The sequence below is a fragment of the Callithrix jacchus genome, chromosome 11, assembly GCF_049354715.1.
Source record: "Callithrix jacchus isolate 240 chromosome 11, calJac240_pri, whole genome shotgun sequence".
In the NCBI taxonomy this organism is placed as follows: Eukaryota; Metazoa; Chordata; class Mammalia; order Primates; family Cebidae; genus Callithrix; species Callithrix jacchus.
The window spans coordinates 111728546-112016903 of NC_133512.1; the positions used below are offsets into that span (position 1 = coordinate 111728546).

General features: G+C 40.4%; 1 protein-coding gene and 1 pseudogene across 28 annotated transcripts; one reads left to right on the forward strand and one right to left on the reverse strand.

Annotated features, from left to right (window-relative positions):
- Positions 1-43398: 43398 nt before the first annotated feature.
- CNOT4 (CCR4-NOT transcription complex subunit 4) lies at positions 43399-190481 on the forward strand. Of its 28 annotated transcripts, XM_078343699.1 has the most exons (14): positions 43399-43612; positions 68194-68260; positions 73111-73209; positions 112405-112670; positions 128134-128331; positions 136003-136089; positions 136813-136914; positions 137658-137783; positions 140607-140740; positions 152893-152950; positions 154916-155165; positions 156391-156888; positions 188221-188433; positions 189106-190481. In XM_078343699.1, the coding sequence occupies exons 4-14, from the start codon at positions 112497-112499 to the stop codon at positions 189405-189407; spliced, it is 2142 nt and encodes a 713-aa protein (XP_078199825.1). In that variant the 5' UTR covers positions 43399-43612; positions 68194-68260; positions 73111-73209; positions 112405-112496; the 3' UTR covers positions 189408-190481. The 28 variants fall into 28 exon arrangements, with proteins under 28 accessions (XP_078199825.1, XP_035110568.1, XP_035110570.1 ...); XM_035254677.3 differs by lacking the exons at positions 68194-68260; positions 73111-73209 and adding an exon at positions 44342-44427; XM_035254679.3 differs by lacking the exons at positions 68194-68260; positions 73111-73209 and adding an exon at positions 44342-44427 and having other exon boundaries at positions 140607-140731.
- Positions 159370-159924, reverse strand: LOC108592948 (large ribosomal subunit protein eL21 pseudogene; annotated as a pseudogene).
- Positions 190482-288358: the final 97877 nt, after the last annotated feature.

Below are 288358 nucleotides of genomic sequence, written 5' to 3' on the forward strand. Positions count from 1 at the left end.
CAAATGCCAAACTACAATTAAAGTGGTTTTAAGGAGTGGAGAAGAGAGATAGTAAGGGCAAAGGAATTTTTCAAGAAGTTTATCATGAAACTGAGAAGAATATTGAGCAGGAACTTGACAGGAAGTGGCATTCAAAGATTTCTCTCTCAGCACAACTATTACTAGCCTTCCCCTCTCCACATGCACTTTTTAAGCGCACTTCCATCTCAGTAGATGACTTTGCTTTCTATAAGATAACTCTTTAACTCTTTAACTTCCAACTCCTCTTTTCCCATCATTACACTTTACAAGCATTCTCTCACAGGATTCCTCAATTCCTAGCAATTGGAATATTCCCATCACAAGCCCTTCTAAAACTGCTCTTGGTATGTTTACCAGTAATCACTCATCAAATTCCATGGGTACTTTTCTGAATTATGATAATTACAGGCCAGGCGCAGTGGCTTATGCCTGTAATCCTAGCACGATGGGAGGCTGAGGTAGGTGGATCACCTGAGGTCAAGAGTTCAAGACCAGCCTGGCCAACATGGCAAAACCTTGTCTCTACTAAAAATACAAAAATTAGCTGGGCATGGTGGCGGGTGCCTGTAATCCCAGCTACATGGGAGTCTGAAGCAGGAGAATAGATTGAACCTTGGAGGCAGAGGTTGCAGTGAGCCAAGATCACACCATTGCACTCCAGCCTGGGCAGCAGAGTAAAAACTCTGTCTCAAAAAAAAATGAAAATCATATTATCTCCTGGCAACTGGGGCACCACTTAAACTGGTTTTCTTCCTCTTCTTCCAGTCCTTTGAGTGTTCTAAGTGGACTTCTTTTCCTCCTCTATCCACTAAATGTAGCTCTTCCCCTGTGGTTATCTCTAGTTTCTGTCCTTTCCATTCCACATGCTTTCTCTGGGACATCTTACGGTTTCTCACTACCACCTGCTTGCTGATGAATTCTGCGTTTGTATCTCTAGTCTGGTCCTCTCTCATGAGCCTCAGACTGGTAGATCCAACTGTCTGCTTCATATCTGTATTGATCATCACACAGGCATTTCAAAACCAACATTCCGAAACGTAAATGATAGCTTTTCCCCTAAAACTCTGCCACCTGTATCCACCCAGTTGCCAAAATCAGAAACCTGGGACTCATTCTGTATTCTTCCTTCAATTGTCAAATCCTGCTCATTCTACCTCACAAATATTTCTGGAACTCTTTTTCTCTTCTCTGCTCTCTATGCCATTGTTCAAGTCTCATCTTTTTTTTTTTTTTTTTTCTTTAAGAGACAGGGTTTCACCATGTTGGCCAGGCTGGTCTTGAACTCCTGACCTCAAGTGATCTACCTGACTCGGCCTCCCAAAGTGCTGGGATTACAGGTGTGAGCCACCGTGCCCGGCCCAAGTCTCATCTTCTTAAACTTGGTATTTTGCAATAGCCTTCTCATTTGTCTTTCTTATTTCCATCTGATCTTTTCATGGAATCCCAAGGTGATGTTAACTTTTTAAAATTGTATTAATTTATTTATTTCAAGACACGGTTTCACTCTGCTGCTGGAGTGCAGTGGCACAATCTTGGCTCACTGCAGCCTGTACCTCTCAGGTTGAAGTGATTCTCATGCCTCAGCCTCCTGAGTAGCTGGGATTACCAGGTGTACTTCACCACACCCAGCTAATTTTTGTATTTTTAGTAAAGAGGTGGGGAGGGTTCTGCCATGTTGGCCAGGCTGGTCTCGAACTCTTGACCTTGGCTTCCCAAAGTGTTGGGATTATGGGCATGAGCCTCCACGTCCAGTCTCAAAGTGATATTTAAATACAAAAAACACACGATGTGGTTGCTCTAATTGAAATTTCTCAATGATCTTCTATTACTAAGAGTATCATTTAAAATCTTCCTAGCAAGGGACTCATGACACTTCCTGATGTGGTTCAGCCTCATTCTTCAGCCTTTCACACTCTTCATCAAGAGCCATTTACTCTAATCACTCTGAACTATTTGTTATCCCCAAGTACAACACGCTTTCTTTTGCCATGTATCAATGTCTTTGCACCTGCTGCTCTGTCCTCTGAACTGCCCTTTCTTCACTTCTTTATCCATCTGTGACCACCCACCAAGTTAACCTCCAAACATGATCTGCTTTCCAAGTCTCAAGCCCTGCATTAATGCTGCCTTTATGCTATCCTTGATCCTCTCCCCCAGCAAATTCGGGTGTTTCTTTGCCCACAGACCTATTGCACTTTTTCCCATCTCTATTACCACCCAATGTGCTATGACAATTGTCTCCTCACTAATACTGTTAGCTTCTTGCAGTAGATTGTTATTAAAAGGCCCTCAGGGAATCACAGGTCCCTGAATTGAAGCCATTGTGCAATCATCTGCCACGTTGAATCTGGGTTGGCCTTTTGACTTGCTTGGATCAGAAGAATGAAGAGGAAGTGATGTTTGGGCAACTTCCAAACCCAGGATTTAAGAGACCTTGTTACTTCCTTTTTGCTTTTTTGCCCATGTAAGCAAATTCAAGCTTGTCTTTTTGAGGATGAAAGACCATGAGGAGAGAGGCCTCGCCAGCCCTTAGCCATTCCAGACCTTAGTTGAAATGTTGAACATTAGTGAGGCCATCTTGGATCCTCAGTACTAGTGGAGCCACCAGCTGACTATAAATGCCTAAGTGAGTCCAGACCAGATTGCAGAATTGTGAGCAAATAAATGGCTATTATTTTAAGTCACCATTTTGTGGTTTGTTATGCCCAAGAAATAACTGATATACTCCTAGAAAGCAACAGCTGTGTCTTTTCATATTTATATTCCATGCTCCTTCCCCATCTCCGGCTTGCAGTCACAATTCAGAAAAATAATTTGCAGAGTGTGTTGCTTCCACTGCCTACAGGGAGAAACCACATACAATTGTGATGAAGCATATGGGACTTTGAGCCAGGCTTCCCGAATTCAAATTGTGTTTGACTTACTTATTAGCTATGAAATCCTCCTGAGTTCCTTGGTTTTTCCCTCTCTAAATAGGGTGGTAATATTAGTAACTATACAGGGTTGTTAAGAAACTTATTTGTAAAGTCCTTAAAATAAGTCTGACATGTAGTGCTACATGAGTATTTGTTAAATAAAAATAAACTGTTTCTAAGTGCCAAATAGGTATAAATGGAGGTATAATTAGTTATTCAGGACTAGCTTAGCTAAGTCGTTAGGGTGCACTGGAGACATGGCAGCACTCAGCAATTAAACAGGTGTGCCCCAGTCTAATTGATCCATTATTGGTACCTTCCCTCATTACCTTCAGTTAATTGAGTTTCAACCTATGAACAAAGTTCTTTCAGATCTTAAAATAAGGACAGCTAATTATTATCTGGAGCCAGGGAAAAGAAAATTAGGGGAAATTATATGAAGTTGCATTTGAATGGACAAATGATAAGACTTTACATGGTCATGAAAGTATATGGGATAGGGAGAAGGGAAACAGACCAGTGAAAAAGTGACAACGTTCAAGGTTTAGTATTTACAGAGCTACAACAACTCCTCTAGACAAGACTTAGACATTTAGATGAATTTCAAGCTCTGTAATTTTCCATCTCCTGCCCAATGGAGGACCCAAACATGACTGGTCCACCATTATGTTTTGACCCCCAGTCAGTGGCCAGCTACAGGCTGCAGTTGCAGAGCCACTGACCTTGTGATACTTGCAGTGTCTGATGGAGTAGGGATCCACAGCACAGTGCAGCAAATGGATCCTGTGTAAGAGCTCCCTTCCATGGGCTGGATCTTCCTAGCAGCCTCCTAACTGGCCTTTTTGCCTCCGGTCTCACTTATTTCCAATTCACCTTCCACACTGGAACCCGAAGGATCATTTCCTCCTCTTCATAAGACCCTTCAAGTTCTTGTCACTGCCCTCTGGCTGCCATGTCACATCTTTCTTCCTTCATCCTATTAGAAAGCTCAAAGCGAAGCTATATTTGAACAAAGAACAAGAAAGCATAGGCCAGGCAAGGTGGTTTATGCCTGTAATCCCAGTACTTTGGGAGGCCAAGGCAAGCAGATCACCTGAGGTCAGGACTTCGAGACCAGCCTGGCCAACATGGTAAAACCCCATCTCTACTAAAAATACAAAAATTAACCAGGCACGGTGGTGTGAGCCTCTAATCCCAGCTACTTGGGAGGCTGAGACACGACAATCACTTGAACCCAGGAGGCAGAGGCTGCAGTGAGCCAAAATGATGCCACTGTGCTCCAACCTGGGCAACAGAGTGAGACTCCATCTCAATAAATAAACAAACAAAAACATTAATTGAAATAATAAACTGCTACACACTTCAGGACATAATGCCAACTCAGAATCTTTATGGGTGCTATCTTCTCTTTCTAGATCACCTTTAGCTCCTTCTTCATCTGGTTAGTATTACTTGGCCATCAAGCCTCAACCCAAGCATCACCTTCTCCCACTTCATTCCTACTCCTAGATTGGATTAAATGCTCCTCCCATAATGTATTGTAATTTTTCATAACTCTGTTTGTCCCTCTGGATTGAAGCTCCACACAGAAGAATAAGGTACCCAATAGGTAGCCAATAAAAGTTTGTTGAATGAATAAGGATGACAAAAGATCAAGCTGCTGTCTACTACCCATTGCCAGTAGTTGTAGTATTGTGGTCTCTTTGAAGACTCTTCATAAGCCAACATCTCTGTTGCAAGTGTCTGAAAACTCTAGGATAAGAAGGTTAGGTCCCTCTTTTCCTGCTACATGAACTATCAATGTGGATCTGCAGGAGGCATTGTACTCCCTATTTCCTTCTATGTCAGGTCTTGGTCCTGACAAGGGCATGTGCCACCTCAGAGCATGACATAAAACAGGAAATCAGGTAGGGGTAGAGTAGTGTAAAAGTGCTGGTTGCAAAGTCAGCTTTCATGATCAGAAAGAATCTGGGCCAGGTGCAGTGGCTCACACCTATAATCCCAGCACATTGAGAGGCCAAGGCGGGTAGATGACTTGAGACCGGCCTGGCCAACACAATGAAAGCCTGTCTCTACCAAAAAATACAAACATTTTCAGGGCATGGTGGCATATGCCTGTAGTCCCAACTACTCAGGAGGCTCAGGAAGGAGAATTGCTTGAACTTAGGAGGCAGAGGTTCCAGTGAGCTGAGATTCTGCCATTGCACTGCAGCCTGGGTGACAGAAGGAGACTTTGTCTCAAAAAAAGAAAAAAAGAAAAAGAAAAAGAAAGAAAGAATGTGGTTTGTACTCTGGAAATTAGCACGAATACTTGGCTCTGGCCCTGGGCAGCAGTGTGTGGTTGAGAGTGGGGAGCTCCTGAGGAAAGCAGAAATCTGTCAGTGCGATGAAAGAGCAGAGCCTTCATCTTATCTGAAGGCTGAAATTGAAGCTATGTTTGTACAAGGAACAAGAAAACATTAATTAAAATAAACTACGGTACTGTTCAGGACATGATGCAAACCCAGACACAAGAGACAACAGAAAATATTCCCAAGTGACAAAAAGTAAACAAATAGAGAAAAAAGATTTTTGGGTTTTTTGTTTGTTTGTTTGTTTTGAGGTGGAGTCTCATTCCCAATCGCGCAGGCTGGAGTGCAGTGGCACGATGTCAGTTCACTGCAACCTCCACCTCCCAGGTTCAAACGATTCTCCTTCCTCAGCTTCCCAAGTAGCTGGGATTACGGGCATGTGCCACCATGCCTGGCTAATTTTGTATTTTTAGTAGAGACGGGTATTCACCATGTTGGCCAGGCTGGTCTCCAACTCCTGACCTCAGGTAATCCACCCACCTCAGCCTCCCAAAGTGCTAGAATTACAGGCGTGAGCCACTGCTCCCAGCCAAGAAAGATTTTTAAGAAAGATTCCAGAGTCACATGAAGCTGTGTGTGTACTATTTCTCTTCTTCCCTTGGCGATCTCGGAATCGAGATACATCAGGCTCAGCCAGTTCTTCCGTGATGTGTATTTTGTATCTTCTTTTCTCATGTCATGGAAAAGCTGAGATTTCAGGAAGAGAATGATCAACAATGGAAGGCATCTCATGCTGGTGGAGTTGAGAAGAGACTCCTGGGACACACTGCCCTGAATTTAAATTTCTACTTCACATCCATGACTTACCGTATGTTAGTGAGCAAGCTCTTCAACTTTCGTGAGCCTAAATGTCCTTGTTGATTAAAATAGAAATAATATACTTTCCAATAATACTTGGATTGCTGTGAACAGTGAAATAACATGAATTTAGCCTGAAGTACTCGTAATAGGATGATCCAACTGAAGAATGATGAAGGTAAAGTATAGAGATTAAAGAAAGAAAAAGAAAGAAAAAAAGGAGCTACTGAATAAAATGTCTGATAAAGATGTATTAGTTCAGTACTAATAATAGTATAGCATCAGTGATTCTATTAATGAAGTTCCCATGACAGCGTTAATCACATCGCACAATGACATACATTTTAAATTGTACATTTAGTAAGCACACAAGTGGTAATAAGACTAATTTACATGCTTTCAAAGTTTAGATAGAAAATTGATGTGTCTGCAGGAACCTGGAGTTGAATTTTACCATAATTTTAAGGTTTCAATCTCCAGCCATAAGCATGACAACTCCATAGCAAGGCAGTCACTTTAAAATTTAACTTAGGCTGGCGTGGTGGCTCATGCCTGCAATCCCAGCACTTTGGGAGGTCGAGGAGGGTGGATCACGAGGTCAGGAAATCGAGACTATCCTGTTCAACATGGTGAAACCCCATCTCTACCAAAAAATACAACAATTAGCTCGGTGTCGCGGTGTGTGCCTGTAGTCCCAGCTACTTTGGAGGCTGAGGCAGGAGAATTGCTTGAACCTGAGAGGCGGAGGTTGCGGTGAGCCGAGATCACGCCATTGCACTCCAGCCTGGGCAACAAGAGTGAAAGTCTGTCTCAAAAAAAAAAAGAAACAAGAACAAAAACAAATATTTTTGCTTCTTGGTTTCCTAACTCAGCATAGAACCTATAGAAAGGCTGAGGTACTCATTCTCCTACTTTTTTATTGTGGTAAAAATATACATAATTAAAAATTAACCATTTAAACCATTTTTAAGTGTACACTTCTGTGGCATTAAGTACATTCACACTCTTCTGCAACCATCCTCACCATCGATCTCCAAAACATTGTCATTGTCCCCAAGTGAAATTCCGTACCCATTAAATACTAACTCCTCCATCCCTCCCTTGCCGCAACCCTGGGAAACTAATATTCTATGTTTTTCTCTCTAGGAATTTGAATACTCGAGGTACCTCATATAGCCGGAATCCTACGGTGTTTGTCTTTTTGTGGTGTATTTCATTTAGCGTAATGTCTTCAAAGTTCATCATCTTGTAGCATGAGTCAGAACTTTCTTCCTTTTTAAGGCTGGCTGAATAATATTCCATTGTATGTATAGACTACATTTTTTTTTTTTTTGAGACAGAGTTTCCCTCTTGTTATCCAGGCTGGAGTGCAATGGCATGATCTCGGCTCACCGCAACCTCCGTCTTCTGGGTTCAAGCAATTCTCCTGCCTCAGCCTCCTGAGTAGCTGGGACTACAGGCGTGCACCACCATACCCAGCTAATTTTTGTATTTTTAGGAGAGATGGGGTTTCACCTTGTTGACCAGGATGGTCTTGATCTCTTGACCTCGTGATCCACCAGCCTTGGCCTCCCAAAGTGCTGGGATTATAGGCATGAGCCACCGCGCCCGGCCTAGACTACATTTTGTTTAACTGTTGATGGATATTTGGGTTGCTTCACCTTTTGGCTGTTGTGAATAATGCTGCTATAAAATTGGGTGAACAAATATCTCTTCATATCTCTGTTTTTCATGTGTTGGGGTCTATGCTGAGAAGTGGAGTTGCTGGATCAGATGGTAATTCTGCATTGAATTTTTTGCGGAATCACCATGCCATTTTCAACAGAGGTTACACCATTTCATACTCCTACCAGCAATGCACAGGACTTCCAGTTTCTCCATATCCTCACCAACATTTGTTATTTTCTGGGTTTTTTAAATAGCCATCCTAACAGGTATAAAGTAGTATCCCCTTGTAGTTTTGATTTGCATGTCCTAAATGATTAATGATACAGAGCATCTTTTCATGTGCTCATTGGCCAGTTGTATATCTTCTTTGGAAAAATATCTATTTGGCCTTTGCCCATTTTTAGTTGAGATTTTTTACTGTTGAGTTGTAGTTCTTTATATAATCTGACATTAAGCCAATATCAGTTAATTTTTGTTTCATTTTTTATTTTTGAGTTTTAAAATGCATTATTTAAAAATCTAGGATCACTTCGCAAGCAGGAAAAGTTGTCAATTATGTTCAAAATTTTAGGTGCACATTTAATAAGCCCACAAATAGTTATAACACTAATTTAAATGCTTTTAAAATTACAAAATTGATAGAATAAATTAATTTTCTTCCTTTATTCATTTTTCAAACAGGAAAAGTACAAAAGATAAAAATTTTATATCACCATAATATCAGCCTAAGACATAGCCTCAGTAATTTTTTTTTGATTGACAACGTCAGGAAAGTTTAGTAATGCCAAAGCTAGCTACAGCTAGAATGATGCTTATGAAAATTAGTCTATCTTTCTGACTTCAGACCAAGCAAGGCATAAATATGACAGAGGAGAACACATCTCCCAGTAAATATCCTCTTCCTTAAAAAGATGATTATAAATTCAGGAAATAGACAGGAGATCTGTGTCATCTGTTAGGGTATTTTACAGTTGCAAATAAGTACTGGAAAATCATAGTGAAGATACGGGAAGAAAGGAGTATGTCAAGACTTCAAATGGAGGAGAACCCTTGGTTGGGGTTAAACACAGACCAAGTGATAAAACTGTAACCATCGCTAGAATGGGCAGGGATGTTATTTTAGTCACTCAAGTACCTAAAACAGTACCTAGCACCTTGTAGATAATGAAAAAATATTTGTTGAATGAAGAATGTACAGGAGAAAAAAGTTGGTGCATGAGACAAAGTGAGATCGAGCAAGAAAAAACTACCAAAAAGGCTTCAAGAAAAAAAAAATCACAGGCAAAATCAGAAAAAAAAATCACAGGCAAAATCAGAGAATATTTTAAACTGAATAAAAATTATACATCTTGGGAAAGCAAAGCAAATTAACTATCTGGTGAGGTTGGGCATGGTGGCTCACACCTATAATCCCAGCACTTTGGGAGGCTAAGGCAGGCAGATCATGAGATCAAGAAATCGAGACCATCCTGGCCAACATGGTGAAACCCCGTCTCTACTAAGAATACAAAAATTAGTTGGATTTGGTGGCAGGAGCCTGTAATCCCAGCTACTCGGGTGGCTGAGGCAGGAGAGTCACTCGAACCAAGGAGGCAGAGTTTGCAGTGAGCCGAGATTGTGCCACTGCACTCCAGCCTGGCAACAGAGCGAGACTCCATCTCAAAAAATAAAGTGTATATATATATATTTCATTTATTAAAAATTTATATTTATTCAAATATATATATAGTGAGGAAGAAAACAATGAAGCAATGGAACTCAATCAAATAGAAAAATGGGAAAAGAGAAAAAGACAAGTTCAATGAAACCAACTGCTATGGTTTGAATGTGTTCCCCGAAATTCACGTGTTAGCAACTTAAACCTCAAATGCAGCAATGTTGAGAGGTGGGACCTTTAAGAGGTGATTAGGTCGTGAGGGCCCTTCCTTCATGAATGGATTAATGAGTGGGCTCATCATCTGCAGAGTGAATTTGTTATAAATTGAGTTTGGCCCTCTTGCTTTCTCTTGCCATGTGATGTCTTTGGCCATGTCATGGCACAGCAAGAAGGCCTTTAGCAGATGCTGGCCCCTTGATCTGGAACATCCCAGCCTCCAGAACTGTAAGAAATAAATTTCTGTTCTTCATAAATCACCCAGTCTCCATTATTATGTTATAAATACTGACCATTAGTTCTTTGAAAAATAAAACTGATAAATTGCTAGCTTAACTGATCAAGAAAAAAAGGAGACGCCGGGTGCAGCGGCTCACGCCTATAATCCCAGCACTTTGGGAGGCTGAGGCAGGTGGATCACGAGGTCAAGAGATTGAGACCATCCTGGTCAACATGGTGAAACCCCGTCTCTACTAAAAATACAAAAATTAGCTAGACATGGTGGCGCATGCCTGTAGTCCCAGCTACTCGGGAGGCTGAGGCAGGAGAATTGCTTGAACCCAGGAGGTGGAGGTTGCGGTGAGCTGAGATCGTGCCATTGCACTCCAGTCTGGGTAACAACAGTGAAACTCCGTCTCAAAAGAAAAAAAGGAGAAAATACAAATACATCACTTCAGATCCTACAGATATTTCAAAGATAACAAGAGAATATTTTGAACAACTTACGTCAATATATGTCGATGGACAACTTAGATGGAATGGTCAAGTCCCCTGAAAGAAAAATTCCCAAATAGAAAACCCAAATAGCACCAGCCCAGCCAACATGGTGAATCCCCATCTCTACTGCAAAAATACAAAAATTAGCTGGGCGTGGTGACATGTGCCTGTAGTCCCAGCTACTAGGGAGGCTGAGGCGAGAGGATCACTTGAACCCAGGAGGCAGAAGTTGCAGTGAGCTGAGATTGCACCACTGTACTCCAGCCTGGGCAACAGAGCAAGATCCTGTCTCAAAAAAAAAAAAAATTAGTTTCATATCTGTTAATAAAATTGAGTTCGTAATGAAGAATCATTTTACAAACAAACTTAATGCCTTGATGACTTCATTGGTAAATATTAATAAATGTTTAAGTAAAAAAAAAAGAACAATCCTACACAAACTCTTTCAGAAAATAGAAGAGAAAATGCTTCTCACTTAATTTTATGAAACTTGTTAACCTGATAGAGTCAAAGACATTACAAGAAAACTATACACCAATATTCCTTGTGAATAGATGCCAAAATCCTCAACAGGAACAACTACTAAAATAGCCAAACAAATCCAGCAATATATAGAAAAAATAATATATTACGACCAAATGGGCTTTAAATTTTCAATTTTAGCGATTTCTTTTCAACCACAGAGAGAACTTTCATTAATTCAATTTTATGGGGAGAGGCCGGGTGCAATGGCTCATGCCTGTAATCCCAGCATTTTGGGAGGCCAAGGTGGGCTGATTGCTTGAGGCTAGGTGTTCAAGACCAGCCTGGCCAACATGATGAAACTCCATCTCTACTAAAATTACAAAAATTAGCCAGGCATGGTGGTGCACACCTCTAGTCCCAGCTGCTAGGGAGGCTGAGGCAGGATAATTGCTGGAACCTGGGAGGAAAAGACTGTAGTGAGATGAGATCACACCATTGCACCCCAGCCTAGGCAACAGAGTGAGACTCTGTCTCAAAAAAAAAAAAAAATTCATGGAGAGAGTAAATCCCAAGTGAAAATACTAGTTTCTTTTCCCAGAGATAAGTAATATCTCTAGCTGAAATCTTTGGAGAGACAGTACAGACACTCTCTCTCTCTCTCTTTCTTTTTTTTTACGATGGGGTTTTACCATGTTGGTCAGGCTGGTCTAGAACTCCTGACCTAGTGATTCACCTGCCTCAGCCTCCCAAAGTGTTGAGATTACAGGTTTGAGCCATCGCGCCCAGCTATGTGTCTGCTTTTATACTAGTATTCTGCTTCTAACCCCAGTTTGCTGAGGCTGAAATATGGATCTGAGCAGCTCAATTAAACTATGGGGCACTGGCCTATTAGCTGTGCAGGCAGCCCATTCTCTGTATTTGTTGCACCCAGAGCGGAAAGGACTGTGTTGCTCAAGAGGGTGAAAGGCCAGGTTAAGAACCAGAGGCAGTTCAGGCAACCATTTATCACCTGAAGGCTAGGCAGAGAACTGGAAACGAACTCTAAGCTGCCAAAACTGCTGCAAGAGAAGAAGATACCCAACAGGTTTTGGAGGACAAAAGGAGACAGAGCCTAGGGAGATGGCCCATTGTTCTGAAACCAGAAAGCCAGGAGGCTGTTACAGAGGGCAACCAGCAGCCTTGCCCAGAAGCAACAGATCATGGCTGGCTGCAACCTCTGCCTCCCAGGCTCAAGCGATTCTCCTGCCTCAGCCTCCTGAGTAGCAGAGATTAAAGGTGTGCACCACCACGCCTGGCTAATTTTGGTATTCTTAGTAGAGATGGGGTTTTGCCACGTTGGCCAATCTGGTCTCGAACTCCTGGCCTCAGGTGATCTGCCCACCCTTAGCCTCCCAAAATGCTGGGATTATGGGCCTGAGCCACTGTGCCAGGGCATGTGAACTTTTTAATACTCTCAATAGATATTGTAAAGTTGCTTTAAAGATACTTTTAATTTACATTCCTGCTAGAGAATGTACTGATTTTCTAAACTTCACCAACCTAAATACTAAAATTTTAAATGGCTGTTATTTGGAAGGTTGTTTTTTTTTAATGGTATCATCTTTGTATGGTTAAACAAATGAAGGAAAGAAAGAAGGGAGGGAGGGGAAGGAAGGGGAGAAAAGGGGAGGGGAGGTGAAGGGAGGGGAATGGAGGGGGGAGGGGGGAAGAGAGGGGAGGAAAGGGGAGGGGAGGGGAGAGGAGGGGAGGGGAGGAGAGGGGAGAGGAGGGGAGGAGAGGGGAGGAGAGAGAAGGGAAGGGGAGGGGAGAGGAGGAGGGGGGGAGGGAAGGGGAGGGGAGGAGAGGGGAGGAGAGGGGAGGGAAGGGGAGGGGAGGGGAGGGAAGGGAAGGGATTCATCAGCCAGGAGATAGGATGGAGAAAAGGGGGCCGGGCGCGGTGGCTCACGCCTGTAATCCTAGCACTTTGGGAGGCCGAGGTGGGTGGATCACGAGGTCAAGAGATCGAGACCATCCTGGTCAACATGGTGAAACCCCGTCTCTACTAAAAATACAAAAATTAGCTAGACATGGTGGCGCATGCCTGTAGTCCCAGCTATTCAAGAGGCTGACTGAAGCAGGAGAATTGCCTGAACCCAGGAGGCGGAGGTTGTAGTGAGCCGAGATCGCGCCATTGCACTCCAGCCTGGGTAAACAAGAGTGAAACTCCGTCTCAAAAAAAGGGAAAAAAATATAAGAATAAAAAGAGAAATTTTAACTTGCATACTTTATTGCTAGTGAGGTTTTGAATTTGTTCAAACACAAATACTTTCCCCATGCTATATATTAAAACATAATTAAAGCATAATGTCTTAAAAATAATGTGACAGTTTTCTAACAAACATTTTATTATAGGATCTCCATGAATATGAACCAAAAATGGGATAAAGTCTCATACTGAGAGAAAATATTTTAAATCAAAACTGGGGTGAAAAAGCCAGGACATGTAGTTGCCATATTTATATGCCATGTTGACTTCAGAATTATTGGTAGGGGAAGGAATCACCAGGTCATAATTTCAAGGAATCAGGATTCAGAGAAATATTTCTATAAATGTTGCTTATTTATTATGTGCTTTTGGGTTAAGCCGTAGGATTAGAGACAGGAGGGGAAGGGAAAGAAGTGTATTCCAGACAGACATGCATCTCTGCCAAAGGTTCAAAAATACCCAGACATTTTCCTGGAGGTATTTTCAATTCTTCCTATGTTGCATTTTTCCCATAACAAAGACCCTAGCCTGCAGCCAGAGCTATTTAACTCCCCCAAAATTCTCTGAACAAAATTGCCTGAATCCAGATCTTTATTTTTAACCAAACTCTCTGAAACTCTCCTTGAATAAATCACTTGATCTGAGTGTGTGAAATAATCACTTGATCTGAGTGTATGAAATACATTCTAAGCTCTGAAGAGCTTCAATTACTTTACAGTCTGTTCAATCCAACGAGCATTTATTGAGAACCCACCATGAAAAACAAATGGGGGGAAAATAGATTCAGTAGTAGTGACAAATACATCAACACATGACCGCAATACATTGTGACTCTGTATATAAAGCACCATAGAAATCCAGAAAAGAGACAGGGAAGAAAACTAATTTTACCTCGTCTCCTTTTGCTGTATAGGTGAATCAAGGGCTTTTCAGGAAGTTCAAAGGACAGAGAAGAGAAAGGGAATGGAGTGACAAAGAAAAAAGCAGTTTCAGTTTCTTTCCCATTCTCACAAACGTATCCCTCCCGGCAATTTAAGCCCTAGATAGGCTCCCTAGATTGATCTGGAATCTAAGTAAGTAGCCAAAGCTTCGGAGCAAATGGCTGAGGATTTGTTAGGCAACATGAATGACCCATGGAAGTGGCCCGATATGTAGAAAACTGGATCCAATTTTATGAGGCAAATGCATGTGGCTGTATTTCTAATTGAATGGATCTTTGCAGATTTCGAAGTCCTCCTTCCTCCCTATGTTATTTCATTTGTGTTCATAACAACTCAGTAAATGAGGAATTATTATTTTCCCATTTTAGAGATGAGAAAACATTGAAGATTAGACGAGTCAAGTGACTTGCCCAAGCCCACCTAGCAAGTGGCAAAAGCAGGTATAAAGCCTAAGCTGTTTGGCCAGGTGCAGTGGCTCATGCCTGTAATTTCAGCACTTTTGAGAGGCTAAGGTGGGTGGATCACAAGGTCAGGAGATCGAGACCATCCTGGTTAACAGGGTGAAACCTAATCTCAGCTAAAAGTACAAAAGAAATTAACTGGGTGTGGTTGCACGTGCCTGTAACTCCCAGCCACTGCACTCCAGCCCGGGCGACAGAGCAGACTCTATCTCAAAACACACACACACAGACACACACACACACACACACACACACACACGCACACATCCCTAAGCTGTTTGACAGCAAGTTTGGTGTTATTTCTAGAAGAGGTAAACAAAAATAAACTATCAAGAATGCTGTTATTATCTGTGCATGAGGTGGTTCCAGTTTCTAGAATATGCTTTGATATTTCCCAAGCGGTCCCCCTTTAAACTTGTTCTAAAAGAGACTTAAAAGGGAGGGGGTAAGAGAAGAAATTTTTTGTTATAACCTTCATTTAAGCAAAAGATGCAGAAAAAACATAATGCTCTAAAATTTTTACCTGTCTCGTAAAAGGAGAGGTAAAACTAAAAAAGAGACCTAGGCAAGATCAACTGCAATAATATCATATTATTATGTTAATATATTATCCTATTTTCATCATGAAGTAATATTATTACATCTTTTTTTTTTTTTTTTGAGACGGAGTTTCACTCTTGTTACCCAGGCTGGAGTGTAATAGCGCGATCTTGGCTCACCGCAACCTCCTCCTCCTGGGTTCAGGCAATTCTCCTGCCTCAGCCTCCTGAGTAGCTGGGATTACAGGCACGTGCCACTGTGCCCAGCTAATTTTTTGTATTTTTAGTAGAGACGGGGTTTCACCATGTTGACCAGGATGGTCTCGATCTCTTGACCTCATGATCCACCCGCCTCGGCCTCCCAAAGTGCTGGGATTACAGGCTTGAGCCACCAAGCCCGGCACTATTATTACATCTTCAGTATTACAACATCTACGTGTTTTAATATTCAAGTAATTCTTATTATTAAAACACATAGATGCTGCTTACCATATTTCAGGTACTGTATTTTTTTTTTTTACAGTATTGTTATAGAACCAGGTACTCTTCTAAGTGTTCTCAATGCGCAAATTTATTTAGTCCTCACCACATCCTAAGACACAGACACAGTTATGACTCCCACTTTATCAGTAAGGAAATCTGAGGTATGGAGAGGTTAGATAAGTTGCTCAGGGTCACAACCAGTAAGTGATGGAGCCATGATATTAGGTTGAAGCAAAAGTAATTGCAGTTTTTGCTATTATAAAAACAGTAATTGGCCAGGTGCAGTGGCTCACGCCTGTAATCCCAGAACTTTGAGAGGCCAAGGAGGGTGGATCATGAAGTCGGGAGTGTGAGACCAGCCTGGTCAATATGGTGAAACCCCGTCTCTACTAAAAAATACGAAAATTACCTGGGCGTGGTGGTGTGCACCTGTAGTCCCAGCTTTTTGAGAGGCTGAGGCAGGAGAATTGCTTGAACCTGGGAGTGGAAGTTGCAGTGAGTCAAGATCACACCACTACACTCCAGCCTGGGCAACAGAGCAAGACTCCGTCTCAAAAACAAACAAGCAATGCAATTATTTTTGCACCAACCTAGTACAAACCCAGAGAGCTGGAGTTTCCAGGGCCGCTTAACCCCATACTATACTACCTCTTTTGGTTCCTGCAAAGCTCCTTTCTAGAACAGCCAGATTTCCCTTTGACTTGGGTTACAGAGGTTCTTCCATACGCTGATCTCATAACACCTTACACAGCCCCTGTCAAAACACTCCTCACATGTTATGCAATCACTTGTTTCATTGTCTTTCTCCACAGTCCGAAAGTTCTAGAGGCAGACGCTGTGACTATCTCACTTACCACTGCATCTCAAGCACCTAGCTCAATGCCTGGACCATACTAGTTGCTCAATGCACACTTGTTGTATTAATCCGTTTTCACGTTGCTGATAAAGACATACCCAAGACTGGGCAATTTACAAGAGAAAGAGGTTTAATTGGACTACAGTTCCACGTGGCTGGCGAAGGTCTCACAATTGTGGAAGGGTGAAAGGCACTTCTTATATGGCAGCAGCAAAAGAGAATGAGGAAGAAGCAAAAGCAGAAACCCTGATAAACCCATCAGATCTGGTGAGACTAATCACTATCACGAGAATAGCATGGGAAAGATTATAGCATAGGAATAGCACTAGAATAGCATGATTCAATTATCTCCCCCTGGGCCGCTCCCATAACATGTGGGAATTCTGGGAGATATAATTCAAGTTGAGATTTGGGTTGGGGCACAGCCAGACCATATCACTTGTTAAATCATATAATTTGTCAAACTCATTAACACTTGTGAGTGTTAATGTCACAAACACTTCTGTAATGTTTACTATGTGACAGGCACTATTCAAAGAGCAAATTTTCAACAACCCAATGAAGTATGTACTATTTTGCAGATAAGGAAACTGAGGGCCCAGAGAGGCTGAGTTATTTGAACAAGGTCACACACTAATAGTAAGTAGCAAAGTCAGGATTAAAACAAGCAGTCTGGCTCCATTGTCTATGTTCTTAACTATTAAGCTGAACAAATGAATGAACAAATAAACAAATAAATGACATATCTATCTTTATGTACCATATAATCTGTCTCATCATTATAAGATTACTGTTCCTTAGGCTTTCATAGTCAATTCATTTTCCTAGCGGCCTCTTGATGGCTCTTTTTGGCTTGGGTTTGTTATTTTTCACCAGCCTCCCCCCGGTGGAAAGACGATGAACATTACAATTGCAACTTGGCTGGATGAAATACCACATATTTCTGTCTCAGTTACTCTGCTTTTTATTTAGTCTCTACAGATGTCTCAAGGTGGAAATAGTTGTCTAAATCTTTGGAAAATAACTGAAGAACTGGATTCTCATAGCATTGCTTGATGTCGGTAGAGTGCCAAATGGAAAAAAAAAGGCTAAGAGAATTATTTTATTTCCAAACTTGCAGCATTATTTTGCTGAAATTTTTATGATCCCAAGTAAACTGTGAAAAGTATTCAAACAAAATTAAATGTATATATTTAAAATATTTAAACAGAAACTTCTGGTATGACCTCTCCTCCCCTCCCCTCCTTTCCCCTCCCCTCCCCTCCCTCTTCTCTTTTCTTCTTTCTTTACTTTTCTCTTCAGACAGAGTCACACTGTGTCATCCAGGCTAGAGTCCAGTGGCGCTCACTGCAACCTCCGCCCCCCTGGTTCAAGTGATTCTCCCACCTCAACCTCCCTAGTAGCTGGAATTACAGGCATGAACCACTATGCTCAGCTAATTTTTGTATTTTTAATAGAGATGGGGTTTCACCATATTGGCCAGGCTGGTCTCAAACTCCTGACCTCAAGTAATCTGCTTGCCTTGGCCTCCCAAAGTGCAGGGATTAAAAGTGTGAACCACTTCTCCTAGCCATGCTATGACATTTTCTATAGTCTTTTTATTTATTTATTTATTCTTTCTTTCTTTCTTTTTTTTTTTTTTGAGACAGAGTTTCTCTCTTGTTATCCAGGCTGGAGTGCAATGGCGCGATCTTGGCTCACCGCAACCTCCACCTCCTGGGTTCAGGCAATTCTCCTGCCTCAGCCTCCTGAGTAGCTGGCATTACAGGCACATGCCACCACACCCAGCTAATTTTTTTTGTATTTTTAGTAGAGACGGGGTTTCTACTAAACCCATCTCTTTTGTAGTTTTAGTAGACACCATGTTGACCAGGATGGTCTCGATCTCTTGACCTTGTGATCCACCCGCCTCAGCCTCCCAAAGTGCTGGGATTACAGGCTTGAGCCACCGCACTCGGCCTTTTCTTTCTTTTTAGCGGCAGTTCTGTCGAAAAATTCTTTCATGTTTTCTCTCTCTCTCTCCTTTTTTTTAGAGACGGGGTTTCACCATGTTGGTCAGGCTGGTCTTGAACTACTAAGCTTGTGATCCGCCTGCCTTGGCCCCCCAAAGTGCTGGGATCACAGGCATGAGCCACCATGCCCAGCCTCTATAATCTTTTACTTACTTGATTAGTTCTACAAAAGCTCATGCCTGAAAAAAATTGCATAGTTTGGAAGCAGATTTGCTTAAATATACAAAGTTTTTGTTTGTTTGCTTTTTTAATTCTCAAGTCTCTTTACTGGTATTTCAAGAATTTAGCATGAGAAAAATCACACAGAACTGTGATCTCAATGATAGAGCAAAGGTTAACGTTATCGGCTTTATATTTTCTTCTACTTTATTCTCATCAGAGGATCTGAAATCTGCTTGCAGCATGTGGGCCATTTCAATGTGTAGCACTGACCCGGGTGCCTCTCTAGGGGCTCAATAAATACTTGTGGAATGAGTGAGTAACATAGAAGGGAAGATACGGTTAGATGTCCAGCCCCGCAATGCAGATCAGCCTCTCTAAATAGATTAAAGTGAAACCCAAAATCCTGTTTTTCCCAAAGTTTTTGTGGCAGTCAAACTGGGAGCAGAAATGAAAAAATATTTAAACTATGAACCAAATAATCCTTAAATAGAGTGATTTTTCAAGGTCTTTCAGATGAATCGTAAATTATCACAGTTTTTGTCTATATCTCTGGATTTTTTCCCCCAATAGAAATAATTTATTTTGGTACCATATTGAGCTTGTAGTGAAAAAATGTCTCCCTCACACCACTTTCCCTTAGCCAAGATTCCATCTCCAGAGGCATTGCTATTGCTAGTTTCCTGTGTCTTTCATTTTATTTTATTTTTTTTTTGGTGACAGAGTCTTGCTCTGTCACCCAGCTGGGGTGAAGCAGCATAATCTCTGCTCACTGCAGCTTCTGCTTCTTAAGTTCAAGGGATTCCCGTGCCTCAGTCTCCTGAGTAGCTGGGATTACAGGCACAAGCCACCACACCCAGCTAATTTTTTGTATTTTTAGTAGAGACGGGGTTTCACCATGTTGGCCAGGTTGGTCTTAAACTCTTGACCTCAAGTGATTCACCAGCCTTGGTATCCCAAAGTGCTAGAATTATAAGTGTGAACCACTCATGCCTGTAATCCCAGCACTTTTTGAGGCTGAGATGGGCAGATCACCTGAGATCAGGAGTTTGACACCAGTCTGATCAACACAGTGAAACCCCATCTCAACTAAAAATAAAAAATTAGCTGGGTGTGGTGGCACATGCCTGTAATCCCAGCTACTCAGGAGGCTGAGGCAGAAGAATCGTTTGAACCAGGAGGCAGAGGTTGCGGTGAGCTGAGGTAGCGCCATTGCACTCAAGCCTGGGCAACAAGAGTGAAACTCTGTCTCAGAACAAAACAGAACCAAGTGTGAGTCACTGCACCCAGCCAAGTTTCCTGTGTATTCTTGTGGAGACAGTTGTTGTATATACAAATTTCTTCACAAACAGTAATAGACCATACATATATCTATCCCCCTGCCTTTTCACCTACCAGGATGTGTTGGGCATGGCTCCATACAAGTAACATACAAATCTGTGTCATTCTTCTAAATGACTATATGAAATTTCATTATATGAATAGACCATAATTTCTTTAGCCAGTATTCTACCAATGGACTAGACTTTATACTTTGCTATTGTATATAATACTGAAAAAAACAAACCTAAACACACTGACCACAAATATCTCAGGAGAAAAATAACATTAGATAAACACTGAAAAAGAAGGTCTTTGAAACTTTGAGTACTTATTTCCAATTAAAAAAAAAATGTAAGTTGGGCACAGTGGCTTACATCTGTAATGGCAGCACTTTGGAAGGCTGAGGCAGGAGGATCGCTTGAGCCCAGGAGTTCAAGACAAGCTTGGGCAACATGGTGAAACCCTGTTGCTGCAAAAATTTTAAATGAGCCAAATGTTATAGTGTATACCTGTGGTCCCAGCTACTGAGGAGGCTGAGATGGGACAATGATCTTGGGAGGTCAAGGGTGCAGTGAGTTATGATTCACTGCAGTCCAGTCTGGGCAATGGAGCAGGACACTGTCTCAAAAAAAAAAAAAAATGAGGCTGGGTACGGTGACTCACACCTGTAATCCCAACATTTTGGGAAGCTGAGGCAGGTGGATCATTTGAGGCCAGGAATTTGAGACCAGCCTGGCCAACATGGTGAAACCCAGTTTCTATCAAAAATACAAAAATTAGCTGGGTGTGGTGGCCGGTGCCTATAGTCCCAGCTACTTGGGAGACTGAGGCAGGAGAATCACTTGAACCCAGGAGGCAGAGGTTGCAGTGAGCTGAGATTGTGCCACTGCACTCCAGCCTGGGTAGTCTCAAAAAAAAAAAAAAATGCAATGTGCTACTAAATTTTGCCTGCCTTTGTGACCAGGTAAAGCATAGGTATGACATGAGCTCTGCAACTACAATGGTCTTTCTAGGACTCACAGTGAGTGATGCAAGGAGGAACAGCTAGCCAGGCTTTATTTGGGGTAGCATGCAACAGATACAACAGTGCCACAGTTCAAGCCATGCAGAACAGTGGTGATGGATGTGATGCCAGGGACATTTGTCCTGCTATCCAGACCTCTCCAGCTGCCAGCCCTATGATTCCTGCCTGTTTTCCAAGTCTGGATCTCCATTTCCCAGCCAATTCTGTGAGTCATCCAATATCCTTCTAATAAATTTATTTTCTACTTATGTTAGCCATGGTCTATAGTTATTCTTTGCATTCAAGAACGCTGGCTGGTACAGTGAACAGGAAGGTAAGCAAGCAACTTCCACTTCAACTGGACCCAGCCTCTGAAAGAATTAAGCTCAGAGGCAGAGATCCCTAGAACTAGGGTCCTAAATGGGTTAACCTCTTAACACTAGGCTGTAGACTTGGTCTCTTCATGGAAGGCCAGAGAAGCTAAAAGCAAGGCAAAGGTAAATAAGGGCTGCACTGGTCTCTGTGGATTATATAACTTTCTTTCCTTCTGCTGAGGTTATCAGGGCTGTCAGAATAGACATATCTGAATGCTCTTCTCTCTAGCAAATGGCAGCTAGTTGGGTGCAGGAAGGGGGAAGGGTAGAGAGTCAAGAGGAAACCAATAAAGATACCCAGGACAAAGCTACCGAGTTCAAATCCAACTGTCCGAAGGGAACTTGGAGAGGCAACAAAGGATCTATAACTTGGAAATGGTAGGATACCATGAGCAGGCAAATGAGTGATTCTTTGTGACAACAGCACAGTGTGAGTTAAGTTTTGCTCTTCACCCATTAGCAAAAGGAGCTCATTTTCTTTGCCAGCTACCATATCCTCCATGGTACCTGATACATTGCGGGTCTTCAATAAGTATTTGTTGAATGAATGAAAGAACTGTTATAGATTGGATACCTATCACCAGCCGGCACATGCCTTCTATCAGGGGGACTCCATGTAGGCAGGATGGAATGAAATTTTGGGTTTGAATCCATATCTAACTCTGAAGCCCACATTCTATGTTATATAGTTTATTTCCTAGCCTCCAGCAGCAGGAATTGTTCAGAATTCTGCTGCCTGCCAAACTGTGTAAAGGCACCAATCGCAAATTCTGGTGCTCACCATACTGTTAGGTGGCCCTGATTGCCACATCCTCCCTCTCTGGGCATCATCATGGTGGATATGATGAATTTTTCATAGTGCCAAAGTTCTTCTGAATTCTGGGTAATTGTGCTTTAAATGTCATGCTTTATGAATGAGTATTAAAGACATAAAGCTTGTATACCAATGTCGTACACACATTTTAGGAAAATTGGCCTTTCAGTTCTGACTCACAGTTCACATGGGTTTATTGAGGGGGCTGAATGGGGACACAAGTCTGAGTAATAAACTGACTCAGTATCATCCCTGCCTCTCCAATGACTAAAGCTTTGTTACAATCTTGTATGTCAGGTCCTTGCGTAGAGATTCATCTCTCAGGAGATTTCCTGGGATCTTCTACAGGTAGACTTCTGTTGGGTACTCCTCAGTCTCCCAAAGGTGCTCAGACTTGTACAAATCCCAGGAGTGAAATACAAATGAGATTCTCCTTGGGGTCCTTTTGGATAAAGTTCACAATGGCAAACATATGTGATACATATTTTTTTTTTTTTTTTTTTAGACAGAGTCTTACTCTGTCACCCAGGCTGGAATGAAGTGGCATGATCACAGCTCACTGCAGCCCCAAACTCCTGGTCTCAAGTGCTCCTCCCACCTCAGCCTCCTGGACTAGGACCTACAAGCACATTCCACCATGCCTGGCTAGTTTTTGATTTTTATTTTTGTAGGGATGGGGTCTTGCTATGTTGCCAGGCTGGTCTTGAATTCCTGGCCTCAAGCAATCCTCTCACCTGAACCACCTAAAGTGCTGGGATTATACGAATGAGTCATTGCCACTCGCCCATATATAATAAATTATTTTTAACTCCCACGCAATAAAAGTAACAAGATGAAAATTTTTTCAATAGAGCCTGAGATTCTGCATGCCTAACAAGCTCCCAGGTAGTGCCAATGATGCTGGTTCATGGCATATACTTTGAGTTGAAAGACTATACCCACACAGCTAAAAAAATCTATTATCCGTTGTTTCCCTTTGACTCTCATGGTGCTTAGTTCTTTCTGCCATCTGATTCAGTTCTCACCTCTTCCTCTTCCTCCCAAACGCTTCCACTGAGTCCTTTAGTATTTCTACTCTGTGATCAACAAATACTCTCAACATCTTTCCAGATCAATCTCTTTATTTACTGCCCTTAACTAATATATACATGTATTCCAAGAACACCACATCACCATAAACAGAAGGTGCTTCTTTTCTTTTTTTATTTTTGAGATGGAGTTTGGCTCTTGTCACTCAGGCTGGAGTACAATGGCATGATCTCAGCTCACTGCAACCTCTGGATTCAAGCAATTCTCCTGGCTCAGCCTCCTGAGTAACTGGGATTACAGGCACCCGCCACCATGCCTGGCTAGTTTTTGTATTTTTAGAAGAGGTCGGGTTTCACCATGTTGACCAGGCTGGTCTCGAACTCCTGACCTCAGGTCATCCACCCGCTTTGGCCTCCCAAAGTCCTGGGATTACAGGCTGGCACCACTGCACCTGGCTGTAGCCGCTTATTTTCTTATACTCCACATACTTCAGGGAACAGAGATAGTATGGTGTTCCTCTTGATCTTATTTTGGTTGTCAGACTTTTATTGATTCTTCCACTAGGCACAGTGGTTCACACCTGTAATCCCAGCACTTTGGGAGGCTGAGGTAGGAGGATTGCTTGAGTCTAGGAGCTAGAGACCAGCTTGGGCAACATGGTGAGACCCCCCCATCTCCACAAAAAAAAAATTAAAAATAGCTGGGCATGGTGGTGCATGCCTGTATTCCCAGCTGCTAGGGAGACTGAGGTAGGAGGATTGCTCAAGCCTGGGAAGTTGAGGCTGCAGTGAGCCATGATTGTGCCACTACACTCCAGCCTGGGTGACAGAGTGAGACCCTGTTTTGAAAAATAAATAAATAGGCCAGGCACGGTGGCTCATGCCTGTAATCCCAGCACTTTGGGAGGCTGGGACAGGTGGACCCCCTGAGGTCAGGAGTTCAAGACCAGCCACATCAACATGGTGAAACCCTGTCTCTACTACAAAAAAATTCAAGATGAGCCAGGTGTGGTGGCACTTGCCTGTAATCCCAGCTACTCGGGAGGTTGAGGCAGGAGAATCGCTTGAACCTGGGAGACAGAGGTTGCAGTGAGCCAAGACGGTGCCATTGCACTCCATCCTGGGCAACAAGAGTAAAACTGCATCTCAAAAATAAATTTAAAAAAATAAAAATTTTTTAAAATAATAAAAAATATTGTTTCTTTCTCTTGTAAACCTGTTTCTTCGGAATTCATGACATTTGGCTGTATTACCATCTCCTCCTACTTTTTGTTTGTCTGTGGAGTACAGTGGTATAATCACCAGTCACAGCAGCCTCAAACTTCTGGGCTCAAGCAATCCTCCTATCTCAGCCTCCCGAGTAGCTGCTGGGAATACAAGCACATGCCACCACGCCCAGGTGATTTTTAAAATTTTCTGTAGAGGCTGGGTTTTGCTTTGTAGCCCTGGATGGTCTTGAACTCCTGCAATCCTTAAGCAATATTCCCAGCGCAGCCTCCCAAAGTGCTAGGATTACAGGCCTGAGCCACCATGCGTGCAACCTCTCCCTACTCTTTAATGTCATCTACATTCCTGGTCTTTCTCCCTCATCCACTTGCCCATACTGTTGTTTTGCTATCCAATCCAACTCCTGTCACATGACTTCTCAGTTCCTTGACCTCCTTACCTCAATGGTTATTTCCTTCATTCCACCTGAGCCATTCCTCCTAAAATCACACCTGGTTATGACTGGGAACTGCTGTGGACCCAAAGGTGTGTGACTGGGGTCCCCAAGACAAGTTTTCTTTTTTTTTTTTTTGAGATGAGGTCTTGCTAGGTCACTCAGGCTGGAGTGCCATGGTGCAATCACAGCTCACTACAGCCTCGATCTTCTTGGTTCAAGCAATCCCCCCACCTCAGCCTCCCAAGTAGCTGGCACTACAAAAGAACACTACCATACCTAGCTTGTTTTCAAATTTTATTTTTACAAACTGGGTCTTGCTATGTTGTCCAGGCTGGTCTTGAATTCCTGGACTCAAGTGATCCTCCTGCCTTGGCCTCCCAAAGAGCTGAGATTACAGGCATGAGCTGGCCTCATGCCTTGCTGGCCACAGCTTGTCAGCACGTTTTCTCAAAGGGACATCTGTGCAGCAAACTTCATGACTGTCACTATCCACCTCTTACACTGCACAGATCCACTTTTCCCTATGTGTTTAGGGAACAACTCCTCCCAAATTCCTGTGGACCTCTTTCCTGAAGGTAAACTTAGAAGATGGGGGTTAGTGGAAAGAAATACAGTCCCTGTTAGGGGATGCATATTGTCACGGAGCTGCAACAGGGTTTCATTCTCTTTCCTTCACTATCCATTCTAAACTTCTCTTATCCACAGCCCCTCTTGACTGGTCTTAGAGGCTCTACAGAAGGTGTAATTAAAACTCTAAGGAGGCACTTGAGAGCTTTATAACTATCACCTCTTCAGGCCAGGATTGCTGATGTGCCCACTCTCAATTAAAACTGGGCAAGGAAGCATCAAGATGCACCCAAGTGTTCCACATGTATACTCCCATGTCACTTGTGTAAAAGTAACCCACCTCCCCCTACTGATTAGGTCAATTATCCCTGCCGAGATGGTAATTATTCTTATTTTTACTTTTATTTATTAAAAAAAAGATTTTTTTCTGGCCTAAAATGGGGAAAAAAATTTTTTTTTTTTTTTTTCAGAGAGGGTTCTCTCTATGTTGCCCAGGTTGGAGCGCAGTGGCTATTTACAGGTGTGATCCCACTACTGATCAGCACAGGAGTTTTGACGTGCTCCGTTTCTGACCTGGGCCCGTTCATTCCTTTTTGGCAACCTCGTGGTCCCCCGCTCCTGGGAGGTCACCATACCGATGCTGAACTTAGTGCGGACATTCGATCGGCATAGCGCATTGCAGCCCAGAACTCCTGGGCTCAAGCAATCCTCCCACCCACCTCAACCTCCCGAGTAGCTGGGACTACAGGCACACACCACCGCGCCCAGCACTTTTATTTATTTATTTGTTTATTTTGAGACGGAGTTTTGTTCTCGTCACCCAGGCTGGAGTGCAGTGGTGCGATCTTGCCTCACTGCAACTTCTGCCTCCCAGTTTCGAACGATTCTCCTGGCTCAGCCTCCTGAGTAGCTGGGATTACTGACGTCCACCACCGTCCCTTGCTAATGGTTTTTTGTTTTTTTTGAAGCAGAATCTTGCTCTGATGCCCAGGCTGGAGTGCAGTGGTGCAATCTCGGGTCACTGAAACCTCCACCTCCTAGGTTCAAGCCATTCTCCTGCCTCAGCCTCCTGAGTAGCTGGGATTACAGGCACCTGCCACCATGCCCAGCTAATTTTTGTATTTTTAGTACAGACAGCGTTTTACCATGTTGGCCAGGATGGTCTCGATCTCTTGACCTTGTGATATGCCCACCTCAGCCTCCCAGAGTGCTGGGAATACAGGCATGAGCCACTGCAGCCAGCCTAATTTTTGTATTATAGAAGACGGGGTTTCACCATTTTGGCCAAGCTGATCTGGTCTCGAACTCCTGACCTCAAGTGATCCTCCTACCTCAGCCTTCCAAAGTGCTGGGATTACAGGCGTGAACCACTGTGCCTGGCCTGAGGTGGTAACTCTACTTATCTGCTGGTCCCTGGTCATAAGGAGTTCAAAGTGCACTGGTGGTAGCAGTAGTTTATCGTTCAGTGGGACCCTTGCTATTTCCTCTGGCAAGCAAGTGGCCTTTTGGTGTAGTAGGACCTATAATCCTCCAGAGCCGAGCATTACAGAAGCACAAAATCCCCAGTAGGTCATTGGGAGTGAGGGAAAATGGAGCTGCTCCTGCTTTCACCTTCATTTCCGGGACCCACATATTCTTATTGAGAACACTGTGCTACATGGACTCTGATTTAATGTTGACACTGCATCTGGAAGGATGGCATCCTACCCTTACAGTGTACTGTCTCTAAGCTGTGCTTAAGCTGTGCCTTCGGTGGCCTTTCCGGTACTTCATGAAGTTGAATCGTGTGGTAGATTCAAGGTGATGCATCTGGGATTATCTGTCAACTATGCTCTCTGCAGCAGGTTCTCTTTGAGGGTCGTATGAGTGGTGCACCTCCATGGCTAACACGATATTCAAACTGTTAACTGAATTTGTACCCATGGAAAACACCTTTCAAAAATTATGTCAAAGTAAAGCCTTTTTCGAACGAACAAAAGCTGAGAGAATTAATTGACAGCAGACCTGCATTACAAGAAATGGTTTTTTAAATTTAAATTTGAGTTTTTTTAAGAGATGGAGTCTCATTCTGTCTCCCTGGCTGGAGTGCAGTGGTGCAATCATAGCTTGAACTCCTGGCCTGAAGCAAGTCTCTCGCCTCAGTCTCTTGGGTAGGGATTACAGGTGTGAGCCACCACACCTGGCTAATTTGTAATCTGCACCTGCCAAGTTAACAAGAAATGTGAAAGTGATTTGAGCTGAAGTATGATACCTAACAGACATTTATATATCCATATAAACAAGAGCTCAATGTATGATGGTAACACAAAGGTAACTGTAATTAAATACATTTTTTTCTCATTTTTAAGAGAATTGATGTCTAAAGCAAAATAGTAGGAATATATTGGAGCTTTACAACTTGTGTAAAAGTAAAATATATGACAAAAATAGTATGAAGAATGGGAAGAATGAATTTAAAATATGTTGTTGTAAGGTTCTCATACTATATGTGAGATGGTGCAATATTATTTGGAGGTAGGCTGTGATGTATTAAAAATGTATTAAAGATATAAACTCTAGGGCACCCACTAAAATTTTTTTTTTTTTAAAGAGATCTTGCTCTGTTATCCAGGCTGGAGTGCAGTGGTAGAAACATGGCTCACTGCAGCCTCTACCTTCCGGGCTCAAGTGATCCTCCTGCCTCAGCCTCTCAGCCTCTTGAGTGGTGGGGACTGCAAGTGTGTGCCACCAAGTCTCGCTATGTTTTTTATATCTTTGTAGAGTTAGGGTCTCGCCATGTTGCCCAGGCTGATCCCAAACTCCTGGCCTCAAGTGTTCTTCCCACCTGGGTCTCCCAAAGTGCTAGGATTACAGGTGTGAGCCACCACACCACACTTGACCTAAAATAATTTTAAAAGAGTTATAAGCCAATAGTGGAGATAAAATAGAATAAAATATACCCAATACAAAAGAAAGTAGGAAAAAGGGACACAAAAAGGATGAGACAAATAGAAAACAACTAGCCATATGGTAGATTTAAATCCAACCATATCAATCAATATTTATATAAAGTTTAAGTGGTTTAAAGAGCTCAATTAAAAGGTAGTGATCAGTCTGAATGTGGTGGCTCACACCTGTAATCCTAGCACATTAGGAAGCTGAGGCAGCAGGATCATTTGAGCTCAGGAGTTTGAGACCAGCCTGGAAAACATAGCTGGACCTTGTCCCTACACAAACTTTTCAAAAATTAAAAAATAACAAAATAAAAGACAGTCACCATCAGATTGGATTAAAACGTTAAACTCAATATATGCTGACTATAGTAAACACTGCTTCCCCTTCAGCCTGGGCCCCAGAATGAACACACATGGCTTTCTTTCCTCTCTTTTACCTTTTTGGGAATTACTGGGCATCTTGAATCAATAAATTGAGGTCCCTCATCGGTTCTGGGAAACTCACAGCCATTATCTCCAAATACTGCCTCAACTCCATTTTCAATCTCTTCTCTTCTGGAATACCAATTATACTAGACCATTTCGCTGCATCATATATATCCCTTGTTCTCTATTTTGTATTTTACTTCATTTTATCTCTGTGAGTTTTACTATGCATACATCTTCTACCACTACTATGGATAAATCTTCTACCATCTAGTTCACAAAATTCTTTTCAGCTCCGCCTAATCATCTGTTAAAGTCATACACTGAGTTCTTTTTAAAAATTTTTTTAGATGGAATCTCGCTCTGTTGCCCAGGCTGGAGTGCAGTGGTGTGATCTTGGCTCACTACAACCTCTACCTCCTGGTTCAAGCAATTCTCCTGCCTCAGCCTCCTGAGTAGCTGGGATTACAGGTATGCCCTGCTAATTTTTGTATTTTTAGTAGCACTACGGTTTCATCATGTTGGCCAGGCTGGTCTCGAAGTCCTGACCTCAAGTGATCCACCTACTTGGCCTTCCAGAGTGCTGGGATTACAGACTTGAGCCACCATACCTGGTCTGAGTTCTTAATTTTGGTGATTACCTTTATCAGTTTCAACTTTCTGGTTGGATCTTTTTCAACTCTGTAATGTCACTTTTAATAGTTTCTAGTTCCTTGTAGAGATTTTAAAGTTTATCTTTTGTCTACACTAAAAGAGAAAATGTAATTGTTTTATAATTTTTCTCTAGTAATTCTAATACTCAGTGTCTCTGTGGATTTTGTTTTTTGTCGTGTTTTTGTTTGTTTTGTTGGGTCCTGATTCTCACTGTCTTGACTTCATATATATTCCATAATTTATTGCTTGTTGGATTTTTTTTCTTTGAGACACGATGGGGAACAGTGGAACAATCACAGTTCACTGTAGCCTCGAACTCCAGGGCTCAGGTGATCTTCCCATCTTAGCCTCCCAGGTAACTGGGACTACAGGCCCACGTCACTATGCCTGGCTAATTTTTGTATTTTTCTTATAGAGACAGGGTTTCATGATGTTGCTTAGGCTGGTCTTGAACTCCTGGGCTCAAGTGATTCTCCCGCCTTGGCCTCCCAAAGTGCTGAGATTAAAGACATGAACCACCTCATCCAGCTGACATTTTTATTTTAAAAATTTCTTTTAGGTATGCTAGGACAATATAGGCTTCCTCCAGGGAATTCTTCTTTCCTTCTACCAAGAATCCGATGGTGCTAGTAGTCCACGGCAATGCTGCTAGTAGTCCACGGCAATGCTGCTAGTAGTCCATGGCAATGCTGCAATGCCAGGTAGCGAGATTACTCTCTAAAGTTGAGTTCCTATCCTTCCTTTTTGTTTTTTTTGTTTTTGTATCTTCTGCATTGCCTGAGGACCTACTCTTTCTTTTTTTTATTTTTATTTTATTTTATTTATTTATTTATTGAGACGGAGTTTCGCTGTTGTTACCCAGACTGGAGTGCAATGGCACAATCTTGGCTCACCGCAACCTTGGCCTCCTGGGTTCAAGCAATTCTCCTGCCTCAGCCTCCTGAGTAGCTGGGACTACAGGCGCGCACCACCATGCCCAGTTAATTTTTGTGTTTTTAGTAGAGATGGGGTTTCACCTTGTTGACCAGGATGGTCTCGATCTCTTGACCTTGTGATCCACCCACCTCGGACTCCCAAAGTGCTGGGATTATAGGCGTGAGCCACCGCGTCTGGCCCCTTTTTTCTTTTTTTTAGAGACAGGGTCTCACTCTGTCACCCAGGTAGAGTGCAGTGGCATGATCATAGCTCACTGTAGCCTTAAACTTTTGGGCAATCAATGATCCTCCTGCCTCAGCCTCCTGAGGAGCTGGCACCATAGGTGTGCTAAAATCTTTTTTTATTTTTTTTGAAGACAGGGTCTCTCTGTGTTGCCCAGGCTGGTCTCAAACTCCTGAGCTCCAGTGATCCACCTGCCTTAGCCTCCCAAAGTGCTGGGATTACAGGCATGAGCCACTGGGTGTCTTTTATGCTTTTTAGTAAATGCTTCTGATATTTATCCAAGCTCTTGCTAGTTATCTTTTTTTTTTTTTTAGTTTTTTTTTTTGAGATGGAGTGTTGCTCTGTCGCCCAGCCTGGAGTGCAATGGTGCGATCTTGGCTCACTGCAACTTCCGCCTCCCAGGTTCAAGAGATTATCCTACCTCAGCCGCCCAAGTAGCTGGGATTATAGGCACGTGTCACCACACACGGCTTATTTTTGTATTTTTTAGTAGAGACGAGGTTTCCCCATGTTGACCAGGCTGGTCTTGAACTCCTGACCTCAGGTGATCCACCTGCCTTGGCCTCCCAAAGTGCTGGGATTACAGGTGTGAGCCTCTGCGCCTAGCAGTTATCTTTAATGAAAGGATAAAGGACTTATATTCAATGAGCTTCAAGAGCCAGAAAGTGAAGACAAATGTGATTGATACTGGAGATTCATTCCTTTCTCTTTCATTATTGTGGTAGATTAGTGTTCAGTAACTATTCACTCACTTCCCTCGCCCTCCAAGGGAGTAATCTACTTCCCAGTTATTATGATGCTGAACTTGACCATGTAACATGCCTTGACTACTGAGATGTTACCAAATGTGGTGTAAAGAGAGGCCTAAAATATGTTTGCAAGGCTGGGTATGGTGGCTCACGCCTTTAATTCCAGCACTTTGGGAGACCAAGGCAGGCGGATGGCTTGAGCTCAGGAGTTCAAGACCAGCCTGGCCAATATGGCAAAACCCCGTCTCTACTAAAAATACAAAAATTAGCCGGGTGTAGTAGCACGTGCCTGTAGTCCCAGCTAATTGGGAGGCTGAGGCAGGCGAATTGCTTGAACTTGGAAGGCGGGGGTTGCAGTGAGCTGAGATCGTGCCACTGCACTCCAGACTGGGCAGCAGAGCAAAACTCTGTCTCAAAAAAAAAAAAAATTTTGCATATTTGAGCTTGCCGTTCTGCACCTCTGTCATCGCCATGAAAAGAGCTCTCCTCTGGAAGTTGCTGCCTCTTGACCTTGGACCCCAGAAGGAACACACATGAAAGCAATCCTTAGCCTAACCCCCGGAGAGGAGCCAATCCCAGCTGGACTTAAGCTTGAAGCAGAGCCGCTGAGATGAACCCAGCTTAGATCCATTGACCCCCAGCTGACTGCAGTTGGAGAGAATAACTGACTGTGTTTTAAGCCATTATATCTTGTGGGTAGTTATTACCCAGCACTTTTGTGGCGATAGCTAATCAGACAAGTAGCCTAGCAAGAACCTGACTCAGCAGGTCCAAGAAAAAAGAATACTATCAGAATCTGAGCTCCAGGAGCTGCTCTTTTCTAATAAGGTTATTGCCAACCAAGAAGTTCTCATTATTAGATAATTTTCTGCTCCCTATTTCCCATTCTCAGTAGGTAGGGTAGGTAAAACCTCACAAGTGTGCGGTCTATCATCTGGAATCGCCCCTTCTTGGGGAGGGGAGTATACCTCCTAGCCTATTTATGGAAGGCTTCAGCATGTGTCTCTATGGGATAATAGGAAATAATGCTTTGCTGCATCTCTGCCAATATTTTTTTCCCCACTAAATCTTATTTTACATTTACACTGTGCAGCATTTGTGGTGTATGTTCTTCTTCCCACTTCGCATAATAAGAGAGAAGTTTGGTCAGAATCACCTTGCATGCTCTTTATTACTGGAAACCACAAATCCCCATGACTCTGTAAACACTCCAAGATTTAGCAAGTCCTACTATTTAGTCATGTGCATTTTTCATATGGTTTTGTATTCTTGTGGCTGATATATAGGAATACTGCTGGGGATTTTGTTTTGTTTTTGAGATAGAGTCTCGCTCTGTTACCAGGTTGGAGTGCAGTGGCGTGATCTTGGCTCCCTGTAATCTCCACCTTCCGGGTTCAAGCAATTCCCATGCCTCAGCCTCCTGAGTAGCTGGGACTATAAGGCACGCACCAGCATGCCCAGCTAATTTTTGTATTTTAGCAGAGGTGGAGTTTCACTGTGTTGGCCAGGATGGTCTCGATCTCCTGATCTCGTGATCTGCCTGCCTCGGACTCCCAAAGTGCTGGGACTACAGGTGTGAGCCACCGCACCTGGCCTGTTTTTTGTATGTTGAGATTGTGAACTGACTTGCTTTTAGTTTTTGTTATTTATTAATATATTTTCCATACCAACAATCATTATATCTCAATATAGTTTTTTCTTTTTTTCTAGTTCATATGCCTCATTTCTTTTTTATGTCTTTTTGCATTGGTAGCCCCTCTAGTATGATGTTAAATAGTAACCATGATAGTAGTGAGTATCCTTGTCGTGTTTTAAAGCAAATGCTTTTAAAATTCTACTGTACAGTAGCTGAGTGTGGTGGCTCACATTTGTAATTCCAGCACTTTGGCAGGCTGAGGCAGGTGGATCACTTGAGGTCAGGTGTTCGAGAGCAGCCTGGACAACATGGTGAAACCCTTTCTCTACTGAAAATACCAAAATTAGGCCGGGCGCAGTGGCTCACCCCTGTAATCCCAGCTACTCAGGAGACTGAGGGACAAAAATTGCTTGATCATGGGAGGCAGAGCAGAGGCTGCAGTGAACTGAAATCGCACCACTGTGCTCCAACCTGGGTGACAGAGAGAGACCTGGTCTCAAAATAAATACATGAATAATAAAATTCCACTATTAAGTGTTATGCCTGGCTAATTTTTTTTCTTTTTTTTTGAGACAGAGTCTTGCTCTGTCCCCAGGTGCCAGGCTGGAGTACAGTGGCGTGATCTCAGCTCACTGCAACCTCCGCCTCATGGGTTCAGGTAATTCTCCTGCCTCAGCCTCCTGAGTAGCCGGGACTATATGTACACACCACCATGCCCAGCTATTTTTTGTATTTTAGTAGAGATGAGTTTCACCATGTCGATCAGGATGGTCTCCACCTCTTGACCTCGTGATTTGCCCGCCTTGGCCTCCCAAAGTGTTGGGATTACAGGCGTGAACAACCTTGCCTGGCCGCCTGGCTAATTTTTTATATTTTTTGTAGAGACAGGGTTTCATCATGTTGCCCAGGCTGGTCTAGAATTCCTGAGCTCAAGTGATCCACCTGCCTCGGCTTCCCAAAGTGCTGGGATTCTAGGCATGAGCCACATGCCCAGCCTTGGGTTTTATATTTATCTTTTATTCTAATATTTTGTTCATCATGGATTTTTTGCATTAATTTTGATTTTTTAAAATGTTTTATCTAAACATTATTGACCTTAGTTACTGAGGGTTTTTTTTTTGTTGTTGTTGTTTTGAGACAGAGTCTTGTTCTGTAGCCCAGACTGGAGTGCAGTGGTGTGATCTCGGCTCACCACAACCTCTGCCTCCCAGGTTCAAGTGATTCTCCTGCCTCAGCCTCCCGAGTAGCTGGGATTACAGGCATGTGCCACCTCACCTGGCTAATTGTTTGTATTTTTCAGTAGAGACGGGGTTCCTCCCTGTTGGTCAGGCTGGTCTCAAACTCCCGACCTCAGATGATCCGCCTGCCTCAGTTTCCCAAAGTGCTGGGATTATAGGCATGAGCCACCACGACCAGACTTTTACTGAGTTTTTAAATATTTGCTTAAATTTTGTGCCCTAGGGCCAGGCAAGGTAGCTCATGCCTGTAATTCCCAAACTTTGGGAGGCTGAGGAGGGAGAACTGCTTGAGGCCAGGAGTTTGAGACCAGCCTAGGCAACACAGTGAGACCTCATCTCTATAAAAATAAAAACCTTAGTCGGGCATGGTGGTGCTGCATGCCTGCAGTTTGGAGGCTGTGGAGGGAGGATCCCTTGAGCCCAGGAGTTCAAGATCATAGTTACAGTGTGCTATGATCATGCCACTGCACTCCAGCCTAGGCAAGACCCTGTCTCTAAATAATAATAATAATAAATAAAATAAAACATTTAAAAATGTTGTGCCCAAGGCAAATGCCTCCTTACTCCCCTCACCTAGTCCCAGTCCTGCCCCAGTCCAAGCCATGCATTATCTCCAGGCTGCACTTCTGCAGCAGCACCCTCGCTGATCTCTCCACTTCTCCATTCACTGACTGTCTCTGATCTACTCTTTGCATGACTGCCACACCGCCACAGTGGTCTTTTGAAAAGATAAATTGAATCATGTCACTCCCCAGCTTCAAATCATTCAATTGTCTATTTTCTTTCTTTTTTTTTTGGAAATGGAGTCTCACTCTGTTGCCCAGGCTGGAGGGCAGTGGGCCAGTCTTGGCTCACTGCAACCTCTGCCTCCCAGTTCAAGCGATTCCCCTGCCTCAGCCTCCTGAGCAGCTGGGACTACAGGTGCCCACTACCACATCCAGCTAATTTCTCTATTTTCAGTAGAGACAGGGTTTCACCATATTGGCCAGGCTGGTCTTGAACTCCTGACCTTGTGATCTGCCCACCTTGGCCTCCCAAAGTGCTGGAAGACAGGAGTGAGCCACCGTGCCCGGCCTCAGTAGTCTCTTACCCAAACTTCGTGTAAAACCCTGCATGGTCTGGATTTTACTTTCTTCCTTAACCTCATTTCCTACCACTCTCCCTTTGCGTTCTCTGCCCCAACTTCACAGGCTAACTTTCCATTCCTGGAATACGCTCAACTTGTTCCCACATCAAGGTCTTGTCACAGGCCATTCATTAAATGGATAATTTCTTCAAATCCTTTTAATCTCAGATTAAGTCATCTCTTCAGAGAGGCTTTCCAATCTAAAGTAAATCCCTTCCTGATATTTCTTTTATCATTCTGTTATTTGTCCTTCTGAATACTTTGACAATATAAGTCATTTGCTTATTATTTCGTTATATGTCTCTCCTTTTTAACCCTAAGATCTCCGAGTTTAGTGTTTTGCTTATGACCATATACCCTTTAACCCTCAAATACTAAGTAAATGATTAAAACTAAATAAATAACAGAAAAACACCCACAAAGTTAATAGGTTTTAGGGAAAAAAAAGTCCCATGAATAAAGTGGCTTTAGTATTCATTAATATTAAAGCAATCTAGCCATAACAAGATTCATAAAGTTGATCATTTTCTTTGGCCTAGTACAGAGGTGTCCAATCTTTTGGCTTCCCTGAGCCACATTGGAAGAAAAATAATTGTCTTGGGCCCCACATAACGTACACCAACACTAATGATAGCTGATGACCTAAAACAAAAAAAATCTCATAATGTTTTCAGAAAGTTTACAAATTTGTGTTGGGCCACATTCAAAGCTGTCCTGGACCCCATGTGGCCTGTGGGCTGCAGGGTGGACAAGCTTTGCTGATTAGGTCTATATTTGAGACTATATCCCAAGAATGTGACTTGAAAACAATGTTATTTATTTAAAATATCTAGCTGGGTATGGTGGTTCAAGACTGCAGTTCCAGTGACTCTGGAGGCTGAGGAAGGAGGATCACTTGATACCAGGAGTTCGAGAACAGCCTGGGTAATATAGTGAGACCTCCATCTCCAACAAAACATAAGAATCTAGGTCAGGTGGAGTGGCTCATGCCTACAACCCCAGCACTTTGGGAGGCAGAGGTGGGTGGATCAATTCAGGCCAGGAGTTCGAGAACAGCCTGGGCAACATGGGGAAACCTTGTCTCTGCCAAAAAAATACAAAAATTAGCCAGGTGTGGTGGTGTGCCCCTGTAGTCCCAGCTACTCAGGAGGCTGAGGTGGGAGGATTGCTTGAGCCCCAGAGGTAGAAGTTGCAGTGAGCTGAGATTGCGCTATTGCATTCCAGCCTGTGAGACACAGTGAGACTCTGTCTCAAAAAAAATTAAAATTAAAATCTACATGTTACTAATTTTAAAAGGTTTAAAAGATTGGAAATAACCTGTAATTCTGGTTGCCCATTAACCCTCTCTTATTTTCATTGTCCTCCTCCAGCTTAGATAAACCCAACTGTATGTAGTTTATTTGGCAGAACTCAAGCAAATAAGCATTATTAGAGAAAAATCACTAAGCTGGGGAAAACATAATCACCATGTTTAAATTCACTAGTCTCAAATGAGAAGCCATCATTTCCCTGAAATCCTGCTGTTTTTCTGATGAAGCTGTTCTGCTTTCTACAGATGCTATTTCAATATTCGCCATTTTCCTTTTACTAAAGGAGCCACTATCTACAAGGCCATTGAAGCCCGAAAATCTGAGTCATTCACGAGATCTTCATATGCTGTGCATCACCAAGTCCTATTATTTCAACTTCAAAAAAATATCTTGAATTCATCACCTTTTTTTCCCCTTTACTGCTACCACCACAATCAGAACTACCATCTGGATGACTGAAATATTCTCTTAATTAGTTGTTCCATTTTCATTTTTGCCTTTCTCCAATCCATTCTCCACAAAGCAGAGTGATCAGTTTTTAAAAAAATATATAAAACTGGGCCCAGCGCAGTGGCTCACACCTGTAATCCTAGCACTTTGGGAGGCCGAGGTGGGTGGATCACGAGGTCAGGAGATCGAGACCATCCTGGTCAACATGGTGAAACTCCATCTTTACTGAAAATACAAAAAATTAGCTGGGCATGGTGGTGCATGCCTGTAATCCCAGCTACTCAGGAGGCTGAGGCGGGGAATTCCCTGAAACCGGGAGGCGGAGGTTGCGGTGAGCCGAGATCACGCCATTGCACTCCAACGTGGGTAACAAGAGCGAAACTCCGTCTCAAAAAAAAAATATATATATATGTGTGTATATCATATACACACATATATACACATATATATGTACATATATACACACATATATATGTACATATATATACATATGTTATATATATGTATATAAATAAAAAATCTATGAAGCCATTTATATATATTTTTTCTTTTTTAGAATCAACCTCCTCCGGTTGAAGAAATGCTTTTGCTTTTGTTTTGTTTTGTTTTGTTTTGAGTCAGGGTCTTTCTCTGTTGCCCATGATCACAGCTTACTGTAGACTTTGCCGACTTGACCTTCTAGGTTCAAGTGATCCTCCCACCTCAGCCTCCCAAGGAGCTGGGACTATAGGCACGGGCCAACAATGCTGGTTGATTTATAAAGCAAATATTACACTTTCTCTCTAGGCCTACTTAATTGCAATCTTCCCAGGTAACCAACACACACTAAACATTTGATGGGTAATGAATCCTATTCTTTTTTCTATGATTGTATAGAAATGTATTTGTATCTTGTTGTGCTGGCTCTTTTTGTTTCTAAAAAATGTATTACATTACACAATATATGTCATAATTTACTAATTTATTCTTTACCTGATAAACATGTCATGGGCATTCCTCCAGGTCAATATGTCATCTCTCTCTTTCTTTTTTTCATATAGCCATGTAATATTCCAGAAAATGGAAGTCCTGAAATTAAATTAATAACTTTCCCATTGATGAACAGCGGGTGGTACATCTTTTCAAGATGTTAGTCAGATCATGACTCTTTCCTCCATAGGCTTTCCTTTTCCTGTGGAATAAGAGCTGTGTTTTCTCTCTACAAGGGCCTGAATAATCCGGGCCTTGTCTTTCTTAATATCTATCTATTTATTTATTTATTTTCGAGACAGAGTCTCACTCTGTTGCCCAGCCTTGAGTGCAGTGGTGTGATCTTGACTCACTGCAACCTCCACCTTCTTGCCTAAGTGATTCTCATGCCTCAGCCTCCCAAGTAGCTGGGACTACAGGCTTGCACCACCATGTCTGGCTGATTTTTGTATTTTTAGTAGAGAGGGGGTTTCACCACGTTGGTCAGGCTGGTCTCAAACTCCTGACCTCAAATGATCTACCTATCTTGACCTCCCAAAGTGCTGGGGTTATAGGCATGAGCCACCATGCCCGGCCTGGCCACTGTCTTTCTCTAAATTAACCTCATGCCACCCTTCCCCTTGCTCACCATAGTCGATACACACCTTCTGGTGAGGTGGGGTTTTTTTGTTTTGTTTTGTTTGAGATGAGGTCTCACTCTGTCACCTAGGCTGGAGTACAGTGGCACAATCTTGGCTCACTACAGCCCCAACCTCCTGGGCTCAAGCCATCCTCCCATCTCAGCCCCCTGAGTAGCTGGGACAACAGATGTGTGCCACCACGCCCAGCTTATTTTTTGTCCTTTTTTGGTGGCGGCAGGGTTTTGCCAGCTTGCCTAGGCTGGTCTCGAACTCCTGGGCTCAAGTGATCATGCCCAGCTGTGGTGAGGTTTGTTTGTTAGTTTTTTGAGATGAAGGTTTAGGTCTTGTTGTCCAGGCTGGAGTGCAGTGGCGTTATCTTGGCTCACTGCAACCTCTGTCTCCCAAGGTTCAAGCAATTCTCCTGCCTTAGCCTCCTGAGTAGCTGGGATTATAGGTGCCTGCCACGACACCTGGCTAAGTTATTTTGTATTTTTAGTAGAGACAGGGTTTCACCATGTTGGCCAGGTTGGTCTTAAACTCCTGACCTCAGGTTCCATCCACCCTCACCTCCCAGAGTGCTGGGATTACGGTCATAAACTACCTACCACATCCTGCCTGTGGTCAGGTTTTTTTTTTTTTAAACCATCTCCTGTCTCTGCATATTCTTCATTCTTTTGTGTTTTTTTTTTTTTTTTGAGACGGAGTTTCACTCTTGTTACCCAGGCTGGAGTGCAATGGCACGATCTCGGCTCACCGCAACCTCCGCCTCCTGGGTTCAAGCAATTCTCCTGCCTCAGCCTCCCAAGTAGCTGGGACTACAAGCACACGCCACCATGCCCAGCTAATTTTTTTTTGCATTTTTAGTAGAGATGGGGTTTTACCATGTTGACCAGGATGGTCTCGATCTCTTGACCTCGTGATCCACCTGCCTTGGCCTTCCAAAGTGCTGGGATTATAGGCGTGAGCCACCACTCCAGGCCTATTCTCCATTCTTAACCTGGTAAAGACTACTCTCCTCTCCCCGCCAATCTAAATTAGGCTCCCCTCTTTTTTTGTTGTTTATTTATTTCTTTCTTTTAGGCTCCCCTCTTAAACTTTCTTATAACATCCTATAAATATCTTCTTAGTGCTCATGACCAGTCGTAATCATATATATGAAATTCCATTTACATATTTATATTTATTTATATGTATGATTATTTAATCTCTGCTTTTTCTACTAGGCGTTATGCTCTATGAGGACAGGGACCATGTTTTGCTGATCACTGTTTTGCTATACCACCAGCATTGAGCCTAAAGGTAAGATACATTTATTAAGTGAATAGAGAGGTTCCAACGGAGGAATCATTAGGTAAGCAAAATAATACAACTGAATGTTTTTCGTTTTGTTTTGTTTTGTTTTGTTTTGAGACAGAGTCTCACTCTGTTGCCCAGGCTGGAGTACAGTGGCATGGTCATGGCTTACCACAGCCTCGACTACCAAGCCCAAGTGATCCTCCCACCTGAGCCTCCCAAGTAGCTAGAACCACACAGGCAGGCACCACCATGCCCAGCTGTTTTTCAAATTTATTTTTATAGAGACAGAGTCTCCCAGGTTGACCAGTCTGACCTTAAAGTCTGACCTCATGCCTGAGGTCCTCCCACCTGAGCCTCCTAAAGTGCTAGGATTACAGGCATGTGAGTCACCACACCTGGCCCAATTTAATGTTAACTTTTTTTTTTTGAGATGGAATTTCGCTCTTGTTGCCCAAGCTGGAGTGCAATGGTGCAATCTTGGCTCACTGCAACCTCCATCTCCCCGGTTCAAGCAATTCTCCTACCTCAACCTCCCAAGTAGCTGGGATTATAGGCGCTACAGGCGTTGTGGGCGCGTCCCACCATGCCTGGCTAATTTTATGTATTTTTAATAGAAATGGGGTTTCACCATGGTCTAGCCAGGCTGGTCTCAAACTCCTGACCTCATGTGATCCTTCTGCCTCAGCCTCCCAAAGTGCTGTGAGCCACTGCATCTGGCAACTTTTAAAATTATTTGAGAATGAAGTGTTACCTACGTAAGTCTATATAAAAGTATACATACACACATGCATACATAAACATGAAAATTGGGAATGTAGTATAATAAAAGAAGTACTGGCCTGAGATGGTAGTGACCCACAATTAGTGACCTAGAAACTGTCACCTTTACTGTCAGTCTCAATACAGGAGTGGCATTGCCCCCTAGTGTTGGAGATTTTATTTATAAGTGCTAGCAAACCCTGAATTGACTGTATTTCTAGAATAGTCATGCTGAGCATTTATATATTGAAATGCAAATGATTTTATTATAAATTCCTTTCTTTGTACTATTTATATTATAAATAAAACATCATTTTGATTTAAGATGAAATAATGTATATAGGTAAGTTACATACCTATGAATTTCATTTTAGGCTAATAAAGATCATATGGTAAAAACATTTATTTAAAAAAGGAATGTTGGGTAAGATAAGATTGTAGGCCCGGCGCGGTGGCTCACGCCTGTAATCCCAGCACTTTGGGAGGCCAAGGCGGGTGGATCACAAGGTCAACAGATCGAAATCATCCTGGTCAACATGGTGAAACCCCGTCTCTACTAAAAATACAAAAAATTAGCTGGGCATGGTGGCGCGTGCCTGTAATCCCAGCTACTCAGGAGGCTGGGGCAGGAGAATTGCCTGAACCCAGGAGGCGGAGGTTGCAGTGAGCTGAGATCGCACCATTTCACTCCAGCCTGGGTAACAAGAGCGAAACTCCGTCTCAAAAAAAAAAAAAAAAGATAAGATTGTCACTGGATTAGGTGATGCTTAAGATCCCTTCCAGTTTTTATTGTGATGACTCTAATCTTTCATAATGGGAAGGCTTCTTTTTATTTTGTTCATTATTTTGTTTATATTCCACTATAAAATCGGTAATATATGTAAGAAAAATAAACACGTATTTTAAATAAAAACGTCTACCATATTGAATGTTTGGGTATTTAATTACCTAAAGGAAAATCCAAATAATTTCCCAGGTTTCCTTGCTAGGTAATCATTTCATGATTCTATAATTTCAAACTTTTGGTAAAATGTGACTTCATTATATATTTTAATTTTTACCCAAATAACTGTTGTCTCTAGGTTTGATAATGAGGAAACTGAAACCCAGAAAATTAAAGTATTAAGAGAATGAGGCCGGGCGGGGTGGCTCATGTCTGTAATCCCAGCACTTTGGGAGGCCGAGGCAGGTGGATCACCTGAGGTCAGGAGTTTGAGACCAGCTTGGCCAACATAGTGAAATCCCGTCTCTATTAAAAATACGAGAATTAGCCAGATGTGGTGGCACATGCCTGTAATTCCAGCTACTCAGGAGGCTGAGGCAGGAGAATTCCTTGAACCAGGGAGGTGGAGGTTGCAGTGAGCCGAGATCATCACTGCACTCCAGCCTGGGTGACAGAGCTAGACTTCACCTCAAAAAAAAAAGAGAAAAAATGAGGGCATCTCATTATGAAATTAAGTTTGTAGATTTAAAATTGCAGCTTATTTTCCTACCCCCTTCCTGTTTTAAGTATTTAAAATAGGTTATGACATACATTTTAATAATGTATTTTAAAAAATAATGTCTCCCTTGGCCGGGCGTGGTGGCTAACATCTGTAATCGAAGCACTTTGGAGGCCAAGGCGGGCAGATAACCTGAGGTCGGGAGTTCAAGATCAGCCTGACCAACACGGTGAAACCTCGTCTTTAAACAAACAAAAAATAATAATAACAATGCCTCCCTTCTCCTCTCCCCCATCCCAACACACCCACTAGAATGGGGACAGGGAATTTTGTCAATTTTGCTCACCATTGTGTATAGAAGAGTACCAGGCAGCCGGGAAGAGTTCACTATTTGCCGTTATGAATGGGTGAAGAACACGTGCAATAAGCAAAAATTACTGCTTCGAGCGCCACTTCCACCAGAGTTCTGGGAGGCAAAAGGGAGCTACCAGCACATCGACTGACTTTAGTGACTGAAGATTCCTGGGTGCTTACAGGGACTGCGGCTGCATTCATTGTTCTTGGGGATGTGCCGACGTGTGTAGGGTTTGTGTACTTGCACACAGCTGTGCTGGCAGGACACCGAACTAACATTAATTTGCACTGAGGTCCGAAAGTTCTCAAATTCACACCAACAGAAGCACGTTATTCTAACTACACAGGCCTTCCGTTCTCCTGTGCAATCTGCACAGAACAATTTAGGTTATTTCTTCACTGGAGATTTTACAGTGAGGAGGGATCAAGGGTGGTGGCCCCCAAATGCGCAAAGGACAGGGAAATGAATTAAACAGGCATCTGTTTGTTCCTTGTTCGCAAACAGACATCAAGTCTGTGTAAAATTCTCACTCTAGATCAAATCCCGCGCTCTGTGTACCCCCAACCTGCCTTCACCTCTATTCCGCTCCGTTCACATATTTCTGGTGGGCGGGGCAGAGAAGAAACATTCCGAACTCCCCGAAAAATTGTTTAGCCTCGTCCCAGTTTTGGAGTTGCACATTTCCACAACACCGAGGACACGGAATCATTAGCGAAGGCCGCCGACCAAATGACATTGAAGCAGCATACGCGCGCAGAGAAGGAAAGAAAACACGAAGAAAGGCAGCAGTCCAGCAACCACGTGAGGTGGGCGATCCCCTCCGCCCTCTGAGAGAGGACTTCAACTCCCGGCGTGCTCCTGGGAGGTTACCCTCCGAGGACTCCAACTCCCAGGATGCTGCGGGAGCGGCCGCCGCAACCTCCCACTCAGCCGCCCGCCGCTCCTCCCTCCCCTCCCCCGCCCCTCCTAGCCGATCGGCGTGCGCCTGCGCACGGGAGACCGGAGGAGTCTTACCCTAATGTAAGATGGTGGCCCGTCTGGCTGTGGAACCCACCGAAAGCTGAGAGTCTCTCTCTCAGCCGTAAAGGTCGGACTCGCTGAAGCAATCAGGCCCGGTGCTGAAGAGTTTTTTCCCCGACGCTCGTTCGGTGGTTTCTTGTGAGGACGCGGCAGCGCGTGGAGTCGGCTGAGGGAAAAGCGAGGCAAGGCAGGCGGGTGAGTCTATGCGGGGCTGGGCTTAGGGGAAACCCGGGGCTGACCGGCTACGAGAGAGCGGAGGCTTCTCTGGGACTGTACAGGCCGCACCCCCCTTTCTCCCCACCCCCCGCCTCATCTTCACCCTCCTCCTCCTCAGTCTTTTTCCTCCTCTTCCTCCTTCTCCCCTTTACGCCACAGCAGTCACCATCAGGAAAAGGGAGCGGGTCCGAAGGCAGCGCGGCGGCAAGCCGCGACTCTCCTTCGAGAATTTCTTTAATTGGGGAGCCGAGGCGTCTTTTGGTCTCCAGCTTTCCCCCCTACATTTTTATAGAGGCAGGATTCTTAGGTCTCAGTCCTCCCTGTTTCCCCAACCCCCTTTTCCCTGTCTGACGTCCTTCCCCACTGGCTCCCGTCTCTCTAGACCAAAGCCATCACTTCCACTCTGACCCGTGTTGCTGCTGCTGCTGCTCATTAATCCCGCTGCTCATTGCCCACTCGTCCTGATGCTTGTTTTTTGCTCCACTGCTACCACTCTGGAGTTAGCCTTTGCCCCCCTCTGGTGCTTGCAATCAGCCCACAGTGTATCTGCCACACTAGAGCTTCTTCCGATTCGCAGTCTTTCCTTCTACCACATCTGTCATCTTAAAGCTGCCCCTTAAGTATCTAGATTATGCTTCTGCTCCTGCTAACCCACCTGTTTCTCAGCCTTCTTGAGAATTGTCGGTTCCTTCCTTCTTTCTTGTACAGATCCTTTCAACATACACTTCCAGAAAAAGGGATGCCCCGTGGTGGCCCTTGAAAAGTAAAGGAAGTTGGAAAGTGAATGAAGTGAGGTAGGATACTATTAAACGTTATGAGTAAAGATCTTTTATTCAGGCTACTCAGGAGAGGAACGTTTTCGTTTTGCTTTCAGTGATCTAGTTGTCGCTTATTCGCTCCGTCGTGTTAGGACGTGGCTTCTTTCTTTCTTTCCTTCTTTTCATTTTGGACCGGTTTTACCATGCTACTAAGCGTTCTTTGGATTGCCTCTCCCCAGGACACTTGGTGTGGGCTCTGATTTATACCAATAAATATTAACCCAAGCATTTCAAAATAAGCGAAATCTGGCGCACATACAGAATTCATCTGTGAACTCCGCTAGCAAATATAAGTGGTATTTTGATTGCATGTGGGTTCTGTATTGAGACTTGATTTTTGACTGAGTTTTATTGATGTTCAGCTTAATCGATGACATTTTATTTATGATTGCAGTGGAAATTTCCTCTCTAGTTAATATCAGATTTAGTTATTATTTTTGGATTTGGGAAGTTCTGTTGACATTTGTAGGATGATAGTTATCTGAATAAATTGTCTTCTTTTGAAAATCCATTCGGTATGTATGCAAAAGAAAAATCGATATTTTTATGTAAACCTAAGTTCCTCGTATTTTTTCCAGAAAAGAAGGGCTGGGAAAAGAATGACAAAGCTGTGCACATACATGTGTTTGGTGGAACTCACTGTCATTGTTACCTACAGTAAAAAGCAGAAACTGGAAGCAAGAGGTAGCTTATGATGTCCTTGTTTTAGTGAAAGCAAAATTAAGATGTTTGGACTAATGGTGTAATGGGAAGAAGGAGCCCTTGCTATACTCAGACCACTGTGAGATAAAGAATTATCAGAAAAGCAACCAGGATTACATTGTTCAAATACATATATCTCAAGTTTAAACATGCTATACATGACATTGTGTTCTTAAGGTGTATGTAAAAATGTTTAAAATCAGTGACAGTCTCATGTGGCAGTCCATTATTGGGTTATTGTAATTTTTACGAAATTTTACCTGTAAAATTTGGAATCTTTACATTTGGCATAATGTTCACTTGATTGTGATAAATGATGTGTTTTGCCAAATGTAAACTAAGGTTAGAAAAGCTGTTTATGAAACTTCTTTTTTCTTTCAGCCACTTAACCCCCAATTTGGGGAAACTAAATAAATACTTGCTCTTAGAATTGCAAGCAATTTATATAGCAAACTTTGCCCTAAGTTACAACTTGAGGTTTTTTTGTTTTTTTTTTTTAAATCACTTACATTTAGTTTATCAGTAGGAGTGTATTTAATAGTTGATCTTTAACTATAAAAAATATACTTTTTGTTCTTGTAATACACTGGTGGAGAAGCTTTCCACTTTGAACAATCCGAACACAGGTTTAGAAACTCTTGGCAGTCATACTTGGCTGAATTGTAAGCAGTGGGTTCTAAGGGAGGGCTGTTTGGTAGAAGGGAGTAAGTGATTTTAATACATCTTTTCTCTTAAAACGGTATTTGTCTCACGAAATATTTTCTTAAGTAATTTTCTCCCCTCCATACTTTTTGCCTGCAGTTACTGAATTTTTTGTTTCAGCCCTCTGAAGTCAAAAGGAATTTACTTTTGGATCTTTAGTACGTTTAGAGAAGATATCTAAAATTCTTTAACTTTTTGATAGGAAATAGGGAGCTGAGATTTCTAAATATTTTGCGTGGTTTAAGTTTTTTGATCTTAACGTTATGAACATTGCAGCTACATACTTTCATGGTTTCTTTTGATAACTTGGAATACTTTCTTCCAGGTTCAATAGTTGAATTCTTCAGATCAATAGATTATTTCTGTAAGAAGGTTTTCAACATGAATCACTTAAAGTTGGCCTGTTATAAAATTAGGATGAGACAGTTATAATCAAATGGGAAAATACAGAAAAATAAAATTGTTTTTATAATGCCGTTCAACTTGAGTCTAAATGGGAGTACTGGCGATAACTTGCAACTCATTACTTTGTAAAAGACAGAGGGTGTTGCCAGAGTATAAACTTCTAGTTTTAGGGGAGTTTTATTTTAAAAATTATTTTCTGTGCTTTAAAGGAATGAAAAAATATCTTACCAGTTTAAGCAGTTTGGATTTAGAAATCTTCCCTTTCTTCCCCTTCCTACTCTTGGCTATAAAAGGAATCTATTTTCTTCAGTTTAATAAATTTGTCTTTTGTTGTTTTGTGTGAATGAGAAAATTAATTTTTCTGATGTGACTGCAAATAGTGCTCAATTTCATATATTTAAACTCAGTGTTACTATTTTTATAGATAATTTAAGTAAAATGGTTTTAATTTGTGAAATCTTCAGCCTCTGGTGAAAATTCAGTTAATTAGCTCTCTGACAGTAACTATAATACTGTCTTGACTTTTTGTGAAGGAAGTTACATTCAGCTCAGTTGGTTCTGAAGAAAACAGTAGGGAAATAGGTTATAGAAATTTTTGCTGTTCTAGAAACAGTATAACTAGAATGTACTACATACTTTTCTCAAAGGATTTCTTAATCTAAATGGAACTTGTAAATGGTTTTCATCCCACTGGAATAGCATGTGTTGGATAAAACTTGTTTAACACATTCTGAGATTTTATAATATTTTATGTTACCTCAAAGATATTTGGAAAAATCTACAAATACTCATTCCTGAACAAAAGATGGCAATATCCTCAATATTTTAAAGATTGTAATATATACATATTTTTTTCCCAAAAGTTGAGAGTACACAAATTAAGAACTAGCATAATTTACCCAGTTATTTTTGTGATACAAGGAAAGAATATATATGGACTTTTCAACCACGGGTTTAGTGGTTTTCTAAAAGAACTTCACAGTTGTTTTTAATCTCGTTATGTGGACTTCTTTATTAGAAAAGATTATGTGGTAAAATGTCAACTTTTTAAACTGTAATATAATCAATTGGTTCTGTGACACATTTCTTATTTTATTTTATTTTTTTTTGAGACGGAGTTTCGCTCTGTTACCCAGTCTGGAGTGCAGTTGCACGATCTCGGCTCACCACAACCTCCGTCTCCTGGGTTCATGCAATTCTCCTGCCTCAGCCAACTGAGTAGCTGGGATTACAGATGCTCACCACCACATCCAGCGACTTTTTGTATTTTTAGTAGAGACAGGGTTTCACCATGTTAGCCAGGCTGGTCTCGAACTCTTGACCTCGTTATCCACCTGTCTCAGCCTCCCAGAGTGCTAGGATTACAGGCAAGAGCCACTGTGCCTGGCCTCAAGTATGGCTTCTTTATTCTTAAACTCAGTTTATACAGAAGGGTTGTCCTGTTTTAAGCTTTAATTGCTTGGGTGATGGGCAGATGATATTATTGTTATTAGGATAAGTCTCGCTATTTGTTTAGGTGTGTATGTCAGATAACTGTTCAAAAACAATTTCTTTTAAAGTTACGACTATAAAATCTCACCTCTTGAGTATTAAGGCAATTATGGAGTAGAATTTGAAATCAAAATAATCAAAATTGGCTTATCTATATCTAAAACCAGTTTGGAAAAAATGTCAAGGCAAAAAGCAGTGTAATTAGAAGAATAAAATGCTTTCACTTAAAGATAGTAGTTGTGGACAGTCATGGTGGCTCACACCTGTAATCCCAGCACTTTGGGAGGCCGGGGTAGGTAGATCACCTAACATCAGGAGTTGGAGACCAGCCTGGCCAACTTGGCGAAACCCCATCTCTACTAAACATACAAAAATTAGCCCAGCGTGGTGGCACGTGCCTGTAATCCCGGCTACTTGGGAGGCTGAGGCAGGAGAATCACTTGAACTTGGGAGTCCTAGGTTGCATTGAGCTGAGATCATGCCATTGCATTCCAGCCTGGGTGACAGAGTAAGACTTTGTCTCAAAAAAAAAAGGAGATGTTATATTACTGCTTTTGGAAGCAATTAGTGAATGATGTAGGCAAAATAGTGATTGAATTTTGAAAAGCAGTTAGACTGAAATTTCAAAGTGGTGGAACATTTCTTAATAGCAACATACATAGTCATGAATCCAAATATCTGAAATTTTCTAAGCATGTTTTTCAGTCTTTGGAATAAAGTGGAAGTGCTGATTTTCTGATTATTTAAGAACCTATTAATCCATTCCCTGCTAGAGCATCGGGAATTTTCAGATTGTGAATTTTCCTAAAATAACATTGGCTGATTTGGGTTATTGAACATTGGTTGCAGCAACTTTTTTCCTTTTTTTCTCTTTATTTTCTGCCTCTCATATTTTACTTAAGATTTTTTTCTGAACTTTTAAATTTTAATCAGTTATTTGGGTGGACCCTTTTGTGAATGCTCTAATTGAATGAAAATGTACAGTGTAAACAGTATTGCTTTTGGTAGTTAAGGTTAATTTTTCTTTTCATGAAAATCCCTTCTATTTGATGATAGTTTTTCCTCTAACTTTTATTCTTAGATGAGAATTAGGGTTCTGCATTAAATCTTTATGCAAGCATTTTTCTTGCTGTCAATGGGGACCTCCATATTCCCTGGGCAAAGGAAGTATTATAATATATTTAGGTTTGCCATTTAAAATGATATAAAGACATTATTGGTACTTTTTTAAAAGGAAACTTTTGGTATTTTTAAAAAAGTACAGAAGTAGATATGAACCACCATGTAGCTGTTACTCAGCTTCAAAGATGATCAAATCTTAGTCATTACATTGTTTCATTTGTACTTGAACCTCTTTTTTTTTTTTGAGATGGTTTCTCTTGCCCAGGCTGGAGTGCAGTGGCATGATCCTAGCTTGTTGTAGCCTCAAACTCCTGGGTTCAAGCAGTCCTCTCACCTTAGCCTCCTAAGTGGCTCTGACTATAGGCACGGGACCAGGCCCAGATAATTTTTTTTATTTTTTGTGGAAATGAGGTAGTCTCAAACTTATAGGCTTAAGTGATACTCTTGCCTCAGGCTCCTAAAGTGGCTGGGATTGCAGGTGTGAGCTACTATGTCATGACAAAATGCAATATTTTTATTTACTTACTTATTTTGAGACAGTGTCTCACTCTGTCACCCAGGGTGGAGTGGCAGTGGTGCCATCTTCGGCTCACTGTAACCTCTGCCTCCTGGGTTCAAGCAATTCTCGTCACCATGCCTAGTTAATTTTTATATTTGTGGTAGAGACAGGGTTTCCGCCATGTTGGCCAGGTTGGTCTGAAACTCCTGACCTGAGGCGATCGACCAGCCTCAGCCTCCCAGAGTGCCGTGCTGGAATCACGCCCTACCAAAAGCAGGGTTATTTAATCAATGTTTCCTTCTTTCTTTTTTTTTTTGAGATGGAGTTTCACTCTTGTTGCCCAGGCAACAAGAATACAGTGGTTTCTTTCTTGGCTCACTGCAACCTCCGCCTCCTGGGTTCAAGGGATTCTCCTGCCTCAGCCTCCTAAGTAGCTGGGATTGCAGGTGTCCACCACCACACCTGGCTAAGTTTTCGTATTTTTAGTAGAGATGAGGTTTCACCATGGTCTCCAACTCCTGACTTCAGGTGATCCACCTGCCTCGGCCTCCCAAAGTGTTGGGATTACAGGAGTGAGCCACTGTGCCTGGCCTTAATCAGCTTTTCAAATAGACTTTGAGTGTTTATGGAACCACTTATTGGAAGATTTGGCACAACCTCTTTGTCGAGTTTATCTTGTCAGGAATACTTTCATAATGGTATAATTAACACTGTTCCAAAGCAGTATACAAATAATATGTGCTACATGTAGTCTGAGTCCAGTATGTTAGTATAGGGATATCTTCAGACTAAAGTTCTAGGAGTGAGGCTTCCTGAAGAAGATGGGACTTGAATGCGATTGTATACTGTTTGTATAGGCTAGCATCTCCAGAAGAAGAACATTATGTACATTCTATATAGGGGATGGAAGCATGTCTAAACTCATTTTATGCTGCTATAACAGAATACCACAGATTGGATAATTTATAATCAACAGAAATTTATTTGGTTAATGGTTTTGGAGACTGGGAAGACCCAGAACATGGTGCTGGCATCTGGAAAGGGCCTTCATGCTATGTTATTCCATGGTGTAAGGTAGAAGAGCAAGAGAGGATGGGAGAACAAGGAACAGAGAGGGCAGAACTTGCTTTTTATCAGGAACCTACTTCCGTTACTCTGGCATCAGGAATCCACATCATTACTCTGGCATCAGGAATCTACTTCATTACTCTGGCATTATCATTGATGAGGGTAGAACCCTTAATCATTGATGATGTTAACTCAACACCATCACACTGGTAATTAAATTTCAATATGAGTTTTGGAGAGGCTATTTTTTTTTTCTTTTAGACGGAGTTTCATTGTTGTTACCCAAACTGGAGTGCAATGGCGCGATCTCGGCTCACCGCAACCTCCGCCTCCTGGGTTCAAGCAATTTTCCTGCCTCAGCCTCCCGAGTATCTGGGACTACAGGCACGCACCACCATGCCCAGCTAATTTTCGTATTTTTACTAGAGACGGGGTTTCACCTTGTTGACCAGGATGGTCTCGATATCTTGACCTCGTGATCCACCCGCCTTGACCTCCCAAAGTGCTGGGATTATAGGCGTGAGCCACCACGCCCGGCCTGGAGGATACATTTAGACCATAGTAAAGCAAACACTTGGTAGGGACCAGCATGATGTGAGAGGGAGATAAGGAGTCTGATCTCAATGAAATAAGGTGTTAATTTCTGGGAATGGTGGCAGATAAATTTGTGTTAAGTAGGATACAGCTAGATTATGAAAGGTGTCAGGTTGAATTTAATCTGCTAAGTGGTAAGAAGCCAGTAGAGATTGCTAGGGAGCAGGAGAAAACATGATGAAAGTGGTTTTCAGAAAGATTACTTTTTCAGTAGTATGTAGCATATTTTGGGGTTGACAGTTGAGTTTTGTTTGAAAAATTAGAGACCAAGCCACTGAGGTAAGGTGCTATTCTGAGAAATGTTAGAGTGGAAATTCTACAGGATTTGGCAGAGAATTGATTCCATCTTCTCTATAGTCCCGCATGCCCTAAAGTGACTCCAAAGAGTAGAGAACTGAGGAAATGTGGTCTGTTTGTCTTTGATAGTAAACTGCAATTTGTTTTCCAGGCCCAGCTTTTGTGAAATAAGTGATAGATGATTACTCAAATAAGAGACTCAAAAAGTTTTATTAGGCCTGGTGTTGTGTGGTTGCTCACGCCTATAATTCCAGCAGTTTGGGAGGCTGAGGTGGGAGGATTGCTTGAGGTCAGGAGTTCGAGACCAGCCTGGCCAACATATCGAAACCTTGTCTCTACTGTAAATACAAAAATTAGCTGGGCGTGATGGTATGCACCTGCAATTCCAGCTACTTGGGAGGCAGAGGTTGAGTGAGCCAAGGTGGCACCACTACACTTCAGCCTGGGGTACAGAGTGAAACTCCATCTCAAAAAAAAAAAAAAACCCACAAAAAAACAGAAAAAAAGGTTTAGTAGAAAATAGCTACTAGTGTTTTTGAATGATTTTAAGATATTCACTGGGGAATAGGAGCTTTGAAAATAAAGAAACATTATCTTTATTACAGTAAGAGATAGAACATGCTTTATTTGTGAAAGAGAAATTTAGGCCTTATCTGCTTCTTATGTGTATATTAGTTCAGAAGAGGTTTAGGAGACTACTTACGTTTGAATAGCTATGACCACTAAATATTACTGGATGATTTTAATAATGGCCTGATCAGTGCTAAAGAAAATTATAACGAAGTAGGGCATTAAATATTACTGGCTACCAGCTCCCTTTAAGGATGGGTAAGGCTAGGTCAGCAGGCTGAGGAAGTATATAGGGAGATTGTGAGATGTAAACTTATCCTTAGATTTACTTTGATATGCTTTGGTAATATTAATGCTTTGAAATGCAAAGGTAATATTAAAAAATAGGTCTGGTTAAACATCAGCCATATATGTTTTGGTTGGATTTTTCTTTTTTTTTTAAGTTCTGCGACCTTTGAAGTTGTTCTTTTATTCTTTGTTTTGGTTTGTTGACCCTGCATTAAGCCAACTTTCCGAATCTGTTGTGTATTTCTAGATAGCATACTTTGTGTTGTGAAGGAAAATTTCCTATTTTATTTTTAAGGTGGGGGAAAGTAGGTTTCTTGTTTCTCACTTTGTAAATGAGGTAGATGAATAATACTGTATTGCCACTTATTATCTTCATGCTTCCATCAATATCTCAGGTATTCCTCCTCTGTTGTATTTAGCATGTGGATCTCTAAGTTTCTCACAGTTGAGTCTGAAAATATGTCACTTGTGCTTATAATTTTAAAATTAATTTTACCATTTCCTTTCTTGTTTTTTATTTTATCTTGTTATTATTTTTTGAGACATGGTGTCACTCTGTCACCCAGGCTGGAGTGCAATGGTGTGATCTTGCCTCACTGCAACTTCGCCTCCTGGGTTCAAGCAATTCTCTGCCTCAGCCTCCTGAGGAGCTGGGATTACAGGCACCTGCCACTGGTGCCTGTAATTTTTTGTATTTTTAGTGGACACAGGTTTCACTAAGTTGGCTAGGCTGGTCTTGAACTCCTGACCTCGTGATCCACCTGCCTTGGCCTCCCAAGGTGCTGGGTTTACAGGCATGAGAGCCACTGTGTCTGGCTGTTTTTGTTATTATAAAATGTAGGACCTATCATAATGCCATGGACCTTTTAGTGACTTGGGAAATACTTACAATGATTAAGGTGATGAGGTATAGTACATTATTGGGAAATAATCTGTTTTTCATTGGCATTGCCTCTATCCTTAGACCCTTTTCATTCTTGTGATGTGACAAATATTTTTGACATTTTTAAACTTCTTTATTTAGCTGGTCCTATGCGCTGTTGAAAATGAACACTAGAATAGAAAGCTGTTGCCTTCTCCTTGGGGAGTTTGTTTTAACGGGGGTTTTAATATGTTAATTTTGGATTTGAGGTTTGAGTTGAGATCCTTTTTTTTTTTGAGACAGAGTTTCGCTCTTGTTACCCAGGTTGGAGTGCAATGGCGTGATCTCGGCTCACCGCAACCTCCGCCTTCTGGGTTCAGGCAATTCTCCTGCCTCAGCCTCCTGAGTAGCTGGGATTACAGGCACGCGCCACCACGCCCAGCTAATTTTTTGTATTTTTAATAGAGACGGGGTTTCACCACGTTGACCAGGATGGTCTCCAATCTCTTGACCTCGTGATCCACCCGCCTCGGCCTCCCAAAGTGCTGGGATTACAGGCGTGAGCCACCGTGCCCGGCTGAGATCTCCTTTGTGTAGAGAATCTTGAGAAGGATTATACATCTTTCTCATTGTCACCAGTGTATGTGAAAGGGAAGTAAATATCAAATATGGGGTATAAGCGAACCTTAGTATTTGGGAATGTCTTCAGTGATAGTTGCCAAATCCAGCCTTTTCCCCAGCAGATTTGTATTTAATCCCTTGGAGTATGGAATTAATTTGTGAGTGTCATACATAGTGGGTTGCTGTGGGTGAGAGGAGACAATGACTCCCTGTTAGAAAAATCCTTTTTAAATAGTTTGAGAATTTGAGATTAGATTGGATTAATCTCAAATTATTACTAGGTTATGTTTTGTTTTTTTTAATTCATACAGTTCTTGGAAAGAAATTGGTTTTCTATGAGTGACCTTGAGAGTGCTTTGGGTGGTTTCCTTACCAAGGAAAAGAGAGGAGAGGCAGAGAATAAAGGGGGCAATAGTAGCTGCTGTGCATTTTTACCTAAGCCAATTGATGGCATTGGGTTTTTTTCTTTCTTTCTACCTTTAGCTGCATACCTTTTCTCTTCTAGTTAGACTGTCATTACTAGTTGGAAAGGCCACATACAGTCTAGCCTTTTCTAGATCAAACTAGTATCCCTGGCCTGGTTTGTTCATTTTAATCTCTCCATCTCAAAACCTGACAAATTCATATCTTTTCTCTGCTTGAAGAGCAGGGGAAACTGGAAAGAGAAGAAAATGATAAAGTAGTAGTTAGGTACTCCCTATCTTTTAATATGTTAGAATAGTTTTATGGAAGAACCTTTGCCTTTTGATTTTAATTTTATGTCACCAGTTATAAAATAATTGAATTCTCAGTGAGTCCTTAGAAACCTTTTAAAAGATCCTTTAGCCACAGAGTTGGTGATAGGTTAAAGAACACCTTTATGAGTTAAATGCTCTGGGCATTTTTTGCTTCTACTAAATCTTTTTCTGTCATACTGGACCTAGTCCTACATGTGAATTTGTCTTCCAAAAAGTAAAGCTGGCAGGCAGTCTTGTAAACCCAGCAATTTGGGAGGCTGAGGTGGGCAGATCACAAGGTCAGGAGTTTGAGACCAGCCTGGCTAACATGGTGCAACCCTTTCTCTATTAAAAATACAAAAATTAGCCAGGCGTGGTGGTGTACACCTGTAATCCTAGCACTTTGGGAGGCTGAGGAGAGTGGTTCACGAGGTCAGGAGTTTGAGACCAGCCTGCTCTACATGGTGAAACCCTGTCTCTACTAAAAGTACAAAAATTAGCTGGGCGTGGTGGCAAATGGGACCCAGCTACTTGGGAGGCTGAGGCAGGAGAATCACTTGAACCCAGGAGGTGGAGGTTGCAGTGAGCAAAGACTGCACCATTGTACTCCAACCTGGGCAATAGAGCAAGACTCCATCTCAAAAAAAAAAAAAGATGTCTTAAAGATTGTATTCAAATCTAGTTTGATCCTGATGAAAGCAAGGATGACAGCAAAATGCTTTAATATATGCATGCTGACAGAAGAATATTAGTTAGACCTATGTCGCCATCTATTTTTTGTCATGCCCAGCAAGTATTTTCAGCAGCTTTGGGGAACTCTGAATAATATATGGTGTATTCATGTTTATAGATTTCGGTTTTTATTATATACTGTTCTATAATTTAACAAACGTGACATATTAAAGGAAATATTGTTCTTATTTGGAGTAAAGGATTAACTTAGTGTACATAACTTTATAGTCAAATATAGTTTTCAGTTTCAGTTTTGAACTCTATTTGTTTTTATTACTTCTGCTGGGAGTATGTCATGTAGTATGGAACCAGACTGCCTAAGTGTGAATGTTGGTTCTGCCACCTGCTTACTATCTGTGAGACCTAGGTTGTTACTTTACTATCTTTGGGCCTCAGCTTCATTTGTAAAATACCTGGATTGTTATGTGGAATAAATGAGTTAATGTATATAAAGTGCTGGGAAGAGTGTTTGGCACATAGTAGCCTTGTACAAGTGTTTGCTATTTTTATGCATTTGAAGGAATCAAAAACATTTATCTTTGAATTTATCTTTTAATTCAGTACACTTGTAAAAAATGTCTAAGTAGGCCAGGCGTGGTGGCTCACGCCTATAATCCCAGCACTTTGAGAGGCCGAGGCGGGTGGATCACGAGGTCAAGAGATCGAGACCATCCTGGTCAACATGGTGAAACCCCGTCTCTACTAAAAATACAAAAATTAGCTGGGCATGGTGGCGCGCGCCTGTAGTCCCAGCTACTCGGGACGCTGAGGCAGGAGAATTGCTTGAACCCAGGAGGAGGAGGTTGCAGTGAACCAAGATCACGCCATCGCACTCCAGCCTGGATAACAAGAGCGAAACTCCATCTCAAAAAAAGAAAAGAAAAGAAAAGAAAAGAAATAAAGTCTAAGTACTAACATAACATACATTTTCAGTAGTCATTTGACCACATAGAAATATAAGGAATGTGTTTGAGGGGTAATGAAAGGACTGGCCTGCCTCGAATTCCCTTGAATCAGAGAGTAATGGAAAATGAACCTGTATGGATACAATAGAAAATGATCATCAAGTGTTTTGAACTAAGGCATAGAAAATTAGATGTGGCTGATAAGAGGGGAATCATTGCATGTTTGTTATTGTTGTTGTTTTTAAGTCATGGGAGTGATGTGTTTAAAACAGTATTTAGGGGAAGATAGTTTTGAGTGTCCTTGGTAGCATAGAATTAGTTCACTATATGGACAGAGGATTTTTTTTTCAGTCTGTTTTGTTCACTAATCTGTTTTAAGCAACCCAAACAGAACCTGGTTGATGGTAGATGCTCAATAAATACTTATCAGGTGAATGAACCTTAAAAGAGACTATGAGAATCTATTTTATTTTTATTTTGAGACAGAGTCTCACTCTGTCACCCAGGATGTAGTACAGTGGCGCCATCTTGGCTCACCGAAACCTCTACCTCCTGGGTTGAAGCGATTCTCCTCCCTTAGCCTCTTGAGTAGCTGGGACTACAGACGCATGCCATCATGCCTGGCTAATTTTTGTATGTTTTGGTAGAGACGGGGTTTCACCATGTTGGCAAAGCTGGTTTTGAGCTCCTAGCCTCAAGCAATCTGCCTGCCTTGGCTTCCCAAAGTGCTGGGATTACAGGCGTGAGCCACCATGCCTGACCCTATGAGAATATAAAGAACGTAAAAAGAGGCTGGGTGCGGTGGCTCACGCCTGTAATCCCAGCACTTTGGGAGTCGGATGGTGGAGGATAGCTTGAGCCCAGGAGTTTAAGACTATCCTGGGCAATTATAGTAAGACCCCATTTATTAAAAAAGAAAAAAAAAAAAAATTTAACCAGGCTTGGTGGTGCACTCATGTAGTCCCAGCTACTTGGGAGTTTGAGTGGGGAAGATTGCTTGAGCTTGAGAGATTGAGGCTGCAGTGAGCTGTGGTTGTGCCACTGCACTCCAATCTGGGCTGCAGAGTGAAACTGTCTCCCCACAAAAAAATAAATAAATAATAAAAATAAATAGAGAAGAACAATGGACCCAACTTAAGCTTTTGAGGTTCCTACCTTTCAGGGGTAGAAGTGAAAAAGGTACTATTAAAGGAACAATTGGAGAAGTAAAAGGAAGATGGAAAAGTTTAAGTCTCAGAATCCAAAGGAAGAGATTTTCTAAGGGAAAAGTCAGAGAGAGAGGAATAGGGAAGATTCAGGGTAGTGTTGCTTCTAGGTAGCCAAGGACATTTCAGAAAGAAGGACACAGAGGTGGATATAGTCCAATACAAATTTCAAGGAGAATGAGAATAGAGAAAGAATCCTTTGGCTTGGTGGTGTGAGGGTCACTGACCAACCACATTAGAACAGTTTCAGTACACTAAGAATGATAATGTAAATCAGACTGCAGGGAGGTTAAGGAAGATGGTAAGCAGAGACTGTGATAAAGACTATTTCCTAGGCTGGCGTGCGTGCGGTGGTGCAATCATATAGCTCATTGCAACCTTGAACTCCTGGGCTCAAGCAATCCTCCCACCTTGGCCTCCTAAAAGCACTGGGATTTACAGATGTAAGCTATTGCTCCCACCCATCCCTGATTGGTCTTAAATTAATCAATCAATTAATTAATTTTTTTTTTTTTTTTTTGAGACAGGGTCTCACTCTGTTGCCCAGGCTGAAGTGCAGTGGTGAGATCTTGGCTCCCTACAGCCTCGACCTCCTGGGCTCAGGTGATCCTCCCACCTCAACCTCCCAAGTAGCTGGGACTACAGGTATGTGCCACCACATCTAGCTAATTTTTTGTATTATTATTATTTTTTTTTGAGACAGAGTCTTGCTCTGTTGCTCAGGCTGGAGTGCAGTGGCTCAATCTCAGCTCACTGCAGCCTCTGCCTCCTGGGTTCCAGCGATTCTCCTGCCTCAGCCTCCCAAGTAGCTAGGACTACAGGTATGTGCCATCACACCTGACTAATTTTTGTATTCTTAGTAGAGACAGGGTTTCTTTTTTTTTCTTTTCTTTTAAGACAGGGTTTCACCGTGTTGGTCAGGCTGGTCTTGAACTCCCAACCTCAGGTGATCTGCCCGCCTTGGCCTCCAAAGTGCTTGGATTATAGGCGTGAGCCACAACACCTGGCCAAGACAGGGTTTCACCATGTTGGTCAGGCTGGTCTCAAACTGCTGTCCTCAGGTGATCCACCTGCCTCAGCCTCCCAAAGTTCTGGGATTATAGGCATGAGCCAATTTTTTGTATTTTTGTATTTTGCCATGTTGCCCTGGCTGGTCTTAAATTTCATAATGGGGAATATGTGTTTTACGTGTTCCTCCAGGGCTCTGCTACTTGCTAACCGTGTGATCTTGGGAAAATTTGCTTAATATTTTTGTGCCTCAGTTTTCTCCCTTGTAAAATGGAGGCAAAAGGAGCACCTACTTCATGGATCTATTGTGAGGATGTAATTATTTAATCTTTTAAAAACACTCAGAACAATGCTATGTGGTAAATGTTTCATAAATGTTAGCTATTACTATCTACTGCTGAAGTAAGAGAGTAGAATTGGTGGCCTGAAGAGAAAAAAATAGAAGAAGAAAGAATTTAATAAAATTACTGCAAAGTAGTGGCAAGAACTAAATGGAAAGGTCTTAGGGCCTTTTCTCTGGATGTTCTTAGAGAACACTTTGAATATCTACTTACCCTATTTATTTACACTTGGATTTCAGGCCCCTTTCCTTTAATATTTGCACTGTTTGACTTTTTTCTGTAACACTTATGTTCTAACATATCATGTAATTAAGTTAATACATAAACGGTTCATTGTTGATCTCTTTCCAGTAGGGCAGGGATGTTTGTTTTAATCTCTGATGTATTCCAGGTTCTGGGAATAGTACTTGGCACGTAATAGGTGCTCAATATTTGCTTGTTGGATGAATAAGTTAATTTACCATTGAAGTGGGATGGATAGAGGATAGAGAAAAGCATTCAAGGTGCTGGTGGTCCTTTTTTTTTTTTTGAGACAGTTTTGCTCTTGTTGCCCAGTCTGAAGTGTGATGGCATGATCTCTGCAACTTTTGCCTCCTGGGTTCAAGCAGTTCTCCTGCCTCAGCCTCCTGAGTAGCTGGGATTATAGGTGTATACCACCATGCCTGGCTAATTTTTGTATTTTTGGTGTAGACAGGGTTTCGCCATGTTGGCCAGGCTGGTCTTGAACTTCTTACCTCAGGTGATCCACCCTCCTCAACCTCCCACAGTCCTGAGTTTATAGGTGTGAGTCATTGCGCCCGGTGCTGGTGGTACAGTTTTAGAGAAGAGCCAGTTATCAGATTGTCGGACACTGTATAGGACTTAACCTTATCAAAGACTTCATCGTTTTTCTCTAATGAGTTTCGGAGTTTATTTTGATACAGGTTTTCCTGGAAATCACTTGGGAAACCCATTTATTAATAGCTGAGGAAAGGAATGTATAAATGAATCTCTTTTTTTCTTTGCTACAGTACTTTTATTTTACATTTGATCAGGTAATGAAAGCCTATCTTTGAGTGCTTATTAGATGCTAAGCACTATTTTCACCTCCTTGCTAGTTTTAAAAAATTCTATAACACCTTATAGGTGCATTACAGTTTGCTTGTAAGCTATCATTAATGTTTAAGGGAGGCTGTTTGTACTGAAACCAGGAGCATGATTACCTAAACTGTTGTCTTCCATTGACAGGGAGCTTCAAATACCACATTCCTTACTCCAGTGTTCATGTAGCTTTGACACTGATACTTGCATTAGTCCACCAGGACTAATCTCATTATGTTCTTTATTCCTTTTCCCTTTTTATGTCAGTTTCTACCAGTCTCCCAGGTGATACTCATTTCCCCATAAGGCCCTGTATATTTACTATTTTTTTTCAATTCTCTTCAGTTCTTGAAATCTTGCCATTGTGCATCCCAGTGGAATTACAGTCTATCATCAGCAAAATTTCCTGTATCCTTGTTTGTTCTTTCTCTGAACATTTTGTCTACTTTGTACTTTGCTGAGGATGCTGCTACCCCTGTGACTCTCTTATACATTGGCAATTAAATATTTCATTTTTTTCTGATATGCCATCAGGGATCAGTGGGAAGTCCTGTGCACTAAGACTTAAAACTACATTTCCTACCTGCAGTCCCAGCTACTTGAGAGGTGGAGGCAGGAGGATCCCTGAGCCCAGTTCAAGGCCAACCTAGTCAACATAGTGAGACCCTGTCTCTAAAAACAAACAAACAGACAAACAAACAAACAAAAATCTTATTCATGACCTGACCTACTCCATTGAACAGGAATCAAGAGAGAGCCTGGACCCACTGACTGGATCCAGGAGCCTGGAGATGGAGCAGTTGTCTACCATTCTCTTGTTTTCCTTAAAACTTGTCGTTAACAGGTTATATTGTCTGTAAACCTCATGTTTGCTGGTATCTACTGCACCCTGGGTTACACCTTCTCTTTTCTTGACTGGTTTAGCTCCTGGCTCACTGTCATTCTTCTAACACTAGGTCTCTTTTAATTCTTGGTAATTTCAATATATACCTCTACGGTCCTTCTAATACTGTGACCTCTTAATTTCAAAATGTCTTCTTTAATGATCTTACTCTCTAGCCCATTTAAAGCACTTTATGGTCATATATTTTTTATGCATTAAAAAAGATGTTTTGTAAATATGGGGTCTTGCTGTGTTGCCCAGGCGAATCTTAAACTCTTGGCCCCAAGCAATCCTCCTGCCTTGGCCTCCCAAAGCACTGAGATTACAAGTGTGAGCCACCACACCTCGCCTCATGGTCATGTCTTATAACTTGTTATTATCAGTAACTTGAAACCTCTTCATTTCTTCTAAGCTCTTTCTGACTGCTATCTCTTCAGCCTATTCTGCCTGGTACCTCAACTCAACAGTTCTTCACTGTCATTGAAACTGTCAGTCCACTGATTTTATTCCCTTTTCACTGTACCTTGCCCCCTTGATTTTCTTTCTTCTTTCCTTACCTAGAAGAATTCCTTTGCCAGATATATTGCATATGCCCTTGACTCACTTGTTCCTTTCTTGCCTCCTCATGATTATTTGGCAAAACTTCAGTCTTAGTTAAATCAACTTTCTGAGTACTTCATATCTACATCTGTGCAGCTGAAATTTATTGTAGAAAAATACAACTATAATAACTGCTCTCACTTTAAATTCATGGTAAGAACCTCAGATTTCTTGCCCTGAATATTGTCTGGCAATCATACTTGATTTCCTTAGTCCATTCAGTCTCTCCTCTTATAGATGACTTAATTTGTACCCTCGCTTTTCTCTTCAAACTTCCAACCCTCTTCCTCATATTCACTCTCAGTTGATGGACCTGATTTCTACTTCATTGTAAGATGCAAGCGGTCAGAAGAACACTTACAGACTCCTGCCACCACATGTATATATTGACTACATCTGGACTCACAGACCTTGCTCGTATCTTTATGTTACTGTAGATTCACTGTGTTTCTATATAGTCCCAGGTCCTATGGTGAATGCATTAAGGTCCCATCCTTTGTTATTTACTCTGGACATTGTCCTAGCCATTCTCCCTTCTCTCTCTATATCATCAATTCATCTCTTCTGGATCATTCCCATCAATATACAAGCATGCTGTTACTGTTTTCCTCATAAAAATATCTTCCCTCAATTGCTCTTTCTGTGGAACCCCTTAAAACATTATCTAAACGCATTTGTTCTAATTTCTTTCTCATGTTCTCTCTTAAGCCTGTTCTAATCAGGCTTTGCCCCTACCACTATACTAAGATTGTTTTTGTTAAGGTCTTCCAACTAATGACATTGTTAAATCTAGTAGTCAGTTTTGTGTTTATCTTGGGTGATGATAGACGTTTGACAAAGTTGTTTTCTCCTTGTCTTTGATATACTTGTTTAACTTCCCTATTAGAGTACTACATTTCCTTGGCTTTCCTCAAAATTCATTGGCTGCTCCTTCTTACTTAGTCTTCCTTAGTAGATTTTTCTTTTTGCCTTCCTCTGAACATGGGAATATCCCAAGGCTGACTCCTTCGTTATCTTCTCTATCTATGCTCTCTCCTTTAGCAATCTGTTAGTTTGGTGACTTTGAATATTTTCTCTCAAATTAATTTTTTCAGCCTTGATGTCTCTCCATAACTCCATATTTTTATATCCAGTTGCCTATGTAATATGCCCACTTGAATGACTCTGAAACACGTCACACTCAACATGTCCAAAATGGAATTCTTGCTTTTTCCTTTGCTCTCTGATACCTGCTCTGTCCATATGTCCTTTCTCATCTCAGTTGTTGGCAGCTTTCCAGTTGTTCAAGCCAGAAACCTTGGAGTCATTCTTGATTCTTTTGCTGTCTTATCCTCTTATCCCACATTCATTCCTTCAGGAAGTTGTTGGCTCAAACTTTAAAACATATCCAGAATTTAACCAGTTTTCACTGTCTCCACAGCCACCATCATCTCTTGCTGGGTGATGACAGCAGCCTTTCAACAAGTTTTCCTGCTTCTACCCTTGGCCTCTGTAGTCTCTTATTAACATAGCAGTCACAATGATCCTTTGAAAATTTAAGTCAAATGGCAAGAGATTTTGTACCACATTTAAGAAGTTTCATAAGTTAATAAGATTAAAGATTGTTCTAGTCAATGGTATTTCACAAAATCATGTCAGCCCTGAAGGCACATTTAAGGCAGGCTTTGAGTATGCTTGTTTGTGCGGGTGGAGAAGGAGTTGTCAGACATGGTTCATAGCCTCCCTCTTTTCTCCTTACTTCTCTTTTCCACCCTATGTACAAAGACATCTATATTCCTGAGGAAATTGGAAAGGTAGGGCCTGAATTTGTTGCTATTCCTGAAAGTTTCTTTGAGTGGAATACTGGATCATCCTTTTTGAAAAAGTCTGTTATTTCATTACTACCTCCTTTAGTAACAAGCTTGCTTTCCTCCAACCCCTGCCAAATTTAGTGTCCTGTCTCTACATCTGCCTTTTCTGTTTCGCATACTCCCAGATGGAAATATTATATTTTTTTAGGATTTTTTGCTCTATTTGAATTAGTATTTTATACTCAAACCCTTTAGAAATCCTGAAACCCATTCTTAGGCTTTCTGTGTGAGTTAGTTTTATTTTTGCTAATAATATTTCAACAGAATGATACTGGACATGATAGTAAAGAGGAAATTGATACCAGTATGTAATGAAGAAATCATGTGTGAAATTGCAAAGAAAATGAAAGATATTTTTATTGACTACTTTGAATGTACTTGTCATAAACTAAAAATGCTAATGATTTCTAGAGGAGTTATATACTATACTGTGTATAAAGAACCTTGGAGATTGGTTGGCAAAAAAAGAACTTCACAGTTCATTTATCTCTTTATATTTTTTTCTCGAGAGGCAAATGTTCTCTAATCAGTTTTTCTTTGATTCTCTTTCAGAGAGGCTCATGTAGTGGAATTAACAGTCACATGACTGTTGTGGCATTGTGTATATGTTACTATTGTTTTACATTCTTTTAGATTATAATACTTATTTTCTTGGTCTGAAGGTAGATATATGCTTGTTTTCTCAAGCTCTTAGACCTTTGTTGTCCAAGACGGTATCCACTAGCCATTTGGGACTACTGAGCACATGAAATGTGGCTAGTTGGCAGCATGGTGACTCATGCCTGTAATCCCAGCACTTTTGGAGGCTGAGGTGGGCAGATCACATGAGATTATGAGTTTGAGACCAACCTGGCCAACATGGATAAACCCCATCTCTACTGAAAATACAAAAATTAGCTGGATGTGATGGTGGGCACCTGTAATCCCAGCTACTTGGGAGGCTGAGGCAGGAGAATTGCTTGAGCCCTGGAAGTGGAGGTTCTGGTGAGCTGAGATCATGCCCTTGCACTCCAGCCTGGGGGACAGAGCAAGACTCTGTGTCAAAAAAAAAAAAAAAAAAAAAGGAGGAGGGGAATATGACTAGTCTGAATTGAGATTGGGCTAAGTATAAAGTATAAAATACACACTGGAGTTAGAATCCTTAGTAACAAATGTATACAATTTCTCATTAGTAATTTTTAAATACAGATTACATGTTTAGCTGATATGTTGGGTTAAATAAAATTAATTTTACTGTTTCTTCTTTTTTCTTAATATGGCTAGTGGAAAATGTAAAATTATATTTTGAGTTACATTATATTTCTCTTGGATAGTGCTGTCTTAAACTTACCATTCTCTTTTGCCCTAAAACTTTTGAAGTTTTTTTCACTCAGTTAATGATCTGGTATATATTCACTAAAATATGATTTTGGTATTATGTATTATAAAAGAATTTGTTTTTTCTGAAGGAACAAATTTTATGTTTTTATCCTTCTTAATACTAACTTTCTCAAGTCTTGAGTTTTCTTTTTCTTTTTTTTAAAAATGATTTGACTTTTGCCAAACGTTACCCATGGTACTACACAAGCATAACTTATTCTTTACATTGCTTGGGAGAATTTTGAAAAGGGAATTTGAAATTAAAAGTATCAAAGTTGATGTTTTATTTACTTTCCTTCTTAATATTAGGAATATTAATACATTTTATAGTTCCTCTATTATAACGTAATTTTAAAATTTAAAATAAAGGCACATTTTATAAGGCAAAAAAATAGATTGAAAAAGTTACCTGTGAGGAGAGATTTTTGTCTGCTTTAACATAAAACCCAGCAAATAAACAAACAAACAAACAAAAACACCTGCACTGACTCATTTTGCTGGCACACATTTTATTAATTTTTATAAACTTAGACTCTAACAGTTGCTATTGGTTTTTTTTCTTCAAAGATTTACGTTTAGGCTGGGTGCAAGTGGCTCATGCCTGTAATCCCAGTACTTTGAGGCGGGCAGATAACTAGAGGTCAGGAGTAAAACACCAGTCTGGCCAACGTGGTGAAACCTGTTCTCTACTAAAAATACAGAATTTAGCAGGGCGTGGTGGCACGTGCCTGTAATGCTAGCTACTTGGGAGGCTGAGGCAAGAGAATTGCTTGAACCTGGGAGGCAGAGGTTGTAGTGAATTGAGATCATGCCACTGCACTTCAGCCTGGGCAACAGAACTCAAAAAAAGACTTAAGTTTATGATTTTATTTATATTAGTTTTTTTGAAAAAAATCTTTTGAAAACAAGATTTATGTGGAGTTTAATGAATGCTTTTTTAGTGTTAAAACTCAAACTGTGTTTACATCCAAGTGGCATATATGTAGTTCAAATCTGGCTAGTTTTTAAGTGACAAACTGGTTATTGGGTAGCTGTGGATTACTTAAGGAGATTTATTAGCTCTGTGCACCAAAGTATATTTTAAAAGTAATCCACTGATTACTGATTTATTTTTAAAAAGCAATCCATGAAATATTGCTACTAACAAAAGTGACTTTGTTAGGCATTTGGAAATAATTTATTTATTGAAGAACTATTACTTTTATTGTTCTTACCAACTCAAAAGAGTCCATAATACCTGCTTAGGTACAGAAAATTAGGCATGATGTGGTGACTCACACCTGTAATCCCAGCACATTTTGGGGCCAAGGTGAGAGGATCACTTGAGCCCAGGAGTTCTAGACAAGCCTGAGTGTCATAGGGAGACTGCATCTCTACAAAAAATTTACAAAAAAACCCCAATTATCTGGGTGTGGCGGTATGCACCACCACCACTTCTTGGGAAGCTGAGGTGGGAGGATTGCTCGAGTCTGGGAGATTAAGGCTACAGTGAGCCACGATGGCATCACTGCACTCTAGCCTGGGTGAGAGGGAGACCCTGTCTTAAAAAATAAGAAAAGTATATAAAAGTATATTTACAGGAAGAGTATGCATGAAGTAAAAAAAAAAAAAAACAACAATGAGCCAACCAGCTAAAAAAAATTTTTTTAGTGATCATGATTGAGAAAATATAGGTTTTATAAACAAGCTCAGGAAGGCAAAAGGAGATATCTAGAGTAGAAAAAATAGAGATAATATAGATAATAGGAATTTGGGTAAGTAAGACAATAAGCAAAGTCATAAAAGTTCACATTTTTGGATGCCTAGTGGAAGGATAATCTTGACAGACTGAAACAAAAATTTTCACTTGTTAATTTTCTGGAACTTAGTACTCTTTACCTTTTTTATTTTTTTTTATGCTTTGAGGAAGGCCTGATTTCTTTTCTGTTGGCTATGAATCGATTGATTCATACAATTTTTTAAAAAAAAATGTATGTATGTGTGTTTTGCCTGTGACACAGCCTTAGGAGACTGTTCTTATGTGTCCCAAAAGAATAATTTCTGAGTCCATCTGTGTTGTATATTGTTAACTCTTTGTTCCTTTTTATTGATGAGTAGTATTCAGTGGCGTGGGTATTACCACAGTTTAGCTGTTTACCTGTTGAAGGACATTTTGGTTCTTTTTAGTTGCTGACTCTACTAAAAGAGCTGTTATGAACATTTGTGTACATGTTTTTGTATGAATGTAAGTATTTATTTCTCTTAGATAAAAGCCCAAGAGCAAAATTGCTGGGTCATATGGTAAGTATATGTTTCATTTTTTTAAAAAACTGGTAAAGTATTTTCTAGTATGTCTGTACAATTTTGTATTCTCGTAAGCATTAAATGAGTGGTCCAGTTTCTCTGTGTTCTAGCCAGATAGGGTACTATCACTGTTTTTTCTTTGTAGTCATTCTGAGAGATCTATTATGATATTTTCTTGTGGTGTTAACTTGCATTCCCTAATGGCTAAAGATGTTCAACAAGTTTTCATGTGCTTATTGGCCTTTTGTATTCCTCTTCAGTGAAATGTTTAAAATTTAAAATAAAGGCATATTTATCAGGCAAAAAAAAAATGCATTGAAAAAGTTACATATGAGGAAAGATATTTTTGTCTGCTTTAACATAAAACCCAGCAAATAAACAAAAAAACACCTGCACTGACTCAATTTGTGTCTTTTGTCCATTTTCGAATTGGTTATCTTTACTGTTAGATTTTTTTTTAATATCTTGAGACTTTTCTAGATTTTTTTTTTCTCTTTTATTTTTATTTTTCTATAAGTTATTGGGGTACAGGTGGTATTTGGTTCCATGAGTGAGTTCTTTAGTGGTGATTTGTGAGATCTTGGTGAGTCCTTTATGCAGTCTGGATACTAGTTCTTGGTCAGATACGTGGTTAGCTAATATTTTCTCCCTGATTCTAACTTGTCTTTTCATCCTCTTTGTAGGGTTATTCACAGAGCAAAAGTTTTTAATTTTGATGAGGTTCAGTGTAGCAGTTTTTCCTTTTTTGGGTTGTGCTTTCGGTCAAGTGTAAGAATTCTTTACCTAGTGCTAATTCCTAGAGATTTTCCCTAAAAGTTTTATACTTTTACATTTTACATTTAAGTGTATGATCCATTTGGATCTAGTTTTTGTATAAAGTAAGAGGTTTAGGTTGATGTCTCTTTCCCCTTCCCTTCCCCTTTCCCTCTCCCATCCATGAAAGTCCCAATTGCTCTAGCATTATCTATAGGAAAGGCTGTCTTTCTTTTACTGATTTGCTTGCACATCATTGCAAAAATCATTTGGTATATTTGTGTGGACAGATTTCTAGATTTTCTATTCTGTTCCATTAGTCTACATGTCTCTTCATTAGTACCACATTTTAAATGATTATAGCTGTATAGTTACCCCTAATATTGGAAAGAGTAATTCTACTTGTTTTTTGTTTTATTTTGTTTTTACAAAACTGCTTTAGGTCTTCTAGGACTTTTTCCTTTTCATGTAAATTTTAGAATACGTTTGTCTATAGAAACAAAAAGCCTTCCTAAGATTTTGCTAGGAATTGTCTTACACTGTACATCAATTTGGGGTGTATTGATATCTTTACTATTTTCCCATCAACGAACATGGTCTCTTCAGTTACTTACATCTTTGATTTTACATTAGCATTTTGTAATTTTCAGCTTATAGATCCTGCACATATTTTGTTAAATGTATTCCTAAGTATTTCAAGTTCTTTGGAGCAATTGTAAATAGCATTGTATTTTAAATATGGATTTTCATGTTTTTTAATATATGGAAATAATGAGTTTTGATTTATGATTTTTTTTTTTTTTGAGACTCACTGTGTCACCTAGGCTGTTGGACAGTCTCAGCTCACTGCAACCTCCACTTCCCAAGTTCAAGGTATGCTTGTGTCTCAGCCTCCCAAGTACTTGGAATTATAGGCAAGCACCACCATACCCAACTAATATTTGTATTTTTAGTAGAGCTGGGGTTTCATCATGTTGGCCAGGCTGGTCACAAACTCCTAGCCTGAAGTGATCTGCCAAACTCAGCTCCCAAAATGCTGGGATTACAGGCATGAATTAAGATTGATTTTTGTATGTTGACCTTGCATCTTATAACCTTGCAGAACCTAATTATTCTGGGGGATTTTTTTGGGGTAGATTTATTGGAATTTTCTAGATAATCATGTCATCTACAAACAGGGACAAGTTTTTCCTTCTATTCTAGTCTGTTTGCCTTTTATTTTCTTGTGCTGACTGGAATTTCCTTAATTATGTTGGATAAGATTGGTGAGATCAGCCAGTCTTATTTTGTGCTTGAAGTTAGGGGAAAAGATACTATTTTTCTTTTTAAAAATTTAATTAAATTTGTTTATTTTGAGATGAGGTCCCACTCTGTCCCTTGGGCTGGAGTGCAGTGGCGCGGTCTCGGCTCACTGCAACCTTTGCCTCCCAGGGTCAAGTGATTCTCTTGCCTTAGCCTCCCAAGTAGCTGGGACTATAGGTGCCTGCCACCACATCTAGCTAATTTTTGTATTTTTAATAGAGACGGGGTTTCACCATGTTGGTCAAGCTGGTCTTGGACTCCTGACCCCAGGTGATCTGCCTTCCTTGACCTCCCAAAGTGCTGGGATTACAGGTGTGAGCCACTGGCGCCTGGCCGAAAGATACTGTTTTTCACTGGCAAATATGATGTTAGCTATAGGTGTTTGTTTGTTTTGTCACCCTGTCACCCGGGCTGGAGTATAATGGGGAGATCTTGGCTCACTGCAACCTCTGCCTCCCAGATTTGAGCAATTCTCCTGTCTCAGCCTCCCAAGTAGCTGGGATTACAGGCGTCCACCACAATACCTGGCTGATTTTTTGTATTTTTAGTAGAGTCGAGGTTTCATTATATTGGCCAGGATGGTTTCGAACTCCTGACCTCAAGTGATCTGCCCGCCTCTGCCTCCCAAAGTGCTAGGATTGCAGGTGTGAGCCACCGCACCTGGCCTAGCTTTAGGCTTTTTTTTGTAGATATTTGCCAAGTTGAAGAAGTTCTTCTCTATTCCCAGTTTACTTAGTTTTGTTTTGTTTTTGAGACAAGGTCCCACTGTCATTCAGGCTGGAGTGCAGTAGTGCAGTTTCGGCACACTGCAGCCTCAGCCTCCAATGATGCTCCCACCTCAGCCCCCCGAGTGGCTGGGACTACAGGCATGTGACACCACACCTGACTAATGTTTGTATTTTTTGTAGAGGCAGGGTTTCCTTATGTTACCCAACAACATGGGGAAACTTCTAGGCTGAAGCAATCTGCCCTCCTTGCTCTCCCAAAGTGCTGGGATTATAGGCGTATCAAAAAAATCATGAATTTTGCCAAATGCTTTTTCTGTCAATGATATGATCATATGATTTTTCTTCTTTAGCCTTTTGATATGGCAATATTACCTTAATTGATTTTTCAAATATTGAACTATCCTTGCATACCTGGAATAAATCCCATTTGGTTGTGGTTTGTAATTTTTTATGTATTGCTTTATTTTATTTTTTTGAGACAGGTTCTTATTCTGTCACCCAGGCTGTAAGGCAGTGGCATGATCATGGCTAACTGTAGCCTTGACCTCCTGGGATCAAGTGATCTTCCCACCTCAGCCTCCAGAGTAGCTGGGAGTACAGGCATGTGGCACCACACCCAGCTAATTTTTAAAAAATTTTGTGGGCCGGGCGCGGTGGCTCAAGCCTGTAATCCCAGCACTTTGGGAGGCCGAGGCGGGTGGATCACGTGGTCAACAGATCGAGACCATCTTGGTCAACATGGTGAAACCCCGTCTCTACTAAAATTACAAAAAATTAGCTGGGCACGGTGGTGCGTGCCTGTAATCCCAGCTGCTCGGGAGGCTGAGGCAGGAGAATTGCCTGAACCTAGGAGGCGGAGATTGCGGTGAGCCGAGATTGCGCCATTGCACTCCAGCCTGGGTAACAGCGAAACTCCGTCTCAAAAAAAAAAAAAAAAAAATTTTGTGGAGATGGGATTCCGCTATGTTGCCCAGGCTGGTCTCAAACTCCAGGGCTCAAGTAGTCCTGCTTTGGCCTCCCAGAGTACTGAGAATATAAGCATAAGTCGATGTTCCCGGCCTAGATTTTATTTGCCAGTATTTTGTTCAGGACTTTTTCATCTACTTTTTTTTTTTATATGGAGTCTCACTGTGTTGCCCGGGCTGGAGTGCAGGGGCACAGTTTCGGCTCACTGCAACTCCGCCTCCCAGGCTCAAGTGATTCTCCTGCCTCAGCCTCCCGAGTAGCTGGGATTACAGGCTCCCATCACCATGCCTGGCTAATTTTTATATTTTTGTTAGAGACCGGGTTTCCACCTACCTCAGCCTTCCAAGGAGGTAGCCTTCCAAGGAGGATTACAGGTGTGAGCCACTGCGCCCGGCCTTCCATCTACTTTTTTTTTTCTTTTTCCCTGAGACAGTCTTGCTCTGTTGCCAGGCTGGAATGCAGTGGCATGATCACGGCTCACTGCAACCTCCGCCTCCCGGGTCCCAGTTCAAGCAATTCTCCCACCTCAGCCTCCCAAGTAGCTGAGATTACAGGCACGAGTACCATGCACAGCTGATTTTTGTATTTTTTAGTAGAGATGGGTTTCACCATGTTGGCCAGTCTGGTCTTGAACTCCTGACCTCGTGATCTGCCTGCCTTGGCCTCCCAAAGTGCTGGGATTACAGGTGTGAGCCACTGCTCCCAACCCTTTCATCTACTTTTATGAGAGGTATTGGTCTGAAGTTTTTCTTTCTTTCTTCTCTTTTTTGTAATGTCTTTGTCTGGTTTTGATACCTTGGTAATATTGACCTCATAAAATCAGTTGAAAAGTGTTCTTTCTTTTTTTCTGAAAGAGATAATATAAAATTAGAGTGAATTCTTTTGTTGTCTGAGTTTTTGAGGTCTTAACCATAAAAATCTTTGCTCAGACCAATGTCCTGATGTGTTTTTTTCTAGTTTTATGTTTTTTGGGTCTTACGTTTCAGTTTCAGTTCATCTTGACTATTTTTTTAATATGGTGAGAGAGAAATCCAGTTTTTTTTTTTTTTTTTTTTTTGCATATAGATACCCAGTTTTCCTAGCACCAATTATTGAAGAGCCTGTGCTTTCTTCAGTGTATGTTCTTGGCACTTACATTGAAAATTAGTTGTCTCTAAATATGTGGAATTACATAAATTAAGCAGATATATATGATTTAGGCATTGTATAATTGTATATTAATCTTATAGCCAGGAATAAAGTGGAAGGAACATTTGTGTTCCTAAAAGATATTTCATGGGACACAGATGAATGCTTCTGCAATGGTTCTAATAGGAATTTGAAACTGTATGATGATGTCACGGCACTTCAGGCTGGGCAACAGAGTAAGACCTCATTTTTTTTTTAATACAACATTTCCAGAATCTGCATTTTTGACAAGATTGAGTGATCAAGTTTGGTAGCCACTGGTTTGAAGGGAATTTAGTCAAATAGGACTGTGTGTAAGCTGAATTGTAGAGAAGATAAATTATGCTAAGGAGTCAGCTCAGATTCCTTTATTACCTATATTAGTAAACCACTTGAAATGGATATTAAAGGGTATATAAAAAGAGAATTCTCGAGTAATATTTAATGGCTAGGATTTAAAAAATGGAGGAGAGTGCTATATGATTATGATCAAGGTTTGTCACTGGGCAGCTGAAAACTTGGTGGACCATTGACAGGAAATCAAAACCCTAGGTGGCATAAAAAGCTCTGGTGGTTATTCTTTACTCTCAGACTACTAGAACTTATTGTTAACAGAAAATAAGGGTAATAATAACAATGGAGAAAATCTTGAAAAGGAAATTAGGAAAACTCATAATTTCAAAATCCTAAAAGAAGCAGCGTTTTTTTTTTTTTTGCAAATCATCTTCTTATTAATATGTGAGCTTTTTTTAAGATAGTAGTTTAAAGCCAATCTGAATACTTTTAATGTTGCTTTTACTTGTTTCTTCATAATTTAGTAATTTAATTGGTTTTAAAGGAATTAAGGAATTTTTCTCATAAAATACATAAACTCTCAAATTCTTTTTTTTTTTTTTTTTGTATAAGTTCTCATTCTGTTACCCAACCTGGAGTGCAGTGGTACGATCTTGGCTTACTGCAGCCTCTGCCTTCCGGGCTCAAGCAGTCCTCCCACCTCAGCCTCCTGAGTAGCTGGGACCACAGGTGCCATGCCCAGCTAATTTTTATATTTTTTATAGAGACCAGGTTTCTCCATGTTGCCAAGACTGATCTCGAACTCCTGAACCCAAGCAATCCTTCTGCCTCAGCCTCCCAAAGTCCTGGGATTACTGGTGTGAGCCACCATGCCTAACCTTTTTTCTTTCTTTCTTTTTTTTGAGTCAAATTCTTAAAAATTGCAAACTTACCAGTTGTGTTGGTGTATTCAGGAAAATTTTTTTTTAATAGATATGGTCAAAATTACATCACTTTATGGGAGAATATTTTAGTTTATTCTGCTTTCAGTCCTTTTAAAAGTTATTTTAAGTATTTTCCCCCAGCATCTTAGTATTTTTAGGATTATTTTGTCAGTTTCAAAGTGTCTATACCAACCTTGCTTTCTGGTGTTTTTGACTAAAATTTATAGCTATTTATATCAGATGGGATAGTCATAATAGCTTTTGAAGATTTTTGTTGAGATTTGGTTGACAATATTTATTTATTTATTTATTTACTGAGACAGGGTTTTGCTCTGTCACCCAGGCTGGAGTACAGTGGTGTGATAGCTGCTCACTGCAACTACCACCTCCTGGGGCTCAAGTGATCCTCCCATCTCAGCCTCCAGAGTAGCAGGGACCACAGGTATGTGCTACCATGCCTGGCTAATTTTTGTATTTTTTGTAAAGACAGGGTCTCTCTAGTTACCCAGGCTGGTCTTGAACTCCTGAACTCAAGCAATCTGAGCCACCGTGCCCAGCTGTATCCTTATAATATCACTTAAAGAACTGTTCAACTTGTAAGCTAAGGGTCATGGCCTGGTTGGTTTTTTATGAATATATTCAATATTCAGAAAAACATTTTACAACCGGTAATTATTATTTCACTATAACTCTAACATACATCTACCATAAATGTGTGTTAAAAATTAGGCAACTGCATTAGTAAGAAATGCCAGTATTTTGGTTCTTATGCTTTTGTTTTGTCTTTTCTTTTTTTTTTCTTTTCGTGGAGAACAGAGTCTCACTATATTGCCCAGGCAGGTCTTGAACTCCTGGGCTCAGGCTATCCTCCCGCCTGAGAGCTGGGATCCCTAAGAGCTGGGATTACAGGCGTGAACCACAGCATCCGGCATTATTTTGGTTCTTAATTAATTACCATAAAAATTAAGAATGATAATCTTAGTTGAGACATTGGGGAATAATAGTAAAGTTACCTAACAACTGGAATAATAAAATATTTCATTCAAACAAGGATGTGAAATCTCATCATGAAAGACAAATTAAGAATTATAATGACTGGAAAAACAGTGAGCAAATATGTTTATTAGTATGTTGATACATATAAATATGTTTTCACAAATTGATATTTATAAATATATAACACCTTTTTATTGATATTTAATAAATATTTGTGTGTATTAAGCATATATCTATTAAAAAATTAACTAGACACTTTCACACACAAGTACATACAGTGTATTAATGTATCAACATAAAATATATATTAGCATAAAATATAAGGTTCATGTGTCTGAGTGGTTCAGATCTTTGAGATAAATATGTAAATTTGGTAATTTCTTTACTATTCAGTGAATCAAGTTTTGTAGAATGAGTTTGTTTCTATTATACTAACATACAGGATGGATTGTATGTTCACATGTGTACATTACTGTATTGTAAACCAAAAGATTGGAAACAGGAGGGTCAGTTATGTATTAAATTATTTGTCCATCTGTATGATGTAATGTGTTGCAGCCATGAAAAAGAATGTAGAGATGCATCTATTAAGATAGAGGAATGTTCAGTCACTTCAATATTATGGTAAGGAAAAAAAGAGAAGAATGCAGTACATTTAATGTGAAAAAGCGTTCAGAACAATGTACACATTCTTTTCAATTAAAAGAGGGCACTACAAGATATATTCGTGAGTGTATGTTTATGTATATATTGAGTATATCTGTAAGAATTCACAAGAATTGTTTACAGTGGTTGTTATTAGGATTTTAAAAGATGGAAAAGATAGAAACAAAAGTTAATGGGTATCCTTTTATTGATTTTGATTCTGATCATTTAGTGAGTAAAAGTAAAATTAATTATTATTATTATTTTCGAGACAGAGTCTTGCTCTGTTACCCAGGCTGGAGTGCAGTGGTGTGATCCTGGCTCACTGTAACTTCTGTCTCCCAGGTTCAAGTGATTCTCCTGCCTCAGCCTCCCAAGTAGCTGGGACTATAGGCGTGCGCCACCACACCCGGATAATTTTTGTATTTTTAACAGAGATGGGATTTCGCCATTGTTGGCCAGCTGGTGAGAACTCCTGACCTCAAGTGATCTGCCCAGCTCAGCCTCCTAAAGTGCTGGGATAGCAGGCGTGAACCACCACACCTGGCCTAAGATTAAATGTTTATAGCATATATATTCATTATAGAATATGTGAAAAATGACAGAATAGAAGAAAAGTCTCCCAGGATAACTATTGGTAAAAGTTTGCTTTGATGTGTTACTTTTATTCTTTTTGTTTGTTTGTTTCTGCAACCGCTGCCTCCCAGGCGCAAGCTATCCTCTCACCTCATCCTCCTGAGTAGCTAGGACTACAGACATGCACCACTATGCTCAGCTAATTTTTTTGTGTTATTTCTAGAGATGGGCTTTTGCCGTATTACCCAGGCTGGTCTGGAACTCCAGAGCCCAAGTGATCTTGTCGCCTTGGCCTCCCCATGAGCTACATACCCAGCTTTTTTTTTTTTTCTACATTTACCACATTATATGACCAGCAGCTTTTTCTTTTTTTAAGAGACAGGATCTTGCTGTGTTGCTCAGGCTGGAGTGCAGTGACATAGTCATAGTTTACTGCAGCCTCAGTCTCCTGGGCTCAAATGATCCTCTGGCTTTAGCCTACCCAATAGCTAGGATACAGGGTGTACCACTATGCCCAGCCCCTTTTAATCTTTTTAGTTTGTAGTATGCTTTTACTTTTTAAATATTAGTTTATTCGGATGGGCATGCATGGTGGCTCACTCCTGTAATCCCAGCACTTTGGGAGGCCAAGGTGGGCGGATCACCTGAGGTCAGGAGTTTGAGACCAGCCTGACCAACCTGGAGAAACCCGTCTCTACTAAAAATACAAAATTAGCTGGGCATGGTGGTGCATGCTTGTAATCCCAACTACTTGGAAGGCTGAGGCAGGAGAATTTCTTGAACCTGGGAGGTGGAGGTTGCGGTGAGCCAAGATCAGGCCATTGTACTCCAGCCTGGGGAACAAGAGCAAAATTCTGTCTCAGAAAAAAAATTAGTTTATTTAAATAACTTACCATAAAATAGTGTTTTACAGTTTTCGTACACTCCATAGCATACTTCCTGAAATGAAATGGGGATGTAAAATGAACTTCCAATCCTCATTTTTAGCAGTCAGTTAATAATTTCATTATAATGACGGGAACGCAATGTGATTGTATTACCACATCAGTTGCCTGGGCTTATGCTGATCTTGTGGATTGGGTGGGTGTCCTCTTCCTTTCTCATGGTTGTGTATCTCTCTCTTTCTCAAAGTTTCGTTGAAGATGACAGCCTCTACTGGTTAGGAAAATCTTTCCCCATTGGATGCTTAGATTTTTCTCAGGGTCTTTTGATGTCATAGATACTGCAGTGATGTATCTTTTTACTACATTTTTTGACCCAGTAGACTGATCCTTGAAGGATGTCAGTACAGTTTAGTCAGTTTTATCAAAATTGATGAATTTTCATCCGAATATTTTATATGAAAAATTACATTGTTTTATTGGTAAATTTTCTACATAGCAGCATTAAATTTTTTCAGACGTTTTTCCCTCATTTTAATTTTTCTATTTTCATTATTGAGGCAGGGTCTTACTCTGTCACCCAGGCTGGAGTGCAGTGGTGTGAACATAGCTCACTGCAGCCCTGTCTTCCTGGACTCAAACTGTCCTCCCACTTCAGACTCCTGAGAAGCTGGGACTACATGTGTGTGCCGCCATGCCTGGCTGATTTTTTATTTTTTGTAATGACAGGGTCTTGCCATCTTAGCCTGACTGGTCTCAAATTCCTGGGCTCAAGCAGTCCTCCTGCTTTGGCCTCCCAAAGTACTGCGATTACAGGTGTGAGCCACCTTGCCCAACTCATTTTTATTTTTCTCAATTATTTTTACTGGGATTATTTTCCTTTTACATTTTAGAATGAACATTTACTTTATTGAACTGATTTTTGCTAATTTTGTAAATTACAGCTTTGTATTTGTTAGTTTTCTTTTGAACTTATACCAAATTCAGTTTTTTTAATTAAAAAAATTTTTTTAACCATTTCACTGCACACTGAGAGTTTTCCTTTGTCAAATATTGCACACTGAAATTCTGTAATCATCAGTTTTTAGATAGCACTGTAGTTTACCAAGTACAATTTTAGTCATGGTATGCTTAATTTTGTTTATTGACTCTGTCCTTGAGTCTCAGAATTTCTTCAGTTCTTTTGTATTTTATTTGTTTCTTCAATCTGAAAATACTGGTCATAATGTTGACCTCTCGGTTTGGAGCCTTCCTGTTCCAGTGATGAGATTGCAAAATGTAAAATTTTGCTTGTTTGTGACTTACTGGAGATTGCTTTGATAAAGTTAATTTTGCAGATTTCATTTATTGTTCTATCACACAGGTAACACCTTTGGAGTACAGGATGGCAATTGGATGCCTCAGATATAGATTTTTACACTGCCTTAAACCAGGCTCTAGCTCATTTAAATTGACTGTTAAATTGTATTACTGACTCTGAAATGCTAGGCAAGGTTGAAACAGTGCACATTTCTTTTAAATTTTTTGTGTAAGTAAAATTTCTAGACATGAAATTACTAGATCAGAGAATATTACCATCATTATGTTTTTTGCATTGTATTAATTTTCAAAAAGATTGAGACTATTTGTAATGTCAGCAGTTATAAGCATTTCAATTTTAAGATATTTTCTTTAAAATTAAGTGTCACTATATTAAAATATTTTACCGAATGAACTAAGAGTAAAAGGGTCTTGTGAATTTGCTTTCATTTACGTTTTCAGTTATTTTGTATGGAAATTTAATAAGAACAAGAAGTCAGAAGCAGGTTAGAGACATGCTAAACTTAAACTCCTAGCCAGAGCATTTGGCTATGCAGACTACTATGCACTGCATTAGTGTTTTGAATCTAAACCAGTTTAGGCCAGGTGCAGTGGCTCACACCTGTAAACCTAGCACTTTGGGAGGCCAAGGCGGGCAAATCACTTGAGGTCAGAGGTTCAAGACCAGCTTGGCCAACATGATGTGAAAACGCATATTTATTAAAAATAAGCTGGGTGTGGTGGCCCCCACCTGTAGTTCCAGCTACTTGGGAGGCTGAGGCAGGAGAATTGCTCAAACCCGGGCGATGGAGGTTGCAGTGAGCCCAGATCACACCTCTGTACTACAGTCTGGGTAACAGAGAGATTCTGTCTCAAGAATAAAAGAAAAAAGAAAGGCTGAGTGTGGTAGCTCATGTCTGTAATCCCAGCACTTTGGGAGGCTGAGGTTGGTGGATCACGAGGTCAGGAGTTCAAGACCAGCCTGGCCAAGATGGTGAAACCCCATCTTTGCTAAAACTACAAAAATTAGCTGGGCGTGGTGGCAGGTGCCTTTAATCCCAGCTGCTTGGGAGGCTTAGGCAGGAGAATCGCTTGAACCTGGGCAGCAGAGGTTGCAGTGAGCTGAGATTGCACCACTTCACTCCAGCCTTGGTGACAGAGTGAAACTCCATCTCAAAAAACCCCCCAAAAAACAAAAAACAAAACCCAGTTTAAAAATTAAGATTAATTATTAGCATGATAAAATAGAGTGTCCCTGGAAAGAAAGCCATAAAGATTACTATTCTACTCTTGGAATGGGGGAGTTTGTGCTTTTGTCTTAATGTCTTTCTAGAGTCTACTCTTATCTTGCAATTTGACAGTCACTGTGCGTAAATGTCTGTCGCATGTACACTCTCTCTCTTGCTTTCTTGCTTCCTTTCTCCCTCTTAGTCTCTCTTGCCCAGGCTGGAGTGCAGTGGCATTATGTAGGCTCACTGCAACCTCCTTCTCACTTTAGCCTTCCAAGTAGCTGGGACTATAGGCATGTACCACCATGCCTGGCTAATTTTTGAATTTTTTGTAGAGATAGGATTATGCCATGTTGCCCAGGCTCATCTCAAACTTGTGGGCTCAAGGGATCCACCTGCCTTGGCCTTCCAAAATGTTGGGGTTACAGGTGTGAGCCACCACGCCTGGCCTATATTTTAATCCTTTGTCAAATTAGTAATTCTTCAATAAATTTTTCAGAGAAATAAATGGAAAACAGTTTCTGTCATGTTTATTAGTTTTTCTTTCTTTTTTTTAACTTAAAAATTAAAAAAAATATTTTTTTTTACCCTAACAAAAAAATATTAGGGTAGCTCTATTTTTTCCTTATTGCTTTTGAATGTGGTATTTAAATTGTAAGTAACTTAAGAGATGCTTGGAAATGGTCTTTTAAAATAAGGCATATTACTAGTTCATTTATTGAAAAATAAGGAATACTTATATGGGAGATTGAGTGAATATTTACTTTCCTATTTATGACACTTTAAGGACTCTTATTCAAATATCCAAGCCCACAATTTTTAAAAAACTAGATTCTAAGGTACATTAATCAGTCTTTTTTTAAAATATCAGTAAGACTCTAAATTGTATAATTGTATTTGCAGTGCATTTTTTGTTTTCAAGAACTCGGCTGGGGTGTAGTGGTATGATCATAGCTCACTGCACCCTCGACCTCCTGGATTCAAGCAGTCGTCCCACCTCAGCTTCCTATGTAGCTGGGACCACGCTCACATGCAATCATACCCGACTAATCTTTGGATTTTTTGTAGAGACAGGGTCTCCCTGTGTTGCCCAGGCTGATCTTGAACTACAGGGCTCAAGTGATCCATCCACTTCAATCTCCCAAAGTGTTAGGATTGTAGGTATGAGCTATTGCAACCGGCCTATATTTGCATTTTTTAAAAGATTTATTTTGTGCTTTTAACCTTTGTTTAGATTTTTTTTTTTGAGGCGGAATCTCACCCTCTCTCCCAGGCTGAAGTGCAGTGGCATGATCTCAGCTCACTGCAGCCTTCACCTCTCAGGTTCAAGCAATTCTCCTGCCTCAGCTTCCTGAGTAGCTGGGATTATAGATGGCTGCCACCACACCTGGCTAATTTTTGTGTGTGTGTGTGTGTTTCTTTTTAGTAGAGACAAGGTTTCACCAGGCTGGTCTCTAACTCCCAACCTCAGGTGATCCACCCACCTTGGCCTCCCAAAGTGCTGGGATTACAGGCATAAGCCACCGCTCCTGGTCCTTGTTTAGAATTTTGTATAATTTTTATGTTGCATATTTAAGTTTCTTTGTTATCTCTCTTTAATTTCCTTTGGAGCCAATTATTGTTATCTCTTAGGGCCAATTCGAAAGGGTTAAAAGCTGTGAGATGCTATGACCTACTTACGGTGAGGATCACTTAATATATTTTTTATATATATTTATATATATGTTTTTGAGATAGGGTCTTACTCTGTGGCCCATGCTGGAGTACAGTGGTGTGATATCAGCTCACTGCAACTTCTGCTTCCCAGGCTCAAGCACTACTCCTGCGTCAGCCAGCCAAGTAGCTGGGGCTACAGGCATGTGCCACCATGCCTGGCTAATTTTTGTATTTTTAGTAGAGATGGGTTTCACCATGTTGCTCAGGCTGGTCTTGAACTCCTGAGCTCAAGTGATCCACCTGCCTTGGCCTCCCAATCCCTGTGCTGGGATTACAGGAGTGAGCCACCATGCCTGGCCAATGTATTTTGTTTAGCAAGGTCTCATTCAGCTAGTCAGCATGCCTTCCAGCTCTCTGCTAGGCATAGGAACACTGCTCAAGGTGCCAATATATTGGCTAGCAAAGCGACAAGGTTAAGGTGTATAACATAAGTTACTGTGGAATAATACAAGTCATAGTATACGCAGGAGCTGTAGAGTTCAGAGAATGGAAGAATGTATTGGTCAGTAATTTACTTTCCATTATCTTCAACTGGCTGTTAAAAGACAAAAATTAAAATAAATACATATGTACATAAAATAATTTACTTTCGAGACTACTATTCTGCCTGTAACTTTATCTTTTGATAATCTTGCTTCCCAAAACAGAATTTTATCAGATTCCTTTAAACTTAGTCTTTGATTCTTTTATACATACTTATTGCAATTTCAGTTACGAAAATGCTGCTTTTAGGCATGTGTCACAAGTCTCATAATAATAATTGCAAAATGTTCTACAGTTTAATAATGGTTTTTTTGAGGACCCTCAGATTTTATAAGATTATAATGAAGTGTCTTAACTTTCTTAAAAGTATCAACTTTTTTCAGTTGTTTGGCCTCTCAATGAATTGGCATGCCTAGTGACTATGTTTTAAATCAGAATCTCTTATCTCTGTTTCCATACTGTCACCCAGTCCTCTCACTGAAGGTTTACTGGGTAATTTATCATAACTGTCCAGAGTTTATGAGGGTTTAGAGTTGTAGGATATGTTCTAAAAGACTACCCTTTCTCCTTCCCTCACTGCACTGTTGGGTGCTTTACTTCCCTTCAAGTTTTCACCACTAGCTGAACTAGTGTCAAATTTTATATAGCAGGCTTAGCTTTAAGGGTTCTCCAGGCATGGAATTAAGTAGAGATTTTGTTCATGGCTTAAAAATTTGTTTTAAGGTTGAGGTAAATTATATACAATGAAATACATAATCTTAAGTGGTAAATGAGTTTTGACAAATGTATGCACGTTTATAACCCACATCTTTATCAAGATATAGAACGTTTCCATCACCCCAGAAGCTTCCCTCATGCTTCCTCCTACTCAGTATCTGTTTCCCAGATTCAACCTTTGTTCTGATTCTGTCACTAGAACTTAGTCGTAGCTGTTACGGAGTTTTATATAAATGGAATAATTTTGTGACTGGCTTCTTTTACTTAGCATAATGCTTTCCAGATTTGTTCATGTTTCATCTATTAGCACTTCTTTTTTTTATTAATGAGTAGTATTTAGTATTCTGTTGAATGAGTATACCACAGTTGGTTTATTTATTTACATGATTTACATGTTGGTGGCCATTGAGTTGTTTTGTTTTTTTTTTAAGACAGAGTCTAGCTCTGTCACCCACACTGGAGTACAGTTGCATGATCTCAGCTCACTGAAACCAGTTCACTGTGCCTGGCCAGATGGACATTGAGGTTCTTTCTATTTTGGCTATTATGAATAAAGCTGCTTATGAACAGGTCATGCATGGTAGCTTACATCTGTAAATCCAAGCACTTTGGAAGGCTGAGGTAGGAGGATAGCTTGAGCCCAGGAGTTGTAGACCAGCCTGGGCAACACAGTGAGACTTGATCTCTACAAAAAAAAACCTAAGAAACTAGGAGAGCAAGGGGTTGTGTGTGCCTGTGGTCCTAGCTACTCAGGAGGCTGAGGTGGGAGGATTGCTTGAGCCTGGGAGGTCAAGGTTGCAGTGAGCCATGATCGCACCACTGCTCTCCAGCCTGGGTGACAAAGTGAGACCCTGTCTCAAAAACCACCAGGCTGGGTGTGGTGGCTCATACCTATATTCCCAGCAATTTGGGAGGCTGAGGCGGGCGGATCCCTTGAGGCCAGGAGTTGGATACCAGCCTGACCAACATGGCAAAACCCCATCTCTACTAAAAATACAAAAAATTAGCCAGGTATAGTGGCGCACACCTGTAGTCTCAGCTACTTTGGAGGCTTAGGCAGGAAAATTGCTTGAACCCAGGAGGTGGAAGTTGCAGTGAGCCAAGATCACGCCATGCACTCCAGCCTGGGCAACAGACCAAGTCTGCGTCTCAAAAAATAAAACACACAAAAAATACACAACAGAAGCCTACTTATGAACATTTATGTGTAAGCCCTTTTCTGGATGTATGTTTTCATTTTTCTTAGGTTAATATATAGAATTGGAATTGCTAGGCCATGGGAAGTATATGTTTAAAACTAATTTCCTCTGGACCATAGTGATAGGGGGGAATGGAGGTGAGAGGTAAGTCAAGGCTATACTATAAATGACCTTATTGTTCATATGAAGTAGAGTTTTATCCCAAGTTTAAAAAAAGCCATGGAAGTGGTGTAGGAGAATAAAACTATCAAATTACATTTTTACACCTGACTGCCTTTTGAAGACTGAGTTAAAGGTGAAGCTGAAGGAGGAAGATCCAGTGAAGAGGATATGTCAGTTAGGACTCTGTTGCAAAGAGCATAAAACTTGACCAAACTAGCTTAAACAGAAAGAAAATTTTTGTTTCACATAAATGAGAAGATCAGGAAGTGTCGTTCATTCTCAAATCCTTAAATACTAAATATGTCTGATTCCAAAATTTGTATTTCATCAGCTCTCATATCTCTTCTGAACTCTAGATATGTTCTTCAAGAGAGCCTCATGTGAGAAAAGTGCCTGATATATGTACTAAATAATAAATAATGTGATGAATAAATGAATGTTTGTGGGCATCCCTGGGAGTCATACTGGGAATCAACTTGAAACTTCCTGCTCTTCCTTTACCATCATCAGTCAGCATGTATTCTCCTGACAGATTATTTGTCAGATTTGTTCAGTTTTCTCAGTCTTCACTACCATTACGCCCCTGATTTCTTTCCTTCCCTTCTTGAGAACCTTCTGTGGTCTTCATATGTTGTGGCTTTCTCCATTACAGTCTCTAAAGGTTGGAGTTACTTAGGCCTTGGTCCCATATCCTTTTCTCTTTGCACCCTTTTTTGGATGGAAGATGAATATTAAAAAAAGAAGATAATAAGTATAATATGAAAAGTAAGGCATAGAGTTTTGAAATGATTCTGATATATAGTGAACTACATGCTAATTTGCTATAAGGAGAAAGTGGAAAATATGCCAACAGGTAGTCTAAACAAAAGTTCAGGGACAGAATAGATGTGTGTGTGTGTGTGTGTGTGTGTGTGTGTATATATATATATATATATATATATATATATATATTTTTTTTTTTTTTTTTTTTTTTTTTTTTGAGACAAGAGTCTCACTTGTTACCCAGGCTATAGTGGATTGCAGTGGCATGATCTTGGCTCACTACAACCTCTGCCTCCCCAGTTGAAGCGATTCTCATATCTTTTTGTAATTAAAAAAACTTTTTTTTTAGAGAGGATCTTGCTCTGTAATCCCATCTGGAGAGCAGTGGCATGATCATAGCTCACTGCAGCCTCAAACCCCTGGGCTCAAGAGAGCCTTCTGGAACTACAAGTGCGAGTCACCATGCTCTGCTAATTTATTTTTTATTTTTGTGGCGATGGGGTCTTGTTATATTGTTCAGGCTGGTTTTGAACTCCTGACCTCAAGCAATTTTTTCATCTCAGCCTCCCAAAGTGCCAGGATGACAGGCATGACTGTTCCAGGCCCCAGAAATTTTATGTCTTTACATCATAGACTATTGACTAAGAAGGCTGACTCACAGCGACGATGGGGAAAGTAGTGGCAGCATGGAATAGACAGATATGCACAGTCGTTTGCAAAGCTATGTTTAGAACATAGTTGATAAATTTTGAAATCTTGAAGAACCTGAAATTTGCCTGTGAAAATAGAGCGAAGGTCACAGAGTCTATAGTAAATTTATTAATCATTAATACTTCTTCCTTGAGCAGCGTCATCATCATCATCATTATCATGAATGCCTAGTATTATATCTGATACATAGTGTGTGCCTAATAGGATCTGCCATTTTAAAAGGAGTTAAACTTCAGTTTCCTGGAAAATTCACAGATGGTGAAAGATAAAAGTAAACATTACTAAAAACGGAAATGCTCTCTGTCCTAGAAATGGAAATGTACAGTTATGCATCACTTAACAATATGGCTAGTTCTGAAAAAAATGCATCGTTAGTTTGTTGTTGTGTGAACGTCATGGAGTGTACTTACACAAACCTAGATGGTACAGCCTACTGTACATCTAGGCTATATGGTATAGCCTATGCTCCTAGGCTGCAAACCCATACAGTATGTTGCTGTACTGAATACTGTAAGCATTTGTAACACAATGGTATTTGTGTATTACACATATCTAAACATGAAAATGGTATAGTAAAAATATGATAAAAATATTAAGAAATGGTATTTCTTAATAGTGCATTTACCATGAATGGAGCTTGTAAGACTGGAAGTTGCTCTGGATGAGTCAGTGAGTAAGTGTTGAGGGAATATCAAGGCCTAGGATATTACACTGCTGTAGATGCTATAAACACTGTACAGTTAGGCTACACTGAAGTTATATTACCTTAGTTTGCTTTAACATTTTTACATTATACTTTTTTTTTTAAGACAAAGTCTTGCTATGTTGTCCAGGTTATACAGAGTGCAGTGATGTAATCTCGATTCACTGCAGCCTTTGCCTTTCAGTCCTGAGAAGCTAGGGTTACAGCTGCATGCTACCATGCCTGGCTAATTTTTGTATTTTTAGTAGAGACAGGGTTTTACCATGTTCTCAAACTCCTGACCTCACATGATCTGCCTGCCTCGGCCTCCCAAAGTGCTGGGATCACAGGCGCGAGCCACCGTATGTGGTCTACATTATAAACTTTTTAATTTAAAAAAACGTTTTAGTTTTTATAATAACACTTAGCTTAAAACACATATGTACAAAAATTTTTCTTTATGGTGTTACCCTGTAAGCTATTTCTATTTTAATTTTGTATTCTTATTTGTTTGTTTGTTTATTTATTGAGATGGAGTTTTGCTTTCTTGCCCAGGCTGGAGTGCAGTGGCGCTATCTCAGCTCACTCCATCCTCTGCCTCCCAGGTTCAGGTGATTCTCCTGCCTCAGCCTCCAGAGTAGCTGGGATTACAGGTACTTCCCACCAGCTATATTTTTGTAGTTTTAATGGAGCTGGGGTTTCACCATGTTGGTCAGGCTGGTCTCGAACTCCTGACCTCAGGTGATCCACCCGTGTTGGCCTCCCAGAGTGCTGGGATTATAGGCACGAGCCACTGCACCTGGCCTTACTTTAATTAAAAAAAAAAACACAAAAACTTTTGTTACACACACATGCACACACATGCTTGCTTACATTATTAGCCCAGACCTACACAAGGTCAGGATCATCACCATCATCTTCCACTTCCACATCTTGTCCCACTGGACATGGAGCTGTCATCTCCTGTGATAACAGTGCCTTCTTCTGGAATATTTCCTTAAGGACCCACCTCAGGCTGTTTTACAGTTAACTTTTTTTCATAAGTAGAAAGGAGTACACTCTAAAATAATGATAAAAAGTGTAAAGGCATAAACCAGTAACATTGTTGTTTATTATTATCAAGTATTACATACTTAGGGATCTTGGAATGTATTCACCTTGGATAGGAGGGGACTTGAATTGAGTAATTATGAATTACTGATCTCTGCCATAAATACAGTAATGTGAGTGTATGTTGTGGGAGTGGCAGTCGCATGTATATGCACATATTTGATGTGGGTGGAGATTCCAGGGGAAGATTCAATCTAACAGGAATAGAAAAAAAATACTCCATTAAAATGGGCATGTGATTGGATTTTAATTCATTTATATAAATATAAACATGTAAATGAATAAAACAGTGAACCCTGTTCTTTTATTTAAAATTAATTTGTTAAAACCATAGAGCAGCAGCTTAGGGAATACACTAGATCTATTAAAACTCTGTTTTAATAGTCCAGCTATCTTCCAAATTAGCTGTGATAATTTAGTGCATCAATAACAATCTGATGTATAAAATAATAGTTTGTATACAAAGAAGTACTCTAATTCAGATTTCTCTTCCAATTCAAATTAGTAGCTTTCTTATACCTTAGGAATAACCTTGTGCAATATCTTTAGATATTTCTGGTCATTACTAGACACTAAAAGCCATTTGTTAACAGTAAATATCAAAACGTTGGGCTTTATTAAATAGCAGCAGTTTCTTGAGAATGATGACAGACTTAAATTTTAGAATTATAAATTTATTTTTTATTTTTAAAATTTATTTTTTTATTTAATAGTATTATAGAATGTTGATTAGCATTTTATTCCTATTGCAGATTATCACCTTTTTTTTTTTTAACTTTTAGGTTTGGGGGCACATGACAAGATTTGTCACATGGGTAAACACATATCACATCACCCAAATATTAAGCCCAGTACCCAATAGTTATCTTTTCTGCTCTCCTCCCTCTTTCCACCCTCCCCACTTCCCCCTCAAGTAGACCTGTGTCTGTTTTTTCCTTCTTTGTGTTCATAAGTTTTTATCATTTAGCTCACACTTAGAAGTGAGAACATGCAGTATTTGGCTCTCTGTTCCTGCATTAGTTTGCTAAGAATAATAGCCTCCAGCTCTATACGTGTTCTCACAAAAACATGATTTGTTCTTTCTATGACTGCATAGTATTTCATGGTGTATATATACCACATTTTAAAAATGTAATCTGCCATTGATGGGCATTTAGGTTGATTTCATGTCTTTGCTATTGTGAATAGCGCTGCAGTGAACATTCATTTGCATGTGACTTTATGGTAGAATGATTTATATTCCTGTGGGTATATACCAGTAATGTGATTGCTGGGTTGAATGGTAGTTCTGCCTTTAGCTCTGAGGAATTGCCATACTGCTTTCCACAACGGTTGAACTAATTTATATTCCCATCAGCAGTGTATAAGTGTTCCCTTTTCTTCTTGCCAGAATCTGTTGTTTTTTGACTTTTTAATAATCGCCATCCTGACTGATGTGAGATGTTATCTCATTGTGGTTTTGATTTGCATTTCTCTAATCATCAATGATGTTGAGGGTTTTTTTTTTCCTGTTGCTTTTTTTCCTGATGCTTGTTGGCTGCTTGTATGTCTTCTTTGAGAAGTGTCTGTTCGTGTCCTTTGCTCATTTTTTAATGAGGTTGTTTTTTTTCTTTTAAATTTGTTTGTTTCTTATAGATGTTGGATATTAGACCTTTGTCAGATGCATAGTTTATGAATATTTTCTCCCATTCTGTAGATTATCTGTTTACTCTGTTGATAGTTTCTTTTGCTGTGCAGAAGCTCTTAAGTTTAATTAGAACCCGCTTGTCCTTGTCAATTTTTACTTTTTTTCCAATTGGTTTTGGTGTCTTTGTCTTGAAATCTTTGCCAGTTCCTACATCAAGAATGGTATTTGTCTAGGTTGTCTTCCAGGGTTTTTATAGTTTTGGGCTTTCATTTAAGTCTTTAATCCATCTTGAGTTCGTTTTTGATTTGTGTATGGAGATATACAAGGAGATTAATGGTGTAAGGAAGGGGTCCAGCATCATTTTACCTGACCTCAAACTATACTACAAGGCTACAGTAATCAAAACAGCATGGCACTGGTAGAAAAACAGGCATATAGACGAATGGAACAGAAGAGAGAACCCAGAAATAAGGCTGCACATCTACGGCCATCTGTTCTTTGACAAAGCTGATAAAAACAAGCAAAGGGGAAAAGGTTGGCTAACCAATAAATGGTACTGGGATAACTGACTAGCCATATCCAGAAGATTGCAGTTTATCACATTATTTAATCCCTTTAAAATATGTTGCTTAACTACAAGAGGTTTAATATAATCATTTTGCATTTTTAGAGTTTTAGAATGGGGAGGGATCTTAGAGGTTTATCTAATATAACCTCTTCATTTTACTGATAGAAGCTTAGGTCTGCAGAAACCTATGACTTCACCAACTTCTCAAAACTAGTTATTTTAAGAATCCAATACTGTAACCTGGATCTGCTATACACATCTTATTTTCTAATGTTTTCTAATTTGAATCTAATTGAAATAAATAATGTGCCTAATATTTGCATGTTCAGAGGTCTTCATTAGTAAGAAAATCTTCAGAAGCTATAATGGGCGAAAGTATTAGGAAGTATTCAAGTATTTAAGTATTCAAGTATTAGGAAGGAATCAAGTTTCCTATGAGAGGAAGGGTCTTTGTGACACATGGTTAACTCTTTAGTCTTTTATTATTTCATTCCTTTCATCTCTTTTTTCTCCTGGATCCCCCTACCCTCTTCTCTCTTAGAGTGCAGATGGGATGACCGTAAAGTGGACCTGTTAGAGCAGACCAGAATAGGGAGATTGGATTGAAGGAGATGGGGCAAAATTGGTAGGTTAATTATATTTTGTAACTTCCTAAGCTGGTTCTTATGTTCTAGCACAGTTGCTGGAAACTGAAGGAACTAAAAACAGTAGATTTTTTTTAGAAGCACTCTGCACTCCACTCAAGTTGGTAATATTTTAAAAGTTGTGGAATTCTCTTAGTCTTCTAACTTACACCTATGAAGTCTGCCTTCTGTGTTTTCTCTTTTAAAAGTTTTCATTTTTTTTTAACCTTTTCTTTATCCTTCTGTTCAAACATCATTTGCTTAGTGATTTTTTTTTTAAAAAAAGGGAATAGAAAATATTAAAGTGAATATACTCTTAAGATAGATATTCTTTCTTTTAATCTCTGGACCATCACAGATCTTATCCTTGTTTAAAGAGAAGAGTTTGCTGAAGTGGTTAAAAATATTTTACTGAAATTTTATTTTGGTGATAAAAGACAAAGTTAGTTTTTAAAATTTTTATATTTGCCCTGCTTCTTTTTTTTTTTTTTTTGAGATGGGGGTTTCACTCTGTCACCCAGGCTAGAGTGCATTGGTGTAATTTCGGCTCACTGCAGCCTCTGCCTCCTGGAGCAATTTCCCACCATAGCCTCCTGAGTAGCTGGAATTACAGGGATGTGCCACCATGTCTGGCTAATTTTTTCATTTTTAGTAGAGACAGGGTTTTTCCATGTTGGTGAGGCTGGTCTCGAACTCCTGACCTCAGGTGATCCACCTACCTTGATCTCCCAAAGTGCTGGAATTGCAGGCATGAGCCACCACACCTGGCCTCTGTTTATTTCCAAAGATTTAATAGGTAAAGCAGAGACAGGCTGTGATGAGGACAATTAGATGATGATACTCCTGTAGCTGTGAGTCATTTTGTAGCCACAACTGGGTGTACATGACTTGTTAGGAACAGCCTTTCAGGGATTATCTTCTGAATATTTGATAAAAGTAGTTGATAAGTTATGAACATTAGCAAAACCATTTATTCTAATAAACATCTTTAAAATTGCTCATTTCTTTTATATACACTAGATTTCATAAAAATTTAAATTAAAAATTTTGATTAGTCTGTGTGTAAGTGACAATTTAAAGAAGATATATGAAATTTATTTCTTAAATGTAGCTAAGAATCATTATAGTAGACTTAGAAAACATATGGTGACGGGCGCATACCACCTAAAGTTGTGGGGTAACTTTCTGTCTTCACAGATCTTTGTAGAATGTGATCTAAACCAGGTGTTGGCAAACTATGGCCTGCAGGCCCCATCCAATTCACGGACTTTTTTGTAAAGTCCATGAGCTAAAAATGGTTTTTACATTTTTACAGGTTTGTAAAAACAAAACAGAATATAGAACAGAGATTGTATGTGGCCTACATAGCCTGAAATACCTACAATCTGGCCCTTGCAGAAAAAAATTATTGAATCTTGAAGAAAGCTCTACATGGCCAGTCACAAAGAACCATAACAGGCAATTCAGAATTACAGGCTTAACATGCTTTATTGTGTACTGCTTTAACAAGTGCTTCATAGATACTGTGTTTTTTTTCAAATTGAAGGTTTGTGGCAACCCTGTGTCAAGCAAGTCGATCAGTGCCATTTTCAACAGCATATACTCGCTTCATGTTTCTGTGTCACGTTTGGGTAATTCTCACAGTATTTCAAACTTTGTAATTATTAGTATATCTATTATGGTGATCTCTGGTCAGTGATCTTTGATGTTACTATTATAGCTGTTTTGAGGTACTGGGAACTACACCTATGTAAGATGGCGAACTTAGTTGATACATGTTGTGTGTTCTGACTGCTCTGCTGAGTGACCATTGCCTTGTTTCTCTCCCTTTGGGTCCTCCCTATTCTCTGAAACACAACAATATTGAAATTAGATCATTTTCTTTCTTTCTTTTTTTTTTTTTTTTTTGAGACAGAGTCTTACCCTGTTGCCAGGCTGAAGTGCAGTGATGCTATCTCAGTGAGAATCATGCCTCAGCCTCCCAAGTAGCTGGGACTACAGGTGCACGCCACCACGCCCAGCTAATTTTTCTATTTTTGGTAGAGATGGTATTTCACTATGTTGGCCAGGATGGTCTCAGTATTTTTCTAAGTGTTCAAAGGAAAGAATCACACAACTCTTACTTCATATCAAAAGCTGGAAATGAATTAAGTTCAGTAAAGAAGGCATGTCAAAAACCTCATGAGATAGGCCAAAAAGTAGGGCTTTTGCATCCAACAGCCAAGTTTCGAATGCAAGGGAAAACTTGAGGGAAATTGGAAGTGCTACACCAGTGAACACATGAATGATAAGAAACAAAACAGCCTTATTGCAGACACGGAGAAAGTTTGAGTCATCTACCTAGAATATGAAACCAGATACATAATTTCCTTAAACCACAGCCTAATCCAGAGCAAGGCTCTAACTCTCTTCCATTGTATGAAAGCTGAGAGAAGTAAGAGAGCTACAGAAGAAAAGTTTGAAGCTAGCTGAGATTGGCTCATGATGTTTAAGGAAGGAAGCCATTTCCATAACGTAAAAGTGCTAGGTGAAACAGCAAGTGCTGATATAGAAACTGTAGCCAATTATGTGGAAGATATAGCTAAAATCATGGATGAAGATGACTACACTAAATGGATTTTCAATGTAGATGAAACAGCCTTCTATTGGAAGAAGATACCGTCTAGGATTTTGATTACTAGAAAGAAGTCAGTGCCTGGCTTCAAAGCTTCAAAGGGTAGGCTGACTCTTATTAGGGGTTAATTTACCTGGAGACTTCAAGTTGAAGTCAGTGCCCATGAACTATTCAGAACCTTAGGAATTACAATAAATCTACCCTGCCTATGCTCTATAAATGGAACAACAAAGCCTGGCTGACAGCATATCTGTTTATAACATGGTTTTGGGAATGTTAAGCCTACTGTTGAGACCTAGTGCTCAGTAAAAAAAGATTCCTTCTAAACTAGTATTGCTCATTCCCCTGGTCACCTGAGAGCTTTGATGGAGATGTACAAGGAGGTTAGTGTTGTTCTTATGCCACAACATCTATTCTGCAGTCCATGGATCCAGGAGTAATTTTGAGTTTCACGTCATCTTATTTAAGAAATACAATGTTCATAAGGCTATAGTTGCTATAGATAGTGGATCCTCTAATGAATCTGGGCAAAGTAAATTGAAAACCTTCAGGAAAGGATTCATCATTCTTGAAGCCATTAATAACCCCTGATTGATGGGAGGTAAAAATAACAACGTTTGCAGGAGTTTGGAAGAAGTTGATTTCATCTCTCATGGATTACTTTGAGAGGTTTAAGCCTTCAGTGTAAGCATTAACTGCAGATATGGTAGAAATAGCAAGAGAACTAGAATTACAAGTAGAGCCTGAAGATGTGACTGAATTGCTGCAGTCTCATGATAAAATTTGAACAGATGAGGAGTTGCTTTTTAAGAATGAGCAAAAAAAGTGGTTTCTAGAGATGGAAATTTCTCCCAGTGAAGATACTGTGAATATTGTTGAAATGACAACAAAAGATTTAGAATATTTCATAAACTTATTGACAAAGCAGTGAGGGTTTGAGATGATTGTCTCCAATATTGAAAGAGGTTCTACTGTGGGTAAAATGCTATCAAACTATCACATGCTACAGAGAAATCTTTCATGAAAGAGAATCAGTGGATGTGGCAAACGTTATTGTTGTCTTATTTTAAGAAACTGCTGGAGCTACTCCATCTTTCAGCAACCACTACTCTGATCAATCAACCGCCATCAACAAGACCCTCCACCAACAAAAAGACTGATTGTCTCAAGGCTCAGATGATCTTAGCATTCTTTAGCAATAAAGTGTTTTAATATTAAGGTGTATACATTATTTTCTAGACATAATGCTATCGAATATGCAATATACTACAGTATAGTGTAAACATACTTTTTTTTTTTTTTTGAGACAGAGTCTCACTCTGTCGCCAGGCGCCAGGCTGGAGTGCAGTGGCACAATCTCAGCTCACTGCAACCTCTGCCTCCCGGGTTCAAGCAATTCTCCTGCCTCAGCCTCCCAAGTAGCTGGGACTACAGGTGTGCGCCACCACGCCCAGCTAATTTTTATATTTTCAGTAGAGACAGGGTTTCACCATGTTGGCCAGGATGGTCTCTATCTCTTGACCTCGTGATCCGCCCACCTCGGCCTCCCAAAGTGCTGGGATTACAGGCTTAAGCCACCTCGCCTGGCCACTTTTTTTTTTTTGAGATGGAGTCTTGCTCTGTTGCCAGGCTGGAGTACAATGGTGTGATCTCGGTTCACTGCAACCTCCGACTCCCTGATTCAAGCAATTCTCCCTAGTAGCTGGGATAACAGGTACACGCCACCATGCCCAGCTATTTTTTTTATTTTTAGAAGAGATGGGGGGTTTCACCATGTTAGCCAGGATGGTCTGAATCTCCTGACCTCGTGATCTGCCTGCCTCGGCCCCCTAAAGTGATGGGATTACAGGCGTGAGCCCACTGTGCCTGGCCAACATACCTTTGATATGCACCGGAAAACAAAAAAATTTGTGTGACTTGCTTTATTGTGATAATTGCTTTATTGCACGTGCTTGGAACTCAATCTACAATATCCTTAAGTTATGACTATATAAGTAAAATTAATATAAATGAAGAAAATCAACATACATAGAGTATTACAATGTTGTTTACAGTAGTAAAAATTTTGAAACAAATGTTTAGTAACAGGAGACTTGTTAAATAAATTATAGGACATCTGTGTAGTAGAATATCCATTGAGAGTTGTAACCTATGATTTCCACAAAGGAAAAATGTGGATTGCATTAAGAGTGGGGGAAACCAAATTCCAGAACTGTGTGCAGTAAGATCCTTTACAAACACACACATGCACACACACACACACACACACACACACACACACTCTTGATATCTGTACAGGTACAGAAAGCTTTATATATATACTGGAGTATGAGGTTCTGCGTGACAGTTTTTTTTCTAATTGTTGCTTTTATTTCAGTGCTAATTATATTACAGTGAAGTTAAATAATTTACCTTTGCATGTGGAAAAATTAAATGCGAATAGACTTTTAAGTCACAAAGAGAACAACAGATAAAGTATTTATATATAAAATAGTATTAGAAACATGCAAACCCTATTGAAACTTACAAATTTTTGGAAAAATTAAAACTCATCTCAAAATCCTAGTAATTTATTGTTATTAAAAGTTTAAATAGGCTGAGCATGTAATAATGACATTTCAGTTAGTTGTCCAAATAAAATAGTAGTATTTTAAGGTATATCCCTTACAGTGTGAGATACTATATATCATAGAGAACACTTCTTTCCACAAAAGCATGCATTGGTGTTATTTTCAGATGTAGATTTTGTCTTAGCCAGATCAAGTTAAACTCAAATGACATTTCTTCTTTCCATTTCTTTTTCCCTTTGTCTTCTTTTCCTTCCTTTTCACAGTGTATTATTGAAGTACACTTAGATAATCGTGACTTTTTAGAAATGTATGCTCCCTTACATACATTTTACAGATGTATATATGTCACCAACATCCAGTCCTCTTTCTCTTCTCTCTCTAGTATTTTGTGATTTAAATACTAGAGAGAGAAGAGAAAGAGGACTGGATGTTTCACATCTAAATTTATTCCTTAGTGTTTGATGTTTTATTTGATGCTGTTTTAAGTGTTGTTATGATTTTACTTTGTTTCCATTGCATGTTACTAGTATTTAGAAATGCAGTATATTTTTGTATATTGGTTTTATAGCCAGTGATTCTTGCTAAATTAGTAGTTATAGTAGTTTTCTGTTATTTTGGGGTTTATATGTACAAAATCATGTCATCTGCAAATAAAGACTAGTTTTACTTCTTTTCCCATGTTGTACAAGAGTCCTTTCTTATCTGTGGGTGATGCGTTCCAAGAACCCCAGTGAATGTCTGAAACCGCAGATGGTACTGAACCTTGTGTATACAGTTGGCCTTCTGGGTCTGTGGATTCAACCAGCCATGGATGGAAAATTTTGGGGGGTGGGGTGGGGACAATTAAAAAATATAAATAAATAAACTACATTACAGTAACTGTTTATATGGCATTTACTGGGTATTATAAGTAAACTAGAGATTATTTAAATTAAGTGGGAGGATTGCATATGTTATATGCAAATAGTAAACCATTTTATATAAGGACTTGAGCTTCCTCAGATTTTTGTATCTATAGAAGGTGGGGTAGTCCTCGAACAAGCCCTCCAAGGATACTGATGGATGATTATACTTCACATTATACCCCAGCATGTAAAAGTACATCCTTAGAATAGAGAGAAAACATTTGCCTAATATGTAGTAAAAAGATTTCTTCAGTGAGAAGAATAAGAGAAAAAGATTTGAAAGAGGTCTATGATTTAGACTTACCGTCAATTGTGAGGTTTCCTTGTTGGTTTAGATCAGAGCGGAGGTTGATAAACTGCGTCCCACAGATGAAATCCTTCCAGCTGCTTGTTTGTGAGGCATGAGAGAATGATAGAAAAAAATTTTTTTTAATCAATATTTTAATAAGAGAAAATAAAGTAAAATTCAGTTTTCAATGTCCATAGATAGTTTTATTGGAACATAGCCACACTTAATTTATTTGTGTATCCCCTGTGACTGCCTTTGCATTTAAGCAGTAGAGTTGAATAATTATAACAATTTGAATGGCCAGTAAAGCATAAGATATTTACTGTTTAGCCCTTCAACAAAAATGTTTCCTAATCTCTAGATCTTTTCTTCTGTTTTCATCAATGTTACATTTTTAAATGGGGCTTTTACTTTTTAAAATGGCAGTGGTGTAGGGAGTTTCCATTCCACAGTTAAATAAACAAACTATCCTGTTCTCAGTTATTGCATGCTTATGTGTTTTAGTCTTTTTCTTTATTTTATTATTTTTTTTTTTGAGACAGTCTTAGTTGTTGCCCAGGCTGGAGTGCAGTGGTGTAATCTTGGCTCACTGAAACCACCACCTCACAGGTTCACCTCATGCCTCAGCTTCCTAAATAATTGAGACTGCAGGCATGCACAGTCACACCCAGTTAATTTTTGTATTTTTAGTAGAGATGGGGTTTCACCATTTTGGCCAGGCTGGTTTTGAGCTCCTGGACTCAAGTGATTCCCCCCGCTTCAGCCTCCCAAACTGCTGGGATTACAGGCATGAGCCACCATATCTGGCCTTTTTTTTTTAAACCTGTGGATTTAAATTTCCTGAAGTCATTTAAAGTATATATTTATGTAAATAGACCATTTTGGCTGCAAAATAAATGAATTCCTTTGTCCATAGTTGGTAGACTTTTATTTTGAAATTGTTTTTTAAATGTGTATAAAATATATTGATGTGCAACTTAAAGATTAGTAAAACTAGCATCTGTATATGTATTGACCATTATTTTCTATATTCAAAGCACAGTCTTTAAGTTGGTTGAATTGGTTGGCATTGCTATATGAATTTAAAAGCTTTTTTCTCCACATAGTTTTTTTGTTTTTTAAGGAGAACAGGATTTTGCTGTCTTCCCCAGGCTGGAGTGCAGTGGTATGATCCTAGGTCACTATAGCCTTGAAATCCTTGCCCCAAGTGGTCCTTCCACCTCAGCCTCCCAAGTAGCTGGGACTACAGATGCACACCACTGCATCTGGCTGTTCTTTCTTTCTCTTTCTGACTTGTACTATCCTGTCCTTTTTTCACACTGTATCTTGCTTTGTAGTCCAGGCTGGGCTCCTGACTTCAGTGATCCTCCTGCCTCAGCCTCCCAAGGTGCTGGGATTACCAGTGTGAGCCAAGTTGGCTGACCAAGTTGTTTTTCACAATTGTAATTGACCTAGTGTTGTATATCAATGGTCCTTTATGTTTATAGAATGTTTTATTTTATTTTGAGACGATATCACTCTGTCACACAGGCTGGGGTGCGGTGGCATGGTCTCCTCTTCCCAGGCTCAAGCGATTCTTGTGCCTCAGCCCCTTGGGACTACAGGCACATGCCACCATACCCAACTCATTGTACTTTTTATAGAGGTGGGGTTTCACCATGTTGCCCAGGCTGGTCTGAAACTCCTTTTTATTTTTACTGACTTACTCTTTCTGTTTTGGAGACAGGATTTCACTCCTTTCACCCAGGCTGGAGTGCTTGATCTTGGCTCGTTGTAACCTCCACCTTCTAGGTTCAAGTGATTTTCCTGCCTCAGCCTCCCAAGTAGGTGGGACCAGAGGTGCACACCACTGCACCTGGCTAGTTGTTGTTGTTGTTGTTATTATTATTATTTGTAGAGACAGGCTTTCACCATATTTCCCAGGCTGGTCTTGAACTCCTGAGCTCAAGCGATCCACCTTTCTTGGCCTCCCAAAGTACTGGGATTATAGGCATGAGCTGCAGTACCCTGCCTTGTTTTATTCTTGAAAACATTCTGATACATACATTCTCTGTGAGACTTTCTTTTTTTTTTTTTTCTGATTAAAAAAAAAAAAGCTCTAATCAAGCCAATCTCTCCTTTTATTATCCAATAAACTATTTTTTAAAAGATGAGATTTTTTTTTTTTCTTTTTAAGAGGAAAAATAACAACGTTCTAGTGGAGAAACCTAATACCTAAGTCAGCCAAGGTGACTAAGGTTAAGGATAACATCTATAGTGATAGAGACTTTTTTTTTTTTTTTTTTTTAATGGATTGGAGGTTTCAGTGGGATGGGAGAATCACAAGGAATCAGGTGTTCAGAGGAATGTATTGAGTAGAGGTGAGGAACTAGGATGTTGAAAAGTGAAAAAAGGGGAGAAGGAGAGGAAGAAAGAGGAACAAAAAGAGGGAGAGAACAGGAATATTGCTTCATTCTAAAAATGGGTATTAATAATGGCTGATCAATATTTTGTGTATTTAAAATGGAGAACTCTATAAATATTTATTGAGTTTACTTGTTCCGGATCTGAGTTGAAGTCCTGGATATGGGTCTTATGTATCTGGGTATTAAGATCTCTTATTGTTGCATTGATCCTTTTACCACTGTATCTTTGTTGCTTTGAAATCTATTTTATCAAATGTGAGAATTGCAACTCCTGCTTTTTGTTTATTTATTTATTTTTGCTCTCCATTTGATTGGTAAATTTTTCTCCAACCTTTTGTTTTGAGTCTTTATGTATCTTTGGATATATCGTTAGGTTTTGCCTGTATCTTTTGATTGGGGGATTTAGTCGATTTAAATTTAGGGTTACTGCCATTTGATGTTAACTGGCTATTTTATCCATTCGTTGATGTAAATTCTTCTTTATGTTGATGCTCTTTACTTTTTGGTATACTTTTAGAAAGGCGCATACTGGTTGTTCCTTTCTATGTATAATGCTTCAGTATAATTAAGGACAAATACACATAAAAAATGCATAGAGACTTTCTATAGTAATGGTAATTGGGTTAACATTTTCTATTGGAAACAGGAATGAACTAGTTGTATGTGGACCAGTGGACTCTTGACTGTATCATTTTAGTTTTAAGGTGTAAAATGGTTAGTTACCATTCTAGGTAGAAGCAAGGCACACATGGAGATTAGGGAGGACCAAACATTAAATACTAATTTTTTTCTTCCTTTTAAAGAAGAATTAATAGCTAGATTTCTGTATTTTAGGCCCCTTAAAGTATTTGTTATTTAATTTTATCTTAGATGGCTGCATAGCAGCATTATCTAAAAATCAAATATACATATAACCCAGGAAGTAAATACTCATATAAAAGCTTGCTTGCTTTATTTTTAAGTTTTCAAAAACTATTTTCTTTCATTTAAAAATCATTATTTTCCCAGATACCTGTTATCTGTCCTCTTTATGAATTCTCTCTTACTATATCCTTCCTTCATGTCCCCTTATGCCCTACCTAGCCCAAAACACTGAAGGATGGACTTCCATATGAATCAGTGCTTTCCATGAAATGGAACTACAGATGTGGTGGCCCGCTGTTCCTGAATGAAGTTTGAGACAGATACACTGACAGAGATCTCTTGGTGGGCAAGGAGCATAAGATTAGTGGCATGCCATTTGGGATTAGAATTTAGGAGGTGGTAAAATTTAAGTGACTGGGTGACAGTTTGGCTAAAGAAATGGTTGCATTTAACTAGGCTAATAAACATAAGCTTTAAAAAAAAAAAAGCTGCTGGCTAAGACTGGGTCTCACACTTTAGTGTTTCTTGTTGTATTGTTTTTTTCTGTTTTATCCATTACTAGTGGTTTACTGTAAATCAATGAGCAGATGTATCTCTAAAAAGACTAATTTTTGAGTCCAGATGGACTAGAAGGGTTTTAAGCTTATAATACTTGGTTGCATTTGTTTCGAATAGGTTTCTGGATAAGTCCTTACAAACTTTAAAGCAATTATACCCTATCAGATGCTTTTTCCTCCTAAATGAAACTTTTTTTTTCGGTTGAAAATACATTGATATAGACAATTCCTTTTCTTGACAACGTTCACAAGTGTGGTAGAGTATTATTTAGCACACTAATTAGTCTTAGCTCTGATTTTGTGCAGATTTGAATTTACCTACTAATAACACTTTCATCAGGCTTAGCCTTTAATTTTGTAAACTCCTAGCCTCCTCCTGAGAGTATTAAATTAATAGAAAATATACTGATGCTTATCTCTAATTATACAGTCAGAAGTTTTTTCATCTCATCACTCTATTGTCCCTTTTTGTTTGTGTTATATTTCAATATTCAACTAATTTAATATAGTTTATCTCACTGTAAAAGTAATGTTCATTCTAAAGATTGGAAAATAGAAGGAAGAAAGCAATGTACCTCTAGCCCTCTACTCAGTAACAGACACTGCTATTTTCTTTTCTTTTGTTCTTTTTTTGAGATGGAGTTTCACTCTTGTTGCCCAGTCTGGAGTGCAGTGGTATATTCTCGGCTCACTGCAACCTCTGCCTCCTGGGGTCAAGCAATTCTCCTATCTCAGCCTCCCGAGTAGCTGGGATTACAGGTGCCTACCACCATGCCTGGCTAATTTTTTGTATTTGTATTTTTAAATTTTTGTTTGTTTGATTGATTGATGGAGTTTTGCTTTTTCTCCCAGGCTGGAGTGCAGTAGTGCAATCTCAGCTCACTGTAATCTCTGCCCCCAGGTTTAAGAGATTCTCCTGCCTCAGCCTCCTGAGTAGCTAGGATTGTAGGTGCCCGCACCACATCTGGCTAATTTTTATGTGTTTAGTAGAAAAAGCATTTTGCCATGTTGGCCAGGCTGGTCTCGAACTTCTGACCTCAGGTGATTCACCTGCCTTGGCCTCCCAAAGTGCTGGGATTACAGGTGTGAGCCACTGTGCCCGACCCTGTTTTCTTATATGTCCTTTGATACACTCTTTTATTAATATTCCCTTTTTAGAGACAGGTTCTCACTCTGCCACGCGAGGATATAGTAATGTGATCATAGCTCACTGCAGCCTTAAACTCCTGGGCTCAAGCAATCCTTTCACGTCAGCCTCCCTACAGGTGTGCTCCTCCATGCCCAGCTATTTTTTTTTAACTGACAGGCTCTTGCTGTGTTGCCCAGACTAGTCTCGAACTCCTAGCCTCAGGTGATCCTTCCTTCTCAGCCTCCCAAAGTGCTGGGATTACAGCTGTGAGCCATTGCAGCCGGCCCTAACCACTCTTTTATCCATCTCTCTGCCATCTTCCATGTACAGTTTCGGGAGCCTATAATACTTGCACATGTCTATGGTACAGTGTTGAATAAAATAGGACAGTCTTTGCACTCAAAGGATTCAAAGTCTAATACTCTTTAAAAAGTTATCTTTTAAAAATTAATTTGCTGTCATAGAAGAAATACATAAATAGTCTCTGCAAAAACACATAAGGTTCAGGTTTCTGATTGCTCCCATTCCCTTCTTTATTTTCCTAAAGCTAATCACTATTATCAGTTCATATGTCATTTTCCCCCCTAAAGTTTTGCTAATAATATACATATGTAGAGAAAATATATGATTTCTTTTTTAGTGTACACTGTTGGCTGTGCATGGTAGCTCATACTTGTAATTCCAGCACTTTGGGAGGCCGAGGCGGGCAGATCACTTGAGGCCAGGAGTTTGAGACCATCCTGTCCAATATGATGAAACCTCGTCTCTACTAAAAATACTAAAATTAGCCAGGTGTGGTGGTACATGCCTGTCATCCCAGCTACTGGGGAATCTGAGGCATGAGAATTGCTTGAACCTGGGAGGTGGAGCTTGTGATAAGCCAAGATCACACCACTGCACTCCAACCTGAGCAACAGAGTGAAACTGTGTCAAAAACAAAAACAAGACAAAACAAAACACAACTGTTAGACAGTATTTAGTTTTCTTTTCATTCAGTATGTTGGTATATACAGATTTATTTTGCTAAACTGTTTTATTTCATTTTATTGATATACAGTAACTTAGACTTTCCTATTGATAGACATTGGGAGTTCCAATGTTTTGCTATTGCAAAACATTCCTGCCAATTGTTTGTGCATGGCTAATCATGCAGATGTGCAACTGTTTCTCTAAGGAAGATATTCAGAGGTGGGGTTTGTAGATCATAGAGAATTATGTGATTACTCTTGAAATTTTACCATTCATGTTACTCTTTTTTAGGGGAGGGTCTTATTTTTCTTTTTTTGAGTCAGCCTCACTTTGTCACCCAGGCTGGAGTACAGTGGCGTGATCTCAGCTCACTGCAGCCTTTGCCTCCCGGGTTCAAGTGATTCTCGTGCCTCGGCCTCCCAACCATTCATTTTACTCTTTCTTTTTTTGGGGGGGATGGAGTTTCACTCTTGTTGTCCAGGCTGTGCAGTGATAAAATCTTGGCTCACCACAACCTCCACCTCCCGGGTTTAAGTGATTCTCCTGCCTCAGCCTCCCAAATAGCTGTGATTACAGGCATGCACCACCACAGCCAGCTAATTTTGTATTTTTAGTAGAGACAGAGTTTCTCCATGTTGGTCAGGCTGGTCTCGAACTCCCGGCCTTAGGTGATCTGCCTGCCTCAGCCTCCCAAAGTGCTGGAATTATAGGTGTGAGCCCCTGGGCCCAGCCTCATGTTACTCTTAAAGTTGGATGTTAGAGCAGTTTATCTTATATCACTCCCCTCTCCACAGATATTTTACCCATTTTAAATCTAACAAATTAGACCGTGTTATTTTATAGAGAGATGTGTGAGTTTACCCACATTTTTACCACATTCTTTCTTTACCATCCCTTCAATTTCTGACTGTCACTGGGTACAGCAGCTCATGCCTGTAATCACAGCACTTCAGGAGGCAGAGGCAGGCGGATCACTTGAGGCCAGGAGTTTGAGAACAGTTTGCCCAATATGGTGAAACCCTGTCTCTACCAAAAATACAAAAATTACCCAGGCATGGTGGTGTGCACCTGTAATCACAGCTACTTGGGAGGCTGAGGCAGGAGAATCGCTTGAACCCAGAAGGTGGAAGTTGTAGTGAGCCAAGATCATGCCACTGCACTCCAGCCTAGGCGACAGAGTGATACCCTGCTGCAGAAAACAAACAGAAAAAACAATTTCTGACTGTACTCCTGGATCATTTTCCTTCTTCTTAAAAAACATCTTTAGAAGTTTCATTAGTGGAGGCTTTTTACTGGTAAATTGCCTGTTTTTGTTTCTTTAATTTTTAATTTAGCCTCATTTCTCTTTTTGAGTTAGGGCCTCACTGTGTTGCCCAGACTGGCCTTGAACTCCTGGGCTTCAGCTATTCTCTTGCCTCAGTTTCCCAAGTAGCTGAGATCATAAGTGTTGGCCACTGTCCCTGTTTTTAGCTGTTCATCATGAAAAATTTTAAGCATACATGAAAGTAGAACGAATACTATGATGAAATCCAGTATTTCCATTCTGTAGTTTCCTATTACTGATATTTTATCATTTGATATTTAAAGAGGGATCTCTTTACCTCCCTGTGCCTGCCTTCCTGCTAGAATGTCCTGTCATGAAGTTTGTAAATACTTAAGAATGTATCTCCTGGAGAAGAAGTTAAAAAAAAAAAAAAACCCACGATATTTTCATACCTAACTAAATTAGCAGTAATTCCTTAATATTGTCTAATACCCAGTCCCCGTCAGAGTTGTTTCAATTGTCTTTAAAATGTCTTTTTATGATTTTACTCTTACTTTTCAGGGTTCTTATTTCCTAGGTGCTCAGTTGTAGGTTGACAGTAATTTTCTTTTTGTATAGGTCACTGCCTTCTGGCTTCCTTGCTGTTGAGAATTCTGCTGTTATTCTAATTATTCCGTTGGGTGAAGGGTTCTTTCTTTGTGGCTTCTTTTATGGTTATTGCTGTCTTTACTATTTTGTGTCTGGATGTGGGCTTATTGATCCTACTTGGCTATGTTGTACTTTCTGGGTCTAGGGATTGTTTTTAACTAATTCTGGGAAATTTGCTGCTAGTATCTTTTTCTTTTAAAAATTTGAAAAAGGGTCAGGCGCTGTGGCTTGCGCCTGTAATCCCAGCATTTTGGGAGGCAGAGGCAGTCAGGAGTTCAAGACGAGCCTGACCAACATAGTGAAAACCCATCTCTACTAAAAATACAGAAATTAGCTGGGCATGGTGGCACGTGCCTGTAATCCCAGCTACTCGGGAGGCTGAGGCAGGAGAATCACTTGAACCCAGGAGGCAGAGGTTGCAGTGAGCTGAGATTGTACCACTGCACTCCAGCCTGAACAACAGAGTGAGACTCCGTCTCTCAAAAAAAAAAAAAAGGTCTGAAAAAGGAAGTATACATTAAGAAACATAAAACATGTACTGTTTCATTATAAAGTGGATGTCTTTGGAGCCTCTTCCAAGGTTAAAAGCAGAATATTTCACGTACCTCAGAATCCTGCCCCATACACCCCTTGCCATTTGAAATTCTCCCCCTTTCCTTAGAGGTAGTCACTGTCATGACTTTTTTCACCTTTACGTGCATCCCTAAAATACAGTCTCCTTCGTTGAAATTTACATGACCTGCTTATGTTGATTTGCAGCTTTTGCTAAAATTATGTTTGTGAGATTCATCTTTGTTACCTGTAGTTTTTCTTTTCCTTTCCCTCTCTCTTCTTTCTTTTTAGTACTCCCATTATGGATACATTCATGTGCTTAATGATTCATATTTCTCTGAGGCTTTGTATTTTTTCACTCTTTTTTTTCTCTTTATTCTTTGGATTGCATCATCTCTATCAATCTATCTTCAAGTTTGCCAGTTCTTTTTTTCTGTCAGTTTAAATGTACTTTTGAGCTCCTCTAGTGATTTTTTTCCAGTCAATGTTCTTTTCAACTCGAGAATTTCCATTTGGTTCTTTTTAATAATCTCTTTATCACTATTGTCTATTTGTTGTGATACTGTCATTATGCCCTCCTTTTGTAATTACGGTATCCTTTAGTTCTTTGGACATATTTATAATGGCTTCTTGAAGTCTGTTAAATCTATAATTTGGTTGCTCTTGCAGGTAGTGTCTTTTGCCTTTATTTTTCTCTGGTATATGGGTTATACTTTGCTATTTCTTTGCATGGCTTGTGATTTTATGTTAGAAACTGAACATCTTGTGTAACATTGCAACAACTCTGGGTACTTGCCGATCTTTCAACCTCTTGCTCGTTTTCAGGGCTTGTTACAGTTATTTGCTTTTTTTGTTTAGTGACTTCTGTTTCCCTATTTTAGTGACTTCTGTTTCTCTTTTTGCAGTATTTAGGCCTCTTGTGTTGCTCCTTAGGGGCACAGACTTGTGTATGCCTCATGGCACCGTGGGCTGACAGTGTTTGGCAGAGCTTTCTTCTGTTTCTTTTTCTGATCACACCCCGCTTTTTAGCTCCACTGATTTCTGGCTGACCGTTCTGTTGTCTTTAACAATACCCTAGGACATAAATTGCTTCTTAGCCAGATCCAAACAACTCTCGAGGTCATTTAATCTACAATTTGTTCAGACCCAGGGGGGCACATCCCACCTGTCTTATTCCCTGGTTCTCACCTGCAAATTAGTTGGCCTGCAGTTTAGCCTGTATTTTGAATCTCTTCCAAAATGCCTTTCACTCAGCCTTGGGTTGATACTGCCTTTAGGTTTGAACGTCACAGTCTTGCAAATGAAGTCAGTTCCTTTGGGTAGAGATTCCCAAGTATCTCTAGGGACATGTTAAATTATATGAGATGATTTATATGTTGTTTTTGATTTTAGAAAAGTAAAATACAAATATTTTACTACATAAATAGCAAAGTGATAGAGAGGTAGAAAGCAGTCCTACATAGTTGATTTTTCTGTATAACAGCAGTTTAACCTTTTATGAGGGAGACTTTTAAGTTGTTAGGTAGGTAGACTTCTAAAACATAAGTAAGCTTTTCTGATTTCCTAAAGGTAATACAGTCCTGAGTTCTATAATATATGAATATTCTGGTAGATACGTATTGGTACTTTGGCACCTAATTTAAAAGGGGAAATTAAATATTAGTGCTGATATTTAAAGAGAAACTTACCTTGCTTTTTCACTTAGCAAACTGTCCATAGCTAGTGTTCCTTCTGTTTTTTGTCTTTATATAGTTTATGTTTATAACATTCTTTGTAAAATGTGTCTAATTGTCTAATTCAGAAACAGTCGACAACTTAAAGTGCTATTTCTTATTTTTGAAGGTTGTCAGTTACAACTGACATATAACAAATAATTCATTCTTTTACGTATTAATCAAATGTGTGAATGCTTAGTATTTACTGGAAGCCATGTTGTAGCTGCGTGGTATACTGTCATAAATGTGATGTGCTAGATCATTTCTGCCCTCCTGAAGCTTCCATTATAGTGGGAACAGACTATAAAGTGAACAAGAATTTTATAATTATAACACATTAAGTAAAATATAAAGTGTGTGGTATTGTACTTACATTCCAGGTTTTAAGAATTGATAGTTTATAATTTTATGTATGTATTGAATTACATGTATGGTTTTTATGGGAACTTTTTTTCTTTTTTCATCTTTTTTACTTTTTGATTTCTAGCTAGAACCACCGCCAGAAATTATGGAAACTTGTAAGATGCTATACAAGATACTGAAGTTTGTGTGTGTGTGTGTGTGTAGATTTTATGTCTATAAATAGCTTTCAATTATGTATAATTATAGTGTATATATAACTTTGGTTGCCTAGTATATACTTAGGAGTATTATTTCTGTTTAACTGTATTCAGTGGAGTTGCACTATCTACACATTTAAGTTATTAAAAATTCATCTATTAGATTGGCAAAATATTAAAGGATTAATTAAATAGAGCAATCATAATTCTAAAACTTTACAAAAGTACTATATATTATGTACTATATTTAAGTGTATACAGTGTATGTTTCCTTTTCTGACTTTTTTATTGTAGCAAAATATATGTAACATAAAAATTTACCATTTTAACCATTTTTAAATGTATAGTTCAGTGGCATAAGTACATTCACAATGTTGTGTAACTATCACAACTGTCTGTTTCCAGAATTTTTTTCAGCATCCCAAACAGAAACTCTGTACCATTAAGCAATAACTCCCCATTCTCTCCCTCTCCCGCTGAGGCCCCTAGTAACCTTTATTCTGCTTTCTGTATCTTTGAATTTATCTATTCTAGATACCTCATAAAAGTGAAATCAGGCTGGTCATGGTGGCTCATGCTTATAATCCCAGCACTTTGGGAGCCTGAGGCTCCCAAACTCCGGGAGGATCACTTGAACCTGGAGTTCAAGATCAGCCTTTGCAACACAGGGAGACCCCATCTGTATAGCTATTTTAAAAACTAGCTGGGTGTGGTGGCACACGCCTGTGGTCCCAGCTACTCAGGTGGCTGTGGTGGGAGGATTTGCTTAGCCCAGGATTTTGAGGCTGCAGTGAGCTATGATCCCACCACTCACTGTATTCTAGCCTGGGTGACAGAGTGAGATCCTCTCTCAAAAAAAAGAAGCCAAAAGTGAAAACAAAATATGTGTCTTCTTGTTACTGGCTTATTTCACTTAGCATAGTGTTTTCAGGGTTCATTTATGTTGTACCATGTATCAGAATTTGATTCCTTTTATGGCTGAATGTATTCTAATATTCTGTGGTATGGATATACCTCATTTTGTGTATTCCTCCATTGATGGACACTTGGATTATTTTCCATTTTTTGACTATTGTCAATAATACTGTTAGGAACACCGGTGTACAAGTATCTGTTCAGGTCCTTTCAGTTCTTTGAGTATATGCCTAGGAGTGAAATTGCTGGGTCATATGCTAATTCTATTTTCTGTAGTGGCTGTACTACCTTACATTCTCGTGTATTATTATTATTATTATTATTTTGAGACAGGATTTCACTCTGTTGCCCAGGCTGGAGTACAGTGGTGCCACATCACAGTTCACTGCAGTCTCTCCCTTCTGACTCAGGTGATCCTTCCACCTCAGCCTCCTGAGTAGCCAAGACTACAGGTGTGTGCTACCACTCCTGGCTAATTTTTGTAGAGGTGGGGTTTCATCGTGTTGCCCAGGCTGGTCTCGAACTCTTGGGCTCAAACAATCTGCCTGCCTCAGCCTCCCAAAGTGCTGGGACTGTGGGTGTGAGCCATTGCATCCAGCCTATAGTGAATTTTTATACATATGTTTTGAACAGGACCCTAAACACAAAATCATGTATACAGCAACATTTTATAAGTGATAAGACATTTTCAGACATGATTTTGAGTGTATGGTTTTTATTTTGTGTACTTACTACATGGTATGTGAGATTTTTGGTGATGGAGGAACATTATTATATGTCAGAGTTACTAGTTACAGGTAATGTAGAGAACAAGAACTCAAGTAATAGGGTAAAAATTTGCTGTAGAGTTTAAATTTTTAAAAAGTAATGTCATTTTATTCTTTGAGCATTTGCAGTTCATTCCCAACTTTATGTAGCTCCAACATCAGTTATCATGACATCTGTCTTACCATGTTGGAAAGGGCATGAGTTTTGAAGTTGGGCCTTATTTTTGAATTGTATCTTTAACATTCTAGCTTCAGTTTCATATTTTATAAAGGGTATAGTGTGTTCTTACCAAGTCACTGTGAGGATTGGATTATGTATATAGAAAGGCTTTTTATTTTTCAAGACAGGGTCTCACTTTGTTGCCCAGGCTGGAGTGCAGTGGCATGATCTGAGCTTACTTTAACCACTGCCTCCTAGACTCAAGCAATCTTCCCACCTCAGCCTCCCAAGTAGTTGGGACTACAGTCCTGTGCCACCAACCATGCTAACCTTTTTTTTTTTTTTTTGGTAGAGATAGAGTTTTGCCATGTTACCCAGGCTGGTCTTGGACTTTTGGCCTCAAAGTGCTGGGGTTACAGGTACGAGCCAGTGTGCCTGGCAGCATTGTTGAGACAGAGTCTTACTCTATCACCCAGGCTGGAGTACAGTGGCATGAACATGGCTTACTACAGCCCCAACCTCCTTTGGTCAAGCAAGCCTCCTGCCTCAGCCTCCCAAGTAGTTGGGACCATAGGCACACAACACCATACCTGGCTAATTTTTTAAATTTTTCGCAGAGACAAGGTCTCCCTGTGTTGCCCAAGATGGTCTTGAACTCCTGGGCTCAAGCAGTCCTGCTGCTTTGGTCTCCCAGAGTGCTGGGATTACAGGTGTAAACCACTGTGTCTGGCTAAAAAGGAATATTTTTTTTCCATGCAAAATTAATTCTCAGGATTCCCACACCCTATTCAGGAAATCATTGTCTTACTTGCCTTTTTCATTTAAAAATATATTTTATTTCTATGTCTTATAACATTATAAATCTTGTTTCAACTCATTGTTTTATTTTATTTTTTTAATTTATTTTTGAGATAGGGTTTTCGCTCGTTTCCCAGGCTGGAGTGCAGTGGCACAGTCTCAGCTCACTGCAACTTCTGCCTCCTGTGTTTAAGCAGTTCTCCTTTTTCAGCCTTCCTGATAGATGGGATTACAGGCACACGCTGCCATGCTCAGCTCATTTTTTTGTATTTTTAGTAGACACAGGGTTTCACCATGTTGGGTAGGCTGGTCTCAAACTCCTGACCTCAGATGATCTACCCATCTTGGCCTCCCAAAGTGCTGGAATTACAGGCATGAGCCACCACGCCTAGCCTATTCAGTTCTAATTTTAATATTATTTGTCTGGCTTATGAAGCAAAATTATTATTCTCTAAATGAAAATTTGGGCAAGGGTATTTTGGAGAGTCAATTTCAAAGCTTATTTTAAAAGCTTTGTTTGGAAGGGTATTATAATACATTTAGGAAATTGCTCTGTACTTAAAATTCCCTAAAAGTTTGTCTCTTCATTATTGAGATGAGTACATTAAATCCTAGAGTGTTTGAATGTCTTATCCAAGATCATATAGTTACTTTGTGAAAGAGATGAGTCAGTCAACTCTTTGACCTTGTGTTGCAGTGTTCTACCAAGTCAGACTACCTTTTACCATTTATGAGATTACTTTTGGCAGGCAGCTTCTGTGGCTTCTCTCCATGGTGCTAGAAGTGCACAAATGTACTTACTTTTTTGTATTAGCTATCTAAAGGATTTCTTGCTCCTTTGTCCCCTTCTGTTCCTCTAAACCTCCCCCTTAACTGAAAGATACATACTTTTGTAAACTTTTTTAAAATTAAAAAGCAGGTAGAAACAATCAAAAAGCAAAACCTCAGTATATCATCTTTTATTTATAGTAATTTACTTTCTAGAACATTTTTCTATTCATAAGCCCCAATGTATTGTTTCCTTCCCAACATTCCGCAAATTACTTCACTAAAACTCTAATAACCTGTAGTTAAAGAAGTGATATCTTAAAATAAAAAATATTACAGGTGTAGATAGCACCCTTTGATTTTTTTCAGTTTATTTTTCTGATATTGGAACCTATGTTTGAGTCTGTATTTTCAGCAGATACAGTATTGGGATGTTTAAAATTGGACCCATTAGAAGTCAGCTTTAAGCCCCTAACTTTATATATGCTGAAAACTGATAGTGACAAAATTGGGCATTTCTTTTTCTTTTCTTTTCTTTTTTAAAAATAATTATAGATTTATTAAAAGGCACTTATTTTGTTGTATTTTTCTTCTAATTATTGGCAAAAGTGAGAAGTAATTTAATTTTTCTAAAGGAAATGAAAACAATTTTCCTCTTTTTAAAGGGCCATTTGAATTGCAAACAAATGGCTTTTTTCTTTAAAAAATCAGTATTATCTAAATTGTCTTTTGTGATATAACAACATTTTGATATCTAAACTTTTCATGTCTTTTGTGATATACTCCATTTTGTCTTTCGTGATAAAATAACATTTTGGTGTCTAATCTTCCATATGTTTATTTTCTTAGTGAAACAAATGTATATACACACATACAGGGTTTATATATTTATGTGAAAGTAATTGTATATTATGTCAGTCTCTAACTTGATGTTCTTTAAAAAGTATAAGTATAGAATAGATATTCTGATCAACATACCTTATGCTGTATTATATATTCTGTTAAAGGGCAGTATGCTGTTTGTAGTTTTCTACTCTTACAATGCTGTAGAACACAGCCAAACACTTGGTGCACTTGTGTCACTGTTTTTGTAGAATAGATTCTTAGTTCGGAGGTGACATAAGGGAGTGGTTAAGAGCACAGATTCTAAGGCTAAGACTTTCTGGAAGGAATCCAGTCTGTATTAATAAGTGTGTTACTTCAGGCAAAATAATATGCTCCCATTTCCTCTTTTGAAAGGGGGACTAGATCAGTGATACTCTCTACTTCGGGGAAAAACTTAACTTCTTTGGCAGGCTGAGGGGGTTAAAAAAATATATGTACATATATGTTACCTGGTTGTTAGCTAAAGAGACTGATCATTTTTTCATATATTTTAATCACTTGTAATTCTTCTGTGAACTACTTATCGTTTTCTGTTCTTTTTTTTTTAACTTGTCTTCTTCTTACTGCTTTGTAGGATTTCTTTATACATTCTGGACATTAGCTCTTCATTATATAAAGCAAACATATCTTGTACTCTGATGCTTATCCTTAGTTTTATGTTTTCTTCTTTCCATGTTACTAAGTTGATTGTATCCTTCTATGGCTTCTGATTTTTTATTTGCTTAGGAAGGCCTTTTGTATCCCAAGATTTAAAAAAAAAAATCTGTGTTTTTCTTTAACACTTCAATAGTTTATTGATCACTAGATCATTTGGGATTTTAAAAAAATTACAGTATTAGATATATACTGTTTTTTCTTCAAACAGATAGCCCAATGTCCCATCACTGTTCATAAAAAAAAGTCCAGCCTTTCCATCTTGATTCATAAGTTTTATCAACTATTAAAATCTCATAAATTCATGAGTCTGTTTCTAGATTCTTCTAATTTTGAGACAGGGTCTCACTTTGTCACCCACGCTGTAGTGCGGTGGCACAATCATAGCTCACCGCACCCTTGAACTCTTGGGCTCAAGTGATCCTCCTGTCCCAGCCTTCCAAGTAGCTGGGCCTCTAGGTGTGTGCCACCATACCCAGCTGATTTTAAAATTTGTTACAGAGATGGAGTCTTTTCTATGTTTCGCTGGTCTTAAACTCCTGGCCTCAAATGATCCTCCTGCCTTGGCCTCTCAAAATGCTGAGATTACAGTCATGAGCCAGTGTACCCAGCTATATCTAGATTCTTTAGTTTCTTTGCTCTTTTGTCTATTCTTATATTAATAGGAAATTATTTAAATTACGGTAATTTTGTAGTATAATTTAGTATGTGATAGGGCAAATTCCCACTTTTTCCCCCAGAAACTTCAAAATGATTCTCATGTATTTATTCTTGTATGTAAATCAGTTTGTCCAATTATGTAAAAAAAAATTACCACCATGATTTTGGTGGGGATTACTACAGAATTATACGTTAGTTTGTAGGCTATTGGATTTTAACTTAAAATAGTGATTTCATCTTAACCTTTTAATCTGACAGTGGCTTTAGCCGAAACTGTTACCTAAAATTTAAAACTCCCCATAATCTAATAAGTTGTATTATTTAACTTTTCCAAAAGTGTTTGTGATATGAAGGTCTATTTGTTTCCTTGTTTCTTCCTGTTTCTTACAGGCTTTTTATAATATTAGCATAGGAATACTTTTGTTTAATACATATTTCTCAGAAGTTTTCACTGGCATATTATTACATAATTAGTTGTATAGTTAGGATCTGTGGTTCTGTGGCATCTTAGTTTTTCTAAGTTTTAGCCTATGTTTTCCGTGTCAAGAGTTTGACGTTAACATGTAACTATAGATGATTGAAGTCTGTGTTTTTCATTTGATTTTATAAATTGTGACAAACTTAAGAATAGTGTAATAGTCTTCTAGTTATGTGGCACTATTAACTAAGTTTTAGGTGAAAGATGAGACAGTTTAGAGTGCTGTTTTACTTTATTTATTCCCCTAAAATGTGTTATGATTAGTGCTGTAGGCTAGTACTAAATGTTTTATTGAGAAAAAAAGGAAGTTCTTTTATATTTGTGTTGAATCCAAAATATTAATGATGCCAGGCCTTTTGTTTTGATATTGAAAAATATTCAGAAATTTGTACTGAAAGCCATTTCAAGTTGATAACAATAGTTGCTCAGTCAGTATTTTCTAACTTTTTTGACAGTGTGACTCTTAATTGTTGACTATGCCGTTTTTCCAGTAGTGAACAATGTATTTTGTTTCTTCTCATGCAGGTCGTCAAAGTTCTACATTTTAGCTTTCAGTGCTGAACTTCATTCTCCCTTAAATTATTATAAACTTTTGCTGCTGTTTAATAAACGTGAAGATGTCTCGCAGTCCTGATGCGAAGGAAGACCCTGTGGAATGCCCTCTTTGCATGGAGCCCTTGGAGATAGATGATATCAACTTTTTCCCTTGCACCTGTGGCTACCAGATTTGCCGATTTTGTTGGCATCGAATTCGCACTGATGAAAATGGGCTTTGTCCTGCATGTAGAAAGGTAAATACTTCAAAATAACCTCACAGTAATTTGTTTTAATTGGATAGTTTTTTTGCTGCCATGTATATGAGTAAGTGAATTTAAAAGACTGTACAAACCTCAGGTGAGATTATATTATTATGTATGTTATTTTAAGACATAATAAGGTAGAAAGAACACTGCACTGGGACTCGGGGCCATGTCTTGGCTTTCTTGTTTTCCAGCTGTATGATCTTTGTAAAGTCACATAACCTGTCTGATTGGCCTTTAGTTTGTTGTTGTTGTTTTTATCTGAAAAGAAAGACATGGTCAGGGATGCTCATTGCTTAAGAAAATTAGGAACAGAGAGGTAATAGATTTGGATAGGGTTGTGTGCAATTAGAAAAATATTTCATATTACATGTGGGAAGAAATTCACTTCAATTTTCTAGTAGAGAATAGGAGAAAAAATGTTTACTAAAAAGGGTTAAAAATGACAGAAATCCTGGTTTAGAAGATAATAGTTGCTCATTTGTTGAGACTTTACATCAATTCTAGGCTGATATTGCTATTCCCATTTTACACCCAAGGAAATAGCAGCTTAGAAACTTGTCCAGAGTCATCAACTTGTGAGTAATAGGTAGGAGGTTTGGAATTCAAATATGTCTTTTGAGTCTATCATCTGTTCCGAAAAATCTATGATTTTTAATATCCTGTGTGTTTTATTGTTTTGATAAGCACCAGCAACACAAATACAGTATAGTGAATACTACTAGGATAGGTAGGACTGCCACGTTTGTTTTTTGAAGGACTTTGTGACTTTAGGGATTAATGCAAATATCTGCCACTGTATTATGGAATTTGCCTTCTCTTTAATGTTTGTATGATTTAAACTTTATTTTCTGGTTACTCATTTCAAAGACTCTTGTGATCATTACTTTCAAATTTTGAGAAAGCTGAAATGTGCTTTAGATATCTAAAATTTAAAAAAATCTACTTCTCAATTTTCTTACCTGAGAATTTATATCTCAGAAGGCAATGCATTATCATTACTTTTTATTTATTAATCCAGTGGGTATGTATATGTATTATATGAATAAAAACTTAGGTCTATTTCAATGTTAATATAGTTTATACATTTATATAATTACATATATATTGTATGTATAACATATAATGTATATTTATATGTAATATGTATATATATAATATTTCACATAGTTAATATAGTTTGAGAAATGTGAATGGAAAGGTAAATGAAAACCTTAACGTTAGCTTTGGAGAAAATCTATATAAACTTTTATTTATGGATTTTAAACATTTAATTATTTTTAGAAATTGGTTCCCAGTCATTCTATAAGAAGACAATCATATTGAACTATTTCATGAGAAGTAATGACTTTCAGGATTGCCCAAGACTCTAAGGATTGTGAATTTGATTGGCTTCATGATGTTTATCTTTTTCTTTTTTTTTCTCTTTGGGATGTTATAAAATCATCTTAAAAGGGCCAATTATTAAATTGTCATTAGAGAAAAATCAGTTATTTGGGGAAATTACAAAGAAAATAATTTCAGTCTTAAGAGATTACCTAAAATTACTTCAAGTCCTTAGAAAGTAAAACAAGAAAAAAAAATAGAAGATTTTAAAGGCAAAAAAAGTATAACTTTAGCAAAGCTTGTTATGAATAAAAGGGTGTCCTGAGAATACCAGAAAGTGTGAGGAATCTCTGAAAGACAAGAAAGACATTGGAATCAATTTCAAGGAGGAAGCATTAGATCAGCTCAAGAGAAGACTGCTTAATAAAAGAAAAAAGGAATGGCAGTGCTTCAGGATCCTAGGAAAAATATCAGTGTAGTTAGTTGAGTATGGTGTCAGAGCAGCTTTGTGGGTCTAGCTCATGAAGCAGAGACAGATGCCCTCTAATTAAAACAGTGATTATAAGTTTGAATCAGAGCCTTAAGGTAAATGGAACCTCCATTCTGGAGGAACTAGGAGCTTCTTTGCCTAGCAGATTACCTGTGAGTATATGTTGTCCAGCAATAGTCCTTGCTACAGTCACAAAGGAGCATCTTACAGTAAACGGAAATAGTATTTATAGGCAGATTCCCAGGATTGTCAGATGTAAAGTTGTACAAAAGCAAAGAGTCAACACAGATTTCAGGAAAACCAACATCATGAAAGAGAGGCACAAGAATCAGTAAATAGAAGACCCTAACACAGGAACAAAACAGAAGACATTTAAAACTATCATTGATACCTTTCAGAAAGGAAAGAGAGAATGGCATATTCATGTAGAAAGATTGTATTTTCTAGTAAAAAGAACCAGAGAAATCTTGAAAAATCTTAAAGATGGCCTGAAAAGCAAAATGTGCACATTTTAAGATCAAACTGGTAAATTGGAAGCTTGTGCTAAGTGAGTTTTTATTGCAGAATATAATGCAACAAGAGAAAAAATAGAAGGCATGAAAGAAAAGCAGCATAGATCCACAGGTTCTAATCTCTGCCGAGAGCAGTCTCAGAAGGAGTGAACTAAAAATGAATAGCAAGAAATAATCCAAGAACTAATAGAAGAAAATTCCTCTTAGAGTAGAAGGGCCCTGTGAGTGTGAAGCAGCAAGATGACTGAAAAAGATCAATATCTGTTTATATAATTGTGAAATTTTAGATCATCTAGTACAAAGAAAACTCTAAAAGCTTGTGAGTTATAAATATTTAGACTACAAAGGAACAAGACTAACATTAATACAGTATTTTCACTTTAAAATCATAGAAAAGAAACTAATTGAGAAATTTATTTTCCCAAATTTTGAGGGAACATAACTTTGAAAGGAGAGCTCTCAATTTTATTCATATGTAAAGGCGTAATAAAACATTTTTACACATGCAAAGATGAATGAACTTTATTATTCATGAACCACGATACAAACAAATAGAAGAGTTGAGGATGACTGCAAGGTTTTGACTGAGCACCTGGAAGTAAAGAATGGCCATTAACTGAAATGGGGAAGACTGTACCAGGAATAGACATTTGAGAAGATCAGAAACTCAGTTTTAGATATGTTAAGTGTGAGATTCATATTAGAAATCTAAGTGGAGATACTGAGTAGACAGGCGAATGAATGGTTCATGTCTGGATTTCAGGTGAGGTTCTGGTATGGACATACAGATTTGGGAGTCAATTAGCATATCTTATGTTGTTTATAAAATCATGAGACTGGCTAAGATCATGAATTAAAAAGATGAGAGATTGTCTAATGATAGGCACCAAAATTTCCCAACAGTTACAGAAAAAAGAAATGCAGATTACAGAGGTCTAAGACAACCTCCTTGTTGGGTCTCCAAGTTAAATCTTTAGCTAAGGTGGTTATTGTTATTAGGCCAGGAATAATTTTTTGGTTTCTTGTTGACTTAATCACATCTCTTAGAACCTCTCCTTCATCTCCTGGCCACCAGACTTTGTAGTACAGGCAACAGAGAGTCTTGGAGTCTGAGACCTGGCTTAGTTTTGCCAGAGAATATGCTCAGCACAGTGCAGGATTAATATTTATGAAGTTGCCCATCTTGGTTGGAGTCGAGCAAGTCTTTGGTCTCTGGAGGTCCATCTACAGTGGTTGTGTTAACACAGAGGAAAACCACAAATGTTGCTAGAGGGCTAAAAAGGGCCGTGAAACTACCATTTACATGTAACCCAACCTTGCAGGGAAAGGGTCTACAGAGGTCATGCTATGAGGTGACATAGTGAGATGATCTGAAGAAACTTGGGAGATGCAAGTAGGGAGCTAGTTGAATCAAGCTCCGGTTTTTGGTCTACAAAATGAAACCTGCCTGTTTGCAGAAGGTTTCTCTTAGCTTTAATATCTTTGAAAAGCAAAGACAGCCAGGTTTTAAAAACCAAGAGAGTTTAGTATTTCTGTTTGGTCTAGCTGCTAAACACAGTCACAGGCTACTTGGTTGTTTCTTAGACTGCGTTTATGTGTCCTTTTAGTGCAGCATTTCTGAGAAAGCTACCTGGTGGAAACAGCAGATATGGGAACATAGGTGGTGCACTGATGTAGCAGTATATTTCTCATGGAAATCAGATACTAGACAAGGAAATGAGAACTTCAACAGAAGTATGATTATTTTTATTTCAGAAATAATAGAAGATAATGTATTTATGAAACAAGAACAGGATGGTGGTTTGGACCTGGTGGCTCATGCCTGTAATCCCAACATTTTGAGAGGCCGAGGTGGGAGGAGTGCTTGAAATTAGGCGTTTGAGACCAGCGTGGGTAATATAGCGAGGCCTCATCTCTAATAACAATAAGAAAAATTAGCTGAGTGTGGTGGCACATGCCCATAGTCCTAGCTACTCGGGAGGCTAAGGTGGGAGGATCGCTTGAACCCAGGAGGTTGAAGCTACAGTGAGCCACGCTTGTGCCACTGCACTCCAGCCTGGGTGACAGAGCAAGACACTACCTCAAAAAAAAAGAACAGGATGATATAAAGAAGAGTATTCAATGAACAGTAACCATTGTTATTGAAAATTAAAATGTCATAGCAAAAATAACTGAAGGAAAGCATTGGAAGATGGAGTTGAGAAGATTTCTTAGAAAGTAATACAAAAAGCAACAGAGATGAAATATTTGAGAGAAGAGATTAAGTTTATTTGAGGATCAATCAAGGAGGTCAAATACCAAATAATTAAGCACTCTAGGAAGAGATCAGTATTCTAGGAAGAGATCACAGATACAAAGTAATCATCCAAGAATATGATTGAAGAATATTTCCCAGAACCAAAGAACATATTTTCAGATTAAAAGGGCCTATCAAGTGTCCAGCACAAACTTTTTTATTTTGAAATACCAGAATACTGAAGACAAAGAAGTTCTACAAGCTTCCAGGAAAAAAGTAGATCACATGTAAAAGACAAGGAATCCGAATCGTTTCAGACTTTTCAATAGCAAGACTTCAAGCTAGAAGACACTTCTGAAGGAAATTAATTTTCGTCTTAGGATTCCGTATCTGCTCAACTGTTAAGTGTGAAGGTACACTAAAAGACATTTCAGACCCGAGAGGCCTCAAAATTTTTTTACCTTCCATGCATTCTCTCTCAGGAATCTTGGAGGATGTGCCCCACCAACATGAAGGAATAAAGAACAGAATCATGGGATAAAGGAAACAGGAGATCCAACACAGGAGAGAAGCACCTGGATTCCTGAAATGATGGGGAAGAATGACAGCTGTGCCCAAGGTAAAGAGGGCAACCAGTACAAAATGCAACACATCAGAAAACTCCAAGAGGGATTTGTAGAAAAAGATAAAATTAAAAGAATACTTGGTGTTCCAAAAGAGAAATGTCTTGTGAGGCCATTTTGCCAGTTGGAAGAGATTTAATGGTTGAATTAGTAAGAAACACATAAAAATATAATCAGACAAAACAGATTAACTCTAGGGGAAACAAAGAGTTGTACAGAAATGAAAAAGCAATCATATGCTACAGTGGCTCACACGTGAGCTAGGGGTCCAGATTTATTTTATGTTTTTCCTATATTGATACTCTGGTTTTGCAGCATCATTTGCAGAAAACACTGTCCTTCCACTCTTATTTTTTAAATCTTTCTTGAAAGTCAATTGCCCATAAATGTATAAGTCTATTACCAGCATCTGTATTCTGTCCATTGATGATTATATCTATCCATATGCCCATACCATTCTGTCTTTATTACTGTAAGTTTTGAAACCTGGCATGACAAGGTTTTCAACTTTGTTATTCTATTTAGGATTTATTTTGGGTATTCTAAGTACTTAGCATTTGCACATAAATTTTTTAATCAGTTTGTCAGTTTCTACAAAAAGCCTACTGAGGTTTGATGGAGATTGCATTAACCATATAGATAGATCATTTTGAGGAAAAATGACATCTTAAAAATGTATATCTTGACATTTTTCTAAGTCTAAAAAATTTCTTTAGCAATGTTTTGTAGTTTCCAGTATACAGAATAGTACACCATGTTTTGTTATATTCATCCATATTTTGTTTTTTGAGCTATAGAACATATTGTTTCCAAAATTTCATTTTCTAGTTGTTTATTGCTGTTGTACCATTTTTGAATGTTGACCATCTATATCAAGAAACCTTCTAAATTAAATGGATTCCTTAGGATTTTCCACATGGGTAATTATGTCTTCTGTTCGTAAAGACAGTTTTACTCTTTCCTTTCCAATCTCTGCTTTAAAAATTTTTTTTTAGCAACAAGGTCTTGCTCTGTCACCCAGGCTGTGAAGTACAGTGGTACAAATATGACTCTCTGCAGTCTAGAGCTCCTGGGCTCAACTGGTACTTCTGTCTCAGCCTCCCCAGCAGGTGGGACTGTAGACATATACCACCCTGCCTCACTATTTAAAACAATTTTTTTTAGAGGTCTTGCTATGTTGCCTAGGCCGGTCTTGAACTCCTGGCCTCAAGCATCTGCCCACCTCAGCCCCCACAAAGTGCTGGGATTGTAGACACCTGGCTCTGTGTTGTAAAATTTTTTTCTTACCTTAATTGTACTGGGTAACCCCTCTAGTGTGTAATGTTGAAAAGAAGTGGTAAGAAAGATGTCTTTGTTCCCATTCTTAGCAGGAAGATGTTAAATATTACACCATTAAGTATGTTGCTGTCTGTGCATTTTTTGGTTTGGTCTTTATCAGATCAAGGGAGTTTTCCTTTATTCCTAATTTGCTGAGAGATTTTATCATGAATGATGTTAAATTTTGCCAAATACCTTTTTGATACTATTGAGGTGGTCATGCTTTTTTTCTCCCTTTATTATGTTGAAACAATAATTTATGATTTTTTTGTTTTGTTTTTATAAAAGTGATAGGGTCTTGGTCTGTTGCCCAGGGTGGAGTCCAGTTGGCTTGATTGTAGCTCACTGCAGCTTCAACCTCTGGGCTCAAGCAAATCTCCTGCCTCAGTCTCCTAAGTAGCTGGGACTACAGGTGTGTGCCACCACACCTGGATAATTTTTTTAAAAAATTATTTTGCAGAGACAGGCTTACTGTTGGCCAGGCTGGTTTTGAACTGCTGCCCTCATGTGTTCCTCCTGCCTTACCTTCCCAAAGTGTTGAGATTATAGGCATGAACCACTACATCTGGCCTATGTTAATTTTTGAATCAGCTTTTCCTTTCAAAGATAAACACCACTTGATTATGATGTATTATCCTTTTTATATTCAGTTTGCTAATATTTTCAGAAGATTTTTGTGTCTGTATCATGAAGGATATTTCTTTGTAGTTTTATATTGTTTTCAGTTTTGTTATCAAAGCATACTGTGCTCATAAAATGAGTTGAGAAATGTTTCCTCATCTTCTGCCTTCTGAAAGAGTTTGCATGCCACTGGTATTCTCTTTTATTTCTTTCCTAAATTCATTATTGGCATGGACTCTACTGGGTATCTTCATTGGAAAGACACCTATGAAAACTAGCTATCACAGTATTCTTCTATTCTGGAATTCTTTTTGGGCTAACTCCCTGTTTGTGGTATTTTGCCCCATACATTTCAGTTGTCTCAGCCTCTTCTAATTTTGATCACTGTCCATCCCCTCTGTTCATTATGCCTTTTGGACTCAGTACCAGGATCCCGTAAGCGCTGGAAGAGTAGAAAGCTAGGGTAGTCATGGTAGTCATCTTATTTCTTTTTCTCAGAGATCACAGTCTTGCTGTTCATTGGCTGTTTGTTCAGTGTCTGAAAATAGTTATTTCCTGTATTTTGTCTAGTGTTCTAGTTGTTTATGGTGATAGGCCCAGTTTGTTACTTTCGTGGCTGGAAGTGGAAGTGTGTAAATAACATTATCATTTTATAATAATGTAATTCTGAATATTGCCCTAACCAAAGTTGTGGTAGAAGTTAGAAAGTGGACTCAGGATGTTTGATGAGGGAGACTGTCAGAGCTAAATCTTTAAGTTGCTTAATGTGATAATATCTAAAACTGAGACATCAAGAAGTAGCAATATGAACATTATTTAGAGTTAGGGTAGTAAATGACAAAGAATCATCTAAAAGAGTCAACATGATTATTTCTAGGGAGAGGCAACTGGTTGCAGAGGAGGAGGGAAAATGGGAACTGCTCTTTTTCCTAATAAAACTTATAGAACCGATTGACTAGAAGCATATACAAGAACAGTATAAATGAAAGGAAGGAAAAATGATACATTGGGCAAATGGAAATTATAGGAAAGAAGATATAAGAATACTGATATTAGTCATAATAAAATTCAAGATCAAATGCATTTTAAAAGGGCAAAAAGTCCACAGAGTCATGAATCCTTATTTACTTAACAGTACAGCTTTGAAGTATATTGAGCCATTATAAATACCAGGAGAAACTAACATCCGTATTTATCACGGAGAGACTTTAACTTCTGTATTTTAGAAATAGATGAAGTAGACAATCAAAAGAAAATGGAGAATTTGAATAACAGAATTAGCAAGATGTGCGTCTGCGTGTATAACTTTGTACAGATAAATTTGTGCACAACTTTAAATACAAGAGGAATGGTCAAAAAACTGTTAGGCCACAATGGAAAAATTAGCCAATTCCAAAAAGTAAAACTCTCTTGTGTATTTAAAAAATGTATCCTCTTTGAGAGACTTCAAATCTGTGGGCTGGTGAATTTTCTTAGTTTAAGATTTCAATTAAGCAATTATTTCTTCAGATATTACCTTTTTTCTCTTTCTTCTCTTCTGTGACTCTGATTAAATATTTCTCAGATTTTTTCACTATCTTCTATGTCTCTTAATTTCTTTTCTATATGTTCTTTCTCCTTAATACCTTAGTAAATGATTTCTTCTGATCTATCCTCATATGTGAATAGTTTCTTTTGGATCCAATGTGCCACTAATTATGTCCTTTGAGTTTTTAACTATTGGTTTTGTGTTTTCCATTCCTGAAAATAATTTTTGCTCTTTTTTTTTTCCTACTCTTGCTGTTATTTTAAAATAGATTATTATACCCTGCAGGTATTTTCAAGCTTATATGTTTTTTAAACAGAAGCATTATTTTTTTAAAAAAATTCTTTGTCCAGTAATTCCAGTGGCTGAAGATTGTGGGGTATGTTTCTTTTTATTGTTGTTCATATTGTTGTATTTCTTTATGTGTTTGGTTAATGTGACTGGTTCCTTATGGTTGTCATTGAGAAAATTATTTGTAAAGTTCCTTAAGGACTAATGTGGATTTGCTCCTCTCTAAAGAGGCTTCAATTGGGCTTCTGCTGAGTCCTGTAAACATTGGCATTAGGCCTGCCAATCAAAGGTCCTTTGATTTAGCCAAGCTATGTATCTCAGTGCTGCAACTCTTTCCTAGGGTTGACTTCAACAATATATCCAGGATATTTTTCCCTATCTTCTTTTCCTTTTTTCTTACCTTATTCTAACCTTTCTGTAGTTCTTATCCTGGGACTACACTTTGGTTTGTAATTTGTTCTTGTCCTGAGCCCATCATTTGGAGATGGGCTGTATCTCAGCTTATCATGGGACTTATGGGCTTTGAATGTTCTTCCCCCGCATTTCTTTCTCTCCCCATCCCATTTATTTTTTATCAGATTTTCTGTTTAGCCTCTGCATTTTTACTTTCAACGAAACATTGGCTTGGGATTTTTCTAGTGTAGATTTTTAAGATGTTAGTAAAAAGAAAAGAAAAGTTTTATGTTGTGTTTTTCATGGTTTTTATTAAGAGGGTTTCTATTACTGGAAACCAGAACCCTAAAAAATTGGTATAATCAAATAAGATGTTAACAGCAAAAGGATTTTTAAAAGTTCATTTACCTGTAATATGTAAGTTATGGTCCTCCATGACTCTTGGTTTAAAGAAATCAAAATGAAAATTATAAATTATTCTGAATCAATAATTGGAGCATGACTTTTGAACATCTGGCATGAGAAAAGCTAAAGCTTTGAATAAATTTATTAGAAAACAACAAAAATAACTTAATTTTTAGCTTAAGAAATCAGAAAAAGAATAAGCATTATTCTTATAATGGAAGGGAGTAAGAAGAATTTTGTGGGGGGAAAAAAAGGTTTTCAGTAAAGATTAGAGCTGGTTCTCTGAAAAGACCAATAAAATAATTAAAGTCTTAGCAAGTTTAATAAAAAAGAGAATACATATAAATAGCATTTGGAATAAAAGTGGAAACGTGGCCGGATGTGTTGTCTCTTGCCTGTTATCCCAGCACTTTGGGAGGCTGAGGTGGGCAGAACATGAGGTCAGGAGATCGAGACCATCCTGGACAACATGGTGAAACCCTGTCTCTACTAAAAGTACAAAAATTAGCTGGGCGTGGTGGCACACCACCTGTAGTCCCGGCTACTCAGGAGGTTGAGGTGGGAGAACTGCCTGAACCTAGGAGGTGGAGGTTGCAGTGAACCAAGAGCACGCCACAGCACTCCAGCCTGCTGACAGAGCAAGGCTGTCTTAAAAAAAAAAAAAAAAAAAAAAGTGGAAACATAACTACATTATGTGGAAGACACTGAGTGGTTACACTAGAAACTGCAAACCATGTTAACTAGTTATTTGGCAGTTTATCACTATTAAAAATAGTGTTATATATAAATACTTCTTCATAGGCAACCTATTTTGCATTACAATAGTACCTTTAAATAGAAATTTTCTACCTGTAAGTTTTCATTTGATGCTATATTCCTAGAAATAAAACGTGTTTTAGTCAAAAAGTTGATCAGTTTTATTTCTCTTTTCTTCTCTTCTCTCCTCTCTCTTCTCTCCTTTCTTTTGAGATGGAGTTTCACTCTTGTCCCCCAGGCTGGAGTTCAATGGCATGATCTTGGCTCACTGCAACCTTCACTTCCCAGATTCTAGGGATTCTCCTGCCTCAGCCTCCCAAGAAGCTGGGATTACAGGTGCCTGCCATCACGCCTGGCTAATTTTTGTATTTGTCATAGAGACAGGGTTTCACTGTGTTGGCTAGGCTAGTCTCGAACTCCCATCCTCAGGTGATCCGCTCGTCTCGGTCTCCCAAAGTACTGGGATTACAGGTGTGAGCCACTACCACCCAGCCTGTATTTTTCTTTATATTAATTTTTAGTAGTAGTATTATTAGCTTTGTGAGTCTTACTGTCTGCAGTTATTCATGTTTGGTTTCTTCATCTCCCCCATTTGTTTGAAATAGGGTCTTGCTTTGTCACCCAAAGCTGGAGCACAGTGGCGCCATCATAGTTCATTGCATCCTTGAACTCCTGTGCTCAGGCATTCCTCCTGAGCCTCCAAGTAGCTGCAACTGTAGGTGCACACCACCATGCCTGGCTAATTTTTTGTTTGTTTGTTTGTGGAGATGCGAGTCTCACTACGTTGCCTAGGCTGGTCTCACAATCCTCCCACCTCAGCCTCCCTAAGTGTTGGAATTACAGGTGTGAGTCACTGCACCCAGCTTGTGCATCTTTTTAGTCTACCTCTCATTCTTATTTCACTGTGTTAGTTTATCGATTTTTCTGACCTTATGTTTGTACAGTAGGTGTATATATGGTGGTGTGTGTAGAGAAGGAATTGTAGTGGAAGAGGCACTGTTGTGGAACACATGCTTTTCCAATGTTTTAATAAAACTTTTGGACAAGTTGAGGTTAATACACCTTTTGATAATGCATTTGCTATTTGTGGTTAGATTAAATTAGTGTATTATATATTTTTCAGATGTTAAGATTAAACAACTAGTATTTGTAGCTTCTTTTAAGATACTGAAATAAGATATATTTGGAAGATAAATTGTAGTAGCATACTCTGTCTTGTGTTCTCCTGTGTTTGTAACTTTTGTGTAGCAGTTATGTTCCAACAACATTGACTTTGAAGCCTGATGAAAATATATTTCGATAGGAACAAAACTTGGAATAACATAGCAAAAAGACTAAGACAACAATATAACCCAGCGTTATATGCTCAACATGATGGTGCATCAGTAATGTATTTGATAAGAGTTGGTATTGCAACTTGATTTTTCTTTCCTGTCACTCTTCATCAATTTTTTTGTGTTCATGCATTTTCAAATATTACATTACTTTGCCTCATGTTTAATCTGTATTTTATACAACATCATAGAATGCTAACAAAGGAAAAAGCTTAGGGTGTTTGTCACATTCTGCCAGTTCTCAGAAAAATCTAAGTCTCAGAAAGATTACGTCATTGCTTCTTACATTGTATGTGATGAACATCCAGATTTTTCTTTTCTTTCTTTTCCCCTTTCTGTTGAAGACTGATCTAGAGCTCTATTATGCATGGCTAATATTTTGCTTGTGTCATATGTTTTACCACACTGAAAAATACCTTATTCTGCAGAGTCCACTGGTGATGTACCTGAATGTTGTGGTAGTGTCAGTTGCTCTGAGAGTTTCCAAATGCTTATCTCAGTTTTTGTACTTTGCTTGTTATGGACTGGTAAAATGCAGTGCATCAACTATACTTTGAAATGAAACTAGGAGCACTCCATATGTTTGATCCATTCAGACAGTGGAACATTGCCATTTTAGATGTTAGTGAAGAGCAGCAGCTTTCAAATGAACTTAATTGTTTTCTGTTTGTTTTTGAGATGGAGTCTGGCTCCGTCTCCCAGGCTGGAGTGCAGTGGCGTGCAACCTCTGCCTCCTGGGTGCAAGCAATTATCCTGCCTCAGCCTCCCAAATAGCTGGGATTACAGGCTCATGCCACCACACCCTGCTAATTTTTTTTTTTTTTTAATTTTTGGTAGAGACGTGGTTTCACCATGTTGGCCAGGCTGGTCTTGAACTCCTGACCTCAAGTGATCTGCCTACCTTAGCCTCCCAAAGTGCTGGGAGTACGGACGTGAGCCACCGCACCCGGCCTCAAATGAACTTAATTGTAAACACTTCAAAAGGAACTACCCCAGGAATTCTGGGGTAGAAAACAGCTTTTCTAGGTGCAAATGAAAAATTTAAGTTATAGAAAGGTTTTTAATTAGTTAATAAATAGTTCTCTTTTATATCTTTTTACACTTGTGCCTTTATAGTTCCATATTGCTTCAAGGGATTAAAATCATCCAGACAAATGGATTAAGATTTGAAGGAGATAATTATAAGTACAGGAAAGTAAGTGGAGAATAAAGTTTTGAGATGAAGCATTAAGAAAAACCTTAAATGTAGAAGACTGCATAATTGAGGAACTGAACTTACCTTAATAGATCTTTAACCATTTGAGTCCTTAAATTAAAATGCAAGAAATTTTAATTTATGTTTTAATTTAACAAGTAGGATTTTTTGTTTGTTTTTGATGGCTTTTAAAAGACAGAAATGCTAATTTTTTAATTCCAGAGAGTAGATTTGATGGTTGGCAAATATTCATTGAGTTTCTGAAATCATACTAAATTTATATTTGATCCTGGAGAAAGTCCTAAAATCATATAAAAATCAGGTAAATTACTGAGAAAGTTGCTTTGTATGCCTTTCACTCACAGATAAGTTGGAGTATGTCAAATAGGATCAACTAACTCAAAGATTCAGATTCTTAATGTGGGAATGAAATGGTGCTTACATCCTACCAAACCATTGAGGATTAAGCCTGAATCTTTTTTTGGGTCACCAGCTCTAATTCATTGATGATAAGGTAAACTATGAAGAGTATTAGATTTTCTTAAAAAGCAGTAAGTTAAAGTTGAAAGTAGGAATAAAAGGGAAAGAATAGGGTTTTTAGGGTTTTTGGAGACCTCAGTATATATACTAGTAAAAGTTGAGGAATATAGGGTCTAATCTCACTTTGTTAATTGCCATCAGCTTTAGTCTGTGTATGTTCACAAATTTGAGAGTTTTTTGTTTTTTAACTTATATATGAAGAGATGGAAGTTAGCTTTACATTTAAGTCGAAGCAAAATTTCATGCTTGTGGCTGTTTCTTCCATTCTTCCTTGTTTCCACCTTTTAAAAAAAATTTTGGTTTGGCATTGTTTATGTTGTTCCCCAGTCTTGTATTCTGGTAGGTGCCAGTTTCCCTACTAGGTGTGTTTCCAGTCCTGGAATCTCTTCCTATCCAGTTTAAAATATTATGGCTTTTTTTTTTTCTTTTTGAGACGGAGTTTTGCTCTTGTTACCCAGGCTGGAGTACAATGGTGTGATCTCGGCTCACCGCAACCTCCGCCTCCTGGGTTCAGGCAATTGTCCTGCCTCAGCCTCCTGCGTAACCGGGATTACAGGCACACACCACCATGCCCAGCTAATTTTTTTTGTATTTTTAGTAGCGACGGGTTTCGCCATGTTGACCAGGATGGTCTCGATCTCTTGACCTCATGATCCACCCGCCTCAGCCTCCCAAAGTGCTGGGATTACAGAAATATTATGGTATTTAATGTGCCCCTGCATTGGTGTTGTGTGTGCAGGGGTCTGGTGGGAGGGAAGAAAAGAAAAAATAATGTGCCCCATCTTCCATTTATCATTAACTGTTTTTAGTAGTAATAACTGACTTTTGAATGCTTATATGTGGGACACAGTGTTAATCACTTTATAGGTGAATAAATAAAGTACTACAGTTTCCATTTTACAGATGAGAAAACTTAGGTAGAAAGGTCACATGACTTAGCCAAAGCCATTCAGATAGTAATGGCTGAGCTAGGATTCAGTGCCAGCATTCTGTCTCCAGAGCCCTTCTTTAGTAGCCCTGGCATTAGCAGTAGGAAAGAAAATGCTATCAAAATGCTAAGAAAGAAAAGATTACCCAATAGCGTGATGGTTAGTGTTTATTGAGCAATTACTAGTTCCAGGCACAATAATAATTGCTTTAAGAACAAATGTGTAAATTCATTAACCTTCTAGCACATAGTAGAAATATTTCCATTAAATATTTGTTAATTATAATATGTAAAACTCACATTTAGATGCAAGGGCTTACACTCTGCCTCTTTTTTTTGAGACGTCTGACTCTGTTGCCCAGGCTGGAGTGCAATGGTGCAATCTTGGCTCACTGCAACCTACACCTCCCTTGTGCAAGCAATTCTCCTGCCTCAGCCTCCCTAGTAGCTGGGGCTACAGGCGCCCTCCATCTTGCCCAGCTAATTTTTATATTTTTAGTAGTAAAAACAGGGTTTTACTATGTTGGCCAGGATGGTATTGCTCTCTTGACCTCGTGATCCACCCACCTTGGCCTCCCAAAGTGTTGGGATTGCAGGCATGAGCCACCGTTCCTGGCCTCTTTCCCTCTTACGTAGCACCTTAGAAGCTGAATCTTCCCATAAACTGTGTTGGATACATCAGGGAATATCATGATTGGTTTGTTGTTGTTTTGCTTTTAAACCATAGATGTTAAGTTTTAGCACTAAAAGTGGTCTGTGCTAACCTCCAAAAAAAATTACGAAAATTTTATTTAACATTTGTCTTTTATTAAATAAAAAAAATTTTTTAAGCAACTAAAACATTCTGATAAAGGGAAAATGTAATAAATAACCACATACCCACCACCCAGAATCAGATAATTGCTTATGCACTTTTTTATTTTTTAATTTAATGCTAACTTCTGTTTGTTTCATGCTTAAAGCCATATCCAGAAGACCCAGCAGTTTATAAACCACTCTCCCAGGAAGAACTGCAAAGGATAAAGAATGAGAAAAAACAGAAACAAAATGAGAGAAAACAGAAAATATCAGAAAATCGCAAACATTTGGCTAGTGTACGTGTTGTACAAAAAAACCTCGTCTTTGTTGTAGGTTTGTCTCAGCGCTTAGCAGACCCAGAGGTAAGTCCTCTTGTTTTCTTTGTCATCTTGATATTTTTTCTGTTTGCTTATCTTATTTGGAAATAATAGTTGACCTTGCTCAATTATGTGATTCCTCTGAACACATATCTTGAAAGAGAAAATAGTAAATTACTTTTTAATAATTGCTAAGAAACCAATGACCAGTTGTGATCTCAGGCAAATGTCTTAGTGTTTCTTGGCTTCAGTTTGTTCAGTTGTAAAACTAAGGAGTTGAACTAGATTTTTAACGTGCTAACAGTCTGTGAAAATTGGATAATGATTCTATTTTGCTGTTTAGGCTAATGTGTGACATGAATACTCTGGTTTGTTCCTCTTTTCTGTATCTATATAAGGACCAACAGTAGAGATGTGGTTTCTTGAACCCACTAGAGATTTTAGTAACCTGGATTTTAAAAATTCTGCCCAAGTAATAATTCTTGGTTTTTCAAATAGTTGCTATACTGTATCATCATTCTTTACTTAGTCACTTTAAGCCAGTTAGTGGGAAGAGGGAAAATTTGGTAATGTAAAATAAAGGACCAATTTCTTTGTCATTCCTTCGGCGGAAGGAGAGCGCTTAACTTGCTTAGTATGTCTTTTTTCTCTCCTTCCACCACCAGCTTTATTAATGTTGAACTCATACTTTCCTGAGGCCCTTGGATATGCATTTGCTAATTTTTAGTTTCTGATATACCAAGAGATAGTGACTAGATTGTTGAGAAGGCAAATATAAGCTAATTGACAGACAGAGTGTTTACTTGGTAGGAGAGAGCTGTTTTGGGAGGATCTTCCAAAAGATCCTTGAGAAGAGTGTAAAGTAATATTTGGCATAGTACCAATCAGGGAAAAGATTGTAATGAACATGCTTACGGAGGTAGGAACCTTTGGACTTGCCTGAGCATGTTAAAGGCCGAAGGAGGAGGATCTTTAAGGAGTATAAAGCCTGTTTTTGTAAAAATTAATTAAAAAAAATAATTAATCTTTATTGATGATGAGCTTACATGTGTTGTGACTATACAGGGCTTCAAAATCAATATGAAATGATTTTGACCCTGCGAAAGTCAGGGACATTAGTAAAAAGGATCTGTCATGGACATTAAACATGGAGGCAACTCAAGAATTACTAGGACCTAGGTCCAGGGATGCTGGCAGTCATTAGTTACATGATACTCAGGAGACCAAGTTCTTTTGAAATCCAGAGGAGTGGTCTAGAGTTTATACAGAAAAAGACTTCTTCAGTAAGAAATGTTCAGGAGAGAGCTCATTTTAGGTCTATGACTCAACTTCAGCAGCCAGTTCTCCCTTTTTTAAAAATAAGGTAGTGATTATTCCCCAGGCAGACAGAATCCTGCCTCACCTTTGATCGTTTCCTTGAGCGACACCTCAACTTTGCACTAATCCTTCTATCTCTGTCTTGTAAGTCTTCCTTTTTTCTAACTACAAGGTACTTCTATATACTCCTCTAACCAGTGACCAGTGGACATTTATGTCTCTGTTTACTCCTACTGATCTTACTGATTAGAATCTACCTTTTTTTTTTTTTGTGGCGACACCATCTCACTTTGTCACCCGGGCTGGAGTGCAGTAATATGATCATGGCTCACTGCAGCCTCAACCTCCTGGGCTTAAGTGATTCTTGTGCCTCAGCCCCACAAGTAGCTGGGTCTACAGGTATATGCCATCACATCTGGCTAATTTTTGTATTTTTTGTAGAGATGGGGTTTTGTCATGTTACCCAGGCTGATCTTGAATTCTTTAGTTCAAGCAATCTGCCTGCCTTGGCCTCCCAAAGTGCTGGGATTACAGGCATGAGCCACTGCCCCCCACCGAGAATCTACTTTTGCCTTTCTGAAACTGCAATTCCAGTAAATGAATGAAGCTTTTATCTTGATTTGAGAGCTCTCGAATATGGATGTTCCTGTTTTTATTAATGCATCTTGTATCTGAACAGCTGTAATACTGGGAGGCATATGAAATAGCATCCAGAATTTGGATGAAATTAAGGCATTGACTGAATATATTTGGATTATAAGTTTCCTACCTCTTCTTTTTGGGTATGTGATTTATAAGAGGTCTTTTTGTTTGTTTGGTTGGTTGGTTGATTTTTTTTTTTTTTTTTGAGAAAGAGTCTCTGTTGCCCAGGCTGGAGTGCAGTGTCACGATCTTGACTTACTACAGCCTTCACCCCCTGGGTTCAAAAGATTCTCCTGCCTCCACCACCTGAGGAACTGGGATTACAGGCATGTGCCACCGTGCTCGGCTAATTTTTTTCTCAGTAGAGATGGGGTTTCACCATGTTGACCAGGCTGGTCTAAAACTCCTGACCTCAAGTGATCCACTTGCCTCGGCCTCTCAAAGTGCTGGGAGTACAGGTGTGAGCCACCATGCTTGACCCTATAGGAGTTTTTGATTTACTTAAAGAGATTTCTTATTTCCATTTCAAGTAACTCTAGGAAGATTAATCTGAACTATTATACTGAAGGAAATGAATCTAAGTGGTGACCACTGAGAGAGAGTACTTTATCATCAGTCTATAAGTATACTTCAAAATATGCTCCACCAGTTTTATATATTTGAAATAATTCTTTTTTGGTGAGAGTTCATTGGATTTTCTTAAATAAAACAAATAGTTGCTTTCCTTTATTTGTCTTGAAAGTCCAGGAAGACCAGAGACAAGTGTTTTGCTTTTTATTAAATAGTACCACTTCTAAATAATATATTTTAAAATTCTTTTTTTTGAGATGGAGTTTCACTGTTGTTACCCAGGCTGGAGTGCAATGGCGCAATCTCGGCTCACCGCAACCTCCGCCTCCTGGGTTCAAGCAATTCTCCTGCCTCAGCCTCCCGAGTAGCTGGGACTACAGGCGCGCACCACCATGCCCAGCTAATTTTTGTATTTTTCATAGAGACGGGGTTTCACTTTGTTGACCAGGATGGTCTCGATCTCTTGACCTCATGATCCACCCGCCTCGACCTCCCAAAGTGCTGGGATTATAGGCGTGAGCCACTGCGCCTAGCCTTAAAATTCTTTTAATTTATCTTTTTAATCTTTTTAGTATTTGGAAAACTTAAAAGTTGGCTTTACTAGAAAACTCAAAAGAAGGTTCAAATTGTTAGCGTCACTTTTAAGTCATAGAAGGATCCTTGTAATTTATTTGTCTTTGGATGATGAACAATTTGATATTTGACCTAATTCTGATTAACAGAATAGGAGAGTTTAGGAACAATTAAAGCTTATTTTTAAAATAATTTTTGCATACCAGAAAACTTCAAACCAAGATTGATTGTCAAATGTATTCATTTGTTGGTCAATAGTAAAATAAATGATCTTAGAAGACAAGGTAATTAGAGCCAGTGATTAGATTAGAAGTAATGATGATCACCTTCTAAGTCCTAAAATTTTAGATTTGTGAGGACCTATTTCATTCATTCTGCAAATTAATTCTTGAATATGTACCATTGCTAGGTACTTTGATGGGGTTGGGGGTGCCTTGGTGGGGGCTGGGAGGTAGGATGGGGTTGGGGGGAAGTAGGTGGCAAGCCAGACACAAGCTTACAGACTGGTAAGAAAGAATTTAAGTGCTAACGTGTGTGCTGAGTATTTATAAAAGGAAAGTACACAGCTTTGTGGGAGCATATATTAGAATATTTAGCTAGTGTGGAGATTTACAGAAAGCTTCTCTGACAAAGGATAATTAGGGTCAGCTTGAAGAATTAATATGTGTTATCTAGGTAGTGCATAAAGAAGAGAGTCCTGGGTGTATGTGGTAACCCGGAAGGGTAGCCTGTTTAATGAACTATATGACTTTAAAGACACAACGTTTCATTTTACTAATAAGAAACTCAGGCAAAAGGAATTTGAGTGACTTGCCTATGATCCTACAGTTCCTATTACAGTGTATTTTTTGTTGATCATTGCCCTTTTGTTCATCCATTCATTCATTTTATTCACTCATTCATCCATCTGATTACCAAGTTTTTGTTTTTTTCTCTGTAGTGTCTATGAATACTTGACTGTTTTCCCAAGGAGTATAGACATTTTGGTCACTAGGCATGCCCTTGGGCATTTATAATTCCATCACATGGCCTTTTATTTTTTTATGTTAGTAGGGAAACTGGCCCACTGTGAAATACATTTATGACATTGAGTGTATAGATAATATGCCAATGTACAGGGTGCTTTGTCTACTCTTCATACCCTTTATTTGTTCACTAGAATACTATTTTGCTATTTGTTTAGGTAGAATCTAGAGTATTGAGGTTAATATGGAAAGTTTAAATTCATTGTTTTTCCCTTGCCTGGGCATCGTATTTCTTATCAACAGCTTGCCATTTGCTAATACTTTGAGGGCCACTAGTATTACAAATCCATATAATTCTTTTTGTTTAATGCTAAGACAGTTTAGGTTTTCATTAAGTGTTTATTGAGTACCTACAATATGGGAGGCATTAAGACACTGAGCATATACTGATAATCAAGTAGAAGTAGATAATAAGTAGTAGCTTCCTTTTTACAAAAGTAACAGTATGAGAAGTTTTGTGTGCTGTGAAGGCACAAGGGATAGCATTCAACCTTGGGAGGGAGCTATATACCCCTCTGCTGTCTTTGGAGTAAAGTGCTTCTGGCACAGGAAGTGTACAAATGCTTCTGGATGAGAAAGACCTCAATCTGCAAGTGATTTGTTTGGCTGGAAGATTAGAATGCAGCCGTGAGAGATAAGGATGGTAAGGTAAGTGGTAATGAATCATGAAGGGCTTTCTAACCATGCTAAGGAGTTTGCACTTTATCCTAAAGTCAGTGGAAAGCTTTTGAATGTTCTTAAGAACAGTGACATGGCTAGATTTGTGCTTTGACAGTACCATTCTGGCTGCAGTGTGAACATGTCGTCATAATGACGTACCAATTTCATATTGTTACAAAGGTGTTACACCCAAATGTTGGCTAGAAATTATTTCCATAAACCATTGCCTTCAGCCTTATCAGACTCAGTGTCTACTTTTTAAAAACTAATGTAACACCCTTTGACTTTAATGAAATGACTTCTTGATAATATAGTTTGTCTACACACATAATTTGAAAAAGTATATCTAAAGGAGGAATAAAAGGAAAGTAATTATAAAAAGACTATTTGTACATATAAATGCTTGGACACTTCTACTGTAGAACCTTGCTATTCAATGTGTGGCCTCTAGGCCAGTAACGTTAATATCACTGGAGAACTTTTTTTCTTTAATGTATAGCAAAAATGCAATCAGGAAGAAATCTTTTTATTTAATTAATTAGTTAATTAATTAATTTTGAGATGGAGTCTCCCTCTGTTGCCCAGACTGGAGGGCAGTGGCGTGATCTTGGCTCTGTAACCTCTGCCTCCCGGGTTCAAGTGATTCTCCTGCCCCAGCCTCCCAAGTAGCTGGGATTACAGGCACCTTTCACCACACTCGACTAATTGTGTAGTTTTAGTAGAGACAGGGTTTCACCATATTGGCCAGGCTGACCAAACTCCTGACGGAACTCCTGACCTTGTGATCCGCCCTCCTTGGCCTCCCAAAGTGCTGCGATTACAGTCGTGAGCCACTGTGCCTGGCCTCACTGGAGAACTTATTAGGCAAACTCTTGACCCTGCCTCAGATCTACTGGATCTGAATCTGAATTTTAGCGAGATTGTCAAAGGATTTCTTTACATATTGAGGCTCCTTAAAGAACTATTTTATTCAATGTAATAACGAAGTAAGCTACTTTTATCTATTTGGAAAATCATGGACTGTGACAACTACAAATGCAGATTGTTACGGGTGTATGCATTGGCTACTCAGGTACCATGAAACATCAATAATGTGATTTTTCTCAGATAGTTCATAGTAAAATTTTAAACAAAGCATGTGCAGTTGTCCCCTGATTACATGTTGCTTGTTTTCCTATAAACTCAGTGTATGTTACAACTCGGAAGATACTTTGTAATTATATATAATATGGAATTTGTTTCTGGCTCAATTATAAACAGCTTCATGCACGTCTTGTAGGACATTCAGAAATTGAGCAGGACAATTCTTTGTTGTATGGGGCTAGCCTGAGCCTTGTAAGAGATCTCTGGTCCCTATCCACTGAACACCAGTAGTCTCTCCCATTCACTTCTCACAGTCTCCCCCAATAAAAGCTTTCACAAAGTTCCAGACTGCCCTCTTGAGTGCTTCCCTCTTTGAGAACTACTGCCATAAACCTATGATGCTGATGCAGGACAACCTGTGACCAGCCCCTTTGGAGCAGATATCTTAGCTATGAGGCTGGTTGCTGAGTTTGGTATGCATCCAGCTGGAATATTGAATGCAGTTCCAAATGCCACTATCCAGAAAGCTTTTTCAAGCTCTGCTCTTCTGCTCTTCTCTCTCTATCAACCTGAGACTTTGCTACGAATAACCTAAGGGTCATTGTGTTAGCTACTATTACTATCATATCCCTCAGGAGATTTGGGTGGAAAAAAGATTGAAACCCAGTGTAATCACCTCACCTTCTAATCCATTAGAATTGGCTGCAGCAAACATAACAACCTTATACTTATAAGCACCTAAAATAAAATATGGTAAGATTAATTACTTTCTATTAGGTGGAAGACTAAGAATTAATGATATCCCAGCCATAGATTTATTCATGAAGCTTTGATTCTGTCAAATGCAGAATATAATAGCTAAATTATAAGTATATAAGAATATTATCAAATATGAATGGAAAGAAATACTTTATACACACTAGAATAGGTACATGCAGAAAGCTTTCATTTGGAGAGAGCTTGCTATTTGGAGAGATTATAGGAGCAGTAGGTCTAAAGATACATTCTAGGAAAACAGAATTTTGAGGTAGTTGCAAATTATGGGAGATGTGTTTTTATCAAGCTACTTACAGGTCAAATTAGCCAAGGTTGAGTTTGTAAGAGAAGCTGAAAGAATGTATATAGTGTTCACAAAGTAAAGGAGATGAGGTACATAGGGGAAATAACCACCAAGAAGTAACCAGGTAGTAAAGAAATGTATAAATTTCTTTCCCAAATGCTATGTACCAGGAAAAGTAGGAAAAAACCTCATGAGACAGATGAGAAATGGTAAAATTGATTTACATAGGAAACCGTATGCACAATGATAAATCATAAAGCGTAGAGGGTTGGGTGGACACTCTGTTATTTGAAATTTATAATTTACAAATAATGTTTTAATATATATCAAATTTTATATACAGTAAATTTATGAGTAGACTGTCCTTTCAATTTATCTCTACCTTTTATAAATAATTTTGGCCATTGTTTTTGAAGAATTTCTTTTTTATAAAGATCATCTCAATGGGAATGTAGTTAAGATCGTTGATCTGTTTTGTGTTTAAGAATACTGTAAAGGTAAGATCCCATAGATTATTGGAGCAGTTATTAGAACATAGTAGATAATACCAAACTTAATGAGTCTCAGTTTCTATTCAGTGGGTCAAAAAAAGAACAGCTTTTGGACTCTTTTGATTTCCTGTAGGTTAGTTACACTTACTGCAGTTAGGAGGTAGTCACATTTAATAGAAAACATTAAAAATTACTATTTTCCTTTTGCTGAAGAGGAGTGATGAATGTCTCCATTATAAGGATAAAGTTGTTGAAAATGGGGACAGTTTATACCTTATTTCTTCTTCTTTTATAGGTTTTAAAACGACCAGAATATTTTGGGAAGTTTGGTAAAATACATAAAGTTGTCATCAATAATAGCACATCATATGCAGGCTCACAGGTAACTAATTTTAGGGAATTTTGCCTTTCCTTGCTATGCTCTGGGCTTGACTTGGGCTGTTCCGAAGGAAACTTCTTTGCTCTCTGATTAGAAAGCTTGAGGGCAAGGACTTAAGCAGTGTAGTGACCTCTGTTGGTGGGGTGGGGGATTTTTTTGGTGCTTAAAATTGATATAATAAGAGGGAAATAGTAAAACAAACATTTAGTGATGGAGTGAAGGGGAGGGGAAGGTGAGTCTGTTATCAGGCAATATGATAATTAGATGAGGATTAGAGAATGATTTCTAATCTGTAATATTTTCAGATATTGAAAACTTAATAGTATCTTTGTTATGCTGGTGCTATCAGATAGTTCTCCAGATTACATTTATTTTTGAGAGAACATAATTTGACACAGTCTTTAAATCTTGTTTTTAAATCTAAATTTTAATTTTTATAACCTTGATGAGCCTGTCAAATGACTTTTTAAAAAAATAAATGCCAAGCCAAAGTAATATTTTATTCATATATATTACAGTGTTCTTAAAATCAGATAAAATTCATTGAGTATGATTACTTTGAAATGAGCTAGTTTAGTATTTAATTAAAATTGCTATTACGACTAATTATTGTCATTAGCAATAGTAGTAGTCAAGGTCTTTAGAATTCCCTAGGTTGCAATAGAATTTTTTTAGTATTGTTTAATTTGAGGCTAATAACAGTGGAATGGGATCTTTTCACTTTAGGGTCCAAGTGCCAGTGCTTATGTAACCTATATCCGGTCAGAAGATGCTCTCAGAGCCATACAGTGTGTCAACAATGTGGTAGTAGATGGCAGAACACTTAAGGTAATATAGTCCTCTTGATTCTTTTTTTTTTTTTTTTTTTTAAGGGAGAAGAGATAAAATATAGTAAGTAGAGGAGAACCGAGCATTTATATATTAAATTTGATACTTAATTTGAAGAGTCTACCTTAGGGTTCCATACCATTTATTATAGCTACTTTGTTTACTGCTGATTTCTGTAGGGTCCTGTTTTACCGGATAGGAATAAACACAGTCATTATTAGGGGATAATCTTTAAAAATACCACATTTTTACGTAAATCTTATTTTGTGAAAATAGAACCATTATTTTCATCAGAAATAAGTAGACGTTCCTATTTTTTGTCCTTAAAATATGGCCATTGATTCAGGTTTGAGTGAAGAGTCCCACTAAACAAAGCTTTACTATTAATGAAAGAAGGATGACATAATTAGAAAAAGGAATTTGCCTACTTATGTGTCTAACCACCCATAACATGGAACAGATTTTTTTTTTTATCTATCTCCTCTCCTGATATCTAGGGAAGATTTGGGTGTTCAAGTTTTGGATACTGTAGATGGACTTTTTTTTTTTTTTTTCAAATGAGCCTCATCTATAATAAATCCTGCTACTAATAGTTTAGTTCTCTAGTATTTGCAGCCATACTTTTTGTTTTGTCATGTTTGTGCCTCATTTTAGGTGATGTGAGAACACTAAACATTGAGATTCTCATTGTGTTGTCAGTTCATGTTGAGTCTTCTTTTCCTTTACCCCTCTTCCTCCCGCAGGCCTCTCTAGGTACAACAAAATACTGCAGTTATTTCTTAAAGAATATGCAGTGTCCAAAACCCGACTGCATGTATCTTCATGAATTGGGGGATGAGGCGGCCAGCTTCACAAAAGAGGAAATGCAGGTAGTAAAGTCATATGAATTATCAACTTTGCAGAAAAGGGAGTATTTTTTTTATTAGTTAAAATTGCAAAAGCAAAAAGTAACGACTTGATTTTGTAAAAACTGGTTTTACTCTAAAGTAGCATTTTCCAAACAGTGTTTAATGGAAGGTCAGTTCTGCAGGATATTGTTACAATAACAGTAGGTCTGTGGTCAGTTAGGTTTGAAATACTAGATTAATGAAGATGAACAGGTTTCTTTGCTTTAATACTTCCTCAGAGTCCTTAATATGCTAATACGTATCCTTGAAGGTAGTTTACAACCAGAACTTAGTTGACCAGAAAAACACTTTGGGAAATGCTATTTTAAGGGGAATGTCCACAAAATGAAAGCTAAATAGGATATTGTAATTATTTGTTAAATCAATCTATACTCTTTATGGAGCTTGCTAGAAAATAATATTCTGTCAAAAGATACTGATAAACTAATATTATTTTTATAAAATTATTCTCCTCCTGAAAGTGTCCACTGAGTCAGTATCCTATAAAGGGTGAATTGACGGCTTAATATCCTATGTTCTTTTTTACATTTCCTCTTCTCCTGTCTCCTTTTAATTTGTAGTATAAACATGCCTTAACAAGTAAAAATATTGACCATACGACATATTAAATGAGGATTATACCAAAGCACAATGCTGCACTTCCCTATTGTAGATGAGGACTTCAGATTGTTGCTGTGGACTTTTCAGGAATACTTCTCATTTAGAAGGTGGGGGGCATTCATTGCTACCTTTCATTCTCCAGGTCAAACTAGAGAAAGTCTGGTAGGGGCTCCGTTAAGAAAAGATTGTTAAATGGAGTATTACCTTTTTTTGACTTGGAGCTAGTACAGATTAAATCCCATTATAATAAATACATTGGAGTTTCTTGACAGTATAGTCTTTATGATTCCAAAACAATGTTAAAATAAGGTCTATCTGATATTTAATAAAGACAGATGACTTACTGATTTTTTAATAAATGCTTTTTTATTTTGTTTTTTGGATGAAACCCTCTAGAATGAAATCTAAGATAGAACCATTTCAAACTAAATTGTAATTAATAGAGGGTGTACTTTATTCATATTTTCTATCAGTTTCTGTGTATCACAATTTCCAAGTCCCACCCAGTTGATCTCATTTAAAGTAGTATTAAACAATAAAATAAAATGTATGGGTAGTCCTTTGGAACTTCTTTGTAATGGGATTTAACCTGTCTTTATGAACTGCCCCTGTAGAGTCATTTTAATAACAAGTTGAGCTCTTCGTGGCTTTCCACACATACTAGTGAAAGCCATATCTCCTGAAGTATTGATTCCAGAAATAATTTTCAAGACTTCTCATGTTTTAAAAATGTAAATTTCATATCTAAATGTATTTTTTAAAAAATAATTTAAAACTCATTTCATAATGTTGTCCTGAATTTATCTTGCTCTTTATCTGAGTTTAAAATTACTTTAAAAGGGGATTATTTTTGTTGTTGTTTAAACACTTTCTCAATGTAGAAAAGAAATTTGAATAAATTTTATGGCAAAAATCAGAAAATCTTTCCTTGTTACTGCGTAACTCAAAATTTAGTGCCATAGGAAATGTTTATAGGTCCAATTGAAACAAGCAAGTGGCCTCTCAGAACAGGGAACGATGCATTGTGCAGTATATATGATACAGTTAAGCTCAATTAAATGCAGTTGCCCTTGTTATTGTTTTGGTTTGTTCTGTTTTGGCTTTGTTGTATAACATCTATTTAGACCATAATTTAAAAAAATTAACATCCCTGAAGGTAAGTAAAAATATTCTTCAAGTCGTGATATATGTGCAAATAGTAAAATGTTAGTCAAAGTAATTTCATTATCATTTGTTTTTGTGTCTTATTAGCTTCCACAGACAATTTTGACTAATTTTTCCCATAATGTTTGTGACATTGCCTTTTGATGTACACCTACTCAGCTAGAGTAAGCACAGCCTTCTTTTGTATATAGAGCAGAGATTGGCAAACTTTTTCTGTAAAGGGCCAGTTAGTAAATATTTTAGGGTTTCTGAGCTATGTATGTAGTCTTCTGTCACAACTACCTCACTCTGCCTCTGCTACACTACTGCACTCTGCCTTTGTAGCAGAATGGCAGCCAAATACAGTATGTAAATGAGTAGCATGACGGTGTTCCAGTAAAACTTCATTTACAAAAACAGGCAGCTGGCTGTAAATTGCTGACCCTGGGTCTAGAGTTTAAAATACATTAATTTTTATTTTACTTTTGATAACCACAGAGAAAGTAAAAAAACAAATTAATGGAAGTTTTACTTAGTGTCAAGATAATGAAGAATATAGTAAAACTGTTCATCTGTGTATTACTTCAACTGCTAATCTCCAGATTAAAAAGGAGGTCATTTGATGAATTTTTGCTGATTTTCAGAAAACTCGGTAATGACGTGTTACAAGACTTAATTCTTACATGAAAGACTTGGAAGTAGGTTTAAAGTGGGCCTTACACTTTCTGAGCTAGAGAAAATGTTCTCCCCTTAATATGCTTTTCTGTACAATAAGTGGGTTGATGAAATGCCTTAATTTATGGGGTATATATCATTACTTTTGTTGGAATGACTTTCATTGATCTAGAAGTTTTGTGGCAACCTCACAGACTTCTCTTATTTGTTTTATTTAAAAATTTACTTAAATTTTATTTATTTAATGTTTTATTTAAAAATACCTTGTTTTATTTAGAATATGTTTAATAATTCAGAAGATTATTTAGTATTTTATACCAGCCATTTTGTGAATCCCACTGCAGTTTTAATTTCTTCTTTCATTAGGCGGGTAAACACCAAGAATATGAACAGAAGCTACTTCAAGAATTATATAAATTAAATCCCAATTTTCTTCAGCTATCTACGGGTTCAGTTGATAAAAATAAGAACAAAGTGACACCACTGCAGAGGTATGATACGTAAGTATTGATATTAATATAGCCAGACATCTTACCTTCTTATCAGTTGATCTCTTTTCATTTTAGATCTTTTCAGGCAAAAGCCTTGTTGACAAGGTCTGTCATTTATGCAGAATGGTTTAGTTATATGGGAAATGTTGAATCACAATTTCTGGGTTTGAATGTTTGCCGCCTGCTGTTCCCTGGTAACACTTCAGACTAGCTTTTTGATGAGTTACCTTTTGCAGTGATTTGCAGACTGCTCTGAGACCGGGGAATACTTCCCTTACTAAAGAAAAAATGAAGGGATTTTAGGTATTAAAAGGCTCTGATTACCTAATTGAGGTTCCCCCTAATTATATCAGGGATATAATTACTATATATAAATACTGTAAAAGGGAAAGTGGGAGTTATCTGAAGGAAGCCTTGTGTGTTGGGGACACAAATATTCAAGGATATCTAGTTCCAGGAATCACGTAAGTCTTTTATCTCCCGTAAATTAAGGGAATATCCCATATTCAGAATCTTATTCATCTTAGAAGACCAGGCATCTCCTGTCATCCACCCCAGCATGGTTTTGGGTAAACTATATTGTGTCAGTGCTTAAGTAAATTTATAGTCTTCAGTAGAGAGTCTCATTCTATCTAATATGGTGATTTTCATAACTTAGATTATCTTTTGTTATGGCCTGTCAGGAAAGTATATACTTAATAAATATAATAATTTGGGAATTTTATTCTATCCTGGATTTTCTTTAAATTTGATTAGGTTATTCTTTTTTATTAGATAAGTTTAACTTTTATCAAATGAATTTTAAAAGTAAATAGTTGTAATTAATCTGGGTATGTTCATGGTCTTTTTTTAAATTCTGAAGTTAAGTTTGTGTGAATGATGTTTTAATGTTTAGGTGTTAAATATTATAGGCCAGTGTCTATTTGGTGCTAAAATAATGTAAGAACTATTTTCAAATGTGCCTAATAATAACTACATAGAGAATTATCTGAGTCAGTTTCTTCAAAACCACATTATTGTGTTTAAATTTTGAAGTCTGTGTTTATTCATTTGGTTAGTAAAAATTATTTAGATTATTAAATACTAATTATACACATACATTTATGCACATGTGTGTGTAAATATAAATAAATATAAAATAGGCCACAAAGCAAAACATAAAGTTATTGTGTAGTAAACTATGTAAAATTTGTTTATATCAAAGCTAAGAATAAAAGCTAAGTCAAACAGATCTTTCTGGTTTGACAAACTTTGATCTTCTCCTTTAATCATTTGTACCCACCCTTTACTTTTATGCTATTACTTACCTTATTGGTTGCCACCTCTGTATTGGTTGGTATAAGAATGAAGTTATTGTAGTAAACAGTGGTTTTTAACGTTTATGCACATCATTGTTTGTATTACAAATGTTGTGATTCTAGTTTAAGTCATATTCTGGGTTTATAGCCCCTAGTGACTTCAGAGCAGAAATTTAAAATTGAGATGATCTCTTTGAGATAACATTTGTTATTTTTGAATGTAAAGCTAATATGTTTTTATCGAAGGAAATGTAAAAAATTTATGAAAGCATGCAGAATAAAATAAATATTGCATATAATCTCAGTACCCAGAGCTTTTCACTGAAAGTGATTTGTGTACAGCATGCCCTTCAATAATGTCATTTCATTCAGTGTTGTTTTGTTATAATGTTGATGAGAAAAAAAATTAATTCCCAACTGGGGCCACTGCTTCTGTGGGCTTTGCATGTTCCCCCCATGCCTGCATGGGTTTTCTCTGGGTTTCCTCCCACATCCTAAAGCTGTGCACGTTAAGTGAATTGACATGTCCAGACTGTGAGTGAGTGTCAGGGTTTGTATGTGTGAGGGGACCTTGCCAATGTTGGCTCCTGCCTTGCCCTCTGATTTGCTAGGATAGGCCCTGCCACCTGCAACCCTAAGGAGGTTGGAAGATGAATGAATGAATAAATACAAATTATTGTAAAACATAACATTTTAAAGTATTAGTTTATTTCCTTATACACTGATTTCTTGCACTGTGTATTTTCTTAGTCTTTTTTCTTCTTGTGAATGCATATATACCATTTTACACTAAGTACCTTGGTTTGTTACATTTGAAAACATAATACACATTATTATGAATAATTTCCCCATGTCACTAAAGCATAATTTTGATGGTTACATAATATTTCATGATATGTTCATATTTTAAATGTATTAAGCCAATCTTCTGCTATTGTATGTTATGTTGACTTTGATGATATTATTTATAACACTGTGATGAACATCTTTACATATAAATGTTATATGATTATAATATGTAAATGACTATAGCTTTGATTGTTCCTGCAAGTAGAACTGCTGAGTCAGAGTATGAAAGTACCTATTTCCTTGACTTGAGTGTTGTTTTTCCTTCTGCATACTTGCCAATTTGATTTTTTTTAAAAGCCATCTCATTTTAACTTGTATTTGATTAACAGAGTGAACTTTTTATGCACTGTGAGTTTATATGTTGACCATGTTTTATTTGTGTTTAAAAGTTTTATATGAGTTATAGAGATCTGAACTTCCCCAATCAGTTGATCAGTTATTTGTGTTTCAAGATACATTGAATTTATAACTCAGTTTTAGAAGAATTTATGTTTTATGACACTGAGACCAGGTGTGGTAGCACATGCCTATAATCCCAGCACTTTGTGAGGCCAAGACAGAGGATCACCTCAGGCCAGCAGTTCAAGAGCAGCCTGGGCAACAAAGCACGACCCCTGTCTCTACAACAAAAGCAAAAACAAAGCATTGAGTCCTCCCAACCATTAACATAGCATATCTCTCTTGTGCCTTTCAGGAAAGATTTTCTTTTTTCTGTTTTATTGTATTGGATCTCCTACCTCTATTTGAAAAATCCTTAGGCTAAAAATGAAAAAATAATGTGAGACTAGTAGCACTAACAGGTGTTCTTACTGCATACTTTACTTTTATGGGGATATCTCTAGTATTTTATTTACTCTTTAAGGACGATTTTGATCGTTTACTTGAGATAAATATTTTTAATCACAATATAAAATACCTTGTTATTCCTAATTTATTGAGCCCTTTTTTCTTTAGATTGGAAATGAATATTGGAATTTACCAAAAGTCTCTTTGGCATGTATAACAAGTAGACTAATCTGTTCTTGCATTGCTATAAAGAAATACTTGAGACTGGATAATTTATAAAGAGAAGAGATTCAATTGACTCATAGTTCCGCAGGCTATACAAGCATGGCGCCAACATCACTTGGCTTCTAGGCAAAGTGAGAGGCAGGCACATCATACAGTGGAAAGCAAGAGGGAGGGGTTGGAGGGGAAGGTACCACACACTTTTAAATGCCCAGATATCCTGTGAACTCAGAGCAATAGCTCACTCATCACCAAGGGGATAGCCCAAGCTATTCATGCGGGATCTGCCCCATGATCCCAAACCTCCCATCAGGCCCTGTCTCCAACATTGGAGAGTACAATGTAACATGGGATTTGGTGGGGACATACATTCAAACTACATCATTTACTTATTTTTGTGATCAATTATTAATAGATTTACTAATATTTTATTTACTTTGCCTTTATTATAAAGTATAGTCAGGTGGTCCATAGAGCACATTCATAACTGTGTTGAAAGCAGGAGAATGTCTAGGAGCCACAAGTTGTAAAGGAAGATAACGGGAGGAAAGGGGGAAATATAAAACAAGTAAACAAATAATAATTTTGCCCAAAGCCAGTGCTACTGAATCTCAGCTGGGACCAGAATAAAAAAAATTTTTTTTGAGATAGATTCTTGCTGTCACCCAGGCTGAAGTGTAGTGATGCAATCATATCTCACTGCAGTTTTGACCTCCCAGGCTCTAATGATCCTCCTACCTCAGCCTCCTGAGTAGCTGGGACTACAGGTGCACACCACCACACCCAGTTAGTTTTTCTATTTTTTTGTAGAAATGGGATTTCGCCATGTTGCCCAGGCTGGTCTTGAACTCCTGGGCTCAAGCAATTCACTCACCTTGGCCTCCCAAAGTGCTGGGATTACAGGTATGAGCTTGGCCAGAATGAATTTTGACATAGGTGTACATGCTTTGCATAAGTACATGATATAGAAATTTTTTTTTATGCTGAGGTAGGGGTGGTTTTCTGTTTTAATGCAGTTACACAAATTTATTAAGTGACAATGGCCCAAGTTAGAGAGTAAGCCTTTGGCTGACTGTCAGTCATAGTGAAGGTCTGCTTTGATCTATACTTCCACATTGCCATCACCCAGGGTAGGCATACAGTGGCAGTAGGTAGTAGGGATGAATTTGTAGATAAGATTTCTTCTCACAGGGAAGACTTGCCAAGTTAGTGTGATGAGCAGTGTAACTCTTTCAAAGGTCCTACCCAAGAGATAGGTTTCTTTTTCATCAAAGTAAGTTAAGACTTAAACTTTCTAGGAAAAAAAGAAACTCAAAGAAGGGTTTCATTTTCACATTTCTTGGCATTCCTAGATAGTGGGTAGCAGTTTTACAGGAAGAATTGCAAGAAAGCCAGGAAGAATTGCAAGAAAGCAAAGCCTGGAACCTTTTAGATTGAGACCCGAAGCTTAAAATGTGATTTTTCTCTTATTTTTCAATTAAGCCAGAGTACGAATCGTAAGGGTACCATAGCTGTTAATCCTCACTGAACTCTGACATTGTCCCCTGATACACATATGTGTTAGTAAGTGAATTTTTCTATAATATATTTTATTTCTGTTTCACCTAGTGAGCAGAAAATGCTAAAAAAGGAATTTGTCATCTGTTCTCCTTCATTATTATGAATTTAAGAGTATATTGGTCATAATGAGTTTTAAACTATATACATGGTATGAATAAGTTGCTTTGAAATGATGAATACAAGTAATGAGAGAGGGAAGTGATGAAGCCTTGCAGTAATGATTCTTAAGGACTGGATATTTTATTGTTTTTAAGTTTGGGGTTTTGAAATATCTTCATTTAGATTGAGATGCTATTTAAGTACCAACTGTGAAAGGAATAGTAACTAGGTAGGCTACTGTGCCCAAGACAGTGAGCAGGCCTAGTTACAAGAATTATGGGGTATGCAGATCACTCATTGTAAACGGTTATGACTTGATATTGTGGCTGAAACAAGCCATCACTGAGGAAATGGAGATGTTCACCTTTAGACTTAGGCAGAAGGAGGGTGGAATAAAAGTTTTGAGTCTTCTATGTTCATTTAATCTCCTCAGTAGGTCTGTGTGGTATATATTGTTTTCTTACTGCGGGTAAAAATACCAAGTCTCAGAGAATAGTTTACTAGTATCCCACACAAATAAGTAGTAGACAATATTCTGACCAAAGTCTCTGTCACTTTAAAACCCAAGCTTACCTCATTCTCCCACTCTTCAGTCTACAAGATGTAACATTCTTAAGAGCAACTCTTAGGAAAAACTTTTTAAAACATAAATTCATTTAAATGAAACCATGCCATAACTGAATGTAGTTTGATCTTGAAAATCTCTGGTGTTTGAGGCTTATTAAGACAGATACAGTGGATGGATTGTAAATTCCAAGGAATCGATGTTATTTTTAGCAAAACTTTCCCTGAGCCACAGATTGGTGGCAGTAATGGATTAGCTAGAGAAAGGGTGAAAGGGAAACTTCTATAAGAATTTATCAATTTTTATTACATCTGAGAAGGGAGTATACATCTTTTAAAATAAAAATACAGCTATATTCTTATCAAGAATCAAGTATAATCTCTGATATACTAAAGGTATAGTTAAAATACCTTATTCAGCAGAATGGGAGTGGTCACTGCATGAATTCTGTTCTCATACCCTGACATTTAGAAAAGGTGTAGTTCATAGATTTGTAGAAAAAAGTCTCAAGCAGAGATTGTTAGATTATGAATAGGCCTAAGGATATTTGTGAACACTGAAATTTTTTGTAGAATTTTGCATGTGTGCACTTTTTTGTTGAGCGAGGACCAACCTAAAAATAGTTATCAATTAAATACTGGTGTAGAGGGCACTGGTCTGTTGATAACCTATAGATAGATTAGAGGTGAATTCAGGAGTGGAATAAAGCAGTAATTCTCAAAGTATGGTCAGGAGCCATGAAAAATGGACTAGTAAATTAAGTGAGTTAAAGGTTGCTAAGATTTTTATACTTTCATTAAAATCAGTGTATTACTAGATTTTTCTGAGTTTATATCTCAGAATCTTCCTTTTTTCTCTTAAAAAGTTTTCTTCCTATGTTATATTTGGCTATATACGGAGTTAGTGCACATATGCATATACAGTGGAAAACTAATAAGTGAACTGGGGTATCTTGCCCCACTTAAGTCAAATATAGCCAAAAAAGAATTAGAACCACTTGTCTAAAGTATTTATGCCAGAGGGTGGGGTGGAATGAGTGTGTGGGGGAGGAACACTTAGAGATAGGGTTGTGTTTGCCCTTATTTCCCAGAATAAAAGCGAAGCAAGTAAGAAGCTGTGTGTTTAGGTTTAAGTTAAATCTTTTAAAAAGATTAAGTGTATTACTGAAATACAAAATTAAAATGAGTAAGTGGAGACTTGCTGTTTTTGAAAGGTCACATTTTGTGATATGTTTAGGATAGTAGATGTCCATATTTCAACTTTATTATTAAAAACTAATGCTCTGTACTTATTAATAGTTATCGAAACATTTATTTTCATTCATGTTAAGTAGGTCATGGGGTTATGAGGGAATTCTAATTAAAATCATATTTACATAACTACAATCATTCTAGGTTTAATGAGGAATATTTTCTTGCCCTTTTATTTTTTTATTTTTAAATTTATTCTAAAGAGACAGGATCTTGCTATGTTGCCCAGGCTGGCCTCTAATTCCTGAGCTCAAGTGATCCTCCTGCCTCAGCTTCCTGAGTAACTGGAACTATAGGCACATGTTACTGCACCCAGCTTCTTGCTCTGTTAATAGCTACTTATGCCACATAGATATGGCCATGTTTTAGTAGCAAAGTAATACTTTAAAGGTTTATGTATATTTGAAGCCTGTGTCAAAGTATATTCTGTAAAGGCAAGTTTTACCTGTTGATAACTTGAATATATACTTTGTGTAGCAAGCGTTTAAAAATATCTCAGAATTACTTAGGAACTCTGATAAACAGGAAAATTAAGATAGATTCTTTGAAATGAATATAGATAGGAATATTTAGATGCAAAATGAATATTTCTTTGTATAGATAGTAACCTGACAGTGAAATTTGGAAATGTCTGTTATATTGACTTTTATCCTTATGTAAATTTTATCTTATGTTTAAAATGTAAGTAAAAATTAATAAATCACTTGGACTATTTTTCTTCTGCATTTGGTAAGCAGAAGATCTAATTGTGCTAACATTTTTCTTAGTCCACGCCCATCCTTGAAAATGTTTTTTCTTTGATTCTTCTCCTGTGTAATTGGTTTATGTTGCAAATTTTTTAAAGCCATCATGAGACTATGTTTAGTAATTTGGTTGGCATCACCATTACGAAAGTAGTAAAAGAAAGTAAAATTCAAGCATTACCTTAGGGGCAAGTTAGAAGAAAGCAAAACTTGGCTGAACATCCACAGATCCAAACTGAGACTCAGCTGTGTCAGTGACTACCTGTTTGCTGGCAGTCTTTGATTTGATTTCTTTATCTGTAAAACAAAGCATTTATATTTGATTTTAATGATTCCTTCTACTTGTGAAATCTAATAATTTGAGAGACTCTGAGGAATCTTGATGCCTTTTCATTGTGTTCCTCTTCCCGGTTGCAGTGATCATCAAATGCCAGATGCCTCAATTTAGATTAATTGAATCAGAATTCCCAGTGATGGAGTCTGGATATATACTTTTTACTTTAAATAAATAAATATGTATATATTTTTTGTGCATAATATGTATTTTTAAAAGCTCTGTCACTCTTTTGGGTTAATTTACAAATATTTGCTCCTAAGAAATCTGTAATCTCAGCCAGGTGCTGTGGCTCACACCTGAATCCCAGCACTTGGGGAGGCCAAGGCTGATGGATCACTTGAGCCCAGGAGGTTGAGACCAGCTAGGCCAACATGGCGAACCCCTGCCTCTACTAAAAATACAAAAATTAGCTGGGCATGGTGGCACACCCCTGTAATCCCAGCTACTTGGGAGGCTGAAGCACAAGAATCACTTGCATCCGGGATGTGGAGTTTGCAGTGAGCTGAGATCATGCCACTGCACTCCAGCCTGGGCAGCAGAGCGAGACTGTCTCAAAAAAAAAAAAAAAAAAAAAAAAAGGTGTAGTTTCACCATGGTTTTTTAAAACAATTTGGGACTGAAACTTAAAAAAAAAAAAATTAGTGAGATCACTTGTATGAAAATTTATGTTTTTGAATTTTTATCTACAGGGATTTATACATACAACATTGCCTTCTTGGAATACTTTGATTGTGTTATGAGTGTGTTATGAGGCCATATTTTCTATTAGTACTTCTTAGTCCCACTTGAATCTAGTACTTTTCAGGGAACTGCATGGTATTTATGGACTTGAGCATCTTGATTTCTCTTTCTCTTAGTACCATGACAGTTTCAGTGTATTGAGTGAAGTATAGGTGTAGTCAGTCTTCTCAACTCCTAGCCTTTTCAGAGATGATTGGCAACCTCTGTTTTTGCCTCTATCAGTCTTTGTTTTAGTTCAGTTTATATTATCTGCTTTTCTTTGATTATGTCCTTGAGGACAGAATTGATATCTTCAATTTTCAAACACCTTTCTAGCTTTTTCCCTTACTAGGCAGCTTCTGCTCCACAGCTTTATGCTGTACAAACGGTTTTTTAAAAGAACCTCTCCCATTGAAAATGGAATGAACAACAGAATTTCAGCTTCAAAATGCAAGTAATTTTGTTTAGTGTGGTAGAAAGAGGTTGATTTAAGAAAACCTGTAGGTTTATTTTTGCTTTTAAATAAAAAGCCCTGTGCAATTTATCTTAGTGTACCCAAATTCTTATATCTGATAACATTTGAACCTGACAATTTTGACCAGGGTATAGTTTGTTTCATGGAATAGGTGTCTCTTCATGAGTAAATATGGTATTTATTAAAGTTTTCATTTTCTTAGCAGTTACCCTCTTATCATGATGATGGGTGGGTGGATGCTGGAAGTAAAACAAATTTGTTAATATGACCACAGCTTAAGCAAACACAGTGCTTAATGGGGAAGGAAGTTCTACATCTGATGGCAGTGGAGTTGTGAGGACTCTGATCTTTTGGTAGTAGTCTCGAGATAACTCTTTTCTCTCTGGCCGTTAGAGAAACAAGGAGTTCACATTAATTGGAAATTGTAAATGTACTTTTTCTTTCTATTGGGGTTACCCATGTATTTTCATGGATTCTTCTATCTTTCTTGTTTTCCACTGTTAGCTCCACTTATTAATATAATATCAGGTGTAACTATAATGACTTGTTATAGCCCACATAGAAAATAAAATAATTTCTAGTTATATCTTTATTCTTAAAGCTTTTCATTTATTTTTCCTTTGTTAGTTATTGTTAAAATAAATTGAGAAGAATATAGTAAAACTGAGTAGAACATAAATTTACTGGTCTCTTGCCATAATCCTGATTTTTCAGCAGCTATTATTGGCTAGATAACACAATCTACAAATTTTTAAACATCTTTGATAAAACTTTCCCAGGTAAAGCATAAAGTATTATGAATCAGTGCTTAGGGAAATTGCAGTTAGAATGGTGAAGAAGGTGCTAAAAGTTATTCTAATTAGTTGTAATCCAGAAACATCCTTAAGATTTATTTTTTATGTAATATTTTCATTTGTTGCACCAGCCAGTAGCAAGACATTTATTTTGAAAATTATTATTTAGTGCTTTTATGGAAACGCTAAATTGAGTGGTGGCTAGGAAGGTGAATCAAGATCCAAACACTAGAAGTTGTCCTTTGTGATATCTTTCTTTTAGCCTTTTGTTTCTGTTACTACCTCTTTCTTTCAACTTGAAGCCCTTGTTACATAGTGTAAGTATAGTGCAAGTTTATCTCAGATTATCACTATTAAGTTCCACCACCAAATTAATCTTTCTAAAACACTGCTTATTTAGGTCATTTCTGTGGCCTCTGGAGTGTAACCTATGTTTATCTTTCTGTCCTTACCTTTCATTATTATTTCAGCTATCCCATATGTTAGCTAAACTAATTACTTAGCTCTCCCAACACTGTCTCTGACTTTGTGACCCTTGACACAGAAGGTATTTCTACCCTTAATGCTGTTCTTTCCTCTTTCCCTCTTTCTTCTCCTGATGGGTAAATCTTTTTAAGGGCCTACTTAAATTTGAACTCCCCTAGGAAACTTTCCCTAATTGTCCCACTAGTGGTAGCTTTGCTTTCTTCTAAAGATTTATGGCATTTTTTTTTTTTGTTTAAACAGTTCATTTGATAAAAGCACTGGCTGATGTTTGTTTGCACTTGTCTTCTTTGTGCACTTATTTCCTTTCCCCAAATATTTCTAAACTTAGTGAATTCAGGGCTATGTCTTTAAATGGTTTGCATTACCCACATTACTTAATATTCATTGATTTATTGCTATTTTATGAATAATAAGTAAAAATGCTCTTCAAGTAAATTTCAAATCTGTTTGCTTATAATCAAGAACAAATGGCAATGTCTGCAGAAGATGCACCTGGGATTCAGATTGGGTACCAGCCCTTGTTAGACTTTTTTTTTTTTTTAGAACATTAAATGTGGTACCAGTAAGTTACCTTTTTGAAAGGGGACTTTGTATATATTTTCAGGAAATAAAATAATTTTAAGAAATTTGAAATCTTAATTTTTTTCCTTACACGTATCAGAACAACACATTTGAGTAATGGTACAGTCATGTACTGCATAACAATGTGTTATTTTGGTCAATAATGGATGGACCACATATACAACAGTGGTCCAACTTTTTTACTGTGCCTTTTCTATTTTTAGATATATTTAGATACACAAATGCTTACCCTTAGGTTACATTTGCCTGCAGTATTCAAAACAGTAACATGCTATACAGGTTTGCAGCCTAGGAGCTCTAGGCACTATATAGCCTCAATGTGTAGTAGACCATGCCATATAGGTTTATGTAAGTACACACTTTAATGTTTCCACAATGACAAAATCACCTACCAACAAGTTTCAAAATGTATCCCATCATTAAGAAACACATGACTATTTTTGTTCATGTGCTAAGTAAAATAAAGTTAGTTATAGGAATGATGTCAGTACACTTTTGCAGTGCTTATAGAGATTTTATTTTGTCTTTAAGTCAGATAAGATAAAATGGATTAGATGTCGGTGATTCTTTTATTTTACCATGATACTACGTTTTCTCTATATGAAAATAAAATATTAATGTTTTTGTTTGAATCAGTAGTTTGCACAAATGTGTTACATTTGTCTCATTTCACATGCCTTCTCTAGGGTTATGATTAGTATATAGAAATATTAAATATATTGCTCTTAAAAATCTATAAGAGAATATTTCAGTAACTTTTATGCCCTCTGTCAAGCACCTAGAAAAATGTCAGTATTATTTCAAAAACTGAAAAAGGGAACGTATTTATTATATGCACAAAAATAAATGATAGATTGGACCTTTGATCTATTAATTGTAAGCAATACCTTTTTTCCCCTTAAAAGCTATTATTTTACCCATTGTTTTTGGAGCAGCTAACTAGAATGTAAGTTCATTAAGGATAGAGATTTTATACAGGTTGAATATCCCTAATTCAAAATGCCTGGGACCAGAAGCGTTTTAAATTTAGGTTTTTTTTTTTTCCTTTGGATCTTGGGATACTTGCATTATACTTACTGGGTGAACACCCTAAATCTAACAGTCTGAAATCTGAAATGCTCTAGTGACCAATTTTCTTTGAGTGTCACATCAGTGTGCAATAAGTTTCAAATTTTGAAGCAGTTCAAATTTTGGATTTTTGGATTTAGAATGCTCAACCTGTACTTCTTTGTGTCCTCACATTTAATGTAATGTTTTACTTCTCAGTACTTGAATAAACATTTGTTAAGATAGTAAAGTGTCTGGTTTTTTTGTTTTTTGGCTTTTGAGGAGTTTGTTTTTATTGTCAGAAAAAGACTTTAGTCTGATTTTATTTGATTTGTTTTCTTTTTACAGCCCCATTGACAAACCTTCAGATTCTCTCAGTATAGGGAATGGTGATAATTCCCAGCAGGTAAGATTTGGATGCAGTATCACTTGATTTTATTTGCCATACTCCAAAAGCAAGGTATTCCATGCAGGTGAATTTTCTAAAAATACTTTACTGACACAATCTAAGAACACTTTTGATGGACATCTTTATTAATCACCTTTTCTCCAGAATATATAGAGCACAGTTTAACCCTTTTTTAATGACTCAGAATTATCGTTATGACCAGATGCTATTATCTTTAGAGTCTGATAATGTTATTGGTCTTTTTGACCCTGTGCCAAATGGTCCCAGGCTAGCATGCCCTCTGAGTTCTTGCTTTTTAGAATTGTATTCCTACCACATACTTCCCTTGCTGTCTACTTTAATTTTCTGTTTCAGTCATTGTATTTGTCCCTAACAATTTCCCCTCTTATTTCCCCCAAATGACTATCAACTTTGAAATGATGAACCAGATAAGCTGTTCAAAGTTGAATCCACTGTGAAACCGAGTGGAGTGCTGACCATTAGAGCATGCTTTGTGTCATCTTGTCTTGTTGCTCAGGGAACTTTTTTTTTTTTTTTTAACTAGTTTTTCACTCCTTGAGTTTCTATCATCTTCTTACATTGGTAAAATAAATGTAGTTTAGTCCCTTCCATAAAGAGTAGCCAGCCCTCCACAGTGTTTGTGAAAAACTTAGAAATCTAAAATATAATGCTTTTCCAAATGTTTTACTGACACATTTTGTAAAAGAATGTAGAAATCTGTATATCCCCTTGTATATTTTAGTTGCACATTAAAATTTTTTACAGGTTAAAAGTAGTTGCAAAGGATGTAATTTCCAGCATATTAGAAATATTAGTGTCTGAGAAATTTAATGTTTTGATACCTCATGTTTTGATGATAATCATATTTTATTATCCTGTCATCCATTTAAAAATATGCTCTCCTTTAACAATCAGAAGTTTTACATTATTTTTTTCTGTGAACTGATTTTTCTCTTTCTGTTATTATGGAGTTTTGTCTTAATGCAATTTTTTTGAAGTATATGCTTTTCATATACTTTTTTTCATAAAAATTTTTGAATTGAAATCAAAATGTTTTTGTGGTCACAGACTTCAAATGCCAATTTTTGTCTTCTGAATTTTATTAGTAATATTGAGGTGACAACATACATAAATGTAGATTTTGATTTTAAAAACCATGAAGCATAATTGTTATATTTATGTTTACTATATATATAATTATATATAGTAAAATTGTATTGGTAATTCATCTTTTAATGAAGAATAGGACCATTTTAAAATTAGCTTTTATGTATCACTGGATGAATGTTACTTTTTGGTAACAGTGCAAAGTTTCAGCAGCAATCTAGTCACTTTTTTTATTTTTCTAAGATGTAAGTGTTGAGACATTTTGTTCATATAAATAGGTAAATGGAAGAAGGAGTGTTATATCAGTATCACTCAAGTCTTTCAATTTCCTCTGAATTAAATACCTAAGAATCATACAAAAAGTTTATTATATAAAACTTTTTAATGATGTGTTTGGAAACAACTTAATTAGCTCTTCCTCTGATTTTCTTGAAAACTATAATGTTGATAATTACTTAGCATGCAAAGGATATAGTCATTACAGTCAGTTACTCTCTTATCACCGGTCCATGTATTTCTAATAATTTGTGTTTGGCCACTGGAAAGTTTTCATTCTTGAGCAAAATACTATAGTAAAATCCCAGAATGAGAAATACTATTTTCTTTGTAAACTGAGAGAAAGTTATGAAAAGAGAGGAGACTCGTTTAGTCTTTTCAGGGAGATTAGTTTTTTTTTTACAGAGTATATATGTAATTTAATGATTTAATTGATTCTCTGAAACTCCATGCTTTTGTTAAAAAGTCTTCAAGTAGTTTCCAAAGCACTATTCTAATATAGTTAGTTGCAGACCTTTTAATTGTGCCTTATTAAAATGTATAAACATGTAGTTATTATTTGTTTTCCTTTTTATTCAGATATCTAACAGTGATACGCCTTCACCACCACCTGGTTTGTCAAAATCCAATCCAGTCATCCCCATCAGTTCATCCAATCACAGTGCACGGTCCCCTTTTGAAGGGGCAGTAACAGAGTCACAGTCGTTGTTCTCAGACAATTTTCGCCATCCCAACCCTATCCCAAGTGGGCTTCCTCCTTTCCCCAGCTCCCCACAGACATCCAGTGACTGGCCTACAGCACCAGAACCACAGAGCCTCTTCACATCAGGTATATAACAGTAACACCAATTATTAGTAATTATGCTCTTAACATATTGTTTACAGACTAACATGAAACTCATTAGTGGATATATTTATATCTTTTGCCTCTCTTTTCTCTTTTAATAAAAATGTAAACATTTAAACTACATGGAATTAGGTGGTTAGATACATTGTCGTGTGACCCAGAAATTACTGTGTTAAAAGATTTCTCCAGAAGTAAAGGGTTATATTATTTTCCCAATAGTAAAAACTTATTCCTTTGGGAATTTTTATTTTTACTTTTTGGAGATGGGAATCTTGCTCTCTCAAACAGGCTGGAGTACAGTAGCATGATCTCAGCTCACTGCAGCCTCACACTTTGGGCTCAAGTGATCCTCCCACCTCAGCCTCCTGGTTAATTTTTAAATTTTTTGTAGAGACGATCTTGCTATGTTTTCCAGGCTGGTCCTGAACTTCTGGCCTCAAGTGATCTTCCTACCTAGCTTCCAAAGTCCTGGGATTATAGGCATGAACCACTGCACCTGGCAAGGACTTATATTTTTAATTAGATTTTTATTTTTATAGTTACATGGAAGATTTTCCATCCCCAACTGACAAAGATGTAAGTTATTTAGTAGTAACATTTATGTTTTGGTGTTTTTTGAGCCATTTCCATTTTTATCCATTCTAAATTCTCTCAATGTGAAAGGTGGCATAAAAATAACATTGACAACAGCACCTATGAAGCAGAAAATTCTAAAAGACTATAAGGATTAATATAAATACTTTTAAATTAAATTGGTTATTTTCTTAGTATAGAAAGCATATATTTAAAATTATTCATACTTTGATAAATACATTTATCAAATAAACTTTACTAATTAAAGTCTGTTAAACGATATTTGTTTTGTGGAAATGACTTAGGTTAGATTTGATTATGAATGGTTAAGAGTATAATTTGAGTGTCAAGTAAATTTTTTCCTTTGATTAGCAAAATCAGTTTATATTTCTCAGTTCTTGAAGCTAGTAGCTTAAGAATTAAGTAACTGCTGGAAGTACATAAGGCCTTTTGTAATTATATGATTTTAATGTGCTAAGAAGTCACATAGATTTTGCACATACTTAATTTGTAATATGACATGTTTAACTTTCAGTATTGTGGATACTTATTTTTTTTCCAGCAGCAGTAGATACTTACTAAGTATGAAAGTGAACTATGTGTTTGATATCATCACTATTTTTCTTCCCAACAGAAACAATCCCGGTATCATCCTCTACAGACTGGCAAGCAGCTTTTGGCTTTGGTTCTTCTAAACAACCAGAGGATGACTTGGGTTTTGATCCCTTCGATGTCACTCGAAAAGCCTTAGCAGACCTGATTGAGAAGGAACTGTCCGTTCAAGACCAACCTTCCCTTTCGCCCACATCTCTTCAGAACTCCTCTTCACACACTACAACCGCCAAAGGTTCAGGCTCTGGATTTCTGCATCCTGCTGCACCTACAAATGCCAATTCTCTCAATAGTACCTTTTCAGTCTTGCCCCAGAGGTTTCCTCAATTTCAGCAGCACCGAGCAGTTTATAATTCATTCAGTTTTCCAGGCCAGGCAGCCCGCTATCCTTGGATGGCCTTTCCACGCAATAGCATCATGCACTTGAACCACACAGCAAACCCCACCTCAAATAGTAATTTCTTGGACTTGAATCTCCCGCCACAGCACAACACAGGTCTGGGAGGGATCCCTGTAGCAGGTAGGTTCATTTAAAGCCTTTGAGAATTTTTGAATAACTCATATTTTCAGGTTGTTGGGCGGATAGGGAAGAAACTGTTGAATAACAGAGTACTAATGTCTTGGAAATTTCTATGAAAGATTAGTCTTTATCATCTAAAATATGATTTTCATTAGATGGATGCCTTGTAATATTGAGCTTTATAAGGATGGTGGAGTATTATACTTAGTTGTTTGGAAGCATTTTACTTAATAGAATTACCAGACTTTCATATGGTATATAAAAGCAAAAAGAAAAAGAAGAAAGTGGTCTCTGAAAATATGGTGCTATAAAGTCTAACACCATGGTGAAAATTATGATTTTTAGATTCTAAAGTAAAATGGTTAAAAAAGATTTTTTTAAATGATAATTAATGAGAGCAAGAGGGATAAAGCCACTCTCTACCTACTTTTGGCAGTTACTTATTTTGACTGATACACACATATACACACATCAAGACTGAGCTATAAATAAAGTACTTGAGAACTCTGATGATTAATGTTTTACAAGCATATCATATGTCACAGACATGCACCTTTTGTGAAAGAGAAATTGTTCAAGCCAGATCCATTTGATCTACCATGTTTTTATTTCTGGGGAAAAATATGAAGTATATGTAATATAAGTTTGATGCCAAAATACTTCTGGTTTTGTACTGCTACCCTTGAAGGTTTCAGAACTTTTGGGTTTTAAGATTCTATATAACATTTTTTAGATGAAGTATCTTGTTAATAGTATTCTCATTTAACTTTGACTTAGAGATGATGTTTAAAAGTGAAATAAAATCATGATTCTCTCAAGTAGAATATAATAGTTTCTCCCTCTGTTAGAATAGTTCTTCACATAATTCATTCAATTTATTGTTATCCCTTGTCATAATCTTTAAGGTATGGCATGGCACAGTATTATCTTAATAGGATGCTTTTACCAGCAGCAAGGCGTTCACTCTCTTATTTTTAGCAAGGCTGATAGATGAATTTACATAGATCTCTCAAAGTTCTTTATCTGTATTCCCTTTGGGATGAACAACATTTCATGTTCTAGACAAGTAGCTAGGTTAAGAGAGTATAGTTTGTGGCTGTTGACATAGTGAAGTTAACCGCTGATACAGTGAAGTTGATTTACATAAGCCTGGTAGCACCTAATGCAGTGACTTGCACAATGATGGGACTCATATTTGTTCATTTAACTAAGGTAGTTAGTAGGTGACCCAGAGTGACATTTTTCAGTCCTCTTGTTCTACATGATACTTACTTGTGAAACAGTGTATTCAGTTCCAAATACTCCTTTTATTTCCTTCCATTCAAGAGAGCATATTAGAATGTAATTTTCTTTCATTTTACTTTGCTTTAATCATTTAGAAATGTGTCATTTTAATTACTAGTAGTGTATCTCATAATTGATTATAGCGTTCATTAAAAGTTAAAGTTCACTCCCCCCAAATCATCAAAACATTAAAAAATTAAGCCAATTACAGTGAATATGTGGGTTCTGTTTGCCCATCAATGAACTAGGCCATGTGGGACATATTAAAGAAGTTTAAGATATGGATACGATTTCCACATACTTTGCTGTATAGTTGAAGAGACTAAAATTATGTATGTACTATATGTATGGTACTGGAATCTGAGAAATGTCAATGTAGCCTGTAATTCTTGGGGAAGCTTCATTGAAGAAGTAGGAATTGATCCCTACTATCATATCTTAGATTTGGGTTGCAGCCTTTATTTTCTCTTCCTAGGGGAAGAGAAAAGCCCCATTATGTTGATGGAAACCTCCTGAATAAAGGCACAGAGGCAGGAATTAGTATGCCATTACATTGAGAAGCAATACAGCTACCTCCTATAACAGGAGGTGCTTCTTCAATTGTATAGATATAATGAATGAGAAGATGAGAAACTCTGACAATGAGGCAAAATGGCATGGACTTGGTATGATATGAAGTAGGATGCCTTTGTGGGATTCTAGTTATTAGCTATCTTCTTTTTCTGCTTTTATTTGACTTATTACATAACAACTTTTGATTTTCTTCCAATTTCATAGTCATCGTATTATCCCTTAGCACTGAAGAGAAGTTTTAACCCATATATTTCAAACTAGTAGTTATTCTGGGAATGCCACACTGGTAATGAGAAATCGCTGATTTGTGAGTTTAGTTGTCATTGTATTACTAATTTAAAATCTTCATCTGAAGTAGATGGTTTATGAAAAAATGTGGCATTAAATCATGGTCCTATCTTTGTGGGTTTGTTTGGATTTCTAAAAATTTTACCGTATACTCAACCATAGAGTATTAAAACTTTTTTTTTTTTTTCGGAGATACTAAAAATGTAGTCACCAACTTTAGGTTCTGAATCATTGTTCTATTTGGTAGAGGGTGGGGAGAGTTTTGGATTTTCAATTTCGGGCTCTGCAGACTTGCTTGGTATTTGATTGGTGACTTATGGTTAAGCTTATTATTAGGTTATTTTTATTTTATTTTTTTTATAGTCCAGAGGTCTTTTTTTTTTTTTTTTTTTAAACACCTATTATGCCATGAATTCATAGGGAATAGGTTCCGGCAGCTCAGGCTCCTTCCCATTGGCTCTCACACAGTGTGCTTCTCTGGGTGGAGCAGGCTGTTGCTTCAGTTGGACCCAGGTACCTCTCTCTTTGGCTTCCTTCTTTTTCTGATCATTTTCCTTCGCACGTTTTAGGAAGCTATCTCGGCTCTTAGAGTGCTTGATGTGCTCAATACGCACATTAATTCTCTTGGCAAGAACCTTGCCCTTAACTTGTTTGTTTACAACAATGCCAACAGCATGCTGGGTAACATTGTAGACTCTTCCAGTTTTTCCATGATAACACCTGTGGGGCATTCCTTTGTGAACAGTACCCATTCCCTTGATGTCTACAACATCACCTTTCTTATAGATTCGCATATACGTGGCCAAAGGAACAACTCCATGTTTTCTAAAAGGCCTAGAGAACATGTATCGAGTGCCTCTCCTCTTTCCCTTTGTGTTTGTCATTTTGGCGAGTTACTGGAAGATGGCAGTTCCGGCCAAAAGGAAGTATTAGGTTATTTTTAAGGCTCTGATGACTAGAGAAATTTTAGTTTTAATGTGCCAAAATTTTTATCAAGAGTCTCACACACTCAAAGCCTCTCATGGATTATAAATATTTGTTAGATACCTCAGGAAACTGAATGTGCTGAGCTTCAGAGCAGAATAGTTGTGTAATTGTAGCCAGAAGATTTTTAGTAACTATTAGAAATGACAGAAAGTGATAATTTGGAAAACTATTTACATCTTAACTATGTCTAATTTGAAGCAATTTAATACCTAGGTAATATCTACAACCTCTACCCCAGTTGTAACTCACTTGCACCTGAGTTGAACTAGTGACAAGGATTCAACTTTGTATCATCTAGCAGTTATCATTGATACCTTATACAGGGCAGCTGTCACTAAGTGCTTCAGTAATGGAGAGAGTGCATACTTGTTTCAGTGGGACCTGGTCATCTACACGTCATACAAATACAATGTCTACTTACCATATATTTGTAACTTAAAATTTTATTTTTGTTTGTTCAGTTAATTATTAAAGATCGATATATCTGAAACCTATCATGGGAGGAACAGTTGCCAGAGGGTTGACAGAAATGCAGCTTCCTTTTTACTTTTTATTTTTATTTTTTTAGTCTAATTGAGAACTTTTTTTGTGTTTAAAATTAGTAGTTATTTCCTTAGTTAGGTTAAATCTTTTTAGCAGCTTTTGGTTTACTAGGTTTAGAAAGATTTTTGAAAGAAATATTCCTGGGGGAAATTTTGATTCATGGGCAGTTGTAGTAAATTCATTCAGATTTTTTCTGTTTATTATTATTGGAACAATGTGCCTTCTCTCTATTACCTTGTCCTAAAAAGTGACTTTATTTTGTCCAATTTCTTCATTTTAGGAATAGCAAAGCTGTGTTCCAGAAAGCTTAAATAATTTGTTGAAGGTCACACATTCAATTAGTAGTGGAATTAGGATAAGAACTTAGATCTCAAATTTGATAATGGAAATATTTTTGCACTACATCGATGATGCCCTCCTTCAGAAATGAAGATCACTGGCATGTGCTTTAACTTGGCTTTCTTCAAGTTGGTTTTTGCTCTCACACACTTGCAGGTCCCTTTTTTATCAACAGTCCATTCATGAGTCATATTGGCCCAGCTGAGGGGTATATGGCCTATTGTTACAAAATAGAATAAAGTTTATCGACTTGACAGAAATCAGTCTCTTTTTTATTCCGCATTAATATAATTTTCTCACCAAGAACTCAAGTCTAAGATTTGCTTTACACAGCCTCATTGCTATGTACTTGGGATTTATAAGAATCTTTGCCAATTTACTGAAAAACTACAAAATCACCTGTTCTGTGGATTGACAGACTCTTTTTCTGCTTTGTCAGTTATCATTTCAAGTGTAATTTTGCAGATTTGTTTTTCAGAAAAAACCTGCCAAGTTGTTTTTATTCTATGATGTTAAAAATTATTTGGAAAACATAGGTCAGTAAGCATTATTGTTTCAAGATATACCTCAAAAATATTTGAAACTGTTTAGGATTGGATTTTTTTTTTTATGTTTTTGTTAATTCAAACTTATGAGAGGGCATTTTTCTTTAAATTTTCTTTGTTTCTATATGAACTGTTTTAACAGTGACTTGATTGAATTGAGTCATGTGTGAAACAAGTCACTTGTAGTCAAATAATTATCAATTATAATCAGGAGAACTGATCTCACTCATCTATACTTCTTTGACCCAGAAGTAGTCATCTCATTTTCAGTCAATTGGATCATTTTATTGTTAACATTTTACTATTTTTCAATTACTTCAAAGATAAACTTAAATTTTCAGATGCTATATGTTAATTAAGTTAATATTTATATCTGTTATTTCATTTTTTTCTAGTACATAATTTATGCAAAAACATGGATTTATAATTTTCCTCTTTTAAAAATCAGTTTTCACTTCTGTAAATCAAGGTTTAAGTTTTTCCACAAAATAATATTAATATTTACCATTTACTAGGAGTATCTATAAGAGGTCCAATTGGCTTGGAAAAGAATGGCTTTCCTTATTTTTTTTTTTTGGGGGGGGTAGTATATTTATAATCTAAATCTATTATATTCTTATCGCTGACACAATATTACTAAGGATATATTTAGAATATAACTACTTTCCAGGTACTTAATACGTTTATATTTTAAAATTCATGTCTTGTTTCACACCTGGATTCCAAACATTAAGCATGTATTTTATATATGTAACAGTATTCCAAATATTGAAATCATTTTTAAAGGGACTGTTAACAAATCTAGTCACCCATAACTAGAACATGACTGACTTTTCCACAGGGGAAGAAGAGGTGAAGGTTTCGACCATGCCACTGTCAGCCTCTTCCCATTCATTACAACAAGGACAGCAGCCTACAAGTCTCCACACTACTGTGGCCTGACAACAGAACTGAGAGGAGAGGATTAGACTCTGGGGAGCTTGCATGGGCAACTGGATTTTTGCATGATTCCTTTCTGATTTTGCATTTAATGTATACACCCAAAGAGACAATATAAACGTTCCTCATGCCTACAGCTAGCGTGTTACCTCCTAGTTGCTGAAGTATTTCTTCATTAGGCCTTTAACATAATTTATTAGTGTAATAATTTTGGCATTGTGTCTCATGAGTGATACTATTTCTAACTCATAATAATAAACTTGTAGTACTAAGCTCCCAGGTGAGATTAGCTAGAATTGTTCTTATTTTGGCTCTGTTACTGAAAAATTATACAAAGGTAATGGTAGTTCCTTGTTTTCTAGTTTGTGAGAAAAATGATAATATCCTAATCTGAAAATTTTGAAAATTAACAAGATAATGTCTATTGTATTCTTTGAATATTTGAGAAGAAAGAATACATATAAAACAAAATTGGTGGTGTCATTTAATGCTCAGAAGGAAATTGTTGGCGATTGTTTTAGTTGTCTAGATTTATGTCCTATATTATGCATTATGTGTGTAGAAACTGTTTTGTTCTCTCTTTTGCACTTTTGCACTTTCTTTTTGAATGGTTGTTAATTATGCATAGATGGTTGAAAGATAATCATTATAGCCTAAATGCAATATAATCTCTTTTCTAATGCACTGCCTAGTATACCAGGAAATGCCTCAAAAACAGAACTTCAGTTGACTTATCTGAAACTTGAATATGGAGTATGTATGTGAGAAGCAACTATAGTAGTGTAACATTGTTACTGAACAAACAGTAATTCTGTGGGATATTGTCTTGGAAATTTCATTGCTTAATAATTAAAATGTGATAATAAGATAATATAAGTACCTGACCAGAATGAGACTAAGGCAGAAGAGATTGGGTGTCCTCTAAAATTAGGCCACCTAAATTGTAACAGGTAATTTTAATCAAGAGAATAGTGGAGTACTTTATTAGGACATAATGTGAAGTGATATTTCTGAAAACACATTTCTTGAAATAGTTTTAAACTGATAATAAAAGAAAAGAAACTGGACTTGGTTCTGAGCAGTGAACAAAAGCTGATTCAGAAAACATGACCATACTCTGCCTAAATGAAGCATCTGGGAAGAAAGGGAAAGTCACACCTCCTCTTGAGATTTTAACCATTGTGATAAAAGGTATGCTTTAATTTGTTAAAGTATGGAAGGGGATAATGTGAATACAAAATAAGAAGCCTAGAGATTGAAAATAATAATAATAGAATATGTCATTAGGAGATGGTACTTAAAGTCATGTTGAAGTTGGAGTTTTCAAGGTTACCTCTATATAAAATTGGATTACTTTCTATATAATGTGACAAATTAAATGACTTTATCCCAAGGTACAGTGAAGTAAACAAAAATCTATTCTTAGATATCCTTAGATTTGGTTAACTGAGGCTGTAGAAGCAGGTAATTGTCTAGCCATTTAAGTTATTTTTGTAAAATTCTGCATAAATATCAATCTCTAATTTTTATCTAGAAGTGATTTTAAGACATTACAAGAACATTGCCAATTTGAAAAATACCAATAAAATACTGTAGACTTATTAAACATCAGCCTTTTACTATAGCTTAATTTAATTATGGTTTTCATTTTTGCTGTAATGGCCAAGACTTCACTTATGTCTCCTGTGGGGCTGAGGTTCCTGGGCCTTGTTATTACAGCAAAAGCTGGCTCCTTGTAATGATGCTTACTAGCTCAAAGCTTTCTCCAGCCTTCAGCATTAGACTTTCATTGTCTGGATCTTCTTACAAAGCCATAGCAAGTGCTTAGCTCCATTTGCTCCTTGGTGTTGAGAGACGTACCTGGCTTCTTTCCTTTCTCATTCATTCATCAGGTAATTTGCCCAGATTTGCCAGAGCCCTAAATAAAATCCCAAAACCATCTCCCTGCCTGCTTCTCCTTCCCACCCATACTTTTTGGGCAATTAGACTTTTACTACTGAATTTTTGCATAGAATGGCTAAACGAGAGACCCACTTTGTAATTCCTAGACCTTCTTTGTAAGCCTTGCTTACCTAATATTTTAAATATATATTTCAAAAAGTTGAAGTCTTAAAATCATAGTCATAATTAATTTTACACTAACGCACAGAAGAAATTATACATCACATAAAAGCAGCCACTACTTCACATTAACAAGCAAATTGAAACCAAAATGGGAGAAGAATGATTCTTTAAAAGCTTCAGGTTTTTTGGTTGTTGTTAAATTCCTTTATGATGCATCATGTGCAATGAAAACTTAATATACTTTTACATCCTTAACCTTTATAAAGTGACTAGCTTTTCCCTTAAGATAGGAATTTTTAACCTGGAGCCCAGACTTTTGAGCGTACATACAAAACTGTGGGTTTATGTGCATGTACATAGTCCATTTTTTCTCTGGGGAGAAGATCCATATTATAGATTTGCCAAGGATTTGGTAATATCCTTCTCCTGTGAGGGGAAAAAAACAGAACAGCTGCCTTGAAATGTTTTTAGTGCCACTGTAGGGAATAGAGTCCTGTACTGAATGATTTTAGTTGTATGATGAATGATAAATGCCTCTTTATTTTCTCTAAGATTCCATTAGAAAATATTTTTCTGACTAATAATGCTTTTCTTTTCATTCTGTTATTGAGTTTTGGTTTTTCACATTACTTTTGTATATTCTCCCCTTATTTCGACAAAGCATTAATTAAATATTTGAGTACCTATGCTATATAGTGACTTTAACTAGAGCTTGCGGGACATAAGGTTGAATAAAATACAGACCCTATCATCAAGGATAATTCTAGTGACAATTACATTTCACATTATTTCTATCAAGGTTAGCTCTTGATAATATTTTAATCACAGGAACCACCAGAGCAGTCCAGAGTCATTTTATTATTTATCATCTCTCAGTAACTGCTCTGATAGTGGCAACAAAGGGTATTGAATACTTATATTTCAAATTTTTAAATGTATGATAATTTGGAGGGGGGGTGAAAAAAATCTTAATAGAAAAGACATACATTCATTATTTTACGTGTGCGTGAGCTCATGTCTCTTACTCTTAGTATCCTAGGAATTAAGTAAACCCTTCTATGTAGGTATTCCTTTAAAGAAAACAACTTTAATGCATTTTGTCTGTACGTATTTCCACTGATATGACTCCTGTTTGTGTGGTGGTCCAAGTACTGTGAAGACTGCCAGAGCTCTAGTCTGCTGTGACACAGGTCCATAATGAGGTGCTCTCACAGAGGCATTGCCTCAGAAAGACAGAGAAAGGAACAAATGGCAGTTGCTTTGAAGTCTTACAGTGACCTATAGGGGTTGGGGTAGGGCAGTAAGAAAATTAGCTGAGGTATTTGGGTATAGGTAAGCTTGGATAAGTGTGCTTAACGCCTTGAAAACTAGAAGAGTTTAGTCTTGATGCAAATATGGCCAGTGGTAGAGAACTGTAGGTTCTTGGCAAAACTGTAGCTTGATTGTAGCATTTTAAGAAGAGCAGTTGGGCTGGGTGCGGTGGCTCAAGCCTGTAATCCCAGCACCCCAGCACTTTGGGAGGCCAAGGTGGGCGGATCACAAGGTCAAGAGATTGAGACCAGCCTGGCCAACATGGTGAAACCCTGTCTCTACTAAAAATACAAAAATGAGCTGGATGTGGTGGCGTGCACCTGTAGTCCCAGCTACTCGGGAGGCTGAGGCAGGAGAATTGCTTGAACCCGGGAGGCGGAGATTGCAGTGAGCTGCGATTGTGCCACTGCACTCCAACCTGGTGACAGAGCAAGACTCTGTCTCAAAAAAAAAAAGAGCAATTGGGTAACAGATTTGATTGCAATTAGGACCAGTTAGAAAGTAATTCCAATAGTATGCCATTGCTGGCCAGTGCAATTAAGTTGGCTTACTAGTACAGTAGACGTTGGAGTGGAGAAGCACTATGAATTAAAAATTGGAAAGCATAAGAGCTAAGAAGAGGCCTTCAGATTTGGTTAGATCTCTGGTGATCTTTAAAAATGTAACTTCCTTAGAAAGGTACAGAATGGAGGCCCATCTTTTTAGGATTCATGAGGAAAAGTCAAGAATATATATACAGCAATCACTGACTACGTAGTGTTAAGACATTTAACAACAAAGTTGAAAAGAAAAACAACATGCTAACTAGATGGGTGGTAGATTTTAGAAGGCGTTGCTTTAATATAAGGGGAAAGAAGAACCTAAATATTTAAAGGCAGATCATACAGAGCCAGTTGAAAGGAAGAGATTGACAGTGCTGAGGAGAAGATAGGCTTGTTCAGTAGAATAACAGATGTGTTCAGATGGTGGGAAGAGATAAGCTCCTGAGACAAGTATGTGGGTTAGCTTAAGAGAGGTGGGCTATATTTTCCTTTGTGATTTGTAGATCAAGAAGAACTTCGGGAAAGAGATGAGAATTGGTGAAAGGTGTCATATCAGTCATTATAAAAATGCATTGTTGTTTGAAAATGGGGTAAGTGGAATTGGGAGTCTGTTAAAGAAGGAGATTAAAAAAAAAAAGTGTTCTGTGAGAATAAGCCCAGAAGTGCATTAGAAATAGTTGCTGTGTAAAGATAAGAGTCAGCTTAAAGATATTTAAAGTTCAAATATATATGGTTTTGTATGTTCCTCTGTTTTAGCACAAAGCATTAGGAGTGGAAAAAGCAAATATGGAGAGTTTGGTTAGAAGGGGAAAAAGAAAAAGACATAGAGATATTCAAGAAGACCACATTGAAATGCATAATCTTGGGCCAAGAAGAGTCCATTAAGGCAATTTCCTGTGAACAGATGGTGTGAGTGATGCGGAAGGGAGTTGAATGGTTTTAGATTTTGATGATGACAAAGAACATGTTAGTGTTGTTAAGGGCATGACAACTAGGAGACTGTGGTCACTGTGATAACCACTCAATGCTAAATGATGTTGGAGAACCACAGAAAGGAGAGGGCTGGAGGTTGGAAAGAAGTTTGGCTTTTGTAACCCCTTGTGTTCTCTCCTCCAGTCTTTTCATGAGTCTGGGAAGTCAAACTATATGAGAGAGAATTGTAGAAAGCATGGAAGCAATTCCATGCATCCGCAGTTGGGCACCTGGGGAATCCTGGGTCAGGTTTTCTGTGAGTTGAAAATGATCAAAGGAAAACTTCCTTCCTCGAAGCAGGTAGGAGGACATGGAAGCAGAGTGCTGGGGAGGACCAGGAAAAGCCAGGGAAGACATGAGACAGGTGTAAGTAAGCAAGTCCCAGTAAGTGTGAGGAATTGGTAGAAATGTTATTTATGCTGTGAAAGATTTAGACAGAGGGATTAGGTATGGGATATAATGAGTTTGGTAGTTGAGGAGTCCATATTACAGGTAATGTAGCTTCTCCCAAGCTCACGGGTAAACTGGAAAGTTTTTTTGAACATGGGCTTCCACCTATGTCGGGAAAGTATCTCTTCTTACATAGTTGGGTTAGGTCATTCTGCTTTATTCATTTATCAAATAATAAAAGTAATTTACTGGGAAGAGTAGAGAGAAATTAAGAATTTTATTATAACAGGTTTTAAAAATATTTTGATAATTTCCCCCAAAGAGAATGTACTATATGAATAAATAAAATCTACAAATGATTTGGCTAATTTACTCTTGTTTCTTGTATTTTGTATACTTAGGAGGTGACCTTTCAGAAAGAATTACTGAAGAAGTAGTAGAGCAGGGTGGAGATACTCTATGCAGTCATCCCTAGGTATCTGTAGGGGATTGGTTCCACAGATAGCAAAATTCTTGTATTCTCAAGTTCTTGATATAAGATAGTGTAGTATTTGCGTATGACCTACCTGCATATATATGGAAGGCTATATGTTTTCAATCTCTAGATTACTTCTAATACCTATTACAGTCTAAGTGCTATGTAAATAGTTTTTTAGAGAATAATGACAAAACCTGTATGCTTAAGAAATATACACAATTTAAAAATATATATATTTGAGGTTAGTTGACTCCACAGATGTGGAAGCCCCAGTTGCCTGGGGCCAACTGTGTGTTATTGTGTGTTGTTTTTCTCTCCTAGTCAGTTAATAGTAAATATTCCTAGTTTGGAAGCAACCTGAGTTTTCTAATACTAAAATAGTTTTAAACTCACTCCATATATGGCAGCTGACATACCAACTGTGACATTTAAAAAGGATAATGCTTCCAAGTAGAAATCTTGCTCAAGAATACTGTTTGTGAAACCTTGCTGATGGATTGAGAAGCCACTGCTTCTTGGACCTCCTTACCACCCTGTGATTTGCTTCTGTGAGTTGTAATCGAGCCACCTAACATTGCTGGTCATACTAGCCTTCCACTTCTTAGGGGCTATTTCCAAAGAATCATTCTTGTTAATTCAAGATCCATTAAGGAGATTCTACACTGTTTCTTGGTCCTTCAGAGAGCCTTCTCTGGGTTTGAGTTACAGAGAAATTGAATTTAGATACCTAGAACTGAAAGCAAGCCTAAACATTCTAAGCCACTTCAGAATTGGACTGAAGTACACAGATTTTCCATAAAACAGCTTGAAATTGTTGACCTTGATAACCAGTTCATTTTCTCCAGGTTCCTCTTGACCACACTTCCTAAGGCAGCTATTGACTTCCCTGTCTTAGCCCACTTTACCTTTATTCTAAGGTTCCTGGAAACTCCAGGCTGACCCGGGAACATACTGTGCTTATAACAATTTTGTTATTCCAGCTCCTGTTGGGTGCTCACACCCACTATTGTGCTGTCACAAAGCAACATTCCAAAATGCTTTTTCCTCATGTAATTTATAAAGCCATTAGTTCACCCCACTCACTATCTTTCTTTCTTTTTTATAGAGATGAAATTTACCTAACATACAATTAATTATTTTAAAGTGTGTGATGCAGTGGCCCAGTACCATTCTTTAATGATCTCAATGATAAAATAGCAGAATAAATAACCTACTCTGCTATAAGAATTTTAGCCTGTTTCTTGTTAATAGCTGCTTCTGCACTCTGTGTTTTACCCAGTAGGCTGAAAGGCAAATGTTAAACCTTAAAATATTCTGTATTTCTCCATGGCAGTCCGACTACAACTTAAGCTTGTGAATCAAGCAACTTTTATACACCCTTCCAAAAAGGTTAGGGGGTGGGCAATGCAAGGAGCCCTAGGCAAGAGACACTTAGGAGATTTGCTTTTCTGAGTGGTAAAAATATTTGAAGCAACTGTGAATAGTTTTGAAATGCTAATAATAGTCTTACTGTCTTCATGACATTTAATTAGCATTATGTAAGAAAGAGTTTGTTTAGCAAAGGCAAACCACAAACCTAGCTCTCTGTATGCATGTGTGGTTGAATGTGTATTTTTATATAAAGCAGTTTTCAGTTAAACCCTTCTCCTTAGTGAATGTAGCAGAGGAAGATGTCTCAGGTCATTTCAGTGACCTATGACCTATGTCTAGTCATGTATTTATTTCTGCTGTGTTCTGATTAATTCATATCTTCAGGATAAATTCTGTATTTTTATTGACTTTCTCCAATTTTTTTATTTTTTTGAAGGAACCAAATACTCTATTTAAATGCAGTAAGGTTGTGATATTGGTGCCCACTTCACCCTGGTCATGTTGTTTCTGAACAAGTATTTCATAGCTTTTTCTTATCAAATTCCAATCCCACTATTAAGATACCCATCAATGACAGAGTCTTTGGGAAAATCCAAGGAAAAGATCATTCAAAAATGATTTGTATTGGAATCATGAAACTTCAGAGCTATGAATAAGTAAATATAACATAGCCTTTAACAATCTTTCTTTTAAAGACCAAGTAATAACAATGATGATAATAAACAAGGCTCCAAAGGATTGAGATTTGTCTCTAGTCACATTCTAACAACAATTTAAAGTTTCTTTAGCCTTCACCATGTAAATGTGGTTTCGTGCATGTAACTCACTGGAGGAAAAAACTTTTCTTTTTTCTTTCTTATATTTTCCTACTTTAAACATTTCAGTGTTATAGGAAAAAACTTTTAAGATTCAGAATCTATCTCTTCTCTAAACATTGTTGTGTCTTATAGTATAATTATAGTAGTTCTCTCAAGTCAAGGGCTTACAACTGTGAATATCATGGCAAACAATGAATTCGAAGGCTTTCAAAATGACCACCAGCTGGCAGCTGTTGTCTTTTCAAAGCTGCCCTATGTTAAATGTGGCCCAGCGATCTTGGAGTAACTTTAGAAGGGGAAAAAACTGTAACCTTGCAGGTACTCTTAAAATAAACTTACGGTGTAACTACATAATTACCAGTGTCAGAACTAAAAGAGTGAAACAGAGATGGAGTTTAATTTACCCAGGATTTTTCTGCAGTACCAAAGGGAAATTAGGGGCCAACACCTAACCACTAGATTGGTGACATCTCTAATATTACAGAACAGAAAAAACCTTACAGTAATGCACCAAAATGTATTACATACATACTAAAGGTGTGATCTCAGATTCATCTTTGAAGAAGAACTACCCTGTGCTACACCATGTAGAATGATAGCATATCTGCTGGGTTTTTTTTCCAATCAAGGAAGTTGTTGTTTTCAGCATAAGGAAACAGGGAGAGCTCCACAGGGATTTGAAGATGATAATGCTATCACCATCTCCAAGAAGAAATGCAAGAAATCTGCAATCAACTTTTGTAGCCTAGCACTATTTCTTAATATAGTGAGATCTTGGCCCAAGGACTGCACTAGCATTTACACTCTGATATCAGACATGCATACTGAAATTATCTAAATGGAACAGAAAGTAGTGATCCAGAACTTCTTAGTGGGGTGCTCTAAAACATTGTCATGTTATATGTTGGCATTTGCAAGAAGTCTGACAGCTGTTTATTTTTATTTTTTTCCTTTATTACATCTATATGTTTAGTAGGCAGCTAAAGTTAAAAGATTTCCTGGGTTATGACTTCATCAGCCAAGTATGAAGTTTTCTCATTGGCCTTAAACTGAGTGTTTGGTTACAGCCATAGTTCCACATAGATTTTCTCTGTTAAAAATGTTAGTTTCTATTAAAATTAATGCTTATGGATTGCTGATACACATATATATATACATACACACACACATATATGTATATATATATATATACACACACATACTCCCCCCAATTCCCATTTAGAGTAGGATTTGCTACCAGGTATGTGTCTTTTTCCTTCTAAACTTTTAATATTTACTAATTAATCTACCTATAGTCTTCTCCTGGTTCTCTTGATTTCTAGTCTGGCCAGTGTTGATAGATGTAAACTCCTAAGACCTCACCTGCATTTTAAATGGTAGGTGACTATTTAATTGAAATGAACCATATTATTAAAATAAGCCAGAATTTTAGATAATCTCCAAATAAACACACAAAGCCCTGCAACCTTTTTTTAATAACAAGCTTTCAGGTTTTAACTGTTGACTATTATGAGTCTCTTGATAGCTTGTGTTCACCTCTCTCTCTCCAGTTTCTTTTGCTTTGGACAAAAAAGTTTCTCCATGTAACTTAGCACAGTGAGCAGGGAGGTCATGACTAAATCTTAATGATCTTAATGTACACCACCTGTATGATTTTTCTACCGGATCCCTGATAGGACTGAATTTTCCCTTTTCTTTTCATTTCTTTTCTCTCCTTTTCTTTTCTTTTTTCTTTCTTTTCCATTTGAGACAGGGTTTCACTCTGTTGCCCAGCTTGGAGTTCAGTGGTGTAAACATGGCTCACTACAGCCTTGACCTCACAGCTCAAGTGATCCTCCCATCTCATCCCCTCAAGTAGTTGGGGCTACAGGCACACACCACCACACCTGGCTAATTTTTGTATTCTTTTAGAAGCAGGGTTTGCCTTGCTGCCCAGACTAGTCTGAAACTCCTAACTAAGCCCAATCCATCCATGTGCCTTGGCCTCCCAAAGTGCTGGGATTACAGGCACAACTGCTCTCCCTCTTAAAAGGAGAGCCATCTAGGAGAGATCCCCATCAGTTTACTGAGTGTTTTCTCAGTCTTTTTACTCAATTACCAGAGTCAGCAGACCCTCTATCTCCCTAGTAACTATTCTAACTCACTTTTCAGCTTATTCCACACTGGCTTTTGATCCTAAACAAGTCTATATTCTTTTATTTCCCCCTTCTTCTCTCTCTTTTATTTTTATTTTGTTTGAGACAGGGTCTCTGTCACTCAGGCTGGAAGGCAGTGGCTCAGTGTCAGCTCACTGCAACCTTCACCTCCCAGATTCAAGTGATTCTCCTGCCTCAGCCGCCCAAGTAACTGGGATTACAGGTCCATGCCACCATGCCCGGCTAATATTTATATTTTTAGTAGAGTATTTTTATATTTTCACCTTGTTAGCTAAGCTGGTCTCCCAAAGTGCTGGGATTATAGGTGTGAGCCACTGTGCCCAGTCTTCTCTCTCTTTTAAATCAAAACAACACATTTAAACAGAAGTCATAGTCTGGATTTTGGAGCAGATTGAAGAACGACCATTGTGCTGTAAAATTTTGAATCAATAGAGATTTTTGACATTGTAAAACTTGGATATTGTTCAGTTCCCCCAACTTCTAAGGCAATTCTAGCTCTTATAAAAAGTCATTTAACACTTCTCAACAATACGACTAAAATTCAAAGTTTTACAAATATGGTTTTTAATAAATTTTTTTCCAGTAAAATATTAGTTCTCATTTAGTATATAGCTCCAGCATATCTGAAGTAAGAATATTGCAGTTTCTGATTTGTATTTGAAAATGATTCATCTAGTCTTCTTCTCTTCCTTCTTTTGAAGTAAGATTCAATACTGACTGAGAATTGGTTCTGTCACGATTATCTCTGGCAATCTGTCCCAAATTCAGCTATAAATTATAGCTAAGGATGAACACTTAAATAATTATATACTTTACATGATTTTTAAACTAGGGCCCCCTAGTGATGTGATGAGTACATACATTTTTGAATTCAGGGTCTTTTGAAACTGTCTTCCACAGGAGTATCCCCTTATAGGTCTAGAAAAGATGTGTTCGTAATTAAGACTTAATTCTTTGTAGATTGAGACACCATTTGCAAATTGAAAACAAAAAAGTTTGTATTTCCCCTAATATGTGAATATGTTGTAAGGAGGAATAAAAAGCAAAATAGTTTTTTTTCAAATAGACTTTATTTTTTAGAGCTATTTCAGTTTCACCAGCAAAATTGAGTGGAAGGTCCAGAGACTTCTCATTATATTCCCTGCCCCTATCACATGCACAGTGTCCTCTATTATCAGCACCCCGCAACCAGAGTGGAACATAGGTTACAGTTGATGAACCCAATTGATGATCTGGGTGATTAATAGGTGGAACACAGAGGAGTTTCAGGGTCATTTTTAGAAAGTACAGATTAGTTTTAAAACTAATGTGGCCTTTTCAGATTGTCTTCTTTCACTTAGTAATGTACGTTTAAGTTTTCCCTAGTCTTATTTTTTAATCACACATTTTACATAGCTAAAATAGTTAAATATCAGAATAAATGCTTATTTTAATAAACAGACATTTATTTTAAAACAGTCTGAAAACCTTAATAAATGTCTTTTGGTTTGGGTAACTAGTACAATTAGAAATAACTCTTAAAGATGTATGCTTGGTCTCTTGTATTGGAAATTTTTTTCACCATGATGATATCCATCTCCATTTCATTCAGTTTTATAAAATAATGAAGTTATACCATTTCTGAAATTATTTTTCTTCTGAAATTAAAGTAGATTATCTTTTAATGCCTAAAAAAGATACTTTGTAACAATGAAGCTCACAACTGGATTTTGAAGAATCTGTTAAGTAAAATGATGTTTCAGAAAAGTGGATAATTTTATTCTTATTTGGGATTTTTGTTATGTTGATTTAAATGCTTAGGATAATTCAACACTGATAGGAGACATCTTTTAGAAAAGATAAGACTGACTGATCTTCACTGTTGAAATAAAAGTATGCTGTGTAATCAAATGCAGTAAAGAACTGGTTTTGATGTTTTAAACAACTTTTAGATAACTTGGAAATGTTTTAATTCAGAAAATTATGAACATCAGAAATCTTAGGACTTTCAATAGATATATAACCATAAAGGGATTTGCTGTATAGGAAGCAAAATACTTTCATCTGAATGTAAGCCTGAAGAGAAACTTCTGCCCCAACAAAAATATTTTATGGGCACTAAACAATCAAAAGCTATTACAGACTTCATTTGAAACGGCCAGTCCCAAGTGATCTGCTAAGAAATAAGCACAGCTTCACTTGACTAGCCTTTTAAAAAGAAATACAGAACATCGTGGTTTTTAGGAGGCTGTTAGAGAAAGTCACAGCATCAAGCTCCAGAGAAAATGGTACAGAGTAGACATGCAATAAATGTTTGTGGAAGGAAAATTGGTGGTTAAGATTGGTGTCAATTCTGGAGGCCTGCAAAGCATGGATTTGTTTTGCATCAACCTGGACTTTTGGAAGCATTTAGTCAGATTCATTTGCAAATGAGTTATAATTCATTTTTTGGTTCTATTCTGGCATTGTGGTGTTCATTGTTAAGATCTTCCCCTCTACCTGTCACCCACTCAGTATGTGATTAATCCTTTTCTTCCTTCTTTTTTTTTTTTTAACCTCTGAACTCGGGAAACCTCGGCTCTTGGCTTTTCCTTATTTTTCCCTCACCGCCCGTACACACTCATAAACACACAGATGTACCTTTTAAAGAAAACATACACTTTTCTTATCTGATTCCTCATTTGTGATACCCATAAATATATAAACGTTGATAAATCTTCCATGAAACACATATACACAGTTCAGAAAGTCTCTCTGATATACCTCCTTTTTCAGAATGCTTTGTGTGTACTCCTGAGCTGTTTCAGGAGCTTTGTACTTTGCTAGGTAGGGAGTTCTTTAGGCAACTTGTAATTGTTAGAAATTTTTTCTCTTGATTAAACCAAAATATTTTACCAATTGTACTTCTTAAGTGGGTTTTGTTAAACACTTGAAGACCACCTGTCTGTTAACTTTTGGATGTAGATCAAACATCATCCTCACTTCTTTAAACCATTCTACACGTAACATGATTTTGAATTCTTTCTTAGTCTTATTCTCCTTTACAAATATTTTGACTTGACATTGCCTTTCTTAAAATACGAAGCTCACACTTGAATATAATAGTCCACATATGATCAGATAATAGATCTCTTTTATTAAAACTTGTTACTAATACTTGTGTTTCCCTTATGTTTACAGACTTTTATAAAAATATCTTGTAGGGTAGTTATCTGCATTTTATAAGTGAGAAACAGAGTTGTCATTTGTGATTTGCCTAAGGTCGTACAATTGCTAATTTAGACATTGCACATCTGTTTATATAGTCTTAATGTTACTTTTTCAGACATTCCATTGACCTAGTTGCCATACCAAGTATCATAAGCCTGTTAAGCAAAACCACTAGACCTTTTTCCAAACACGCTAATGGTTAGTTAGATCTTTTCCATTCTGCCCTTTCCAAATGCATTTTTAAAAATCTAATGTATATCTGTTAAATTGTGTGTGTTTGGATTTGGTATGATTAGAATGTATCTTGTTTATATATCCCCATCTTATAAGTTTGTCTTTTGAAGGAACTATGTGGTTATGAAGTGGTAGATACATGTTATTAATAACACTATTAATAACATTTGTCAAAGAATGTAAGAGTTTTAATTTAAGAATAGTTGTAGTTTCTGCTATTCTGTCATCTGTAGAATTGGCTTTCCGTTTGCATATGTAAATGAACTTTATGGGTTTTGTTAAGTATAATAAAAAGCATGGAGTCAAATATAAGCCAAGAGTATTATAGAGACTTTTTAGGCTGACTCAGTATCTCAGGTTCTATGTAGATTCATCTAAACACTGCTGTTATCCATCTATACTTTACCATGTTATTCTAAAAGGGAACCATCAGCAAATTTTACCAGAAACTGCTGAATTCAGGATATAGTCAGGATATATTATACTTCTGACATCCTAGGAAGCCTATCCAAAGAATAAATTACTTTGATATTATTTGTTCTTTATGAAAATTCATTTTGACTCTCATTGATAACTTTATTCCATTTTTGGGGAGGATTGACAAGTCAGTGGGATGGAAACAGAGCTAGCTACAAAGTCTTTGAGTTTAGATGGGCAGCAGAAGGAGAAAGGAAGTGGGTGGTGGGCTATACGAGGACTTTTCCAATGGAAAACAATGTCAGTGAAACCTATCTCTACGACTACTTGTTCAATTTCAGAATTAAGCTTCCTGTATATTTTAGGTGGAATGGAGCTGAGTTCTAGTCAAAATGCTAAACATTATTTCCCATGAAAAATACGCCCAAACACAAGCAGACAGAACAGTGATTGATAAACCTGTCATATTCATTTCTAAGTAAACGAACAAGCCCCAAATCTGTTTTAGACTTTTCTCAAGAACTAATTCTAAGCATGTTGCTTCTAGAGTCTGCCATTTTCTCCATTTCTGGCACTTTTCTAACAGTGGTTTTGTCATTTCACCTGTGAGGATTAAGAACCTGGGATAAAACTCCTTTTCAATCTAAAGATTTAAACTCATTTGAATTGAGTAGATGCTTTTTGTGATGTCTTTGCATCTCTCCTGACTTAGCAGTTCCCTTCTTCACATCACTTAATCTGTCCTTTTGGTTAGAAGATCATGCTCTTATCTAAAGATGGAAGGAGGCAAAGTGAACATGGAACTAAATTGCCCTGCCTTTTCTCATGGCTTAATGTGGTATCAAGCTGAGCAGTGGCCTTTCCTAATATTCCCCTTATTCCAAACATAGCTTTGTCTTTCAGCATTTTTTACTTTCCTCAGATCATATGGATTCTGACTTTAATCCATAAAAATTACACTTTTTTTTTTTTTTGAGACAGAGACTCGCTCTATCGCCAGACTGGAATGCAGTGGTGATAACAGCTTACTGCAACTTCAGTTTTCAAGCAATTCTGCCTCAGCCTCCAGAGTAGCTGGGACTACAGGCACGCACCACCACACCCAGCTAACTTTCTTTTGTATTTTTAGTAGAGACAGGGTTTTACCTTGTTGGCCAGGATGGTCTCAATCTCTTGACCTCGTGATCCGCCCACCTTGGCCTCCCAAAGTGCTGCGATTACAGGAGTGAGCCATGGCGCACAGCCCCAGAATTAAACTTTTATATAAAAGTAGGTTATATACTTGTACCTATCTTTTCTAAGCTTTCTTTTCAAATCTAATCCCATCGATTCTCCTTAACAACTGACTTTAGATTTCCTCTAATTTTCTCTTCCTTATAGAATTATTTATTGCATTGTCAAAATGTCATGTTTTAGCATCTGCTGTGGCCTGTGAATCACTGCTCCCTATAACTATGGGACCACTCCCAACCATCCTTTTTCCGATATTTTCTGGATAGTTGGTTTCTTTAAAAACCTGGAAGCAGGCCGGGTGCGGTGTCTTACTCCCGTAATCCCAGCACTTTGGGAGACCGAAGCGGGCAGATCACGAGGTCAGGAGTTCAAGACCAGCCTGACCAACATGGTGAAACCCTGTCTCTACTAAAAATGCAAAAATTAGTCGGGTGTGGTGGCACTTGCCTGTAATCCCAGGTACTCAGAAGGCTGAGGCAGGAGAATCACTTGAACCTGGGAGGCGGAGGTTGCAGTGAGCCGAGAACGCACCATTGCACTCCAGCCTGGGCCACAGAGCAAGACTCCATCTCAAAAAAACAAAAAACAAACCTGGAAGCAAATGTTCAGGGTTATGCATTTAGAAAACGTAAAGTGCCTACTGAAGTTTAGGCTCAGGCATTGCTTACTACATATAAATGATTAAATCAAGGACCTTTTCCCAGAGGAGCTCAACGCCTAGTTGTAAAAAGAACATGTAAACAGATGATTACAGTACACTGTGGTATTTGCAAAATAGCCAGGATACCTGCCATCTAAGGACTCAAGTATAATTACTCTCATTTCTTAAGTCTGTAAATCCTAAAATTATGTCACATCCTCCTAGGGTTTCTGTTATTTTTCCAGTAGCCAACCAGTTCTTTGTTGATCAGAATTAAGTCCAGAATAAAAGTTTTCCTCCTTATTTTCACCTTGGAAAACGGAGATAATCAGCAAGGAATATTTTATCAGGTTTCTTTTCTTCTAGCAGATTTAGACCAAAAGATGTTAGGGCAGTTGACACCCTCTGTGTCTCTGGAATTGTGTCATTTGTTTTGGGGAAGTCATGTTGGGTGAATATTCTGGTGATCTGTGTATCCTCTCCTTATTTTACGTTCCCTTGACCATCTTTGGATCTCCACACAGGACTTTGTTCGCTGTCACTGCTCAGTTCTGTGCTCACTTAAATGCTTCCCTCCAGGCTCTTTGACATTTTACAGATCTTTTATATGGGTCATTTTTGTCCCTTGCCTTCATTTAGTGTTGGTTACATATTCTGGTTCAGGTCTCATCTGATCCAGTCTGTGATGTTTCAAAGGGTATATGTATCTTTTGTATTAAAATTTACTTTTTCCTCATTTTTTATATAACTTTGCACATAACTATTTGTGTTTTTTTCTTAGATTCTGATTCCTTAGATCTCTCTTAGAGCGGCCATCTAGATTCTTCTTGTTCTCATTAATCTGATTCTTCTTCAAAACAGATTTATAGATCCTTATAGGAGCATTCTAGAAGAGAATAATACACATTATGCAAAACATATCTACATGTATTTTGAAATGTTCTCACTGTATTTTTTTATTTGCTGCCTGTCTGCCTGTGGCCTGTGCATCCCTGTGTTGTCCATGGGATACCCTTTCCGTCTTCCACATCAGCTTCTTTTCCTCTGATGTTTTATTTGTTTATTTATTTTTTTGAGATGGAGTCTCGCTCTGTAGCCCAGGCTGGAGTGCAGTGGTGCGATCTTGGCTCACTGCAACCTCCACCTCTCGGGTCCCAGTTCAAGTAATTCTCCTGCCTCAGCCTCCACCATCAGGCCCAGCTAATTTTTTTTTTTAATTTTTTAAATATTTTTCTTAGAGACAGGGTTTCACCATTTTGGCCAGGCTGGTCTTAAATTCCTAACCTAGTGATCTGCCTGCCTCAGCCTCTCAAAGTGCTACGATTACAGGCATGAGGCACCGCGCCCGGCCTCCTTTGATGTTTTCAGATTCACCCTTTATCTTACATGTAGAATGGCCAAATTAGTTACTTACTTCTTTATGCCCTACAGGTCTTTGTTCATACTAGAATAGCATTTATTATCCCAGAGGTTATGGTTTGAGTGCTTTTGTGTTCCATGCATACTGTAGGCACTCAGTAAAGAGCTGCCTTGGTTTTTCAGCTTGGCGGTCTTAAGAGATGTAGTTGTTTTAACACATTTACCCTTAGGAACCAGGTTTCTGATGGGTAGCCACTTGCACCAAGAAAAATTTGTTTCACCTGACCACTGGCACCTGTGATTTTGAAATGTAAAGGACAACAGTGAAGATGGAAGGTGAAAGCTTTTTAGAAAAACAAAATCAGATTGTATTGAGCCTTTCGGTAATAACCATTAAATATGGTTCAAAATGTTTATTTTGTGACTGGGTCTCTTAGTGACTACTTCCCTGGAGGGGAGTATTTATTGCTTAATGAAAAGACCTTGGGCCGGGCGCGGTGGCTCAAGCCTGTAATCCCAGCACTTTGGGAGGCCGAGGCGGGTGGATCACGAGGTCAACAGATCGAGACCATCCTGGTCAACATGGTGAAACCCCGTCTCTACTAAAAATACAAAAAATTAGCTGGGCATGGTGGCACGTGCCTGTAATCCCAGCTACGCAGGAGGCTGAGGCAGGAGAATTGCCTGAATCCAGGAGGCGGAGGTTGCGGTGAGCCGAGATCGCGCCATTGCACTCCAGCCTGGGTAACAAGAGCGAAACTCCATCTCAAAAAAAAAAAAAAAAAAAAAAGACCTTGAGGAAGGGGTACCAAAAATAAGGTAGAGGCAAGAATTCCAAGAAGGCATAGTATCCTGATTGCCCATGTTGTAGCTGTTTTAACACATTTGCCCTTCCTTTCTATTAGCCCATGAGTCCTGCCCAGGACATGGACTGGTTGATAGCATGCTTGATGGCAAGAACAAATGCTTTGGAGTCAGACTGATTTTAATTGCTGACTGCAACACTTTAGTCTGTAACCTGGGGCAAATTCTTTAAACTACCAGTGCCTACTCAGCCTTTTCATTTGTAAAATGAAGCTACTACGTAACCTTACTGGATTGTTGATACTAAAGTAATTGATTACGTAAAGTGCATCGTGAGTGAAGGAATAGTGGCTGGGGTAGAACAATGGATAGAATACATCTTAAAGAATTTTGTGTAATGTCCTGTACACATAATAGAATATTTGTTTTTAATAAAACATTCCTTCTTTAAACAAATTTGATGCACTGGACCTTTAAAAAGTGTATTTGCTTGTGTTTTGGCATCTGAAATGCTATTAAAAACATAACATCTTAGTGGCTCATTTCCTTCAGTTTACATGCAGAGAAGCCTCTTGGACCCCAAAACTTACTCCTCCTGCATTCAGAAAGCTTTGCATCTTTTTGGAGAGAACCATCTGTTCACAGCATTATATAGCTATGAATTAAATAGATTTTGTTGGGGAAAGTCACTTTCCAGCTCTTCTCAAGTCGGACCCTCTGGTGTCCAGATATCTCAATGCATATAAAATTTCTAAGACCCTGAGCTCCATGCTGAAGAATGTATAGGATGTCCCCGTCAGGCTTTTCAGCAGAGTTGAGAGGTGAAGTATGAATACACGTAAGGGTGGACAATAACTGCAGTGGATGGCACAGCACCGTGTACTGCCAGATGAGTGATTCAAACCCTAAGTGCTGTCAGGTGGAAGAGACTTTGACTTTTGGAAGACTGAATAAAAAGTAATTGAAGAGAACAAAAAAAGCATTCTAGACAAGGAGGAGGGAGTAAAGTGTAGAAAGCACAAATTATATGTAGCAAATCTGGATTTTTCTGTTTGTGTCATTTCTACTTCCCTCTAGTATAAACAAAGTTTGACTTTTTTGTTGCTGTTTTGGCTGTTACTTTGTTCAGGTTCTTTTGTTTCTGCTCAGACCTCTTTTTTCATTTTGGTTCTTAAGATTTTACCACTTAATCCAAACTCTACTTTCCCAGATTTATTAAACCCTTAAGATTTTGTCTGTGACATAGTGCAGTATTGGTCTGTCTTGCTTTATGAAAAGCATAGTTCTAGAAATTTGAGTGTAAACTGTTTAACTAGAACAACATTTTTCATAAACTGATTTTATAATGTCCGTCTATAACAATTCATTTACTCAGAAGTCATTTTCTCTTCATATTTTAGTTATTAAATTGGAATGATTTTTGTGACTGCCCTGAAGTGCAGCTCACCTATATTATAAAGGCTTTCTTTTAAATTTCAATATGACAAATTTTGTCTGCTCTTTAAAGTTTAGTTCAGCATAAATCATTTGTATTTGAGTCACTTAGAGATTCGTTGTTGAGGTTTGAGGAAGTTTAGACTTTGTTCAAATCAAACACTGATGGAGATGCACTCCATCCCAAAACTGGTAAGAGATCATGTATAAGAGGGAGGGGTGTGGGGGCAGGAATTATGACAGGTTGTAGGCCAGGCACGGTGGTTCACGCCTGTAATTCCAGCACTTTGGGAGGCCAAGGCGCGTGGATCATGAGGTCAGGAGTTCGAGACCAGCCTGGCCAATACGCTGACACCCCATCTCTACTAAAAATAAAAAATTAGTCGGATATGGTGGCGCATGCCTGTAGTCCCAGCTACTCAGGAGGCTAAAGCAGGAGAATCACTTGAATTGGGAGACAGAGGTTGAAGTGAGCTGAGATTGGGCCACTGCACTCCAGCCTGGGTGACAGAGCGAGACTCTGTCTGGAAAAAAAAAAAAAAAGACAGTTTGTTCCCTGTGTCCTTCTAAAAATGCACAAAGATTTAAAAGTCTAATTGGCAAAGAGCTGATCATAGTAGGAACCAGGTTTCTGATGGGTAGCCACTTGCACCAAGAAAAATTTGTTTCACCTGACCACTGGCACCTGTGATTTTGAAATGTAAAGGACAACAGTGAAGATGGAAGGTGAAAGCTTTTTAGAAAAACAAAATCAGATTGTATTGAGCCTTTCGGTAATAACCATTAAATATGGCTCAAAATGTTTATTTTGTGACTGGGTCTCTTAGTGACTACTTCCCCGGAGGGGAGTATTTATTGCTTAATGAAAAGACCTTGAGGAAGGGGTACCAAAAATAAGGTAGAGGCAAGAATTCCAAGAAGGTATAGTATCCTGATTTGGTAGCAGAAAAATATATTTGTGGAAACAAGTATACTGGAATTGTTTTGGGCTTGTTTTACATGTATTTTATCTCACTCTGTTGTCATTATACAGAGCTCTTCTATGTCTTTACCCTTTTAGCAGCAGATCTTATTTTTCAAATTAAGTCCTACATGGTACCCTAATAACGTAAAATACATGAAATCAAGATGGGAAGGAAGGATGCCTTGTGCTGGTGCCCTACCCCCTCAAATTCCTTTATTCTTTCAGGTGAAGCTCGTATGCCAGCTGGAAAAACTCATTGGCTTGTTGCCAGTGACAGGTTACTGTGAGGAGCAGGTTTGCCCACATTTTGCTATTTATAGTTTTACATTTCATAATAATTAACATATTGCAGTTAACCTGGAGAACAGAAAGGAAGGATAACCACTCTGGATGCTGTTAATGCTAACTGTGTGTGCTTGCCTAAGTAGTGTTCTGTGAAAGGTCTGAAGTCCGAATTCATTCTAAAATATAGTCATTGTTTCAGTGCCGTTCTGTGTACTTCCTAGTAAACAGTTGGACTAGTACAGTGTTATGTAGAAATACTAAAGATAGTTTCAACCTGTTGTGAGATTTTCAGGTTTGGTGTGGGAGGAGGGGGAGAGCTATGTAGTAACTAAAACGGCAACTCCACAAATGCTACTGTTCTTCACCCACCAGCATGTTCCCACACGTGTCCCAACTGGCCTGCCTTTTTCCTGAACTTCTATAGTGTATTTTAATCATGTGCCACTGTGGGCATTTCTTCTGTTGCTTTTTCAGATGTAGTTGTTGAACTTTTCATGTACTTTCATCGTCCCACTGTCTAGACTTTTAGCGCCTTGAAAACAGAGGTCATGGTTTGAGTGCTTTTGTGTTCCATGCATACTGTAGGCGCTCAGTAAAGAGCTGCCTTGGTTTTTCAGCTTGGCAGTCTTAATAGATGCATTTTATACTGATGTTTTAAACTGTCATCATTGCTAAAAACTAGATTTGTCAACTTGTTTAGCGCCTCATAATCGGCTTACTATGGATTCTGCTACATTGACCAACAAGGTAGCAGAGTTTTAACTATAATTTCTTCTTTAATAAGAGGTTTTCTGAGGCAGGTAAACTGGAAGTATATTGATACTTCTTACACAGTAGAATATGAAAGTGTGGCACGTGGCATCTTGAAAGTACTTTAAATTGTGTGCCTTTGAGTTCTACACTGAAAAATAAAACGACTACAAACAACTTGACACCCTTTCCTGCCCTCAAATTGTTTAGAACTGAAAATAGTGTTTCATTGTACATATGTGTGTGCCATAAAGTAAAATTTTTTTAACATCAGAAGACATCTAAATATATTACCAGTTCTTTAAGAATGAACACCCCTTCCCTTATGTATTATACTATTACTAATTACTTTAAAAATAAAATTAGTATTATTTTTAACATCAAATGTTTGGCAACTTGATTTTTATTATACTTTGCTTGCTCTTTTCACATCTTACAGTTTAAAGTACTTTCTGATATCTTGTCTTTGCAATGTTTTAGTGATGAGAAGACCCATTGATTAGACTGACTACACAGTACCTCTGAGAATGATGGGTATTATCTCTAAGTTCCTAAAAGGAGACTGTGCATAGGGCTAGTTCCTGGCAGTAAGAAATACCCTGCCTTAGCTTTTTGGAAAGTTTACTGTCCGTTCCATACTGACCACTAGTGGAGCTTTTGTTGCTAGGCATTTAGCAGGTAATAAATGTGCTCCAAATTGCTTTTCCTTCTCTTATTTTTATCCTTATGAGACAGTAAGGCAGGTGTTATTTCTACTTATGAATTAGGGGTCCTGGGATATACATGCCTAAATTATATTGACAGCCAGTTGTGCATCTGCCTTACACAACCTATCTACAATGTGTTTTCAGTGAGACCTACTGACCTATACACATTGAATTGTACTCCAGTGTGAAGTCCTGTATAAATAAACGAAAATGAGCTTGCATCAAGTTGAGTCAGTGTACTGGTACTATTTGAAAGGAAAATGTGTATTCAAGTGAGATCATTTAGAACCCTAGAAGCAAAGGAATTGATTTCCTCTGTGTCAGTGGTTCTGGTGCAATTTTGCTTCCCTAGAAGACATTTGAAATGTTTAAAGACAATTTCAGCTGTCAAAACTGGGGAGTCAGTGCTCCTAGCATCTAGTGGGTAGAGGCCGGCAATGCTGCTAAAGCTCCCACAGTGCTCAGGACGGCAGGCCACTATAGAGAATCATGTAGTTCAAACTGTAAGTAGTGATGAGGTTGATAAACCCTGCTGTGTGTGTTTCAAAGAATGGAATTGCCAGAAGCCCTTGCAGCCAAGACAAATTTGGGTCATTGGAAAGGAATGGGGAGTCAAGGAGGTGACCAGGTACGGATGGACTGAGATGAGCTATTTTGATGGGGTTAGGATTAAGCTGATTTCCTTTCTCTCACCTTTTCTTTGTGCCAACACTTGGCATAGCAATAGTGGAGAAAACAGTGAAATAAACCCCTTTTCTTCTAAGCTAGATGGAATATGGTCCTAGTCCAAGAGCTAAAAGCATCACTCTACTTCCCTATAACACTTGCAGCTTTGCTGTAAGCCGCACACCCATGCTGTCAGGCTCCCAAAATGTCAAGGCACAGGATTTTTTGAGGGGAGGAGAGGTGTCAAGATTGTTGCATTATAAACTAGCTAATTTATTTCCCAAGGTATCCTCTAATCATAGTGCACCTGGGAGGATCTAAATTTCTCACTGTTTCTGCATCATGTGCCATATGTGAATTTCTTTGGCTAACATACCCTTGCTTGATTTGATTAGTCTACAATTACAGGAACAAATGTCCCTTAAAAAACTTTTTTTAGAGTAGATTTAGGTTCACAGCAAAACTGAGTGGGAAGTACAGAGAGTTCTCATATAACCCTTCTGCCTTTGTTTTTTGACTTTATTACTAATTTTCAAATAAACTTTATATAAATGCAGGTGTTATTCTGTTAATGTAAAATTAAATGTTACTCGATTTAATTGCTCACTAAATGGTAAAGCAAAAGGTAGGAGCAGACTGGTCTGAATCGTGGGATATTTTCTCTTTCCCTATTCAGTAGAAGAGGGAAGATCATAATTTACATGGACTTCTCAGGGACTTTAGCCACTCCGTATAAGAGCATTTATCTTACTGGAAATCTTCCCATGTAGTTAGTTATATGTCATATTTTTATGTCTGGGGGATTTTATTTTTCTCCTAGGAAGTTTCCTATTTTGTTTTTGGCTAATTGGAAGCCATTTTAAGGTCTTCAGCCTGACAGTGTGACTGCTTTGAACGTTAGAACATATCATAGCCGTACACCTTCCTGTAATTGAGAGTGTTCTAGGATTTAAATTTGTGGTCTTGTTTATGTCTCATGTAGTCAGGGAGCCAGGGGGAAACTCATAATTGTGTTCTTGATTAGAATTTTTTTCTCCTGGCCACAAAGTCCAGTTTCTTCCTTCAGCCACCATTATCTCTCTACTAATCATGGCCAGTGGACAGACTAAAATGCTTCTGTGTTTCTCCTTTCAATCATGGGTCTTCCCCTGAGCTTTCCCATTATTATTTGACCCTTTAAAAATTAATAGTCTGAGGGCCGGGCACGGTGGCTCACACTTGTAATCCCAGCACTTTGGGAAGCTGAGGTGGGTGGATCACCCAAGGTCAGGAGTTCAAGACCAGTCTGACCAACACGGTAAAACCCCGTCTCTACTAAATAAATACAAAAATTAGCTGGGCGTGTAGTCCCAGCTACTCAGGAGCCTGAGGCAGGAGAATCGCTTGAACCCAGGAGATGGAGATTGCAGTGAGCTGAGATTGCGCCACTGTACTCCAGCCTGGCGACAGAGCAAGACTCTGTCTCAAAAAAAATTAATCGTCTATACAGAGTAGATCAAGAAAGGGTAAGCTTGCTTGCTTTTTTTTTTGACAGATTGGGTCCAGGTTCAAGTTCTCTCAATAACAAGTTTTGTGAACTTAGGCAAATTATTCCTGAATCTGTTTCTTTATTTATTAAACGCAGATTATTCATCCTCCTCTGCCTACCTCACAGGGCTGCTGTGAAGATCAAATGTAAACCATATAAACAATACAAATGTAAAATAGCATGCAAATGTAAGACATGTGAGGTCTAGTAAATTACATCAACTATGGAATGAAAGTAGGCTTGGAGAATTTATTTTCCCTTCTATTGCCTTGTTTTGTGTAGCATAGAGTGCTTTTTCTTCATCTGAGTTCAGAGATGACTTTTGTTCAGTTTAGTTGTAGTTTTTGTCTTTTTATAAATAAGGTCAATGGAATTAAATGCTTCACTTGTTGAAACATGATATAATTTGGCATAGATCATTGGTGCAAAGCAAAATTACAAAAAGAAAATTCTGATTTTGCTCAGCAGAGATCATGCCTGATAGAACATCCTCCTCCTCCTCTTTCTCAGCATTGATTGCTAATCAGTTCTATGGAATCAGAAATCTTTTTTCTATACTTTTTTCAAAAACTCCACTTTGTAATTTGACTTACATTCCTATTTCAATAAAACAATTATCTAAGTATTAGTTAAAGAAGACAGTTATCTAACTAGTTGTTATACTTCACACATCCCCCCACCCCTCGTTAGTTAGCTATATTATGTAGATGCTGGATGGTAGTAGATCAAGTTAGTTTACTCACAATTTATAAAGAGCCTTTTTTATGTTGCTAGTATCTTCTCATGTTTGACTCTATTCAAAAATAGACCCAGAAAACTGTAGGACTCCAGGACTCAGGCTGTGAATGATTGGTAGAACTGTTGGAGTAGAGCAGGCAGACTGTGTTGGAAATTATTCCATCTAAAAGGTATCAGCTCCTGCCTCCTTGGCCTTAGTGACTAATGGAAATACATTCTTTTCAAATTCAAAAGCCTGTTCATTACTGCTTTTCTCTTCTGAAACACATTGCCAGTTTTATAATCAAGAAGGGCTTATTTTTCTTTTTCTATTGCTTATGTTTATTCTTCATAAAATGACTTTTCTTCCATTTGATGGACTGAGGAATAAGCTCCTATATTGGACTTTGCAGTCTTGCTTTTTTTATAGGGTAAATCAGCTCAGCTGGCTAAATGCCTCACTAACTGAAACTTCATAATGTAGCTGGAACTAAATTGTGCTCTGGAGCATTGACTCTTTAAACTGGATTATTGATTTAGAAACCCATAATGGTGAAGAGGCTATAGAGAGACAAGAAGCTCCCTCTCCTGATCCTTGAGCAGGTTTTTCCTCGCTTACTTCAGGGGCTCTGAGCTCAGGAGCAAAATCCTAACCAAGTTTATCTTGCTAGGACAACCCATTTTAAATGCTCAGTAAAGAAAGAATAATTCTTCTCCCGCTTAACCACTAAAGAGCAACATATGTTTCTAACGTAGCTTTTTATTTTTTTTTTATCTTTCATTTTTTTGTTGGTAAATCTCCCAGACAACAGCAGTTCTGTAGAGAGTTTAAATATGAAGGAATGGCAGGACGGGCTAAGGGCACTTCTACCCAACATTAACATCAACTTTGGTGGACTGCCCAATTCTTCTTCCCCCTCCAACGCCAACCACAGTGCACCAACGTCCAACACTGCCACCACCGACAGCCTGAGTTGGGACAGCCCTGGCAGCTGGACAGACCCAGCCATCATCACAGGTAACTTTCTCACTCCCTTCAGATCCACTGACTGCCAACAGTTTGGTTTTTAGCACAGATTTAAAAAAAAACAACAGAGATCTCTTCAACATAAGTTTCTTTTCACAAAGCCACAAGTGTGGAGTGGCTTGTTTTGTTCTCAGGGGTCACGCAAGTCTCTTGAAGCTGTCGGCCTAGTTGTGTATTAATAAGAAGGCATTTGGTGCCTAGGTTGCTTGTTTTGGTTTAAGTAGGTGTTAACGTCTGGCAACATGTGTATTTTGTAGGCCTCAAAGTACAAAAGGATCTGACTGACTCTTCTGATAAGGAACATACTCCACTTTTTGTTATAAAGCTCTCTATTATAAGGCTGTCTTGTTACGTATCCCTGTTAGAGGAGGAAAAGCACAATTGGGAAATGCGGTCGTGCAATGGTGTTTTGCAGCTCCGCCTCTGTGACAGTGGGGGACTAAGTCTAGTTCAAAAGGAGGCATGGATTTGTGTGACGATAAGTCTTGGTTGTTGGGAAAGGATCAGAGGAACATAAGGTTTAAAAGGTCTTATTTGGAAGGAGTTTAAAATTGTAATCTCTTCTGTTTCCTTTTGATTTTGTTTTCTAAATTTGTTTGACGACCTTCTTACTCTTTCTGCACAAACTCACCATTTCCCCTCTTTTTTCTTTTCTCTCCTTAGGTATTCCAGCGTCTTCAGGAAACAGTTTAGACTCTCTTCAAGATGACAATCCTCCACACTGGCTAAAATCCCTTCAGGCCCTCACAGAGATGGACGGCCCCAGTGCTGCTCCATCACAGACCCACCACAGCGCCCCCTTCAGCACACAGATCCCGCTGCACAGAGCCAGTTGGAATCCCTACCCTCCTCCTTCAAACCCTTCCAGCTTCCACTCCCCACCCCCAGGCTTTCAGACAGCCTTCAGACCCCCCAGCAAAACCCCCACAGATTTACTACAGAGTTCAACACTGGACCGCCATTAGGCAAAGAGGAGAAACCATTAGAAAATGCAGGATTTGTCCCACTCTGTTTTCTCCCTCTCAGCCCACCACCCACAGCTCCTTTCTCATCTCTTACGTTCTGAAGAATCCAGTTCCTGATAGTTTTTTTCTCCCTACCCCCAGATGCAACGCGATCACAGGGTCATTACCATCTCTTTTTTAATTGTAAAAGTTTCTGTTGATCCAGCATTTGAGTGACACTGTTGAATGTTTCTAAAAACGCCTTTTTAAGGAGAGAAAAAAAATCAAAGGGCAGTCTCCATACTTAGAAAATTATTGTTTGTCTGTTGCGCATAATAATGACATAATCTGCTTAGCAGAAAATGACGATTAATCTATAGGAAAGGTCAAGTAAATTCATTATCAACTGCAGAAGTTTGAAAACCAGGTTCATTTACATGAGATTGCTAAATGCATGGGGGAAAGCAGTGGTCCTAGCATCCATCTTATATTCAGCTTATTATTATTGCAGGGAAAATGCTTTTAATTTAATTTAATTTTTAATTATTTTGGCAAGTTGATTGTGTCATTAAGCAAAAGAATTTATTGGAAGTTGATGGAAAGACAAATTGATCTGTAGTAGTAACTGGCTGATTGCTAAAGAATTTATAAGGAGGTGAGAAGTAATTTTTTTAAAGGAGAAAAAATTTTTGGCTTTAGATTTAAAGTAAATTGAAATGTTTTAAAGAAAAAAAGTATTCACAGATTTAATACCTATTAATAATGTAAGAGCTGAAATGTAAGCGATTTCTTCAGTCTTTCTCCTCTGTCAGAATCTTATTTTCTTTTACCATCAGTTCACCTGACTAGGCACTCTGAGTTAGCACTGCTCTGGGGCCATCTGATCACCACCAGGAGCAAATCTCTGACCTCCTTGCCTGCAGCTTTTACTTAACCCTGTAGTTTCTGGACGTTTGTGCAGTATTGAAAAGACAGGAGAAAAGAAAACAGAAACCTGGTTATAACCTGATGCTAAAACTAAAAACAAGGAAATGTACCTCTTTCTTCAGAATTAAAACTAAAATCTTAAATAAAACAGAAAACTTGATGATGACACTTGGGTTGTTCTTGCTTTGGTTTTGCCATTTTGTTGCATGTGAGTTTGAAAGATTTTGTGACAAGTAGCCATCAGATATTTCCATTTGATTTTACATCTTCAACAATAGGGAGAGAGGATGGTTTAGAAGAAGAAAGTGGAGGAGAAACAACCATTTTATTGTCAGTGAATGTCATCCTTAAAGTCCAGCCCATCTTGTCCTCAAGAATCTCTCAGTAGCTTTCAGTAGAAGATTCCTCTTTCTGCCATTGTATTATGCAGGCCAAGCCTTTCCAACTGAGAAGCCTCATGTGCTGGTAATGGAGAGGTTATTGACATACTGAGATGCTGGTTCTCTTTAGGGAGACCTGGTGGGAGCAGCAGCCACTATGCCACACAAGTGGCACCACTTTGTGAATGCCATGATGGGAAAGAGAATGGGAAACAGTGAAGTGGATGATCCACAGACATATCTTTTATGACTGACTGTTTTAGGGAGTACCTGATGGTGGAGGGATGATCGCACCACTGACCAGAAGAGGGTAGAGGATAAAAGTTACCTGTTCCCCAACAGAACACCAGGATCTGTGTGGTTTGTATGTCTTGCCTTGGGCTTCTTGCATTCAGAAGTCCTTTTCAGCCGTGTCCATTAAGGGAAGCTTTGTAGGATCAACTAAATAGATCTAGATCGTACATTCTGTGCTTTCAGGTGGATTTTTTTTTTTCATCCTGACCTTTACCTTGTACTTTAATTTGTTAAAAAAAAATCAACACGATTTTTAGATACTTAAACATGATATTCTTTTTTTTTCCTTAACCCTACTCTTTTCCTTCATGTGTTCTCCAATAAATGTTGCCACAAGTAGATGGTGACCAAATGGATAGCAAATTGTTTTGTGAAATGAACAAAATGTCCCTCCATAAGAGGAGAGGACTAGAAATGACAGGCTGTCTTTTTGCCCTTGAACTTCAATCTCCTGAACCTCCACATTGTACTTTGAAGTGATCGACCAATGCCCAAATGAAATTCAGATGGCAGTGAACTGTAATCAAGTCTTTTTGCAGGGGAGGGGGAAAAATCCTGAGGTGGGCATAGCAATAAAAATGTTGCTTTTTCTGTAAAAGGAGGGAACTTCGACCTCATAAGGCTGTGCTGTAATTGTGTGTATGTTTAATGAATCGTAAAGAAGAGTTTATAAAAAGCATGACTTTATTAAAAAGTATGAAGAATAAAAATCATAATGACCTGTGTGCCTGCCGCCAAGGTTAAACATAGAACCTCTGGTATCTTAAAAGCCCCTCTATTTGCCCTTCTTCTATTATACTTCATTTTCTTTCCTTATCATCTACAAATAGCCATTATCTTAATTTCCGTGTTAATCTTCAAGAGCTTTGCCAGCGGTGTATCTATCCCTGAATCATACATTGTTTCGTTTTAAGAAGCTGAGTAATAAACCCAAGCCTAGCTGTGTAAGGAAAGGGCAATGTTGTCACTATTAAGGCTTTTAGGAGAAGGTAAACTAAACAGCTTCTGGGGCATAGTTTGGCTTTAGTGTCTCTGGTCATTTATGAAAGCCCCTTCTGAGAAGTACAGTGGGCAAGGTTATGAGTGAGTCCTGGAAAACAGGGCTTGCCAGTTGGGGTAGGTCTGTCGTGTAAGCACAATCCCAGGTGTTGGGCAGAAATAGAGTCTACAGGTTCTACAGGATCAGTCTGCTCTTTGTTTCGTGTGTCAGAGCTTACCATGGCTTCTCTCCAGTCCTCTGGAGTAGACACAGACACTTAGTGAATTAAGTGTCTCAACCCTTTGGGGTGAGGGGTGGAATTTAAAACAAATGTCATCTGATTAATTCATCAGGGCTTGGAGGGGAGAACAGAAACTTCATTAGGCTTGGTCAAAATCAGATAAGTACAGAAAAGAACCTGAACCAAACTGACGTGGGTGGCCTGTTGGTATAATAGCAGTGGGAATCTTGGTACTGACAGCTCTCAATACATCCGTCTCCGGGATCACAACATTCAGATCTGTTACACAGCAGTCATTTCTAACATTTTCCTTTGTTCTCTCTCCTTTCTTGGGTCTTCTTCCTGTATTCCTAAATCCTAAACCCTAGTCTTTTTTTTTTTAATTTCATTTTGCTGGAGTGACATGGGAGATAAATATTTTAGTAATTTGCTTGTCTCAAATAATATTTAATTATACTTCTCAGTTGATAGTTTGGCAGATACAAGATTCTAGGTTGTAGATACTTTTTCCTGCAGAAATGTGAAGGCTTATTACCTTGTTGCTTCCAGTTTTGTTGCAGAACAATCCAAAGATGCTCTTATCCTCTATATATAATCCTTTCTCCCTCTTTGGAAGCTTGTAGCAAGGCTTCTGTGTTCTGGAATTCCACAGTGATCTTCCTTGGTGTGGGTCTCCTTTATTTATTTATTTAGAGAAGGAGTCTCGCTCTGTCGCCCAGGCTGGAATGCAGTGGTGCGATCTCAGCTCACTGCAACCTCTGCCTCCCGGGTTCAAGCAATTCTCCTGCCTCAGTCTCCCAAGTAGCTGGGATTACAGGCCCCTGCCACCACGCCTGGCTAATTTTTGTATTTTTAGTGGAGATGGGGTTTCACCATGTTGGCCAGGCTGGTCTCGAACTCCTGACCTCAGGTGATCTGCCTGCCTCGGCCTCCCATAGTGCTGGGATTACAGGCATGAACCACCATACCAAGCCAGGTGTGGGTCTATTTTAATTCATTTTGCTGGACACAATGGACATATCTTAGGCTTTTAAAATCTTATGACTCATTTCCTTCAGTTCTGGGAAATATTCTTCATTTATTAGTGTATTTCTTGCACTTACTTTGTTCTCCCTTTGTAACAATTCCATTATTTAAATACTAGGCTTTCTGGACTTCTTTTTTTAAAATATATTCTCCAATTTTCTATCTGTATTTTTGGCTCTTCTTTCTAGGAAGTTTTCTCTCTATTATTTGTGGTTTTGTTCCCCTGTGTCGTCTGTTTCTCCAAGTTGCTTTGATCTGTTTGCTTTGATCTCTACCTTTCTTATTAGAGACTTCTATCCTTGATCTTAGCCAAAAGGCCAAGAGGTTATTATATCAGAGACTCCTTAGATGCTTGGTAATCCTTGATTATCTGCTTATGAATAAGACTGAAAAATTGATGGGAAGTTTTGAAAACATGAGTAGGGCTTGCCAACTTTGAATTTCTCTATTGGAAGATCTGAGTGGTCTCTTCTATCGGGTAACCTCTGTTGTCATTGTCTTTAGGACTTGTCTCTTGGCCTTGGCTGGTCAGATACCATAGAGAAGAGTCTTACCGTGGCTGGTCTAGCTGGTAAAGGTCTGACTGCCAGGGTGTCAGAGCTTGTTAATGGTCTCTGTATGTATTTATAATCTCTCTGTTTGCAGTCTTTTCCCCTCCAGGGATTAACTCTCCAAATATCTGCCCATTTATGAGAAGAATAGCAAGGAGCTGGGGAATGAATCTAGGGAGTTAACTTCTTAAAACAACTTTCTTAGTAATCTTTATTTTAGCCCCACTCCGCACACTTGATCTCTGGTTTTAGCAGTATCTAGTCCTGTCCATTCCTGTGCCCTTCAGGACTTTGTGATGTGAATTGGATTGGCTCTCGGTTTCCTCTGCTGTTAGCTTAAGGTTGGACTTTCTCAAATGAGCTAGGTGAGTCCACCCAACCATCTACTTTCTAGGTCCTTAGATTGTAATGCTGTTGTTTCCTCCTCATTATCCCTGTTTTTCTTATTTTTTTTTTTCTTAAGTCTAATTTTAATGGACCTTTTGGAAGAAATAGAATTAGATATGTAAGTCTGATCTACCATCTTAGCCCAGATCTGTGCTCTGATTTTATAAACTAGGAGGCATAGTTTGTCTGCCAGTGAAGTCAACGACAGACTATGTTTTGCTATTGGTCAGTGAATGCTAGCCACATATGCCTTGGTTTGAACAGTCCATGTTTGTTTCATTTACCTTGAAGTGGTTTCCCTTTTTAACGTCCTGTTTTCCAATGACGCTCTTTTGGTTTACAGTCAATAGTTTGTTTTTCAAGAGGTAATCACACAGGCGATTATTTTAATGGTTACAGTTTAGGTTGGATGTTAATGGCAAATTTTACTGCAATTTTAGGGTCATTTGCAAATCAGATGGATGTGGGTCATTTTCTAGGCTTAGCTGAATGAGAACAATTCTAGAAATTGCAGAGAGGGAAAAAAATAGGCTACTCTTAACTGTGTATGCTGTGTATGAATCGTATTTTAAGGATAGGTAAGAGTAACTGTCAACAATGTATATCTACGAAGATTATGCTATAATATAATAATGCAGAGCTGAATTCAGTTAGCACTCCCCAACAAGATTCGCTTACACTTGAAGACATGAGGTATACTGCACATGGCTTTTGAGTTTTCTGTTAAATATTGACCAACATCATTTAATTTTAGATCCTTATTATTACAGTGTGTAAACTCTTAAGAGTTAGAAAGCTTATATACCTTAAACATAATTTTGAGATCTGCCCTTTGTCAGATGTATTTATTTCTGTCCAAGTGGTCTATCCAGGTGAAAGATAACTCGAGGTCATTAGCGTGAAGTATTTGAAGAAATCAAATATTTATCTTGTTCCAAAAATCAGTGCTCTCTTTTTTGTGCTTGTTCCATAATTGTTTATTTAGTTCAGTTTAGTTCAGACTTAGACTTCAGATAGTCATAGGCAGTTTTCCAACAGGAAGAGCTGCCTTTGAAAATACTTGTTTTTTTTTAAGGCAGAGTCTCACTCTATTGCCCAGGCTGGAGCAGTCTTGGCTCACTATAACCTCCACCTCCTGGGTTCAAGCGATTCCTCTGCCTCAGCCTCCCAAGTAGCTGGGATTACAGGCATGCACCACCACTCCTGGCTAATTTTTGTATTTTTAGTAGAGACAGAGTTTCACCATGTTAGCCAGGTTGGTCTTGAACTCCTGACCTCAGGTGATCACCCACCTCAGCCTCCCAAAGTGCTGAGATTACAGGCGTGAGCCACAACACCTGGCCTAAAAATACATTTTTAAAGTTTTTTCTGAACAAATTGATTTAAGGAAAATGAGTAAATTATTTGATAAATTCTTTTAAGGACAAAATAATTATTTCTATTATGACAACCCAGATGATTTGGGAAAGAACATGCATATTGGCCCAAATGTTCATGGTACACCGTGGCCATTCTCAGGAACATATTCTGCATTTGGTCCATCTCTGAGGGAAACTGAGGGCATCAGGCAGGTGTTGGTAGGTGTAGTCATTGGAGCTCCTTCCATGGCTTTCTTTCACGGGTGAAGGAAGTACTTCCACTACTACAAGATCAATAACAATGTATAGGCCAAACAGACATTTTTGGTGGTCTGAATGATTTTAAAACTCTAACTCAAGAGCATTTAGAGGGAAACAATTGTCTGTGGCTTCCTTATTTTCAGCTTAAGTATTCGCGAAACTAAAGTACTGTTAATAAAGTGCCTGGCATATGACATCGAGTCCAGAGGCACTTTTTAATGTTGTTGTTTTCATTCAGTGGACTCCAGTGCTTTTATCAGATCCCAGTATGTGGGAAAAGTAGGCAAACAGGCTCAGAGACGTTGAGGTTTCGTCCTGGGTCACAGGTTTTATAGGAGCTAGAAACTGCTGGTTACTCATCCTCACCTACATTTGCGTGACTTTCGTTGTCCTTCCTTTTTGTTTCAAGTTTGCAAGTGCCTTCCTAGCTTTTTTGTTTATGGAATTACCAAGATAAGGGTGGTATTATTTGTTCCCCGCCAATTTTGGCTGAGTGGTGGTGGGTGAAAGGGTATGAAGAGTTTCCATATTTGTTCATCCCAGATGATGAGTCAAAGGTTAGATGGTAAGTCCCTTAGGGACATCTTGATTATTTTGTGCTCATATTGAGTTGTGTTTACATTCAGTTAAACTACCAAGTTAGCCAGTATCTTCTGCATTTTATGCATATAAGGAGTGGGGATGAGGTGCTGGTCTTCCAGTGTTTGAAGGACAGTTATGTAGAAAAGGAAATAGGATGAAGGATGCAGCTTGGACTAAGATGTGGAAGAGAGATTTGGATTTAATTTAGTTTTAACATATTTGTTTTTGAGACGGAGTCTTGCTCTGTCACCAGGCTGAAGTGCAATGGTGCGATCTCAGCTTACTGCAACCTCCGCCTCCCAGGTTCAAGCGATTCTCCTGCCTCAGCCTTACGAGGAGCTGGGACTACAGGCGTGTGCCACCACACCCAGCTAATTTTTGTATTTTTAGTAGAGACGGGGCTTCACCATGTTGGCCCGGATGGTCTCAATCTCTTGACCTCGTGATCCCCCTGCCTCGGCCTCCCAAAGTGCTGGGATTACAGGGGTGAGCCACTGCGCCCGGCCATCTTAACAATTTTTAAAAACACCGTTAGGCTGAGCATTATGCCTGGTGCCTTGGGGGTACAAAAGTAAAATGATCCCTGCTCTCTAAAGGTAAAGGTTTGGATAATCAGCTCTAAAACAAAGCTGAAGGTGAGTGTGAAAAGTGCAGAGTGTCAAGGTAGCTCAAAGAAAGAGCTTTGGACAAACTGAGACTTGGGTTGGAGGGAACCCTGAACAAAGACATCACCATGAGCCTGCCTGGGGCATGTGTAGGGAGGGCTTGCAGCTTGGGGTTCCTGTAGAGGGCTTGTGAGAAATAAGGCTGGAAGGGTGAGTTGGGCACTGCTTTTGTTGGAAATGACAAGTTCAAAGTAGGAGAAAGGTATGATAGGATTTCGCTTTAAGTCCTAAGTGGAAATGATGAAGATGAGAGAGCCACTGAGGTAGGGTTCTTTGGGTCAATGAAAGGACACAAAGAATCTAAAGTTTGGCCACAAAGGGACTGTCAGTGAACCCAGAAATGGCATGCAAAAACGGCATTGCATGGGTACTTTATCAAATTATTTTTTAAATGTGCTTGATGCAATAAAGTCTACTGCTAGAGGAATAGTTCAGGTGAAAGTTTTGGGCTAATAAAAGGATTGGAAATGGAAAGAAGGAGAAAGAATTCTAGAGACATTTCAGAAGTGCTAGAGATTTTTGCAAGTTACTGCCATAAAGGATGAAAGAAAAACAATTTCACAGCTGTCTTAGATTTCTTAGGTCCTCCCTCCTCTAGACTGTAAGCTTTTTGAGAGCAGATAGCGCAGCGAACTTGTTAAACGTTACATTCTCAGAACCTAGCTGGCACATAGGAGGCTCTCAGGAAATATTTCAGTAATTCTTGCCTAGGATTACTGAAATATTTGCATATTAAAATACTGCATATTTCAATATCTGAGTGGTATTGAAAAAGTTTGGATAGTCAGCTCTAAAACAAGGTTGAAGATACATGTGAGAAGTGCAAAGTGTCAAGATACTCAAAAAAAGAGCTACCTTTCAATACCTGAGTGGTATTGAAATATGACTGAAGTTTTGAGCTGGATAACTGGAATAATTGTGTCATGTTTAAAGGAAATGTGGACTCATGAAAAGGAACAAGTACAAAAAGATGTATTTGTTGACTTGAGGTTCCAGCAGGTCATCCAGCTGGTGGAATGTGGAGTACAGAGCCGAAAGGCCAGAGGGAGAAATACAGTGTTGGCATCGTCTTTATAGGGAAAGAGGTGAGATGGGGGCCTTGGGAAAACAGATCCTAGTGGTCTAAAATGAAGGAGATCTGAGTGTATGGTGTCAATGTAGAACAGTTTCTAGGCAAGAATTACTGGAAATTTGTGCTGTGTCAGTCAGGGTTTCATTAGGAAGCCAGGGATTTCACAACCGCTGGAAGGCCTGGGAGAAGAAAGGTCGGGAAGACCTTTGCTGACTTTCAGAAGCTCCAGAAGTACGGAAGTCATAGAAAAAGCCTCCACTGCGGCTGGGAGCAGTGGCTCACGCCTGTAATTCCAGAACTTTGGGAGGCTGAGGTGGGCAGATCACCTGAGGTCAGGAGTTTGACACCAGCCTGGCCAACATGGTAAAATGCTATCTATCTCTACTAAAAATACAAAAATTAGCCAGGCAAGGTGGTGTATGCCTGTAATCCCAGCTACTTAGGAGGCTGAGGCAGGAGAATACCTTGAACCCGGGAGGTGGCAGTTGCAGTGGGCCACATTGCACTCCAGCTTGGGCAACAAGAATGAAACTCTATCTCAAAAAAAAAAAAAAAAAAAAAAATCCTCCACCAAAAAGCCTTCAGCTGCCTGCAGCACCAAATCAGTAATTCCCAGGAAGACTCTGGGAAGTGGCTACCAAATCCCCTGTTTGCCAGGGGCCACCTGCCTGCCCAGAGATGCCACCTGTAGAATGTTGGCTTTCTCTCTTCCATCTTTCAAATTGCCCTGAGTACCTCCCATTAGTAGGGTCTAACCTGGGATCTTGTTGGAAGGAATCAGAACTGTGATGCAGGAGAGAGTAGCGACGGTGGGGCTGATATCAACAGACAGGCTAGCTCTTGTGGTTTAGAGCATCTAACAGGGTCATGACACCTTTTTGTCAAAACTCTCCAAAAACATCTCTCTGCCAATACCTTCATAATGAAATTGAAGTTTTGCTGGTGTGGGATCTGGTGCCCTCTTCCCTAACGGGAGGATATTCTTCGTTTCATGTGACTGTGCCTCTGTTCCGTGCATATCTGTTCTGTCAACCTGGAATGTATATACTATTCCTATCCTCACCCTGGCAATCTGCTTCTTGCAGCTTTTTGTCACACCTCTAGGCAGATTTAGATGGCCTTCCCTGCCTTTGTATCTGATATATGCCTTCATTATATTGCAACTTCCTTGAATAAGGGGTGCTTCTTTTCGTCTGTGTATACACAGGGCTTAGCACATTTCCTGACATCCAGTTCGAATGAATGACAGAAGGAAAGCAGCTTTGGGTGGTGGGGTGCTATTAGGTTTTATTGGCAGGAGATCAGTCATGATCTTTAAGGCACTGGTTTTAATCCAGTGGAGGCACTGGAAGCCAATTACAGTATGTTGAAGAATGATGAATGACTAGGAGTTAAGGAACTAGAGATAGTATACTCTGAAGAAGTTTGATAAAGGGATAACGATAACACAGTTTCAAGTAAAGGATGTTTTTCTTCTTCAAAGGAAGTCATAAGCCTGTTAGAGGAGACAAAATCATTTGAAAGAGTAAATTTGAACAAGAAAGCTGAGTTGAATGGAATCAGGAACATGCATGAAGGCTTAGTCTTACTTTTCCCTGTAAGATAGCAGCACGGAAAATAAGAGAGAGGATTTAAGGGTAGAGAAAGAAATATTCAGGGAACCTCTTAGCCCAGCATAATGAGGGAGTAGGAGGGGGAATAGGGATATAGAGCCCGAGAACATAGAAGTTGTGCAACTCTTTGGGGACTGTAACAGGAAGGTTAAAAGAATGGATAAAAGAGTGGTAAACGAGCAGCAGGGCCCAGTTGAGGTTAGCAAATATCGATCCAATCAGACTAATTCCATGTGTCCTGGGATGTTCATCAATCTTAGAAGCAAAGGAGGTGGTGGAGATTACCAGGAGCTTCTGACAGATAAAAGTGGTGGCAAATCATGGTGTTGAGGCTTGGAAGCGGGGTGAAGGTCTCAAAGTACTCACCATGGCCCATAATATGAAGGTAAGTGCTCACCATGGCCCATAGAAGGCCCGCAGTAGGGGGTGCTCTTCAATCATGCTCTCAATCTCCTGGAAATGGTGCCCACAGCTGGGCACACAGAAAGTACACAAACTATTGTCAGAGCACACAGCCATACAGTTTGGACTCCTCGATGATCTCTACAGTTTCTTTCAACACTTAAGATTTTATAATTTGGGGGTTACTGCATAAATTACCAATAACTAGAATTCGAAATTAAGTGTAAAATTTAACAATGTATACAGAATACGTTATTTTATAAAATTCACAATAACCAAATTCACACGTTGAGTGAATATATGAATTTCCAGGGATATCTGTGTTTGCTTGTTAATAATTCCCACATCAACTACCCCCTCCCTCATGCTTAATAACCATTTATTGAGCATGAAGGTACTTACTAGACTGTGATATGTGTTAGGGACACATTTGGGAATCAAACAGTCATAACTCTCTCTTAGAGCTCAGACTTAGGTGGTGAAGATAATCATTAAACAATCCAGTGAATATACTAGTCATATGAAAATTCAGAAGAGTATATTTAAAAGTATGTGTAAGCAATATGCAAAACACAAGACCCCAAAGAAAAAGCATTGACAAGCTTCTCCTAAATTTGAGACTTCTATAAGACCACAGGCAAAATTAGATCAACAGTGAACTGGGAGAAAACATTTGTAACCCATTTAGTAGACAGAGGATTAATATCCCAAATATATAAAGAATGCCTACAAATCAACCTTTCTTTAAAAGACAAAAGGCCAAGGACAACAAATACACAATGATTGCTGAGAAGGTTTTGTTCTTATGGTTAAGAAAAACAAAAAATATCAGTAAGGGTGTAGGAAAATGGGCATCTCATGCACTTTTGCTGATTAAAAATTGGTACTTTTTTTTTGAGACTGAACTGACAATATGAAATTGCCTTTTCACTTCAACCCAATAATTTCCCGTCTTGTACTCATACACAGAGAGGAATACACAAGGGTGTTCATTATAGCATTGTTTATAAGAAAAAAAAAAATAGCCTGAATGCTTAAGAGTTCTTTGCTAGGCAATACTACAGAGAAAAACAACTACATGAAATACTACAAACACCACGAGAAAACAACTACGTGAATTTCTGTGTGCGAGATCTACAAGGCGCACCATGAAAAAGCTATGTACATATATGTTTTTTGTTTGTTTGTTTTTGAGACAGAGTCTTGCTCTGTCGCCCAGGCTGGAGCGCAGTGGCCTAATCTCAGCTCACTGCAACTTCTGCCTCCCAGGTTCAAGCGATTCTCGTGCCTCAGCCTCCCGAGTAGCTGGGATTACAGGCACGCACCATCATGCCCGGCTAATTTAGTAGAGATGGGGTATCGCCATGTTGTCCAGGCTGGTCTCAAACTCCTGAGCTCAGGCAGTCCGCCCCCGACTCGGTCTCCCAAAGTGCTACTATTACAGGTATGAGCCACTGTGCCTGGCCTAAATATACTTTTAAAGTATATCTGCAATATGTTCTATGTCAAGCAAACATGCAGGAACTGAAACTACGTATTTGTATGTGCCTATGTAAATGGCAATGCATAGACAAGACCTGGAAGTGTTCATGCCAAAATGCTAATAGCAGTTACCCCTATGAAGAGGAGTGATGTGGGGCTGGGGCTGGCCAGGAGACATGAAGGAGAATTTCTTGCATGACTGATATTGTTTGATCTTTTTAAACCAAAGTAATGTATTAAGATATTATGAAATGAAAATATTCATATAATTAAAAATTCTGCTTTGAGAGGAAAGTATAATATGCAATGAGTGTGTAGTGGAGAAACTGCTTTTCATCAGGGCATCAGAATGTAAACGCACTTGGAGAGCAAACAGCATGTTTAATTTCTTTTTTGTTTTTGCTTTTGGGAAAGGGTCTCTCACCCAGACTGGAATGCAGTGGCATGATCATGGCTCACTGCAGCTTCGACCTCCCCAGGCTCAGGTGATCCTCCTACCTCAGCCTCCTGAGTGACTGATGCACCACCACCCCCGACTAATTTTTGTATTTTTCGTAGAGACGGAGTCTCACCATATTGCCCAGGCTGGTCTCAAACTCCTGGGCTCAAGGAATCCACCTGTCTTGCCCTCCCAAATGCTGAGATTACAGGCATGAGCAATTGCACCTGGCTGCGCCTGACTTGTTTACTCCTGTCTACCCAGCAAAGGCATCAGATGATGAGTGGGCAGATGGATGGATGGATGAGAAAGCCTCACCAAAAAAGTGACATACCAATCAAAAGAAGAACAAGGAACCAGCCATGCCAACTCCACCAGCAGGAGAGCAATGTGTGTGAGCATGTGAAGATACCCCACCATGGGAACCTGGGCATATCCAGCTGGAAGCAGCAGCAGCCCATGTTGCCTGGTGCACAATGAATGAGGAGGAGAATGGTATGAGATGAAGTATGTGAGTTGATCGGGGGCCTCAGGGCTCATGGCTTTAGTAGCTAGTCATGAGGAGTTCTATTTAGTTCCAAAAGTGATGAGTATACCCTGACACTGATTGAGGTGTCTCTATGGAATGGGTGAACTCACTAAGAAAAATAAGCAGTGTAGTTTGGTTTTACTTGCTGCCAGTCACAATGAATGGGTGATGAGAATTAAGACTTGGTTCTTAGTGGCCAAGTGCAGTGGCTTACACCTATAATCCCAGCTTGAGGCCAGGATTTTGAGACTAGCCTGGGCAATATAGTGAGACCTCACCTCTACAAAAAATTAGGGAAAAAATAAAAGGGACTTGGCTCTTAGAAATATCAGCCTGCATTCTGTCCACTGTCCACATAACACGTGAAGCTTTTTTTCCCCCCTTGAACTCTAGTTAGAGGGAGAATGTAGAGAAAGAACAGAAAAGGGTTTGTAGTGTAATGGCTTAGACTTAGAATTATGAACTTAGACTGCCTGCATTTAATTGCCAGCTCCACCATTTGCCACCTGGGTGACAATGGATAAGTTTCGTAAATCTCTAAACCTCAATCTCCTTTCCCGTATGTCAAATCAGGAGAATAGACTGCGTGATATTATCTTAGAGTTGGTTTAAATAAAATAGTCCATGTTCATTGTTTAGCATTTTGCCTACTCAATGGCTTGAGGGATATGGAACATTTAGGCCAGAAAAGAGAGGTGACCACTCACAGATATTTGAAAGTAAACATTATTTGCATGTCGTATTGAGGACAGTGAAGAGTTATAGGGAGAAATTCAAGGGCAAGGGCAACCCAATGTAAGGAAGACTCAACACAGCCAAGGATCAATAAAGGGAATTCCTCAGTTATATTGAGAGGCTGGATTAGATGACCTCCCAAAGTCCTTCCAAATTCACTCATCAGCAATGACACCAGATAATCCTGGAAGTGAGTATAAAGTCAAGTCAAATCCTGCTTCAATTTACAATGAAGACTTCAAGATTCTCAGTCTAAATAACCTCAAGATTCTCCGGCATTAGCTGAGAAACCCCTAATATGAAATTGTAGAAAGTTCTACCGCTTATCTTACAGCCTTGGGAAGACCACAATACCACTTTTGGCCTCTGTTTCTTCATCTATGCACCAAGATCGTTATACTCATGTGGCTGCAAGGCTTAAATGAAATATTGCAAATGGAAGTGCTCTGAACACTGAAGTACAATACAAATGCAAAGAATGATGGCTGTAATAATTTGCTGCGAAATGTTTTCTCCTTATGAAATACTGCTGCCATACTTTACGCTGGTGGCTGGGGATTCAGGCATAAGCTGTTGGCCACATGGATTTCTTTAGTGTCAATGGAGGTGCATCTAGGCAGCCCCCGCAGGTCACACTGTGCTCTGGACCTCACTCCTCCTGGGAACAGTACCCACAATTTCCCATCAAGAAGGCCTTCAGTTCAAGTGGCTTCCAGCTTTGAATTCAGCTGAACAACCCTCCTGGGGAAAGGCAATGCTTTGGGTTTGATTGCCTCAGACTATCAAGATGACAACTTTGAGTAATTACCCTGATTATATTTGACACTTAAAGGGCTCCTAATCTTAACCAGATGTTGTGATACAACTGTTATCCCAGCTTTTCATTTTGGAAGAAGATGCTCTTTTGTGGTATCTGGCTGAGTATCCAAATGTATTAGGTTGGTACAAAAGTAATTACAATTTTTGCTGTTACTTCGATGGCAAGTACAATGATTGCTTTTGCACCAACCTAATATTATGGAGTCCTGTGCTCGAGAAACCTTTTAGGGACACCTAATATGTCCTTATGCATCCAATGAAGGCAGCATTTTAACCCAGTATAGATGGATGAATATTTTATTGATTTATTTATTAAACATACAGCTATTGAGTACATACCGGCCAAAGTGCCAAGAATGAAAAGACATGTTCCTGACTACTTAAGAAATAACAAACTCAAAGGGGAGACTGACATGAATATTTCTTAAAGCTTTTCAATTGTGAAATATAAGACATAATGAAAAGTCCGTAAAGCCAAGATGTGCAGTGTTGTAGTAACATGTGGAGGGAGGGATTCGTTCAGTGTGAAGAATGGGGCCAACTTCACAGGGGAAGGAATATGGAAGCCAGAGTGGAAAGGATGAGCAGCGTTTATTAAGTGAAGCCCAGAGATTTGGGGTGGGGGTGGCAGAGGGGATGGAGAGGATATGGTGTTCCCAGCAAGGGAAGTGACAAAGACAGTGAGAAAGGCTTGAAAGGCTGGGCGCGGTGGCTCACACCTATAATCCCAGCACTTTGGGAGGCCGAGGTGGGTGGATCATGAGGTCAAGAGATCAAGACCATCCTGGTCAACAAGGTGAAACCCCATCTCTACTAAAAATACAAAAAATTAGCTGGGCATGGTGGCATGTGCCTGTAATCCCAGCTACTCAGGAGGCTGAGGCAGGAGAATTATCTGAACCCAGGAGGTGGAGGTTGCAGTGATCCGAGATTGCACCATTGCACTCCAGCCTGGGTAACAAGAGCGAAACTCTGTCTCAAAAAAAAAGAAAGGCTTGAAAGTGCTTACCAGAAAGTGGTGTGATTGGGGTATTGCTGGAGGAGTAGCAAGAGGCATGAAAAGGAGGCTTATACCAGACTTTTAAAGATCTTGACTGTCATGCTAAGGAATGACAGGCTTTGTCTTGTGGTTGACACGGAAGACTAGGCCTTCTTGTATCTTAGAAAGTTACCTTGGATTCTACTGTGGTTGCAGGGAAGCTAAGGGAGGAATGTCATGGTCAATTATGTAAAATTCCATGGAGACCAAGTGGGACAAAGACTGAAAGTAGTCTGTAGATTTGGAAATCTGGAGGTCACTGATCACCTTTTCCAGGGGGAAGATCGAAACATGATTAGAGTGGATCAGAAAATGAATGGATGATCTCACTTCCATGTGACATCTAAAAAGTTGAGCTCCTAGGAGTGGAGAGTAGAGTCGTTGTTACCAGAGGCTGGTGGGGTGGAGTGGATGTGAACAGGGGAGATGCAAAAAGGACTGGAGGAGGAAAAAAATTAATTAACAATAGTTTGTGTGTGTGGTGTGTTAGTATTGGATTAATGCAATATTACACACACACACACACACACACACACACAAACTGAAAGTAATGAAATCAGTTTAAAAGCTATTCAGAAAAAGCCAGACACCAAAGGACAAATATTGTGTGATTCCACTAATATGAGCTACCTAGAGTAGTCAAACTCCTAGGGGAAGAATGGTGGTTACCAGGAGCTGGAGGGAGGGGGAAGGGGAAGTACTGTTTCATGGGTACCAAGTTCCAGTTTAAGGTGACAGAAAGTTCTGGAGATGGATAATGCTGATATTCAGACAACAATGATTATACTCAATGTCACTCAATTGTTTACTCAAAAAGGGTCCAGACAGTAAATTTTTTGTTGTATCTATTTGACCACAATAAAAAAACAAAGCTACTGTAAGGTAGTCCTGGTAGTCCTAGTAAGAAAGTGTACATGAATCTGAATTATGACCATGAGGACAGAGAGGAAAAGAGTAATTTATTGTTTTCCCCCAATAGGAGTAATTTAAATTTAAGAGACATTTCTGCTACATAATTGACAGGACTTATATCTGTATGAGAAGGTGGAGGCAGATAAGGGGATGGAGGTGACTGAGGTCTTTGACTTGGACAATTATGTGCATGTTAGTTTAGGAGAGAGAATGACGAGTTTGACCTTATGTGGGTTAATATACAGTGAAAAATACACATGTATGTATACACAAGTGTGCACACGTGCACGCACACACACAACTAGAGCTCGGGAAAGAGGACAGAGAGATAAAAATTTAGGAATTGTCAATATGTGGCTAGTATGGAACGGAAATCATATAGGGAGGAAAAAAGGAGCCATAAGTGGGGTCTTGGAGAACATCAACTGGTGAGACTGAGAAGGAACAGAGGGAAAGGAGGGACCGGGAAAAATGGTTGCATGGAAGCTAAGAGAGAAATGTCATGGTCAACTATGTCAAGTGCCCTGGTGGCCAAGTGGGACAAACACTGAAAGCAGTTCATAGATTTGGAAATTTGGAGGTCACTGATTACCTTTTCCAGAGGGAAGGTGATGATTATAGTGGATCAAGAAATGAATGGATGATCTCACTTCTATGGGGAATCTTGAAATGTTGAGCTCTTAGGGGCAGAGAGTAGAGTGGTGGTTACCAGAGTCTGGCCAGGTGGGGTTGACGGGAACAGGAGAGACAGTGGTCAAAGGGGACAGAGCTTCAGTTAGACAGGAGGCATGTTTTCATGGCCTATTGCACAGCATGGTGACTATGATTAATAATAATGTATGTTTCAAAATGGCTACAGCAGACTATTCTAAACATTCTCACACCAAGAAATGACAAGTATGTGAGGCGATGGATATTAGATGAGCTTGATCTAATGATTTCACAGTGTGTAAATATGTACTCCCTAAATAATACGAGCATTATTTGTTAAATGAAAATTCCAATTCATGTTTTAAAAAAGGGAATGGAATACAGCAATGAAAGGAAATGAATGACAGCTATGTAACAACATGGGCTAGTCTCACAGCACGATGTGGGCGAAAAAAAAGAAGCAAAAGAACACATAGTCTTATTCCATACCTGTAAATATTTAATCTTAAAAACAGGTAAAAGAAAACTATGTAAGTGATATCATGAAAGAGAAGAGTGAGGGCAGTATTATCAAAAAGTGAGAAAGTTACTTACTAAGAAGGTAGGGAAGCCATGGGGCAGGGATTCTGAAATACTGTGTATGTTTATACTTCTTGACCTATGTGACTACAGGAGTGCTCACTTTAAAGTTATCCACGAGATGTGTGTGAACAAATCTGATATGTGCATCTTTCTCTATGTAGATTATACTTCACACAAAATGTAAGCAGGTCAACTATTTTTTTTTTTTTTTTTCAGATGTAGTCTCGCTCTGTCACTAGGCTGGAGTGCAGCAGCACAATTTTAGCTCATTGCAACTTTGGCCTCCCAGGTTCAAGTGATTCTCCTGCCTCAGTCTCCCAAGTAGCTGGGATTACAGGCATGTGCCACCACGCCCAGCGAAATTTTGTATTTTTAGTAGAGACCGAGTTCCACCATATTGGCCAGAATGGTTTCCATCTCTTGACCTCGTGATCCACCTGCCTCGACCTCCCAAAGTGCTGGGATTACAGGCGTGAGCCACTGTGCCCAACCAGGTCAACAATCTTATATCTGACTTTGAAACTATTCAGATAGCAAATTTTCAAGCAGCAAACAAAGCTTCAGTTTGTGGTGCCGCTTTAATGTAATTACATCATCATCTTTGACCAAATCTTCCTGAAGAAGAAGCAATCCTTTCCTTTAGTCAGTTTCTGTTCATGAGGAAGGCAAGTTAATAAGTTGGTGGCAACATCACTATCACTAGCACATTTTACTGGCAAGTGAACATCGATTTCACATTGGAGCTCTGTAATATGGTAAGAAGAGAAAAAAACAACATCTAAAAGTGCCGAGAAATCCGTTTCCACACTCTCATGCTGAAATTTGAAAGCCGTACAGTCTTAACTCTTTATGTTGAACTAGTTTTAGTATATTGGAAAGTTGCAAAAACAGTGTAGAGAATTCCCATATACCGTTCACTGAACTTCTCCCAATGCTAACATCTTCTATAACTTCAGGACAGTGACTAAAGTCAGGAAAGTAAGATTAGTGCAGTACTAACACACACACACACACACACACACACTTAGTAATAAAGTTATTGAGAACCTTTTAATGTAGTTGGCAGTCATTTGGATTTTCTTTTCTTGAGGTCTGCTTGGATTGTTGACTTACTTTTCTCTTGGATTGTCTATATTTTTTTCAAATTGAATGTGTGGTTTCCTGGTGGTCCTCATTCAAGAACTGTTGTTGGGATATTTATGTATCAATTCATTTAGGGTGATAATAATAAACCCATACATGTTAGCACGGTTAATGTGTTTCATGAGGAATACCTATATTTTCAGGAACAAGGATCAGTGTAGAGGGCGGCACTGCTTTGCATTTTTGTAAGTTTCTTTAATGTGTGGCTTGGTGAAGAATAGCTAAATTCTCAAACCTGCTTCCTCCTTCAATTTGTTGGGGTATGTTTTTTTATTTGGCTTTTATTCAATGGTGTTGATGTACCAAAGTTTATTCAGCCATTTTCCACTTGGTAGGCGTTGACTTTGTTTCCAGGTTTATGATTTTTGTGTTGTTTTTGCTACCATGAATAACGCTACGATCAACATTTTTGCATGTTTAAAAAAGGTGAATGGGAAGTGAAGAAATGGAGGTAGTCAGTGGAGACTAACATTTTTAAAAAATTCGATTCTTCATCTCCTTTACAAATAACAGTAAAAGTTTTATTATTCACCCTCATTTTTCATCTCTTTCCGTGTTCCCTCTTAATCTCCATTAAGTACATGCTTACTTGTTTGAGTATTAGTTGTTACTATCTTCAGCAAAACCTATCTCTTCTCCAGTCTAAATGTGAGGCTCTTCAACTGAAGGAGACAGGAAACCCCTCAACTGAACATTCTCTTACAATTCCAAATGGTCCTGTAAAGATAGCTCATTCGTCAGTGGGCAGCACTCTTCGTGTCCGTAGAGAATCCCCTCAGCAATGCCCATGATGCCCTCCTCTTTGTAGATGAGGGCGGTTTTTTTGATCAGCCATCAGGACTTAAACATTACCAGTGGTTGCAATACACACTGCTGACCTGTGATACACTCGGTGTTAGAAAACCTGGAGCCTACTTCCGTGGCATGTCTAACCACCTATATGACCACCGAATACTTTATGTCGCTTTGCTTTCGGGCCACTTAGAAAACCTGGAACCTACTTCCGTGGCATGTCTAACCACCTATGCGACTACCGAATGCCTTATGTCGCTTTGCTTTCTGGGCCAGTTTCCTCATCTATAAAAGGAGGGATTTGGAGAAGTAATTTTGAAAATTCTTCCTTCTTCATTGACCGTGGCATTCATTTGCTAGATGATTGGCAGGGCCACGGCTCCAGTGTATGACTGGGGAATGTGGCAAAACTAGCTCATCCACACTGGGACTTGGCTTACAACTCACTCATGCACAGTGCCACTCAGTCCTCTTACCTGAGGGGGCTCCAAGTTCTCAAGGCTTATCCCAATCAATGAAACCCTTCTCCCAGGCTGATTTCTTAGGACCATGGTGCTGGTTGATGGATTAGTTAAGGGCAGAAGCTGATCTGGAAACCCCGGGAGAGAGAGGAGGTGGGAGAAAGATATGGGGCCAAAGAGCCCTAAAAAAGTGACGTGAGATTCTCCTGGCTGCCTCACACAGACAACGTCCCTTTCCTGTGCCATCGATGGTGCCCACATTCAAGTCACGCATGAGGACAGGCTGGCTGAATGACAGTGGGCTCCTAGTACAAGCCCCTTAAAATAGCAGAGGTAGGGCTCCACTCCAAAACAGTGACAGTATCAGCAAGTTAATTAAGAGATCTGCCAGGGACGATGCGGAACCTGGCACATCGCCCATTCAGATCAGCGCTGCTCAAGATGAACTGAGCGGGTGTGTGTTTGTCAGGCTGAGCTAAGTCAGGCTGAGAGAACAGCTCCCCGGAGTAGGCTTCATGTCAGATATTCAGAAAACCTCACTTCTTGCCGATACATATGCTCTCAGATCAGATGACATTTTGATGGAAAACTGTGTAGGATTTCCATGTAAGTATCCAATATCACAGCCGGCTTGCATCATGCCTTTTGATTTTCTTTTAATGGAGCCTATCTAAATTTCATGATGTTTCACTTTGAAACTGGTCCTTGTAGGTGGATACTACCCATCGTTAGGTTTTAGATGAAGTAAGGAACGTGCAATTGCCTTCTCGGTGCGGGGATGGCAGGAGAAAGGGAAGGACGCGTAGGGCTGGTGTCAGGGAGGTGAGCAAGTGGGTGGGAAAAAGGGAAAAGGGAGGAGGAAAAAGAAACGTGGGGAAATGGGCCTGTCCTTCATGGGATGTAGATCCCTGGCCTGTGTGTGAATGCTGGTCTCTGGGGCAGCTGCTGCTGGAGAATGTGTCATCTTCCCCCAAATCCAGGCACGTTTTCCCTGTGGGCTGGAGTACTGAATGCCCAGCTGCTGGCTGGCTATTTCCTCTCCACGTCCACTGTCCCTTCACACCCAGTATGCAGAAACCTTCCATTTCCCCACAACATGCTCTGCCTCTCTGCCCTGTTTCTAGGCTGCCTTTGTCAGTACTGGCGAGGTTGGAGTGGTGTGACCACGGGTGGGGAGTGACCTGGGCTGTAGCCTCCCTCTTACACTGAGCTGGGCCTCTCTGGGAACACTCCAGACCTTTTCGGGTTGGGAAGCACAGGTGGAGCATTACCATCACCTGTTTCAGCTGCCTGGCAGTGATACCTGATCACCTCAGAGCATGACATCAGACACATGCAAAGTCATCAAGACTTCGGTTTTGATTGGTCGTGAGAGCAAATTTTGTTCACAAATGCCCACCTTAAATTTTTTTTAAAAAAGTTTAACGTTGGAGAACGATCCAAGATGGCCGATCGCTAACATCCCGGGATTGCAGCTCTCAGGGAAGGCGCGGAGAACTAGAGGACGCCACACTTTCAGACAAAGTCTGGTCGCTCACGGAGCAGAAGATCCCCCAGTGGTGGAAACACACGAGTCGCCAGCGCGACTCTCGTGGTCGGTGCAGTGGTTCCCCCGGCACCTTGGCACGGCAGCGCTCGGCGCAGAGTAAACGGGACCGGTTCCCCTTCTGACCGAGGTTTGGAGCCCCGGGAAGGCAGAGTCGCCTACTATGGAAACAAGAAGGAAGCCAGACAGGAGAATCCTGGGCAGAAAAGCACCATCAGTTTTAACGCCGCCACTCTGGCCCTGGGAACTAACAACCTGGACGTCCACTCAAGAGACCTAATCTGAAAGTTGGTAATTTCAAAGACGACAGGAGGATAAATTTACAATGACGGGAAGAAACCAGCGTAAAAAAGCTGAGAATACTCAAAATCAGAACCCTCTCCCTCTAAAGATGATCACAGTTCCACATCAACAATGGAACAAGGCTTGATGGAGAACGAGCGCCTCCTGATGACAGAATCACTCTTCAAGGAATGGATAATAACAAACTTCGGTGAGTTAAAAGAACATGTTGTAGCCCAACGTAAAGAAACTAGGAACTTTGAAAAAAGGTTTGATGAAATCCTATTGAGAATAGACAACTTAGAGAGGAGTATGAGTGAATTAATGGAACTGAAGAATACAATACAGGAACTCCGAGAAGTATGCACAGGTTTAAACACTCGAATTGTTCAAGCAGAAGAAGGGATATCAGAGGTCAAAGTCCAACTTAATGAAATAAAACGTGAAGAAAAGATTAGAGAAAAAAGGATAAAAAGGAATGAGCAAAGTCTCCAAGAAATGTGGGACTATGTGAAAAGACCAAATTTACGTTTGATAGGTGTACCTGAATGAGACGGAGAGAATGAATCCAAGCTGGAAAATACCCTTCAGGATATTATTCAGGAAAATTTTCCTAAACTAGCAAAGCAGGTCAACATTCAACCCCAGGTAATACAGAGAACACCACAAAGATATTCCTCAAGAGAGCAACCCCAAGGCACATAATCGTTAGATTCACCAGGGTTGAAACGAAGGAGAGGATACTAAGGGTAGCCAGAGAGAAAGGTCAGGTTACCCACAAAGGCAAGCGTATCAGACTTACAGCAGATCTCTCAGCAGAAACTCTACAAGCCAGAAGAGAGTGGGGGCCAATATTCAACATCCTCAAAGAACAGAACCTTCAGCCCAGAATTTCATATCCAGCCAAACTAAGCTTCACAACTGAAGGAAAAATAAAATCTTTTATGAACAAGCAAGAACTCAGAGATTTTATTACCACCAGGCCTGCTTTACAAGAGCTTCTGAAAGAAGCATTACACACAGAAAGAAACAACCAGTATTAGCCTTTCTAAAAATACACCAAAAAGTAAAGAGCACCAACATAAAGAAGAATTTACACCAACGAATGGATAAAACAGCCAGTCAACATCAAATGGCAGTAACCCTAAATTTAAATTGACTGAATTCCCAATCAAAAGACACAGCCAAAACCCAACGGCATGTTACATCCAGACCTGTTTCACATGCAAGGATACACAAAGACTCAAAACAAAGGGATGGAGAAAGATTTACCAACCAAATGGAGAGCAAAAATAAATAATAAATAAATAAAAAGCAGGAGTTGCAATTCTTGTATCAGATAAAATAGATTTTAAAGCAACAAAGATATAATGGTAAAAGGATCAATGCAACAACAAGAGCTATTGATCCTAACACCCAGATAGGAGACTTAGATTCAATGAGACAGAAAATTAATAGGGATATCAAGGACTCGAACTCAGATCCTGAACAAGTAAACTTAATAAATATTTATAGAGCTCTCCACTTCAAATACACAAAATATACATTCTTGTCAATACCACATCACACCTACCCATTAGTTTAAATGAAACATTGATTGGCCATTATTAATACCCAATTTTTTTCAAAATAAAGCAATATTTCTATTTACTCTCCCTCTTTCTCTTCTTCTTTCTTCCTCTCCTTTACTTATTTTTTTTTTTTCTTTCCTTCTCTCAAAAAAAAAGAAATCAACTTGTAAACCTCTAGATCCAGGTCGGCAATGTCTCTTTCATTGCTTGATTTCCTTTCTTCCCTTCCCTCCCTCCCTCCCTCCCTCACCGCTTCCCCCTTCCTTCCTTCCTTCATCCCTTCCTTCCTCCCTACCGTCCTTATTCCCTTCCTTCCTGCCTTCCTCCCCGCCCCCCCCAAAAAAAAAAAGTTTAACGTTTTTCAGTAAACACCCACTGCAGCCAAACACTCTGCATCTACTGCCTCCACTAGCTGACAAATGCCAGCCTTTCTCTACCTTTGCTGCTGATGACTTTCATCCGGGTTATTATCATTTAGTAGCTGTGCACAATATGCACATATATTAGAGATGGGGGTCTCACTCTGTTGCCCAGGCTGGAGTGCAGTGGCGCGATCATAGCTCACTGAAGCCTCAGACTCCTGCGCTTAAGCAATCCTTTCACTTCAGCCTTCCAAGTTGTTGGGGTTACAGGTATGAGCCACTGCATCTGGCTCTCCCAATATTTTCCTATTGCTTCTCTGGACCCATCTTCCTTCCACCCTTCTCCATCCTATGCTCAACTCTGGGATGCCATCCTATTTGGGCTACACCAACAGGTTCCTGTGCTGTCTGGCTTTGGTTGAGTTTGGCCAATGGGGAACACAAGTCAAATATGAGAGGAAGGAAGGAGAGCGAGGCCGTGATCTTTAGTCTCGTGGACCCCTTCCTGGGAGGAAACAGGATCCCCCTCAGCCAAAGGTCACACGTTCTCAAGTTTTCTTCCTAAATGTGACTCTCTCCTCCTAGGGCCCAGTCCTTCTTCTCTCCTTTGCGCTTGGATCGAAGGGTGGTAACAGGGCCTTCACTGTTACTAGCACTGGGTTACTGGATATCAATCTAGTTCTCCCATGTTCTATCTCCACCTTTGTAGATGATCTGATTTGATTGTGCCATTTGATTGTTGGGCATCTGAGTGGCGGAGCACTGCACAATAGGAGCAAGAGGAGAACTTGGAGGGGACTTGGAGGCACTGTTTCTGAGACTTGCAGTTCCACCTGCTGGCCACCTGTTAGCGGAGGTGTACACCTGCACCAGGGGCCCCCCCGTCAGCAGCTGTACTTTCTAGCTCAAACAAGAAAAGGCGGGGATTGGGATTGCGCCCCTTGGAAGAAGGAGGAGACAGAACAGATGGCCATGAGTGACAGTTCTCCTCTCTTGCCACAGAATCTGGAGGGGATGCCTCTGGCAGAGGGCGGTGTGCCCACTTCACCTCTGCTGTACTTAGAGGCCCATAGCAGGAGCCCAGGCATGTGGGCATCTTGCCCTGGCTTCAGGGATTCTGGCTATACCAGGGAAGCTCGGTGGGTGGCAGGCAGCTGTCTGGGGAGGCTAGCATGGCAGGAGCAGATCGTTGGCTTCTGGAGAAAAGTGGATGCATGTCGAAGCTGCTGATAGGGTTCCCTGGTGCAGGCACTTTTGCTGTTCCACCTGCTGGCCACCAGTAGCAGAGTGGGTGGCTGTGCTGCCCTGCCAGGACCATCCTTAGGCCTTGCTAGAGGGGCCTGGTCTGGCCCGTCTTTGGGTCTGCCCTTTCCCCACCGGGCAAGGAATCTGGGGTCAAAGAACATGCCAACCTGGACCCCCCCCCCCCCGTATAGACCTCACTCTCATTCCACGATTCTGCCACTTGCAAAGCCTGTGCAGGCCTCTTTCCAGGGTATGCATTTCCAGGCCCTACTGAAGAGTAACCACGGGAAGGTGCTGGGAGGGGAGATGTGGAGGAGCTTGGATGTTATGACAGGAGTGTCCGCTTGCACACACCCAAGGCCTGTGGCGGTATGGGATGGAGCAGGGGTGGGCTGTAAGCTGAAGCCTGTTCTCCCTGTGCTGCCCCATTTGAGCACAGAATGCAAGGAGTCTGCATTCCAAATGCAAGTAAGCTACCAAGTTGTTATGAAGGTGTATTCATCCAGGTTGGGCGATGAGGCGTATTCATTTCAGTTAGCTGGCCTTGTAAATTTTAATCAGTAGACACACTGTGTGTACTATGTAAGTCTTCATTTGGATCTGTGCCTCAGGCCTGCAAACAGCATGGGTGGGAGTCTTCATAGGAGTTCTGATTGCTCCTTTTCAATGGCAGGCAGCCTGGCCCCTTTCTAAAGATTTCCTCATTAACCCTTACAGTGAACTCAGCCTTCTGATGAGGTTCTTTTCCTTAAGTGCAGCTCCATTAGGAAACAGGTTAGAAGACCTTTCTAACAATGGAGTGAAGGCAATTATAGGGGCTAAGCTTGCAGTGAGAATCCCAGTCGGGTGGCTTGTACTTTCTAGCTCAAACAAGAAAAGGCAGGGATTGGACCCCTTGGAGGAAGAAGAAGACAGAACATGTGGCCATGAGCGACCGTTCTCCTCTCTCGCCACAGGGTCTGGAGGAGATGCCTCCTGCAGAGAGCCGTGTTCCCCACATCACCTCTGCTGTACTTAGAGGCCCATAGCAGGAGCCCAGGCATGTGTGCATCTTGCTCCAGCTCCAGGGATTCCAGCTGTGCCAGGGAAGCTTGGTGGGTGGCTTACTAATCTTTAGTGGCGGCTGTCTGGGGAGGCTAGCGTGGCAGGAGCAGATCCTTGGCTTCTGGAGCAGTGGATGTGTGTCAAAGCTGCTGATAGAGGCCCCTGGTACAGGCAGTTTTGGGGGTGACTCTGGCCTGCCCATTGGCTTGAGGAGCCTACCCCAGACTGCTGCTAAAAGAGAAGAAGGAAGGAAATGAGAGGGAGCCTGGACATGAACAGGTTAGAGCTGCGGCTGGGCTGGATGGGATTGTCCCAGCTGGCACTGAACCTGCTGTCTTGCTCTTCAGACACGGATGCTCCTTCTGACTCCTAGGAGAGCATGAGTCTCTTTTCCTAGTGTTCTGTGGCTGAGGGGATGGTCACTTTACCTTGTGACAAGCCCCTCCACTGCTTTCTTCCTCCTCCCCTAATGTATAGATGACAAGTGCCAGCAAGGACAGAGTCCTGCTCTCTGCTGGAGCCATTTTCCAGCCATATCCTCCTGCCCCCAATCACCATCATCAGGAAGCTGCCTGACCGCCTAACTGCAGGCCTTGACTGGCCATTGGAGTGAGGTCTGTATTGTCCTGCTGTGTCCAAGGCAAGCGAAGTCCAGGTAACCAGTTCCTGGGCATAAACTGGGAGGAAGAGAGGGGGAGGTGGTACCTGCTCCTGGTGACACATGCTCAAGGCCCAGATGTGTCCACCCTCCCCCCACATCATGAGCTTGGCTGGAGAAGGGACCCAGTGAGGATACCGATGCAGGGCCTGAGTGGGGAGGTACGGAGATACCTTGGGAGCAAAGTCCACCATGCAGGGAGGCTGGGCATGTGTTAGGGCCCTGGCACCTGGAAGGGAGTTGCTCCAAGGAGACCTGGAGGGTGCTGACAAGAACACGGCCGGAAGAAACTGTTTCTGAACCCAGTGTCTGGGCCACATTCGGCACCCTCAGCTCAGTGTAACTCTGGTTTGAAGCCACCATTCAAAACTGGGGGCTCAGTTTCTGCACGACCCATACTGCCACCTCACCTGCTCACACCTCTGGGACCCTGGGGGTCAGGCTGAAAGCCTGGCTGTTGGCTGGTTAGGGTGAAAGCATAATGGCACCGTGAGGGCAGGGAGTGGTTCCGTGACCCGTGCACATCCTTGTCCCTGTGCCCCTCTTGGGTGGGGTGGCCTCCCTGGGTGGTACCTGGAGGGCCGAAGGGGCCAGCCTGGTCCTGGGAGGGGCACTTTGAGAGCCACATTGTATGCATGAACTTCAGCATGTGAAGGGACCCCCTCCTTCACCACCAGCGGGGAGATGTGGAAGAGGAATGAAGAGGTTGCCCAGCTCCCATCTGTTTACATAAAAAAATCCTAAGATCTATACCTTTAGAAAAGGGACTTTATTCTTTGTAAAGGGTTACAGACTTTACAAAGGCTACAGGCTGGGAAGCATAGCCCCAGCCAAGGCAGAGACAGGCCTTTCAGAGGAGAAGGGGTTGGGGCAGGGCTTTATGCCGAATGGGCCTGCTAAGTATGCATATTCAACAGGTTACAAGAGGGGCCGTGAATATTCATGAAGGTGGTCCTGATGCACATGGATGAGACATGCATGTAACATGCGACCCATGTTAACCTTGGGGTGGAGACTTAACATTTAAATGCATTTAAAAGTTAGGTCTTACACATCAAAAGGTGAGCAGAGACACAAAGGCACTCAAATGTGCGGCCTCTGTAAACCTGCCAGAACCAGGCCGTGGTCAGTGGTCTTATTCAGGAGAGTTACTGCAGTCAGCTTCTTGTCCAGTGAACGCTGTGCTTCTGACTGGTGGAACAGGAAGTCAGTCCATGCCTGTGAGCTGCAAGCGTTGTAACTGTTTCAATTGCTTATCTTGAGGCCACTGCTTGTTTAGTTGCTAGAGAAAAGGAAAACCCTTGTGGAACTGGACAGTTTATTCTTTAAGTGCAGGTGTGTGACTTAACTCTTCCCTGGCATGGTTCTATGTCCTGTTGATAACTTGGTATCTTATTGCCACAAACAGTCTGTTCTGTCAGTCTTATGACCTCTGTAGCAGCATTAATTCTGGTCAGTCATTGTGTCTAAACTGCCAAAGGGAGGCGGGTGTAATAGATATGTCTGATCTCAGTTCCATCACGGCCAGGAATTTAGTTTTCCAGGTTTCTCTGGGCACCCCCCCTTGGCCAAGAGGGGGTCCGTTCAGCCAGTTGGGGGGCTTACGATTTTATTTTTAGTTGACACACCTACCCTGTGTCTATTCCCCCCTAGGGTCAGATAAGGGCCCAGGGTGACACAGATCGGCCCTGGCAGTCTTGAGGAACTGGTCTGGCTCATGTGGCTCACTTGGTCCTGTCCGGAGGGAACCCGGCCAGGGGCTGTGCAGCCATAGAGAGGCATGGAAGGAAGGCTGGTCCGGCTTCTGAGGGCCCCATCCCCTCTGCTAAGTGCCCTTCTGTCTGGGCCCTGCTTCCTCTCTCTGCTCAAGGATCTCATCAACAGTTCTTGAATCAGGTGGGACCACAGTGACTGGAACCTCAGCCCAGGAGCTCTAGCAAGGTGGTTCTCCCCTTCTTCCAGCTGCTGTTCCTGGACTGACCTGTGCACCCTTGAGGCAGGTACGTTGAGGCTATTCCTGATGTTATTGTCATGCAAATGGCCTCGTCCACTCCTCAGGCCATCCTTTCTCTGGGCCTTCTCATCCATGCCTATGATGTCAGTGACCATGTATGCAGAGCTGACTCTCAAAGCTGTAATCTCCGTCCCTCTCCTGGGAGGCCCTCTCTATGTACATACACCTCCTTGACATTCTCACTTGGACGTCTCAAGTCACCTTGAACTCAACACCTGCATTTATGTTCATCCACTCCAAACCTGGGCCTCTTCCAGTTTTCTCTAACTCAGTACAAATCCCTACCTTCCATCACATCAAACAACCCCAAAACCCCATGTTATCCCTCATACTTCCTTCTCCCTTATTCCACCCCATGACCAAATCGTCACCAAGTTCTATTGACTTTACCTCCTAAATGTCTCCTCTTCCCCTTCAGTTTTGCCCATCTCCACCATCGCTTTGGTCTGGGCCAGCAGCTTTTATCGCCTAGATTCCTGCAAGAGCCTCCTACCTGGCCTTTCTGCATTCATTCTTCCCCTTTCGAGTCTGTTCTCTACACAGCAGCCAGACAATTTTTTTTTGAGATGGAGTCTTTTTCTGTCACCCAGGCTGGAGTGCTGTGGCGCAATCTCGGCTCACTGCAATCTCTGCCATCCGGGTTCATGCAATTCTCCTGCCTCAGCCTCCCATGTAGCTGGGACTGCAGGTGTGTGCCACCACGCCTGGCTAATTTTTTGTCTTTTTAGTAGAGACAGAGTTGCACCATGTTATAGGATGGTCTTCATCTGACCTCGTGATCCACCTGCCTCGGCCTCCCTGAGTACTGGGATTATAGGTGTGAGCCACCGTGCCCAGCCCAGAGCAATCTTTCTGGAACATAAACCTGCTCATGTCACCTCCCTATTTAAAGCATATCCATGACTTCCCATTGCTCTTTAGATAAAAGACAAAACTCTTAACATGGCCAACAAGGCCTTGCCTGTCTGGCCCCTGCCCACTCCTCCAGCCTCAGTTTGCAGCCCCCTCCTCCTCCTCCTCCCTGTGCTCCAGGCTTCTTTTAGTTCCTTGAGTGTTCTTGTTGCAGAGCCTTTGCCAAAGCTGCTTCCTCTGCCTCAAACCCTCTCAGTTCATCTAACTATATCAAAGCACAGTCATTATTTTCTCAGGGAAGCTCTTTCTGGCTTGCTTGACTCGGTAAAAAATCCTGTAATAGCCTCGCAGCACCATTTGCCTGTTCTTAATAGCACTTATCACACCTGGAATTATAGATTGATCTGTAGTATTATTTGACTAATGTCTGTCTGTCCTACCAGACAGTGAGTTCCATGAGGGCAGGGACCTGTGTGTCTGTTTTTCCCCACCATGATATACCCATCAGCCAGCACAATGCTCAAAACATACTAAGTGGTAGTAAGGGCTCTAGAATGCATAGAGTGGATGAATGGGGATGGGGGGGTGGTGGCTGGAGAAGAAAGAATGCAATGAAGGAAGGGATGCCTACTTTCCAGGCGTGTCGAACAAAACCCCACAGCTACCATTCTATGTTAGATTTCTGTTATTAGTTGCAAAGGCTTTGTAGATTGGGAATAATGTCTTGTATCTCCCTGCCTTTTTGTAGGAGAGAAGAGGAATCGACCATTTGATAAAGGCCAGGACTTGAGCCTTGACTCAGAGAAACAGCATTAGAGGCTTGGGAGTCACCTGTGGTTGGTGGCTGTGTGAACTGTGGCCTTAAAACCCCTGAGACAGCAGACGTGCAAAGTCAGGCCCTGCCATCAGGCTGGCCCACCCTTTCTCCCAGCCTAGGATGTCAGCACCATGGACAGGACGCAAGCCCAGTCCCGGAAGGTGGGGTCTGTGGAGAATTCTGGGGAAGCAGGGGGCGGACCCGTGCTGTCCGTAGGTGGAAGTGAGATGGTGTACATTTCCCCACTGGGTGTCACTGCTGCTGTTGTTTTCTGTCGCCTGAGGCCCTGGCGGGCTGCAAGGTGATGAATCAAAGGGCGCCCCTCCCCCTCCTCCAACAAGGGACGGGAAAGGAAGTACCTGGATCAGTTTAGAGAACGATGGCTGGGGGCCCAGGCACAGATGTTATTCTTCACCTGCTACTTACCACAGTGGCCCCACTTGACCCCAGCGGTAATAATATGGTCGGGGAAAGCTCTCTGATGGAACAGCGTGCAGCTGTTTTCTGCAGCCAGGACTTCCTATCATGTCCTTGTCGTCTCTTGCAAACATCTGAGCAGGGCGGTGGCATTAGCACTCCTGAGAAGGTGGAGGGGTATGGGCAGAAGAGCTCGGTACCCCTGCCTCCCTCTGGGCCTGTCCACACACAGAGTCAGCACAGGCCAGTGTGTGCTCAGTGTGCCTGGCTCTTGGGGCTTTCCAGGGGCCCGGGGCAGGTACACAGAATGAGCAGCTGCAGAGCTGCCCCGTGGCACCCGCTCCTGGAGGAAGTGCAGGGCGAAGAAGATGGAGCCAGCTGGGAGAATGGGAGCGAGGAGCTCACTGCTCTGTGGATGCCATCCTTGGAGGGCTCAGGGGTTACTGGGACAAAGACTGCCTGAGAAAGGGAAGGGGCAGCTTCTGTTGTGGCTCCTGCATCCAGGGAGAGCCTCACCATGTGTTGGCGTGGTGTGGACTCACCCTCCCAGACTCTTCATAGCAGCACTGTCCCCGAGGGACAGGCCAGTGCTGTGCTGCCTGTTGGCCCCCAAAGGAACCTCAAGAAGCAGGTGACTCAAGCTGCAGCAGCTTTCCTCAGCGCTAAGCTACTTTGCACCCACTTCCTGCTGAGATCTTTGCACCCTCCCTCTTCCTTCTCAGCTCCGAGGTCAGTTTATTTTTCGTGCCAAATGGCAGAGGTTGCTCAGGAAGAATGCACAGGAGGGTTTTATTTAAAGTTCTCCATTCTCTCTCCCAGAAGTCTTCCTTTGCCCTTTCCACGAACCTTTTTTTATGGAGGAAGGGACTGTAGAGGCCATTACGAAGAAGACGGGCCGAGCGTGGTGGCTCATGCCTGTAATCCCAGCATTTTGGGAGGCCGAGGTGGAAGGATCACTTGAGCCCAGGCATTCACGACCAGCCTGGGTAACAGAAAGAAACCTCATCTTTACAAAAAAATTTTAAAATTAGCTGGGCATGGTGGTGGCATGCTTGTGGTCTCAGCTACTCAGGAGGCCAAGGCAGGAAGATTGCTTGAGCCCAGGTGGTTGAGGCTGCAGTGAGCCATGTTTGTGCCATTGTACTCCAGCTTGGGTGACAGAGTGAGATGCTATATTAAAAAAAAAAAACGAAAACCATAAGAAAGGGGATTGGTGGCAAAAGTAAGACCACTGGGTGGCTGCTGTGGTGAGCAGTGTGCTGGTGAGAAACCCAAAGTCTATCCATCTAGCATTGTATTATCTATGTTTTCTTATTTTTTGTATGTTTAATGATCTGGGATTTGGGACTTTCTGATGGAGACAGTCTGCCTTTCTAGAGCAATTCTTAGAGTATTTTTAGAAGTAGCAAATAACTTCCCTGCAAGCCTGCCTTTCATCTGCACACTAACCAATCTAGAGCCCAGACTCTCAACCACCTCCTTTGTCAGGCTCAGCCACTGTCCTCAAGCCATAATCACCCTAGGGCCAGGTGGCAGACATCTAGGGACAGCCCTACACCTTAGAGCGAGTCAGAATTATTCAAACCAGCCAATCCTAAGCCTGCTCAGCTGCCTACCCCATGTCACCCATACTTCCCCATGAAAATCACAATCAAGGTTTTTTGCCTACAGTTTCTCCCCAGTCCTTCTGCCTTCTGATGACTTTGGTGCTTCCCTGTGTGGCTCTGCATGGTGTGCTGTGCCCCCTCCTCTTGGGAACTGTGAATAATAAACTATCTTTTCAATGGCTGTCATGTCCTGATCTGCCAGCCTCACCGTAACTGAACAAAAACAAAATCCCGGGTACATTTTAAAATTAGCAAAGGAGATGAAGAAGGACGTTGGCAAAGCCATGCCCCTTTTGGAGGGCTGTTCTGCCCTCTGAAATGGAAATCGGATTTCTAAAGTTTTAGAGAAAAGCTCGTCCTGTGACTTCCCCCTTGGCAATGAGAGCCCAGCTCCTGCTTTGGGGGTCCACCCCCTGCGTGGTCAGCCTCACATTGTCCATCCTGAGCTCAGGCACGGAGGACCAGAGCACAGCCTGTGCTTTCAGAGATGCCCTGTTGTTTTATAGTCAGAGCCTGGGACAGTGGAAGGAGGGCCGAGGACCATCTCTTATGGACAAAGAGCTGGTCCAAGAGAGCAGAGACACTACTCCGTGACTGACACATGCTGAGTCAACTTGGATAGTCTGAGCCAACCCAGTTGCTATTGGCTGTGTACCTACTTGTGTATGAGGCACTGTATGGGAGGGGAGTGGTGAGCAGTGAGGCTTGGAAGAGCCAAATCAGGTGATGAAGGATATCATAGGATGAGCTAAGGATTAGATTTACTGTATCCTCAGGGCATGTGGGAGTCAGATGGATAGATTGCAAATTTTTTTTCCCATTCTGTTGGTTGCCAGTTCACTCTAACGATAGTTTCTTTTGCTGTAGTTTAATTAGATCCAAATCATTTTGTGGAGTTTAATTAGTTCCCATTTGTCTATTTTGGCTTTTGTTGCCATTGCTTTTGGTGTTTTAGTCATGAAGTCCTTGCCTGTGCCTATGTCCTGAATGGTTTTGCCTAGTTTTTCTTTCTTCTAGAGTTTTTATGGTGTTAGATCTTACGTTTAAGTCTTTAATCCATCTGGAGTTAATTTTAGTGTAAGGTGTCAGGAAGGGGTCCAGTTTCTGCTTTCTGCACATGGCTAGCCAGTTTTCCCAACACCATTTATTAAACAGGGAATCCTTTCCCTATTGCTTGTGTTTTTTTAGGTTTGTCAAAAATCAGATGGTTGTAGATGTATGGCTTTGCCTCTGAGGCCTCTGTTCTGTTCCATTGGTCTACATCTCTGTTTTGGTACCAGTACCATGCTGTTTTGATTATTGTAGCCCTGTAGTGTAGTATGAAGTCAGGTCGCATGATGCCTCCAGCTTTGTTCTTTTTGCTTAGGATTGTTTTGGCTATGCAGGCTCTCTTTTGGTTCCATATCTTCATCCTCCTTTAAGGTAGTTTTTTCCAGTTCTGTGAAGAGGGTCATAGGTAGTTTGATGGGTATAGCATTGAATCTATAAATTACTTTGGGCAGTATGGCTATTTTCACAATATTGATTCTTCCTAACCATGAACATGGAATGTTTCTCCATCCGTTGAGCTTATTTCTTTCGTTGAGCAGTGGTTTGTAGTTCTCCTTGAAGAGGTCCTTTACGTTCCTTGTAGTTGTATTCCTAGGTATTTTATTCCCTTTGTAGCAATTGTGAATGGCAGTTTGCTCTTGATTTGGCTCTCTTTAAGTCTATTATTGGTATATAGGAATGCTTGTGATTTTTGCACATTGATTTTGTATCCTGAGATTTTGCTGAGTTGCTTATCAGTTTCAGGAGATTTTGGGCTGAGATGATGGGGTCTTCTAAATATAAAATCATGTCATCTACAAATAGAGAAAATTTGACTTCCTCTTTTCCTAATTGAATACCCTTTATTTCTTTTTCTTGCCTGATTGCTCTGGCTAGAACTTCCAATACTATTTTGAATAGGAATGGTGAGAGAGGGTATTCTTGTCTAGTGCCAGATTTCAAAGGGAATGCTTCCAGTTTTTGCCCATTCAGTATGATATTGCCTGTGGGTTTGTCATAAATAGCTTTTATTATTTTGAGATATGTTCCACTGATACTTAGTTTATTGAGAGTTTTTAGCATAAAGGGCTATTGAATTTTGTCAAAGGCCTTCTCTGCGTCAATGTGGTTTTTGTCTTTGGTTCTGTTTATGTGGTGGATTACATTTATAGACTTGCATATGTTGAACAAGTCTTGCATCCCCGGGATGAAGCCTACTTGATTGTGATGGATAAGCTTTTTGATGTGCTGTTGCAATCAGTTTGCCAGTATTTTAATGAAGATTTTTGCATATATGTTCATCATGGATATTGGCCTGAAGTTTTCTTTTCTTGTTGAGTCTCTGCCTGGTTTTGGTATCAGGATGATGATGGTTTCATAAAATGATTTGGGAAGGATTCCCTCTTTTTGGATTGTTTGGAATAGTTTCAGAAGGAATAATACCAGCTCCTCTTTGTATGTCTGGTAGAATTCGGCTGTGAAGCCATCTGGATCTGGGCATGTTTTGGTTGGTAGGCTATTAATTGCTGCCTCAACTTCAGACCTTGTTATTGGTCTATTCAGGGTTTCGACTTCTTCCTGGTTTAGGCTTGGGAGGGTGTAAGTGTCCAGAAATTTATCCATTTCTTCCAGGTTTACTGGTTTATGTGCACAGAGTTGCTTGTAATAATCTCTGATGGTAGTCTGTATTCTGTGGAATCTGTGGTGATATCCCCTTTATCGTTTTTTATTGCATCTGTTTGATTCTTCTCTCTTTTCTTTTTTATGAATCTGTCTAGCAGTCTGTCTATTTTGTTGATCTTTTCAAAAAAACAGCTCCTGGATTTATTGATTTTTTGAAGGGTTTTTGTGTCTCTATTTCCTTCATTTCTGCTCTGATCATAGTTATTTCTTGTCTTCTGCTAGCTTTTGAGTTGTTTGATCTTGCTCCACTAGCTCTTTCAATTTTGATGACAGGGTTTTTATTTTAGTTATTTCCTTGCTTCTCATGTGGGTATTTATTGCTATAAATTTCCCCTGGACACTGCTTTAAATGTGTCCCAGAGATTCTGGTACATTGTATATTTGTTCTCATTGGTTTTGAAGAACATCTTTATTTCTGCCTTCATTTCATTGTTTATCCAGTCAACATTCAAGAGCCAGTTGTTCAGTTTCCATGAATTTGTGTGGTTCTGAGTTAGTTTCTTAATCCTGAGTTCTAATTTGATTGCACTGTGGTCTGAGAGTGGTTGTTATGATTTCCATTCTTTTGCATTTGCTGAGGAGTGATTTATTTCCCATTATGTGGTCAATTTTGGAGTAAGTGTGATGTGGTGCTGATAAGAATGTATATTCTGTGGATTTGGGGTGGAGAGTTCTGTAGATGTCTATTAGGTTTTGCTTGGTCCAGATCTGAGTTCAAGTCCTGGATATCCTTGTTAATTTTCTGTCTCATTGATCTGTCTAATATTGACAGTGGAGTGTTAAAGTCTCCCACTCTTATTGTGTGGGAGTCTAAGTCTCTTTGTAGGTCGTTAAGAACTTGCCTTATGTATCTGGGTGCTCCTGTGTTGGGTGTCTATATATTTAGGATTGCCTACTCTTCTTGTTGCATTGATCCTTTTACCATTATGTAATGCCCTTCTTTGTCTCTTTTGATCTTTTTTGGTTTAAAGTATATTTTATCAGAGACTAGGATTGCAATTCCTGCTTCTTTTTTTCTCTCCATTTGCTTGGTAAATCTTCCTCCATCACTTTATTTTGACCCTATATGTGTCCTTGCATGTGAGATGGGTTTCCTGAATACAGCACACTGATGGGTTTTTACTTTTTATCCAATTTGCCAGTCTATGTCTTTCGATTGGGGCATTTAGCCCATTTACATTTAAGGTTAATATTGTTATGTGTGAATTTGATCCTGCCATTTTGATGCTAGCTGGTTGTTTTGCCCATTAGTTGATGTAGTTTCTTATTTTTATTTTATTTTATTATTTATTTATTTATTTATTGCGACAGAGTTTCGCTCTTGTTACCCAGGCTGGAGTGAAATGGCGTGATCTTGGCTCACTAAAACCTCCGCCTCCTGGGTTCAGGCAATTCTCCTGCCTCAGCCTCCTGAGTAGCTGGGATTACAGGCACGCACCACCATGCCCAGCTAATTTTTTGTATTTTTAGTAGAGACAGGGTTTCACCATGTTGACCAGGATGGTCTCGATCTCTCGACCTTGTGATCCACCCTCCTCGGCCTCCCAAAGTGTTGGGATTACAGGCTTGAGCCACTGCGCCCGGCCAATGTAGTTTCTTAATTGTATTGATGCTATTTACCATTTGGTACATTTTTGGAGTGGCTGGTACTGGTTGTTCCTTTCTATGTTTAGCGCTTCCTTCAGGAGCTCTTGTAAGGTAGGCCTGGTGGTGACGAAATCTCTCAGCAATTGCTTGTTCATAAAGGATTTTATTTCTCCTTTGTTTATGAAGCTTAGTTTGGCTGGATATGAAATTCTAGGTTGAAAGTTCTTTTCTTTAAGGATGTTGAATATTGGCCCCCACTCTCTTTTGGCTTGTAGGTTTTCTGCTGAAAGATCTGCTGTGAGTCTGATAGGCTTCCCTTTATGGGTAACTGACCTTTCTCTCTGCCTGCCTTTAGCAGTTTTTCCTTCATTTCAACCCTGGTGAATCTGATGATTATGTGCCTTGGGATTATTCTTCTTGAGGGATATCTTTATGGTGTTCTCTGTATTTCCTGGACTTGAAAGGTGGCCTGCCTTGCTAGGTTGGAGAAGTTCTCCTGGATAACATCCTGAAGAGTATTTTCCAGTTCGGATTCATTCTCTCCATCACATTCAGGGACACCTATTAAATGTAGATTAGGTTTTTTCACATAATCCCATATTTCTTGGAGGATTTGTTTATTTCTTTTTACTCTTTCTTCTTTAATATTGCCTTCTCATATTATTTCATTGAGTTGATCTTCAGTCTCTGATATCCTTTCTTCTGCTTGGTTGATTCAGCTATTGAAACTTGTGTATGCCTCGTGAAGTTCTCATGTTGTGTTTTTCAGCTCCATCAGGTAATTTATATTCTTCTCTAAGCTGTTTATTCTCATTAGCATTTTGTCTAACCTTTTTTCAAGGTTCTTAGTTTCTTTGCATTGGGTTAGAACATGTTCTTTTTAGCTCGGAAAAGTTTGTTATTACCCACCTTCTGAAGCCTGTTTCTGTCAATTCATCAGACTCATTCTCCATCCAGCTTTGTTCCCTTGCTGTGAGGAGCTATGATCCCTTGGAGGAGGAGAGGCATTCTGGTTTTCAGTGTTTTCATCTTTTTTGCACTGGTTTCGGACATCTTTGTGGATTTATCTACCTGTGGTCTTTGTAGTTGGTGACTTTCAGATGGGGTCTCTGAGAGGATGTCCTTTTTGTTTATGATGAAGATATTTCTTTCTGTTTTTTAGTTTTCCTTCTAACAGTCAGGCCCCTCTGCTGTAGGACTGCTGGAGGGCCACTCCAGACTCTGCTTGCCTGGAGATCACCTGTGGCAGCTGCAGAACAGTAAGGGTTTCTGCCAGTTTCTTCTTCTGTTATCTTCATCTCAGAAGGATACCTGCCAGATGTCAGCCTGAGCTCTCCTTTATGAGGTGTCTCTTTGGATTACCCGAGTGTGAGGGAGCTGCTTCAGGAGACAGTCTGACTCTTATAGGAGCTCAAGTGCTGAGCTGTGAGCTCCACTGTTCCATTCAGAGCTGCTGGGCAGGTACAGTTAAGTCTGCTGTGGTGGAACTCATAACTACCTTTTTTCCCAGATGCTCTGTCCTGGGAAGGTGGGGCTTTATTTATAAGTTCCTGACATGCTGCTGTCTTTTTTCAGAGATGCCCTGCCCAGCAAGGAAGTAGCCTAGTCATAGTCTGCCAGCAGAGGCATTGCTGAGCTGTCATGGGCTCTGCCCAGCTGCTGTGTGAACTTCCTTGAGGTTTTGTTTACAGAGGTACAGTTAGAACTGTCTCAGTAATCGTGAACTGCCTCTGTAATGGTGGACTGCCTCTGTAATGACGAACTGCCTCAGTAATGGCGGACTGCCTAGGTAATGATGGACTGCCTTGGTAGTGGTGGACTGCCTTGGTAGTGGCTGACGCCTTGGTAATGACGGACTGCCTTGGTAATGGTGGACTGCCTTGGTAGTGGCTGACGCCTTGGTAATGACGGACTGCCTAGGTAATGATGGACTGCCTAGGTAATGACGGACTGCCTTGGTAATGGTGGACTGCCTCTGTAATGACGAACTGCCTCAGTAATGGCGGACTGCCTAGGTAATGATGGACTGCCTTGGTAGTGGCTGATGCCTTGGTAATGACGGACTGCCTCAGTAATGGCGGACTGCCTAGGTAATGATGGACTGCCTTGGTAGTGGCTGATGCCTTGGTAATGACGGACTGCCTTGGTAATGGTGGATGCCCTTCCCCCAACAGAGCTGGACCATCCCAGGTCCAGCTGCTCTTGCTGCAAAACTCTCAATCCAGAGTGTTTCAGATTGCTGGTCTTCTGGGGGTGGGACCCACTGAGCCAGATCACCTGTCTCCCTGTTTCGGCCCCTTTTGTTCAGTTGAGTGGGTGGCTCTGTCTCCCAGGCATTCCAGGTGCCTGTTGAAATGGCCGCCCAGATTTGTGTGAGTTTTTGTGTGGAGATCCGCTGCGCCAGCTGAAACAGCCATGCTGGAAACTCATGGTGCTTTTCAGCCCGGGAATTTCCTGGTCTGTGGGCAGTAATAACTCATTTGGAAATTCAGTGATCACTCACCCTCTATGTTGATCTTACTGGAAACTGCACTCCAGAGCTGTTCCTATTCGGCCATTTTGGATCTGCCCAGCTATGTTTCTTGTCTCACTAGTCACCTCCCAACCGTCCAAACAACTACTTGCAGGGAGAAAGCCTCTCTGTATAAAGAGTGCTCTTTTCTTTGAGGTGTCCAGATTAACTCCTGCATGAGTAAGACCTTTAGATGCAAAGGAAAAGAAGAAAAAACGGCAAGTGAGAAGTATATAGGTATTTTGCTTTCTGTCCTCTCACCAGGAAGGGAAGGAATGAAAGAGAAAATACTCAAAGACAGATAATCAATTATTATTCTTCAACCATTGTTCTTCCACAGTTTTCTTCCCAATAAGTCTGTGTCCCCACAAAGAAGAGGGCAACTAGGCTCTCCCCAAAATGAATATCCCTGGTCAGTGGCTGCACCACTCAAACTCCCTGCTCTGTGGGTGAGACTTTCCCAGGACGTCTCAGGACAGCTGAGAGGCCTACACACTGGGCAGGATTCTCTCCTCCCTCCCCCTGGCTGGGGCCTGTCCCCAATTCTTCCCCTTGCTTCCTCTGGCCTTGCTGTGGGTTCAGATTTCTCCTCCAGCTCAGTCACTGCCCTGGGTCCCCCAACTATTTGCTGGGTACTGGGGCCCTTTGGATTTGGCTGCTCAGTTAGAGGTGTCCCCACCTGATGGCCTGTGACACCTGCCAAGTGCCAGCCAGGGCTGCTGGCTCTGGTAGAAAGCCTCTTGCCCCAGAGGGCAGACCCCAACAGGTGCTTCAGAATGTTTCCTGCCAGGAAAATTCTTCCTTTCCAGGAGGAAGATCAGTTCTTTTAGAAATTCCCAGTCTGGCTTAGAGGATTTAAAAATCATCCTCCGTGCCCTTCTCTTTCTAGATACTTTCCTGGGAATCAGGAATTAATCTGGTCCACAGCCTCTAGTTGTCTTCATCACCTCCTTTCTTCATCCTGGCAATGGCCCTGGATCTGTTAAAGGCATTTACAGTGCTCCATTGGACCCTCTCCCATGCAGCTCAGGGAGTGCACCCTAAACCCGGGCCTCCTAGAGGTACGTGATTCTGCCTGGGCTCCCCACTGCCTCAAAGGTATGGCTCTGTCTTGGTTTGTGACCAGTCCCTGGTGCAGACATGTTCTTCCTGAGGGGTCTTGGCCAACCAGGTTGAGTCTCCACACTGAAGGGTAGGATTCTGAGTCTGCAAAATCAGGGATGCAAGAAATTACTCCTTATTGTTCTAAAACTTGGTGAAGTGAAGATTCCTGCCAGCTTCCCTTGGAGTTGAGTCCTCTAGGACAGGTGGGGAGGAAAGGGGCAAATACCTACACAGACAATGTGCATTTGTAGTTCATGCTGTGTGACAGCACAGCAAGGGAAATGTGCTGACTCCTCCACCCAGGATACCATCCCCTAGTTACCATCCCCATCATGGTAACTAGGGAGTGACCATCTCTCCTGCATCTTCCTCCTGCCATTCTTTCCTTTTCTTTGGAAGAACTGCCCCTTGTTCCTTCTATGTGCCTCCTGGAGAGCTGCCACTCATAGGAACCCACTTCCACCCCCACTCGCTGCCTGAATTACGAGGCTGGACCAATCAGAGCCTGTCTCCTTGGAATTGGACTGTTGAGTGATGGCACAAGGAAGAGAAGGTGGATGGAGCTATGTCACCTGAAAGTAACACCCTGTAAGAGAAAGTCCACAGATTTCTGTCACCATGATCTCTAGAGCCACTCTCCCTGTCCTTCCCAGTGCCTGGTTGTTGAACTCGTTCTATGAGCTATCAGTATTCTTTAAACACAAATTTGTTTCTTGCTTAAGTTGGTCAGAGTCAATTTCTATGGCTTGCAACTAAGAACTGTAACTCTATCCTCTGGTTTACACCTCTCAGCTGCCCTCTGATTTCTAATTTCTCTGATGGCCAGGCAGTAGTGGGATGAGTCATGGATTGCCAGGAAGAGCTGTAGAATACTGTCCTCTGGGCATGTGGGTAGCAAGCAGCCATGGGAAGGCTGCAGGCTGATCTTCAGGCCAGGGTGAATAGTCAAGGAGGCATACTGCTGGACACCTTCAGGGTGAGGTAGTCTGTTGGTCCAGGACCGCTCCCTCCAGACGCATCTCTGTCTGAGAATCCATTTTGACTTTTACAGGACTCTGCTCTGTCCAATGTATGGGAGCCCAACCTTCCATGCTGAGCTTTGAACCAGTGTGGGGAAACCTGAGCACCGTGTACAGGAAGAGCTGGAATTGGGGAGATGCCAAAGCTGGCTGCAAGGCCTGCTGCGACTCAGCAGGAGCAGCTTAAAGCAGTGGTTACATTTTGGTAACCTGTTTCCCAGCTATGGAATCTGCATGGTGATATTAGAGTAGTGATTTTCAACCAGAGATACTCAGTCAAATCATCTGGGATTAAAAAAAAAATCAAAAGCTGTTGCTGTGTGTGTGGGGTGGGGTGGGGGCCTATTAAGTCAGAATCTCTGGGAGGTGAAGCAATAGGCGCCCCGGCCTGAGAATTGCTTCCAACCAAGTGAACCTGTGTCAGCCCTGATCATGCTGCATTTATGGGAAAAGCTGGGGCTGGGCCCTGGGCTGTGTGTCTTGGCTTCTCAAGGAAAGTTGCTGGCCCATCTCTGAACCTCTCTTCTGAGCCTGTTTGCTCTCAATTAGTGCCTTCTGCCCCTGGCCAGAGCCTCTGCACCTGGTTCCTGCCTTTTCTAAATGATACTAAGGAGGTTTGGGTGACCTTACTCCATAAGCTGATTTTGGACCTTAGTTCCACACTTGCCAGCTCCATCCCCTCCAGGTGTTTGTTCCTGGCTCCAGGGACCCTACCTGGATATTCTTCCCTGGGCCCTGATTGTCCAGTAAAGACCTTGGAAATGGAGAGACAGAGACAAGCTGAAGGGTTAACAGAAGCAGTTAGTTACAAAAGAGCAGAGGCGGAAGGGTATAAATGGCAAGTTGCCCATTATGACTGCTCCTGTTGAGCAGCCCTGGAGTAATGTCTGTGTTCTGCAAGACGGAACTCGAGGAGGAGCCTGTAGTATGTTGAATCCCAGAAGAGAAAAGCAAAGCTGATATCAGTTGAAGAGAAAAAAATACAGTTTTTAAAAAGTATTTAGTCATAGTAGTTTTTTCTACTTATTTAAATCGTATCTACATTGTATATTAGTCAATAATAAAGATTAAAAAGTATATGCTGAAGACTTAGAATGGAGTCTTTCTTTCTTTCTTCTTTCTTTTTCTTTCTCTTTTTGAGAAAAAACCAACACTCTAGACTTGGGGTGAGAATGGTAAGACGATGTTCGTGTGTGACCTTGTGTACACTGGTTGTGTGAAGTTGGTTTAATTCAGCTACCTACTAGAGGCTTGGTAGCTGGAGACAGCTTGTGGAATAAAAGCACGGAATTGATCCCAGCACTTTGGGAGGCCAAGGCGGGTGGATCACGAGGTCAAGAGATCGAGACCATCCTGGTCAACATGGTGAAACCCCATCTCTACTAAAATCACAAAAAATTAGCTGGGCATGGTGGTGCGTGCCTGTAATCCCAGCTACTCAGGAGGCTGAGGCAGAAGAATTGCCTGAACCCAGGAGGCAGAGGTTGCGGTGAGCCGAGATCGCGCCATTGCACTCCAGCATGGGTAACAAGAGGGAAACTCCATCTAAAAAAAAGCAAGGAATTGAAAGGTGGCCACCACCACTGCTTTGGGAAGTTGAACGGCATGTGGGCAGATACTGAGTTAGGATGGGCGACAAAGTCTCTATTTCCTCTGAAATTCCCCTAGGGAATGTTCTGGCTAATTGGAAGGAATATACTGATGAGCCTATGACTAGAAAAAAGATGATTTATTACTGTAATAATACTATTTAGACCCAGTACTACCTGGGTAATAATAGATTTGGGCCCCAGAATGTAAGTACCTAGTACTGGACTTTGATAACATAGAGGACCTTTGTCAGAGAGAAAGGAAATGGGACAGACTACCCTGCACCCAGTCTTTTATGCTATCATGAAATCAGGACTCAGGGCAGGAAAGCGGCTACAGGGTACCAGCCTTGCAGGGAGATGTGAAGGAAGTATTTCCAGATCATCAAAGTCAGGAAAAAGAGGACAAGAAAGACTTAGCCCTTTCATAGGCTTGAACCCACCAGACAATGTAGGTCCCATTGAGGCAGCTGTGGCGCAGCCAGCAGCCACCTTTCCCCCCGCCAAGTCAGACCCAGAGACTTCTTCCAGGGATGCTGTGGTAGCTCCGCCCATAACACAGTTCACTCCCAGGGAGCCAGCAGCTGCTTTCTTAGCTGCCAAGCCAACTACTTCCACCCTACATTATGAAGAAGTACGTTTGAAAGACGGGGCTGGGCTGGGTGCCGTGGTTCACGCCTGTAATCCCAGCACTTTGGAGGCCGAGGCAGGTGGATTACAAGGTCAAAAGTTGGAGACCATTCCGGCCAACATGGTGAAACCCCGTCTCTACTAAAAATACAAAAATTAGCTGGGCATGGTGGCGTGCACCTGTAATCTCAGCTACTTGGGAGGCTGAGGCAGGAGAATTGCTCGAACCCGGGAGGCAGAGGCTGCAGTGAGCCAAGATTGTGCCAGATGCACTCCAGCCTAGTAACACAGAGAGACTCCGTCTCAAAAAAAAAAGAAAAGAAAAGAAAAGAAAAAGAAAGAAAGAAAGAAAGAAAGAAAGAAAGAAAGAAAGAAAGAAAGGGAGCCACAGCCCCTTCTGAGTATGATGAGGGAGCTGGAATAGTCTCCCCTTCAAAGATCTGGCAGGGCATCCAGTTGGGATGGGGCAAAAGGAGGACTGGGGCAGGGCAATTCCCACTGAGGTGACTGCCAGTAGGAGGTTTAGATAAAAATAAACAACCTGCAGGACATTGTTAGACACACTGCTCATTTATAACATATAACTTATTAAATTAGAAAAGTTCCAATCCACCTACTGGGAGGATCCCAAGAGGATGGTAGACCTTTTAAAATCCAGTTTTGCCATGCCTCGATCCACCTGGGCAGATACACGAACCTTCCTGAATATGCTTTTAGTGGCAAATAAAAAGATATTAGCAATTAAAGAGGCAAACAAATGAAGAGGTGTGCCACCCATAAAAACCAACCCATAAAATACTCCCCATCCTGCCATGGACATTCCAGGTACAAACCCTCACTGGGACCCCAACTAAGCAAATGACACGGCTTGCCTAGAACGCGACTGTAAATGCGTCCTCGTTGGACTCAGAAAGGGAACACCCAAGCAAAATTGCCTGAACAAAGTCCAGTCATCCAGAAGGCAAATGAGGACCCTTCTGAATTCTTAGAACAAATCTACCAGGCTTTTTGTAGTTATACGGGCCTAAACCCTGAGAAGTCTGAGAACTCAAGGCTACTAAATGTGACATTTGTTCAGAGCAGTGCCTGCAACATGAGGAAGAAATTAGAAAAATATGATGAGGTGCTGGAAATAATCCCAGATCAGCTGGTGGACATTGCTTTCCAGGTGTCTAACCATAGAGACGACAGGGAGAAAAGGGACAACAACCTGCCCCTGCATATGTGGCACAGGGAGGGTTCCTCAAAGCCCCAGGAACCAGGGCAAGCCCCTAAGCCACAAAACATGTGCTTACTGCATGGAGGAAGGCCACTGGAAGGCCAACCGTTCAAAAATAAAAGAGACAGAGGGCGAAAGAAAATCAGGATCCACAGAGAGAGATCACAAACAGATGCTGGGACAGAGATGTGATAATGGGGATGCCCACAGGCTCCCTTAGGTCTTTCAAAGCCGACTGACACTTCCCCAGAAGAGCCCTGTGTATTATTGACAGTGGAAGGCAAACTTATTAATTTCCTGGTTGATATAGGGGCTTCGTACTCAATTCTTAACACCAGAAGCACAGAGCACAAGAATAAGAGCAACTGTGACAGGAATAGCAGGGGGTATCCAGCAAAAAGCCTTTTTTTCAACCTTTGAAATGTAAGTTTTAAGCTGGGGGATCTGGAACTAAGGCATGGTTTATCTGTATGTCAGAACGCCCCATCCCTCTGCTTGGATGAGGCCTGCTATATAAATAACATGCTCGAGTAACCTCCCCTGAGGAACAGCAGTGACGCTTGCAGGTTCCCTCAGAGCAAACGCTTTGATTACAGATGTTGCTTATCCTCTAAGAAAAGGAAGAAAAACTTTGCCCTCTAGAAATCTCTAAAAAAGTGAGTAGCTGTGGCAGATAGACCTCTGGGCAAAGCTAAAACTGTACGGCCAGTGCATATAGAATTAAATAAAGGGGTCAAGGTGCCCCAGAAAAACAAAACCAACTGAAAAGAAGGCCTTCAAAGAAACACAACCAATTTTGCAAAAAATGTTTAAGGAATGGGCTAATTCATCCTTGCAGGTTCTTATATAATACCCTCATTCTGCCTGTAAAAAGCCTAAACTGTGATGAATACTGATTTGTCCAGAACTTAAGAGCAATTAATGAGATAGACCAGGATATTCACCCAACTGGGTCTAACCCCTCTACTAAGTGCCATACTTGGAAACTACAGACGGTTTTCAGTGTTGGACCTTAAAGATGATCTTTTCTGTATTCCAGTTGAGGAAGCAGCTTTTGGGCTGAGGCCAAACCACTTTAGAAAGCCTTAAAGGGACTAGACTCAGAGCCCTTTAAGGATAAATTAATAATAACCCCAGCATTGGGGATACCAGACCTGCAGAAGCCATTCAAACTTTACACATAAAAAACATGGAGTCAGTTTGGGCATGTGAATTCAAATGCAGGGGGCACCCTGTAATCCATACCCCATTTATCTAGGCAATTGAATCAGACAACCAAGGGGTGTACATCCTGCCTTCAGGTGGTAGTAGCTACCTGTATAGTTTTGCGAGAGGCAGAAATACTTTCTCTGGGACAGTCAGTTACAGTGTTTGTGCCCCACCAGGTATTGACTTTGCTAAAACAAAAGGGAGATTATGGCTCACTGCAGGGCAAATGGGCAAATACCAGGCCATCCTCTTGGATGACCCAAATGTTACCTTGCAAACTACTCCACCTCTAAATCCCACCACACTGCTCCCAGCTACAGGATCCAATTCTGATTTACAGCATGGCTGTTTAAAAATCCTTAATGCAGGCCAGGCGAGGTGGCTCACCCCTGTAATCCCAGCACTTTGGGAGGCCGAGGTGGGTGGATTGCTTAAGCCCAGGAGTTTGAGACCAGCCTGGGCAACGTGGTGAAACGCTGTCTCTACTAAACACACAAAAATTAGCTAGGCGTGGTGGTGCGCGATTGTAATCCCAGCTTCTTAAGAGGCTGAGGCATGAGGATTGCTTGAACCCAGGAAGTGGGGGTTGCAGTGAGCCAAGACAGCATTACCGCACACCAGCTGGGAGGACAGAGCGAGACTCAGTCTGAAAAAAACGAGAAAAAATCCTTTATGCAGTCTATTCCAGCAGACCAGCCAGTAAGTGCTCCAGATTGGGAATTCTCTACACCAATGGGAGCAGTTTCATGGAGGATGGACAGCGCCAAGCCCGGTATGCAGTGCTAACTACTGACCTGGCAAAAGAAGCCCTTGGCCTTCCTTCTGGTATCTCTGCACAAAAGGCTGAGCTAATTACCTTTACCAGGGCGGTGGAGCTATCCCAGGGAAAGTGGTTACAATGATTCCAAGTACGCCTTCATGGTAATGCATGCTCATGGGGCCATCTGGAAAGAGAGAGGCCTCCTGACATCAGGAAATAAAGATATTAAACACCCAGTGAAAATTTTAGCTCTACTAGAGGAGGCTGCTCTGCTCACCCAGGCCTCCATTACGCATCGCCCCAGGCACCAAAAAGATGACTCATTGACTACTAGAGGAAATTAGGCAGCTGATAAAGCTGCTCCGAGATTTAATTCCCCATTTGGACTTGTCAGATTTCAAACCCTGTTACACTGAGCAAGACAAGAAGCGTGCCTGGGGACTAGGAATCTGATAAAACGGACTCAGGTCCATTCTGGAAAACTGATGCTTAGGGAACAGTCTTGCTCCCCAAAGCCCTAGTCTATCCAGCTTTCAAACATTTCATGAAAGAACACACTCCGAGAGAGACTCCCTGGCAGACGTTGTGTGGCCATATCTCAGGGGCCCACACCTTTGGAAAGCTATTCAGAAAATTACACAGGGGCGTGTTTTGTGTGCCAAAAATAACCCAAGCCTGAACATAATCCTGCTGACAGAGGAATGCAACACAAAGGACTGTGCCCTTTTAAAGACTGGCAGGTGGACTTCACTCAGATGCCTACAGCCAGTGGCATCAATTCATAAATTCCTCCTAGTATTTTTTTTTTCTTTGAGATGGAGTCTTGCTCTGTCGCCCAGGCTGGAGTACAGTGGCTCGATCTTGGCTCACTACAACCTCCGCCCACCCCAGGTTCAAGTGATTCTCATGCCTCAGCTTCCCAAGTAGCTGGGACTACAGGTGCGTGCCACCATGCCCAGCTAACTTTTGTACTTTTAGTAGAGATGGGGTTTTGCCATGTTGGCCAGGCTGGTCTCAAACTACTCACCTCAAGCGATCTGCCTGCCTTGGCCTCCCAAAATGCTGGGATTATAGGTGTGAACCACTGCATCCAGCCCTGCTGGCATTTATAGATACCTTTTCAGGATGGGTAAAAGCATACACCACCAAGTCTGAAAGAGCCACAGAAGCAGCTAAGACATTTTTCACGGAAATCCTTCCCAAGTTCAGACTCCCATGCACTACACAGAGTGACAGCGGTCCTCCTTTCATTTCGGACGTTACCCAAAAGGCAATTCAAGCATTGCAGAGTAAATGAAAACTACATTCATCATGGAGACAACAGTCAATGAGAATGACAGACAAGAGAAACCACTCTTTAATAAAGACAGTGGCCAAACTCTGGCAGAAAACTGACCTGAGCTGGGATAGGGTTTTACCTGTGGCCTTACTCCAGGTCAGGGTAGCATCCCGAAGCAGGCTTGGGTTAAGTCCCTTTAAAATGATGCAGGAGAGGCCATTCCAGACCCCTTTGCCAGAAACTCCACCTTTGGGTGTGGTCAACAAGTCCAGAGAAACAACATGTGCAGCAGTTGAGACAGACCTTGCTGGCCGTCTGCGAGGGTGAGGGACTGCGGCGGGCAGTGGGGTGGCTCATTACTCTGAATCCACACTGGCCAGGCCTTCCTACAGCAACCAGTGGGTGTTGGCCCTGCTCCCAGTCCTGGCCTGGCAACTCGCCCAGCCCTGGGGATCGCAGCCTTATTGTTTTCAGGGGAATTCCATAGCGGCAGGAGTTTCTCCCTTCCTGACACCCAGCAGTTTCCATCTCACTTCTGGGGTAAAGGAGCCCTGAGCGCGATGGTGGAGGATCCACGCTTCCTCCGTGGCCACACTTGCTGAACCTCAATCAGAACCTCTCTGGGCCCTGGGCCATCTCCCTGGCTCCTGTGTCCAGGCGCAGAGGGTGCTGTATTCACTCACTGTCCCCTGCATGCCATGGGCTGCAGAAGAGCCTAGGTTTGAATCTCAGCTTCCGCATTCACTATGAACCTTGAACAAAAACATAAGTCAGCAACACCTGGATTTCTTTTTTTAAAACAGAGTCTCACTCTGTCGCCCAGGCTGGAGTGCAGTGATGCGATTTTGGCTCACTGCAACCTCCACCTCCTGGGTTCAAGCAACTCTCCTGCCTCAGTATCCCGAGTAGCTGGGATTACAGGCATGCACCACCACACCCGACTAATTTTTGTATTTTTATTAGAGACAGAGCACCGTGTTGGTCAGGCTGGTCTTGAACTCCTGACCTCAAGTGACCAATCTGCCTCAGCCTCCCAGAGTGCTGGGATTATAGGAGTGAGGCACTTTGCCCGGCTATCTGAATTTCTTAATCTATAAAATAAAGATGTGAGTGCCAGGTGTGTCATGAAGATTAAGACAGTCGTATAAAGGCAGAGCACGGTATACAAACCCAAGTGTTTGGTAACAGTCAGTGACTTAGTGGCTTTTGACTGTCTCCTCATCTTGGCTTTTCTGTCACAGTCCACCCAAGCCTAATCTGTCTGCTCCTTCAAACATCTTCTGAATCCAAAACATCTAAGACAGGTCTCCTCAATCAACATAGTAAGTTTATTTTGCCTAGATTAAGAATGTGCCCATGACGTAGCCTCAGGAGGTCCTGGCGACATGGGTCCAAGGTGGTTTTACACATTTTAGGGAGACATGGCTGGGGGTGCGGGGGGTTCCAGGTCATAGATAGGTAAGAGACGAAAGGTTGCATTCTTTTGAGTCCTTGATCAGTTTTTCACTGAATACATGATTTAGTTTGGCTCGGTGAATCTGCAATTTTTTTTTTTTGAGACAGAGTTTTGCTCTTGTTACCCAGGCTGGAGTGCAATGGCCCTATCTCGGCTCACCGCCACCTCCGCCTCCTGGGTTCAGGCAATTCTCCTGCTTCAGCCTCCCAGTGAGCTGGGACTACAGGCAGGTGTGCGATATCATACCCAGCTAATTTTTGTGTTTTTAGTATAGATGGGGTTTTGCTGTGTTGGCCAGGCTGGTCTTGAACTCCTGACCTCAAGTGATCCACCAGCCTGGGCCTTCTAAAGTGTTGGGATTATGGGTGTGAGCCCAGCCAGAATCTGCATTTTTACATAAACAATGTGCAGAGGAAGCAATTAGATATGCATTTGTCTCCTGCGAGCAGAGGGATGACTTTTGTCCCACACCTATGAAGATCAGCCATCAATTTACACTGCTAGGGTGAAATTCCACAGAACGGTTTTAGGGTAGAGAGCCTTGTGAGGGAGGCATGCAGCTTTTCTGTCTTTGCAGCTATCTTATTTAGGAAAAAAATGGGAGGCAGGTGTGCCTGAGGCAGTGCCCAGCCTGACTTTGCCCTTGGCTTAGTGATCCGGGGTCCGGAGATTTATTTTCCTCTCACAATCTTATCGTCATGTCTTTCCGGGCTTCCTTTTGGACCAACTCCCATTGACTTTCATGTGGGTCCTGCCATGTGCTTCCTGAACCTTGGGAACCAGTGCTGCCCTTTCCAGAACATTCTGCCACCACGAGGAGACGGTATTTGCTTGCTTTGGGCTTCATGAAGGGGGTTTTGATCAAGAGTTTTTGAGGAGGGGCTTTCATGTGTTCCGTGCAGAATAATAGCAAAACGACACCTTCCTGGCCTTCTCTCTTTAAAAGGCAGATTCACAGATGTTTCTGAGTCTTTGGGAAACAAGCACAAAGGGCTGGAACTATTTGTCTCTCAGGCTCTCACCTGAGCCTTGTGAGGCCTTTGCCCCACCCATGAGCCTTTGCAGCTGTAGCCAGGACAAGGCGTAATCTCCCTCCCTATTAATCATCTCATTAGGCATCTCAGGGGTCAGGCTGTTCCGGCTGTTTTGCAACGATTTCCATTCCAGGTCCGCCAGTCACAAGGAATCAGCTGAGAAAATGGAAAAGCCTGGATGTTCCATCCAGAGCCTCACCCTCAGCCCCCTCCTCTTCTGCCTCCTGAATCTGGTTTCTAGAAAGCGCTCTTCAGGCACACCCTGGTGGGCTGCCCTCTGCTTGGGTTCCTGAGTGCTGTGGGGGATCATTAACTTCTCTCTCTGCAGTTAGCGAAACTTACGAAACATCTCCTGCGACCGAATGCACGTTGGTTCCCTGCAGGACGGGCTGGAGCCGGACTCTTAAAGATGAGCAGACGGTAGGCGCTGGAGGCCCCTCCCTCCTGGGGTCTGCCCTCGGTGCAGAGTCTTCTGCTAGAGAAGTTAATCTCCCTGTATGGCAGCAGCTTCACCTCTTTTTTGGTGCTCTCTGCCCTGCGTCCGCAGAGGAAGCCAATAGGAGAACACCCCAGTTGCCATGAACTCTGCCATCACCAGCTGGGAGTCCGCCACTTCCTCAGTAAGTGCTGGTGGGAGACGAGGGAGAGAAAGATGGGGAGCAGGAAGAAGTGTTTGTGGGGGGTCCTACTGTCCTGACTCCTCCTTAATGTAAAGGCTGAGCCTCCTGCTTTAGATCAGCGTTCGAATGATCAGACCCAGGCAGCACTCCCTCCCCACCTCCAGCCTTAGTGCCCCTTCATGTCACCTCTGGTCACCATCACAAGAGACACAGAATCTGCCCTGAATAAGCAGTAAATTACAAAGGCGTGGGGAAGATTTGGAAGATTAGATTTCCTGGCCGTCGCGGTAACTGACCCCATTTGTGACACCGTAATGCACAGGGTGGATCTGCTGAATATGAAAGCCTGTTTTCCATGTTGCATTTCAGTTTCTCTTTTCGGAAGCTTTTTCTGAATGGAAGCAAAGGGAGAGAGAGAAAGTAGTCACTTTTACCCAGCAGCCAATATGCCCTAGGCATTTTTTGAACTTTATTTTTTTCTAAACAAGATAACGGGAATGGGTGTTTCCGTTACCGTTTTACAGATGAGAGAACTGAGGCCCAGAGAAGTCAAGTCAAAGTGACCTATGTGGGGGTCTCTAGCTGGGCCCTGAGCCCTGACCCCACCACCCCCTCTTATTTTGGCCACTGGAACATAACAGGGAGGACTGAGAGGAGACCCTCTGTTCTGGCCACTACCCGCTACATGGGGAAAGGGTGCTCGCCATCAGACCAGTTCTGCAACCCTCATCAGGCCCAGTCCAGGTGTCTGGGGACCACCCATGCCAAGCTGGGCTCTCAGGCTTCCCTGGAGCCTGGATGCCGGCCCCTGCCTGCTGCTGGTCAGCCTTCCAGCAAAGAGCCACATGCATTGTCTTCTGAGAAAGTGTGGGAGGCACCAGAAAACTGACATCACTCAGCGGAGGTGCCACTACCTCTCCGGAGCCCAAAACAACCCCTAAACGACAACACAAAAACTTGGGAAATGAGTTGAACATTCCGTTTGCTGAAGACTGTTGTGCTTTCCCACAGTTTTGGCATCCTTGAGGCAAACTTGAGAGTGGGGGTACTGGGTACCTCTCCTTCTTGGTGGCCTTTCTTCCTGCTGTTTTTCCCACAGCCTCAGATCAGCTCCTGGAAACAAAGTCACCGTTCTGAGATGCTGCTGGATTTCGGGAGCACGTTGCTCTGCTGGAGCCTCCCAGGATTATAAACTGGGGGAAGGCAGCTTCCCGACCCTGAAAGCTTACAGCCCAAAGGCAAAAGCAGGAAGAAGCGGCATCCAAAAAACATCTGATACAACGGAGAAAATAGCACATGACACACCAGAAAGAAAGGCCACAGGCAGGTGGGGAATCGGGAGCGGTGATGAGGGAGGAATCTGAGCTCTTCCAAAGAGGCCAAGAGTAAAAGAGGCAGTGGAGGTGGAGGGGGGCCCAGGGTGAGCAAAGGCACCGAGGCAGGACCATTGAGGCCACATTGGGAGAAACCTGGACAAACCCACTGTCGAGAGCCAGGTGCATGGAGTGTCAGGGAATGAGCCCAGGTCAGGTGAGCCTTGGAGGCTGGAAAGAAGGGAAGGCTGTATGGGGTGTAGATAGTGTCAGGGGGAAAGGCATTCACCTTCCCCCCCAGGAATCCCTGACCTTGTCATTACTGCTCTCAGCACATGAGTGCTACCTCCTGCACTGCTAGTCTGTCCCTGGGAGCGGGAGAACTGTCTCTGTATGCCCAGGGCCATACCTGCAGGTGACAGCCCTTGACTCCACTGTCCCTGTGTGGAACCTTCCCTGTCTGGTGGACCTCAGACAAGCCTGGTAACCTTAGTGAGCCTGAATCTCCTCATTGGCCAAAGGGAGGCAATAAGTTGGTGGTGAGAATTAAATGAGATGCATTTTTTTCCCCCAAGATGGAGTCACGCTCTGTTGCCAGTGGCCTGGTCTTGGCTCACCGCAACCTCCACCTCCCAGGTTCAAGCAATTCTCCTGCCACTGCCTCTGCCTCCTGAGTAGTTGGGATTATAGGCATGCGCCACCACACCAGGCTAATTTTTGTATTTTTAGTAGAGAGGGGTTTCACCATGTTGGCCAGGCTGGTCTCGAGCTCCTGACCACAAATGATCCACCTGCCTTGGCCTCCCAAAGTGCTGGGATTACAGGCGTGAGCTGCTGTGCCCCGCCTAAAGGAGATGTATTGGAAGCTCTCTGTAAAGTGCTATAAAATGCCAGACCTCATCAGGACGCCTCTTTTGATTAAGTCTTACAGTGAAATTAGAATACATGCATTGAGATGCGACCAGAAGAGGAGGTTGTGGCTCATATTCTCATACCATTCTCAGTGCCAGGGAGTGCTTCCTGAAGAATTCATTCTTCCTCCAAAAAGGGGCTTGCAAGCTTTCTTCTGCCACTGTATGAGTCACACGCACAGACTTCTTCCAGCAGGAGATTCTCCTGGGATTAAAAAGTACTTCATATATATATACATATATATATATATATATTTTTTTTTTTTTTTTTTTTTTTTTTTTCTGGTAGAGACAGGGTCTCCCTGTGTTGCCCAGGCTGATCTCAAACTCCTGGGCTCAAGAGATCCTCCCACCTCAATCTTGCAAAGCACTGAAATTATAGGTGTGAGCCACTGTGTCTGGCCTACCTATCAGCATATTCTGTTATGCTCTATGATGAGGCATCTCCCATCCGCATCTGAGAAACCTGGCTCTAAGCTATCTCGGGACTGTTCCTTGTTTCTGTGAATGTCTTTAAGACCCTAGCCCTTCCTCGCCGACACATAGGACTCTCAACATCCTGTGTCCCTGCTGTTCATTTCCGTGCCCTCACTTTTGCCTAGATGACTTGAGGAAATTTACAACAAAAGGCATGCTTATAAACAGTTGGGTGAAGAACATAGAAATAAGCAAGCACACAGAAAGGAGAGGAAAACGAGTGTGTTTGGAGAGGGCTAGTACCACTGAGGTCACAGTGTTCTCCCAGGCTCTGCACCTTCTACCAGTCCTGGCTGACTGGCTTCTTGGAGGACACACTCTCTTCACAAGGGAAGGACCAGCTGTTCTCAAGGAAGGCGAGTTTCTCCCGGCTCTATGTTGTAATTATTTTTTCATATGGACCTCATGTAGGATCCATTTTCCAGAAAACTTTTAAAGCAGATGTGGAAGTGGTTTCCATGACCTTCAGATGGTCCCCATTGATCTAGACAGACCTTAGATGATTCCAAGATCATCAGACTGTGAACGGTCTTTCACACCAGCTCTGTCTGTACGGGGGAAAAAAAGACAAGTTAGAGCCCCCATGTTTTCCCCATCAGGCTGTCTCCCTGGCCTTCACCTTCCCGAAAATTCCCAGAGGTCCCGGGAGAGGGTGCGATGCGAGCTCGCTGGCAGACACACACACAGCTGGAGCGGCCACGGCCCTGTGAGCTCACTCACGGGTATGGGCAAGTGGCTGCCACACACGTTGCATGCGTGCTAGCCTGCGGGTGTCCTTGTGATCCCTCCAGATTCTAGAGGGGGAGACTGAGGCCGGGAGAGGTGACCTCAGGTACCTGCAGTTGCTGAGCTGGGGGTGACAGAATACGTCGGCCTGACTGCTGCGGCTCTTCTCTGACTTGCCTGTCCAGAATGCATCCGTCAATCACTCCATCTCCCCCTCCCCCTCCTCTTTCCTAACTGGATTTTCTCGCTGTTTCTCATAGATTCCTCCACACATTGACTGAAACCTCAGCATAAGCACTCAGGACCCAGAGCTCCCTCAGTCTGCCTGTGGCCCGGCTTTGACCACTTTAGGAAAAACAGATTTCTTCTGTGTGTAACCCGCGTTCCGAGCAGCCTCAATACATCCTTTTTTCCCTAGAAGTCTGAAGAGAGTAGACGTCATGTTTCAGAAGAGTTCCAACAGTTAAGGTTAGGCATTTATTCAAAAAATCAGTTGAAAAATCCTCCATAGTCATTGGTTTGCACATTTGTTCATTTGTTTTATCAGTGCCGGGGGCAATAACTATGTGCTACGGATAGAGAGAGGTTGTGGGACCATCCAGTCTTTTGGGTAAAGAATCATAGGATTATGATACGAGTGTTTGGGGCCATGGTAAACATGCTCATGATTCCATAGGAGCCCCTGAGGAGGGGGGAGCCCTTGTCTAGTCTGGGGTGGAGTCAGGGAGGGCTTCCTGGAGTAGGTGAGCATGCACTAAATAGATGAGCTGAAGCAAAACTCTTACATAGATGTTTTAGGACATAGCGTTAGGAGATGAATGAGCAAATGCTGATTTGTAATGGAACCACATGATCCTGCAGAGATGAATCAGGGTCAGGTCAGTGGACCCCATATCAGGAGCCTGGACTTTAGCCTTGGGCTCTCCTTGGTGAGCAATGCCAGGCTTCCTTCATCCCTGCAGCAGGGCCTTTCAGGAGTATACTGGGAAGGAGCGAGGATGAGCATTGCTGGTGCTCGGCCCTTTATCTCCACACTGGACAGGGTGCAGCCCACTCCACCCACCTCCCATCCTTTCCAGCCAGCACTGTCCCAAAGTTAGGGCTTCTTTGGGGGGACCAATGCTCTTACCAGTGGTTCTCAACTGGGGGCAAGTTGACCTGCAGGGGATATTTGGTAATGTCTGGAGGCATTTTTGGTTGTCGCCTGCTGGGGGAGGGAGTGCTGCTGGCCTCTCATGGGGAAGGCCAGGATGTTGCTTAGCATAATATCACACACAGGACAGCGCCCACGCCACTACATACCACACAACAAAGAACCGTCCAGTCCAAAACATCAGTAGTGCTGAGAGGTGGAGAAACTCTGTCTTAGAATATCAGACGGTCATGTTTCCTTGGCACAGTGCTGTCCTGGTGATGGTAGGGGAGACCGCCCAGTTCTTCTGGTGGCATGCTTCCCTCTCTCCACATCAAAGCTAGTGGTGACCCTCACCCCCACATCTCCTGCTCCCGCTTCTGCAGAGCAGAGCTGTTGATCCATTTAGGTGCAGGGAGCAAGATGCCCGGGGCCCATGAAAATCTCCTCATTTCTTTTAAAATTGGAAGGCAAATATGCACTTCAAGGTCAAAGTAAAGGTTTTAACATATTAATATATTCATCTTTATACCAATGTAGTCCCCAAGTATAATTTTTATTTTATTTTGTTTTCAAGACAGAATCTTGCTCTGTTGCCCAGGCTGGAGTGGAGTGCAGTGGCACAATCAGGGCACACTGCAGCCTCAACTCCTGGGCTCATGTGATCCTCCTACCTCAGCCTCCTTAGTAGCTGGGACTACTGGTACGTACCACCACCCCTGTGTAATTTTTGTATATTTTGTAGAGATGGGGTCTTGCCATGATGCCCAGGCAGGGTGGACCCTGGGCAACATGAAGAATGAATTCTTCATGAAGCACTCCCTGACATTGAGAATGGTATGAGAATATGAGCCACAGCCTCCTCTCGTTGGAGGAGACTTTCAGCTCAATGCATGGATTGTAATTTCACCATAAGACTTGATCAAAAGCAGCATCCTGATGAGGTTTGGCTTTTTATAGCACTTTACAGTTCACAAAGAGCTTCCAATACATCCGTTTAGGCGGGGCACAGTGGCTCACGCATGTAATCCCAGCACTTTGGGAGGCCAAGGCAGGTGGATCATTTGTGGTCAGGAGCTCAAGACCAGCCTGGCCAACATGGTGAACATGGCAAGACCCCGTCTGGTCTCAAACTCCAGAGCTCAAGTGATCAGCCCTTCTCAGACTCCGAAAATGCTGGGATTACAGGAGTGAGCCATCCTGCCCAGCTTCCAAATGTGATTTTACATGTTTTCTGTAGAGGAAGGGGCCCACAGAGTCCAAGTGCTTAGTGCCTGTGAGCATCATAACGTGGCCCTGCTCTGGAAGTGGTTCTCTGAGGCTGGGCTGATGTAAAGGATATGTAGGTGGGCAGCTGGGCATTGGAGCATGCGACCTCAACATTCTCCCTAGAACTGTCTCCATGAGAAGCCTGCACTATCCCCAGGGCTGTGTCATTGTAGAGACCTGCCCTCTGTGATCTGGCTGGGGCCTCACGCCCCATGGAAACACATCACATAGAGTGGCCTGATCTTCATATTGATGGCCTTACCACCTCTGGCCACACCAGAGACAATGCTGTCATGTTCATCTCACTCACGACCGGATTCTCAAATGTTGGCCCTAAGCGCATATGCAAAGCCCTTTGAGCATGTGGAGATCTGGAAGCTCAGAGTAATTAGAACAGCTAATAGTGATGGGGCGATTTCACTATGGCAGGTGCTGGACTATGCCCTCGTGATCCAATTTGATTTGTAACCCATCTATGAGGTCGGTGCTATTGACATTTCCTTTATATAGATCAGAAAACCGAGACCGAAATATGAGGAATGGGCCTGATTAATAAGCTATCCCACCAATAAGCTGGAGGGAAGGTCTACAACTCAGCACTCATTTTGGTTACTCTGGGAAGAATGCAAGTTGGCTCTCATTCTGTATGCACGGCACTCATTTACAGTGTATGTTACACTCATTCGTTCAGTCTACACTGAGCACAGGGACTTCACTAGAAGCTGGATGAGTGAGAAGGGTGAGAAGCAATCCATGCATGCTTGGAACTGACATCCCAGCAGAAGGGATGGGTAAAGAAACCACCCATTACGACAAACGTGGTATGAGGAGGGCTTTGGCAGATGGAAACCCTGGTCCGTGTGGAAAACCTACCCGTTTTCTGATCTTGGAGTTGGCCCCCATCTCCTCTCCCACAAAGCTGCTCCTCTGCCAAGGCTTCAGGTAAGGTGCCCACTCCCCTTGCGTGGCCCCAGACTTCACACGGAGGCCCTACTGTAGATCATAGCATAGGAAGTCACTGCTCTTTTGCGTCTGCACCTAAAATCCCTAGCTGGCCAACAGTTATCCCATCCCTCTTGTGTTTTGAAGGCCGTCTGTCCGGTTGAAATCAGGATTCCACTTGATCCCTCTTGAAATGCCCAGAGGTATCCTTTTCTTGTTCCCAGCAGAGCAGTGATGTCATGCTTAGCTCTCACTCTGATGGCCAAGGCAGGAGGACAGACAGGCAGCCGGGAGTCCCGGCAGCAGCCACCTGGCCTATAAAATCTTGAACCCCATGGTATCTTTGCATCTTCTTTGGGATCCAGGTAATTTCTGCCAGCAAGCCCTGGAACTGAAGAGCCTCTGCTTTAAAAACCCGCATCAACACGCAGTCAGGTCAAATGAAGTTGTCTCCCACGTGGACCGCTCACGGGAACTCAAAGCTCCTCCAGTCTCTTTCTCTCCAGGGGTGTGGGGAGGGGTGTGAGGACTAGAGGAGGATTTATCCTCGTACTGCATCGACTGTCATATCCAAGACTGACTCCATTGTTCTCCTAGGGTGGGTTCACTGGGCTGGTTAAAGGTCCAGTTCTCTTGGAGGAGGCTGGAGGTACCAGGCCAGCTCTGCTTCCTTAGAGCAATACCTGTGGATGATAACTTCTCTTCCAAATTTATCTTCCACGAAAATGCCTGGCGGCCTGGCAAGGTGGGTCACACTTGTAATCCTAGCACTTTGGGAGGCCAAGGCAGGCAGATCACTTGAGGTCAGGAGTTTGAGACCAGCCTGGCCAACATGGTGAAAATACAAAAATTAGCTGGGTGTGGTGGTGTGTGCCTGTAATCCCAACTACTCAGGAGGCTGAGGCAGGAGAATTGCTTGAAATCAGGAGGCAGGGTTGCAGTGAGCCAAAATTGTGCCACTTCACTGCACCCTGGGTGACAGAGTAAGACTCTGTCTCAAAAAAAAAAAAAAAAAAGCTAGGCACGGTGGCTCATGCCTGTAATCCCGGTACTTTGAGGGGCTGAGGTGGGTGGATCATTTGAGATCAGGATTTCGAGGCCAGCCTGGCCAACATGGTGAAGCCCTGTCTCTACTAAAAATATAAAAATTAGCCAGGCATGGTGGCAGGCTCCTATAATCCCAGCTACTCAAGAGTCTGAGGCAGGAGAATTGCTTGAACCCAGAAGATGGAGGTTGCAGTGAGCCAAGATCTCACCATTGCACTACAGCCTGGGTGACAGAATGAGACTGTCTCAAAAAAAAAAGGAAAAATGCCTGTACAGTCAAGAGATCTATTTGCTAATGAGGGGAGTTAGCCCTGTCTGGTAGGCGTGGTTGTAGCCAGTGCTGCTGGGCAGGATAGAAGATGAGCAGCACTGGTGGGTTCTTGACCTGTAGACTATTATGGTCTGCATTAAACTAGCGGGTAACAGGTCCAAGAATATCTATGAGAGACTCTGAAAGACAGTAGGAACAATGGCAAGGATTGTCAGATGCGCCTACAACACGTAGGCGTCTCTTCTCTGAAGCTCTCCCACCCCCTTATCGTCTTCCCCAAGGGGCAGCCAGTTTTTAGATGACCACGGTTTGTCTGTTGAACCTGCTGGGTTAACCAAGCAAAGAACGCAAGTGGGTTCAGGGTCGCCTCTGCCTCCTACACACATTGCACACATCCCCTCTTACTCTACTGCCAAAGAGCAGCGCAGATCACATCGGGCAGATTATTTCAGGGGATTAACCATGACTGGTTAAATGGCCTCTGAGACACTTGAAGTGGTAACAGGAGCTGGAACTGCTCCCTTAAAGAAGGCCTGGGCGTTTCTCTTTTCCTTTTCTTCTATGCAGCTTCTATCCATATGGCTGGAGAGACATGGGGCTCTCGCTTCCCAGGTGGACTGGCCCAGGCTGCTTCCTGGGGCCCAGGCCTGTCTCGCCATAGACAGTGGGCACGACACTCACTTGCTCTCTCCCTCTGGCTCGGAGGAGAGGGTGCGATCCTCAATCCTGTTAGGATCCCACATTTGGGGACTCAGCTTTGCCTGGGGGTGAGTGGGCATTGGAAAAGCAGGCCTGTGCCCTGTATGGAATATTTTCTAGGTTTAATTTTCTTAAGAAAAATCAATGTTCCTATGCTCTAATTTAGCTCACATGGAGGTTTGGATCAGAGCCCCAACTAAATAAGAACATCATGATCTGCCTTGCTTTGCCGCCCCTGTGTGCAGATCTCGCTCTGTTGTGTGGAGGAGGAGTGGTTGGGACAAGGCAGGATCAGGTGTTCTGGGCCTAATTCCTCATAATGGCACCTGATGGGAACTCTGCACGGAACAATGCCTTACAGCCTGCCCTCCCTGCCTCCCTCTCTCCCTCCCTTCCTTCCCTCCTTCCCTCCTTCCTTTCTTTCTTCCCTGCCTCCCTCCCTTCTATCCCTTCCTCTCTTCCTTCCTCCCTCCCTTCTCTCCCTCCCTTCTTTCTTCCTCTCTTCCTTCCCTGTCTCCTTTCCTCTTTTCTTCCTTCCCTCTCTCCCTCCCTCCCTCCTTTCTCTCTCCTCTTATTTTCTTTCCCTTTCTTCCCTCCCTCTCTCCCTGTTTCTTCTCTTCTCCTCTCTTTTCCTCCCTCCCTTCCTCCCTCCCTCCTTTTATTCCTTCCTTCCTTCTTTCATTTTTTATCTTGACTGACCCAGCACCTAACTTTTATAAACCAAGCCTCTGTCTGCTGGCTTGATTTATGCTGTATTCTTGGAGGATGAGGTGGACAGCCTATACTCTGGGGTAAACCTGCAGTGGTACATTAGCTGCTCCTGCAGATGCCAAACCAGAGTGATTCTCCCGGCACCAGGAACACGCGGTCCTGTGGAAATGCTCACCTCAGGTATCAGAGAGCCGGTTGCATCCAAGTGGAGGAGAGAAGTGGGTGACTTCACATGTCTGTTCTCAGAATGTTTGGCTCAGTGGCCAGATTTGTGTGGGGACTGGAGCCATATATTGGTCAGTTAATTGACAAAATTGACAACAGGCCACAAATGTCCCCCTAGACCAGGCCAACCTTTCAGCCTCGGGGCTAGGGTGTGTGATATAGTGGCTGTATTAGTGTGTTTTCACACTGCTATAAAGATACTACCTGAGGCTGGGTCATTTGTAAAATAAAGAGGTTAATTGATTTATAGTTCTACGTGGCTGGGAGGCCTCGGGGAAACTTACAATCATGGCAGAAGGGAAAGCAGGTGTGTCTTACATAGTGGCAGGCGAGACAGAGTGAAAAGCTCAGGGGAGACTCCCATTGATTGAGTGAGTCAGAGTCTCACTCTGTTGCCCAGGCTGGAGTGCAACGGCACAATCTGGGCTCACTGCAACCTCTGCCTCCCACGTTCAAGTGATTCTCCTGCCTCAGCTTCCTGAGTAGCTGGGATTACAGATGTGTGCCACCATGCCCTGCTAATTTTTGTACTTTTAGTAGAGATGGGGTTTTGCCATGTTGGCCAGTCTGGTCTTGAACTCCTGACTTCAGGTGACCCGCCTGCTTCGGCTTCCCAAGCTGCTGGGATTACAGGCATGAGCCACCGTGCAGGGCTAGAAGACTGCCATTTATAAAACTATCCAATCTTGTGAGAACTCACTCACTATCACGAGAACAGCATGGGGGGAAACAGCCCCCATGATTTCAATCACCTCACACTGGTTCCCTCCATTGACACGAGAGGTTTATGGGGATTACAGTGCAAGATGAAATTTGGGTGGGGACACAGCCAAACTGTATCAGTGGCCCATTCCTGTGTTGATTGCTTTCCCCATATCTATCAATCAATTGGCCAATCTGGCATCTAGATTTAATTTATCCTCTTTATAGCTGAGGCTACCTGCTATGGGCTTAGCCTGCCTTAAGCTCTGGGTCTAACTCTGTCCTGTCCAGTGAAACTCCAACATCCTTTGGCCAATGCCTGAAGCTGATGCTCAGGCCCTCGGAGATGGTCTGCTCTCACCGTGGGGCTTGTTTAATAATGAGCCTCTTGCTTCCCTCTTGTTCTTAAAGCCCTGCCTCAATAGCTGTTACCCACCCCTATGCTTGTGTTCCTGCCTTGGTTTCCTCCTAGGATATGAGTTCCTGTAGCCAGGATCCTGCTCCCGAGGCCAGTTCCTGTGGCTGGGTTCCTGCTTCTTGCCATCAGGCCTTCCTCATTTTTCCCACTTGCCTGGTCTTTGCCTGTCCCTCATGGCCAGGCGGCTCTCAGAGCAGTGGGAAAGGCACCCCTGTTATGGTTGGGCACACTCTGGTTTGGGGAATGAGAGTAGAGCCGATGGCCACAGTATCACACACCCACTCCTCTCACTCTCTGCCCACAGCACTTTCTCATGGCCCTGGGGACCTCACGGTGGTGCCACTCATCCTGACCAAGGACCTGCGCCTGCAGCATGACCCCCGACACAGATACCTCATCAGCACCGTTTTCTTTGTCTCTGGCATCTGCACGCTCCTGCAAGTGTTTTTAGGGGTCAGGTAGGTAAAACAGTTCCCCGTGGGTTCTGACTTTTACCTGCCAGGGTGCCAGCAAGGCTTGCTTGACTTGTAGCTGGAGAGATGGTTGGGAAGCTGGTGTGGCGTAAGGGAGGGCACACAGGGCTAGGAGACAGAGCGTGGGTTCAAGTTCCAGCTCCATCACTTGCTCTCCACATCAGCTGGGGTGCTTGATGGGAAGGAACACAAATCCAGATCAGCTTAGGCAGAAATGTATGCTTTATTAGCTGATAAGGTACTAAGAGAAACACAGGGGCGCATCCCATGCCTCAAGAACACGATGAACCGGGACTCAAATGCTGCCAGGATCCTATCTGGCTCTTGACTCTGCTCAGGCTTGCCCCTAATATTTGCAAGACCCTCGGCATGAATACAGTTGGAAACCCACATACTCTGTCTAAATATCGGAAAGTTATAAACCAAGCTGACAAACTCTGAAAGAAAACATGTTCTCATCATTCTACCTGGAAGGCCAGGTTTGGACCTAGAATCCTCTGCCTTTTTGGAGTTCTGCTTTCGAGCTTGGCAACATGGCAAGGGCCAGCCCCCAGCCTGCAGCCTCCCACTTCTCTCTCCACTTTGAGCTTCACTCCAAATCACCAATCGTCTCATGTGTATGGATGTGGACACCCCAACCTGAACATCCAACTTCTTTTCTCATCCCCATGACAATGGACTCCCCAGACAGCTGGCCCACAGCCATCCTTCAGGTGTGCACACCTGCATCATTGCCTGCCCTCAGCAGCATGGACCTGCAGAAGACACCTAAGCAGCCTCTGGAAGAGGGTCATGGCCATCTGGGAAGAGAATTTGGGGGCCTCAAAGGGAAGAGGGACACAGACCTCAGGTGGGCACTTCCCCTTGGCCCTGCAGACTCCTCCCTGAGAAGCCAGAACAGACCCTCTGAGGCATCAAGCTATGTGCAGGGGGCTCTCCTCTGGCTGGAGGACAGGACCATCTCTTCATTACTTGGCCAGTGCCTGTGCTTCGTACTTGCAGTCTTCCTGCATATGCACATTAGTCAGGGTTCTCAGAGAAGCAAAGCCAGTAGGGTATATGGAGATCGATGAAGAGAGATTTATTGCGGGAATTGGTTCACACGGTTATGGAGGCTAAAGTCCCATGATCTGCTACCTGCAAGCTGGAGAACCAGGAAAGCTGGTGGTGTGGTTCAGCTGAGTCCAAAGGCCTGGATGTGAGGTCGGGTAGAGGGTTGGACGCCCATATTATAAGTTTCAGTCTGAGTCTGAAGGCCTGAGGACCAGGAGTACCAATGTCTGAGGGCAGGAGAAGATGGCTCTCCCAGCTCAAGAAGAGAGCAAGAGAATCCCCTCTTTCTCTGCCCTTTGTTCTGTTTGGATCCCCAATGGATTGGATGACATCCACCACATTGGCCCAGTCCGTGAATTCAAATGATAATCTCTTCCAGAGACACCCTCACAGACATACCCTGCACTATGTTACCAGCCATCTGGGCAACCCTTGGCCTGGTCTACTTGACCCAAACATTCAACCATCACAACGTGACTGCAGGCAGCATTCCTAGACCTCTTCCCACTTACCACCCAAAAGCAAGTGACGGCTACTCTGGCTAGCTTCACTTTGTGAAACTCCAGGAGAGCTCTAGTGCTCAGCCCTGGAGCTGCCTGGGCAACAAATATGGCAACTCACATTCGGGAAGATTTCCCAATGAAGCAGAGTAGAGGAATTCTGCCCTGGGTAGACAAGACAGCAGACATTCACTGAGCCAGATATGTGGTTTGGGGCTTGTGAAATGCAGCTAATGAGCATATGTGCCTCTGCTCCCTTACAGTATCATTGAGATGCTCAATTGGCATAACCAGTGGAATCCCTTTTTTTAAAAAAAATCAAGTCCCTTGTGTTTATATGTGGGCTGCTAAAATTAGCCTGAGTAAAATGGAGCTCTGTGACTCTGGCCTGGACAAAATTGTGAAACCAGGAAATGTGTCTTGGAGACCATTCCTTCCTCATTTCCACACATCCTCTTTTTTCACATCTCCACTACCATTCCCTGCCCTCCCTTGATTCCCTAGGATCCCGCACAGTGGCTTCTTTGGGTTACCACCGTCTCAGGAAATTCCTCTTTGTGGGTCCTCTTGATATTTCTTACTCTCCTCCCTCCCCACAAGCCTGTTAGTCCAGTGTTCCTTCCTTTGTGTTTATTTAGCTTCGAGTCCAAGGAGAGAGTGAGTTTTGCGCAATCTGAAGCTTATACAGTTTTTGGTGTCCCCTTTAAGAAAAAACAGAAAATTACAAATATAAAATTGTATACAAAACAGAATATTTATTTAGATTTAGGAAAGTAATCACAACAAATGACAGGCCTTAAAAAACAGATAAATACTACAAATGTCACACATTTCAGAAAAGAGCATGACATTTTTACTGTTTAACCATCTGACAGTCACCTACAATGCTTTCTTTCTCTACATTTTATGGTTTCACCTCTTCAATTACCTCATTTTGTAGAAAAAGGGAAGGATAACTCAGTCATTCCTCTAGCATGGGTTAGTCCAAGTTCATTCGTTATTGCTGCTAGCTGGGATGCCTCTTCATGAAATTCCATGCAGACTGTGGTACTGCTACAGATATGTACCTCACAAACACAGGAGTCCTGATAACCTTTATTGTACTTGATTCCTATCAAAACATGTTTAAATGCATAGCACATTTATAAGTTTATATGCGGCATTCCTAAGTATATTTCTGATAGGAGAAAATGTCCATTTTGCCTAGACATCAATAACAACCAAATCTCTGGCAATTTTGCATGTCTGATGATTGTCAGATTTTCCACAGATGGCTTCTGGCTCCATACATTTCAAACCTTGATTGTCAAACACTAACTATCTGCGTACATCAAATGCCAGGTGCTAGAGGACATATTCATGTCCTAATGTGGCCTCTGGTCCTGCACCATCCTGTCACGACATAGGGTAAACTGGTTCAGCGGGTGTTAGGAGAAATGCTAGAAACCGTGATTATACCATGAAGTATAGCAATCAATTCATTATACCTAGGTGGGTCAGTGGTCTGCAACCGCACTGATAAATCCCACTACATTCTAACTAAATTTATCCTGATTCGATTTCCCCTTAGCCAAATCCCATGGCCTCTCAAATGCCATCTGAGGCATGGGTTAGAGTTAGAGAGATCGAAGTGGACAGAGACAGCTGTCGAAGCCAATGGTGGCTGAAACCTTTTGCTCGTACAGATTTTACAAAGGCATCTGGTTAGCGAACACATTGCTAGACTCCTATCTGGGCTTTGGAAGGAGCTATGCAAAGGAGGGGCCCATCACTGTCATTTCACTTTCTACTTGATCTGCACCAAGCCTGTGCTCCGCTCTGGGGTTGCAAAGGAAAATGGAAAACATTCCCCACAGTGTGTTTCTGTCTTGCTTAAGACAAAATGACTCGGCAGGAACAATGAATATGCAATTAGTCTTAATTATCTGAATCAAAGCTACACAAGCGAAGACTGAGGTTGGCTAGTTATTTCCAGAGTAGATGGAATCTAGACAGCGTCTGGAGGAAGATATTCATTCCTAGAATGGTCTACATCAAATCAAAAGTACTTCCCAAAGTAATTCCTCTGCAAGTCATTTCCATGAGACACGACAATGCTTAAGCCCTCCCTGTGTTCTGTAGTGGATGGGAGGCCAGTGCCTCCCTCTTGGGCAGGTGACTTCCTTTCCCCTTTTTCCTTCTATATCACTGTCTCAGTGAGCCAAGATGTCTTCCAAGGGTTCACTCTGGTCTGTCTCTCAGGCCCCTAAAATCCAGACCCCTCCCTTCCAGGATTAGCCCCGCAATGTAAGATGCCACAATAGCAGTAGAGAGGCCTTGTAACTCCCTGCTGGGATGCCCAGGAGCCCCCACCCCATGAAGAATTACTGGGGAGCCCCTCATCCAAACCTGAGGTGATGTTCATTTTAATTATGGAAAAGCTTCAAGTTTGGAAACTAGAGGCCTGAATTCTAGTCCTGGCTCTGGGCTGCGGGAACTTGGATGAGTCATAATCCCTCTCTAAGGCTCGAGTTTCTCATCTGCAAGTTAAAGATGGTGAACTCGGTAGCATCAAAAGTCCCTTCCATCTCTAATATTGTAGACACCTCTGATGTTGTCAGAGAAGTTGACCAAGTGCTCTTTTTCTTTTTTTTTTGAGACAGAGTCTCACTCTGTCACCCAGGCTGGTGTACAGTGGCACGATCTCGGCTCACTGCAATCTCTATCTCCTGAGTTCAAGCAATTCTCCTGCCTTGGCCTCCCTAGTAGCTGGGATTATAGGCACATGCCACCACATCTGGCTAATTTTGGTATTTTTAGTAGAGACGAGGTTTCACCATGTTGGCCAGGCTGGTCTCAAACTCCTGACCTCAGGGGATCCTCCCGCCTCAGCCTCCCAAAGTGCTGGGATTACAGACATGAGCCACCGCACCGGGCCAAGTGTCCTCTTTCAACTCAATAATCGTGACTGAAAAGGCCTATGGGCCTAGCCTTCTCGTAATTTCTGTGAAAAAGCACAAACTAATCAGAAATTAGGGTTCAAAGAATTTATACTCTAATTAAACATGCAAAGAAAGAGGGAAATACTCAGAAATAAAATTGTGCTCATGTCTTTAGACTAAGGTGAGAGAAGAAATACACTTGAGTTTGGTTTCACCCCTGCAAATGGGCTTCCCTCTTAGATCCTAATGAGTCTGAGATCCTAACCTGAGACAGATAGGTTGTAAAACCTAACTGATAGCTTATGAACCAAAGTCCAAAGAGATTTGATTCTGGTTAAGCAGTATTTAATGATGGACTTTTCTAGATATAAGAATGGTGATGTCTCAAGAAAACTTCAGATGATCTTAGCAATTCCTACCTTGTTATACTCGGAAGGGAAAGTGAGAGGCAATAGCTGCTGCTTTGGGTATAAGAGCTAAGAATTGTTTCACCCAGGGTGGGCAGCAGCTGTAATTCTCAACAGTGTGACCAGCTGCCTCCTGGGCATGACTTTAGAGGTCTTGGGTATATCCCCTAAAGGTCGTCTTTACTTAATGCTCACTTCTGAAATTCACATAAAGGAATACATCACCATTCATTTCAAAAGAAGACATCAAGTTTAAAAGGCAATCGCTAGAGGAAGAAAATATTGACTGTGAAACTCCAGATTTTAACTCATCTCTGGAATTATTCATGATTTTTTACATAATTCTGGTAATTTCTTTTTCTGGAGTGATCCCAGGCGATATGCCTCCCTTTATATTATCCTTAGAATATCTCAAATGTGGAGCAAGAACTCTCGCCACAAAGCAATTCCAATGTCTCATGCTTACTGGCATACAGTTTGGCCCAAGCCTGTCCTGGCCTGGGTCCTTTTCATCTACCGTCTTCCCTGATGGCTGAGCCCTACCTTGCCCTAGCTCTGCACTTGCCCCTGGTTCCGCAAAAAGTCATGCTCACGGCCAGGGCTCTGCAGCCATGTTGTCGCTGCCTCTGTTGGAAGCTAAGTTACCAGATGCAACCCTGGGACTCTGGCCAGAGGTGTCGGAGAGTGAGCTGGTGATCAGCCATATCAGAGAAGATAGAGGGGCTGATGCGTTTGGAGGGGGAAGCTGGGTTTCCATTGGGTAGTCACCCACAGGGAAGGCATGGGAGGACCCCTTCCACAATTTAGCAGGTCCTTCCCTGCTTGGTGTAGGGAACTCAGGGAAAAAAAGTAACAAAGTAACAAAGTTGGGGCCTGTGAAGTGCCCAGAATTTCTCAAAACACAGTGACCCTTTTAAATTCAAGAAGAATTAATCAGTCCCATTCCACATTCCAGAGGCTTTCCTCCCCTTACTGACCTATTTCAAAGAAAAGTCCTTGTGACATCATTTTTTACCCATTCACTGGATGGGCTCCAAGAAGGGAGCACAGAGGTGATGATGCAGGAGGGGTTGGATTCCAGCTACTTAAGCTCCAGAGGCATCCATCCGCTGCTGGTAACACCTCTCCCATTTACTCACAAGCTGGTCAAACTTCACACGTCTGTAAGAATAAAAGAAAGAGGAGAGAAACACGAAGGGTGGCTTTAAAGTTATCAGGGACAAGTTTATTTTAAACAAACCTGAGGGGCTGTTGGCTGAGTTGGGTTAGAGCCCCACTCTTTTTACAGACTAACAGTTTTTAAGAATTCAGGGTGAGAGAGTTGATCAGAGGCTTGGACTGCTTCTGTGTCTTTTTGTTGTGCTTATCTGTGAGGGAGAGTTATGTGTCTGTTCCCATATATCTTTCTGCAGCTGCAAGCATATTCCCTGAGTCTGCTTTAGCTTCCCTATCTTAGTGCACCTGAAGAGAAAGGAATGTGCTTATTAAGGCCCACTGTTTTACTGGGGCCCACTGTATGAGAGTGCAGTTTGGCAATTACCCAAGAGACTTCCCTCCACCTCCCTCTATGCTCAAGCTGTCTTATCTGTATGCTACTGTCTGCTCTTTCTGGGGGCTTGTAGTTAGAAGAGAAGTGACTTCCTTGAAATGTGTGAGGCTAGAAAGAGAGCTGGAACTTAAAGTAGTGGTGTTTGTTCAAGATGATGGTGCTCCTGTTCTGTCAACATCTCAACCCTAAACCTGGTGGGGGCTTCATCTTCTCTAAGTCCCTAGTGTAGAAGGCATAGTGCCCTGCCTAGTGGGGATTTCATCTTGCTCCTTGTCCTCCCTACCCCAGCTTCCAAACCTTGAAAATTAAATTAGATATTGTACATAAACTACTTAGCTCAGTGCCTGGCACAGAAAATTTGTTTTTCAGACCAAAAAAAAAAAAAGGATCATACTTTATATACAATTTTGTATCTTCTCTGTCTTTAAAATAATAGTGGAGAAAAAAAGCTTCATATTTTCTAAAGCATATATAATGCATTATAATTATATTTCCATTTCAATTAATACTTCCTGCAATAGCACTTTGTAAAACACTGGTCATTTATTATTCCATAGAATAAATATATTTTGGTTTATTTAAGCATTTCCTATTAAAGCGCATTTAAGTTGCATCAAATTTTTCACTATTATTACTGTGATCAGTGTAACTCCTGATTATGAGAGACATACACTGTAGATGTGTTGACATGTATTTATCTACTGAAAAATAGAAAAAAGACTGGAAGAAATATGTCTTCTGCAGTTGGGTTGTGGGACATTCCTGCATATCATATTACAGTGAGCCAAGGAGAACAAGACCCACTTGCAGGCTCAGAACTTCCAGTCAACCTTTTAGGACACTGCTCTTAAACATATGCAGCTATACAAGGATCCCCGACTATCAAGGGAGTATGAATGACAGAGACCCAAACAGAGACAGATGAAAGTAACTTTTCCTGCAAGGAGATAACTCGTAAAAATCAGTCTTATTTATGTCTTTGAGAGAGAAGAGAAGATTTTGCATTTCTAAAACACGAACAGGATACATAAAGAGGAATATTCACAGAACAAAAGGAGCTCTTAATTCAGTAGAAGAGTTAGAAAATAAAATTGATGTGATTTCCTCCCACCATGATAAGCAAAAACACAAAGAGATATAAATAGGAAAGAAACAATAAGAAAATTAGAGAACTAGTTCAGGAAGTCCAACATAGGAGTTTCAGGCCAGGCATGGTGCCTCATGCCTATAATCCCGGTACTGTGGGAGGCTGCGTTGGGAGGAGCCCTTGAGTCCAGGAGTTCGAGACTAGCCTGGGCAACATGGTGAAACCCTATCTCTACAAAAAAATGCAAAAATTAGCCAGGTGTATTGCCACATGCCTGCATTCCCAGCTACTTGGGAAGCTAAGGTGGGAGGATGGCTTGGGCCCAGGAGGTTGAATCTGCAGTAAGCTGTGTTTGTGCCATTGAACTCTCTAGCCTGGATGAAAGAGCAAGACCCTGTCTCAAATTAATAATAATAATAAATAAAGAATTAAATAGAAGTAAATAGGAGTTTCAGAAAGAAAACCAAGGAAAGTAAAGGACAAATATTTACATATTGAAAGGGCCTATTGAGTACAAAGTGCAAAGGATACAAATAAATACAGGCCACATGATGTAATTGAAAATTCACAGCACTGGAGTTATAAAACAAATACTTCCAGCTTTCAGAGAGTTGGAAAAAAAATGATGAATATGGCTTTGGATTTTTCCTATTTGAATTCCCTTTATTTATTTTTCTTGCCTGATTTCTCTGGCTAGAACTTCCAATACTATGTTGAATAGAAATGGTGAAGGAGGGCACCCTTGCTAGTGCCAGTTTTCAAAGGGAATGCTTCCAGTTTTTGCCAATTCAGTATGATATTGGCTGGGGGTGTGTCCTAAATAGCTTTTATTATTTTGAGATACATTCCATCAATACCTAGTTTATTGAGAATTTTTAGCATAAAGGCTGTTGATTGTTGTTGAAGGCCTTGTCTGCATCTATTGAGATAATCGTGGTTTTTGTCTTTGGTTCTGTTTATGTGACGGATTACATTTATAGATTTGTGTATGTTGAACCAGCCTTGTATCCCTGGTATGAAGCCTATTTGATCATGATGGATAAGCTTTTTGATGTGCTGTTGCATTTGGTTTGCCGGAATTTTATTGAAGATTTTGCATCAATGTTCATCATGGATATTGGCCTGAAATTTTCTTTTTTAGTTGCATCTCCGCCAGGTTTTGGTGTCAGGATGATATTGGTCTCATAAAAAGAGTTAGGGAGGATTCCCCCTTTTTGTATTGTTTGGAATAGTTTCAGAAGGAATGGTACCAGCTCCTCTTTGTATGTCTGGTAGAATTAGGCCATGAACCTGTCTGGACCTGGACTTATTTTGGTTGGTAGGCTATTAATTGCTGCCTCAACTTCAAACCTTACTATTGGTCTATTCAGGGAGTCAACTTCTTCCTGACTTAGTCTTGGGAGGGTGTAAGTGTCCAGGAATTTATCCATTTCTTCTAGATTTACTGGTTTATGTGCATAGAGTTGTTTGTAGAAATCTCTGATGGTAGTTTGTGTTTCTGTGGAATCGGTGGTAACATCCCCTTTATCATTTTTTATTGCATTGATTTGATTCTTTTCTCTTTTCTTCTTTATTAGTATGGCTAGCAGTCTGTCAATTGTTGATCTTTTCAAAAAACCAGCTCCTGGATTTGTTGATTTTTTGAAGGGCTTTTTGTGTCTCTATCTCCTTTAGTTCTGCTCTGATCTTAGTTATTTCTTGTCTTCTGCTAGCTTTTGAATTTGTTTGATCTTGCTCCTCTAGTTCTTTTAATTGTTATGATAGGGTGTTGATTTTAGATCTTTCCTCACTTTTCATGTGGGCATTTAGTGCTAGAAATTTCCCACTAGACACTGCTTTAAATATGTCCCAGAGATTCTGGTACATTGTGTCTTCATTCTCATTGGTTTCAAAGAACATCTTCATTTCTGCCTTCATTTCATTATTTATCTAGTAGTAATTCAGGAGCAGGTTCTTCAGTTTCCATGTAGTTGTGTGGTTTTGAGTGAGTTTCTTAATCCTGAGTTCTAATTTGATTGCACTGTGGTCTGAGAGTCTGGTTGTTATGATTTCCACTCTTTTGCATTTGCTGAGGAGTGATATACTTCTGATTATGTGGTCAATTTTGGAGTAAGTGTGATGTGGTGCTGATAAGAATGTATATTCTGTGGATTTAGGGTGGAAAGTTTTATAGATATCTGTTAGGTCCACTTGGTCCAGATCTGAGTTCAAGTCTTGGATAGCTTTGTTAATTTTCTGTCTCATTGATCTGTCTAATATTGACAGTGGAGTGTGTGGGAGTCTAAGTCTTTTTGTAGGTCATTAAGCACTTGTTTTATGTATCTGGATGCTCCTGTGTTGGGTGCATATATATTTAGGATAGTTAGCTCAGACATATGCATACATATGTTCATTGTGGCACTGTTTACAATAGTAAAGACTTGGAAATGCCCATCAATGATAGACTGGATAAAGAAAATGTGGCACATATACACACTGGAATGCTATGCAGCTATAAAAAGGGATGGGTTAATGTCCTTTGCAGGGACATGGATGAATCTGGAAACCATCATTCTCCGCAAACTGACACAAGAACACAAAACCAAACACCACATGTTCTCACTCATAAGTGTGTGTTGAACAATGAGAACACATGAACACAGGGAGGGGAATATCACACACTGGATTCTGTTGGGGGGTGGGGGCCTAGGGAAGGGATAGCAGGGGGTGGGGAGATTGGGGAGGGATAACATCAGGAGAAATACTTAATGTAGGTGTTGGGGGGATGGAGGCAGCAAACCACCATGGCGTGTGTAGACCTATGTAACAATCATGCAAGATCTGCACATGTACCCCAGAACTTAAAGTATTAAAAAATAATAATAATTTCCATTCCGACTGGTGTGGACTGATTTCTCATTGTGGTTTTGATTTGCATTTCTCTGATGATCAGTGAGGATGAACTTTTTTCATATGGTTTTTGGCTGCATAAATGTCTTCTTTTGAGAAGTGTCTGTCCATATCCTTTGCCCACTTTTTGATAGGGTTTTTTTTTTCTTGTCCATTTGTTTAAGTTCTTTGTAGGTTCTGGATAGACCTTTGTCAGATGGTTACATTGCAAAAATTTTCTCCCATTCTGTAGGTTGCCTGTTTACTCTGATGCTAGTTTCTTTTGCTGTGCAGAAGCTCTTTAGTTTAATTAGATCTCATTTGTCAATTTTGGCTTTTGTTGTAATTGCTTTTGGTGTTTTAGTCATGAAGTCTTTGCCCATGCCTATGTCCTGAATCGTATTGCCTAGGCTGTCTTCTACGGTTTATATGGTTTTGGTTTTACATTTAAGTCTTTAATCCATCTTGAGGTAATTTTTGTATAAGGTGTAAGGAAAGGGTCCAGTTTCAGTTTTCTGCATATGGTGAGCCAGTTTTCCCAGCACCATTTATTAAATAGGGAATCCTTTCCCCATTGCTTGTTTCTGTCAGGTTTGTTAAAGATCAGATGGTTGTAGATGTGTGGTGTTATTTTCGAGGTCTCTATTCTGTTTTGTTAGTCTATATGTCTGTTTTGGTACTAGTACTGTGCTGTTTTGATTACTATAGCCTTGTAGTATAGTTTGAAGTCTGGTAGTGTGATGCCTCCAGCTTTGTTCTTTTTGCTTAGGATTATCTTGGCTATGTGGGCTCTTTTTTGGTCCTATATGAAATTTAAAGTAGTTTTTTTTCTAATTCTGCAAAGAAAGTTAATGGTAGCTGAATGAGGATAGCATTGAATCTATAAATTACTTTGGGCAATATGACCATTTTCACAATATTGATTCTTCCTATCCATGAACATGGAATGCTTTTCCATTTGTTTGTGTCTTCCCTTATTTCCTTGAGCTGTAGTTTGTAGTTCTCCTTGAAGAGGTCCTTCACATCCTTTGTAAGTTTTATTCCTAGGTATTTTATTCTCTTTGTAGCAATTGCAAATGGGAGTTCATTCATGATTTGGCTCTCTGCTTGTCTATTATTAATGTATAGAAATACTTGTGATTTTCACATATTGATTTTGTATCCTGAGACTACTGAAATTGCTTATCAGCTTAAGGAGTTTTGGGGCTGAGACAATGGGGTTTTCTAAATATAGAATAATGTCATCTGAAACTATATGTATACTCCTTATTACTTTCTCGCCTGATTGTCCTGGCCAGAACTTCCAATACTATGTTGAATAGGAGTGATGAGAGAGAGCATCATTGTCTTGTGCCAGTTTTCAAAGGGAATGCTTCCAGCTTTTGCCCATTCAGTGTGATATTGACTATGAGTTTGTCATAAATAGCTATTATTTTTTTGAGATATGTTCCATCAATGCCTAGTTTATTGAGAGTTTTTAGCATGAACCAAATCTACCTATTTTCTTGTGGCCCAGAGACCCTGTTCTTTGCCTTTTCCAGAGAATAAACTCTTAGTCTTATGCCAAGATGGGAGGACTGTCACCTGGCTGATGCTTAAATAGGACTTTGAACTTGTTTTAGCTTCACATATATCCCACTTTAAGAATCAATTCCTTGGAATGTGCGTTTTTGAGAATATTGCCATCTACCTATTGCTAGTATAAGATTCTGTTTCCCCAGGGCTGTTAAATCAGTTACCAATCTGTATCTGCTTTTCAACTTGCACATTTTTACTGTGATTGTCTCCTGCTCCATTCTCTTAATTCTTGTGATTTATGCTTTAAAAATACATTTTAATGTCAGTTTAGTGGATTTTTAAGAGGCGGTGAGAGTGCAATCTGACATTTTTATCCAGGAGTCAATGTTTTTCTTAGTTTACAAGGAATTAGTTTCATATAAAGAACATTAAAACGTTGTCTTTTTTTCATAAACATATTTAGTTCTTTTTGCTTAGGATTGTCTTGGCTATATAGGCTAAAGTGTGTCTTTAATTTTAATTAAGATATTTTTGCTATACCGAAGATTTACTGTTTTTATGGTAAAATGTATCACTTCTGCTCTTTCAAATTTTAATCTAATTTTAGGCTTAGAAATTCTTCCTATATTTAAAAAATAAGATAAATATTACCTCATTAAATTAAATATATATGATCTATAACTATAAATATTACCTTATTAAAAAGTAGTGTGTTGCTAATAAATAAGATAAAATCTTACTTAGTCTTAGTAAGACTAAGGAGTATTGTGTTATTTAGATTTTTTAAATTTAAGCATTGAATTCCCCTGGAATTTATTTAGGTATATGTTGTAAAGTGAGGTTTTAAAATTATTTTTTTTCTTTCTAACAGACAATTTCCTCCACATCATCTGTTGACCAAATCCATTCCTTATTGAGAATCATGACTTTATTCATCACATTTTAAGTTCTTTTATTCCTTGGGATTGATCTCTTTCTGGGCTGCTGTTTTTTTTCCATTAATCTCTTTGTTATGTCTTCAATTAATACTGCACTGTTTTAAAATTAATAACTTTGTAGTGGACTTCATCTGATTTGGTATAATTTTCCTCATTATCTTTCCCTTTAAAAACTTTCTAAATTATTTTCATGTTCTATTCTTCTCCATTAATTTGAAATGAATTTTATTAAATAAAACAATCTCATTGGGATTTTGAAATTGTATTACAATTGTAAATTAACTTGTGATAACTGGCATCTTCATCATTGTGAATTTTTCTTTCATAGAACATGGTATATGTCTCATTTGTTCAAGTTTCCATTTTGTCTATTATAATTTTGTAAACAAATTATCCTAAGTTATAGTGCAGCCGTGGCCTCTTTAATATTTCATAAGCATACTCACAGTTTTCATTTGCTTCTTACAGAAAATCCTTCCCCTAAGTCTTCAGAGCAGGGACACCTTTCCCTCCTTGTTGCAGGATTTTGCACAGGCCTGAGTCATTCAGGGTTTTCCATTTATTTGTCATTTAATCTGGAGAGATCTATCTAAGTGACAGTGCCCAACATACAAGGTGACTAGAATGTTCTTTGTCCCCTAACCATCTGAACACTTGGGTCCTGGCAGCCACTTTGTTTTTTTTTTTTTAAAACAACCTAAGATTGTGGACACAACCTGTGGCTTAGTTTAGGATACTTAGCTTCCATTCTTCTAGTTGCCAAGCCTGAGGCTGGCTGAGGCCTTATTCCAACTGTTGGTATCTCAGTCTATGCCTGAGAGTCAGAGTTTGTAGTTCTTCTTTGGGCAGGGTGATTTCGTAAAGACCACTCACTTTCTTCATCATGGAAAGTTTTGAACACTTTTATCCTCTCCACTCACTTATATTTCTTGTTAAGTGACTAAAAAATTCAGAATTCTGGAATTCTCTGTAGGTTCCCCTTTTCTTGCCTTACAAGCCAAGACTGTCATCTCTGAAAGAACATAGCCTGGTGTGGACCCTGGACCACCTGCATTAACATCATCTGAAGTGCTTATTAAAAACACACCTTTACAACTAATCACAACCAGTTACAGATTTACTTGTTCCTTCTCTGCTCCCACGACTTCACTCAACTACAAAATAAATGCAAAACACAAAAACATATCTTTTGGCTGGCTGTGGTGGCTCAGGCCTATAATTCTAGCACTTTGGGAGGCCAAGGTGGGAGGGTCACTTGAGCCCAGGAGTTCAAGACCAGCCTGGTCAACATAGTGAGATTCCCAGTTCTACAAAAATAAAAATAAATAGCTGGGCATGGTGGTATGCACCTATAGTTCCAGCTACTCAGGAGGCTGAGGCAGGAGGATTGCTTGAGCTCAGGAGGTCGAGGCTGCAGTGAGCTATGATCCTACCACTGTACTCCAGCCTGGGTGACAGAGTGCAATCTTATTTCCAAAACAAAAACCAAACCAAAAATGCATTTTTCTGGGCCCTCTTCCAGACCTGCTGAGCTCTCAGGGTTCTGGACATTTTAACAGAATCCCCAGGTGATTCTCATGCACATTAATATTAGGGAATCGAGAGGCAAAGATAGAGTGGGAAGGTCATGAGTCAGATGATGGCCTACTGTTTTTCACGGCAGTGTAGCCTTGGACTTGGATGGATAATTGATAAGGTCACCTGGCAAGGTCTGGACTAGAGGGTAAAGCATGTGGCAGGTAATCAAGAATATTTTCCTCAATCAATTTCATCAATGAGGTAATTAGTAGCAATTACGCCTGAACCTTGGTTTTTGCCTAAGCGTGGAGCTGTAAATTTTTGTGCATTCCCCACGTGTTCTAATGAAATCTGGAGGAAGCGTATCTGACATGATTAGTCCCTCTCCAAGTTACCCTGAGAGCACCCCATCTCCTTCAGTGACTCCCTGCTGTCCTTTATCAGGCCTTGGTGACCTTGAGACCTGCAGATTCAACCAGGGCAGTTGAATAGGCTTCACTCTGCGTCCTCCCAGAGGCCCTCCAGATCCAAGTGGGCTTATGTGCAGTTGATTTCCTCATACCTCGTCCCTGCAGAGTGTAGAGAAAACAAGGGGAAACTGTTGCTGACAAATTGGTGAAGAGGAAGACCTCAGGTCGACTCCATGATTCACTTTAAGTGAGGTGGGGCAGCAGTCTGAGCACAGGGGCCCAGCCCAATACCTCATCTGTACCCACTTCCTGTAAGATAATAACAGTATGAGTGATGCATGAATGAGCACCATATGACTTATAAAACGGGTAATGCTCACTACACCATTTGAGGCAGGTATGATTATTGGGCTTATTGTACAGAGGAAGAAACTCAGGTGTAGAGAGATTAAGGGACTCACCTGTTCCCCATTCCATCTTGTTGCTAAGTGTCTTAGTCTGCTGAGGCTATCATAACAAAAGACAATAGACTGGGTGGTTGAAACAGCAGAAATGTTACGACAGTAGGTCGGGAATCCCTGGATCTTTGTAATTGGAAGGCTTTGAACGCTGTCGGTTCCCTGTAGGCACGACCTCCACCCTCGATGCTGTAGCATAATTAGTGAGTCCTGAGACTGGGGTACTAGCAGCCAAACCATATCAGGAGGCATAACCATAAAGCATTTCAAGGAACCTCTGAAGGAAATTTATTGTAACTGATTAGATTCCTAATATGAGGGCTATGTCCATGCAGAGAAATGGTAACTAGAATCCAAGCAGGAGTCTTGTCTCCCCATTGTATCCCCAAAACTTTGCACCCAGTGAGTGCCTCATAGCAGACCCTCAATAAATATTTGTTGAGTATGAGCTGTGCATATGGAATTATTGCAAAAAAAGAAAACACAAGCCCTATGTTATGTACTCTCTGATTATACCCTATACAAGATTTTTTTTTTTTTCAGAGACAGGGTCTTTCTCTGTCACCCCGGCTGGAGAAGTGTGGTGCAATCATGGCTCACTGCAACCTCAAACTCCTAGGCTAAGGTGATCCACCTCAGCCTCCTGAGTAGCTGGTACTACAGATGTGCACTACCACACATACCTAAAATTTTTTTATTGTTTATTTTTCATAGAGACAAAGTCTTTATGTGTTGCCCAGGCTGGTCTCAAACTCCTGGTCTCAAGCACTTCTCCTACCTCGACCTCCCAAAGTGCTCAGATTACAGGCATGAGCCACCATGCCTGGCCCCTATACAAAGACTTATATGTTCATTTTAAAAGCTCAAAAGGGATTTTGCAATAATATAAGTACAGCACGTGTTCCTTTTCTGTAAAGATGCTCAGATTCATAATTTTAAAATAAGTGTACACACATGTACACATTTATACACATATACATAGCGGCACCAGCGTGTTCCATCCCCGTGTGCACAATGTACTCTTCTCCATTCTCTTGTGTAGCCTCGTGGGGCTAGATTTGTGACTCCAGCTGTTTTCATGGATGGTGGCTGCACATTAGATTTTCCTGCAGAGCTCTAAGCCATCCCCGTGCTGGACCCGTTCCCACACAAGCCCACAGACTGGCTTGGGCGATGCCCAGCCATCACTCATCCTCATGTTCACCAGGGCACAAAGGCCATTTCAGCAGCAAAACTCTTTCATAAACGTTATATGTTCTTCACATAAAATGTGTTCCTTCTCAAGAATCATCCTTTTTGCTTTCTTCATGAAGCACAGATTCAAAAATACCCTTCTAGTATTCAGAAAAAGTACCTGGACTAGCTGGGCCACAGTGAGAAATGCAGTCAAGATGCCACGGTCCCTCTGTCCCACCATCCTACCCCCAAATTCAAATGTCCAAAGCAGGCAGGCCTGGGAAGCCTTGATAGCCTCTGACCCTCTAGTAGGAGGGGTGGCTGGAGGTTGACTTAGCAGGTTGCCTTAACCTCAGTGGAAAGGCAGGTGAAACAGGCACTGCTAGGAGTTCTCACAGCGGCCGAAGTGAGAAGCTCAGCAGGAGGGAGGAGGGCTGGGCTCGGAACATGACCTGACAAAGGACATATCTTATTGCCCTGCAATAGGAAGGAGCCTGAAGGTCTTGGATTACTCTTGGTTTCTGAAGACACAAAAGAATCTGGTAACCTAGATTTTAAGCTGTGTAGCTCTTGACAGTGGACGAATTGATTGCTGGACACCACACAGGTGGGACCTCTGCTGTGGTCCTAGGGCCTGGGAAGGGTTCTCTGGAGCTGAGTTAGAGAATGGCAACCACTAGGTGTGTTCACTGAGCTCCATGTTGACCCAAAATTCTTTCCCAGGGCCTGACTCCTTCTTCCCCAGGCCCAGATCTGAGTCTGGGTGTCTCTCCCCTGCCACCCTCTCCTCCTTGTCCAAAGTTTGACAGGGCTCATGGGTCTGCCTTGAAGCTTGATAGGATCTATCTGCAACTGAGAACAGAGGGGTCATGGTTTGCTTCTAAATTGGGCTTGGCAGGCGCGGTGGCTCATGCCTGTAATCCCAGCACTTTGGGATGCCAAGGCAGGTGGATCACCTGAGGTCAGGAGTTCGAGACCACCCTGGCCAATGTGGTAAAACCCTGCCTCTACTCAAAATACAAAAATTAGCTGGGTGTGGTGGCGGGTGCCTGTAACCCCAGCTACTTGGGAGGCTGAGGCACAAGAATCACTTGAACCCAGGTGACGGAGGTTGCAGTGAGCCGAGATTGTGCTGTTATACTCCATCCTGGGCAACAAGAGCAAAACTCCACCTCAAATTAAAAAATAAAAATAAATAGGGCCAGGACTTGGGATCGAAGGCCCAAAGTGCACACTGGTAGGCACTGAGGTGTTTTGTGGATTCTGCTGCTTCTTTCTGGTCAAATCTGGGTAGGAATAGGAATCTTACTATTGTTTCCCATCTGCCCTGTTTGTCCTTTGTAGTACCCACATGGGAGAACGGCAATGGTTGAAGCAATGAGGCCATGCGGAGTAGCATTGGTTGGGTCATAGAATGTGCATGTGTCCACCTTTAGTAAGCACTGCCAGATCCTCCAGTTTACACTCCCACCAGCCGTGTGTGTGAGCTCCAGTTATTTTACATTCTCACAAACATTTTCTACCTTTTTCATTTTAGCCATCCTGGTGGTGCATTCGTAGCATTTTTATGGTACGATTGGGATGATTTAGAGTTAACTGTAATTGTCCCTCCTCAGCTTGTAGTTCTGCTTGACGTCCTTGGGTCATTTTTTTCCCGTGCTTACTACATTACCTGGTGACCACAGTTCAATATCCTGATATAGACTTTGTTACAGATATAACCATTTCCATGATTTTCATTTCATTGAGTATCATGCAAATCTGAATCTAACGTAAAAGCAGCAACAACAGACCATGTCCTAATGTGACAGCATCACGTTAGGAATTGGCTGCATTCACAACGATCCCTCCTTTTTGCCCATCCAGCTCAGCTGAATATGCTCTGGGTTCAGGTTTTGTTGGTTGTTTTTTTTTTTTTTTTTTTTTCAGACGAAGTTTCACTCTCGTTGCCCAGGCTGGAGTACAATGGTGCGATCTTGGCTCACCACAATCTCTGCCTTCTGGGTTCAAGTGATTCTCCTGCCTTAGCCTCCCAAGTAGCTGGGATTACAGGCATGTGCCACCACAGCTGGAGACGGGGTTTCATCACGTTGGCCAGGCTGGTCTCGAACTCCTAACCTCATAATCCACCCACCTCAAATCTCCAACGTGCCTGGATTACAGGTATGAGCCACTGTGCCTGGCCGCTGGGTCCAGTTTTATTAAGACAATAACAATAAATCTGTTTTAGTTTGGTAGAATCAACTTTGATGCCATCATCTCTCATCTAAGACTGAAGATATATCTAAAAATATTGCTAAGAAATAATTTTACTAGCAACTTATTTTAAAGGTAAAGGGCAAAAGTGGCATTATTTGGTACAGCAGTTTTTCTGGTGGCTCCAGCTCTTTCTGCTACCATCTTTCTTTTTTCCCACTGGGATCCCTTAGTCCATTCCCTTGCTCCTATTAAAGGAAGAGTTTTGGATTCTTTCTCTGTTATCCTTCAAATAGTGAACAGCAAAAGTAACCCTGTTAAACTGACTTCACGTGTCCTTCCCAAGGTACTTTCAAATGACTTAGTAAGCATATTGTAACTGGGTCCTCTACACTGGGTAGGATGCACTTGAAAATATCAGATTTTTCAACACAACTCATACATGGCTTCAGGGTTCCAACAAGTGAAATTAAATTAATTTATATTATTCCTACTTTAGGGAACACAGCCAAATCCCTGGTCCTGGAAAGGTCTCCTTATCTCTCCGTTCTCAATCTGTGCCTTAGACAATGCTCTGCTGTCAACTTGCTCTCGGGCCCCTCCTACCCTGGAAAGCCAGGCCCCCGTGCCTTGGTCGCCAACATTTTGTTGCTTGAGGCACACATTCCAATTTTTTCAAAATTGTGCTGCTTCATAGAAGTGATGTGAAATATGAACAGGTCATTTGATATTGTATTTCTTGGCCTACTCTTGCCCCGTTCATGCTGTGAAAAGTCATCCTTGAGCTGTTGACTTGTGAGTTGATGTCATGTTGGTGGGTGATCTGGGCTGCCAATCTTCTTATAGTACTCTGGGTCAGATCTTTCATTGCAGAATGGGCAAAGCGCAAACCAGAAAGTCTGTCAATACCAGTTTTTAAAAAGTCTTTAAATTTCCCATGTTCTGTGATATGTCTAGGATAGGCAGCTTGCCAGCTCGGTGATGGGCCATAAACTCTCGAAGCGTATTCCCCCGCCAAAGCCACATGAGTCTGTTGCTATTGGCAATCTGGACCATCCTGGGTGACACAAGTGGCCGTAGATGGAGGTGGGGATCATGTTTGTGAGCACGTGTGTACATGGCTCATGGCCCAAGGCGTCATCTCGTGGACTCTAGTGACTACATTGAAAGACAAACTTACTTCCTCTTTTTAAGACTAAAGGGCATCAACAAGAACAACCAGTCTCTCAAATTTAACCGTGAAGTCCTGTCCCATAAAAAGGAAGAAATGGGAATAGTGTTTCCTGTGATTCACTTGTCAGATCAGGTAGTTTACTGACTGTGGCCCAGGAATCTATGTAATTACATATGGTCTAATTGCTGGTAGGATATACGTGTGCACAGTTACCACGTCGTACATACCGTGGTCCATCGGCCTCACTTAGACTTACTATACTTCTATCAGGGGCCTTCTGTTGGCTGGAGAGAACATTACATTCCTTTAGTTATGACCTTTCTCAGTTGAGTTCTACCTTCAGGAAGATGCTAACTAGTGCTTTTGAATTCAAAGATTTGTACAATGGGACCCAAGTCTCTGTTGTTGGATTTAGATTATATTGGGTGGTTATGGCTGCCCTAGGGGATGGGGACCAAATCACTTGCTTGTAGAGCTTATGTGTCTTTCCTGGGTAATTGTCTTTTCTTTTCCTGAATATAACTATTTCCCTGCAATCTACACATTTTGTTTATCAGGCCATTCCTCATTTGAATGTCTTTCTGACATCACTCAAGACAAGGTTGATGTCTATGATCTTAAACTTATTTGCATATTCATTAGTGGTCTGATCCCACAGTGCCCACTGGTGGACTGCTTGGTAATGGTCTTTCAAAGGGAGAGCGGTTGAGTAGCTGCCTTAGGCCACATCTATCGAAAGCCCCATGGCAGTGCTGGACACGTCTTTTGCAAGCTCAGTCCTCATTCATTGCAGACTCTGTCACCAACACTTGCCGTAGCTCAGAAGCACTGTGCCTGTAAGGACGCAATAGACCAACCTGAGCCCTAACTTGTAAATTTCAGCTAGAACCTTCTGTTATTCTTCTCTACTTTCAGAAACAGCCTTTTTGCATGTGCTTATAGGCTGACATACAGTCCAAAAGTACACCCGGATGTACGTGGACTCAATAACCTCATCAAATACGTGTCCTTCCGTTCTGTTAATGAGGCATTTCAAGCTTTAAAGAACTGTTCCCTGTAGCTCCAGACCATGACATACCTAAGACCTTCACTGGGCAAGCTGGTGGAGTCCAGAGTTTCGCCAGGTTGGTTGTCCAATCTCAGAGTGGCCTGTGCTGTGCTACCTTTTCAAATCAGGAAGCACTTCTTCAGCGAAGCCTATTCATATCGTACCATCAATAGAATGAATCACAGCATGACATGCGGTTTGTGAGGTTTCTTGTTTTTGTTGCTTTTTGCTGTTCCCCGGAGAGCCTATACTTGGCTTTGGTAAATTCAAATTAAAACTGAGCATCTGTTCTGCTAGATTCCAGGGCAGGGTTTCCCTATACTCAGCCCTGCTGAGAGCTACGATTCCTTATGTAAGAATCTGTTGCCTTCCTACTTCCCATGAAATAAGATCTGAAAGTTAATTCGTCTTTACTCCTAGCTAAGCCCTACTGCTGCTCAAATCCTTCCTGTGATTTAATGCAATGTCCGCCTCTATTACTGCAGTGGAACAACTCAAACAACTTTAGTATGACTGGGTGCATCATTGACTCATGCCTGTAATCCCAGCACTTTGGGAGGCTGAGGCGGGCCTATCACCTGAGGTCAGGAGTTCGAGATCAACCTGGCCAACATGATGAAACCCCATCTATACTAAAAATACAAAAATTAGCCAGCTGTTGGTGGTGCACACCTGTACCTGTAGTCCCAGCTACTCTGAGACACCAGAATCACTTGAACCAGAGAGGTGAATGTTGCAATGAGCTGAGATTGTGCCATTGCACTCCAGCCTGGGCAACAGAGCAAGACGCTGTCTGAAAAAACACAAAACTTCAGTGCATACAGAAGCAGTTGCCTTGTGGTTTTGAGGATAGTGGACAATAGTTATGGAAATAAATGCTCCTGGGGCCTGAGCAGTATCAGTAGTGAGAGTGGATGTTTAGGGGTTTGGGTCATGCCCTGCCTGCACTGAGCATTAGATTCCAAGTGACAGAGGCATTCCTATTTTCTTTAATACGTTTGCTGTTTACTTTTGTGCTTGTGATATGTAGAGTCCTCTAAAGCAGGAGTTTGCAAAATATGTCTCTTAGACCAAATCCAGCCTGTGACCTTTTTTTTTTTTCAATGGCCCGTGAACTAAGAATGTTTTTAAAAGGTTGTTTAGATCATGGATCAGAAACTGTATGTGGCCTACACATTCTAAAATATTTACTATCTGGCCTTTGTGGAAAAAGTTTACCAGTCTTGCTCCGAAGCACAGGCCCGGGTCTAAGGGAGCCATCTTCACCCACACTGCCCCCAAGCGTCCAGCAACAGTGAGCCACAAACCCAGGGTCTTATCTGTGGTATTTTATCTCCCTCTGCTGGGCCAATGTTTTTCACCAGTGCTGTAAACAGGAGATAAGTTCTTGCCAATTTCAACTTCATCTTATTAATTGATGATTGATTGGCTTGATTCACCGACTCAGCCTACTGGAAGGGAAGACAGATTCTCATGTCTCACTGAGTTATACTGATCTACATACATCTCAAGGCTTGAAACCACTGACAGTCAGCTGACCAACTGTGCAGCATGATACTAGCCACAGATGAAAGTGACAGCAAGATGGAACCAATGGGAATGTCATTACTCATTGGGATACAAGAAGTAGTGGAGAGGGAAACGTGAACGATGATTCTGTTTTGTGGGAATGGTGGTTGCAGAAAAAGTAGAAAACCATGGGAAGAAACTGCAAATTCAGTTTTCAACGCCTTAAACCAATTTAAACATTGTCCTCCAGTGTCATGGTAGTGTGAGCTAACATAGAACCCACAAACATTGCCAACACCTGAAAATCCTAGATGAACTGTTATTAAATGCAGAATCAAGTTCAAAACCAAAGATGGTAATTATAGCCAGCATCATGGGGCTTGTGATGGCTGGGTAAAGAATCAGACCCAGATACAGGACCAAAAGCTGGGAGCTTGGGTTTTAATGATCAGCTGGGATCTGGAAAGCACCCCCTTCATTCCCACCATTTCAGGGAATAAGCAAGGAAACTTTTATTCTTCCTAGAGGTCTGTGGGAAGTGTTAGAATATGGAGTTGCATGAAAAATAAGGACTCCAACTCCATAACACGTGAACACGTGTGGGTGTGGTTGGATGGATTTGCAAGCTCAGAAATCAAAGCTAAAACTGGTCCTGTCAATGACATAGCTGTGGTTCTTGCAGAAGAAAAGGTACAATTGTTCTTTAGGGATATTTCAGCATTCCAAAGCATGCAAGACTCACATGGGAAAAAAATAATTCCCCTGAAGACGAGTTCACAGACATAAATTTTGTCATTTCATGCAAGGTGATAATGTATTATGAGAGAGAATCAGCAGACTCAAGAGCTAATAGGACAATTTGAAAAAAATCAGTATGTTTAAAAGAAGTAGTCAAGAAACAATAGAAACCATAATCTAGAAGATACAATGAAAGAAGAACAAGGAAATTTGTACATAGAACCAAATAGAACTTCAGTAATAAAGCAATCAAAGTCATTGCAATTTAAAAATGCATTTAATGAGTTAAACAGCATTTAGAAACAGCTAAAGAGATATTTATGAACTGAAAGATTATCTAAGGAAATAATCCAGAATACAGCAATGAGAGATAAAAAATGTGAAATGTGAAATGGAGGGTGGGAAATACGAAAGAGAAATGAAGAAATGTGAAGCTAGAGAAGTCCCATTTGTTTCTAATAGAAATTCCTGAAGGTGATAATGAGAAAATGGAAAAATGATAGTATTAGAAGAGATATAATGGCCAATAATATTTTAGAACAGATGAAAGATGTGAATACTCAGAATTAAAAAGCACATGTAATCCCAAATATACTAAACAATTAAATCTACAATTAGATATAATGAAACTGTAATACACATATAAAGAGAAAAATCTTAAAAGTAATCGGAAAGAAAAAAATACCTATAAAAGAATAGCAATTGGACATTTTGCAGCCTTCTCACTGGCAACAGTAGAGGCTGGAAGACAATGGAATATTTTCAAAATTCTAAGAGAAAATATTATCATCCTAGAATTCTATCCCATGTAGAATCCCACATGAGGCAACATTGATAGCAAAATAAAGACATTTTCAGGTAAACAAAGACTAAGAGAGTTTATTAGTCATAGACCCTTATTGAAATAATTATTAAAAGCTAAACTTCAGGAAAAAGGAAATGGAATCTCAAATGAAAGAGTGGTGGAAAAGAAGCTATAAGTGAGCAGAGAAATATACGGGTAGAAAACCTAGGTGGGTTAGTCAGCTTGGGCCGCCACAATAAAATACTGTAGCTGGGCGCAGTGCCTGTATATGCCTGTAATTCCAGCTCCTTTGTAGGCCAGAAGATTGCTTGAGTCCAAAAGTCTGAGACCAGCCTGGGCAACATAGTGAGACCCGTCTCTACAAAACAAAAACCAACCATAGACTAGGTGGCTTAAACAACTAAAATTTATTTGTCCATAGTGCTGGAGGCTGGAAGTCTGAGATCCAGGTGCCAGCATGGTCAGGTTCTGGGGTGGGGGTGGGGGCTCTCTTCCTGGCTTGCAGATGGCCACCTTCCAACTGCGTCCTCACAGACGTTCCTTGGTGCATGTAGAGAGGAGAGAGAGAGAGAGAGAGAGAGAGAGAAATCTCTTCTCCTCATAAGGGTACTAAGCCCATCAAAAGCACTTTTTCCCCTATGCGTTAGTATTAGTCTGTTTTCATGCCACTGATAAAGACATATCCAAGACTGGGTAATTTATAAAGAAAAAGAAGTTTAATGGACTCCCACACAATCATGGCAGAAGGTGGAAGGCATGTCTTACATGGTGGCAGATGTACTATTTGATGGGAGACTAGATATTTTATTTACCTGTAGATATTGTTAAGTGAAGAGTTCACATTAAAAAGTTGTGAGTGGGGCTGGGTGTGGTTGCTCAAGCCTGTAATTTCAGCACTTTGGGAGGCCAACAGAGGTGGATCATGAGGTCAGGAGTTCGAGACTAGCCTGACCAACATCTCTACTAAAAATAGAAAAATTAGCTGGGAGTGGTGGTGAGTGCCTGTAATCCCAGCTACTCAGGAGGCTGAGGCAGAAGAATCACTTGAACCTGGGAAGCGGAGGTTGCAGTGAGCCGAGATGGTGCCATTGCACTCCAGCCTGGGTGAGACTCCATCTCAAAAAAAAAAAAAAAGTTGTGAGCAACTTCTAAAAGAATAAAATAAGAGGTCAAACATCCATACAAGTAAAATAAAGAGGGGAAATAAAGTAAACTCAATCCAGCAGAGAAGTTGGCAAATTGCAGCCCAGGAGCCAGATCTGGCCCATCACCTCTTTTAGAGCAGACAGCCCACGACTAAGCATGATTTTACATTTTAAGTGGTTAAAAAAAATCAAAAGAAGACTATTTCATGACACATAAAAATTATCTGAAATTCTAATGTCTAAGTGAAGTTTTTTTGGAACACAACTACACTCATTTCTTCACGTCTTGTCTGGAAAAGTTGTGACAGAGCCCGTATGGCCATAAAGCTGAAAATATTAACTTTTTGGGTCCTTTACAGAAAAAATTTGCTGACCTTTGCAGTAGAAACTAGAGAAACAAAAAAATACTGCAGCAAGATGTTTAATGCAGGGGAGATCCAAGACGGCTGAATAGGAACAGCTCTGGAGTGCAGTTCCCAGTGAGAACAATGCAGAGGGCGAGTTATGGCTGTATTTCCAAACGAGTTTCTTCTGCCCACAGATGAGGAGATTCCCGGGCTGAAAAGCACCAGGAGTTTCCAGCATGGCTGTTTCAGTTGGCGCCATGGGTCTCCGCACAAAACTCACACAAATCTGGGTGGCCGTTTCAACTGGTGCCTGGAACACCTGAGGCAATCTGCCTTTACTGAGGCAGTCCACCATTACTGAGGCAGACCACCATTACCAAGGCAGTTCTAACTGTTCCTCTGTAAATAAACCTGCAAGGAAGTTCACACAGCAGCTGGGCAGAGCCCACAGCAGTTCAGCAATGCCTCTACTGGCAGACTGTGACTAGACTACCTCCTTGCTAGGCAGGGCATCTTTGAAAAAAGGCAGCAGCATGCCAGGAACTTATAAATAAAGACCCACCTTCCCAGGACACAACACCTGGGAAAAAAGCAATGAGTTCCGCTGCAGCTAACTTAAAGGTACCTGCCCAGCAGCTCTGAATGGAACAACAGAGCCACCAGCACAGCACATAAGCTCCTATAAGGGACTGCCTATCTCCTCAAGCAGTTCCCTGACCCCCATATATCCAAAGAGACACCTTATAAAGGAGAGCTCAAGCTGACATCTAGTGGGGACACTTCTGGGACAAAGACAACAGAAGAAGAAACTGGCAGCAACTTTTACTGTTCTGCAGCTGCTGGAGGTGATTACCAGGCAAGCAGGGTATGGAGTGGACCTCCAGCAGTCCTACAGCAGAGGGGCCTGACTGCTAGAAAGTAAACTAAAAAACAGAGGGAAGTAAGTTCAACATCAACAAAAAGGACATCCACTCACAGACTGCATCTGAAAGTCACCAACTACGAAGACCACAGGTAGATAAATCCACAAAGATGGGAAGAAACCAGCAAAAAAAAAGATGAAAATACCCAAAACCAGAATGCCTCTCCTCCTCCAAGGGATCACAATTCCTTACCAGCAAGGAACAAAGCTGGATGGAGAATGAGTCTGATGAATTGACAGAAACAGAAAAGCTTCAGAAGGTGGGTAATAGAGGTCTTTTCACTGAGCTAAAAAAAGGTCTTTTCTCTGAGCTAAAAAAGGTCTTTTCTCTGAGCTAAAAGACCTTGAAAAAAGGTTAGATGAACTGCTAACGAGAATAAACAGCTTAGAGAAGACTATAAATGACCTGATGGAGCTGAAAAACACAACGCAAGAACTTCGTGAAGCACACACAAGTTTCAGTAGCCAAATCGACCAAGCAGAAGAAAGGATATCAGAGATTGAAGATTAACTCAATGAAATAAAACCAGAAGGCAAGATTAGAGAAAAAGAGTGAAAAGAAATGAACAAAGCCTCCCAGAAATACAGAATTATGTGAAAAGACCTAATCTACATTTGATAGGTGTACCTGAATGTGACGGAGAGAATGAATCCAAGCTGGAAAACACTCTTCAGGATATTATCCAGGAGAACTTCCCCAACCTAGCAAGGCAGGCCAACATTTAAGTCCAGGAAATACAGAGAACACCACAAAGATATTCCTCAAGAAGAGCAACCCCAAGGCAAATAATCATCGGATTCACCAGGGTTAGATGAAATGCTAATCCTTCATTCACCAGGGTTAAAATGAAGGAAAAAATGCTAATGGCAGCCAGAGAGAAAGGTTGGTTTACCCACAAAGGGAAGCCTATCAGACTCACAGCAGATCTCTCAGCAGAAACCCTGTAAGCCAGAAGAGAATGGGGCCAATATTCAACATCCTTAAAGAAAAGAACTTTCCACCTAGAATTTCATATCCAGCCAAACTAAGCTTCATAAGCAAAGGAGAAATAAAATCCTTTACGAACAAGCAATGTCTGAGAGATTTTGTCACCACCAGGCCTACCTTACAAGAGTTTCCAAAGGAAGCACTAAACATAGAAAGGAACAACCAGTACCAGCCACTCCGAAAACATACTAAGTGGTAAAGACCATCAACACAACAAATGGGCAAAACAACCAGCTAGCATCAAAATGGCAGGATCACATTCACATAAAACAATATTAACCTTAAACTTAAATGGGCTAAATGCTCCAATCAAAGGACACAGACTGGCAAATTGGATAAAAAGTAAAAACCCATCAGTGTGCTGTATTCAGGAAACCCATCTCACATGCAAGGACACATATAGGGTCAAAATAAAGTGATGGAGGAAGATTTACCAAGCAAATGGAGAGAGAAAAAAAAAGCAGGAGTTGCAATCCTAGTCTCTGATAAAAATAGACTTTAAACCAACAAAGATCAAAAGAAACAAAGGAGGGCATTAAATAATGGTAAAACGATCAATGCAACAAGAAGAGCTAATGATCCTGAATATATACACACCCAATACAGGAGCACTGAGATACATAAGGCAAGTTCTTAAAGATCTACAAAGAGACTTAGACTCCCACACAATAATAGTGGGAGACTTTAACACTCCACTGTCAATATTAGACCGATCAATGAGACAGAAAATTAACAAGGATATCCTGGACTTGAATTCAGATTTGGACCAAGCAAACCTAATAGACATTTACAGAACTCTTCACCCTAAATCCATAGAGTATATATTCTTCTCAACACCACGTCACACCTACTCTAAAATTGACCACATAATTGGAAGTAAATCACTCCTCAGCAAATGCAAAAGAGCAGAAATCCGAACAGTCTCTCAGACCACAGTGCAATCAAATTAGAACTCAGAATTCAGAAACTAACTCAGAACCACACAACTTAATGGAAACTGGTTCTTAAATGTTGACTGGATAAATAATGAAATGAAGGCAGAAATAAAGATGTTCTTCAAAACCAGCGAGAACAAATACACAATGTACCAGAATCTCTGGGACACATTTAAAGCAGTGTCTAGAGGGAAATTTATAGCAATAAATGCCCACATAAGAAGAAAGGAAAGATCTAAAATCAACACCCTATCGTCAAAATTGAAAGATCTAGAGGAGCAAGATCAAAAAATCTCCAAAGCTAGCAGAAGACAAGAAATAACTAAGATCAGAGCAGAACTGAAGGAGATAGAGACACAAAAAACCTTCAAAAAAATCAATAAATTCAGGAGCTGGTTTTTTGAAAAGATCAACAAAATAGACCACTAGCCAGATTAATAAAAAAGAAAAGAGAAAAGAATCAAATAGATGTAACAAAAAATGATAAAGAGGAGATCACCACCGATTCCACAGAAATACAAACTACCATCAGAGATTACTACAAACAACTCCATGCACATAAATCAGTAAACCTGGAAGAAATGGATAATTCCAGGACACTTGCACCCTCCCAAGCCTAAACCAGGAAGTTGAAACCCTAAATAGAGCAATAACAAGGGCTGAGGTTGAGGCAGCAATTAATAGCCTGCCAACCAAAAAATGCCCAGGTCCAGATGGGTTCACAGCTGAATTCTGCCAGACATACAAAGAGAAGCTCATACCACCCCATCTGAAACTATTCCAAACAATCCAAAAAGTGGGAAATCTTCCCAAATCATTTTATGAGACCAACATCATCCTGATACCAAAACCAGGGAGAGACTCAACAAAGAAAAGAAAATCTCAGGCCAGTATCCATGATGAACATAGATGCAAATTCATTAAAATACTGGCAAACCAATTGCAACAGCACATCAGAAAGGTTATCCATCACAATAAAGTAGGTTTCATCCCAGGGATGCAAGGCTGGTTCAACATACGCAAGTCTATAAATGTAATCCACCACATAAACAGAACCAAAGACAAAACTCACATGATTATCTCAATAGATGCAGAGGTGGCCTTTGACAAAATTCAGTAGCCTTTTATGCTAAAAACTCTCAATAAACTAGGTATTGATGGAACATATCACAAAATAATAAAAGCTATTTATGACAAACCAACAGCCAATATCATACTGAATGGGTAAAAACTGGAAGGATTCCCTTTGAAATCTGACACTGGACAAGGATGCCCTCTCTCACCACACCTATTCAATATAGCATTAGAAGTTCTAGCCAGAGCAATCAGGCAAGAAAAAGAAATAAAGGGCATTCAATTAGCAAATAGAGGTAAGTCAAATTGTCTCTATTTGCAGATGACATGATTGTATATCTAGAAGACCCCATTGTCTCAGCCCAAAATCTCCTGAAACTGATAAGCAACTTCAGCAAAGTGTCAGGATACAAAATCAATGTGGAGAAATCACAGGCTTTCCTATACACCAATAACGGACTAACAGCCAAATCAAGAGTGAACTCCTATTCACAACTGCTACAAAGAGAATAAAATACATAAGAATAAAACTACAAAGGATGTAAAGGACCTCTTCAAGGAGAACTACAGACCTCTGCTTAAGGAAATAAGAGAGTACACAAACAGATGGAAAAACATTCCATGCTCATGGTTAGGAAAAGTCAATATTGTGAAAATAGCCATACTGCCCAAAGTAATTTATAGATTCAATGCTATACCCACCAAGCTACATATGACCCTTTTCACAGAATTGGAAAAAACCACCTTAAACTTCATATGGAACCAAAAGAGAGACCACATAGCCAAAACAATCCTAAGCAGAAAGAACAAAGCTGGAGGCATCATGCTACCTGACTTCAAACTATACTACAAGACTACAGTAATCAAAACAGTGTGGTACTGGTACCAAAACAGAGATATAGACCAATGGAATAGAACTGAGACCTCAGAGGCAATGCCACACATCTGCAACCATCTTATCTTAGACAAACATGACAAAAACAAGAAATGGTGAAAGGATTCCCTGTATAATAAATGGTGTTGGGAAAACTGGCTAGCCTTCTGCAGAAAGTAGAAACTGGACCCCTTCCTGACACCTTACACTAAAATTAACTCCAGATGGATTAAAGACTTAAACATAAGACCTGACACCATAAAAATCCTAGAAGAAAACCTAGGCAAAACCATTCAGGACATAGGCATAGGCAAGGACTTCATGACTAAAACACCAAAAGCATTGGCAACAAAAGCCAAAATAGACAAATGGAACCTAATTCAACTCCAGAGCTTTTGTACAGCAAAAGAAACAATCGTTAGAGTAAACTGGCAACCAGCAGAATGGGAAAAAATTTTTGCAATCTATGCATCTCATAAAGGGCTAATATCCAGAATCTACAAAGAACTAAAATAGATTTAGAAGAATAAAAAAACCCATTCAAAAGTGGGCAAAGGACATGAACAGACACTTTTCAAAAAGAATACATATATGAGGCCAACAAACATAAGAAAAAATGCTCATCATCACTGGTCATTAGAGAAATGCAAATCAAAACCACATTGAGATACCATCTCATGCTGGTTAGAATGGTGATCATTAAAAAATCTGGAGACAACAGATGCTGGAGAGGATGTGGAGAAATAGGAATGCTTTCACACGGTTGGTGGGAGTGTAAATTAGTTCAACCATTGTAGAAGACAGTGTGGCAATTCCTCAAGGACCTAGAAATAGAAATTCCATTTGATCCAGCAATCCCATTACTGGGTATATATCCAAAGGATTATAAATCATTCTATTATAAGGACACATGTACACGAATGTTCACTGAGGCACTGTTTAAGATAGCAAAGACCTGGAACCAACGCAAATGCCCATCGATGATAGACTGGACAGGGAAAATGTGGCACATATACATCATGGAATACTATGCAGCCATAAAAAATGATGAGTTTGTGACCTTTGTGGGGACATGGATGAATCTGGAAACCATCATTCTCAGCAAACTGACACAAGAACAGAAAATCAAACACCACATGTTCTCACTCAAAGGTGGGTGTTGAACAATGAGAACACATGGACAGAGGGAGGGGAGCATCACACACTGAGGTCTGTTGGGGGGGACTAGGGGAGGGATGCAGTGGGTAGGGAGGCTGGGGAGGGATAACATGGGGAGAAATGCCAGATATAGTTGATGGGGGGATGGAGACAGCAAACCACACTGCTGTGTATGTACCTATGCAACAATCCTACATGATCTGCACATGTAACCCAGCACCTAAAGTACAATACAAAATTTAAAAAAAAAAAGATGTTTAATGCATGATGGAGTGTGGTCATGTTGGGAGTTGTCAACATCATCAGTGTTAAGTTTGAAGAATATCAAGTGGCCCAAAATCAGAAGCCTTTTTTTTAAAGACTTAATTTTTTTACAGCAGTTTTAGGTTCACAGCAAAATTAAGAAATACATAAATAGATTTCCTGTACTGGAGTTGCTGCTACATACCTGCCCCTAGCCTCACCCACTGCGAACATCTCCCACCAGCATGATACGTTTGTTGTAACTGATGAGCCTATGTAGACTTATCCTATCATCCAGAGTCCATAGTTTACAACACGATTCGCTTTTGGTGTTGCCCTTTCTTTTCTTTTTCTTTTTTTTTTGAGACAGTCACTGAGGGTGGAGTGCAATGGTGGGGTCTCGGCTCACTGTAGCCTCTACTTCCTGGGTTCCAGCAATTCTCCTGCCTCAGTCTCCCAAGTAGCTGGGATTACAGGCGCCTGCCATCACGCCTGGCTAATTTTTGCATTTTTAGTAGAAATGGCGTTTCACCATGTTTTCCAGGCTGGTCTCGAACCCCCGACCTTAGGTGATCCACCTGCCTCAGCCTCCTAAAGTGCTGGGATTATAGGCGTGAACCACCACACCCGCTCCCCTTGCCTTTTCTTATAGCTCCCTCAGTGGTTCTCACGTCCAGCCTGGTGGCATCGTATCTTTCTCGCATCAGATCTGTCCACCTCTGTCCCCCTGCACAGCTCTGGCATACAGCTATAGCTTGTATTTCTGGGCAAATACCTGAGCCAGCATCTACCCCGAAAGCAGATTCTACATTGTGTGACAACATGGACTCTTTGATACTTGTCCAAGGTTTCAAAGCCTTTAGCATGGGCGAGGAGAACGTTTTTCCACAGGAGGGCCACTGAACCAGGCCGAAATACAGCTGGAGAGGACCAAGTAAATATAAAGCAACAAATATTTTCTTTCTTGCTAAAGAGAGTGCATTTCATGCAGAACATAAAACTATATTCAATATACAGAAAAAACATTTATTTGATATATTATCTCTAAAATAAGGCCCTTTAGAGGAGAGGAAAGAAAGATACATAGACACAGCAGGCTACAAATCAAGTAGAAGGCTTAGATTAATCCTGAAAGAGGCACCGGCGCAAAAACCGTTTCATTTATGGACTCACATCTCCCCCTCGTGGCCTTTCAAGGTATTGCTTCATGTTGCAATACCTTTGCGATGATGAGCTCTGACCTCTCGCTTCTTCACGTGGATGGAAGATATCAGGCCCAAGGCCGGAGCTCTCCGGCCACTTCTCTAGGGTACGACGGCTCCCTGCCCAAAAGTCAGTTCTGAGGCCAGAAGAGGCCCAGGGCTGCCTGATAAGTGGAATTGGCGGGTGACTGCAATCTTTATGAGCTCACCAGCAGATCCAAAGGGCATTGGTTGATCCTCACAAATTGATCTATTGTGCTGTAGTCTTCCTGCCTGTGTTCCCATAATTAATTGTTGGGATTATAAACAAGACAAAATGTTCTTTTGATGTGGTAAGATTTTGTTTTTTTTTTAATTTGAGATGCAGTCTCCCTCTTGTCGCCCAGGCCGGAGTGCAGTAGCGCCATCTCGGCTCTCTGCAACCTCCACCTCCTGGGTTGCTATGCCAAGAAGTTTTGTAAGTTCTAGGCTTTATCTTGTCCCTGTCATCATTTCCTACGGTTGCTGTAACAAATGACCATAAACTGCGTGTCCTGAAAGAATACAAGTATATTCCTCACATTCCTGGAAGAAATGCAGCTCAGAGGTCTAAAATGAGTCTTACAGGGACAAAACCAAGTTGTGGGCAGGACTGCTTCCTTCTGGAAGTTCTAGGGCACAATCCATTTCCCAGCCTTTTCCAGTGTCTAGAGTCTAGAAGGGGCCCACTTTCCTTGGGTTGTGGCCCCTTCCCCATCTTAAAAGCACAATATTCCCACCTCTGCTTTCCTTGTCCCATCTTCTGTTTCCTTTGACCTGTATGCCTCCCTTTTATAAGGACACTTGTGATTACATTCGAGATCCACCCAGTTAATTTAGGATAATCGCCTCATCTCAAGATCCTTAATGTACTTATTAATTTATCTGCAAAAATTCCTTTGCCATAGAAGGGACTTTTGCCACAGAAGGTGACATTCACAGGTTTTGGCGTTTAGGGCATAAATATTTCTGGAGGCCATTATTCAGCATACTACAGTCCTCAATTAAAAATCTTATACAGGGCCAGTTGCCATGGCTCACGCCTGTAATCCCAACACTTTGGGAGGCCATGACAGGAGGATTGCTTGAGCTCAGGAGTGGGAGAGCAGTCCTGGCAACCTTGACCTCATCTCTACAAAGAATACAAAAATCAGCCAGGCATAGTGGTATCTATCTGTAATCCCAGCTACTCAGGACACTGAGCTAGGAGGATTGCTTGAGCCCAGGAGGTCAAGGCTGCAGTGAGTCATGGTCACACCACTGCCCTCCAGCCTAGGTGACAGAGCAAGAGCAAGACCTTGCCTCAAAAAAAAAAAAAAAAAAAAATTCTGTACAGTAGCCTGCCCTTATCCTTGGTTTCTTATTCCGTGGTTTAAGTTACCTGCAGTCAACTGAGGTCCAAAAAATTAAATAGAAAATGCCAGAAATAAATAATATGTAAGTTTTAAATAGAGTAGTCTGATGCAGTCTCTCACCATCCTGTTCTTTCCTGCCCAAGGTTTGAATCATCCCTTGGTCCAGCATCTCCATGCTACAGAGGACATCCGCCCCTTAGTAGCTGTCTTTGTAATCAGATTGACTGTCGAGGCATTCAGGTAACCCTTACTTGCAAATATTATGATATTGTTATAATTGTTATATTTTTTATTAAGTATTTTGTTATTAGGGATGCCTAATTTATGAATTAAACTTTGTCATAGGTATGTATGTATAGGAAAAAAACATCGTCTATATAGGGGTTTGGTACTATACTTGATTTCAGGCATCTGCTGGGGGTCTTGAGAAGGTAGTCCCCAAGGATAAGGGGGAATACCCTATTGGTTACAGTCTTAGTCTGTTTGGGCTGCTATAACAAAATACGCTAAAAACTGAGTGGCTTATAAATAACAGAAATTTATTTCTTATGGTTCTGGAGGCTGTGAAGTCCAAGATCAAGGCACTGACATCTGGTGAGGGTCTACTTCCTTACAGATTGCCACCTTCTCATTGTAACCTCACAAGGTGAGGGGGAGGGGGATCTCTCTGCGGCCTTGATTATAAGGGCACTAATACCATTCACACGGGTTCTACCCATGACCTAATCACCTCTCAAAGACCCCCTCCTAATACCATCACAGTTAGAATTTTGACATACACATTTTGGATGGACACAAATATTCAGATCATAGCATTTCCTTTCTAGTATGGCAGCTCTTCCTTAAGAAAATGAGCCTGAAGATTGTCTACACTTCAGGGTAATTGATGTGCACAGAGATCAAAGCCTTTTCAAATCCACTTTATTGACTATACATTTTCACTCTGTGAAGCTGAGTCAGCTCCCACAGACAACAGAGGATCCTGGTTATATGGTCACTTTCACATTTTTATTCATTTATTTTTTTATAGGGAGATGGGGTCTTACTATGTTGCCCAGGCTGGTCTCCAACTCCTGGGCTCAAGCTACCCTCCTTCTTCTCCTAAAGTGTTGGGATTATAGACATGAGGCCCCATGCCCAAACTTCAAAAACAATTTTTAAAAATTTTAACTTCCACACTTTTCAACACACTGCCCGAAGTCTACGGCATTCTTATTTTTATGGAAGATATCTTCCTTGTGTATATTCTTAGTTGGTGAAAAGTCATGGTTTTTTTTCACCACTTGCTAGTGAAGTTTCTAAACAAATTCTGCTCTTTTGAAGCAGTTTTGCTTTCCTAATATATTTTGTGTTGATTATATAATGTATCCAATTTGTCCTTAGGAGACATTTTGCCATCTTAACCCATGGAAAAATTGGCAATTCTTTTTATGTAATCTGCGATAAGCCATTCCTCTACACAGTTTTCTTTTTGTTATATAGTTAGATAACACACTTATGTGAAATGCAACCTTTGCAAAACTCCAATGAAAGCTGACTAAGAAAACTAGTACTTTACTTCCGGATAGTGAGGAATGGGGAAGAACGTCAGTTCCAGATCCCCCAGGACATCTCGACCGTGCTTTTGCTTTGAACCTCACACCGCTGGGTTTTCTACCCACACATCTTTTGTTGTTGGCATCTACAGACCAACCCTCCTTCTCTGAGGATGTTAGTGGGTTGGTCACCGTTCCTGTCTCCAAAAACCCTGTCCTCATAATGGGGGACTATGTATTCACAGAGCTCATCCTTCTCACACCTTGGCCTCTGGTTCCTTGAGCTCCATGATCTGGCCCTTTTGATAGCAGCAGGAAGAAGACAAATTCCTAGACAGACAGGGGCAGGTCCCTGGGGAAACCTGACCTTCAAGCCAAAGAAGGCTTAAAGCCTGAAAACCGGGCCTGCAGTTCCAGGTAGAGTCCATGACCTGGAGTGAGAACTCCTCATTATTTCTTTTTTTTTTTTTTTTTTTTTTGAGGCAGTCTTGCTCCGTTTCCCAGGCTGGAGTGCAGTGGT

Coding starts and splice junctions, on each gene's coding strand:
- CNOT4 (XM_035254677.3), top strand. CDS start 112,497: ATGTCTCGCAGTCCTGATGCGAAGGAAGACCCTGTGGAATGCCCTCTT. Junction 112,671..128,133: donor TTTGTCCTGCATGTAGAAAG/GTAAATACTTCA, acceptor TCATGCTTAAAG/CCATATCCAGAAGACCCAGC. Junction 155,166..156,390: donor ACAGAGCCTCTTCACATCAG/GTATATAACAGT, acceptor TCTTCCCAACAG/AAACAATCCCGGTATCATCC.